Source organism: Spermophilus citellus (genome assembly GCF_964194105.1).
Source record: "Spermophilus citellus genome assembly, chromosome: 10".
In the NCBI taxonomy this organism is placed as follows: domain Eukaryota; kingdom Metazoa; phylum Chordata; class Mammalia; order Rodentia; family Sciuridae; genus Spermophilus; species Spermophilus citellus.
Genome location: NC_138197.1, coordinates 31,449,761 through 31,708,561, shown reverse-complemented (window position 1 = coordinate 31,708,561; position 258,801 = coordinate 31,449,761). Strand labels below are relative to the sequence as shown.

The following is a 258,801-nucleotide window of genomic DNA, read 5'->3' as shown; positions in this document are numbered from 1 at the left end:
CAAGTAACTTAGAGAGATCCTGTCTCTAAAAAACAAATATAAAAAGAGCTGGACGTGGCCCAGTGGTTAAGTGTCCCTAAGTGCAATCCCTGGTATAAAAAATATAACAATAATTGTAGAAGTTCAAATGAGACTGTAATTTATTTCCCACATGAAAGAAGTTTGAAGGCAGTCAGAGATGAGGAAGCACCATGCCATACCTTAGCCCCAGGATCTGGGTTTGTTTGAATCCCTGTAACTTCTATGATCATGACTTCCAAAGTTTGAGAAGGCTACCAAATTTCCTTGGCTGGAATGTGTTTCCTTTATGATAAGATCTCTCTGTACCTAGTGCTTCTCCCTTCTTAGTACTTGTCCACTCAAATGGAATGACTCACTGTTTAGTGTCTATCTCACTAAACAAGATCATAGTAACTGTATCTCCCTTTGCACTCTACCCTCAGCAAACTAGCAAAGCAGCTTGGCCACCTGGTAGATGCTCAGTACTTATTAAATGCTTTTTTTCCTCTCTCTCTCTTTCTCTTTCTCCCTTTCTTTCTTTTTAGGTACTGGAGATTTAACCCAGGGGCACTCTATCACTGAGCTATATAGCCCCAGCTCATTTTTATTTTTATTTTGAGACAGGGTCTCTAAGTTGCCAAGGCTGATCTCAACCTTGTGATCCTCTTGCCTCAGCCTCCTGAGTTATTAGGATTATTGAAGTGCTCTACTGCACTCAGTTCTGAATATTTTTTATATATCAATTTTATTGATAGTAATGAATATCAAATTTACTGTGGTAAAAATACATATATCATAAAATTTACCATTTTAATCATTTTTATTTATTTGTTTTTGGTGCTATAGATTGAACCCAGAGCCAGAGCATGCTAAGTAAGCATGTGCTCTACCACAGAGCTATACCCCCAGCCTACATTTTTTCCCATTTTTAAATATACAGCTGTGTAGGCTTAAGTACTTTCACATTATTAAACCAAAATTCTGACACCAGGAGATCTTTGAATAAAGGGTTTGTTGAACTGTCACAGATGGGACAATTCCCAAAACTTCCAGTGATGAGCTTAAATAGCATTTGGAAGTATATCTGCTATACCTACAAGCCAAAAGTACTTTTATAACAAAAGTTTGAGGAAGAAAAGCATACATTTTTTTTTGAGAGAGAGAGAGAATTTTAATATTTATTTTTTAGTTGTCAGCGAACACAACATCTTTGTTTGTATGTGGTGCTGAGGATCAAACCCAGTGCCTCCCACGTGCTCTATCACTGAGCTACAGCCCCAGCCCAAAACATAAATTATTCACCCTGGCTATAGATAAGACTGGCAGGATAATGTGATACAGGGAGAGTTTTGGGATAAGAAGACAATCCATAAGGAGGAATCCTAAATTGTTGCTTCTGGGTTGGCTGGAGTTATAAGCAGGATTCAATGGCCCAACTGGTGGGTCACCTGGGGTTTGAGTCAAGGTTTTAATACGCATTCAGAATGTGAAATTGACCTTGTTGTTGTTGTTGATTTGGTAGCAGAGCTGTTCACTGATCAACTTCCCTTATCTCTCCTGCCCTCCATTCTCTGACCCTTTAAATTAAATTTGGGACATCCTAGAATTTTTCTCTTATCAACATGTTTGTGCAATCATCACCACCATCTATCTCTGGAACTTTTTCATCTTTCCCAGCTAAAGTTTGGCACTCATTGAACACTCCTCATTCTCCCTCAGTTCCTAGCTATTGAATACTTTAAAAAAAATTTTTTTTAGTTGTAGTTGGACACAATACCTTTATTTTTTTTATTTGTTTTTATTTTTATATGGCGCTGAGGAATGAACCCAGCACCTTGCATGTGCTAGGCGAGTACCCTACCACTGAGCCACAACTTCAGCCCCTCGAATACTTCTTGAAGGAATGAATAAAGACGATAGGACTACCTTAGCAGAGGTCACAGTATAATCAACTTCAGGAGCCAGGTAATATAAATTTAAAAAGCTGGCTCGGGCTGAGGGTTTAAGCTCAGCCCTCACCTGGCATGAGTGAATCCCTAGGTTTGGTTCCCAGTACTGCCAAAGAAAAAAAAGGAGAAAAAAAAAAAAAAAAAAAAGCCAGGCATGATGATGTACGCCTACAATCCCAGTGGCTCCTGAGGCTAGAACAGGAGGATGGCGAGTTCAAAGTCAGCCTCAGCAATTTAGTGAGGTATTGAGCAACTCAGTGAGATCATGTCTTTAAATAAAATGTTTTTAAAAAGGGCTGGGATGTGCCTCAGTGGTTAAGCACCCCTGGGTTCAAAAAAAAAAAAAAGAAAAGAAAAGAAAAGAAAGAAAAAGACAAACAAAGGAGGTTCATTACTATAAACAAGAGGGAGGGTTGGGACTGAGGTAAACTGAAGAATATCCTGCCTCATCTAATAAGTGCAGCTGCCACCTATGTAGCCCCAGTCAAGTAATACCAAAGTTGAAGTAATACCAAAATGTGAACCCAGAGTTGCCAGCTCTATCAAAATTTGTATAGAAAGTGGAAAACCAGACCTTCATATAGTATCTCCTCATTTTAATGTTGGCAATGTATTTAATCTTGTTTTAACACTGAGCACTTCAAACAAAGCTTTCCCAGGGCTGGCTCTAGCTTCAGATCCACCAGTTTGCAACCTATGGTGGACTTGTAAAGCCTTCCAGCTCTTCGTCTGTATCTTCTGCAATTGTCTATGCAGATGGGTTCCTAGGAGTCAACAGACTCCAAGAATCTGGCTTACCCTTCAGGCTTTCCAAAGAGGAAAAAAAAAAAAAAAAAGGAAGAGAGAGAGAGAGCGAGCAAGTTCATAATGAATATTTAGCTGTGTTATTCTTTGTGTGGTTATATATTTTATTTAATCCCACAAAAAGTAATAGGGCATAGATATCATTTTCCAGACCGTACAGATGGGAAAACTGTGACACAAAGAGTTCATAATTCTAAAAACTTGGGAGGCTGAGGAGGAGGATTGCAAATTTAGGGCCAACCTGAGCAACTTAGCAGGAGACACGGTCTCAAAATAAAGTAAAAAAAGTTGGGCATGAAAAAAAAAAGTTGGGCATGGCAGTACATGCCTATGATCCCAACCACTTAGGAGGCTGAGGCAGGAGGATCACAAATTCAAGGACAGCCTCAGCAATTTATTGAGGCCCTAAGCAACTTAGACCCTGACTCAAATAAATAAATAAATAAATAAATAAATAGATAAAGAAAGAAAGAAAGAAAGAAAGAAAGAAAGAAAGTAAAAATGGGCTGAGAATGTAACTCAGTGATAGAGTACCCCTACATTCCTACATCCAATCACCAGTACTACACTCAAAAAACTTAGAACTTGGGTGTAGCTCAATGGTAGATTGCTTGACTAACATTCATAAGGCCCCAGATTGGATCTCCAACATTGAAAAAATAAAAGAAAAAAAAAAGAAAAAAGAAAAAAAATTGCTGAAGGTCACAGAGCTTGTAACCATAACTGGTAGAACTGGGATTTGAACTTGTCCATTTGGATTCCAGTCCCTGGATGTGCCCCTCATCACATTTGCCTCTCCTCTGCATTCAGAAAAGCAAATGGAAGGTGGGAACGGAATGGGGAAATGCAGAAGAGTGATATTGGCCAAATTATATAGTTATATCGTGTGCATGCACGACTATGTAACAACAAATCCCATCAATATATACAACTACAATGCAACAATTTTGAAAATGTGGGGAAAAAACAAAGAAAGGTGAAAATTATGGCTAAGAGAAGTCTTTTCCCATAGCAAGAGAGTGGGTTGAGGCCATTGGCCTCATCTGGGGCTTCTGAGACTTAGCATCACCATATTCTCACCTCTATAGAACATTTTCCCATTTTTAAAAATTTCTTTTTTGATTGTATGTAACACAATACCTTTATTTAATTTATTTATTTATGTGGTGCTGAGGATTGAACCCAGTGTCTCACACATGTAAGGCAAGTGCTCTACTGCTGAGCCACAACCCCAGCCCCCATTTTCCCATTTTTAAAACACTTTCAATATGGAATCTAAACATTTACATTGAGGTTATAGCTCAGAGGTAGAGCACTTGTTCATAATGTGCAAGGCCCAGGATTTAGTCCTAATAAGAAGAAGAAGTTAAGAATAGAATGGTGGTTATCAGAAGCTGGGAGAGTAGGGCTGAGGAAGGGATAAGAAAGGTTGATCAATGAGTACAAGTTACAGTTAGACAGGAAGAGTAATCCTGGTGTGCTATTGCACAGTAGGGTGACTATAGAGAACAATAATGAACTGTACACTTAAAGACGCTAGAAAAAAAAAGGATTTTGAAAGTTTTCCCCACTTATGGGGAATGATGGATATGTTTAACCTGCTTTAAGCATTACATCATGTAAACATGTATCAAAACATCACATGGTAACATCACTATATATACAATTTTTATGTTTTTATGTACCAGTTAAAAAATAATACTGGGGGTGTAGCTCAGCGGTAGAGCACTTGCTTAGCATATATGAGGACCTGAGTTTGATCCCCAGCACTGCAAAAATAAATAAATAAATAAATAAGATTTTTTTAAAATGCACTCTAACACATATTTTTGTTCATTTATTTATTTATTGGTGGTGCATGCAAGTCAGGCACTCTACCAACTGAGCTATATCCCCACCCTTAACATACACTTTTGCACAACAAACTTCTTTTGGTAATATTGCTATTCTCATTTCATGGATGTAACTAAAGTTTAACAATCTGCCACATTACATGATGGTAAGCATGGAGCATGGGGCTTTCCAGTGGTCTGGTGAAGAGCTATTTTTTTGCTGTATGTATTCTGTGTCTTCAAGCTGAAGGAGGGGGAGTAGGCCAAGAAGAGAAAGAAGAAAATGGTAAGCAAAGGGACCCCAGCATGGTGGGAGGCTACAGAGTGCAGAAAACAGTTTATCAGAAAACTCATAAGGTAGCAGCAGAGTAGGGAGGTTGGGGGAACCAGGTGCAGCCTTCGGTGACCTCCTTACCAGGGTCATCTGCAACTGCACTGGCACACTCTGCAAAGGGGCTAGAGTTGGGACTAAGAGGTGGGGAAGGGTTGCAGAAGCTATTCCCTGGGAGGCAGAGTCTAGCAGGGCCAACCCACCTCCCCCTACCCACATTCTCCCAAGTTTCATAATTTTTTCTCCTTTCTTTCTTTTTTTTCTTCAGTTATGGTTCTCTAAATTGCCCCGATTGATCTCCAATTTGACATCTTCCCACTCAACCTTCCAAGCAGCTGGATTTATAACCATGTGCCACTGTGTCTGTCCTCCATGACCACTTTCTGCAACTCTCAAAGTATAGCACCTGGGCTTCCCCCACCCCATGGAAGGTTAGAACTGTCACATCTCAGAGCCCAGCCTGGGCTCAACCAGCTGACACCTGCAGCCTCTGGAGAAACTGTCAGCCCCAGAGTGGAGTAAATAAAACCTGTCCCACCCCAACCCCATTCCCTTCAAAGGAGGAACTCCATTTTGGGGTGGGCCTGAACAGAGAAACCTAAGCCCTTTGCTCTTCCTCTTTGTAGAAGGATAGCAGAACCCTAACACCTCTGACTGATGGAGGATGTAGGGCAGGGCAATTTCTGGGCCTGCCTAGACTCCTGAGACCAGTTCAGGGGCAGGATAGACCAGGCAGGATAGCTGAGACCAGTTCAGGGGCAGGATAGACACTGGCAAATGTCTGATTGCACAAAGTACTGCTTCCTGCCAGACACGCTTGGCTTGCCAAGTTCTTGTACCTCTGTTTACTGCCAGAAATTGTGAATAGTAGACAATGGAGGAGGCTGTCCAGGCCATGAAAAGACTGGGGATAGCTGGGAATGGTGGCACATGCTGCTTAGGAGGCAGGAGAATTCCAAGTTTCAGGCCATTCTGGACAACTTAGGATAAAACAAAATGATGAAGCTCAGGGGTAGAGCATTTGCCTTGCATGGGCCAGGTTCTGGGTTCCATCCTCAGTACCAAAAAAAAAAAAAACAACAACAAAAAAAAATTACACAATGAGCTTGAGTGTTGTGGCACATACCTTTAATTCCAACCAGTTGTGGGGCTGAGACAGGAGGATCTCAAGTTTGAGGCCAGCCTCAGCAACTTAGTGAGGCCCTGTCAGTCTTTACCACTGTAGTACTTTGTGCAATTAGACCTGTGGCCTGAGCAACTTAGTGAGACCTGAACTCAAAATAAAAAATAAAAAGGGCTGAGGATGTTGTTCAGTGGTTAAGCACACCTGAGTTCAATCCCTGGTACCAAAATAAATAAATAAAGGAATAAGTGATGAGAAAAGTGGTAACTTTCATCTTGTCCACTCTATCCCTCAGGAGGAAGGCAGTTGCTATGTCATGAGAGGCTGTGTGGGAAGACTTTGAGGCCTCTGGCCCTCAGCCACCTGAGTGAACCTTTTTGTAGGCAGATATTCTAACCCCATCAAGTCTTCAGATGACCACTGGCTTGTCCACATCTTGGCAGTAATCTCATGAGAGACCCATTACTGAAATTACTCAACTAAGCCACTCCTGATTCCTGACTGTGTGAGATAATGTTTATTATTTTGAATTATTAAGTTTTGGGGTAATTTGACAATAGATAACTAATACACTCCCTTTCTACTTAAGGACCTGAGATGATTCCCCACCCACTCTCCCACTGAAGCCCTTGAGCTCCTTAACTCCTAATGTCTCTTCCTGTCCAGGCCTCCCTTCCAGAACACTGGTTTACAGAAATCCTGGTCTGTGTGGTGTAGTGCAGTGGTAGACCATGTGTCTAGCATACATGAGGCCCTGGGTTCAATCCTCAACACTCCAGTTAAAAAAGAAAGGAAATGCCAAATGAATTAACCCTTCTCTCTGGAGGCCTTAGGAGGCCCCTCAAAGAGCTGGAGATTATTCTCCTGGCTGGAGAGTGGGGTTTTGTAGGGAGAAGGTGGAAGAGTCAGGGATGTCACTCTCTAGGAGAGGCCTCAGGAGAAACGCTGTATGCACAAGCCCTCGGCCCCCTCTTCCTTCCATCCTTTATTTTCTCTTTCTGGGAGGTGGAGCAACAAGGTGGTCCAGCACTCCGCTTCTGTCCCTTCATGAAAGAGCATGGGGGAAGTCCCTGCATAAGCCCCAGTGAGTCTTTGATGATTCCTCTCATAAGCCCAAAGGGCATAGAATGTTATATAGTAGAAAGGAAAAAAGCCACCCACAGAACTTTCCAGGAAACCATTGCCCTGTGAAAGCATGGGGCTTCCACTAAGGCTGTAGAGAATAGGGTCCTGTGGCAGAGCTGTGGAATGTCTTCAGCAGCTCCCCCCGCCCCACAGCAGGTGGTGGGAATGATGCTCTGGAGACTTTCAAAGAAGCCCTTAGGACTTTGTTTTACTGTGATCATCCCTGGCAAGTGCTACAACTTCCTCCTCTCTGTGCAGCTGTTTCTCTACCTGAGGCAAAACAAGAATCACCACCACCATCTTGAGGCTCAAAACATCAGACTACCTCAAATGATTCATTATTCAGGCTTCCGAGGGTGGACCCCTTTCCCTAAGGCTTCACACAGAACGATGGTGTCACTCTCTCCATTCTCCGTCCCCAAGTCTATGGTTATTGTATCTCCTATCTCCACAGAGACAGTCTTCAACCTCATTATTTGTCCCTTCATGTCACTTTGCACATGGCATACAGGTTCAGTGCAACAACCAAAAAGGCAGTTTGTCAACAGCAGTGCATATGCCACCCTGTACCTCCCACTCCTGCAGGCTCCCCACGATTTGCTTTCAATATTTTGTTCTCCTGTAGAGGGCTAAAGCTCCCTGACAGACACAGAGCTGTCTGCAACCAAAATTTAGGGCCTCTACCCATTACAAATGGTGAGACGAGTATGCCATGGGCTGAGGCCCAGTGTGCTATGTTTAAAAAGGCCAACTATATGGTCCAGAGGCTCTCTCCAAGAAAGACAGAGAGGAGCACAAATGGGCATGGGGGTCTTCAATATCATTATTGGCATAACCAGAACAGGCCCACTTTTTCCTTCATTCAATAATAGAAATTCAGACAAGTACATTGCATATGAAGAGCACTTCACAGTTTTCAAAGTTCTTTTATTATTCCATATTCACAACCCATTTTGGTGGGTTGTTATCATTATCTCTTTTATTTTTCTTTTTGCGATAAGTCTCACTATGTTGTCCAAGCTGGCCCCAAACTCCTGGACTTAAGGAATCTGCCTGTCTTAGCCACCTCAGTAGCTGGGGCTACAGACACATGACAGCACCCAGCCATTATCCCATTTAATAGGTGAGAAAACTGAGGCTCTAGGAGATTGGTGACAGTCACATCAGCAGAACCAGAATGAGAAGCCAGGGCTCCTTACTCTCACAGCTCCAGCAACAGCCAGTTGCCTGGATGCTGTTTTTCTTCCCCTTTGTCAAACTTGCAAGATAACTCTGCAAGGGTCAGGGCTGTATCTCCTGAAGCAAGCAGTTCGGTTCCTCTCCTGCAAGGTGTGTAGGACATGCGAGAGCTGTTGGGTGCACAGAGAATGTGCATACTACAAAGCAGTGCCTGCACACCCTGTTGATCTGTGCCCTGCTTTATTCACTGCAGTGTGAAATCTCATTGTCGGCCCAGTGACCTCCTGTGGGGTGTAACAAGCAGTGACCACTGGGTGGCAGTGTGTTCTCATGCCTGGTTCTAGAAAAGTGGCCAGGGCTAAGGAATGTGGGGGTGGGGCAGAGGTAGGAACCTCAGCCAACTGCCTAGAAAGGTTGTGAGAGACCCGTTCTCCTCCTGGAGGGCTTGACACGACAGGGTTCCTGTGTGTGTGCGCGAGCGTGCGTGCGTGCGTGTGTGTGCGAGTGTGTGTGCGCGCGCACGCGCGCGCGCGCGCATACATGCCTGTGGCCGCGCGCTCCTCTGCTGCAGCCAGGGGGCCTAGAGCAAGTGCTGAAATGCAGCTGAGTATGGGGTGGGCCAGAGGCACAAAAATCTAAAGGAAACCAGGGCAGCCAGCACAATGTGGGCGGAAGGACGGAGGAGGGGGCTATAGAGGTAAGAGAGGGCTTTTTGGAGCTTTAGAAAGATGATTACCCAGGAGAGACAACAAGAGAGAGACCAAGGAAGAAACACAGCGATCAGAAACAGAAAAGGGGAAGATGAGGGAGATTGGCTGGAGAATATAGGTTAGGAGGCTGCTGGGGTGGGAGAAGGGAGCCTCTAGAGGCCTCTAGAGGCTGGGGAGAGATTGGAACCTTCACTGGACAAGAAAGAGCCAGACTCAGACTTGCTGCTGACAGGGGATTTATTTGGGCTGTGCTGCTGAGATCTGCTGGTTGCCTCAGCCCCAGGTCAGAGGTGTCTTGACTCCAGCTCCAGTTCAGGCTCTGGCTCCTGCTCTGGCTCCGGCTCCGGCTGTGTCTCTGGCTCCAGCTCCATCTCTGGTTCTTGCTCAGGCTCCTCTGTTTTGCTTTGAGACTGAGGAGGGTGAATCCCATGCTCCAAGGCAGAAAATCTTCTGGGCCTCCACTGAGAGAAGAGATGGAGAATGATAAAGGGAAAAGGAATAGGAAGGACACTGGGTCCTTCTATTTTTTCCCCAGTCTTCTGCCTTCTCCATCTGGTTCAGGGCCTTCTCTCAGCCCCTTCAAGCTTCCCAGGTGGAAACTTATGAAGGAAGATGGAGGGCTGATGACAAATTCAGGATCCATTTTGATCCTCTTCCCTGAGACAGGTGCCAGGTAGCATTCTGAGGAAATTGAGAGAGGAAGCCAGTGGGTGAGTATCCCTGGCTCACCTGTCTTCTCCAATGGTGAAAGCCAAGGGCTCCAGTCACCAAAAGGAGCAATGAGAGGGCACCAAGGATGAGGAGAGAGAGATGGCCTGCCTTGAGGGTAACTGGGGCTCTCCCAGAGCGTTGGGCACCTATAGACAAAACACAGAATTAGGCATAGGGTCAGGGGTAACATGGACATTGTGCCACTCTCTCATACTTTACAGATGCAATAAGGTTCAGAGAGTTTCAGGGACTTGTCCAGGATGGTTCCACTAATTAGTAGGAGCAATGGGTTAGGCCTGGACTTGAGGTCAGGTCCCTGACTGGAACAACAACTCAAGGAGAGATATTGAAAGAAAAGAGCTGGGGATGGGGAGTGGCAGGAGGTGTTCTGGAAGGGTGATCAAGATGATTGCTTTGGAGTTGGGGCCATGGCATTTTGGGGCCTCAGACCTGTTGAAGACAGCTCTGGGATGTACACCACTGCTCCGAGAAGCCTCTCTCCTTGGTAAAGTTGGCATTGCCAGGATTGGGAAAGGAGCCTGGCCTCTTGCATCTCCAACCAGGGTCCTGGGGAACTCCTGGACCTCCTGTCCAGGGAGTTCCATACAAAGCGCTCATGTCCTGATGCTGGAGTCACCTCACATAGCAGTTTCCCCAGGGAGTCAGGTAACCCAAAGAGTTTAGGAGTCACTGAAAAAAAAATTAGAGAGAGGAGATCTCTTGGGGTCCTGACCTGGTTATAATACCACAGATTCTCAGTCACCCTGCTTTCACCAGGGCTCTGGTAGGGCAAGGCTGGAAAGAAGGTTAGGGGTCATAGTCAAATTAATCTTGACAATGCTTGGTCAGATTTCCCCTTGCTCAGTAACATTCCAGATTCCCTATTGCCTTTACAACATTGTTCAAACTCAAACTGGCACTAAAGGCCACATAAGCAATATTATTTCAGATTCTTTTACATTACTTTCTCCTGAAATGCTCACACCATCAATATCAATCAGGTAACTTGGCTCCCAATATGCCTTGCAATAGTCCCTCTTCTGTGATTTGACTCACATCAGTGCCCACTGCCTATGTGGTACCTCTGAATGAACTTATCCCCCTTTCTGAAAGTTTAGAAGACAATGAACTGACCCAGTGGTTGAGAGGCAGAGCATTCTCAAAGCTGTACAGGATATTTGGAGCAGACAAATGGTGAAGGGCCTTGACCTGTCTGAGTATGGCATATGGGGGAGGTAAGATTTGATGACACAGACACCTGAGTTTAGACAATGAGTCTGGCATGTCCCAGCTGTGTGACTTTGAGAACATTCTTCTCCATAAAATGGGGGTGGGCTGGGTTTACAGCTCAGCTGGTAGAGAGCCTGCCTCACAAGCTCAAGGCCCTGGGTTCAATCCCCAGCACCACAAAAACAAAACAAAACATAAAATGGAGGTAACAATATCTCTCCAATTGAGTTGTTACACGTAAAATGGTTGGCCTAAAAGAAGACACTGGACAGAAGGAATAGGTGGGCTTTGGTGACTGACTGGACATGGGGAAGGAGGACTCCAGGGTTAGGATGAGTGGAATTCCAATGGAGTTAATGACAGGCTGAATGAGAAAGTGAATTGGCATAAGACAATAATGGGGTTCAGGATGAGGCTGAGGAATGTAGATATTCTAAAAGCAGGTAGATATTTGGAATTGACTCTGAGGAGGCATATTATTTATTAGTGTATTCATTTATTTTTGCAATCAATATGCATTATTAAGCACCTACTATGTGGTGCTACTGTTACTAAACAGTAACAGGTGACAGGTAACTACTGCAGATGTTGCTAAAATGTCATGGCTGATAGCTACCAATCAATTAACATATTTTTTGAATGCTTTTTTTCTATGTTTGTTTTATACTGTCTTAAAAAACCCTTGCTCAGTAAATATTTGCTGACCAAGGGGCTGATTTATTAACTCCTTCCAAATCCAGGCAACTTCCTGAAACTTTATCCAGAGCCCCAGCCCCAAAGCAAAAAGAATTCTAGAAATATATTCTACCTACTTTGAATCATTCAAGCTTTTGTCACCTCTCGGAACTTCTCAGACCCTCCCACCAGTTCAGAGCAGGGGAGTCCCTTAGAGGACAATGGAACATTTATTTTGTGACTCAATGGGGAGATTTTCAGTTTCGGTTCTTTATGAAGGGGATGAATAAAGAAACCACAACTTGTGATCCTGGCATCATGGAGTGGATTTGCAGTATTTGACCAGCCTTTCTCCCAGTCCCTGCTCCCCTGGGATGAGAACTACTCCTTTCCCACCTGGGGCTAACCTGTGATGACTGCCAAAGTGATGGTAGCACTGAGCTGCTGCCCCTGTAGATGGATGTGGCAGGTGTAGGTCCCAGCCTGGGCCAGGCTCACAGCCTCTAGATGAAGAGTGAAGTTGCCATTGTTTCCAGCCACCAGGAGGTCAGGGCCTTCCCCAGGAGGGGACCACTTGGCAATGAGGGAAGACTGGGTTCCCACACTAGGAGGCAGATGGCAAGGAAGCTCAGCCCTTGAACCTGCTCCAGCATACACTGTCAAAGGCACTGGGGGCTCAAGGCCTGGAGAGAGAAGGAAACCCAAAGTTAAGCCAAGGGGAATGTTCCAGTGTAGTGGGCTGGGAATGCTGCAGTTGTAGGGAAGGGAGGCAGAGGAGTGACATTGGGGCTGGGAATGCAGATCAGTGGTAAAGTACTTGCTAGGCCCTAAGTTCAATTTCCAGTACCACAAACAAAAAAAGGCGAGGGGGGCGGGCAGGGAGATTGGGCTAAGAAGAGGGCTAAGGAAAAAATAAGGTGGATGAATTTAGGATGCTCAGAAATCCAGAAAGTGATTCTAACATGGTGGTACATGCCATTAAGCCCAGTAATTCCGGAAGCTAAGGCAAGAGGATTACAAGTTCAAGGCCAAGTTTGAGGCCAGCATAGGCCGCTTAGCTTGACTCTGTCCCAAAATTTAAAAAAAAAAAAAAAAAGGAGGGTAGGTGGCTGGGGATATAGCTCAAGGGTAAAGTGATGTTGAGTTCTATCCCCAGTAACATATGGGGAGTGAGATCCAGAAAAAGTAAGTTGGGCAAGCAGGAAACCAAAGGTTGGCAAATGAGGCTGATGGCCAAGAGAAAAGCTAGAAGGGGAGATGGCAGTTAAAAGGCTGCCACATGGGGCTGGGGATGCAACTCAGTGGCATGCAGGAGACTAGGGTTCCATCCCCAATGCTGCAATAAATAAATTTTTAAAAGGTTGCCAGAGAAGAAAGGGGTCAGGCATGTAGGCCCAGAGCAATCAGAAGTGATACCAACTGCTAAGAAACTAGTTTTGGGACCAGTGAGTCAGGGGGGTGGGGGTGGGGTGGAATGTGGGTGGGGTAGGAAGGGGTAGTGGTCAAGGGTAAAGGCCGATTAGAGTAGTTACCCAGAATTGTAAGGTTGTACATGATGGAGACATTAAAGCCATCACTGTAGGTAATGATACATCCCCAGGTCCCAGAGTCCAAGGGGCTGACTTGGGGCAGAAAGAGGAAGCTTTCAGCTAAATGGTGATGGGGGGACTTCTGGACAGGGACTTGGCTTTGGCCCCGGAACCAGCGCACAGAAGCTGGGCGGTCAGGACGACTGAAAGAGCAGTTCAAAATGACCCAATCTGAGGTCCTGAGAGATCCTGTGGGGCTAGCAGTCACTGCAAGGAGAAAGAAGATTTGATCAGCCCCACTGAAACCTTTTCCAACCTAAGGGCCTAACCAAGCCAGAAGCTCCCAGAAACAAGGATCTTGTTTTAGATTTGCCTTCTCGCCTCCCCACCAACCTCTACTCCCCTCCAGCTCAGTAGCTAGCACCTGGAGGAGTTTTAATGTGGCTCACTAAGAATCCTTGATTTCTTTCCATGGTCCCCTGCCCCCAGTTTACTAGGCATCGCTTTCCCTTCTCTTTCTCAGTATCTTGCCTGAGGATGCCCATGAAGCCCCTCCATTCCAAACATATCTGAAATGAATCACTGTGGCCCCATGCTCTACCCTCTCTCTGCAGAATAGGTGCCTCCCCACCTCCGCCAGGGCAGTCCTACTGTGGGTGGGCAAAGAGAGGGGGGCTCCAGGGGTGACACAATCTCTCCAAAGGGCCCTCCCCGCATTACACGTGCTTATCCAGGGGCACCTTTCACTCATCAGTCAAGTTCCCGCTGCTTCCTGTACCCTTCTGGAGGCCCTCAGGCAGGGCCTAGGGCACAGCCTCTACCGCAGCCCTTCCTGCCTCGGGAGCAGCAGCGGGGAATGGGGGACCACCTCCCCCACCGCTCTCCCTCGTCCCGCCCCACCTACTAGAGGCCTGGCCCACACGTAGACGGAGCCTGCAGGCCAGGGTGCGGTCCTTGAGGCGCACTGCAGCGTGGTACTCGCCAGCATCGGAGAGCAGAACAGGACGCAGCCACAGTGAGAAGTCCCCGCGCTGGAGGCCGCGTTCCTCCAGCTGGAAGCGGGGCTGCAAGGGCAGCCTCCCGCTGCGCAGGCCTCCTGGAGCCACACTCAGCAACGTGTAGCGTTGGGGCCCCATGCCCCGGGGCGAGGGCACCACGGGGGCGAAGCTTTTAGACAAGGGACGGCTTAGGGTGGGAGCAGGCGGGTCACTGGGCAAGAGAAATAATGAAATTGAGAAATTAGGGGTTAAGAAGCCCCGGAGAAGATACAGTCCAACAACGCTTTGAGGTAGAGGAAGCCCGCCCCCAAGAGATCTCTTGACTTCCAAAGCACTCCCCAACACACTCACACACCAACCCCGTCCCCTTTCCTGTTGGGCCAGCACCATCCACTAATGGAGAAGTTACATACTATGGAATGCAGATGTAGGAGAGCAGCCTGCAGAGGAAGGGTAGAAGGGGTGCATGAGGAAAGGGGAGGCTGTCACTGGCTTCAGAGGGAGTGACATCTCAGAGGAAGGAACCAGACTGGTTTGGATGTTGAGCTATGTCTGGATACCATTAGTGCTAGATTGGGAGGTTCTGTTGCCCAAGTTTGGAGTACATACCTGTCTGGTTGATGCTGCCAGGTGACAACTCCTCTCCGGAGAAGACCAGGATTTTGGAAGGGGATTGTAAGTCTGCAAGGAAGGTGAGCAGGAGTCCCCTCCTGAGCCCACACCACCAGGACCTCTTTTCCAGAGTCTGAAGCCTCCGCTGGAGAAGCAAAAGAGAGGCCAATGGGAGAGGCCATGAGCCAAGAGACTTAAGAGTACAGAAGGACCTCAGTGTTTCCCAAATGAGAAACAGGATAGAGGAAGGGCTTGGGTTTCTTTCTGCCTCTTCTCTGCCAAGGGAGAGACTGAAGAGAAGCTCTGGGAGTGGAAAGACTTGCTCAAGAAAGGCATTAGAAGACTCCACCACAGAGCTAAGGACCTCAGGACCTTTCAAGCCATGGAGAGCTCCCTGCTGGCCCCCTCTTGTTGGTCGGGAGGTCAAACTTCCCCCCCATCCCCACCTTACCTGGAGCCACCCACAGCAGTTGCAGAAGCAGCAAACCCAGGAACTGAGCCTCCCACATCTCCCCTATGGCCTGGGCTGAGCTGAACCCTCCAAAAAAAGGAGGTCAGAAAAGGGAGTGGGGGTCTGAGGAATAGAAGAGAAATTCCTCAAGAAGAAAGGTAGAGGGAGGAAATCTAGAGGAAAGGAGACCACCAAGAGGGAGGCCTGGAAAGAAGGAGGACCAATAGGCTGAATTTCAAGGGGAAAGATGGCCAGATAAGGCAGGGGTGGTACACCCCAGGGACCAGGCTGTGAGTAGCAGAGGGCAGAGCAGAGGCAAGGTGGCTCTCTTGAGCTGGGATGTTGTTCTACTGCTCCTAGGGCCCTGGCCCCTGTCCTTCTGCTTTCCCTCCACCCTCCCCATTGCCCGCCCCCCACACCCCGGGGCTTATGGTTTCGCTTTGCAGTGGAAAGTCTGAGGGGGTTGATTCCCAGCAGCATCACCCTCCACCTCTGAGGTAGCACTCCCCTTGTTTACTTCCTCAGTCCTGGGTCTCTCCACCACCGCCTTTTCACCCTTCCCCACCCTGCAGACTCCTCCCTCTCCTTGGTACTTCACACTCTTCTCTCCAAATATTTGAGAACTACCCACTTGTCCATCTCTAAACTACCTCCTCAGTCCCAGCATTCACACTTTCATCTTCCTTCTCTGCTCATCTCCTCCTTCCTTTAACCTCCCAGAATTTCATTTACCCCTGTAGACCTGTTCCCCAGCTGTCTATACAGTGTCTTCTGGCAACAAGATAGAAATGAAACTTCACTGCACCCTACATGACTGTAGAAGTGGGGAAGGGAATGTCAGTGTGTGAATAGCTACATTCTTTCAAGCCTTCATTCTGTGCCTGTCACTATATTGGACACTTTATATATAGTCACTCATGAAATGTTTCTCCTCCATTACACAGATGTGGAAACTGATTCTCAAAAAGATTTAATAATTTCTCAGTGACTCAGGAGGACAAGTTCAAAGCCTTAAACAACTTTATGTTTAGGGCTGTGGATTTGGCTAAGTGGTTAAGTACCCTTGGGTTCAATCCCCAGTACCCCACCCCCCAAAAAATTAATAATTTGCCAAAAATTAATAATTTGTATGAAGGCAAAAGCTGTGTTTGTGTGTGGTCCTGACCCTGGGTGAGCTGTGGGTATTTCCTTATCTCTGGTGTTGACAATTAATCAATCCCTCTTCCCTGTCCAAAGTTTCCAACCCACAGGTTCTGTACTAAGGGCAAGGGTGATGTAGACTTTGAAAAATGCTAAATCTTATACCAGATCAAATTTAAGGCAGAAAGGTTAGGGAAAAAATGCTGAGACAGACAACTCTTGTTCTGAGCCCAAGGAGCCCAGCTGGAAGAGTTGGAGGGCCAGTGACAAGGAGACAGGCCTGGGAACAAATTCTGGAGCTCTCCCCTGCTTGTTGGAAAGGAGCTTGCTTCCTGTGTCAGGAAGAGGGCATCTTCAATGCCAGGAAGTTTTCCCTCCAGATCCTAGGAAGTAGAGACCCAAGTCTAGTAGCCTCTCCCACTTCAAGGGCGGGACTTCCTGTTTCTGGGGCTGTTTCTATTTGCCTGGTTCAGCACAATAGAGCTGGTAGCTTTCCACTGGGCTCAGCAGTGTCTAGATCTTGTGTGGGTTAGCAGGGAAGTGTGTGCATTGCTGGGGAGGAGCATCCACAAGAAGCCAAACAAGACATAAGTCAGCTCTCAAAAGAAGAGCTAGGCTTCCACTGCATCCCTGGAAGGCTGACTTATCTTTTGGAATTGTTGAGTGTGAGGTCAGCCCGTCACCCTCGTCCTTTTCTACCCTTTCAGTGTACTCTCTGGACCCTGGGAAAGCAGAAGACAGGTTAAAAACAGAAGCGCGACCATTTCTTTATTAAATTATACAAAAAGGGGAGGGGAGGGGGGCAGCTGTGGGGCTCGGCCCCAACCCCGGCCCCACCCCGGCCTGGCGCTGTCTGACAGGAGGGGATCTGAGGGAGACCCAGGGATCAGGCAGGAGAGGGATAGGGCAGGACATGAGGCTGGGGGATGCAAAGAGTAGGTAGGAGAGGCTACCCAAGGACGAGGACAAGTGCCATGGTGGGTGAGGAAAGGGAGGAAGAGAGCAAGGAGGGGAGAAGGGCCACTGGGGACCAGCTGGGGAGCTCAATGGAGCAGGTCAGGAGGTGGAACAATGGCAGAGTGAGGGTGGAGGGACAGTGTCTGGAGAGGTGGAAATGAGAAGGCTGGGGAGAAAGGGTGGCAGTTCTGGTGCAGGATCCAGAGCAGGGAGCCAGGTGAAGGGTGGCTGTACTTGTCTGTTTCCACCCACACCTCCAGGCCCTGAGGGGCCTACTACCCCCAGCCCATTGGCAGGGGGCTCATGCCGATGCCCCATTTTCTGTCTTCTGCCGCTTGGGATCCGCTTCATCCTGTGGAGAGGAAAAGAGTTGGGATAGTTGTAAAATGGGAGAGGGGACCTCCCCCTGTCCCGGCTGGCCATGCTCCAGCCCCCGCCCGAGCCACCGCTAGGATCTGGGTCCAAGTCCAAAGGGCACCCAGCCCCTGCTGCATCCCTGACAGCCCCTCAGGCCCGGCAACCAGCCCAAACCTCCTCTTCGGCAGCTCTCTTCAGCGCGGGCCCTTCGTCATCCTCTTCTTCTTCTTCCTCATCTGAGGAGCCAGAAATGGGTCATTGGGGAAGAGCAGGAAGCTCTGGCAAAGACCCCCTGTGGTTGCCCTCAGCCCTGTTTCAGGTCTTCAAACCCACCCTGACTCTGTTCTTTTTAGCCCTGATTTTTCCAGCCCAACCTCCACTGCCCCTCCCCACCTTCTTCATCCCCTTCATCTTCCTCCTCTCCATCCTCAGCAGTTTCTTCTTCTTCCTCCTCAGCTCCGTTTTCTTCCTCCTGAGGGCATCAAGATAGGGAGTATTGTTGGGCTAGCTGCGCGCCTCTACACACCATGGTAAGGGGGACTGGGTGACAACAGGCCTCAGGGTGGGACAGTGGGACATGGGCCAACACCCCAAGAAGGTAGCTGGAGGAAAAACGTAATAATAGGGAGGGAAGATGGTCGAGCACGTGTGGTCACCTCCCACCTGACCCCTGCACACCTCTACCACTTCTTTCTTTCGCTCTTTCCGGCTTGCCTTCTCCTCCACCTTCTCCTTCTTCTCTTTCAGATCCTGCAAGGGAAAAAGAAGTCACCTTTATTTCACACAAATGATGTGCAGCCCTTCAGTCCCTCCAGACCTGGTTCTCCCTCTCTGCATTAAGTTTAGAGGTGTGTGAGTGAAGAAGGTAGCCACAGCTTAGAACAGAGGTACCAGGGTCCTTATATTAGGGCCACAAGGGATTGACACCTGACACCTCTTCCCAAAGACCCAAGGGGAGTGAGAAAAGTCCCAATGAAAGGGGAACAGGCAGCCAAGGTAACTGATCCCCCATCCTTGACAAGTTCTTCCAAACCTCCCAGGCTGAAGAGTTCAGCTCAGCAAAGCAAATCCCCTCCATCTGCTGGCAGCCTCATGCCCCACCCCCTTCATGTCCTTCCTCCTCCTTTGCCTGCCCCCTCCCACTGCCGGCTTTCCTCTGCCTTTTGTCTACCTCTGGGGCCTTTTCCTGAGTACTTTCTCTCTAGGGCATCTCTCCCAGCTTCCCCTTCAGCTCCTCAGGCCTTTGTTTCTCCCAATCTGTGTCTCCCTAATCCTCAAGATCCTACATGGTGGGCTGATCCTACATGGTCCTACATGATAGCTTAATGGTGGAGTGCTTGCCAGGCACGCATGAGGCACTAGGTTCAATCCTCAGCACCACATAAAATAAATAAATTAATTAAATATTATGTGTACCCACAACTTAAAAAAAAAAAATCCTACTTGGTCAAACTCTACAGAAATAGAGAGAGCACCCCAGCATAATTCCAGAACCTTACTCCCATTTTAACCATGCCTATCCCAAAACTGCTTCAGGAGTTTCCTCCTCCCTACCTCCATAGTCTACACATTGGTGTGATGGAAGAGTAGAAGTGGCCATTTCCAATGGAAATGTAGATAAAAGTAGGATAAAAGAAACATGGAAAGGAAAGACATGGTAGATGAAGAGAGCAAAAAACGGGAATGGGAAGATGGATGGGGCAGGTACCATCCAGTGAATCTTCCCACCACACTGCCCCTCTCCTTCACCCCAAGATGTGGTCAGGCACACACTTGTCCTATTCTGATCTGGCCCATGGGCATCTCCTATCCCATCTCCGGTGGATGCCCATGTGGGCATCCCCTCTGGACACCACACCTGCCTTCGGATTCAGTCCTCTCCCTATCCCATCACTTGGCAGGTTCTGAGGACACTGCAGATATCTTCCTGAGATCTGATCTGGTGTTGGTGTACAACTCTTGTGTACCTGATTCCATGTGGATGGAACAGATCACCCTGGGAGGGTGTGTCCTTCCTGGAACAGAACTGGGGATTAGAGAGGGGCTTGGTGCCAATAAGCTGGCCTAGGGCACACTCAATTCCCTTCTCACCTTTAAGGTAAGCATAGCACACCTGATCCTCTAACTCTAAGTTTCTATTTCATCCTACTCTGCTGTCTTCATTTCTTTGCCACAAGGCGGGTTTGGCAATTCTAACACCTAGTGGGCTTTTCCCTATATCCAGGATCAAGAGACCCAGGGGCTAATTCAGCTTCTCCCTAGGGGGCCTGTACCAGGTTGGTAAGATCCTGGCCTGAGTTTTCTAACTGGGCAGTTGAAGGGAGGGAGGGAGAGGGAGGGAGAATACCAGAGTCCAAAGTCCAAGGGGCCGGACCCTCTCCTCCCCTGTACAGTCCTTCTGGTCACTGTCCTTCCATGATCCCTTTTCCAGGAGAGTATGTGACCTGGGCTCTAGGTCTTGGGCTAAGCAGCTCTCTGGCCTCAACACAGGCACTCACTGACACAGGCTAATACTGATTCACACAGCCACAGAGGAGCGCCCACGCGATCTGGAGACACATGGCTCGGTGTTTGGGCATTCTGGCACACTCTTGAGACAGCACAAGAGCACAGTGGAGCTACTCGGTGCTCACAAAGCAACAACATGGCTCCAGAACGTCTACATCTCCACACGCACACATGTAACTGACACGGGCAGTCCCACACACTCGCTAGATTTTAGACATACAAAGACACCTACTCGTTGAAGTCACATGCCACCGCACAGCCCACCGGAGGGCCACACAGGCACACCTGTCAAAGCTCATACATGTGCCCTCTCCCACTGTCTTCCCCCCTTGTACTTCCCTGGCCTCCAAGAGAACTGTGTGACTCCTCAGCAACGCCCCCCCCCCAACAAAATCCAGCTCCCAGCCCCCAAATCCTGGCCGCATTAATTTCCCAAAGCGACACTCCGCAGGTTCCCTAGGGAAATTAGAGGAAGCCTGGAAGAGAGGCAAGGGCAAAGGGATGAGGCCGGGAAGGGAGCTGATGAGGGCAAGGACAACTCCGTGCAAGGCCATGAAGTGCCAAATCTCAGCTTTTCCAAAGGCTATATTCCCAACCCCCTTCTGATTTTTAGGTTTTTAAGATTTTTTGGAGGGGTCGGGGGAGGCGAAAACGAAGAGAAAACTGAAAGCCGGTGCTGGGAAAGGAATGCATGGCGATGGACAGAAAGGAGGCAATGAGAGAAAAGAGGCAGATGCCGTCCGGGGAGAGAAGCAAGGGACAGGCCGCTAGGGGAGGGGCCCGAGAGGAGTAGCCTCCCGGGAGAGTCCTGTTTACACTTGAGGATCTCAAACCGCTTAGCAGCGGAAAGGTGAGGTCGGACTCAGAGGAGAGAGAGAAACGGGATGCAGGGAAGGGACAATGTAAAGCGAGGCACGGAGAGCTCCGACGGGAAAGCAGTCAAGGTAGAGGCGGGCGCGGTTGGGCCAGAGGGGGTGGGGACGCGGTGGTGGCCGGGCGCGGAACCGAGCAGCGAGGCCAGGACCGAGACGCCGTGCGCGCAGGGAAGCTAGAGGGCGCTGGCGCTAGCCGCGCGTAGCGGGGTAACCAGCGCCAGGCCGGGCAGCTGGGGGAGGGCGGAGTGGGGTCCGCCGGGAGCGGGGCGCCAGGGCCGCACGGGGCCGTCGGGGGCAGCCTAGGGCCGTAGATCGCACCGCCACCAGAGGCCGCGCGGAGGCCCGGCCGCCGCCGCCCCTGCCCGTACCTTGGCGCTCAACTCGGCCGCTGCCTCCACGCTCTTCTCCGACATGGTGCCGGGGCCGGGGCTGGCGGGGAGCCGGGGTCCCGGGGCCGAGACGGAGAAGCCCTGGACGGCGGAGGGTGGCCGCGGCCGAAACCTAGCGCGGTGGCGACGACGGCGGCGACAGCGGCAGCGGCGGCCGCTCGGCAAGCTGTGTCTCTGGAAGAGGCGGCAGAGGCGCGCGGGGTGGGGCGGGGGTGGGTCCGGAGCGGAGACCCGCAGGGCTGCGGCTGTCCGGAGGGCGGGCGGAAGGGCGGTGCGGGCGGTGGCCGGCGCGCTCTGGCCGCGGTCGCTTGGTCCTGAGCTTGCCGCCCCCGCACCAGCAGAGCTGCCGCAGACCAGCCGCTGCCGCCCCCGGGAAGGGAACCCGCTTATAAGGCGGCGCTGCCCGACGGGAGGGGCTTCCCAGGGGTGGGGCAGGAGAGAGCGGGGAGGAGAGGAGAAGGGAGGGGGATAAAAGAGGAGGTTGGAGAGGTGGGGATAGGAGGATGAAAGCGAGGGGAGGGAGAGCGAAAGAGGCGGGAGGGAGAATGAGACCAGGAGGGGGAAATGGAGAGACTGACGGCCGCTGAGAGAGAAGAGTGGGGAGAGGAGGTGGGAAGGGGTGGGGTTCCTGCGGGAAGACACCTCTCCAAATCCCAACCTACTGCCTGCGAATGTGGAGTCTGGCTCAGGGGGCGGACTAGCGAGGTGGCCAGAATCCTACTGACCCCAAAAAGCCCTGAGATGTTGCCAAGAGGCGGGGCGGGGGTGCAGATTGGGAGGCCGAGCAGGTATTTGAGAAACCAAAAGCTTAAAGAGGAGGAGGAAGGTTGGTTGAAAGCTACTTATACATGACGCTAGATTTCCCGTCTTAGTCGTCCATCCACATTCTCTGGGTGGCCTTGAGAAGGAAGGAAGGGATGGGAGAGCGGAAAAGGGCAGCCTGGCCTTCTCTCCTGCTGAAACTGACCTCTGTGGCCCCTGTTTCCTCCCTTCCTGATTCTTTACTGTGATCTGAGGGGGAATCAGAGGCCCTGCAACCTCCTTTCCTCTCTCCAACTTCCACCTTTATTACTCGCCTCTCTAACCTCACTTTTATTTATCTGATTTTTGTTTGTTTGTTTCTCTTCAGCCCTCTTTATTCATCTCCCTAGACTCCTCTCTTAAAACAATCTACATCTTCATTCTTCTGAAAGCAATTCTCCACTTCTTACTGATCCTCTTCTACCCTTGCACCTCAGGACTCTTTCCCTGTCTCTCCTAGACAATGCTGTTTTTGTTTTATCTGACTCAGTCAAGTCAACCTGGCCCCATATCATTAGCTGATTTTCCTTAACTCCTCTTCATGTCCTATTTTTTTTTTTTTTTTTTTTTTTTTTTTTTTTTACATTTTCCTCCTGTTTGCTTTTCTCTTTCTCCTGCTGCCATCTTTGCAAATATAATACACGTCCAGATCTGGAGTTCCAGCCCCATCCTATTCTGGACATTTTACTCTCACCCTCAACCACTATGTGTTTGGGGTCATTTTGAGAAGCTTGGGATTTCAGGTCGCAGACCTGGGTTGTACTAAAAATCAGTAAGGTGAATGGGCTGGAGGTTGTGATTTGGAAGAAAGTGTATCTTTGGTGTGTCATATTCCATATTTGTCATTATCATTACTCTTCACCTTTTTATCATTTTATTTTCTTAATAAAAGGGCATTCCTTGTTGAGCCATCATCATCATTATGATACAGTGCTTAAGTACACCATCTTTTGATCCCTTGATGTACACACCTTGCAATTTCTCTCTTGACTCTTCTATCAGTTTCTCAGTCTTGGTCTCCTCAGAAATCTTGGGGCTCCACCCAGGCTTTTCCTTGCCTGATACTATCCATCTTTTTTTCTGAGATCTTTCCATTTCCCTCTCTCAATCTGTTTCTGTGACTCATTGGCTGATGTCTCTGGCGATCTTTCACCATCTCCATCTCTGTACTTTCTCTCTTGCTTCGTTTAGCTCCCTCTTTCCCCCTCTTTCGCTACCCGTCCCCTCTCTTAGCCCTCCCCCCCCCCCCAGGTCTCCCAGTCTCGCTCCTCCTGGTCGGTCTCTTTCCTCTCCCTCCCGCCCTCTTTTCCTCTTTCCCCCTTCTCCACCTCCCTGCCCCGCCTGCTGTCTCGGACACCCTGCTGGGCTCTTACCCTGTTGCCCTGGTAACCGCCCCCCACTCCGGTCACCTCCACTCCCCTCCCCCCTCCAATCACCGCCACCAACAACCTCCATCCACCTTCCTCCTATTTTTCCTGAGAACCAATAGAAACCCTGTTGCCAGGTGGAATGCTCATTTGAATCAGCCAATGCAGGAGCCTAGCTGCTTGCCCTGCCTTATATGGGGATGTGAGGAGGGCCACTCCCCCCACTCCAGCCCCACAGGGGACCAGCCCCTCCACAGTCCTTTCTCCCCCGCCCTGAAGGGAGATGTGGACCCTCTTCACCCTTTCATAAAGTGTCTGGCCTCCCACTTCTTTAACTGAGACCACCAGGGTTAGCGTGGGGTGTGGGCCGGACTGTGGGCTGGGCCTAGGGCTGGGGGTGGGAATGAGGTGTGATTAGGGAAGGGGAGGCGGAGGGAGCCGGGAATTTTGCCCAGGGAGGGGTGTCTGGGAGCGGAGGCAGCTGCAGTGGAAAATTCCAGGGAGATGGAGAGGCAGAGAATGGGAATCCTGCCCCAAGGCCCAAGGGAGCGCCTTGAGAATCTAAGAGCTTGGACACTAGGGTCCACAGGGACTCGAGGGGGAAAATTTAGGAGGCTGGAGGCTGGATCTAATTCCTTTCCTGCAAGGGGGAAGCAACCCTTATCTTTTCTCTTGCTGGTTGGACCCCAGGCTTCAAGAGAAAGAAGCTAGAAATTAGGATGAATTTGTAGTGAGTGAGATACTGGAAATCTACCCCAACAATCCTTGAAGTTAGTCTCTGGGCCTCTGGGGCTAGTGGTGTTACATGCCAGTTTTTGCTCCTTTTCATATAACTACTTCTGAGCCTTTGTGGAGGCTTGCAGATTCCTGGAATTCTATTACTCTACAGCCCAATTGAGAATTTCTCCCATTGGTTGAATGGAGAAACTGTGCTGCTTACACATTTTCTGAAAGTGGGAAAAAGAAGACCAGGTGACAACAAGAGAGGCCTGATCCCTCTGATCTGACATCCTAGAAACTTACCTTACTACTGAATGTGGAAGAAAATTCAATTCTAATTACTTCCATGTCATTCTTAGTAAATTGTCCCTCTCCAATTTCCTGAATTTTTTCAGTGTGTATATTTAGCCCAGAGGTTAAATGCAAAGGAAAGTCTAGTTGTTATTCAAGGCATTAGAGGACAGAAACCTGAGTGTGGGGCCATCTCCACTCATTTTACTTTTTTTTTTTTTTTTTTTTTAAAGAGAGAGTGAGAGAGGAGAGACAGTGAGAGAGAGAGAGAGAGAGAGAATATTTTTTTTTTTTAATATTTATTTTTTAGTTCTCGGCGGACACAACATCTTTGTTGGTATGTGGTGCTGAGGATCGAACCCGGGCCGCACGCATGCGAGGCGAGCGCGCTACCGCTTGAGCCACATCCCCAGCCCTCATTTTACTTTTTTATCCCCATTCCACTCTCAATAACCTATTCCCCATTTCCCCCCCCAAAAAAAAAAAAAAAAAAAACAAGTCTGGAGAATTGAGAAGAGATGGGCTCAGGGAGGTGGGGGTTGGGGGGGAGAGAGAGAAAGAAAGAAAGAGAGAAACCCACTCAATCTAACTTTGGATCATATTCGAGTATGTTATCCCCAACAGTGTTAAATAAGAAATAACCCTCACAATAATTCATCATGAATGCTATTAGTCTAATTGGTCTTTATCAGTCATCAAAATTCTACTTACATTTAAATTAATTTAAAAACATTCTAAGGACCCAGGCACAGTGGTACACGCATATAATCCCAGTGCTTGGGAGGCTGAGGCAGGAGGATTTTGAGTTCAAAGCTATCTTTAGCAATTTAGCAAGGTCCTAAGCAACTTAGTGAGACCCTGCCTCAAAGTAAAATATAAAAAAGGGCTGAGGATGTGGCAAAATGATTAAGCACCCCAGGTTTAATTCCCCATATCAAAAAAAAAAAAAAAAAGTAAAGTTTCTTTGTGCCCCTCCATAAAAAGCTTAACTTTTGCACTTCAACAAACTATAATTGATCTTCTACTAGGTAGTCAGGACTATGTTATATGATGGAGACACAAAGCTGAATGAAAAAGACATGGTGCCTGCCTCAAGAAATAGATGGAGAGAGCTTGGTAAATCAAAGTACAAGCTGATAAGGGCTCACCCTGATAAGGGACCTGTATCCAGGACTCTTTTTCCATCAGTCAAATCTCTCTGTATAGTATTTCCTCTTAGTATTCCATTCCTGGAGTCTATCCCTGATCTCTCCTGACTTTGCAGAGCTTCATGTCCAGTGTTTCTAACACCAAACAGACTTCTTTGGACTTCCACCCATACTGTTAATATCTTTTTGTGTATAATGCTAGGCACAAGAGCTCAATAAATGATTTATTTCCTGGCCCAGGGATATCATTTTGGATCCAATCTCAGAGATTACTTTTTAAAACCTTTTTTCTTTAGGTGGGGTGGGAAAACATACATCAACATACAACATGCTGCCAAGATACCAGGCTTGGATCTTGTCTGATTTGAGATTGTCATTAACTATTGATGTTCCAGTGGTCACTATGTTTCATGTTTGAACATCAGAACTAAAATTTCTCTGGCTTTTTTACTTCTCCCTGAACTTTCTCTCCAGTAAAAAGAATTGGTTTTATCATTATATCTATCCTTCAGATTCTTGACTGACTTTTCATATTCTTTATGCTCTCCTTCATGACCTCTTTTACACCTAGAATAGTTTGCTATTGCCCAAGCCTCCTCTGTCCTTTAACTTTCTCCCCTTATATGTACTCTTCAAAAAGCTTTCATGGTCGGGGCTGGGGATGTGGCTCAAGCGGTAGCGCGCTCGCCTGGCATGCGTGCAGCCCAGGTACGATCCTCAGCACCACATACCAACAAAGATGTTGTGTCTGCCGAGAACTAAAAATAAATATTAAAAATTCTCTCTCTCTCTCTCTCCCCTCTCTTTAAAAAAATAATTAAAAAAAAAAAAAAGCTTTCATGGTCTTCAGAAAAGCCCAGAAGGAAAACATCATTTATAGGTGCTTTCTAGCTCTATGCAATAAAACTTTCTGTGATGATGGAAATGTTCCTCATCTGTTCTTTCCAATATAGTAGCTACATGTAGTTATTGAACACTTGAAAATGTGGCGAGTGCATTTTCCGAGAAAGTGAATTTTTTTAGTTTAGGATTTTTTGTTTTGTTTTGTTTTTAAATATTGGGGATTGAAAGGGGTGCCTTACCACTGAGCTACATATCTCCTTAGCCGTCTCTATTTTTTTTGTTTTGAGACAGGGTCTGGCTAGCCTCATACTTGCAATCTTCCTGCCTTAGCCTCTTGAGTCTCTTGGATTACAGACTTGTGCCACTGCACCCAGCCAGTAAATTCTTTTTTTTTTTTTTTTTTAATGAGGTAACTTTTTTTTCCCATAGCTTTATTTTATTCATTTATTTTTTATGTGGTGCTGACGATCGAACCCAGGGCTTCACATGTGCTAGGCAAGCGCTCTACCACTAAGCCACAATCCCAGCCCGTGAATTTTTAATTTTAATTAATTACTTCCTTTTTGCAGTGTTGAGGATGGAACCCAGGCCTCATGCATTCTAGGCAAGCATTCTGCCATTGAGCTACACTCCAACCCTAACTTTAAATTAAATTTTAATAGCCATATATACTAGTGGCTACCAAACCTTGACTCTAAATTGCTTCTCTCTCTCTCTCTCTCTCTCTCTCTCTCTCTCTCTTTTTTTGTATGTGTGTGCTGTGGATTCAACCCAAATGGCCCTAGGTTCAATTCACAACATCAAAAAATAAAACCCCTCTTTCCTTTTCTTTCTTTCTTTCTTTTTTTTTTAAAAAGGGAATATATATATATATATATATATATATATATATATATATATATTTTAGTTTTCAGCGGACACAACATCTTTATTTGTATGTGGTGCTGAGGACCGCATGCATGCCAGGCGAGCACTCTAGCTCTACCGCTTGAGCCACATCCCCAGCCCCCCTGTTTCCTTTTCTACCTCCTTGTCTCACCTGCAGCCCCAGTGATTTGTAATTAGAAAGCCAAAGGGCTGAGGATGTAGCTCAGTGGTAGAGTACTTGCCAAGGTATGCATGAGGCCTTTGCTTTATTGCCAGCACACACACACAGAGGACAATTACAGTTGCTGTTTAAGGTCATCTAGACCACTGTTGCCATATACTTTACCATAGGTGTGTGTGTGTGTGTGTGTGTGTGTGTGTGTGTGTTCAGATTTTCACGTTTAATGTTTCAGACTAAACAGACTGTGCAGACAGGCTTAGTGGCACACATCTAGTAATCCCAATGACTTGGGAAACTGAGGAAGGAGGATCTCTCTCTCTCTCTCTCTCTCTCTCTCTCTCTCTCTCCCTCCCTCCCTCCCTCCCTCCCTCCCTCTCTCCCCTCTCCCCCCCCCCATCTCTCTCTCTTTTAATTTTACTTGTTCTTGGGCTGGGGATGTGGCTCAAGCGGTAGCATGCTTGCCTGGCATGCGTGTAGCCCGGGTTGGATCATCAGCACCACATACCAACAAAGATGTTGTGTCCGCCGAGAACTAAAAAATAAATATTAAAAAAAAAATTCTCCCTCTTTCTCACTAAAAAAAAAAAAAAATATTTGTTCTTATAATATACACATGACAGTAGAGTATATTTTGACATATTTTTTGACATGGAGTATTTTTTATTCTAATGAGGATGAGGCAGGAGGATCTCAAGTTTGAGGCCAGCTTCTCAGCATCTTAACTAGACCCCTGTCTCCAAATAAATGAAAAGGGCAGGGGTTGTAGCTCAGTGGTGAAGCACGCTGGGTTCAATCTCCAATAGCTATCAACCAACCAAGTAGCAAAACTAAAACAGGCTGTGTAGCTGATCCAGGGGACCAATAAAGTGAACATGAAAACACTAGGGAAAATGGGACCAGGAGTGACAGTTAGAAACTTATTGAATGCAAAAAAAAAAAAAAAAAGAAAAAAGAAAAAGAAAAAAAACTGAAGGAGGACTTAATCACTATGAAGAGCAAATGTGTGCTGACTGAACCCTTCTAGGTGACTTCAGTCTCAGAGGTCCTGTTCTTACTCTTTGCAGCCCTTTAAGCTATTTCACCGTGCATTTTCATGGTTTGAAGTCCTGTTACCAGCACAGATCTCAAACACTGTTAACTCTCAAATCTCTAGCTTAGCTTCTCTCCTGATCTCTAAGATCAATTCCCTTCAGTTTCTCTCTCCCAGAAGCTCCACAGCTCACTTGTGTTTCCTATTTCAATTGATAGTACTCTCATCCACCCATGCATACATGGGAAGGGGCCATCATCCACCTTCTATTTCCTTTCCTTTTTTAGATTCTTTATAGTCCTTGAGGGCCTCCTCTTGACTCTAAGCCCCCTCCTCCCTCTACTTAAAGGGTCAGCATCACTCACTGACTTGAAGCCTAGGCTCCTTATGTTTTTTTTTTTTTTTAATACAGAGGTTTGAACCCAGGGGTGCTTAACCACTGTGCCATATTCCCAGCCCTTTTTGTATTTTATTTAGGGACAGCGTCTCACTGAGTTGCTTAGGGCCTTGCTGTTGCTGAGGCTGGCTTTGAACTCATGACCCTCCTGCCTCACCCTCCTGAGCGCTGGGATTATAGGCATGCACCACTGAGCCTTACTCCTTATGTTTTCAATCATGACTTAAGGATTTTTGTATCTTTAGCACCTATATCCATGCCTGGGATTTTATAGAAGTTCAAAAATATTTCCTGAAATGCAAAATCCACCTTTCTACTAAAAAACAGAATTTGGGGGCTGGGGATGTGACTCAAGCGGTAGCGCGCTCGCCGGGCATGCGTGCGGCCCGGGTTCGATCCCCATCCTCAGCACCACACACAAACAAAGATGTTGTGTCCGCCGAAAACTAAAAAATAAATATTAAAATTCTTTAAAAAAAAAAAAAAAGTAAAAAAAGTGCTGGGGGTGTAGCTCACTAGTAGAGCACCCTTGAGTTCAATCCCAGGATGGAAAACAAACAAAAAAAAATCAACATTGTTTGGATTAAATGGATGAATAATTAAAAAAAAAAAAAAACCAGAATGTCGTAATTACCCTATGTAACATCATTGCTCCACCTTCACTCTGTTCAAATATCTAGCTGCCCTGGGTTTGCTCCAGATGTGTGACCTCACACTTAAAGAAGGCCTCTTCTCTGGTCTAGCTCTACCCTCTCAAGGATTTCTTGACTTGGATCTACAAGATAGAGTAGTAAAGATAGGAATCATTTTGGTTCTCTTCCTTCCCAATGATATTTATCCTCCTTTGCCTTACCCCTGGCAGGGCCTGATTTCCCTTCTATATTCATATTTATGGAAAACTTGAAAGACTGAAGAATTCCTTGAAATTCATTGGACAGAGAAGGAAGGAAGATGGGCAGGCAGGGAGGGAGGGAAAGAGGAAAAGGGAAGGGAAAAGAAGCAAAAGGAAGGAGAGGGCAAGAGAAGGAAGGAGAAGGAAAGGGAAGGAATACAGGTATAAACTCTAGTTATTTGTAAAATTGTATGTATCCTTTCAATTCCTGCGGTAGATACCCACCTATATGGTAAGATAGAGGCTGCTGAAAATAAGCTAATACATCTCTGTCATCCCTACCTGTTTGACAATTTTTCTTTCCTTGGGATTGAACCCAAGCCCTCATACATGTTAAGCAAGTACTCTACCACTGAGCTATATTTCCAGCTTTCTTTATTTCAAGATAGGGTTTCACTAAATTGCCCAAGACTAGCCTCCAATCTGAACTTGTGATCCTTATATCTTGGCCTCCTGAGTAGCTGGGATTACAGGCATTCACCATCACACCTAGTCCCAAGAATGTTTTTTCTCCTGAATCCAAACCTAGGCTTCAGCTTAGCAAGGTCGTGCACACCTGTAATAACAGTGGCTCAAGAGGCTGAGACAGGAGGATCGCAAATTCAAAGCCAGCCTCAGTAAAAGTAAGGCTGCTAAGCAACTCAGTGAGACCCTGTCTCTAATAAATACAAAATAGGGCTCGGGATATGGCTCAGTGATCAAGTGCCCCTGAGTTCAATCCCTGGTACAACAACAACAAAAAAAAAAAAGAAAGAAAGAATCCTTAGTCTTCAAGCTATGTCTCATGGTTAAGAGCTAAATTGTAATTTATAAATATTCCCAGGAGTGATAACACATTTATTTAAAATCATGCAAAGATAAAAATAATTGATATGAGATTCTTGAGTTTTGGAAGAAAGGAAAGGGCTGCAGTCACCTAAAGACAGTAGATACCACATAATCAAGTAAGAAACAAGGAGGCTAGAAGATTTTATGCCTCACATTGGCAGGGTCTGTCTTATCCTTTTCTTTTTATGTTTAGTACAATATACCTAAGAGAGACATCCTTAAACATTTGTTGATTGCCTGGATAATAAAGAACTTGCCGGGCTGGGGATGTGGCTCAAGCTCGCCTGGCATGCGTGTGGCCCGGGTTCGATCCTCAGCACCACATACAAAAACAAATATGTTGTGTCCGCCGAAAACTAAAAAATAAATTAAAAAAAAAAATTAAAAAAAAAACTTGCTTTGGGGTTAGGGTGTAGCTCAGTTATAGAACACTTACCTAGCATATGTGAGGCCCTAGTTTAAATCCCTATCACCACAAAAATGAGAAAAGAAAAAGAAAATACTTGCTTTGGAAGGAGGAGAAGACAAAAATAAATGTTCTTAGTTAAGTCTGGGTAGAAGAACTTTCAGTGGGGTAACTTTCTTTTGGGGTACTGAGGATTGAACTCAAGGGCACTCTACCACTGAGCTACATCCCCAGCCCATTTCCACTTTTTATTTTGAGGAAGAGTCTCCCTAAGTTTGGTCTCAAACTTGCAATGCTCCTGCCTCAAACTTCTGAGTTTCTGGGATTACAGATGTGTTCCACTAGGCTGGGGTCACTGTCTTATTCCAAACTACTTTCCTTTGGGGCAAGAGAAAAGGGTAGTGCATGGTGAGATGTCCCCATAGAAACTTAAGATCTTACTAAGTCTCTTTCCCAGAAATATCAATGGAAAACAAATTTTTTTTGTACTCTTCCGGTTTTCTTTGACTTTGCAAGTCTGGCTTAACTGTCTGCTCCTCCAGTCTCCACTATTGTTTTTTCCTTTTTAATAATAATCAAGTCCAAGGAAACCTTAGAAGCCCTGCTCCCAGCACCTTTTCCCGAGTACCAGGGACCATCTCCTCTTCCCCCAGGGAATTGTGGGAACAAATCTCTCTCTCTCTCTCTCTCTCTCTCTCTCTCTCTCTCTCTCACCAGGGATTGAATTCAGAGGCACTTGAACACTGAGCCACATCCCCAGCCCTATATTATATTTCATTTAGATACAGGGTCTCACTGAATTGCTTAGTGCTCCGCTGTTGCTGAGGCTGGCTTTGAACTCCTGATCCTCATGTCTCAGCCTCTGGGATTACAGGTGTGCTCCAGTCAGCACCAATGAGACCAAAAGCCAGAGTAAAGAACCAGCCAGAGTTGGAGTTTCGATGTGTCTGGTTCAAAGTCTACACTATATAGTTGAAATCCCTGACCCCAAGGGGGAGGGCACTTCTCTTCAGCAGAGTCACATTTTATGCAAGACATTTACTATGTCAAAGTATCAGTCCCTGGCCTTGGAGTCAGGTCTTCTGGGTCGCTTTTAGATTCACCCGGGGTGATCCTGGTTAACTGAGCTCTCCACCTCTTTTCCCCCAAAACTTTATTTATTTATTTATTTTTAATTTTTTTTTTAGTTGCAGATGGACACAATACCTTTACTTATTTTTATGTGGTGCTGAGGATCGAACCCAGTGCCTCACATGTACAAGGCGCACGCTCTACCACTGAGCTACAGCCCCAGCCCCTCCCCCCAAACTTTAGACCCTTGACCTATCTACCTAAATACAGGGAAGAAAGATTGGTGCGGGACTGGGAGCTTTTAAAGACACAAGAGCTAAAGAAAGGAGAAATTAGCACTACACGAAGATTTCAAGGACTGGGGTGTAGCTCAATGGTAAAGCACATGTTTGGAATGCGCGAGGCCCTGGGTTCAGCCCCAGCACCAAAAAACAAAACCTAACATTTCAGAAGCAGAGCTTTGACATTCCGACCCTTCACAGATGGGTCACTGAGTGGTCCAGGAGCCTTGCCAACACCAATTCCCAAAGGGCTTAAGTTCCAGCCTGGCAGAGGAGCGCCACCTGGCGGCCACTCCCCCAACCTGATTCTCTGCCCCAGTCAGACTTTTCCAAGCCTGAACTAGACCGGAGCTAGAGAGTTGTCACCTCCTCCTCTACGTCACTCCACGGACCCCGCCCTCCCGAAGGGACGGGTCCTAATGCCTCCCGCGCAGAAAGGCTGTCCTCCCTCCTTCCCTCCCCGGCTAAACGCTTCCGTAGGCAGTCTGCTTAAAGGGCCCCCCAGGGATCCGCCCCACCCCGTCGCCCACAGAGAGCTAGCCCCACCCCCCAGGGGTGCCTGCCCCATTCTCTTTCCCCAAAGAAAGTGCTGCACCGCCCAGCCCCCTCTCTTCGCGGTCTTCTCCGAGGAATCGACTCCCTTCCTCCTCCTCCCACCCTCACAGGGAGTTTCTTCCAGTCCCCACAACCAAGATCCAATTTATTAGTGAGGCCTCCCCTTCATCCCCACAGGACTGGTGGGCCTTGGCCCCACTCAGCTATACCGCCCCCTCGCTTGCTCCCCACCCACGCCAGCAGGCGGGGCTCTTGCTGCCCGGCCCCGGGGCGGTCTATCGTGACGTCACTTCCGTCCGGGCCTGGCCGAGGATCGTGCTTCGCGGGCCGAGGGCGGGGGTACAGAGGTGGCAGCTGAGGGAGTAGGCGGCGCGGGAGGCTGTGGAGCTCAAACCCAGACCAATCCCTGCGTCCCGGGCCACGACCCTGATCCTGCAGCGCAGTGAGAAGCGAAACCGGCCGGATGGGCCGCTGAGCCCGAGTCGGGGACCGGTGAGGCTCGAGGAGAGCGGGCCCGTGGGGCTGCAGGGTCTCTGAGTCTGGCATGCCTCAGGCCTCCCTCCTGCTCCCTCCGGCGGGGAGGCCGGAGCTGGGGCAGCCACGGGCAGGCGCGGTGGGTAGAGGGAGGCCCGCCGCCTGGTGGGGGCGGGGGGGTGACAGCAGCCAGGTGGAGGGCGGGGTGTTTGGGGTCATTAATGGGGCGGAGGGCCGGCACTCGGGATTCTCATGAAGGACTGTGGCGTTAGGGGAGGAGCGGGGAGTGTGCTCCAAACTAGGGCTTTGGGAAATGGATGGCTTTGAGTGGGGGAGGCCAAAAATTGAGAGACTTGGGAAATGAGAGAGAGGGGTTTGGAGCGTTCTTCTCTCCTAAAGCGTTGTGGCACACCTGGAGAAGGGTCTCCTTGGAGTTTGGAGGAGTCAGTATTTGAAAGGAGCAGTGCTCAGAGTCTCACTAACCTGAGCGGGTATTTTAGAAGCCTGGCTGCCTCCAAGTAACTGAGTCTCAACATCTTAACAGTGCGGAGCCCCCCTGAAGCTGAGATCAGGATGTTCCGCTTCATGAGGGACGTGGAGCCTGAGGATCCCATGTTCCTGATGTGAGAATTCCCTCCCCCTCATGCTTTAGAGCTCTCATCCCACTCCACTTCAGGTCTCTGAGCAGTTGAAACTGACATCTGGGTTCCCATGGCTGGGACTGGTTGGAACTGGCTGGATACTCAGCTACAGCTCCCACTTAGAGGGAAGTCTGCATCTGTGTCACTGAGTGCCCTGTGACTATTATTCTGGGGGTTGGGCGTTTGACAGCTTGGCCTTTCTGCCACCCATACTGTATTTTCACTCAACAGGGACCCCTTTGCTATTCACCGTCAGCATATGAGCCGCATGTTGTCAGGTGGCTTTGGCTATAGCCCCTTCCTTAGCATCACAGATGGCAACATGCCAGGGACGAGGCCTGCCAGCCGCAGGATGCAGGTAACAGTGCTGAAACATACCTGAGACCCAGAGAAAGGTTGGGGGCAATTAGTAAAGCACATTGATTTTCTTGTACTATAACCAACTTGGCAAGTGCAGTGATCTCCTAGGAGTGGAGTTGGGTCTGGAAAAAGTGTTTTGTGGCCCCTTTTAAGGATGGAAAAATAAAATGGAGGTTATGAGTCTGGTTTGGGGTGGTAAGGAGAAAGGATGTGGTCTCTAATTGCTGTTCCTCATGTGTTGCTGTAGGCTGGGGCTGTCTCCCCCTTTGGGATGCTGGGAATGGTGAGTCCTTATCTTCTTGTGTTCCTCAGTTTCAGACACTATAACCTTAGATGTTATTTCCAAATGTGCCACTGAGGAATAGCCTTGTGGGTGGCCCCAGAATCTTTACTTTTGATACTATTCACAAAACTTAGAGTTGATGAGGTGCTAGGAGACCTGTGAGCTAAAGATACTGCTCACTTCTGTGCTCCTAGAGGTACATACCCATTCAGAAGATGTAATTGTGTAGCAAAATTTGTTCTTTTGAGGGGGCAGGGGCAGTTGAAGAGCCAAGGAGATGGATTTTGGATTTTAACATTTTCTCATGCTCTGCCTTGTGAGCTTAGAATCCGTTGACTGGATCATTTCCAAAGACAGGGAAATATGGCAGTCAGGAGAGGGAAAATTGGATTAGAGCAGCCATAGAGACTGAAGAAGGGGACGGCAGTTTATGGAGGAGAAATGAATGTTCTGACTATGTTAATGGAAAATGATAAATAGCAGTTGCTAGATATGCAGGAAGAAGAGAAAGGGGAAGTATAGCCAGGTTTCTGGAAGGTATCTGAGCAGCAACATTCCATCCGAGCCCTGACATTGCTTCCTTGACTCTGTCTTTCATCTCTTTCCTCTAGTCGGGTGGCTTCATGGACATGTTTGGGATGATGAATGACATGATTGGGAATATGGTGAGACTTTTGCACCACATCCTTCCCATGCCCCATATCCTTTCCTTAGTGATGGCTGGCAATACCTTGTGTTTTCTTTGGTGGGATTGGGGGACTGCTAGTGAGGGGGTTGAACTGGGTGAAATCACTGAATCAGAACACTGGGATTCTGAATCTGCTCTCATGCCCAGATGTAAAGAAGAGCAGTATTCTTTTTAAATATGCAATTTGGGTTTTATCTCTTGAGTTTCTTCTTGTTTAGTGTTGGACTCAAGAATTGGGCGTAGGTGGTTAATGATGTTTTCTCTGTTCTCACATTTGTGAGAAAGGTGCAGGCAATAACAAACAGCTGAAGGGGAAGGAAATCCCTCCTCCAGAGAGAATCTCTCCCCATTCAGTCCTGCCCTCCCTTTTCCTCCTCAGGAGCATATGACAGCTGGGGGCAATTGCCAGACCTTTTCATCCTCTACTGTCATCTCCTACTCCAATACTGGTGATGGTGCCCCCAAGGTCTATCAGGAGACATCAGAGATGCGCTCAGCACCAGGCGGGGTATGTGGGGACAGTGCCACCCACCACCACCTTTTTTCAGAAATAAGTTGTGGGTGGTGTGTTCATCCTGGGATGTTGTAGCCAGGGCTTTGGAAGGGACAACCAAGTATGCCATGTTCTGCCTCATCTTAGATCCGGGAGACACGGAGGACTGTCCGCGATTCAGACAGTGGACTAGAGCAGATGTCCATTGGGCATCACATCCGAGACAGGGCTCACATCCTCCAGCGTTCCCGAAATCACCGCACAGGAGACCAGGAGGAACGGCAGGACTATATCAACCTGGATGAGAGTAAGCCTTCCTTCCCACATCCTGCCCAGCAGCTCCAAGTCTAGTTCCTCTGAGCTATATCATGGCTTTGTCTGCCTGCTCCCACAGATATTTCTTGTGCAAAATTATGGGCAAACCCTATACTTGAGATTTGTTGTCAGTTTAGGCACCCAGTCAGGTGCTGGTGTTGTCCTCCCAGAAGAAGACTTTGTCACTGAAATCAAATATTGTTAGTATTCTACCCTTTCCTATCTAGATCAGTTTTTTCCTTTCTCCTGCTATTATTTCACCTTTTTCAAATCAGTAAATATTTATTAAATACCCAGGGTGTGTATAATTCCTCTTTCTTGAGTAGTCATGCTTTAGGCTTGCCAGTAGTGTCCAGGGACCATGTGGAAACCCAAAGAGCTAAGTAAAGTTGTTCCCTTCCATGCCTCTGTCCCCCCAACCCCACATCCCTTCCATCTTCACCACTAGTTTTTATCTTAGAAGTCTTACTGTGTAGCATCTGCCTCCAGCAGCATGCTATGTGGAGGTACCATATCTGTTTTGTGTTTTCCTCAGGTGAGGCAGCAGCATTTGATGATGAGTGGCGAAGAGAGACATCCAGATTCCGGCAGCAGCGCCCTCTGGAATTTCGAAGGCATGAGGCATCTGTGAGTGGGGGTCGAAGGACCGAGGGGCCTCCCCGCCTGGCCATCCAGGGACCTGAGGACTCCCCCTCCCGACAGTCCCGCCGCTATGACTGGTGAAGGCCCTCTAGGTCCTCAGCCTTTCATGTAAGTATCTGAGGTGGGGGGAATGGTAAGGTGACAAGCCCAGAAGGGGGCTGGGGAGCATACCTATGCACCTTCCTCTGCCATCAGGCAGAAGCAATCCAGATTCCCAGCTAATACTTTTCTTAATAGTTTAACTTCTAGCTGGCCAAGAAAGAAAAATGTTCTCACTGGAATAGAGGATTAAATCCTAATCCTTGGCTTTTTTATATTTTTTTCTTCCTTTTGATATGTGTTCATCTTTCTTCCCTTCCAGGTACAGGCTGAGAGGCTGAGAAATCATCCCCTGAAAAAACTTTTTCCTGTCCAACTCCCACCCCCAATTTAATATTAAATTAACAGACAAGCTGGCCCCCACCTCTCCCTGGGGGTCTCAGGGAGAACCTTACACTGCCCTCGATACCTACATTTTCTGTCTTTAATCCCCCTACCACACAATGACTCCACTTGTTCTATTATCCACTAACTTGATTTTTCATTTTGCTGCTCCATCTTCAAACCTCATTTTCTCCATTGTACCCCTGCCATGCGCAGAAGGGGTGAGCTCTGGGTTTAGAGACCTCCTCCATCCCTTAGCTACCCTGGATCTTTGCCCACCTGTTCCTAGAGCCCTCAGTACAGGAGTCATAGTCCTGTCCAGGGCTGTGGAGAGTTCCCAACTCTTGTCTCCTTCTCCCCACGCTCCCATTCACTCACATCACAAAAACCTTCCCCATACCCTTCTTTGCCTTTATTTTTTGATTTGTGCAACTTGTAACTAGGTGTTTATGGAATAAAGGAGAATGAGAGAAAAAAAAAAAAAAAGGAGGATTCTGGCTGTACTTTGCTTGTTCAACTTTCCTCTCTCCTAGTCATATTCTTACTTTTCTTTGTTTCTTGGTGTGTCTCAGCCCCTTTAATGGTGACAGTGGGGCTGTGGGCTAGCAGGGGAGGGCAGCAGCAGTCAGCTGGGCCAGGCTAGGGGATGAAATTGAAGCTACTATCTTGCCAGATCTCTTTCATTCTTTTTTCTTTCTTTTTTTAATTGTAGGACACAGTACCTTCATGTATGTATGTATGTATGTATGTGGTGCTGAGGATCGAACCCAGTGCCCCATGCATGCAAGGCACGCACTCTACCACTGAACCACAACCCCAGCCCCTTTAACTTTACTCTTTAGGGGCATGTAGGGCATAGCTCACAGGTACCTGAGAAACTGACTGCCCACAGAGTTACTCCCTGAGACTGTGCAAACGAACACTTGTACAGAGCAGGCAGGGTCCAGACAACACAAAGGCCTTAAAGGGAGAAGAGCTCTGGAGTGAGCAGTGTCTTCAAACCCGCTACCCTTGTTGAGAATTTGAGCTCAGGAAAGAAACCAACAAAGAAAACTAACCTGGAACTTGAGCTGTGCTGGGGGAGCTCACATTTCTTAAAAGATATTCACTCTTGATTTGCAGCCAAGTAGGTCACTCTGTCCCTCTAGGGAACTTGTTTCATGATGGCAGATGCTTATGAGACCCTCAGGATTTTTTTTTTTTTTTTTTTTTCTTTTTTTAATGTTGGGGATTAAACTCGGGGCTTCATGCGTGCTAGGCAAGTACTCTACCACTAAACTGCAACCCCAGCCAGTCTATATTCTTCCTGAGCTGGGTGTGGTGTTGCAAGCTTCAACCACAATAATTTAGGAGGGTGAGGCAGGAGGATTGCAAGTTCAAGGCCAGCCTTAGAAAATTAGACCCTGTCTCAAAAAGGTCTAGGGACGTAGCTCAGTGGTAGAGCATACCTAGGTTTGACTTCAAGTACAAAAATAAATATCTTTTCTAATGGGAAGGGCCAAAGGACTCTTAAGACTTTTGGGGTCTCTTAAGGCAGGGAGTATTTTCCCCATGTCTGGGACAAGTAGATTCAAAAGGATAAGGGGAGCCCTGTACAATGGTATATACCTGTAATGCCAGTTACTCAGGAGTTGAGAAGGCAGGCTCACGAGTTTGAGACCAACCTGGGCAAATTAGACCCTGTTTAAAAACAAGAGGGGGCCAGGTGTGGTGACACACTCCTGTAATCTTGGGTTCAAGGCCAGCCTCAGCAATTTAGGCCCTATGTAAATTGGCCTCAAAACACAAACAAAGGTGTCTGGGAATGTGGCTCAGTAGCTGAGTGCCCCAAATTCAATCCCTGGTACAAAAAAAAAAAAAAAAGACAAGGGAGATTTGTCTAGTCACTGGACAAGAGAGAGGTAAAGTTGAGCTCAGTAGCAGGCCCTGACTTCCTAGTCCAGTGTGTTATTAAACTTATTAAAAATAGGGCCAGTGGGGCTAGGATTGTAGCTCAGCGGTAGAGTGCTCGCCTAGCATAGGCGGGACCCAGGTTTGATGCTCAGCACCACATAAAAATAAAGGCATTGTGCTGTGTCCATCTACACCTAAAAAAAAATATATAATAAATAAATAAAAATAGGGCCAGTGTGGATTCATGACTGGGTCAAGGGAACCCAGCAACTGAAAGAATCCAGGCATCCCAGCAGTCAAACAAGTGTAAATTATCCATCACCAGCTAGATTCTGATTGATGGAGGCTGGAACTCAAAGGCATTACCAGCCCTCATTTTTAAGTGTAGCCTATACTCTGACTAGGTAGGGAGAATACTTAGGCTGGGAGACCAAACTACTGGGTTCTTATTGTGGGTTAGCCTCTGGTTCTTTGGATAACTTCAATTTATATACTTGGACACTGGGCAGAAAAAAGGAGAGAAAGGATACTACTAGAATCTGGAGGGATTGTTCATTGGGAGGGGAAATTTCCCAAACTAACAGATGAGTAAGGGTAATCCAAAATATTTGTTTCTACTTGTCAGTTTGTGGGCCGGAGGCAATAGAGGGGGTAAAAGGTGATGAGAGTGGAGAGCTGGGTACCAATTCCAGGCCAGGAGGATGATTTCCATACTGTGTCTAAAGCATTTTAGGAGCTGAGGATGGAGACCAGAGCACTGAAGGAGCAGACAGGGATGGAGTAATTAAGGAAAATTCTAGGAACAGAGAGTGGTCATTCATATCCCATGTATTGTGTCAAATGGTTTTTCTACACTAACTCAATGCTCACAATTCTTAGGTATGAATATATGTCCTCATTGCCACCAGTAACTAGAAAGGACCGTCTTACAAAGCAGAGAACTAATAGTGAGAGAGATGAAGACTCCTTCTCAGTCTAAAATGCTTTAGACACAGTATAGAAATCATCCTCCTGGCCTGGAGTTGGTACCCAGCTCTCCACTCTCATCACCTTTTACCCCCTCTATTGCCTCCGGCCCACAAACTGACAAGTAGAAACAAATATTTTGGGTTACCCTTACTCATCTGTTAGTTTGGGAAATTTTCCCTCCCACTGAACAATCCCTCCAGATCCTAGTAGTATCCTTTCTCTCCTTTTTTCTGCCCAGTGTCCAAGTATATAAACTGAGGTTACCCAAAATACCAGAGGCTGACCCACAATAAGAACCCAGTAGTTTGGTCTCACAGCCTAAATATTCTAAGTCTACTTAACTACATATATCTTCCTGCCCTATGCTCCCAGTCCTGAGAATGTCATTCTAGGGGCTTGAGAGAACAGCAAGGGCCAAGGATTCCTTCACTCAAATAATTTCTGTGGGTTAGGGGTAAAAAGAGTAGTTTTTACTTGCTGTTCCTTTATATCACCGAGGTCTTCAGATGAGAGAGGCAAGGGACAGGTGCGGCCGCACTGGAGGGGGAGATGAAGATGAAGACAGTCATAGGAGGCCATAGGAGATAAGAGAAATAAACAAGGAGGCCGGGGCCTGGGAGGAATCCTTGTGTAGCTGGTTCTCCCAAGGAGCATTATCCCTGGGCAGAGCCTAGGGAAGGGGGCAAGATACAGAACTGGCCCTGAGGGAAGGGCACAACAGAGGCCTGGGTGCAAAAGTGTGGCAGGGCTGCTACAAAAGGGGTTTTTTCCCCTACACAGAGTGCTGGTGGCTCTGAGATGTCTCAGCCTCATGTCTGGTCTTAAATGGTACCTCTGGAGGGGCCAGGAGAAGTAGATAAGATATCCCCCTCTAGGCTCAGGCCCTCTGAACAATCCCTAAAAGGGGTAAGTTGGGTTAGCATTCAGAGTTCCTTACCCTCTCTCTGCCCTTTAACATGCTATTCTTCCTTCCTGAACATTTTATCTTTTGGATGGGAATGCTCCTGGTTTCTTCCAGCATCCATCCCCTCCTTTTGTCTACTGTCACCTGCTATCTGAAGACCTTGCAGGATCTGTATCATTTTCCAAGGTATCAGTATTCTCTGCCAAGAGGGCCAACCAAGTGTCTGAGGCTGACATATCAAGTGGGAGGATAGAAAAGGGCCTGTAGGATTTGAATTGAGTCTTTTAAAAGATGGAGCCAAGGGCTGGGGTTCTGGCTCAGTGATAGAGTGCTTACCTAGCATGTGTGAGGCACTGGGTTCCATCCTTTGCACCATACAAAAATAAAATAAAGGTATTATGTTCACCTACAACTAAAAATATATTAAAAAAAAAAAAAAGATGGAGCCAATGGGTGTGGTGGTTCACACCTGTAATCCTAGCGGCCCAGGAGGCCTAAGCAGGAGGATCACAGGTTTGAAGCCAGGCTCAAGAACTTAGAGAGGCCCTAAGCAACTTAGCAAGACAAGCTGAATCTCAGTATAGATGAGCCTTATTTAAACAACCCAGTGTTTGATATAAATGACAATTTCAAAGTTGATGAGACTTTACAGATCACTTGCTCTGGGAATTCTGAAATGTGACAGTAGGACCGCTTTAGACTTACAAAAGCAAAATCTTGAGGTTGCAAAGGATCCAACGCAGCAATTACAGATATCTAACCCCCACCCCCCAGGCTCTTGTTTACTACTGAAGAAACAGGTGAAAGTCAATATCACACAAAACATTGAGGTAAATGTTATTAATGTACTGTACAGAATGATTTACCACTGGAGTCCTTTAAATAAAAAGTTTCTTGATGGTTTAAACACATTTTTCTATTAAAATTTACCCAAGTAATAAATAGCACAGTGTTTGAAACAATAGCTATTAGTATGCCAGTAACTCAGTATGTCTGGTTTTTTGTTTGAAGTGGTTTCACTGTGTTGCCTAGACTCGTCTGGAACTTCTGGGCTCAAGTAATCCTCCTGCCTCAGCCTCCCAAGTTGCTGGAATTACAGGTGTGCACCACCTGTGCAAGCTTCATTGTGGTTTTAATTTGCATTTCCTTAATAGCTAACCATATTGAGCATCTTTTCATATGCTTATTTACCATCATTATAGCTATTTATTGTTCTGTGGCACTGAGAATTGATCCCAGGGGCACTCTACCACTGAATTACATCCTCACCTCCTCATCCTTTTGAAACAGGGTCTTGCTAAATTGTCCAGGCTGGTCTTGAACTTGTGATCCTCCTGCCTCAGTCTCCAGAGCAGCTGGCATCATAAGTGTGTGCCACCTTGCAAGACATGAATCATGTTTTTTATATCATAAGAACTCTTTGCTTAACTATGAGTTGATTTCTCCTATAAGATCTTCTATAATTTTTATGGCTGTACATTTTGTGTTTACATCTTCTCTTGTGTGAGTTTTGGTAATTCTTGGCTTTCAAGATGCCTTAGACCCTTTTGTGCTACTATAACAGCATACCCCAGATTGGATAAATTATTAAAAAAAAAACCCAGAAATTTATTTCTCACAGTTCTGAAGATTGAGAAGTCCAAAATCAAGGTGCTGGCAGTCTTGGTGTTTGGTGAGTTCCCAGTACCTGTTCTTAAGAAGGAACCTTGAATACTGCATCCTCTACAGGGAAAGAGTGATGTTCCTCACGGAAGAGTGTGAACCCAGTCTTAAAAACCCTTTCTATTACATCATTAATTCATTCATGAGGTCAGAGCCCTCATGACCTATCACCTCCCATTAAGGCCAACCTCCCAACACTGTTGCAGAGGGAATTAAGTTCCAATATGAATTGTGGAGGGGAAAAAGATTCATACCAAAGGACAAGGATTTGGCCAATTTTGCCAAGACTACTGAATTTGTGTGTAGAATTATAGGGTTCTCTTATTAACCCTTGTGATCTCTGGTAATATCCCCTTTTATTCTTGAATTGGTAATTTGTGTCTTCTCTCCTCCCTTCCTTTTTATTAGTATGGCTAGAGGTTTATCAATTCTATTGGTCATTTAAAATGGTCAACTTTTGGGCTGAGCACACAGCACAAGGCCCCAGTTTGATCCCTGGCATGAAAAAAAACAAACTATATTTGGGTTTTTGGGTTCATTTTTTAAAAATATTTTTTTCTGCTGTCAATTTCATTAATCTCACTTTTTGCTTGCTTTGAGTTTATTTTTGCCCTTATTTTATCTTTTTAAATACTTTTAAAGGACTATTAGCTCCTTCTTTTTGTTTTTTGGGGAGGGGTACTGGGCTTTCCCACTGCTATATATCCACCACCCTTTTAAAATTTTTCTTTCTGAGACAAGTCTCACTAAATTGCTGAGGCTGGTCTCAAACTCATCATCTTCTGCCTCAGCATCCTAAGTCACTGAGGTTAATTGCAGGCATGGGCCACCATGCCTGGCTACCCTTATGTTCCTTCTCAAGGTGGAAGCATAGAATACTGACTCCAGACCTTTTTTATGTTGGCCAGGCTAGCCTTAAACTTTGTAATCCTCTTACCTCAACCTCCTGAGCCACTGGGATTACAGGCATGCACCTGTGCCTGACAGTTCATATTTTCTATTTCACTTAGAATATTGCCTGACCACAGTAAAGACCTAGTAAATATTAGCTTTTATTAACAATTATCATAGAAAAATAGATAAGCAAAAAGACAAAAATCACCCAAAATCCCAAAGCCCAAAAAAGTATATAACACAAACTTCATGGCTGATATATTTCAGAGTTTTCAGCCAACATATATTTACCAATTCAATGAAAATAAATAGTAAGTATAGGACCATATATGCTGATGCATCACAAGTTATGCATTTCCTATGAGGGATACAGATTAAAGTCTTTCTGACATTCTTCCCAATTAAGATGCATCCTCCCTTCTCTTCATCAGGCTAACTACTACTTGGCTTCTAATTTCAGTTTAAAGGTCATGTCTTTTTCTGACGCCAGGCAAGATATAGGTCCCTGTTAACCACTTTCAACTTACTCAATACTTCTTAGCACCTACTAAACAGATAATTTGTAACCATGCACTTAAAAACTTTAAAGGGCAGAATAAGTCATGCTTTCTTACCCTGTGTTGGCAAAAATATAAACGGCAGCCGCACCCCAAAGAAAAACCCCAACATGGCGCCTAACGACCTTCTCTTCCTACTTTCCCTTCTTTTCATTGGCATGAAAAGTTCCCACTGGCGCCATTATTCAAATCCTGCGGGTGGGAAACCTTAGCCCCAATAAGAATTAACTTCTTGGGCTCCGGAACTGACATCTGGAAGAACTTGCCAATAAACGGGTGACCCGTCACTTACCTAAGCCCTGCCACTTCCCCTTAGATCTATATAAGCCTTTTGTAATAAAGCGGAACCTCTCCGGTGATTTGTGTTGTGTGGTGTCTTCCATTCGTAGTGCGGTGCGGCATCTTACACCCTGTACTCAATTTTATCTTTGCTCATTCTTTCTTCCCAGATGGTGACCCTAGGCTCTTACCTGTTCATCCAGGACCTGCAGTAGAAACCTTTCATTTGATCCATGTTGACACTACCTGACAGAGTCAATGAGGGTATAAAGGCACATTTCCCGTTCACATCCTAGAGATTCTAATTTGATAGGAACTAGGGTAGGACTGGCTGCAAGGCTTATTTTCAAAAGCTCCCATGATGATTTTGATGCTGGTGGTCCAAAGAAACACTGCCTGTGGCAGACAACTTCTAACATGGCTCTCAATGATCTCTGCCTTCTGACAGTCATACTCTGTCTAATCTATGTTCCTTGAGTACAGGCTGGCCTACTGAGTAAAAAGCGACTGGATGTCACTTCTGTGATTGTCACAAAAGACTGTGACTTCAGCTTGCTAGTGTTGTCTTCTGGGCAACTGCTGGCCAATTCTTAATCTTCTGATAAGGTCTTCAGTCCAATCACCCACGAAGAAGTGATTTTTACTGATGACCACTGAACCTAGAGAGGATTATGGCCTTAGCTAACACCTTGAATATAGCCTTGGGAGACACACTGAGGCAGAAAATAGTGCAACTCAGATTCTCTCCCCATAAAAACTGAGATAATTTGGGATTTTGTTGTTGTTATTGGTACCAGGGACTAAACACAGGAATACTTGAACACTACGCCACATCCCCAGCCATTTTTATTTTTTGAGACAAGTTCTCACTAAGTTGCTTAGGGCCTTGCTTAATTGCTGAGTCTGGCTTTGAACATGCAATCCTTCAGCCTCAGCCTCCCCAGCCACTGGGATTATAGGTGTGTGCCACCACATCTGGCTGAGATGTTTTAAGCCATTTAATTTTACTGTCATTTGTTGCACAGCAATGGATAAATAATATACTACTTAGATGCCCTTGTAAACTCTGCTCAATCTATCCCTGTTGGAAGATTCATCTAAATTGGGAACTTTTTTCTTCTTTTTTTTTTCTTTGTAGTTGTAGATGGACAGCATGACTTTATTTTATTTGCTTATTTTTGTATGTGGTGCTAAGGATCAAACCCAGTGCCTCACATATGCTAAGCAAGTGCTCTGCCACTGAGCTCCAGCCCTTCTTTTTTTTTTTTTTTTGAGACAGAGACTTGTCACATTGTCCAGACTGGCCTTGGACTCACAATCCTCCTGCCTCAGTGTTCTAAGCAGCTGGAGTTATAGGTATGCATTGCCATGCCCATCTAAGTGAGGAATTTTTAATCTCTAACGCTCTCTGATCACGCGGCCAGCTGTCAAGATGGTGCTGCAGAAAGACAAGAAGCCTAAGAGGACTACTTGGAAGTTTAATATGGACCTTATTCATCCTGTAAAAGATGGGATTTTTGATTCTGGATATAACAGTTTCTGAGGGAGAAGGTTAAAGTCAATGGGAAAACTGGAAATCCCGGGAATGTTATTCACATTGAATGCTTCAAGAATAAAATCTCAGTTGTTTCTGAGAAACAGTTCTCTAAGAGGTATTTGAGATATCTTACTAAGAAATACCTTAAGAATCATCATCTTCGTGATTGGCTTCGTGTGGCTGCAATTTGACAAAGAGACTTCTTTGAAATTTCCAAATTAGTCAAGATGAAAATGGATTAGAGTCTGAGGACTAACTGGTCTCCCTTTTTAGGGCTTTACTTTTTAATAAAACAAATGAAGTGTATATGAAAAAGAAACATCTAAAGATGGACTATCATTGAATAAAAAATTGTTCTCAAAGAAAAAAAAAAAACTAACAGTACACATTTTACCATTTTTTTGTGCATAAAGGTGTGTGCCCATCTAATTGTCATTTTTAGCTCCAGAGATTTTAATGTTTTTTTGTTTTGTTTGCTGAATTGGGGATGGAATTCAGGGCCTCACACTTGCCAGACAAGCCCTCTATAACTGAGCTATATCCTCAACTCCTTTAATTTTTTTACATTTTGAGACAGGGTTTTGCTAAGTAGCTGAGGCTAACCTCAAATATAATTCTTCTGCTCACCTTCCAAACTGCCAGGATTACAGAAGTGTGCCACTGTGCCTGATTCTTCCTACTATTAACATGGCGTCCAGTCCTAAAATCATCTAAGATTGCTAAGCAGTAGGGATCAGCATGTATGAGCGTGCAGGTGAGTGATAAAATTCTTAGGAAGAGCCCAGTGCAGTGATGCATGCCTATAATCCTCGCTGACACAAGAGGAGTGCATGTTTGAGGCCAGCCTCAGCAATTCAGCAAGGCCCTAAGCAATTTAGTGAGATCCCATCTCAAAAAAATTCTCTTGGTTACACATCAATTCCCAAAATCTTGAGCCAAATTTCATGGTCAAAACTGAGCCCTCATTACTTCCGAAAGAATGTGCTGCCCTTTCCCCATGCCTTGGTAACCAAGAGCTCTGTCTTTGTAAATAAAAAACAAATTATATTTACCTGTCCCTAGAGATGTGAATGGTTCTCTCTCCCTCTTTTGATGTGAAGCTGGGCAGTCGAAGCCCACTCTACATTGGACTTTAAGAGACATTCACTGAAGTGTGGAACTAGAAATTTCTAGGAGTGGGAAGTTTAAGCAGCTATTAACTGGGAGGAGCCTCTGGGGAAAAGGAGATACTAGGTTCCAAAGGAAAAACTGGGGCTTGGGTGGTAGTTGGGGACAAGTTTAAATAAGCACCAGAAACTATCAACTTCTACACAATGGAGGGCCTAAGAGGAAGGAGTTTATTTCAGGGGTAACAAGCTCAACAAGTTTGTCTATAGCAAAGCTGAGAAGCCACAAATGTAAGCTCCTAAAATAGGGCTCACTGGATAGGTTTTGTTAAGTCTCCATTGCCCCCTCAAGGCTTAAGTTTATCTGGTCCACCTTTAATCAAAAAATCAGAATTCCACTCCCATTTTCTGGTTCCATGACTGACAAAAGCTTTAGAACCCATAAAGAATGCTCTCTCCTAAATCTCCAGAGAATAGCACTAGCTTTGGTAAGCAGCTTAGTCAACATTAAGACCACTTGGACTCGCAGAAGTCAAGCACTGTGGGGAGCCACTCCAAATACATGCACCTTTAAGTCTTGATGCACCAAGGGAATCTAAAAGATCACAGGTACGGCCCTGGGAGTAGCCCTAGGAGTAGGTGGCACCCAGAGGGGTTGAGCTACACTCACCTGTTCCCTTTAATCCTATCCCTTGCCTCATTTAAATGGCCTCTTCCCAATAAAAGGGTTCAGCATGTGCTCTTCTCTTTTACCAAGGACCCCTAAGGTCAGAGCTGTCACAGGACCCAAAGAAAAAGGTATTTTCTCTCTGTGTGATTATTTCGTGCAACCCAGTTCACCTGGAGTGACCTTGAGTGTTAAGTCATGAGATACAACAAAGCACTTTGCATGTGGGGGCTCAACTATCCCTCAGACTAGAGCTTCCTAATTCTAGAGAACACAGCAGGAGGAGTCCAATCCTCTCAGCATACTTCTTGGGAAGTGCTAAGTTGGACAGAGGGCAGTAGTCCAACTACATGGTACTTTTATCTGGTTTTAATGCAAAGATTCAAGTTCACTATCAACTCTTTCCCTTATAATTCTATGAGGTGGGGCTGGGGATATACCTCAGTTGGTAGAGCGCTTGCTTCACACGCTCAAGGCCCTGGGTTCAATCCTCAGCACCAAAAAAAAAAAAAAAAAAAAAAAAAAAAAAAAAAAAAAAAAAAAATTCTGAGGTGGAAAGAAACAAGATGAAGTGAAGCTTCTTGAGAACAAGGACAGCAATGGTCAGTTTGCATCTCTGGTATCTATCACGTGTTGGTACTAAGTATTCATTACTTCTGAATACATGCTGAGACATGGAGTAATTTATCCAAAGTGAAAGCCCAAGAGCTAGGTGTCTTAGCTGTGGGGCCAGGACTATGCAAATAGTATCTGGTTCTCTTTATTTTCTAGTATTCTGCTTTAGAGTAGTCTAGGAATGAGTCTCATTCCCATCCACAAATATCAATAACAGAAGATATTGAGTTCTGGGCATGTTTGTAGATAGACTTCTTATAGATTTATTTCTGTTCTGTTATAGATAGATATATGCATATATACTTTTTTTTTAATACAATCTATATTCCCTTCCCCACCAAACTCCAAAAGGAGATATAAATCTTTCCAGGATTGCCATTGGGCTTCCCAAGATGGTCAGAGCCAAGAAAGAACTATTTCTCAACATCTCAACAGCTGTCCTTCTTAGGCTCTAGAGTCATTGAAGCAGCAGCATTCCCAGGATCCAAGGGGAAGATGGGGGAAAGGAAACTGTAGTGTGCTGGGACTCTAGAATGAAAGTGTCCAGTCACTCCCAGAATGGCAGACTGGCTCCCAGAATTCTCACGGTAAGAATTCTGGTAGGGCCCTCACTCTTCAGATGCTAGCCCATAGGCACGGGTAGGGAGTAGGAATCAGGTATTTGACATGCAGGGAAAGGGTGGTAGAAGGAATACCCGAGGCTTATGCTGGAGACTGAGCAACCTTCAGGACTACCCACCTACTCAATGACAGAAGTAATAAACAGGAACAGATGCTGAATTATTAAAGAAATAGAGAGGAGAGCATGACAGGGAGAAGGAACAATGAAACACATGGGAAAATCATGTAGAGCAAAAAGTACCAATAAAAACATGACCTGTACTGGCCTCTTCCCTAGAAAAGATGTAATCTATGCTTTGGGGTGCAGGAGGTGAAAGGTCATGAACTAAATGGATTATCAGCTGGCCAGGGGCACAGGAAGGCTCTCTGAGGATTCCTAAGGGGCAGGTAGGCAGGCAGCTGGGGCCCCATTTCCCCAGGAAAGAAATAATGAATCCCTTCAGTTCGACTTGGACCAAATCTTGGCACTCCCTCGGAGCCTGGCAAGGGGAGAGAGAGAGAGAAAGAGAGAGGATGCAGGGGATCTCCCTAATCCCTGGAGGTTTCCCCAAATCCCCATCCCACACAAATGACTAAAGTAAGTGCAGCAGCCAGGTCCTTGAGGTAAAAGTGGGCCACTACCACACTGGCTTACCCCTTCCCTTTTGAGGCCTTCTTGCTGGGCTGGCGCTGGTTGGTGCCTGGAGCTGGGTCCCTCAGTTCAGTCAGGTGTTGCTCAGGGTCCTGAGATGTGGCTGCAGCAGCTGCTGCTGTTGTAACTTTAATGGTTTTTTTAAGGTTGGCAACCTATCAAGATGAAAAGAAGGGGACAGCAAAAAGGTTCCAAAACCTGACAGCTCCTACTTATCTTGTCTGCCTGCTACAGCCATGTCCAAAGCACTTGCACAGGCCAGGTGCCCAGACTGGGGAAGCCTGCATCCATCCTGCTCCTGCCTGCTCACCTCACTTTCAATCTGCTGCTTTAGGCCCAGCTGCTGCTCCTTGTGCTGGTTGGCACGGCTCACTTGCTCCTCGATACCTGACAGCACAACCTCACAGCCCACACACCTGCAGGGGTTAGGGGAGATGAGAGGCCTCAGATGAGGGCTACCATCAGACTCACTTCTCAGTTAAGATCCCTCAAGAGTGAGACACTCCCTCCTCTTTGACTTCCCCAACTACTACTCTCAGGATCCCCTCTACACCTTCCTTCAGAAGTCTGTAGAGGAATGAGCTCCTTTCCCTCCCTCCTCTCAGGTTCCACTTCTACAGCCCAGCCCAGGTCCTACCCTCTCCCATCTTGAAGCACTGCTTGCTTTCTTGGAGTGAGAAAAAAAGGGACAGGACCAGGATACTGATCTCACCACTCCTGCAGGGTTCGGGCAATGGCACTAAGGTCTTGGCGCTGGATGTCCCGTCCAATGCTGTAGTCAACCTCTAGACGCTGATTGCGTTGATCCAGTGAGCCGCGAAGCACATCAGCATATACAGCCTCAATCACCAGGTCTTCTAGCTGCCGCACATTACGCAGAGCAAGGGCTTCTAGCAACACTGCATATGGGATGCACTGGAGCCAAGGGTAGGAGCGGGATGGTCAGAACAGAATTTGTAAAGTTCCTCAGCAGAGAAGGGCTTTCAAAAATAATCTTCTCTTATTTTCCCCTGCCCAGGCCCATCTGCTCTTCACTCTTATTCCTAAATCCTTTCCTCTAAAAGGCTGGTTCTGAAGCAAATTAAATAAAAGTCCCCCCACACCTCAAAACAGCATCATGAGAAGGATGGCTTAAATAAATTACCAGACTGATGCTCCCCCAAGACCTTTATCCCCCACACCACACAGGGAGAAAGTGACTTCTGCATGGGTGTCATTCTTTGGTCATAGCTCAGGACATGCCACAGCCCTTGGCCAAGATCAGCCTGTCATGATGCAAGTATGTGATACTGTGCGAGGTCTGTAGTGACTCTGTTTATCATTTATATTCCATCTGCTTTTCAGGCGTCCAAAAGAGCCTGTTTTCAGTAAAACCATGAAACAACTTAATTGTCTAATAATAATTGGGAGAACACAGACTGGAGTTAAGGGGTGATATTTAACAAAAACAGCCCAAGAGGAATACAGATATATTTTTGGGTTACATATTGCTTATTCTAACACTAGAAGCCCAGAATTTCATTAGAAGAGAGCCCCACTTCCAGCTATCAGACTTTGCTGGCATGAAATAATTACGCAGTGGTTAGGAAAGCACTTGTTCACTGACACATGATTGGCATCTTAGTTATACTATTTTAATCAAAAATACAAAAGATGTTTTACTTAGAACTTCAGTTGATTGAAGTTTAGATATAGACCTTGGCAGAGGGGAAGGGAAGGGCAAGAAAAAGCAAGTCTGGTCAAGGGCTATCCCGGTGGGACATAAAAGATGCTCTAGACCTCGCTGGCTTTGGACTGGAGAGACTGTCACTCACCTTGACTTTAGCAGCCAGGGTGACAACTGAGAGGTGTCGAAGTTTATTCTTCTGAGCTTCAGTGAGTGGAGGAAGATTCCTGGCTTCAGCTAGGGAAAAAGGACAAAGTTGTATGGATTCCTACTTTCAGTTTTGTGGGAAACTTTGGCCTTCTCCCCTTCTCCTGCATTTTTCCCCTGTTTTCTATGCCAGCTTAGGCCATGACTCCAAACCTTTATGCCCAGGGGATCTAAGTGCAGCATCCTATGAAGTTCTAAGTCCCTCCAGAAACTGCCCTTCTCCCATTTTCATTGCTCCAGAGCTCCAATCCCTCTTGGTTACCTAAGTAGTCGGCATATGTTCCATAAGCAAACACTGTGAGCAGCCGGAATGTGGAAGCAAAGTCACTTTCAGCCAGCTGCAAGAATATAAAGGAAGAGAAGAGGTGACAGAGGGCTTCCCTCATTACCCTCCCAACCTTATCATTTTTGAACTCCATTTTCTGGCCACATTTTTTTCAATCAATGTTAATTCACCAAGAGGCATTCTCTGTCTCTCAGTGATTAATCTTCCTACAGGAAGGGCTAACTTCCACTTCCAGGTCTTTATTATAGCAATGTTCTCTTCCTCCATCCACCATCCAATTCCTACCTTATATTTAGGGTTGAAAACATTCAGTTTGGAATTTAACAGACCACACACACATCAGGCACTGTAAATTGTGTTGTTTGGCCATCAGAGTATATGTAATATTTCTGAATTTAAGTATCTTTAGGCAGTCTGTGGTACTCCCAATTCACCAGGCTCCTGACTCAGCCTAGACAGACACCTATATTTGTGGCCTCTGCTTCAGATCCATCTCATGGATCCAGCTCACCAGAAGGATCCTCTCCTCCTATCACTGATCACTTATTCTGGCACTTAATTAATTCCTGCAGAAGGTTCTTACTTTAAGAATATCTTTCCTTTCATCAAGATTATAGATCCACCGGGTATGGTGGCGTACACCTGTAATCCCAGCAGCATGGGAGGCTGAGACAGGAAGATTTTGAGTTCAAAGCCAGCCTCAGCAAAAAGTGAGGCACTAAACAACTCAGTGTAGACCCTGTCTCTAAATAAAATACAAAAAAATAGGGCTAGGGATGTAGTTTAGTGGTTGAATGCCCCTGAGTTCAATCCCCAGTACCCCTCCGCAAAAAAAAAAAAAAAAAAAAAAGATTATAGACCCAGTCTCTGGTATCCCACTAGCATTTAGCAGAGCTATTCATGTTACTGACTCCCTCAATAAATATTTGCTAAGTAAGGATTTACAGATTTATATCCATCCATCTTATCTTTTCAACTGGAACATAAGCTTTGAAAGGGTAAGCCTTGGGTCATGCACTTTTTTGGTATTCCCAGATCACTGGCAGATTATTAAACAGGTACTCAATTAAAAAGTGCTTCTTGGGGCTGGGGTGGTGACTCAGTGGTAGCACACTCGCCTGGCATGTGAGGCACTCGGTTCGATTCTTAGCACTGCATGTGAATAAACTTTAAAAAAGGTCTATAATCAACAATTAAATAAATAAATAAAATTTTGAAAAAAGAACAGTGCTCCTTTTTCTTCACCTTGATTGATATGCTTTTGTTCCACTGAATATGAAAGCAGGGTATAAAGATAACCACAGTTTTCCCCATACCACAGTGATCAAAAAAGGCTAAATCCAGGCTGGGGTTGTAGCTCAGTGGTTGAGCGCTTGTCACGCTCGCATGGGTAAAGCACTGGGTTCGATCCTCAGCACCATATTAAAAAAATAAATAAATAAAACAAAGATATTGTGTTCATCTACAATTAAAAAAAAAAAACACTAAATCCATTGATTCAACCATAGGTCCTCAAAAACTTGGCTCACCGCCTACCCATATATCACTATCATAGGACATGGGCTGATGCCACAAGTCTTCATGACCCACCTACTATTGACTTGAAACTCTTTACACTTTGCCACTTCTACGTGAATGGTTCTATCTGCTGTGTTCCTTCTCCTTTGCCTACTTTAAATGAATTAACATACACTACACTGAGGGAGAGAACAGGGCATGTCAATTTGGCCTATTCAATCCTTCCATCTGTACCAAACTTTATACTTTCTCATGATTTTATATGATTCCCACAATAATGGTTAAGTATAGTGTTATTTCCATTTGAGTGGGGGCAGTACTGGGAATTGAAACCAAATTCCCAGTACTGCCCCCACTAAAGCTATAGACCCAGCTATTTTTATTTTGTGATAGTCTCACTAAATTGGCCAGGCTGGCCTCAAACTTAAGACCATCATCTTCTTGCCTCAGCCCCTCAGAAGCTAGGATGATAACATGGTCCTTTGTTAAAAATGAAAAATATTACATTTTTCAGATTCCTCATCTCCAAAATGAAAAAGAGCTTTACCTGCTTGTTTATTTTTGCAAGTTGCCATTAATCACCACAGTATCCTTGTTCAACTAAATGGTGCCAGGGTTGCAAAATGAGCCTGCCCGCCCACTCTTAAGTCAAAAATTTTGTCCCAAGCTTCCCTGTGGGTTACCCAAGCCAGCAACCCACCTCTCTAACATTGGGCATATCCAGCAGTTCCCCAAACACGTAGACACCAGGGGCCTCCAGCACCTGGTGGATGAGTGTGGCCAGCGCTGCCCCCTTGGCCGACTTGGCCAGGAGCAGAAATTGCTCCTGGTTCTGCCCTGTCACCTTCACCTCCGCACTCATGGCTGTACTGAGCTGTGGGAACCTGGGCTCAGGTTGTCTGGAGCTGTAAGGAAAGAGGATGTGAAGCTAGAGGTCCCTAAACACTGGCAGGATAGGAAGCCCAAGGGTAAGGAGCCGGATTATAGAGGGGCTAAACTACTACTGAAGTGAGGACTAAGAGTTGGAAGATCTACTCAGGATCTAAAAATCTTAGTCAATTCACGGCTGCCACGCCCACCCTCCATAACAGCCTCTAAACCTAATCCCAAGCCCCATCACGTGCACCCCACTGACATCAAGGTACAGGCTGCAGCTAGGTAAAGGGTCTCACACAGTGTCCATCCCAACCACGAAGCACTCTCAGCTCTCCACGCGTGCCCTAACCACGTGACCTTACCACCACTATCCTTACACGTGGCTCCACCTCCTCCCTTAAAGAGGCAGCCCTGGGACTGTGGGACCCGCCGACTGCCCCAGCCGTACCCTGGGCCAGACTGCGGACCGCTACCTGGAAGGTTCGTCTTCCAGCGCACCGGGTGGGGCTGCTGCTCCGTCACCTCCGGCAGCTGTTCCGAGCTTTTCCTGCCACCCGCCCCCTCAAGGGTCGCTCTAGCCACTCATTTCTATGGCCGGGTTCCGGTAGTGCTTCCGCTTTTACTACGTAGTTCCGGGAGGAACATAACCCGCTTCCGCCTTCGGACCGCCGAAGCTCTGGGGAGGGATGCGAGCATTCTATTCTCTTGATTGGTTGCTGGGGAAGAATGACGGGTGCCCTCCCCCCACCCACCCTGCGCTATGTTACAATAAAACTTTATTGGGGGAAGAGCGAGCGTCACCGAGGAATCCTCGGTCCCCTGCAGTTGCGAGTGGCTGGCTCACTGTCAGCTCTAATCTACCATTGATGTGGCGATCCCGGCAGTTGGCGGTTCGTGGGAGGAGAGGAAAGCTGTAGTGGAAGGAGTGAGGGAGCAGAGAAAAGGGGGAAGAGACGTGATAGAGGAAGAAACCATAATCAGTAATACAAATTAGCGGCGGCTAAGATCATCTGGGTAGTTCAACCACTCACCTTTTGAGGAGAAGGAGAAAATAAGTTAAAAAGAAAAACAGAAATAGCTATCATGCTTACTCTTGGTTAGACACTGAGAATTTTATCCCGTTCAATCTTCACAACTATATCGCCTCCCCAGTATGACTCCAGGAAACCTCGTGGTTACAACTGTGCTTATTAAGTGATGATTTTAGTAGGGAGCCCCCACCCTGCCTGGGGATTGAACCCAGGGGTGCCTTAGCAGTGAGCTATATCCACGGTGCTTTTTGTTTTATTCTTAATTTTGAGGCAGGGTCTCACTAAGTTATTGAGTGCTTAAGTTGCTGAGGCTGGCTTTGAACTTGAGATCCTTCTGCCTCACTCTCTGGAGTCACTGGGTTTATATGCATGCACCATCACCCTGACAGTACCTTGGTTCTTAGTTTCTGGAGGAGGGGAAAAAAATTAGAAATTGGAGTTTACGAAAATCCAGGGATTCACCTGGAACCGAGGTTTTTCCCATCTACTTCACCATACTTTATTTTTGTCTTTGTTTTGTGGTGCAGGAAAGGAAACCCAGGTCTTCATTCATGCCAGGCAACATTTCTACTACTGAGTTACACCTCCAGCCCAGTAATATTTTTAAAAATCTAACAGCCAGGCGCGGTGATGCAGGCTTGTAATCCCAGAGACTCATGAGGATGGAATATCCCAGGCCAGCTTACGAACTTGGTGAATAACCCTCAAGAATTTAGTAAAATCCTGACTCAAAATTTGAAAGGACTGGGGAAGGGCCAGTGTTGTGGCTCAAAGTAGAATGCTTGCCTAGGATGAGCATGGCCCTGGGTTCAATCCTCAGCACCATATAAAAATAAATAAAATAAAGGTACTGTGTCCAACTACAACTAAAAAATATTTTTAAATTACATTTAAAAAAAGGACTGGGGATATATGTAGCTCAATGATAAAGCTCCCCTGAGCTCAATCCTCAAATACAAAAATAAATTAGGAAACAAAAAACAGGTCTGGGGTGTAGCTCATTAGTATAGCAGTTGTCTGGCATGTGTGAAGCTATGGGCTTATCTCCAGTACCACAAAAACACTTCTGTAATGTTTTCTGTTTCATACCAGGCTTGCAGAAGGACAAATGAAAGTTAATGCTATTCTGTGTGGGTTTTTTTTTTTTGGGGGGGGGGGAGGGATGGAGTGGGAAGAGGCAGTGTGCTAGAGATGAAAGCCAGGGCCTTTTGGGTGCTAAGAACTCTGCCACTGAGTTACACCCACCGCTCCCAAGTTAATGACATCTTGGAAGCCTTTCTGTTAAGCACTGAACTAAAAGCTTTACTTAATTCATTTCATATTTATAACAATCTAACAATTATCTCCATTTTCCAGAGAAACAAACTGAGGCCCAGGGCAGTTAACTAACTTGTAAGTGATGTGAAGTTGAGAAAGTGGAAAAAGAGAAAATCATAATACTAGTAGACTGAAATACTGGTAGGACTGAAAAGACTTTAAGTAGAGGTTTTTGTCCACATCTATTGGCTTGTAATAGAAAATAGACAGAAATAGCTGGGTGCGGTTGTGCAGGCCTGTAATTCCAGCCACTGGGGAGGCTGAGGCAGGAGGATCTCAAGTTCAAAGCCAGCCTTGGCAAAAGAGAGGTGCTAAGCAACTCAGTGAGACCCTGTCTTTAAATAAAATACAAAAAAGGGCTGGGGATATGGCCACAAGCAAATATACGATGTATGGCACCTTTGGTTGTAAATGTAGAGACATTAATGAACAAGGGCAAGTCTTAGCAGCAGTACAACAGGCTTTAGATGCCAGGCCAAAAACATGCTATAATTGTAATCAAACAGGACATTTTAAAAGGAGTTGCCCCATAAGAGGAGGGTTTAACAAAGCTGGGTATCAAAGGAATAGAATACCGGGTATTTGCCCACGATGCCATAGAGGGAAACATTGGGCTAATGAATGCCGTTCTCAAACCACCATAGAGGGTATTCCATTATCAAAAAACGGACAAGGACCAAGTGTTTACCCACGATATCGTGGAGAAAGGTATCAGGCTCCATTGCCAAAAAACGGACTAGAGGGCCCAATGCCCCGGGGCCCAAAACCACAAATATATGGGGCAATGGAGGAACCCAACAGCACCATCAAGGTAGTGCCCAGGATGCATTATCCATTAAATCCCTCATCAGACAAACTAGAAGGAGCGCAGGGCTGGACATCTGCGCCTCTGCCAGAGCAGTACTAACTCCAGAGATGGGAGTTCAAATCATTCCCACAGGAGTAAAAGGACCTCTTCCCCAGGGAACAGTAGGCTTATTACTGGGACGCAGTTCTTCTACACTAAAAGGACTTATGATAAGTCCTGGGGTAATTGATCCCGATTATGAGGGTGAAATAAAAATTATAGCTAGTTCTCCAAGAGGTATATCAGTAATTTCACCAGGAGATAGAATAGCACAGTTATTAATAATACCCAGCCTGCATGATAAATTTTCCAGTTGTAATATAGAAAGAGGTTCCAAGGGATTAGGCTCCACAGGTGTAGATTGGGCTATGCTGTCTTTAAATTTAGATTCTCGCCCAATGCTAAAATTAAATATTCAAGGACATGACTTTAATGGGCTGCTGGACACAGGTGCTGACCTCAGCATCATATCTCGTCAAGAATGGCCAAAACATTGGCCATTACAACAAGCCACTCAAACGCTTCGAGGCCTAGGAGTGGCGACTAATCCCGATAGAAGCGCAATGGTATTAGATTGGAGGGATCCTGAAGGATGTGAAGGAACTATACAGCCCTATGTATTAGATCATCTTCCTGTAAATTTATGGGGACGAGATGTCCTAGATCAATTAGGATTGACATTAACAAATAACATCAATCCTAACGCGCCCACTACTAGGGCTAAACAAGGCTTTAGGAAAGAAAAAAGATTAAGAGAACAAGAACAAGGTATGACGGCACCTATTCAAATAGATCAAGAAATAAATAGACATGAATTGGGTTTTCAGAAAGGGCCACTGAAACAATCAAAATTACTTGGAAATCAGAAAGACCAGTGTGGGTTCCTCAGTGGCCCCTGACTAAAGAAAAGATACAAGTAGCCCATGACTTGGTCAGACAACAATTAGCGGAAGGACATATACAACCTTCCGTATCCCCCCATAATACTCCCATTTTTGTCATTAAAAAGAAATCTGGTAAATGGAGATTATTACAAGATTTAAGAGCCATTAATAATGAGATGGTTATTATGGGACCTGCTCAATCAGGGATTCCTCAATTGTCTGCTTTACCAAAAACCTGGCATGTTTTAGCTATAGATATTAAAGATTGTTTCTTTTCAATTCCAATTCATCCCGAGGATAGTCCACATTTTGCATTTACTATCCCTGCACTAAATCATGAAGGTCCTGATCAGAGATATGAATGGAAAGTACTCCCTCAAGGGATGGCTAACAGCCCAACTATGTGTCAAATTTATGTTAATAAAGCAATCCAGCCACTTAGAAATCAAAATCCTGAACTACAAATATTTCACTATATGGATGATGTGTTATTGGCACATAAAGATAAAAACACATTACTAGAATGTTATGCCACACTTACAAACTTATTGAAAAATTATAATCTAGAGATAGCAATAGATAAAGTACAATTAAATCTTCCAATTAATTATTTAGGAGTTCTATTATCCTCAACCATGGTCCGTCCACCAAAAATTCAAATACGAGTAGATCAACTCAGATCACTTAATGACTTTCAAAAGTTATTGGGAGACATAAATTGGATAAGGCCTTATCTAGGCATACCAACAGGAGAGTTAGGACCTTTATTTGATATTCTAAAAGGTCCATCAGATCCAAATTCACCCCGCATGTTAACGCCTGAAGCAAGAAAGACATTAAAAATCATTGAAACATATATGGAAAATATGCATTTGGATAGAATTGATATAAGTTTGCCTTTATTATTTATTATACTACCAACAAAAAATATTCCTACAGGAGTATTTTGGCAGGAAAGTCCATTATTGTGGATACATTTATCTTATTCTCCTAACACTATTCTTACTAGATATCCTGAGGCTGTAGGACAATTGATACTCAAAGGAATAAAAGCAGCTAAGGGAGTATTTGGGATTTCTCCCAATAAAATTATTACTCCATATACTATGGATCAAATTGATGAGTTAGCTAATGAGTTAAATACTTGGGCAATAATCATGTGTAAAACTAGTGTTTCATTTGATAATCACTTACCATCTAATCCTTTGTTGTCTTTTTGGTCTAAGCATCCTGTAGTTTTTCCAAAAATGACAAGAAAAACCCCTATCATAAATGCTCCAAATATATTCACTGATGGGTCAAACAATGGTACAGCAGCAGTAGTTACTCCTGATCAAACTTTTACATTTTTAGTACCCAAGCAATCAGCTCAAAAGGTAGAGCTTAATGCAGTATTACAAGCTTTTATGATGTTTAAAGATTCTGTATTTAATTTATTTTCTGATAGTCAATATGTAGTTAATGCTATAGTATCCCTGAAGATGCTGGTAGGATTTCACCTTCTTCTACTGTTTTCTCTTTGTTTTCCGCTATACAAAGTCTAATCTGGGACCGAAAAGATCCATTCTTTATAGGTCATATCAGGGCACATACAGGATTGCCTGGAGCGCTTAGTATGGGCAATGAACTAGCAGATAAATCTACACATGACATACATATTTTCTCCACAATAGAAGAAGCTATAAATTTTCATAAAAGGTTCCATGTCAATGCTAATACTTTACAAAAACGTTTTAAAATAACTAAAGAACAAGCCAGACATATAATAAAACAATGTCAAAATTGTGTGACATTTTTACCACAAGTTAATCTTGGAGTCAATCCTAGAGGACTGATACCTAACCATATTTGGCAGATGGACGTCACACACTTGCCAGAATTTGGAAAATTAAAATATTTACATGTTACAGTTGATACCTCTTCCGGATTTTTGATGGGCTCCCTTCATGCCGGAGAAAAAACTAAAGATGTTATAGCTCATTGCTTACAAAATTTTGCCACTGTGGGTGTTCCAAAACAGTTAAAAACGGACAATGGTCCTGGTTATACTTCCACCTCTTTTAAACAATTTTGCTCATCATTTGGCATTACTCACATAACAGGAATTCCATACAATCCACAAGGACAAGGCATAGTTGAAAGAGCTCATCAAACTATTAAAATGTACTTATTAAAACAAAAGGAGGGAATTGGAAAGGGGTATATATCCCCCAAAGATAAACTTAAAATAACCCTTTTTACTCTAAACTTTTTAAATTTGGATTCATCGGGACTTAGTGCTGTGGAAAGACATTTGTACCCCAAAAATGTACATAAGCCTAGGGTACTTTGGAAAGATATTCTAACAGGACAATGGAAAGGCCCGGATCCAGTGATAGTCTGGAATCGGGGCGCTGTCTGTGTTTTCCCACAGGATGAACAGCAACCGATTTGGATTCCAGAGAGATTAACTAAAACAATTTCTACAGAAAAAGAAGATGATTTGACTCAAATCCATAACAGCTGACATCCAGAGCTCCAGCTTGGCTATTCTTACATCTGCGACGGTGATTAACCAAGGTGTTTTTTTTTTTCAATATCTATTTTATTATTGCATTTTTCCCACATCATAAAGTTCTATTTTAATTTTGAGCTCATACAAACCTAGGTTAATGTTTTTCTGATCAGTTTTATTTTTTGACTGTGTTTTATTTTTTTGACTGTGGAGTTTTTAAACATTGCAATGGAGATTTCACCTAGGTATAGTTACAAGGCCTTTATTTACTATTGTCTTATGTGTTGTATGTTGTGTGCACACTTCTGTTTTGTGTTGTATGTCTGTATGTGTGTATGTCCATATTTCTTATATGAGGAGCGCTCATGAAAAAATGGATCCGAATTTTTTCTTTATTCACGTGATTTATATGGTTTAATTTAAATTAGGTAAACAGCTGTTAAGGATTGTTTTTAAAGGAGTTTAACAGATCTGTTTGTTTACTTTCACCTTTCCTTTTCATTATATTTAATAATTCTGTTCAGGATAATGTCTCTTTAGCATCATTGCCAGAATTTCCATCTCCATCCCAATTCCGGTGAAGACTGAGATAAAACCAAACTACAGCTTCTATGATAGCTATCACATTAAACTGTATAAACTGATGCATCAATGAATATAACTCAACAAGTAATGCTCAATCAAGGACTTGATTTACTTTGGGAGGAAATGGACATATTGATAGACTCCTCCAATTTGAACTGCTTGCAGAACTTGCCTGGACTATATATCAGTTGCATACATTGTGAAATATCATCTGGTGCACCGAATTGTGGTACTGCTGGCATATCTTTGCTGATGGTGTCACCAGTGATGCAATTTCCTTGCCAGCGCACCCCATGTTAATTGTGGTAATGCTAGCATATCTTTGCTGATGGTGTCACCAGTGACGCAATTTTTCCAAAGGAGCCATCAATTGGCTTGGTGTCGTGGCATTTCTGTATCCTCCTCCCTTCTACTAGTGATGGTCTAAAATTTGGGGGCCAACAGAGGTGAGGCAAAGAACCTCACCCCCCCCACTGGCACCAAGGCTAAATTTGGGGGCCAACAGAGGTGAGGCAAGAACCTCACCCCCCCACTGTTGCATAGGCCTATCCACAAGCATGGCTGAATGCTGGACCGGTAGTCAGTGACGGGTTGATCTGATTACAGTGGATTCAACCTAAGACAGGAAGCTGACGCCTAAATGTCAGTTCTCCCATGACGGGTAAGAACCATATGTTAAATTGGACAACCTACCAGGCACGGTCCCTAGCCACATTGCTTGTTGCTTAATTAAACAGAAGGGGGCAGATGCTAGGAGCCACAAGCAAATATACGATGTATGGCACCTTTGGTTGTAAAGTGACGCCAGCTAGCCACTGAGATGATTATGTTAAGATTTACATTCATATGGAAATTGGACTCCCGCTGTTCACCTTGGCCTGCTACTGGACTCATGTTACGGGACTCATGGAGAGTTCCCATTGGTTGGGGAAGGATAGTAGGAGGGAATTCCGGTGGAGGCCCGCGTGGGAGGACCGGGTTTGGCTTGCCAGTGCCTACAGAGTATTGGCGGCTTTTTCAAAATAAAGTTTTGTTCCTGCTTGAGTGGCTCGTGATTCTGTGCCCAGCCAAGACTGCGGCAGAGTGCCCCTGAATTCAATCCCTGGTACCAAAAAAAAAAAAAAAAAAAAAAAGAAAGAAAGAAAGAAAAGAAAAGAAGCAGAAACAATGAATGGAAAGAAATAAAGAAAGAAGAGAAGTGAATGGGAGAATGAAACCAAAAACAAGGAGAAGGAATCAAAGGCATAATAGCCAAAATGTGAAGGAACCTGAGAGTCCAAACTTACCATTTTATTATTTTGTGGGGGTACTGGGGATTGAACCCAGGGATGCTTTACCACTGAGGTATATGCCAAGCCCATTTTATATTTTATTTTTTAACAGGGTCTCACTAAGTTGCTGAGGGTGGACTTGAACTTGGGATCCTCCTGTCTTAGCCTCCCAAACACTGGAAGAGGTTTGTAGGTGTGTGCCACTGTGCCCAGCATAAACTTATCATTTTTTAAAAGGAAGGAAAGAGAAAACCATGAAGAAAGAATGAGGAACCTGGCACAGTAGTACATGACTGTAATCCCAGCAACTTGGGAGGCTGAAACAGGAATATCACAAATTCAAGGCCAGCCTCAACAATCTGGCAAGGCTCTAAGCAATTTAGTGAGACCCTGTCTCAAAATTAAAAGGGCTGGGGATATAGCTCAGTGGTAAAGTACACCTGTATTCAATCCCCAGTTTTAAAAAAAAAGAATGAAAAAAAATATTGGTTCTATTATGTGCCAGGTGCTTTATTTACAATACACTTTTTTTAAATTGTTGATGGACCTTCATTTTATTCATTTATTTATATGTGGTGCTAAGAATCAAACCCAGTGTCTCACACATGCTAGGCAAGGGCTCTATATTGAGCCACAACCCCAGCCCTACAATACACTTTTTATTATCTTTTTTTTAACATCACAATTTAATTCTTTTTTCTAATGTGTTCTTTTTAGTTATACATGACAGTAGAATGCATTTTGACATATTATACATACATGGAGTATAATTTCCTATTGTGTATGTACATGATTTGGAGTTAGCTGATTGTGCATTCATATATGAACATAGGAAAGTTATGTCCATTGCATTCTACCCATCTTTCATATTCTCGACCCCCTCATCCCCCCTCCCTTCCCTTTATTCCCCTTTGTCTAATCCAATGAACTTCTATTCTCCCCACCTTCCTTATTGTGTGTTAGCATCACATAGCAGAGAGAATATTCAGCCTTTGTTTTTTTGGGACTGGCTTATTTATTCAGTCTTTACAGCAACATTTTGAGATGCATATTAATATCTCAGTTAACATGTGAAGACACTAATAATCAAAGAGGTTAAAATGCTTTTAAATTTAGTTATTTTCTTGTATGATTTTATATATAATTTTAATTATTTATTTTTGGGGATTGAACCCACCCAGGGTCTTAAGCCTGAGTGCTCTGCCACTGAGCTACATTTCCAGCCCTAAATTATTTGTCAAAAGTCGCCAATATAAGTGGTGGAACTAAGATCCAAGTTTATGTTTATTTGATTCCAACACTGTGTTTAGAAGAAAAAAAAAAAAGAAAGAAAGAAAAGAGAAAAGAGGAGGGAGAAATAGATTATCTAGGACCTACTACTGATTTGCCTTAAACTAGCTGTGACCCTAAAGCAAATTATGCCATCTTGTGGTACTTCCTCTTATGTATTGACCAAATGAGAGATTAAGTGTAAAGTCAAGTCTGGCTTTGATGATTTATGGTTCTATAACAAAGAGGAATTTTTTTTTAGAGAGAGAGAGAGAGACAGAATTTTTTTTTAATATTTTTTTGTTTTTTTTTTTAAGAGAGTGAGAGAGGAGAGAGAGAGAATTTTTAATATTTATTTTTTAGTTCTCGGCAGACACAACATCTTTGTTGGTATGTGGTGCTGAGGATCGAACCCGGGCCACACGCATGCCAGGCGAGCGCGCTACCGCTTGAGCCACATCCCCAGCCCCCGAGACAGAATTTTAATATTTATTTTTTAGTTATCGGCGGACACAACATCTTTGTTTGTATGTGGTGCTGAGGATCGAACCCGGGCCACACGCATGCCAGGCGAGCGCGCTACCGCTTGAGCCACATCCCCAGCCCACAAAGAGGAATTAGAGGGGGACATGAGAAAAAATTTGTAAGTAGAAAAACAGATTTTGAAGAAAGAAAGGGAAGGAAATGAATTGGAAAAAAAAGATTATTAAGAACAAAGAGAAAGAAGGAGCAGATGTGAGAAAGAAGAGAAAGGAATAGAAATGGGAAAAGAAGAGGGGAAAGTGGAAAGAAAAATAAAGGTCTCCATTAGGAGAATTGGGATCCAGCCAAAGCAAGAAGATGTACCCACAGAACAAAATACTTTGTAAAAAGAAGTAAAAGCTGTTACCATGTGTAGAAAATATGATATCATAGGGTTGAGGATGTAGCTTAGTGGTAGAGCACTTGCCTAGCATGTGCACACCCTGGGTTCAATCCTCAGTACTGGGAAAACAAAAGCATAGAGAAAATTTTAAAGAATCTACAAATTATTAGAGTTTAATAAAGTCACTAGATAAAATATGCAAAAATCAACATATAAGGCAACAAAAAGATAAGGAATATAAATATGTGTGTATATCATTTTTAATTTTTATCTTTTCAGTGCTGGAGATGAAACCCAGGGTGTTCTGCATGCTAGGCAACTGCTCTATTTCAAGTCCAGAGGAATAATTCAAAATATAATTCCAAAATATAATTTAAAAATAATTATCACTTGAGAAGTATGAAAAATATCAAATACTGAGGTATAAATATAACAAAACATGTATAAATTCTGTATGAAGTAAATTATAATTTACTGAGTCACTGAAGACCTAACATAAATGCAGAGATAGATCATGTTTATAGACTAGAAGACTCAAAACCATAAAGAAGTCAATTCTCCCTAAAATGATTTATTGATTCAGTACAATTCTAATCAAAACCTCAACAAACTTTTTAGTAAGCATATGGAATTGACACACAGACATTTCAAAATTACATGGAAATTCAAAAGACCAAGAATAGCCTTTTGAAAAGGAATAAGGTGGAAAGACTCACTTTATCAGATATCTATTCATAATTAGAAGACTATAATAATTAAGATCATATAGAGTATTGGGGTTGTAGCTCAGTGGTATTATGCAAGAGGACCAGCATTCAATTACAGCACCAAAAGCAAAGCAAAACAAACAAAACTGTATAGTATTGGCACAGATAAACTGACCACTGCAACATAATCTAGAGTCCCAAAACAGATTCACACATATATGACACTTGATTTATGATAGAATTTTCACTTTTCAGCAAAAGAGAAATGACACATATTTCATTGATACTGTGACAATTGGATATTTATAAGAAAAACATAAAACTAAACACCAGTTACATGCCTGTAATCCCAGCAACTCAGGAATATCACAAGTTCAAGGCCAACTTCAGTAACTTAACAAGGTCCTAAGCAATTTAGACCCTGTCTCAAAAAAAAATTATATATATATATATATATATGTGTGTGTGTGTGTGTGTGTGTGTGTGTGTGTGTGTATGTATGTATATATATATATATATAAAGGGCTGGGGATGTGGTGCCTTTTGGGTGCTAAGAAATATGTTTTTCTACTTACAAATTAAGTGCTGTGGGTTCAATCCCTGGTACCAAAAAACAATGTTCTTTTTTTCGTTTGTCCGTTCTTTTTGATAACAGGGATTGAACCCAGGGGCACTTAACCACTGAACCATATCCCCATCCCTTCTTATTTTGAGACAGGGTCTGGCTAAATTGCTGAGGCAGGCTTTGAACTTGCAATCTTCCTGCCTTAGCCTCCATACCCTATGGGATTACAGGCATGTACTACCATGCCTGATTTGAGATTTAAGCTAACACTTCACAAAAAAGGAAATCCACAAGGTCAACAACAACAACAAAAATTTTGCTCATCCTTATTGGTAATCAGAGAAATGCAAATTAAAGCCATGATGAATATCATGTGTACATCAGAATTGCTAAAATTAATGTATGAAAATATCAACTGTTGACAGGAATACGAAGCAAAGAAACTCTCATGTATAGATAATGAGAATACAACTGGATAAAACACTTTGGAAAAGACGGTAGCATTAACCAACAAGGTGAAAGCAATTCACTCTCATGTATATATCAAATACATACAATACTATTATATTTATATCTTCAAAAGCAAAAAATTATATTATTAATGAATGTATACTGATCTGGGAAAACTAATAAGAAAAGTAAGGAAGTAATTGCCATAAAAATAAGAATACTACTTACCTCTGATAAGGAAGGAATAGTGTATGATTGGGGAAGGACAGACATATCCTTTGGAAGGACAGACAGATCCTTTGGGAAGGACAGACAGATCCATTGAGGCTGTGTAACCACCACACAGCCTCGATGGTGGTAATTCCATTTATTAGTATTTCCTCTGTAAGTATGCATTATACTTTGATTTGTTGCACTTACCTTTGAATATATTATATTTCACAGTAACAGAGATTTTAAAAAGCATTTAACTTGCCAGGCCTGGTTGCACAACTATAATCCCAGCAACTGAGGAGGGGTGAGACAGGAGGATTACAAGTTTGAGGTCAGCCTGGGCAACTTAGTGAGACCATCTCAAAATTAAAAAAAAAAAAAAAAAATTAACAAGGGCTGATGGTGTAGTTCATTGGTAGAGCGCATACCTGAGTTCAATCCCCAGTCTCTCTCTCTCCTCTCCCCACCCCCCCACCTTTCTCTCTTTCTCTCTCTCTCTCACACACATAGACACACACACATACACTCACACACACATACAGCATTTAATTCAACACCCATACATAACAAAACTCTTAGTAAACTAGGACTAGAAGGGGGCTTCCTTAACTTGTAAAATAAAGTTATTCAAACATATAAACAATGGCTGGGGATACAGATCAGTTGATAAAGTGCTTGCCTCACTTGCACAAGGCCCTGGGTTCTATCCCCAGCACCACAAAAACAAACAAACAAACAACAACAACAACAACAAAAATCCCACCACAACAAAAAACAATATAGCAAATACTATTAATTAATTAATTTAGTAGTGCTGAGGATCAAATCTAAGGCTTCATGCTGCAAGCACAATGCTTACTGGAAAAATACGGAAGCACTTCCTTTAAATAGGGGAGAAAAAAAAGAGAGAGAAGAGAAAAAACAGGAACAGAAACAAGCTTATTACTGCTTGTATTCAACATTGTACTAAAGGTCTGGGATAGCACAAGAAAAGGAAATTAGAGGCATAACATTGGAAAAGGAAAGGCAAACTGCTATCTTTTGCAGATGATGTGATTGCTTTTATAGAAAATTCAGTCTACAGAAAAATTATTAGAAGAGAGAGCTTATCAAGGTTGTTGACTCTAAAATCAATATTGCCAATCAACTTCATTTCTACATACCAGCAAAAAGCACTTTGAAAATGTAATCTTGAAAAAAATAACATTAACCATAATAAAAAATCAAAATAGCACCTAGGAATAAATGAAAGAGAAGATGTGTATTATCTGGATGCAGAAAATTATACTTCACTGAAAGATATTTAAGAAGACCTAAATATGGGCTGGGGCTGTATCTCAGTGGTAGAGTGCTTGCCTAGCACAGGTGAAGCCCCGGGTTTGATCCTTAGCACCCACATAAAAATGAAATAAAGATATTGTGTCCACCACCTACAACTAAAAAAAAAATATTTAAAAAAATATATATATAACAATTTATCTTAAATGGACTTTGGGTTTAATGTAATTCCAATCAAAATTCTGTGTAACTTGACAAGTTGATTCTCATATAGAGCAAGGAATAAGAAGTGACATGAGGCCGGGCGTGATGGCGCAGGCCTGTAATCCCAGCAGCTTGGGAGGCTGAGACAGGAGGATTGCTAGTTCAAAGCCAGCCTCAGCAAAAGTGAAGTGCTAAGCAACTCAGTGAGACCTGTCTCTAAATAAAATTCAAAATAGGGCTGGGGATGTGGCTCAGTGGTCGAGTGCCCCTGGATTCAATCCCCAGTACCCACTAAAATAAAAAAAAAAGAAATGACATGAGTATATTGGCACAGTGGTATACTATGGGAAATATCTATATCTATTTTAAAAGTATAGAAATTTTATTTTGGTTTGGTTTGGTTTGGTGCTGTCAATTGAACTTGGGGCCTGTCACATGCTAAATCACATACACTGCACCAAGCTACATTCTAGCTTACTCTATAAAATTAAAGAAAGTGCAAATTTTTAACAGGTAACCAATGGAATAGATTAGATTATCCAGAAATAGACTCTTTGTACATATGGAACTTGGACCCATAACAGAGAGAGCAAAGCAGATCAGGCAGAAGAAAGGGACTGGTTAATAAATCGGGCTTGGATAATTGATTTTCTAATATTAAAAAATGAGAAATATACACACAAAAAACCCAATTCTATATGGATTTAGGACTAAAGTATGGAGAGCAAAAGCTTAAAGTCTTTTAGAATTTCTGATAATCTAAATAGGTATTGTGTAAAAATTGGAAGTTCCCAAATATCTTCACAAAGGAGCTGATTATTTGCAACATATATAACTGTTAAGAGATTAGTATCCAGCAAACCTGGTGACACATGCCTAAAATCCCAACTACACCAGAGGCTGAGGCAGGAGAATCACAAGTTGGAGGCCAGCCTCAGAAATTCATTTTGAGACCCTGTCTTAAATTAAAAAAAAAAAAAAAAAAAAGGACTTGGGATATAGCTCAGCAGTAGAGCACTTGCCTAGCATGTGTAAAGGACCTGGGTTCAATCCCCAGTACACACACACACACACACACACACAAAAATTAGTGTCTGGAATATATTTAAAAACCACAAACCAATAAGGAAAAACAAAAGAAAAAAGAAAAATCCCAAATGACCAGGCATTTCCCAGGAAAAATTTAAAGCTAATAAGCATATAAAAAGAGGCTCAACTGTATTAGTAATTAGAGAAATGATCAACAAAATCAAAATGATAGACTATTATATACTTACTGGACTGATAAAATAAAAATAAGAAGTCTAAAAATACAAGTGTTGGAGAGAATGTAGGTCAATGAGGATTCAATGATTGATGGAAGGAGAGTAAGTGGAAAACAATTTGGCACTCTCTCTCAAGATTATTATTCTTATACTTCACTTAGCAGACCCACTCTAGAAAAACTCTTGCATATGTGCAGGAGAAAAATGCAATGATGTTCATAATAACATAAAATGAAATAATTTATAAATCTACAATAGAAGAAGAAATTATGTCTGGTATAAGAATACAGGTGGCATATTTTATTTCAGCCCATGAACTCTAGATAGATGCAAAAATATGAATAAATCTTGGAAACATATTTAATGAAAAACAAGTAAATATTCCATAAGACTACATATAATGCAATGTCATTTAAAAAAATTTTTTAGCTATTGATGGACCTTTATTTTATTTATTTTTATGCAGTGCTGAGAATCAAACCCAATGCCTCACACGTGTGAAGCAAGCGCTCTACCACTGAGCCACAACCCCAGTCCCAATATCATTTTTATAGAACTTGAAAGTAAGACTGAACAACATATTGTTTAAGCTTGTATCAATTTGTGAGAAAATTATATTATTAAAACAATAAAATAAGACTGGGGGGAGTGCCATCATCTCTCTGGAGAGTAAGCCTTTGTGAGCCGCCTCCAATCCCCTGCCTGGAGCATCTGGAAGCCCCAGGTCTGCCCTAGGGGGTTGCAGTCTGCCCCCTTCCTGCCAGACTATAGGGGATGGGGGGATCCCAGCAGAAGGATGGCATTCCCTTCACCCTAGTTGCCAAACAGTACCCCCACCCTCTGGACTTTCCTCCTCCCTCCATCCCAGAGGGCTCTGTACTTCTCAAACTCTTTTGATCTTCTGATTCCTCTTGGGTTGAAACAGACCAAGTCTTCCCCCAGGCACCCAGTTTGGGGTGGGGAGGTACTGTATTTTTTTTTGACATGCCTACCTCCCACCTGTTCCTCCCCCATCCCATGCTGCCAACTTCTAACCCCAATAGTGACTCTGTGCTTGTCTGTTTAGTTCTGTGTATAAATGGAATATTGTGGAGATGATCCCTCTCTGTGCCAGCTGGTTCCCCTCCCCTCCTTTTTTAAAAAAAATTTTTTTTAGTTGTAGATGGACATAATATCTTTATTTTTTATTTTTATGTGGTGCTGAGGACCTAACTCAGTGCCTCAGAAGCAGTAAGGGACCTTTGATTAAAAACAAAAACAACAAACATACAAACAAAAAACTAAAAAAAAAAAAAAAGACAATAAAAAGTCTTAAAATAACAAAATGGTAAAAAAAAAAGTTTGGGGATAGTAATTATAGAAAGAAAATAGGGGATGGGAGGATGAAGGAATCCCATGGATGAAAGTCACTGGCAAAGTTAGTCCTTGAGTTAGGCAGTGATCAAAATCATAGAGCCAGATAGTAGATTGGTGGTTGCCAGGGGCTGAGGAGAGTAGAGCAGTACTGGAGAGTTATTGTTTAATGAGTATGGAGGGTTTTTTTTTTTTTTTTTTTTGTGGTGCTAGGGATTGAACCCAGGGCCTAGTGCATGTATGCAAGGCAAGCACTCTACCAACTGAGCTATATCCCCTGGAGTTTTAGTTTTATAAAATGAAAAGTTATGGAGATGATGGTGATGTCTTTACATTATGAATGTATTTAATACCATTGAACTGTACACTTAAAATTGGTTAAAATGAGCTGGGTGTGGTGATGCACACCTGCAATCCTAGCAACTTGGGAGGCTGAGGCAGGAGGATTGCAAGTTCGAGGCCAGCCTCAGCAACTTAGTGAGACCCTGTCACAAAATAAAAAACAAAAAGGGCTGGGATCTAACTTAAGGTAAAGCACCCCTTGGTTCAACCTCCAATGCTGCATATAAAAAAGAAAAAAGAGCGGGGGAGAGAAAATTTATATTGCTATTTGCTTTATGTATACATAAAGAAACTCTGGAAGAATACATAGAAATGAGCCACACTGAGATCAGGGATGAGAATTGGAAGGGAACTGGGTGGGGTGAAAACTTTCACTCTATACCTTTCTATATATTTAAAGCTTACTTTAAACATGCCAATGTGTTACCAGTTATTACCAAAATAATGAATTTTGAAAGTTAAACTGTTTATATTTGAGTTGACCAGAGAGAAAGTGAAGGAATGGTAGGGAGGAAATGTAGAGAGGGCAAATGGAAGCCATCTTCTGAGAAAGCTTTGCTGTAATGGGAAGCAGAGCAGCGCAGATGCTGGAGGCAAACACATAGCTGAGGAGAATTTTTTTTTCCAAGTATTTATTTTTTAGCCATAGTTGGACACAATACCTTTATTTTACTTATTTATATGTGGTGCTGAGGATTGAACCCAGGGCCCCGCATGTGTGAGGCAAGTATTCCACCACTGAGCCATGACCCCAGCCCGAGGATTTGTTTTAAGGTGGGAGAAATTACAGCATGCTTGCATGCTGTTGGCAATAATCAAGTCAGGAAGAGAAAAGTGGTGCTGCAGAAGAGGGAGGGACAGTCACTGAAGTAATATATTTGAGTGGGTGACAGGGTCTAGAATTCACATAGAAGGAGCAACAGGGCTGGGAGGTGGTGGTAGAAGTGGAAAAGATTTTCTCTGCTTTTTTCTATTTTTTTTCAGAAAAGAAGCAAACAAGATTAGCTGAAAGGGAGAAGAGTTCAGGACATTGGACATTGAAGACAGAAAACAGAAATTCACCTTGACAGATACTAAGATCATATACCTGAGTCCAGAGGTGATGATAAAGATACCATAGAGGGCTGGGGTTGTGGCTCATCAGTAGAGCACTTGCCTAGCACATGCAAGGCCCTGGGTTTGATCCTCAGCACCACATAAAAATAAATAAATAAAATAAAGGTATTGTGTTCAATTACAACTAAAAAAACTTAAAAAAAAAAAAGATACCATAGAGTCAGAGGACTACTGGGGATTGGACCCAGGGCCACTCTACCACTAAGCCATGCCCCAGGCTATCACTCTATATTTGTCTCCCTAACTAAATAATAAACTCTACAAAGGCAGTGGTGACTTTTTTTTTAAATTTAGGGGTGGGGTGTACCAGGGATTGAACCCAAAGGCTGAACCACATCTCCAGACCTTCTTATTTTTATTTTTTAAATTTTGAGACAGGGTTCTCACTAAATTGCTTAGGGCCTCAATAAATTGCTGAGGCTAGCTTTGAACCTGAAGTCCTCCTGCTCTGGCCTCCCAAGCTGTTGGGATTACAAGTATGTGCCACCATGCCCAGCTGTAAAAGGTATTTATACTAAAGTGACTATTTATCTGATAAATGTGATTGGTCCACATCAGTCACACAATGAGTTCACTGAAAGCATATCCTCAGGATGCACTAGGTTCACTGGACAAAGATGTGGCAGGTTTCACACAAACTACCTCACATGGCTCCATGGTCCCATTCCCATCTAATGTGCCACTGGGAGACACTGAGAGGATGGCTCACTCATTTGGTATTTGACCTCAAAAGAAGGGCTGTCAGGGACAGGCAAGGAGGAGGACAGTCATTGCAGATGCTGGTCAGAATAGCAGGCTTCCTTCCGGGAGGCAGCAGTGCCAGGCTAATGATGGTAATAATGCAGCATAGGAAGGGGGAGAGCCTGGAGGGGTGTGCATGTCAGCAAAGACTCAACCTGAAGCTGTGGGCAGAGATCAGGGAGAGCAGGCAGATAGATAGGAAATTCAAGATAAGAGCAGAGGAGAAAAGGAAAAGAGTTTAGAGTGGGCAAGGGTCCTAGAAGGAGTTCACTAAGCAATAAATATTGAGTATCTGCCATGTGCCATGGTACTGTAGTTGGTAGTATAGGGTGTAGTTGGGATCTAGGGTGAACAAGAAAAATGAAGTCTTTGATCTCAAGCGTATGTGGGAACAGACATTAAAGAGATATAAGATCATTCCAGAAAGCAATGGGTCTGAAAGACAATGAAACAATGATGAAGCAGAATTTGGGGACCACGTTAGATTTGTGTGTGTGTGTGTGTGTGTGTGTGTGTGTGTGTGTGTGTTGTGGTGCTGGGCATTAAACTCAGGGCCTTGTGCATGCTAGACAAATGCTTTATTACTGAGATATGCCCCTAGCCTCCCACTTTAGATTTGGAGTAGAGATCTGAATGGCAAGAAGTCAATCAGGTAAAGATGGAGAAAGGGGTAGCAAAATATTTCAGGAAAAGGGACTCAAAGTGCAGGGTTGTTAAGAAGATAATTTCTGATGTTCTGGAACAGTAAGAAATCTGATTTGAGCCAGGTGTGGTAGCCCAGGCCTGTAAACCTAGGTAATTGGAAGGTTGAGATGGGAGAAATCACAAGTTCGATTCCAGTTTGGGGTATTTAATGAGACTATTTCAAAATAAAAAAATAAAAGAGCTGAGGCTGTAGTACAGTGGTAGAGTGCTTGCCCAGTATATATAAAGCTCTGGGTTGATTCCTTACTACTTGTCCCCAGCCCACACAAAGAAGTCTGATTTGTCTTTGTGTATGAATGGGAGTACAAGTTGGTGGGCTTCTCCTTACAAGGTGTTCAGATTTATTCTAAGTATAATAAAAAGCCACTTGAACTTTTAAACAAATAAAAGCATGATATGATTTAGATTTTTGAAGTATTACTAATATTGTGGAGACTAGTTTGTAAAGGATAAGCCAGAAATGAGGGACCAGTAAGGAAGTTATTGTGATATTCCACATGAGAGTTGATAGTTTGGACCAGGACTATAGCAACAAAGATGAAGAAAAGGGCATGAATTTAGGACATATGTTGGATGCAGAGCCCATAGAACTTGCTGGGGAACTAAACTAAAGGAAGAAATCAGTGAAAAAAAACTATCCTAGGTTTTAACCTTAACTAGGAATTGTCATGTCCCTGCATGGGGAACACTGGGAAAGCAATGGATTTCGGGTGGGAGCATTCAAGACATCTATTCCAGTCACATTAATTTTTCATGATATTAGACATCCAAGTGGAGATGTCAAGTAGGCTGTTGGATATATGTGTCTGGTGCTCTGGATATAAATTTAGGACTCACTGACATTTACATAGTATTTAAGCCCTGGGACTGGATGAGATCACTGGACAGAGAATGTAGAAAGAGAAGGCCAAGCCCTAGAAGGCTCCAATATTTAGAGGCCAGAGCTGAGGAAGACTAAGAAAGAACAGCCAGTGGATGGCAACTAGGAAGAGTGCAGTATCCTAGAAATGCAACAAGGACAAACAGCCGTAACATAAAAGAAGAGTATGGGGCATGATAGGTTGGGAGTAAGGCTAGGGAAGTCTACATTTGGTAGAGAGTTTAGGGAAGGCCTGCCAGAAAACACTGGAGCTAAATGAAACTGGAATAAAAAAGGTGAGTCATTGTGAAATGTCAAGGAAAAGAATTCCAGATAGTGGGAAGAGCAAACGTAAAAGCTATGAGGTAGATTCAGTTTGTCTTCTAGATCAGATCCACTGAGGCTGAGACATAGAGATCTTTAGGGAAGAAAATCAGATACACCCAGGGACCAGATTTTATGCGGCCCTGTAAGTCACAGTAAGGAGTTTGGATATTGTGAGTACTGGAAAAGCCAAGTAGAGTAATTGGGACCTGATCCACTTATTTTAAAGATCATTTGGGTTGCTTCAGGGAGAATGCCTTGTAGCAGAGTCAGCGATAAATAGGGGATACGCTGTTGAGATACTCCAATGATGTTGTAGGGTCTTTTCCTCAATCCCTCTCTGCATTATATCCCCAAGGCTTGAGCTCGGCCCTTCTCTACCAGGGCAACATAGAGTTGAGTACTCAGGAATATTGGGTGACTCAAAATCTCATAACTACCTGGGGCAATCGTGTGTGTCTTTGGAGTTCGGTGAAGGGCGGGAAGCCCACCATCAGAACCCGAAGAACTGGAAGTCGTCCCCCTTCAAATTCTCGCTGCCTTCTCTAGTCCTCCACCCTGAAAACGCTGGTCTCCACTTCTGCAGCGCGGCAGCAGGAGGGTTAACCCGTAAGTGGCCTACAGACAGGAGGGGTAGAGGCGGAGACCGAGCCGTAAAAGCCTCGCCGAGCACAGCCGAGCTGAGTCGAACCCAGCCGAGGCGAGCATCTCCCGCCGCCACCGCCCCGCGCCCCGAGCGCCCGCCTCCCTCCGGCTCCAGCGCCTTGCAGCGGGCCAAACCTCCCGACCATGCCTCGTGCCCCACCTGCTTCTGCGACCCCCGAGTCCGGCGCAACCTCGAATGCCTGCAGTCGTCTTATCTCCGCACTAAGCATGCAGGTGAGTGAAGGGGACCCTCACGTCCCCACCCGGAGGGAGCCCAGCCCTGCCCTTTCCGGCCCGCGCCCTTTTGCACGACCCTCGTCGGGCCCAAGCTCCAACCCCCAAGAGCTGGCTCTCCACCTTGCCCTCCATTCCTCTGCTGTCCGGACTCCATCCTGCTCTCCCTGGTGCAGCAGTCATCGTCTTCGCGGCTGCTTCCATTCAGCCTTTGACTCTGCCCGCAGGCTCTGTGCATCTTTCTGCCTTGGGTCCCCTTTTCGCTTAAGGCACTCCCTCCCTTTGCCGACCACCTTTTCCTGGTTTTCCCCACTCCCACCGCTTTCCAGCCCTGTCCGGGAGCGGGAGCCCGTAGGATGGGCGGGATTAGGCGCAATGCTGGGGATGGGGACCGGCTCCCGCACCCCAAGGCTCCCGCCCCACCCCCAGCTCCTCTCTTGCGCACAACAGGTCGGTGAGGAGCAGGAGAGTTGTGGGGGTGGCGCGCCAGCCGGGGTACTGCGGGCTTCCTGGAGGGGGTGACCAAAGGGGTATGGGGTGCTGGCACTGGAGTTGACTGTGGTAGGGAATGCATCAGGCGGAGGGACAACTGGGTCCTGGAGTCAGGTGGCCACAGATGAGCCCTTCTCCGCTCCACTGGTTTCCTCTACCATTGCTCCCTTCCCTCCTCTAGCCTCATTCTCCCCACCATGGACCCAGCCCTCTCACTTCTATTCCTTATCCCTTTTCACCATGCCCCAGCCCTGTCTCCATATCCCTTTAAATTTCCAACTCCTCCATCTTTGCCGTTCCCTGTTTCTCTGTCCCCCAGTCCCTTCTTCATTATGTCTTCTGTATTCAGTTTTCTCTCCTCTCTCACTTATTTCTCTCTATCCCTGATCTATCCATCTTTCTCTCTCCCTTCCCCTTCTACTCTCACTTCTCTGACTATTCTACCTGGACCCTTCCTCTTCCTCTTCCTGCCCCTTGCCTCTTTTGCTCTGTTTCCCCTCCCTGACCTTTTATCCTATTCTTTTCTCCCTTTAGCTTCCTCAGCATTTCTGGTCTTGTGTACCCACTCTCTCCACTTCTCTCCCCAGTCTATTCCTTTTTAGGGCTGCTTGCTCTCCCTTACCCTGCACTCAACCTAGGCTTAACTTCCTTTTTGTCTCTCTCCTCTCTTTCCACGCTTGACCAGCCTTCCCTCTCCCAGCCTTCACCCACTTCCCATCTCTCCCCACTGTCCATTACCCCATTCCCTTGCCCATACTTGCTTATCTTATTCCCTTGCTGTTCTCCGAGGGTATTCAATGTCCATATTTTAAAACACATATATCATGTCTTTATTCACTGTGGGGAGGCTGCCCCCTGGATCTAACACCCTCAGCTCTGAGAACATGCCCCTCTTTCAAAACCAACCATCCAGATTCTCCGAAGACTCTACCCAGGAGAGCTACATTTGAGTGGGTGGCTTCTTCTCAACTCAACCTCTCTTTAGAGGGTACCTATGCATTTGGATGATTAAACATTAAGAGCAAAATTATATTCTGTAGTTTTTCTCCCACCCATCTCTCTTTCCTTTTATTTCTCCCTCTCTTCCTCTTTCTCTCCTGAAGATGCAGATGACTCCCAGGGTAGATCATAAGACAAATGCCTAGGACTACAAGTGGGGTGGGAGGGTTGGAAGGCTCTCCTGTGCAAACACACGCACATATTTGCTGGGATTGCCTTCCCTTCCCTCCCCCAACCCTGAGACTCCCTCCCTAGCGGTAGGTGCTCAAGGAATCACAAGGTTCTTGGCTCTAAATTAAGATCCAAGAAAAGCCTAAGCTGTGGGCAGAGGAAGTGAGAAGGAAGGAAGCCAGAGAAGAAAGAGTAGACCTTGGGGCAGGGAGGTAACAGGGACCTGGGAAGTTGTAAATGGGGCTAGGGGCTAGTGAGGGAACTACTTTGGAAGGGTTTTTTTTTTTTTTTTTTTTTTAATTTTCCCCTAAAAGAATGTTAAGCATCAGCGGATCCTGGAAGTCAGAAGCATGCCTTGCAGCCATTCACCCTGGGAGGGGAGATGGGAATAGAACTGGTAGATGAATGAGCTGGGGAAGTAGGGCTGTGGTGTGACCACCCTTTTTTCCCCCAGTAAAGGCTGAAAATCTGGGTCACAGCTGAGGAAGACCTCAGACATGGAGTCCAGGATGTGGTAAGTTTGGCCCAGCAGGGGGAGCTTGGAGACCACTTTCCCTGGGGGCTTGGCCCTTTCCTACCTAGGCCCATCCATGGCCTTCCATCCTGGGACCTAGCCCCTAAGACAAAAGGGAAAAGAGGCCAGAGTTTATCCAAAGCCTGCCTGCTCTCAGAGAAACCTGGAGGGAGGCAGCCTGGGATTTCTAGTGTGAGCATGTCCTCCCCCCTACACAGGTCCACACCCCTACACTGGCCTGTGTCTCACCCATTTTCTCTCCCTTCTTGCAGGCCTGCTCTGCTGCTGTCCCATGTCCTTCCTCTCTGGCCACTGCTGTTACTGCCCCTCCCACAGCCTGCTCAGGGCTCCTCCTCCTCCCCTCGAACCCCACCAGCCCCTGCCCGCCCCCCATGTGCCCGGGGTGGCCCCTCAGCTCCACGACATGTGTGCATTTGGGAGCGGGCACCTCCACCAAGTCGGTCCCCTCGGGTACCAAGATCACGTCGGCAAATTCTGCCAGGCACTGCGCCCCCTGCTACCCCATCAGGCTTTGAGGAGGGACCTCCTTCATCTCAGTATCCCTGGGCTATTGTGTGGGGCCCCACAGTGTCTCGAGAGGATGGGGGGGACCCCAACTCAGTCAATCCTGGATTTTTGCCCCTGGACTATGGTTTTGCAGCCCCCCATGGGCTGGCTACTCCACATCCCAACTCAGACTCCATGCGGGATGATGGAGATGGGCTCATCCTTGGAGAAACACCTGCTACCCTGAGGCCATTCCTGTGGGGGCATGGAGAAGGTGAGGGGGCAAGAATAGTGGGGATATGAGGGGTGGGGAGGCTGGTTGAAGACTCTAAGGGAGGCCTTATCTAAGTTTTTTCAGTGAATGTGTCAGGCTGTATCCTGGCATGGATGCAGAGATGAAGATGTTTTCTGAGCCCTCAAGGAATGCAGGTCCACTGAAGACAGATGTGTAAACACTCAGGGATGAGTCAACATAATAAATGCTCTAACAGAGGCAGAAACAGCCTGTTGTTAGGAAAATAGAGAAGTAAGAGAATACTTATGCCAGGGGATTAGGACACCTTCAGAGAATTGACATCTGAGCTGGACCTTGATACAGGGGGAGTATCCAGATAGAAGTACACCACAGTGAAAAAGACCGACAAGGGTGATATCTTGGCTCAGGGAGTGCCAGTAGAGGGATGGGGCCAGTGGTATAGGGTCAGGAGAGGGCAGAGACTAGGACACCTCCACCCTCTAATTTTTATGCAGAGAGGTATGTTCTCTCTGATATTGGTTCCTCATCCTAATCACATATACATGTAACGTTAGGTGAAATACATTTGGGAAAGTGGAAAATAGCTGAGAACTTGGGAAAGTTGGTGATAAGAATAAAGAGGGAGGCTTCAGAGAAGCAGAAAGAGTTGAGCAATGTGGGTTCATACGTCAATACTCCTTAGTCTAACCCCATCCCCACTGCCTCTTGGCTCCTACCTCCTCAGGCCTCCCTACAACTTTCTCCCCACCCCAATCAGGTGTGGACCCCCAGCTCTATGTCACAATCACAATCTCCATCATCATTGTTCTTGTGGCTACTGGCATCATCTTCAAGTTTTGGTAAGCTGGCGGGGAGAAGGTTGATGGTGGATGGGGACTGAATGTTTGCAAATATTTGGAGGCTGGAACAGGAAGGGGACAAGAGCAGCAATTTTGCTGGGGTTGGGGTAGGAAATAGTAGATGAAGGCAAGACCTTGGGAAAGGTAGTGATTTGAGTAGGGGAAAACAGTGAATCAGGGCAGATTCTTTCTTACAGAGAAGTTCAAGGATATTGGGAGGAAAGGGGCATTATTTATGTGTACTGGGGGCTTTGAGGGGACATTTCTCCAAGACAAAAAAAGTGATCCAGGCTACAAGGCTCTTTCTTAGAGCTACCAGGCAGGAGGAAGAAAATCTGGAGCTTTCTTTGCACGTATTTAATATTGGGTCACTCAGTCCTTCACACTTTACTGAAAGAATCATTAGACTCAGGTGTCCAGGTCATTAGCTGACTTTGAACTAGAACTAAATGTGCCACATGCTATGGAGAAGAGAAATTGCTTTTCTTGCCATGCATGGGGGAGTGGGCAAATTTAGGGTGTTCTGTGTTGGTGGGGAAGAGGATACTAATCTTGTGGATCTGGATCAGTTTGGGAGCATGATCTACATTCCTGAGCCCCCTGGGAATGGTTTTATGGGCCTATAGTTCCAGGAGATTTAGTATAGGGAACTGTCAGAGGCCAGTTTCTTTACCGTAGGATGTTGGAAGTCCCTGGAAAGGCTGGGGTGACCAGTGCTATAGGCCCAGAATGGGGGCTACTTGAGTGTGTGAGAGGACCTCTTTCCTTCCCATGCACCAGCTGGGACCGCAGCCAGAAGCGGCGCAGACCTTCCGGGCAGCAAGGTGCCCTAAGGCAGGAGGAGAGCCAGCAGCCACTGACGGATCTGTCCCCAGCTGGAGTCACTGTGCTGGGGGCCTTCGGGGATTCGCCCACCCCCACCCCTGACCATGAGGAGCCCCGAGGGGGACCCCGGCTTGGGATGCCCCAGCCCAAGGGGGCTCCAGCCTTCCAGTTGAACCGGTGAGGGCAGGGGCAATGGGATGGGAGGGTGAGGAGGGAAGGCAACTTAGGCTTCCAGAGCTGGGATGGGGGTGTTCCCTTGGTGGGTAGCCTGGTCTTTCACAGCCCTTGGCTCTCTTTCTTGGTCTGGTCCCAAGCCTTCCTAAGGGGGACCAGGCCAGCTCCTTTCTAGGGCGGGCCCTTCCTTCTCCCACTTTCTCAGGCTCTGTGTCCTATTCTCATGCTGACCTTTAATTCCTACTCTGCCCTCTTAACCCTGAGCCCCTTTTCTGTCTTGAACTTCCCCTTCGATTGTGGCCTACCTCTTGGTTCCTGACTGTGCCCTTTCCCTCTTCCTCTCAGGATTCCCCTGGTGAATCTGTGATGCCCCCCCCCATGTTGGGGTGCTGCCAAGCAGGAGGCCAAGAGGCCTGCATAGCCGCCATCCACTGAGGGTGGGGCAGCTGGGGCCACAGGGGCTCCGGGCTCCTGCCCTTGCACACCACCTGGAACACTCACTGGCCCCATGGGCAAGCATACTTGCCTACCCTCCTGCAGTTGGGGGTTTCACATACTTGTGACTTTGGGTCCCCCATCCCTACTCTCGCACACTCACATGAAAGCCTTGCACATTCACCTCCACCCTCATAGGCCACTGCACATACTCATGCTCCTTATGGCTACTCTTCTATACCCTCTCCCCATCCACATCTCTTTGCTCAGCTGACTGCTCACATTCTCCCTCTTGTTTCACATTTTCTCTCTCCCTCCTTGGCTCAGTCTCTGCTGAGTCCATGTTTCATGCACACCTCACCTCTCCTGAGCATTTCTGGCCCAATGTTGTGGCTTAGTGTTGCGTACTCACTCTCTGCTCATGCCCACTGGTCTAGTTTTTGTGGCCCCTGCATGCTGCCCAAGAGGTGGGTGGGAAGTGAGCTGGGGGCTCCTCATGCCCTCATCTGTCATGGCCCCATCACATTCCATGTCATGAGTTTCACTGTCTTTTCATACCACTCCAAGGGCGCTGGTATTACCTGGAGGGCTCCCCCACAGGAAAGTGGGTAGTGAGGCCCCAATGCTAATTCTGTTGTCTGAGAGATGGATTTTGGGGAGTTGCCTGCTGCACTACATGAGAAAGGGACTCCCAGTTGCCCTTCCCTCCCTCCCAAGTCCCTTTTGTCTTGTCTGTCCTGGCTCTGTGTGTGTGTGTGTGTGTGTGTGTGTGCGCACACACACACATGTGCGTGTGTGCGTGCCTCTCTGGAATTCAGAGCCCCAGAGCCAGTTCTCCACTTCCCAGCCTCTCATAGGGCCTCCCTCACTCCACCTAGGCTGCCAGGGACTGGAGCCAGCTGGTTCAAGGCCATCCGGAGCTCTGCCTCCACATCTACCCTTTCCTCTCCTTTCCTCCCTCCTTCATTCTTCTCCTTTTACCTTCTGCCCTCTCCCTCTCCTCAGGTCCTTCCCTACTTCCACCAGTTTTTCCATCTACCTTCTTCCCCTCTTACCTGGCTCCTATGCTGTGATATATATTTTTGTATTATCTCTTTCTTCTTGTGGTGATAATCTTGAATTCTTGTGGGATGTAAGTTTCAAAATTTTCAAATAAAGCCTTTGCAAGATACTTGAATCCCCTGGTTCTGCCTTATCACCGCTGTAGAGAGGAGGAGAAGGGGGTGGGCAGGAAAGAAGAGTGAAAATAAGGATGAGGTGGAAAATTCTTCCAGGCTGGATGTGATATGGCCTGCCTACCTAGAGCAGGGGACTGATGAGGGTTTTAACTTGGGACAGAATGAAAGTAAGGGAAAAGGAACTGAACAGGAAAGTCCTCAGGAGCACCAGTGGAAGAGAAAAACTAGAATCAGAAGCGTGGCTTGCTTGTTCCTTGTCAGTGAAGGTCAGGAGATACCAAGAGAAAGATGAGAGAAAAGGGCGAAAATTATGTAGGAGGAAAGGCAATGGACTAATCCAGAAAAGGAATAGAGAGAGCTTCTAAGAAAGATGGAGGGAAAGGGTGAAAGGAAAAGAAAAATGGAGCAAAGGAAAAGGAATGTAACTGAGCCATAGGAAATGTAACCGCCCTGCTTCTTTTATTTTCAGTTTTGCTCCCTAACCTGCCCCCACCCATAGCTGCCCCCCAAAAGCTGTGCAGCATTAGAAGCCCTGTGGTTAGCTCATTAGCTTTCCCTACTCTGCCCTCTCTGAGAAAGAGGGACTACTGGGGTGTGGGGGTGGAATCAAGGGGTGTGTTTGGGGGAGGGAACACAGGCTGCCCAGCTGGGATCAGTCACCTCTGAGGCCCCAATTCTAGGTTTGGCTCTTGTAACAATCCTATGAGAGCCCACACATCATCTTCTCAGCTGTTGCTAGGCTCTGTTGCCATGGTAACCACCCAGGTCCCATTCCCCACCCCCATCTGTGCCCCACCTGCTCCCTGGAAATGGGGTAGCCCCAGGGAGGTTAGGAGATAGTGTAGTATACAAGAGGACAGTGTGGGCTGCCTAGGACTGTACCTGCCTCCATGTGTTTATCTTTGACACTAGAATTGGGAATGCACATGTTAGTAGGTATGTGCTTTAGGTGTTAGAGAGCCTCCCTGAGTCCCTGTAGCATATAACAGTAATTGTGAGGAGGAAGAAGTCTGTTTCTCCGGACTGGAGCAGAATGTATGTTAGGGCATCAAACTCCCTCAAAAAAGACTGCTACAGGGAAAAGAAGCAAACAGGGCCCTGCACTGATGAACCAACGTAAAGCAGAGGTGCAAGGCAAACAACCTTCTGAGGAGGGCTGCATCAACCTAACCCCCCCACCCCCACCCCAAAAGATCACAACATGCAGCTAATGGAAGAGAGGGCTGGATGGAACCTGAGGGTACAGTTGAGATGCTGATGGGCTGTGAGGAATCTGAGGAGGCTGGGAAAGTTACACCCATGAACCTTTTCTGCTTTCCCCATAGGAATCCAGTTCTTGGGGAGTGGAGGGAGGAACACTGGCACAGAAAAATACTTGTCTCAAGTGCCTAGAGAGCTTACTGGGCTCTCACCTTCAGCAGCTGTCTCCCTTCAAAGGGACAGTGTGACCCTGAAGCTCATCCATATGCAAAAGGCACACATGAAGGCCCCTAATGATGAGGGAATTAATTATCCCCTGATTAGACTGCTGTTTCGCTAAATTTAAATAAATTAAAATATACCAGCAAGACACTGGAAATTCTTACCTGTTCCCTCTCCCTAAATGCTACCTTCCCCATGGGAAGTCAAATGGCTGGAAAGAGAGAAGAAAGGAGACATCCTAGATTTCTAGATTGTTCTAGAAGAATTAACCCAGACTAAGTCACATTGTCATGCTAACCATGAAAAGGCACGAGGTGCCAGGCACTACCATGCATGCCTGTAATCCCAGCAATTTAGGAGGTTGAGGAAGGAGGACAGTAAGTTCAAGTTCAGCCTGGGAAACCTAATGAGACCCTGTTTAAAGATAAAAAATAAATAGGGCTGGGGATATAATCCAGTGACAAAGTGCCCTGGGTTCAATTCTCAGTACAGCAAAAAAAAAAAAAAAAAAAAAAGCAAGAAAGAAATGACATGAAGTATAAAGTCCTGGGGAACAGACCCTAACAATTCTCTCCTGTAATTGAAACAAACTATGGGGCCTTGGAAGGACCTCAGAAGGCTGCAAGTAATAGAAGACTCACAAAACAAGAGCCATATGGCTTTTTGGGGAATTGAAAGGTTCTTAAGGCCACACAAGAGAGGAACCACTGGAAAAAGCATCTCATCACCATGCTTTCTTTGCCTCCTGGGCCATAGATCAAATGACTTAGCCAGGTTTCTCCTAAGCATGTTTCTGGAATGCTCACCATTGTGGCTCAGACCTAACCAGGGAATGGGGAAGCCCCCAAGAGGAGGAATCTCTCAGAGCTCAGGGTGTGGAAGTGACTCAAGATGGAAAGAGTGTGCCAGCTGGAGAACCCATGGCTAAAATAAACAGCCCTCCTCCCCATGCCCATTTATTGCTCTAAAGCTTTGCTCTAAGGAGTTAAAAGCACTTAAAACTTGCTTCTTAACAACAAGGGCAGGAGCAGGGTTGACAAAGGCATTTAGGTTCTGAAGTAGCTAGCTAATTATGTACACAGAAAAACAGGAGAACCAGAACTTACTGAGATTACTATTATTTTCTTCCACTTTTTAAATGTAATTAACCATTAGAAAGAAATAAATTTTGATACATGCTACAACATGGATGAATCGTGAATACATTCTATGTAAAAAGTCAGACACAAAAGATCACATATTGTTTGATTCTTTTCATATGAAATGGCCCCAAATAGGCAAACCCATAGAGAGAAAGTAGATTACTGATTGCCAGGGGATGGGGAAAGGGAGAATTGAGAGTGACTGCTAATGGGTAAAGGATTCTTTTTGGAGAGAGAAGGAAATGATCAGTATTAGTGCAGATGGTTGCACAAAATTGTGAATACACAGAAACCACCGAATTGTACACTTTAAAATTGCTGAAATGGTGAATTTGATAATTTAAAAAAACAAAGATGCTATGGGAGCATTTAAAAAATTATGATGAGGGCTGGGGATGTGGCTCAAGCAGTAGCGCGCTCGCCTGGCATGCGTGCGGCCCGGGTTCGATCCTCAGCACCACATACCAACAAAGATGTTGTGTCTGCCGAGAACTAAAAAATAGATATTAAAAATTCTCTCTCTCTCTCCTCTTTCACTCTCTCTTTAAAAAAAAAATATTAAAAAAAATTATGATGAAATATTGATGGGCTGGGGGAGGGGCTGGGGTTGTGGCTCAGCAGTAGAATGCTAGTCTCCCACGCAGGGGACCCTGAGTTCGATCCTCAGCATCGTGTAAGATATAATTGAGTGAAATTAAGGTATCGTGTCCAATTACAAAATAAATATTTTAAAAAAATATTAACAGGCATGGTAGCCCATGCCTGTAATCCCAGCAGCTTGGAAGGGTGAGGCAGGAGGATTGCTGAGTTCAAAACCAGCCTCAGCAAGAGTGAGCTGTTATTTCTTCCACTTTTTTATACCAGCCCAAAAGTCAGTTTCTTGAATCAGTCATCAATAACCCATGCAGCAGCCAGGCATGGTGGTACATGCCTGTAATCCAAGCTACTGCAGAGGCTAAGGCAAGAGGACTGCAAGTTTGGGGCTAGGCTAGGCAATAAAGAATGTTTCAAGGCTGGGGATGTGGCTCAAGCGGTAGCGCGCTCACCTGGTATGTGTGTGGCCGGGGTTCGATCCTCAGCACCACATACCAACAAAGATGTTGTGTCCGTCGAGAACTAAAAAATAAATATTAAAAAATTCTCTCTCTCTCTCTCTCTCTCTCTCTCTCTTTAAAAAAAATAAAAAAAAGAATGTTTCAAAATAAAAAGGACTAGGAGGGTAGCTCAGTGGTAGAGTGCCTGCCTAGCATGATCAAGTTCATGGGTTCAGTACCAAATAATAATAAAACCCAGGCAGGACACACCTGACCCTTTAAGTCCTTCATCTTACCAACTGTTGCTAATTAACAGACACTTGGTCCTGAGCCTAAAAAAATGTGATAAAGGGAGTAAACACCTTTAAAAAGATTCAAACTACAATTATAAACTAAAGATATATGTCATCTATTTAAATATTTAAATGTTTAAAAGCATCCTTTGCTGCTGCTTATGATTGGGGTTGGCGGACAGGAATCACTTAAATCTTCAATCTTGTTTTTTGTAAAATGGGCATTATAATTATTTGTTAGGGTTTTTTTTTTTTTTTTAAGTCAGAAAGGGATTATTACTGTTAATAGGGTGGACCTCAATTCTGCTTCGGCTAAAATAAAGCTGAACCCAGAGGGATTCTGAGCAGATCATGGTACAAGCTTGTGGTAACACTCATTTACTAAAGTAATATTTATTCAGCACCTACTATTCTATTCGTTCAGCAAAGTGTAGTTTCTTCCCTGGGGAGTTGACAATCTTGTTTGAGAATCACGTACAATTAAGATAGCATTAAAACTAAATGCTGTGGGCTCGGGATGTGGCTCAAGCGGTAAGGCGCTCACCTGGCATGCGCGGGGCGTGGGTTCGATCTTCAGCACCACATAAAATAAAATAAAGATTTTTTTAAAAAAACTAAATGCTGTGGGAATTCACCTTTTTTGCGGGGGGAGTGCAATCAGGGGAGTTCATAATAGATTTTCATAATGAACTGTAACTCACTTTGCAACAAACGTTTACTAACTGCTTAGTGTCAGAATCTGAGGCTAGAGCAGTCAACAATTTGAAGTCCTTGCCCTCACGGCCCTGGTACCTTAGTGGGCAAACACTCATAGCTAAGAGTGTTATATTTAAAAGAAAAATGGGGTTAAGGGGTCAGGGATGTTGGTGAAGGCAAAGAGAAGACCAAAGCAGAGTAAGGAGTGTGGTCAGAGAAAATAGGTCAGATTTCTATGGGCTTAAGTAGGTACCGTGGACAACTGACACATCCTTATCCTTTCTCAAAGCATTAAGACTATCTTGAGGATATTGGGCTACTAATCCACCCTGAGGGAAAGGAAACGGGACCCTTCTAAGAAGCTATATCTCCTCTCATACCTTGATGCATAATTCATGACCCTGTCATGTTTCCACCCTCCCACTTCCCCAGAAGTCCCTTCCGGAAGCCTGGTACCGCAATTCTGAATGTTCGGCTTCTGCCCTTAACAGGACCCGCCTTCACTTCCGTTATGGCGTCACATTCACCGAGGGTTCTGTTCCTGGGCAGAAGCCACTTCCGCCCCTACTTGTCGTAACTTCCGCCCCGAGTATCCTGGAGCGCGAGCAGCGCAGGATGTATTCGGGACGCTCCCGGAAGTGACTCGGACTTTACACTCCCCCCCTTTCCTCATGGCCGCTCCCCCTACCTAGCTATTTCCCTCCCACCCCCCCTTTTCGTTTCCGGCGCTCCCGCCTTCTCTCCGCTGCTACTCCTCTGTAAGCCTGTGGGGGGGAGGGAGGGGGGCGTGTAGGAATTGGAGTTCCCGGGAGCACGAGCTGCAGCACCACTTCCGGGTAAGTGTTAGGGAGGGAGGGGGGCCACCCACTGCCTCGCGCCCCCGCCCTGCGGGTGTCTCGCGCGCATTCCGTGCGTGTGAGTGTGTGGGTCTGTCTCGCGCTTGAAGTGCGTGCCCGCGCGCTCCGCCTCGCGCTCACCCTCCTCCCTTGCCCCTGCTGATCCTCCCACCCCACTCGACTCCCTCCTTTCCCAGCAAACGCCGCCCCTCCTGCGCTCTGGCTCAGGCTCTGGCGCCGCCGCCGCCGTCGCCGCCGGGTGAGTCTCGCGCCGCTACAGTCGGCGCGCGCCTAGCTCCCTGCTCCTCCCCCTCCCCTTTTCCTTTGGGGGGGTGGGGGGGTCCACGGTGTGACTGTACGTGTGTCCGTCCCGGAACCGGAAGTGGTTATGGAGGAGCGGGCGATGGGGAGAAATGGGGGGGCTTAGGGGGCGGGTGCCTGTCTGGTGGGTGGCAGAGTTCAGCTCCCTGGAGGGGAAGGAGGGACGTCCCAAGGAAGGGTCTTTGAGGAAGGAGTTGGGGGGTGACATTAGGAGAAAGCTCCCAGGGACTGTCTCAGGGGAGCGAGGGTTTGTGGGGCACAACTGAGGTCTCCAGTAGATAGACCACTGTGCAGGCTGAAGGAGGTACCTCTTGGCACAAGGCCTTTGGGTAGGCAGGGGGCGAAGTCCTCGTAGAAGTGGGGGAGGCTAGAGGAAGTGGCTGGGCCTGAACTTGGCCCTGTGCCTGACACAAGGGCTTGTGCATCCCCCAGCCCTCAGCTTTGCCTTCTGAAGCCACTTCTCAGGGACAGGAATCCTCTTTCTTTTCCAACTCTTCTGTTTTCTGACCCCTGATTATTGGTGGTCCTAAACGAAGAAGAATCAGTGTCTGAGTCTAGGAGTGGAACCCAGATGCTGGTGATAGAGTTCATCTAGGTTCCTGGGAATTAGATTTATTACCCTTGTATCCACTTAGTAGGGGGTGGCACTGAACTCCTGTTACTCTGTCCTTCCATCATTTAATTGTTGGTTGTGGGGTCGGCCTGCCTTCCAGACTGACTATTGACAGTCAAAAGAGTTCTTCACAGTTCTGCACTCTTACTGGCTCCTGTAACCTAGACAATTTGTTTACAGAAAGTTCAGGAGCCCTGGAAAGGAGAAAGAATAAGACGACAGGAGGAAGAGAGAGAGAGGGTAAGAAAATTTTGGGTTAATGACTTTTCTGGTTTAGGGGGAGGAGTCATAATTTGGAGGGACAGTGTGACAGATTTCTTTAAATAATAGCAATTTGTAATACTGGTGTTTGCTGTGGAAGAGAAATCAGTTATTTCTTGAGGTTGCCCAAGAAGTTTCAGTGTAAAAAGTTGGCACTGTACCCTGGTTACCTTCCATTGCCACTAGTACTCAGCAGGAATGAACTATGAAATTGTTCAAGTGAAACTACTGAATAGTGTTGCATTCTGTCCAAAGGAGAAATTTATTCTGCTTTAGGGACACAAGAGCCCTAATTGCCAATATAGTCTTATGGTATAGCTTATGGAATTGCTTTCCTGTATTTGGAACACACAGAGCTGAGGTTAGAGTGGAGTTCCTATCCTTAATATTCCAGTGGTGTGTTTGAAGTGAATCTGTTGAGAAATTAAAATTGATGACATAGGGTTATTTGAATTTGGTGTGGCAGAGTAAAGTTTTCAGGAAAAAAGCTGCTGCTTGGGTAGTTTGAAGTAAAATGGGTAAAACTGTATGAAGTAGACTTCAGAAGTAACCTGGGAGAATTCATTGTATGAGACCTGATGGTAATAGAATTTTAGGTATACTGAAAATGGCAATGTATGGACTCTGAGTTTTGAGTTAAGAGTTTATAAAATTAGATGGTTGTGGGTTTTGTTTTGTTTTGCTTTTTTTTTTTTTTTTTGAGGTGCTGGGATTAAACCCAGGGCCTCAAACATGTTAGGCAAGTGCTTTACCACTGAGCTACATCCCAAGCCCTTTTTTAAATTCTGTTTTTGAGACAGACTGTAAGTTGCCCAGGCTGAACTTGGGGTTCTTCTGCCTCAGCCTCTGAGTAGCTGGGATTTGAAGTCTTTGCCACTGTGCCCGGGCAAGCAATCGATGTCTCAAGAACTAATTCCAAGCTATTTTTTAATATTTATTTTTAAAATATTTTTTTAGTTGTCAGTGGTCCTTTATTTTACTTATTTATATGTGGTGCCGAGAATCGAACCCAGTGCCTCACACATGCTAGGCAAGCGCTCTACCACTGAGCCATGACCCCAGCCCCAAGCTTTATGCATTTTTTTTTTTTTTTTTTTAGGAGAGAGAGAGAGAATTTTTTGATATTTATTTTTTAGTTATTGGCGGACACAACATCTTTGTTTGTATGTGGTGCTGAGGATCGAACCCGGGCCGCACACATGCCAGGCGAGCGCGCTACCGCTTGAGCCACATCCCCAGCCCCAGCCCCGCTTTATGCATTTTTAAAACTTTGTTTTATTTATTTATTTTTGGTGCTTGGGATTGGACCCAGGACCTTGGGCATGCTAATCACAAGCTCAACCACTGAACTTCCCACCCCACCCAGTCTTGTATTTTGTTTTCTCACATTTCCCAGATCTGTCATTTAGAGTATAATAGGCACAAGGAGAGGACCACAGTATTGTCCCTCCCACAATGGTTCATTGGTACCCTGGGTAGATGCTGCTGGCTGAGATTGCCAGCCATGTGGTGGTTGTGTTTGTGTATTATGGTTGGTGGTCTTTCCAAGTGAAATTGGGCTAAAGGCATTCCAAGTTATTTTGTAATTGAAAAAGTGCACTGAGTAATAGTAGAAAAGCCCTAAAGTCTACTAGGATGATCTCCCCATTTTTTTTCTTTTTGTATTTCTGGGAATAGAACCTAGGACCTTGGGCATGCTAGTCTAACTAAGCTACACCCCTATCTCTGCAGTGGCCCTTCTTGAATGTCTTTAGAACCTGAGAGAGAGATTCTGTTTCCTTATTGAGAAGAAAATGATCCTGAGCTAATATTGTAAACTTTGTGCAGTTGTATATTTTGATATTGTTTTTTCTCAATAGAGTGTCTAAGTTTTTTCTGGAGTTGAATTAAAGTTGATTCGTTTTTGAGTTGTCTTGATACATCTTGTAGATGATTACTAAGCTGGAGGCTATAGATCTGTTATTTTTGGTAGTTCCTTTGTAATTATATGGTCTTTATGTAATTTTCACTAATTGTTATTAACAGTCTTCATCAAGTGAAAGTATTTCTCTGATTCCCTTCATGAGTTTTTCAAGGTTACATTTGTTAAGAGAATGTTATTTTCTTGGGGGAAAAATCATGCTTTACTTTTAAAACAGTGAAAAACAGAAGTAAGTAGTGAGAAAGAGATGGTGATCTTCACAGTATCTGCCAAAACCACATGCTGGAGGCCTTGACACCTTTATTCCTTGATGATTGGCACTATGGAAGGATATGATCAAATGGACAAAACTCTGATGCAAGATACAAGTCCTACTCTGTGTTTCATGGATATTACTTAATAATGTCTCTCTTTCACCTCCGTAGTTCTTCCAAGATTTCTTTTGAGATTGGAAAACTAGGAAGAGAAGTACTAACTTAATTATAATAGGCCTTCTTATTAATAGAATAGTTGAGGCTTAGATACAGTAGTGAAATTAGAACTCAGATTTTCTGTGCAGCACTCTTCTTTTTTCCATCTATTAGAATAGTTTTCCTTTGTTCTGTGGAATGGTAAGAGAAGCTTTCCTTTTCCTTCCTGGTCTAGGGTAAATTAGATTCTTTTTTTTTTTTTTTTAATGGTAGATTAGGCATGGTGGTACATGCCTGTAATCCCAGTGACACGGAGGCAGAGGCAGAAGGATTACAAGTTTGAGGCCAACTTTTGCAATTTTGACCCTATATCAAAATCAAAATAAGGGCTGAGGATAGCTCAATTGGTAGAGTGTTTGCCTCACATGCATAAAGCCCTGGGTTCGATCCCCAGAATAATAAATAAATAAATAAATCTTAGATATATCAGTGGGAAATACTTCTGAGTTCAATCCCCAGTACGGGGGGTGGGGTGGGGGGGAGTTGGGATTATCATCAAAACTGGCACTCTGAGGCTGAGTATGATGGTGCACCAGGTATTGGGAGGCTGAGGCAGGAGAGTCACAAGTTCAAGGCCATCCTGGGTACTTTAGTGAAACCCTGTCTCAAAAAAAGGGAGGGGGTGGGTGTGGGGTGGGGGATGTAGGTCATTGGTGGAGCACTTGCCTAGCATATGAAAAGCTTTGGGTTCAATCCCCAGTAACGCCATAACAAAAATTACAAACAAACTGACACTTTGTGTGGAGGTGAATTTTTCCTTAAATAAATGGACTTAAGGTTGTAAGAATATTGATGTGTACCTGTTTACATGTTAGGATGGTTTGATGACATTTTCTCCATGAAAGAATAAAACGATAAGAAGCAAAATGTACAGTAAACAGATATTAGGTGATCTAGCCCCAAAGCATCCTTTTATACAATTCCGGGAACACCGTTTACATTGTATTCTAGCAACAGTCTTCATTCTTGGCTCTATTGCTGATTTCATTTTAAGGTTTACGCTATAGTTAAGTCAATTCTATCGATAGAACAGTAATGTAGTGTTTTGCGTTATCATTTTGTAGTAATTATTGCTTGTAGTTGGGAGAGCAATACTGTTCCTGTGTCCCCTTTGGGGCTGTCCTATATATTAGAAGTCCCTTAAACCCATGGTCTTATCTTGTCCCAGGACCAACTCTGATTGTGACCTTCAGCTTCGTTCTCTTTAGAATCCAAACAGAAATAGACTGGGTATTCAAGAAATACAGGAGCCTTTGGGGGCTGGGGTTGTGGCTCAGTGGTAGAGTACTCACCTAGCATGCACAAGGCACTGGGTTCAATTTTCAGCACCATTTATTAATAAATGTAAAATAAAGATATTGTGTCCACCTAAAACTAAGAAATAAATATTTTTAAAAAGAAAGAAATACAGAGGCCTTTTCTTTTTCTAATGAAAGTCTGGATTTTTATTTATTTTTATGTGGTGCTGAGGATTGAATCCAGGGCCCTGCTTGTGCTAAGCGAGCGTGCTCTACCGCTGAGCCACAACCCCAGCCCATCTTTTGGTTGAAGATAGACATAATGCCTGCAATACCTGTATTTATTTATTTATTTTTTTTTTTATATGGTGATGTACTGCTGAGGCTTGAACCCAGTGCCCTGCACAATGCTAGGCAAGCACTCTACCACCAAGCTACAACCGCATCCCTGAGTCTGGACCTTTTTTTTTTTTTTTTTTTTTGCTCTGGGGATTGAACCCAGGAGCACTTGACCACTGAGCCACATCCCCAGCTCTGTTCTGTATTTTTTTAGAGACAGAGTCTCACTGGTTGCTTAGCACCTCGCCATTGTTAAGGTTAGCTTTGAACTTGCTATTCTCTTGTCTTAGCCTCCTGAGCCACTGGGATTACAGGTATGCACCACCGAGCCCAGCCCCAAGTCTGGACTTTTTATTCAGACTACATTATTCCAAAATGAGTTATGTTGGTAGCCAAGTGAGGTTTCACAAGATGTAGACAGAGAACATGATCTTGAACTGCACGTCATTTTACTGTTAACAAAAACTTAAATCTTGAAAACATTTATTTTTTTTTTAAGAGAGAGAGAGAGAGAATTTTTAATATTTTATTTTTTTAGTTCTCGGCGGACACAACATCTTTGTTGGTATGTGGTGCTGAGGATCGAACCCAGGCCGCACGCATGCCAGGCGAGTGCGCTACCGCTTGAGCCACATCCTCAGCCCTTGAAAACATTTATTAAGAACTGCCTGAATAATATTCATTCATTCATTTAGTCATTTTGGGCTTACAGGATTGAACTCGGGCATTTGACCACTGAGCCATATCCCCAACCCTATTTTGTATTTTATTTAGCAACAAGATCTTATTGAGTTTAGTGCCTCACTTTTTGCAAAGGCTGGCTTGACTTGTGATCCTCCTGCCTCACCCTCATGAGCCACTAGGATTACAGGTGTGCTCCACTGTGCCCAGCCTGAAAAATATAATTTATTTCTGGAAAGATTCTAAATTTTAGTTTCTGAATTAAGCCTCAACACTGCAATGTATACTTCAGTTATATGGTTTTGATACCTTGCAGAACCCCTTTCCTTACCTAATCTTGGATGCCTGTGTTCAGATCCCTGCTCTGATATTTACTGTTTGATTCTGTGCCTCTAGTTTCCTCATTTGAAAAATCAGGGTTGTAGTACCTTCCTTATAGAATTAAGGGGATTAAATAATGTAAGAGTTGTAAGGTGCTTCAAACACTACCTTGGATACAATAAGCATTTAATGAATATTATTGATGATGACCATGGTGGTGATATTGTCTCCCACATCACTTTGTATGCCCTGTTTATAAGAGCTTACAGGGTTCCCTTCCAAACTCAGAGGCACCCTCAGAAACTCTGCTTGACCTGAGCTATCTAAAGGACAATACAAATGAATGTAATCTTTGGGGGGAGGGGCTTGTTCATAGGAGTTCTGTATAGGTACATTCTTATTTTCAGGCTTTCAGTTTCTCCCTCCTAAATTTTCACATCTTTAATGCTTTTACTTACTTGATTGATTGATTGATTTTTTTTTAAGGCACCAGGGTCTCACTGTATTGCTTAGACTAGCTTAGAACTTTTGATCCTCCTGCCTCAGCTCTCAAGTACCTGGAATTACAGGTGTGAACCACCACATTTGGCTACTTCCTTGATTTTTTTTTAATCAAGAAATTATAGGGGCTGGGGATATAGCTCAGTTGGCAAAGTGCTTGCCTCGCATGCACAAGGCCCCGGGTTCAATCCCCAACACTACAAAAAAAGAAGAAGAAGAAGAAATTATATATCAGACCTTTCTTTTACTCTGCAGCCCAATTCTCTACTTCATTCCTTCTGTTCATTACCACTGTTGCCTCTTATCCATTTAATATTTCTCAGCTAAAAGTAGCATTAAACAGGGATTTGTAGATTAAGGTTTGTGTCTCTAGTGTTATTGTCAAAACCTATATGTATAGAGTCCACTGATATTCAAGTCATTAAATATTATAATTGCACCTGGTTGATGAATCCTATATCAGGGACAATTGGGAGACACAAATGTAGAATATGTGATCTTTCCAAAAAGTTTTGCAAGATTGGACCCTCAGATTGAGTACCCTTTAAAGCTAGGCCTGGGAGTTGTAGGATATTACCTGTATGGGCAACTATTCAGTTTTATCCTTCAGTTGGCCCTTGGTATTTGGATTCATCTAAAAATGTTATGTTGTTGCTGACATGCACTATACCGTTAGGCCTAAGAAGATGTGTTTGTATTATAAACACACAGCCTTATTTTTCTTGTCATTATTCCCTAAGCAATATAGTGTAACTACTATTTACATAGCATTTATATTGCATTAGGTGTGCATTCTGCCAACCTAGGTTATATGCAAATATTATACTATTTTACAAAAGGGACTTGAATGTCTGTGGATTTGAGTATTCATAGGGCTTTGAAACCAATATCCTGGGATTACTTTAGAAAATTGGTACTTTATAAAGTTGTTCTTTATTTTATAACTAAGGAAACAGGATTTGCCTATAGCTGATCCTCTGTCATTTAATGTTGAGCCTTATTTATGTGAAACTGTTTCATATTTGATGCATTCCTCTCTGTTGCTACATTTTAGAAAAAGTAGGCTGAACCAGGCTTAACTGGCAGTGTGTCAGTCAAGAACAGTTTGAACATAGTGATACATGCCTATTCAGGAGACTGAGGCAGGAGGATCATAAATTCCAAACCAACCTGGTCAACTCTTTGAGGCCCTGTTTTAGAATAAAAAATTAACAGGGCTGGGGATATAGCTCAACTGGTCAACTCTTTGAGGTCCTGTCTCAGAATAAAAAATTAATAGGGCTGGGGTAAAGCACTTGTGGGTTCAATCTCCAGTAAAAAAAAAAAGAAAAGAAAAGAAAAATTATACTGAAATAGAGTTCTTTTCTTTGTATTTATTTTTATATAAATGTTTTGTATGAAAAATGAGGGTGCTAATAAAGAGCAAAAATTGTGATCATCCTTCTGGAGAAGGATAAAGAACCAAGCTATGTTTAGAGCAATATCCTTTTGGCTTTGACTTGTTTGTTGGAGGTCCTTCCAGTTACCTTACTACTTGAAACTCAGTTTCTATGCCTGTCTCCCTTATACCTCTTCATCTTTTTTACATAACTTCACTATAACCTCAGTCATTGCAGTGTATGTCACACATCTTCCTTCCCCTTCTGAACTTTGATTGCTCTTGGCTCAGTGTAGTGGAATGCTGATAATTTTTTTAATTGACATTGTACATATTTATACGGTACAGTGTGATAATCAAATACCTGTACATAATGTGTGATCAAATCAAACCTGGTATTTCCCTCTCCTTAAGATTGATCATTTCTTTGGTTGATAAAGTATACTTTATGTACACACACACACACACACACACACACACACTTGGGATTGAACCTGGGGGCGTTTAACCACTGAGCCACATTTCCAGCCCCTTTTATTTTTTATTTTGCATCAGGGCTTGCTAAGTTGCTGAGGCTGGCTTTGAACTAGCAATCCTCCTGCTTTAACCTCCTGAGCCACAGGTCTGTGCCTTTGTGCCTGGCAATAACATTTTGTTTACTCCTGCTGTTCCTCACTTCTTTATTCCACCAGTCTCATACTCTCTCCTAACTTGCCTCTTGTGAGATTGCACCTTTTTTGGTCCAGGATTTTGGGAAACTGTTCTTGACTGACACACTGCCAGTTAAGCCTTCCTAGAGAAAGTGATCAGAGAGAAAATAGGTGGTGGGATGCCTGGATTCTCTCTCCATCTGTGACTTGACAGTGTAATTGTAAGGGATTATTTTCCTTGCTTTTTCTTAGAGTTTTAAGCTTAATCATCTCCTGCATACAGAGAAGAATTTGAAATACAAAGCAGGAGTCTAAATCTCCTTAGGTGGAAATCTGTGGTATTACTGCTCTCACCAGAACTTTTTAAAACTGGTAGTTCCTTGGTTCCCACTGCTCAGCTCAGATTGTTTTATATCCAGTGAAACACCACAGATGTCGTTTGACTTTGGGGGGATCAATGTGATAGTGTCCCTATATAGCCTGATAACTCAAAAAAGTACCTTGGTTCTGATTTCTGCCATTTCATTCGTGTAGTTTCTTGGGTATATTGTGTTCTTGTCTAAAAACTTTTCAAGCTGAGCAGAACTGTATATTGATTAGAAATCTTAAAAATTTTATTTGAAAGGATTTGGACATAAGGGAAAAGGGGAACAGTGGTAGGTACTTTGGCTATTTTCAAGCCAGTCAGTGGTTTGCTTTTTGTGACCTTTCCCTCTCTGACTTCATTTCTCTTCTTGTCAACAAAGGAAAATAATACCAATTCTGTGTCTTTGGGGCTTGGCAAACATTCTATCGTTCAGTGAGATGTGTTTAAGTTTTGTCACAAGCATTAACCAAGATAGCCTCTTTTGGGTGGGGATATAAAGCTGAGTAGCTCCAACCAAGGGAACTAGTATTTTAGAAACTAATGTCTTGATTGCTAATTCCCAGCCAGGTATCAGGTGTCAAAGAAGAGACTAGGAATCCCTCAACTCTCCTCCATTGGTAAGCTTCTACAGATTTATTCCAGGGAATAATATGGTCTCTCTCTCTCTTTCTTCAGGTAGAATGGAAGAATCTCATTTCAATTCTAACCCATACTTCTGGCCTTCTATCCCTACAGTCTCAGGACAGGTAAGTGATGTTTTTTGCTGCCCCTCATTAAGTACTTTTTTTCAACTAGTGAGTAAAGTTCTGTTACTGAGTAAGTAGGTTCTATTACTGTGGAGACTGAAGCAAGATAAATTACATGCTGTTTCACTGCATCCTCAATCACTGAGAATTATATACTGTTTCTCTTTTGGCTGCTGTCTGGAAGCACAAAGATATTAACTTCTTATTCCTTGATCTCCAAGGAGGAATGACACTGAAAAGTGTTTAGGGAACAGGCAAAATTTAGACTCTCAGTCTGAAGAGGGTGCTCCTCTCCCCTCTCCTTTCCTTTCAGATTGAGAACACAATGTTCATCAACAAGATGAAGGATCAGCTGTTGCCAGAGAAGGGCTGTGGGCTGGCTCCACCCCATTACCCCACCTTGCTGACAGTGCCTGCCTCAGTGTCCCTGCCCTCAGGCATCAGCATGGACACAGAGTCCAAGTCAGACCAGCTGACCCCACACAGCCAGGCATCCGTTACTCAGAATATTACGGTGGTCCCTGTGCCGTCTACAGGACTGATGACTGCTGGTGAGCACCTCTGCTCTTCTCCAATCTGAGGTGTTGATCTTCCATGATCAGTACCCCAGGCTGGAGGGCTCTGAGGACATGGGGAGTGGGATATGTGTTTGATTACTCAATCAAATTTTTATTAAGTGCCTACTGTGTGCCTAGCAATGTGCTAGGCATTGTGGGGGATACAAAGAAGTAGAAGATGCGGTCCCTGCCTTTGAGGAGGTGACATTCTTTCCTTCTCTGAATCAAGGAGTCTCCTGTTCTCAGAGGTGGAGAAGAGAAGGGAGTCAATCAAGGGGTAAATCTCACTGTTACCAGGGGGGTGGGGACAGGGGTTAGGAGATCATTATTCTTCAATAGGGTTTGGGGTTTCCTGTATGTACTATGGGATGGGGTGGTGGTGGTGAGGGGTTAATAAGACAACAACTTGGGGGGGATAATATGAAATAGGATTAGGATTAGTACTGAACAACATGACACCATCTTCTTTTTTCCCCCCAATCTTAGGTCCTGGTTTGGTAATCACATCCCCCTCAGGCTCTCTCGTGACCACAGCCTCATCAGTTCAGACCTTCCCCATTTCGGCTCCTATGATTGTCTCAGCTCTTCCCCCTGGCTCACAAGCCCTGCAGGTGGTCCCTGACCTCTCCAAGAAGGTAGCATCAACCCTAACTGAGGAAGGAGGCGGAGGTGGTGGTGGAGGTGGCAATGTGGCTCCCAAGCCCCCCCGGGGCCGCAAGAAGAAGCGGATGCTGGAATCAGGACTGCCTGAGATGAATGACCCTTATGTCCTCTCCCCTGAGGATGAAGATGACCATCAGAAAGACGGCAAGACCTACAGGTAGGAATCAGAGCCAGGAGCAAGATGGGGTGAGGGTCATTGTCTCAGCTTCCCCATGTCTTGCCCTGATCAGGCTCTATACTCTTGACAGCTTTACTCCTCAGAGTCACTTGCATGTCAGATGTTCTGTCGTGGGGTAGGAAGGCAGAGCTGCTGGCACTGCTCTAGTGGCTCTTCCCCCAGGATGCAGACCTCTTTTCCCCCTTCCTTTTTAACCCTGGTTATGGTAGTCATCAGCCTTGACTGATTTTTTAGTAACAGGAGAGTTTATCTCTTGTACTAATGCTTTAGACTGGGTTTGAGACTCTGCAGGGGATTTTGGGTTTGTTTTTTTTTTTTTTTTTTTTGGGCTTTCTGTATTCCCCATTTCTATTTTTCCAAACAAACAAATCTTTTTTGGTAAGCACCTAACCTAACCTGTGTACCATCCACGAGCTCCTGTACCATGTTTGAGCACTTGAGTCCACCTGTTCCTGCATGGTTAGGATGATGGGAGGGGTCTACATAAAAAGGTGGGAGGAATAGGAAGCCTCCCCCTTTTGAAATATATGTTTATAAAATGACTGTTTGCTTGTTTTTTAATTTGTGGACGTAATTTAATCCTCTACTTTATCTTAAGTTGTCCATTACCAAAAAGCTTTATATTCATATTTGCATGTGGTACTGTGCAAAAATAATTACATAAGTAAACTCCCTGCCCTTTGAAAGTTGAAAATCTGTTAATACTCTGAGAGCTATCAGGGTCCCTAGTGGGTTTGGGGAATTTGGTTCCAATATGCAGAGTGGGATAACCACTGTCAGAGCTTTGATGCAGACAGGGGCATATGTGCATGGCTGGGAGATTGGGTCTGTCCTTAGTGTACCGAGATGGGCAATGTTGTTCCCATTTTAGGAGCGAAGGGAACTGCGGCACAGGAAATGGACAGAGCCTTGGGCTCATGGATTCAGTTCCCGGCTCCACCACGAACTTGCTGTGTGACCCTGGGCAAGTCCTTTTCCCCTCTCTGGGCCTCAGTTTCCTCATCTGTAAAATGGGGAGAATTCTGTTTATAACTCCCACGTGTTTGGGAGTATATATCAGATAAGCTATGAAATGTTGGGAGCTTCAATAGAAAGATAAGAAATAGTCGTTATTTAGCATTTATTTTTATTGTATTGTATAATTTTACTATGGAGAGTAGCCACAACTACAGTGTTTAATTTCCTTTTTATGCATGGAAATGAGAGGAGTGTTGCTATGCAGAAAGTGTTGAGCACTGCAGAATTCTAGCTCATAATCTGAAAGTTCATTGCAGCTTTATTATTACAGGTGTATCCCACTTTATACAATAAAAGTGTTCCTGGAAAATGTTTACATCATATCATATTATAAAGGTACCTGACAAGTTTGATTCATTTAAAGGCATTTTATATCACTTCATAAAATGAAAAATCCCTTTTATCATGTAGAAATTCAGATTTTTGTGTGTTTATTTAAAATGAGGGCATTATGACATGGAGATGAATCTATATAAAATGTAGGAGTAATGGGAAGCACTTCTGACAGATTGGAATCCTCTGATTCTGATACAGTTTCTATGTTTGTTAGTTTTTTGGACCCACATTAAAGCTACCTCTGAACTTCCCAAACTTTATATATTAAAAGAAATGTGAATATATAGTTGGAAGGAAGCCTGTTAGGACTTTGTGTACCCTCAGAGATTTTCTTGAAAGACCTACACCCAAGTGACTAAAGAGAACTCTGAAGAAGGATTATATCCTTGGTAAACAAAATTAATTCAGAATCTTAGAATTCTGAAGTTGCAAAGAACTCTTCTTAATCACAAAGAATCCCAATTTTGATGCAGCTGTGGGTCAACTACCTCCATTCCAGTGATCAGTAGCATTTGACTGGGTACTGATGGAATTAGGTTCTGTTACTCTGGGCTAGACAACTTATCTTTGTTGTCATCTGTTAAATGGGAAAATTAGTCACACCCTTATTTATCATACGCAAATGTTTTGAGGGAAAAATAGAGTATTTGAAATTATTTTGAGCATCTTAGGATGAGAATTCAGAGTAGTTACTGTAACCAAGGCATTGTTTGCTCCAAGGACATCATTCTTACTATGATGGGTGTGAATAGTGCCCCTTGGAGCACTGCACCCTGTGATGTGGAGTGCTGGCTTTTCCATCCTCTGCCATCTGCCTACTACCACACCTCTACTGAATCAGATTTCTTTTCAGTCACCCAACACTCTGCCTCAGAGGACCTTTACTCTTTTATTTGGCTTCATAAAATTTTAGAGTTGGAAATAAGAGGTTGAATATCCCTTATCCAAAATTCTTAGGACCAGAAGTGTTTAGATTTTTATTTTTTCAGATTTTAGAATATTTACATATATATGATGAGATATCTTGGGGATGGACCAAGTCTTAACATGAAATTTATTTGTTTTTCTTATGTACCTTATTTGCAGAGCCTGAAAGTAATTTTATACAGTATTTTCAGCCCACATTTTGACTGTGACTTGTTACCTGAGGGTGGATTTGGAAATTTCCACTTGTGATGTCACATGAGTGCTCAGAAAGTTTTTGATTTTGGAGCATTTCAGATTTTGGATTAGGGATGCTCAGTATATACTTTAGTAGTCACGTGGGCCAGTCCCTTCACCAGGCAGATGATTGTCTAGCCTCTGCTTGAGTTTTTAGTGTCAGGAATCTTAGGTCAGCATCATGGCTTTGTAGTGAGTAACTGCCCTTTTACCAATTACATGCTTTCTGAACCTATGTGTTCCTTTCTGTAAAACAGGGGTACTATTTGCCAGGTGTTTGTGAAGAATAGAAACAATGTGTCTGAATTATAGTATCAGGGATAACACCAACTATTATAATCATCATCATTATATATAGTACCTTTGAGATTGTTCACTCTGTGCCCAGTCCATTATTTATTTTTTCAGATTCTTCTCTAATTGGGAACTTCAATGAAGGGCGATATTTTCTTCTTTATAATTAACTTTTAGGGCTGGGGTTTTGGCCATGAGGCACTGGGTTTGATCCTCAGCACCACATAAATGTAAAATAAAGATATTGTGTCCACCTAAAACTAAAATATAAATATAAAAAATTAACTTTTACACTAAGAGTACAGTTGTGTGTTGAATGCCTTCACACAAATTAATGAGATACTTTACTTGAATTAAAATGAACATATTGGCTGGGAATGTAGCTCACGCAGTGCCATGGGTCCATCTGGGGTGGGGGGTAGGGACATGCTGTTCTACCTGACTTGAGAAATTTCAAGGGAAATTATCTTGCAACTTTAGTACTGTTACTCCAAGTGACACTGTGCCCATTTGCTAACCTCAGTTTTAGTGAAATACTTCGTAGTATAAGCTCATTCATCAGCACTGGGGCTGTTAGCATTAATGCCATTTTATTACAACTTTGACTATACTGGGTGTTTGCTGGTCCTTCTAGCAGCAAAAACTAAATCCCTGCATTTTGCAGACCAGAAAATTGAGGTCTAGCTGGAGATGGTGATGCACACCTGTAATCCCAACAACTTGGGAGCCTGAGGCAGGAAGATTGCAAGTTCAAGGCCAGCCTCAGCAACTTAGTGAAGGCCTAAACAATTTGGCAAGACCCTGTTTCAAAATAAAAAGGTCTGGGAATGTAGCTCAGTGGTAAAGTGCTCCTGGGTTAAATACCCAGTAATAAAAACTATTGTCTATGCCCTGTAGACTATGATGATTATAAACAGAACTTTCCCCCTTCTCATGAAGTGATTGAGCTTTTCAGATTAATAAACTAAAAAGTCAGATTTCTTTCAGAGTTGTCAAGTAAGTAGAAGAAAGGACATTGGGCATTAATGATTGGAATTTTAGTAAAATCCTTACTATAAGGACTAAACTAACAGTGATAAAAATTTTTGTCTGTGAAACTTGATGTTCTTATCTCAGTTATCCTCTAAGAAATTCTGAAATGGGAAAAAAATGCAGCAGTCATCACCCCACCTCATCCCAAACCTCTCTGGGGCTGTAGCTCAATGGTAGAGTGCTTGCCTGCAGGCGTGAGGCACTGGATTTCATCCTCAGCAACACATTAAAAATAAATAAATAAAATAAAGGTATTGTGAAGATACTGGAATGAATAAGGAAATAAATAAATGTAAGGTGGGGAGTACCCTGAAAAGAGAGCTTGCCCTAGTCACCTGGCTTCCCAAGCCACCCTTCTTCCTGCTAGCTCAACTTTGGGCACTAGTGAGTTTTACAGAAATGACAGGGTTCCATATATAAATAGGTTTTATCCAGTAAAGTCTAAAGAGTTGTAACTTAACTCATGCAAATATCTCCTTATTTGATACTTTTGGACAGTGTCAGAGGAAGAGAAGGATCACCAACTCCAGTTGATGATGAGTGAAAGCACACTGGGTGCTGTTGATGTTACTCAAAGTACAGACATTAGCTTCATGTGCTAGGAAAGAAGAAAGGTTTAGCATGGGAACATCTGTTTTGCAAACTTCTTCTCCTAAAGACTTGAGGAGTACAACCTATTTCCAACAGTTAACTTGTCTTATTGCAAAAGTGGTTCTTGCTTGATTGCCAGGAGGCTGGATGCAGGGGATAGATGATTGATGGAATGTCACCTACAGGGTAAAGGCCGGACATTATATGGTTTGGAAAAGCCCTCCAAATAATTACTATACATCCCCACCCTTATCCCTCTAGGAATCACTGCCAAAAAGGAAGTAGGAAAAATCTGAGGGAAGATAATTATCTGTGAAGACAGGCTAGAATCTAGTCAGTTGTTCTCTTCATTTCCATCTAGATGGGTTGAGGAATAATGAAGGACAGACATTAAATTAAACATGGAGAAGTCGGGGAAAGGAGTTCATTTAAAGCTTGAAATCAAATGACCTGATATTTCTGGTCCAGTGAAATTCACATTCACCCAAATCCTATAATAGTTTTTTTGTCTTACTAGGGTTGAATTCTATTTTTTGTACAGTTAGGAGTCCAGTCATTAGGAAACATTTACTGAATATTTATAATCTGATGGATACTGTTAGAAGCTTAGGCTATAAAGATGAATAATAACAAGCTCCTATTTTCAAGGGTCTCACAGATACAGTTGGAATGTAAGATTAGATAGGTGGGATTCTCTTGGAAGTTAAGGGGAGGGTTCAGCAATGGCCTCTTGGTGGGGAGGATTCTTTCTAACCATTGCCCTCATTTGGCCCAGGTGCCGGATGTGCTCACTGACATTCTACTCAAAGTCGGAGATGCAGATCCACTCCAAGTCACACACCGAGACCAAGCCCCACAAGTGCCCACATTGTTCCAAGACCTTCGCCAACAGCTCCTACCTGGCCCAGCACATCCGTATACACTCAGGCGCTAAGCCCTATAGTTGTAACTTCTGTGAGAAATCTTTCCGCCAGCTCTCCCACCTTCAGCAGCACACCCGGTAAGGCTGCTCTTGCTTTTACTCCACCACCTGGCTGTGAACTTGTCCCCAAGGCCATATTGCTTGAACTGATTACTCTTTCCATGTGTATTTTTCTTTTTTAACCTTTCCCTTTGAAATATTTAAGTCTCTTCTGTTATTGTCTATGAAAAATGAGCTACATGTCCTAGCAGTGTGGGGGTTCTCAAAATTTGTGGTCTCCAATTCCAAAGTCTGGAACAATTTTTGTGGTTTCTCTCTATGTCTGTGTTTGGAAATCTTCTGCAGAGAAGGCCCTGCTTTTACTATATGCTTCAGTTCAGAACCAAGGTGTGCATTCAACTTCAGGTCCATGGGGAACAGGCGATATTGGTCTTTGTTCAGATTACTATTTGGAAGCAGGGTATCTGTGGTGAGTGTGTAAACTTAGGAGAAAGCCAAGGGTTTTGAGACTGACTTGTTTTAAGGTTACCAGGAGCCATGGGTTGCTCTTCATCATCTCACTGCCATTTTAGCCACCGACTTAGGATCAGCAGCAACCTAGATTTGGGTTTCCTCTTCATTAGCTTCTCCAGGCCGGAGCGTGTTTGGGAGGAGGGAGGAGGGGGTGCTTTCATCCGTCAAGCAACATCATTTCACCCAGCAGAGAGCTGAGCCCGAGGTGTCGAACTGCTTCCTCCTCCCCCTTCCCTCCTCTCCGGCAGGATCCACTCCAAGATGCACACGGAGACCATCAAGCCCCACAAGTGCCCGCACTGCTCCAAGACCTTCGCCAACACCTCCTACCTGGCCCAGCACCTCCGTATCCACTCGGGGGCCAAGCCCTACAACTGTTCCTACTGCCAGAAGGCCTTCCGCCAGCTCTCCCACCTCCAGCAGCACACACGGTAAGGGAGAGTGGCGGGCTACTGACCCCGCCCCGCTGGCATGCCCTCCCCACCCCCGCCCCGGACACACACAACAACCCGCATGCGGGGGGCGGGGGAGAGACCTTGCTGGAGGAGAACATGACTGGAGGATATGGCAGACATCTGAAAGAAAGAAGACCAAGCAGCAACATTGGAGACTCAAGTGGATGTTAAGCAAACCTTTCTGGGGCAAGGGCTATGCTGGGGAGATAACATTGACTATTATGATATTCCCTGATTGATGGGATGAAGAGACACACCTGGAGCAGAAACAACTTTTCTTTCCTTTATTTCCCTCTGAGAAAATACCCCTGCGTGGATCTTGCAAGATTTCCTCCTTGATGCCAAAGCAGAGGCATTTGATTGGAGAAGAGCATACCTCTAGCCCTCAGGGCATCAATTATGAATGGGAGATATAATCAGACATTATCTGGCACCAGCCTGTGACACCCAAGCAACAAGCAAGGCTCCAAGGAATACCAGGAGTAAAGAACAAAACATGTACTAAATATTACACAGAAATGGCACACAGAAAATGGAAAGGCTCCTACTTCATAAGGATACACACTGTTTATCTCGTGAATTTGGATTTAGAAGGGGATCTGCCAACTGGAAGAGCTGATGGTCTCCTTCGGTGATATCTCAAGTTGAACTGCAGTCCAGACTTAACTGGCCATAGTCCATCTCACTGGCTTCTTTAGATGTGATATTCCCATCTCATAATGATATCTTCCTTTGAGGAGTCAGGCTTTCTTCATTAGAGACATATTCTGTGATATTTTTGAGGGTTTTGTACCAGAGGTCCAGAAAAGCACCTGGTCATAGGGATGGTTGTGAAGTCCCTGATAAGGAGCAGGTGTCAGTATCCTCAAGTCCTGGGCTCATCTTAGCAAAGGATCCTATGGCATTTGGGGAAGAGGTCAAATTGCTACTAGCCTAGGCATTTCCTGACATTAGTGGGCTAGCCAGGGGAAAGTCCCTAGGAGTTTCTGTAAGTTTTCATTAATACCACTGTTGCTTTCTACAATCAGCTTAACTGCTTTTCTTTGATACCAGAACTTCTTTGGAAGTGATACTGAAGTCTGAAGAGTTTCTGACTATAGAGTTGGGGCCAAAGAAGTATTATAATGTTTTTCTTTGCTATTGATTTTGCCTTGTTTCTAAATATTTATTAGGACAGTTACTGTAGGAGCTGAAATGTATGCGAAATTATGAACTACCTGTTTTTGGGGAGCCAAGGCCTTAGTCCCTGCTGCCCCAGCAGAAAGGGGGCTACCTTGAGCTGAATGATGTAGGCAGTGCCTGGGAATCAGGCATTACAATCTGTTCCTGTTAGAGAGGAACTAAGGCTGCTGCCTCCTGCAGGCTCATCTGATGCGCTTCCTCAGGAGGGAACCTAATTTATGCTTGGAGGAGGTCTTTCTCTAAATGGCCTTGCTGATATCCATTTCTCTTTTCTCATTCTGTACAGAATCCACACCGGTGATAGACCATACAAATGTGCACACCCAGGCTGTGAGAAAGCCTTCACACAACTCTCCAATCTGCAGGTAAATGTTCTTACCTCCATGTAAGACCTTGAGTGTGAGATTAGGGTCAGGGCACCATTTAACCAATACAATGGTTCTCCAACTTTTCAGAACTGTTTTACTCTAAAGAACTATTTAGAGGGCTGGAGTTGTGGCTCAACCTAGCATGCATGAAGCACTGGGTTTGATCCTCAGTACCACATAAATGTAAAATAAAGATTTTTTTTTTTTTTTAAAAGAACTACTTAAAGCTGGGGCTGCAGTTGTAGCTCAGTGATAGAGCACTTGACTAGCATGTGTGAGGCACCTCAGCACAACATAAAAATAAATAAAAGGTATAAAAAAATAACATTAAAAGAAAGAAGCTTTCATGTTTCTTTCTTTTAAAAAACAAAACAGAACTACTTGGGGGCTTGGTGTGGCCCAGTGGTGGAGCATTTGTCTAGGATGCTCAAGGCCACAGCACTGCGGGGGAGGGATTTAAAATTACCGATAAACCCAAAGAACTTTGGTTTATGAGGGCAATAGCTATATATGTAAATATGAAACCTAGAAACTTGAAAAATATTTATTAATCCTTTTTTTAAAAAGTATATAAACTCGGGCTGGGGATGTGGCTCAGGTGGCAGTGCGCTCGCCTGGCATGCGTGCGGCCCAGGTTCGATCCTCAGCACCACATACAAACAAAGATGTTGTGTCCGCCGAAAACTAAAAAATAAATATTAAAATTCTAAAAAAATAAAAAATAAACTCATTGCATGTCAACATAAACAACTATTCCAAAATCCTTCAGAAGGAACTTTGTGGGAATAATGGCTTTGTTTTACATTTTTGCAAGTTCCTTTAATGCCTGGTTTAACTGAAGCTGGGAATGTATGTTCACATCTGCTGCATGCAGTCTGTTGCAATGTTATACATCATGTAATCTCTGTACAGTCATGAGAGAACAAGAGTGAAAAGACACTGTCTATTTTGATACTAAGGGCTCCTGAAAAGGTCCTTGTGTTCCATAGAGATCCCCATATCTCACTTTAAGAACTGCTGTAAGAGGAAGAACAGGTATAAGCCATCATTCTAACTTGCTGCTGATAGCCATAGCCAAGTAGGAATGACACTTGGCAATTTCCTTGTCAGCCTACCCAATGTTGCTTAGAGGGAGGACTCTCCATTGTGGAAATGGGCTTGCCTTGGACCCAGGTCATTTGCAGTGACATTGCATGAAAGGTGACCTTGCTCAGGGATTAGGGCGGATCCGGGTTTAAGGTGGATCCTGCTGGGAATAGGGCGGATCCTGCTGCCTCAGGTGCCCGCCCCGCTCCTTGAGTTCCCATTGAGTTCTCACAGGATTCAGAGGGTATTTTGGGATGCAGAGCCCTGTGGAGAGTGGGGATTTTCCCAGAACATGCGTGTAGAGTGCCGGTGGAGTTCAGGAATAAAGAATTGCTATTTGAATCTACAAGGCTGTGAGTGGCTCGTGATTTTGTGCCCAGCCAGACTGCGGCACTTGCAAATTCTGATATGTGCTGTATGAAGGTATGCTTCTGCCCTGAGCTTGAGCAAGTTCTATTTGAAGCAATTTCCATTGCCTTCACGTGGAAAGTGAAGTTGGAAGCCTGGTACCCACCTCACAGTTTTCCATTCAAGTTAAGGAGGCAGGAGGGATGAGCACAATACACTCATTACCCATCTGGTTTCTTCTAATTTTTCTCAGTCCCACAGACGGCAGCACAACAAAGATAAACCCTTCAAGTGCCACAACTGTCATCGGGCGTACACAGATGCAGCCTCACTAGAGGTGCACCTATCTACGCATACGGTGAAGCACGCCAAGGTGTACACCTGCACTATCTGTAGTCGGGCATATACATCGGTGAGTGCTGTTTCTTCTCTTGCCTTACCCATAGCCCTGTAAGACATCAGTTCACTCTACCTCTTCTTTCTGGCCAAAAATCTGTTCTAACAAATGTAATTCAGAAATAATTAGACCCATACGTGAGGATATAGGGGACGCCTGATCCCCTAAACCTATAAAGAGTAATAAACCATGATTCTTCATTTACTTACACATTAGGCAAAATAAAGCCAATTGAAATGTTAAGAGAAAGATTTAGGTAGGTATTTTCCATTAGACTCCAGAAAAAGGTGAAGTTGCTTGATTGAAACGTATTTGAGAAAAATGGCAACTTTTCCCTCTTCCAGTTGAATGTCCACAGTGACTTTTAAAGGTGCCCTTCCTTTTTACATAGCAGTGTGCACTGAAAGTGCTACTTGAGTTCTGCCTGTTCCCAGCTCCAGAATATCTCTGTATAAAGGTACTCTGCTGAACAGAGTAGAGCCCAGGATGCTTGTTAACAAGTAATCTCTCTTCCCTTTTCATCACTCAATTTTTTACCATTTCCCTCAGGAAACATACCTTATGAAACATATGCGCAAACACAACCCTCCTGATCTCCAGCAACAAGTACAGGCAGCGGCAGCAGCGGCAGCAGTGGCCCAAGCTCAAGCTCAAGCTCAGGCCCAGGCCCAGGCCCAGGCCCAGGCCCAAGCCCAAGCCCAAGCCCAAGCCCAAGCCTCCCAGGCATCACAGCAGCAACAACAGCAGCCACAGCAGCCACAGCCACCACACTTCCAGTCCCCTGGGGCAGCCCCCCAGGGTGGGGGTGGTGGGGACAGCAACCCCAACCCTCCACCCCAGTGTTCCTTTGACCTGACCCCCTATAAGACGGCGGAGCATCATAAGGACATCTGTCTCACTGTCACCACCAGCACCATCCAGGTGGAGCACCTGGCCAGCTCTTAGAGATCCGTGCTGCCACCCATTGGGAATAGGAGAAAGAAGTTCTGGTCTCTTTCTCCAACTCCTCTTGGGAAAAGTCCTTTTCTTCCGTGACAAGCCTTGGCACCATCTCCTTGGGCCTCAGGCACAGCTTTCCTTTACAAGATACCATCATTATTTTCAACTCTTCTTCAAAAGGAACATCAGCCCTCCTGATTTGCAAAGGATACTGAGCTGATTGTGTCATCCAGCAGTCCCCTCCCAAGCAAAGCTTTTAAAATTGGGGGTTGGTGCTCAAGGGAAGGATTTGCTGTGACCTCACAGAAACTTGTCTGGTGTGGGCACTTACCCTCTCCCTCATCCTCCAAGTTCAGGCTAAAAGAAGACTAGAGGCTGGTTCTCCAGATAACAGAGAGAAGGGAGCTCCAGATGCAACCAGCCTCCTGTCCTATGCTTGCCTGCAAAAGAATAGAGGTGTTTTTTTTGTTTGTTTGTTTGTTTTGTGTGCCCCAACCCCTGAGAGCCATTTTCTTCTACATGGTCTCACTTCACTTCCTACCTACTGCTGGTAGAAGATGATTTGGGTGGGGATTAGACTTCCTTTTATTTGTAAGGGGGCAAGGGCTTAGATGTGATCCCCAAGGGCCAGAGATTTCCCAGGTGGTCAAGGATGGCTTAGAAGTATGGGTTATGGTTTTCCTCAGAACCTCTCTCCCCATTCTCTGTCAACCAAGGCCCTGTACTCTGTCTCCCTATCTGATCCCCCAAGGAGCTATGAGAACTTTGTGTTCTCTGTGAAACCCCCAGAACAAATGTGTTGCAGAGAAGGGAGTGTTCAGGGTAGACAAAAGGACTGGACTTAGCTCCCTAGGTGCCACGGTCAGACGCCGGACATGGATTTATATATAAATATATATATATAAATATATATATATACCCGCTCATCACGGCCATCTTTGTTGTAACCATTTCTGTGTTTATAAATGCATTATCTCTGAGAATTTTCATATTTGATGTTTTGTTTATTTTTGTCTTTTTTTCCCCCTCCACCCTGTCCTCTGGCCACAGCATTTTTATTTTCATTTAACTTTTGTTTTTGTTTTTGTTTTTTTTTTTTAAATCATGACAGATTTCAGAAAGAAGAACACTTAAAAAATCAGGAAACCAGTTGTTATAAAGCAATTTAAAAATGAAAAAAAAAAAAAAAACCTTGTGTACAAACCAAGGGATGTTTTTAGAACATTGTATAGAAATAAATTCATGTAAAAGGATCAGAGGCAGTGAGTGGAGCTACTGGTGTGAGCGAGCGAGTATGAAAAAAGTATTTGGGGAATTGTTCAAGGGCAGTACTAAGGATTTACTCCATAGTGTGTGAAAAATGAATACTTGTGTGCTGAGGCTCCATGTGTGAGATTCCACTGCTTCAGAAAGGTTTGGTTTTATTCAAGTGGAATCTTTGCTTATGAAAATCTGTCATGAGGATTGCATCCTCTAAATAGATAAGAACAATATTTCAGTTATGTGTTAACATCTCTGTTCCCTGTCTAAAAAAAATGGAAGCAAGACCTTGAATGGACCTATAACTCCCCAGTTGCTCTGTGACACCAAAAACCAGAGGTTTGCAGTAGTGGGAACCATAACAAGTTAATGGGTATATATGATGAACAGTATAAAACACAATTGAGTGTCCATAATATAGTGGTTATCAATACACCTCACAATGAAGGAGGGTTAATAGCATTGGGGAGTAGGAAATCATCTGGACTTCCCACACAGACTCTACTATTGACCAGTATTGAGTTAGATAACTTCCAAGAATACTTTCTGAAAACGTTTTAGTTTCCTTTCTTAAAGTACTGAAAAAATGACCAAGCTCCCATGTCTGAGAACCGGTGGTGTCTGTGTCTGCTGGCCCACAGTACTCCTTAAGTACTGGGATATAAATAAATAATCCCCACTTAACTTTGGGATTGGGGATTCAAGATAGTGTCTCAATATGCAGATTGACAGTAATGAATGTTTTACATATAACCAAACATGCCACTGTTTATTAGCTTCCTGAGTTATTTTTTTCTTTCCCACCAACTTTAGAGAAGCTCCTGACAGCCCTATTTTCACCAGTATTGGAACTAGAATCTACTCTAAAAACTCCTATCCCTCACCCACTCTTTGCAATGACCGAATGAAGTAGGTACTATGGCATTGTATAGAGAAGTAAATAGTCACAGAGATTAAATTATTGAAGAGCATGACAGAATGTCGTATTTAGATTGCTGTTATCTTAGTGCCTGCTCACCAGTAAATCACCCTTCTTCACATATTTGGTCTAAGTTGTGTGGCTGAAAATCGTCATATTAAAAGCCTGCCGTGCTGGGTGCAATGGCACGCACCTGTAATCCCAGCAGCTTGAGGTTGAGGCAGGATTGCGAGTTCAAAGCCAGCCTCAGCAAAAGTGCGCTCTAAGCAACTCAGTGAGATCCTGTCTCTAAATACAAGAGGGCTGGGGATATGGCTCAGAGGTCGAGTGCCCCTGACTTCAACCCCCCTACGCCCCGCTGCAAAAGAAAAAAAAAACCTGCCATGTAATGTCATTATGAAGGAAGTGTAATTTCGGGGTGACACCTATGTCTAAGATACTACCTTACACACAATTTGGCATATGGGCTTTGAATTTTGACTCAGTGTGATAGCAGTCTGTCATGCCCTCTAGATTGCTTTTGTTTGCGATGAAAATAATTGTGTCCTTTATAGTTAGCTGACTAGGATGGCTGCCATCTGAGTTGTAATAAAACTCTGTTTCCCAATCCCTTAATAATTACTATGTAGAAATTAAAATGAAAGGGAAATTAGGGGCTGGGGTTGTGGTTCAGTGGTAGAATATTTGCTTACCATGTGCAAAGCACTGAGTTTGAATCCTACCATCACCCAAAACGGCGGCGGAGGGGCGGGGGGAACGACAAAAATAGGGATCTCCCCAATTGAAAAAGTGGCAAGAGAGCCCTGACAAAAAGTGTACAGAATTATAGCTTTATTTGTAATTATGAATCTTTCTCAACTAAAAAATGCAGATATAGCTCCGTGGTAAAGCACCTGCTTAGCATGGGCGAAGCCCTGGGTTCCGTGCCCGGCGCCACAATAACAATAACCTAAAAGATGATATTCATGTAAATGAACAGGAATGCAGAGGGTTTAAATCACACAAGGCCTGATGACTCCTCCATAGCTTCTTAAGAAACGCACTGCCTTGGAGAAAATCTTGGAAACTGCTTTGGTCACCAGATTCGTAATCTGCAAAAGTAAAATAAGTTGAACTTCCCCAGTTGCTGAAAAGATATATACAGAATACGATCCTAAAGAGAACCGTCTTTTCCCCCCATTACCACACATTCTCGTTTTGGAGGGAAAATAAAAAGTTTGCTAGAAAATGCAAAATGGCGATCTCCCCATGACGTCATACTGTCTCGGTCGCTCACCCGAGTCTCAGGGCGGAAGTGAACTACAGCAGCCTCGCTGTGGGCGGTCGTGACTCCTCACGCAAAAGGAAAAGTTTCAACGTCAGGCGGATATGTCCTCTCGGGTAAGGGCGGAAGTTGTTTTAAGGACGGAAAGTTTCTTAAACCAAGATTAGCGGCAGCGCCTGTCGCGTTTCAGTCACTTCCGGGGCGTATCGGAAGTTGCTTTGTTTTGCTTCAAGATGGCTGCGGGGATGTATTTGGAACATTATCTGGACAGTAAGAGCAGTCTGAAGGAGGGGGTCAGGGGTCATAGAGTGGTGGGGGGATCAGGGCTGAGAGAATCTATGACCCCGAAGTCCTGATGGCGAGGTCGTCACAATTATGAAGGGGATCTGTGGGAGGAAATATTGGAGGGTGTGAAGAAAGAGGGGGCGGGGCAGTAGGCTCGAGGCCTCGCTGTTGGGTGTAAACCTGGGAGGGGCTGCGCGATGGGTCCAAGGTCGTGGGTCTTGAAGGGCTTGTAGGCATAGCAGGGAAATTTTTTGGTACCCCTATTTTTCAGGGTCTCAAATCTCAGGGTAGGTTTTTTCCGCCGAAGTCGTTCAGAATCGGTATCACCATTGCCATTTGGGGTAGTGGCAAAGACTTTGCTTAAGTCTTATGCAATCTGTTCTTTCTCAGAAGTAGCATCTCATAGGGGGGTGGGCGTGAGCGACCACTATCTGATGGTAAACTGGACCGCTTCTTCTCACTGAATACAAATCCCATTCCTATCAAATGAAAATCTGGTGGTGTTTACCCCAAATCCTGTCACCCTGTGTAATTAACGTTTTAGTGTTGAGAGTCATTCATTCAACAAATTTATTGAGAAACATAATGCTTTGACAATGGGGATATAAGAAAATAGGTAAGACACATTCCCCTGCCCTAAAGAAGCTCACAAACTAGTAAGAAACAGATTATGCAAATAAATAATTTTAAAAGTTTGACAAGCAAAATATTGGGGGTAGATTTAAAGGACAGTTGGCAACACTGATTACCTGAGAGAGGGGCTGATTACCTGGGGATATAGGTAAAGCTTTACTGACATATATTTATAGGGTCTTAAGGATAAGTGCTTACTTGCTTGTGTGGAAAGAGAAAGGGAGTTCCAGGTTGGGGAAAGCATCAGCACAGGTATTGTGATAGGTTTGTGGCTAGGTTAGGTAAACTGAGTTCATAATATTTGATATATATGACTTTAAGGTGAGAGTTAAGGTAGGGAAACTGGAGAGACACTGGTGCTAGATTGGACAAAGTCTTTTTATTTTGTACTGGAGATTGAATCCAGGGTCACTTAACCACTGACCACATCCCCAGCCTTTTTTTTTTTTTTTTTTTTTTTTTGTATTTTATTTTGAGACAGGGTCTTGCTAAGTAAGTTGCTTAGGGCCTCTCTAAGTTGCTGAGGCTGGCTTTGAACTTGTGATGCCCCACCTCAGCCTCCTGAGCCACTGGGATTACAGGTGTGTGCCACTGTCCCAGCTGGACAAAGTCTTTTAAGGCAAGCTAACAAGTTTGCATTTTAAAGTAGTGTATGGCCAAGCATGGTGATACATGCCTGTAATCTCAATGACTTGAGGGGCTGGGGCAAGAGGATCTCAAGTTTAGTCCAGCCTCAGCAATTTAGAGAGGCCTTAAGCAACTTAGCAAGACTCTGTCTCAAAAAGGGAAACAAATTTTTTAAAGGGCTGGGGATATAACTCAGTGGTAGAGAACTTGCCTAGCACGAATAAGCTCTGGGTTTGATCCCCAGCATGGGGGAAAAAAAAAAAGTTTAGATGGAGTCATGGGAAGAGATTTTTCTTGTATGGGAAAGGCTTAAATATTTTCATTCATTTATTCAAGTATTCACTGAGTACCTTTTGTATTCAAGTTATACTTGTAAACGCTAGGGAAATGGAAGAAAATAAGATACATGTTTTCATCCTCTTGAAGGGCTAAGGAGACAGACACCAAATAACTAATTACACAATTATTTAATTACAGTTGGATGAGCACTAAAAAAGGTAAAGATGGGCTACCTTCATAGCCTATATATCGGGCACTTGTCAAAAGTCTAGGAAAGTTAGGTTTGAGCTGAGTTTAGAAAAACTTACAAATTTAGTAGGCAAAGAGATGAAGTAGAATGAGGAAGACTAGGCATTCCAGGGAAAGAAGATAGCTTTTGGAATGCTGCTGGCAAGTTTGAGGCTCTCAGAAAAGGCCAATATGATTGGAGCAGAAGAGAAAACTGACATGACTGGTGTGAGTTAAGCAGGGGCTAGAAAGTATAGAACATCCAACCAGTAATGGGAAGTTCCTGCAAGGTTGCCAGGTGTGGTACACATGCCTATATCCCATTGTCTCAGGAGGTTAAGTCAGAACAATCCACAGGTTCAAGGCTAGCCTCAGCAACTTGGAGAGACCCTATCTCAAAATAAAAAGAGCTTGGGATGTAGCTCAGTGGTAAAAGTATCCCTGGGTTCAGTCCCCAGTACCAAAAAATAAAGGAAGTTACTGGAAGGTTATAAGCAGGAGAGTGACTTGATTGGGTTTGCTTTTCTTTAAAGATGGAATCTCATTATTTTGCCCAGGTGGCCTCAAATTCTTGGTCCTCCTACCTCCACTTCTTATGTAGCTGGGATTACAGACATGCACTGGTTTGCTTTTTTAATTTTTATTTTATTTTTGCAGTGCTGGGAATGAAAACCAGGACCTCATGCATGCTACCTAAGCACTCTATCACTGGTTTCTGTTCTTTAAAAGAACATTTGGTCTACCCTATAGAAAATTGATTGGATTATATGTGATGAGTAGTAGAGAATATCATGATGTTATTTGTAAGTTGAGGGTAAGATGCTTGGAGACAGAGATTAAAAAATAGAGGAAAGGGAAAGGCTGATTTCTAAAGTCACTGAAGAGAAGCGTGGGATAGTTGTGCAGAGGTGGAGAAATAGTTGGGAGGAGAGAAAAGTGAATATGACTCTTGAAAGAAAGGAACTATGAGTGCTGTCACAAATCCAGAGGCTCAAATTAGGAAAGATGGAATTGCACTTTAAAAAGATGTATATAAAGGGCTGAGGTTGTGGCATAGTGGTAAGAATTACATGCTTAGTATGTCCAAAACACAGGATTCCATCCCCATCCCCATACATGTAAACATAAACACACACAAATTGTAAATATGGGGGCTAGGGGTGTGGCTCAGTGGTAGAGCTCTTGCCAAGATCTGTGCATAGTCCAGTAATTATGTTTCTCTCTATTCTCTAGGTATTGAAAACCTCCCATTTGAATTACAGAGAAACTTTCAACTTATGAGGGACCTTGACCAAAGAACAGAGGGTAAGTAAAGAGTAAGCAGTTCTTATGTATGATGAGTGTGTGTAATCATTTATTTTCCTACTTGCTATTACCACGTCATCTGGTGTGATTTGGAGAACTATGAGTTTTTTTAAAACTTTCTTGGAATTCTTAAAAGAGGTTATTGATCCTCATTTCTATATCACTTTTCCATAACAAATGAAGTATTGAAACAAGGCCTCAAGAACTCAAGAGATGCTATTTTCTTTATATCTACACCTCAAGAAGAATTCAAGAAACCAAAATTGATTCTAGCATCACTTCTGCTGTATGTGTCCAATATACTTATAGGATAACTATAGTGTTTCTGCTTCCCTGTTAATGTTATTCTCAAAAAATTTACATTGGTTTTAGATTACATTTCATGTCTGTAGACAGGAGCTCTGTTGTATGAGAAGTTCTTAAAAAGAGAGTGAAAGACAAAAGAGAAGAAGCAATTAACATCAGAATGCTACACTGTATTCTTCAATCTTACAGAAGCAATAGATAACATCTTCGGTCTTGACATTGAGGATATTTGGCTATATTGAGGCAGTTACTGGAGCCTGAGGGAAGCTACACTACAGTTATCAAATTGGTCTCTTCAAGATCCAAGATGTCTATTGGAGCTATCGCCATACCCATTGAAGGATATATAGCTTTTACCTTCCATCCTTTGTATTCATGCTCAAGGATGTAATAAGCTGGTGTTAGGTTACGTGAAGCTGTGTTTTAAATTGCTTTGCTAAGTTTACTCATGAAAATGTGAGCATCATCTAAAATCTTGGACATCAACCTGTGAGAACTGCTTGCCAAATGAAGAGAATCTAATTTATACAGTTCTGACTCTTCAGTTCATGCAAAAACCAGCTGGAGATTATGGAACTATATGCTTTTTTTAAAGCTGCTTTCAAAGGCCTGGAACGAAGTAGAACGTAAACATAGCGGGTTTGCAGATCTTCCCCGTTACCTGTGTTAACACAGCTGTATGGTGTTACAAAGTCAGACTTTTTTCTGAGCCCTATCATACATTAGGGAGTAGACATCTTCAATTAGTGTCCTGGGATATCACTACCTTTTCAAACTGTTTGGAGAAATATCTAAGATGGACAAACAGGAACAAAGTGATGGAAAATATAAGCAAGTTGCAAATGAGCAGCAAAATATGTGGACAATAAGCAAGCAGAAGAGAGAGGGCCTAATTTTAATTTGTGAGACCTAAAAGCCAGAGCAACAGATGACCTAGCCTAGTTTGCTACTGTCAGAGCTTCTGAGGGATGCTTGTGAGACAATAAACAAGGCAGTCTTTGGAATGACATTCATGGATCAAGAAGCAGCAAGCTCTGCAAAGAAGCATGTACAAACATCAACAAAAATATACTTCATATTAATGTGGTATTCAAAGAATCCCCCAATATATCGCAATAATTTAAGTTCCAACTATGCTAGCAATGTTGTCAACACCTTGAAGGCATCTTTAAAACAAATAGTGTTGATATGAGTACATGGCACAGTTCCTGTGAACATTCAGTAGGTTTTATTTCAAAGGTCATGATGGTCAATGGAAAAAGTCCAAGGAACAAGAGCAAGAAGTGTGTTTCATCTAGCCGCCCAGGAGCCATTGTGACCAGGCCTCTGTCTCTGTTGTAGACCTGAAGGCTGAAATTGACAAGTTGGCCACTGAATATATGAGTAGCGCCCGCAACCTGAGCTCCGAGGAAAAATTGGCTCTTCTCAGACAGATCCAGGAAGCCTATGGCAAGTGCAAGGAATTTGGTGACGACAAGGTGCAGCTTGCCATGCAGACCTATGAGATGGTATGGCCCTGTTCATGGCTCCCCACTACCTCCCATCTAATCTTTGGGGTCTTAGACCCCTCCTTCAGCTGTCAGAATCTGTTTTGGACCTGGGAGATCCATAGATTTTACCTTAGCCTGTTTTTCTTTAATTAGAACCAGGCTTATATCTCTCCCTTCTCCTTCCTTCTCTCCCAGGTTGACAAACACATTCGGCGACTGGACACAGACCTGGCCCGTTTTGAGGCTGATTTGAAGGAGAAACAGATCGAGTCAAGTGACTATGACAGCTCTTCTAGCAAAGGCAAAAAGAGTGAGGAGGGGGGCGGGCTGTGAGAGTGGGTGAGGACTCTGAGGGAGAAGAGATCTGCTCTTCACCTATGAGGGAGGAATACCAAGTTGCAAAGAAGAGGAAGAAAGAGGACTTAACCCATCTTTCTATCTCCCTGCCTTCTGGCTTTCCCCCTCTTCCCTAGAAGGCCGGACTCAAAAGGAGAAGAAAGCTGCCCGTGCACGTTCCAAAGGGAAAAACTCAGATGAAGAAGCACCCAAGGCTGCCCAGAAGAAGTTAAAACTTGTGCGCACGTGAGTGTTTCAGATGACATACTCTTCGCCAAGTAACATCCTCTTCTCTCCTGACATCCCACTCATCCTACACTGCACTGCCCTTTGCCACTTTTCCTATTTTCTGTTAATAACTCTTCTCATCACTTTGGTGTCTGCTGGATGGAGAGGAGAAGCCCCACCAGGATTTCCTTCTACCGCCTCAGAGCCTTAGGTCCTAGCTTCCCTTCCTGCAAATGACAATTTCTCTTCCTCTTGGCATACAGAAGTCCTGAGTATGGGATGCCCTCAGTGACCTTTGGCAGTGTCCATCCCTCTGATGTGTTGGATATGCCTGTGGATCCCAACGAACCCACCTATTGCCTTTGTCACCAGGTCTCCTATGGAGAGATGATTGGCTGTGACAACCCTGATGTGAGAACCTTTTACCTCAGGATGTGGGGTTCTGAGGGACATGAAAAGAGTGGGTTTAAAATGGGGGAGCCATGATTGAAGAATGGGACTTCAGAATGAAGGACAATGGCTGAAAGTAGGACATGGCGGCATGCATCTGTAATCCTAGCTACTTAGGAGGCTGAAGCACAAGGATCACTTGAGCCCAGGAGTTCAGGGATTGTCTGGGCAACACAGTAAGACCCAGTCTCAAAAACAAAAAACGAGGGGCTGGGATTGTGGCTCAGCGGTAGAGTGCTCACCTAGCACATGTGAGGCCCTGGGTTCAAACTTCAGCACCACATAAAAATAAATAAATAAAATAAAGATATTGTGTCCAACTACAACTAAAAAATAAATATTTAAAAACAAAAAACAATGGATATGAGTGGCCATGTGCCTTCCAGAAAGTCTCCAAAGGGATGGGATATATGTACACTCCTAAAGAATCTTTATGAGGGCTTTCTTTCCACCACCCAGGCTCCTAACTACTGCATCTTCCTTTTCCAGTGTTCCATTGAGTGGTTCCACTTCGCCTGTGTGGGACTGACAACCAAGCCTCGGGGAAAATGGTAAGTTGCAGCCTAACTGGACTATTGCAAAGCTAGATGGCATAGGGTACTTTCCCCTTCACTCACTTCCCCCCACCCATCTCTTTGTTTTTGCTTTCTAGGTTTTGCCCACGCTGCTCCCAAGAACGGAAGAAGAAATAGATAAGGGCCTTGGATTCCAACACAATTTCTTCCACATCCCCTGATCTGGGCTAGTGGGCAGAGGAATGCCTGTATTGGGGCCAGGGGGTTCAGGGAGAAGTGGATGGTGCGGTATCGTCATCCCTTCTCCTCCCCTTCCCCATTCCCGGTGCTGAGGCTGCATTCAAACCCTGGTAGGGAGGGGTGTCGCAACCACTAACGGTATGTGTTCTCATTCTGCCCTCCCCCTGGTTGGGAAGTAAGCTTGCCCACTGTCCTTTTGCCTCCATGCTGAGGTTGGTGCTGTATTTCAGAGGAAGGGTCCTCTTGATTTCCCTTGCTTTGTATTTGAGGATTGGGGAAGTAGCATAGGGCACTCCTCTGGCTCCCTTAATCCTCCTCCTGCTACCCTGTGGGGAGCTAGGTATGAACTCTCTTCTCCATTCTCTTTCTGTTTTTTCATGGTGGGGATGCCCTGGATCATTTGGGCTGTGGCCCTCATTGAAGGGGCACCCATCCTCTATGCCAAGGGGATTCATCCTGACCTTGAATGGGAGAGGGGGCAAGGTGGAATGCAGATAACTCACATGTAAAAGGAGCCTGGATAGGTAAATAAAAGCTATACGTGTTGGCCTGCTGTGTTTATTGTAGAGACACTATTTCAGTACATGTGCTAAGCATTATTTTTTGCACCCTCTGGGTTGGATGAGAGGTGGGAGGATGACATCCCAGAATTAGGACAAGAAACCTGAATTAATATTGTGCACCAGCATCTACAGCTTCTCAACCTGGGGAAGGCAACACTGGCTGGAGGGTGTGACTCAGAACTTTGTAAATTGTGCATCTTTTCTCCATAAGACATCTTTTTACTTAATTTCCAATAAATGATGTATTTGTGTTATACATGTGTACTACTATAGTAAATATTAGCTTGATTTCTTATTTTAAACATTGAGCAGACAGATATTTTCCTCCCATACCTTAATGGATTGTGTTGCTCATCTCCCTCTTGGCATCCATTTCCTAGAGCTTCAGAGACATCTTTATACCCGAGCACTCCCTCCTGTGAACCCTTCTCTTGTTTTCCCTTTTGACCTATATCTTACCTGGAGGCATCCTCTATCTCCTACCCTTTGTTTTGGACATTCCATCACTGCCAGCCACAGAACCCTGCCTATGCTCACATCTAGGTCTCTCCACCATCTGGACAAATTGCTTCTCTAAACTCTGATTTCCCTGCATGTAAAGTAAGGATCATAATAGATCCACTTTCTGGGATTACTGTGGAGATTAAATGAGGTAATCAAGAACAACAGGCCTCATCAAAGATAGAACATGAATGGTGGCCTTTGCTGTTCTGCTGGATTTGCCCTGACCTGAGCAATGCCCTCCAGCCACTTGGCCATTTGGGTTCTTGGCTCCGCCCCTGGGCCCCCCCCCAGGCGGCCCCGCCTTTGTGACGTAGGGCCTCACTTGCACTCTTGCGCGCCAGCCCGCGCCACCACCACTGTCTGTGGCTTGGCCGGTTAGAGGCCAGGAAACACGGTCGGATCTTCCGGGGCCATGACAAAACTGTCTGATGGCCTCCTCCTCTCTCTCCTGAAGGGTGAGAGGTTCCCACCTGTTCTAATAGCGTGGTCCTCCCTGAGCTCAGCCCTCGCCCTCTACTGCCTGAGAGTCATTTTTTTATGGTTTCTGAGACGCTTTATCATGGTGATTTGAGTCCGCTCCCTTGCTTCTGACATCCTTCCCGATCTCTGTCTCTAGAATTTCCTTATCCTTCTCAGTGGGAACCCGCAGGATCATCCCGGTTCCTAATTTGCCTGGGTCTGGAGCGGGTTTGGGGTTGCTGTGTGTCCAACCATGTTACCCTACTCCTCAGTGCTGCTCCTGCCTCTGGCACCTGCCCCAGCCCAGGAGTCAACTTCAGCCTCTACTCCAGGCAGTCCTCTCTCCCCCAGCGAATATGAACGCTTCTTTGCTCTGCTGACCCCAACCTGGAAGGCAGAGACTACCTGCCGTCTTCGTGCGACCCATGGCTGCCGAAACCCCACTCTGGTCCAGCTGGATCAATACGAAAACCACGGCTTGGTGCCGGATGGTGAGGGGAAACCAAGGCACCCAGAATTCACCCAAGCCCAGGGCAGAAGTCCTGTACTCACGTGAGATAGGGGAAACCAAGACACCCAAAATTCACCCAAGCCCAGGGCAGAAGTCCTGTGCTCATGTGAGATAGCGGGAGGGTATGGCCAGCCTCTAACCCAGAGTCTCCTACTGTACTCTCCCCAGGCCTTCCCCAGAGGGCCTTCCCACTGTGTGTTCACCTTCTCCACTCCTGCCCCTTCTCAGGCGCTGTCTGCTCCGACCTTCCTTATGCCTCCTGGTTTGAGTCGTTCTGCCAGTTTACTCAGTATCGCTGCTCCAACCATGTCTACTATGCCAAGGTGAGGCCCAGGAGAAAGGTTGGATATGATAACTCCAGGGCCAAGGGAGTGGAAATGGGGAGTTGAGGAAGGGCTCCAACACATCCTCCTTAGATCCTTCCTCTCTGCCATTTTGCCAGTCATTTGCTCAGATTATATATGAATAGTCTCACCTGGACATTCATACTGTCTAAAAACCCTGTTACTTCAAGAAAAGTAGGGAAGAGGGATGGGAAGAGGCAGAGACAAGCCCTTCCATTTCTTCTAATAGGTCAGTGATTTTATTCTAGTCAACAGCAGAAGAGTGAGGCAGGAGTACGACCCACACAAAAAGACTATCTTCCAGAGAGACCCTTTCTCAGGATTAGAGGGTTCCAGCAAAGATCATGTTCCTACATCCTTTCCCAGGATCTATGAGGGATGAGCCATCCTGGGAAAGGGACTGATCAATTCACTAGAGCAGAAGTCTGCCCTTGGGAAAGGCTTTCCCATTTTCCTTCTCTCCCTGCAGAGAGTTCGGTGTTCCCAGCCAGTATCCATTCTCTCACCTAATACTTACAAGGAGGTAGAGGTTGCAGCAGAAGTCGCACCCACCACCATGACCTCCCCATTTTTATCTCATATCACAGGTGAGACCCTACCACAACTTCCAGAGCCAGGATGTAGGTCACTGGTAATAGGGAAGGGGAAGAATGTTGAACAGGGAGAATAGGAATTTATGAATACAGATATGGCTCTTCTGCCCCAGAATATCTTCTGCCATTATTTACAGTCCTACCCTGAATCCATTTTTCCTAGTTTCCAGCATTGGAACTTCTCTGGACCTTTTATAATCTAACATCTTCATTTTAGAAAGGTTTAGGACTGGGGGTGTAACTCAGTGGTAGAGCATGTGCTTAGCATGCATGAGGCTCTGTGTTCAATTCCCAGCACCAGTAGAAAGCATTAGTTTCTAGCTACTTGGAATATTTTTTGTTCCCTAGGGAGAGAGAAAAAAAAAGTTGCATTTGAGGTGGGAGGTAGGGAAGAAGAGCACTATAAGAGAGGTATGACACATACCACCAACACAACATTTGCCATAGAAATATATTTCGTTTTGATATTCATATTCATTTTTTGTTTTTTTATACTTAACTATGTAGGTAAATGTAATTTTAGTCTACATTTACTGTCCTTGTGTTTATGTGTAAACATACACTTAGGTGCCAAAAGCCTGTCTCTTTCTCTTCTCTTTTTTGGTTCCTCCCAAACCCTGTGGTAGCCACAGAACGGCAGGCCTTCCAGCCCTGGCCTGAGCGGCTGAACAACAACGTGGAGGAGCTGCTCCAATCCTCCTTGTCCCTGGGAGGCCAAGAGCAACTGCCTGATCACAAGCAGGAACACAGACTGGAGCAACACAAAAAAGAGCAAATGCAAGAACAAAAGCAGGAGGAAGAGCAGGAGCAAGAAGAGCAAGAGGAGGAACAAGAGGAGGAGGGAAAGCAGGAAAAGGAGCAGGGGACAGAAGAGGGACTTGAGACAGTGTCTAGTTTGCAGGCTAATGCAGAGGCTAAGTTTCTGTCTGAATCTTTGTCTTCCAATCCTCCCTCCTTTACTCCCCGAGTCCGAGAAGCAGAACCTGCTCCTGTCATGGAGAACACCCAAGAGGTCACTCAATCAGCACAAGAAATAGATGAAATGAATGAAATATATGATGAGGATATCTACTGGAGCAGAAGTCAAAACCCTGGCAGGTACAGGAAGTTGTGACTCCCTCATGGGCCCTGACATCCCTGCTGCCTTCTTTGAAAACAAGAAGCTCACTTTCCCAGCTCCGACTTGCAAACTCACTCAGACCTACCTGTGCTTCAGGCACAACTAGCAACTGCTATGCCTATCCTTGGCTTAATCCCTGGCCTAGGTGCTCATTCTCTACATGATGTGGGACAATGAGCCCTGAACCTGGAGCTACCAGGCTTGGGTTTGGGTCTTGTCTCTGACCCTGATTAGCATTCTAACAGTGAGAAAGTTATTCCTCCATTCTGGACCTCAGTTTCTCATTTGTAAAAGGAGGCAATTGACCCAAGGCCTCTCAGGCCCCATACTAAAGGCCCCATGATAAGCATGCTGAAGGTATATGACAAAGGATAACTGTGCCAGGCATGGTGGTTCATGCCTGTAATCCCAGCAACTCGAGAGGTTGAGACATGAGGATGGCCAGTGAAACCCTGTCTCAAAAAAATAAAAAGGGCTAGGGATGTAGCTCAGTGATAGAAAGCCTGTGGGTTCAATCCCTAGTAAAAAAAAAAAAAAAAAAAAAAAACGATGCTCAGGGGAGGGCAAGAGAGTAGATATGTCTTTCTGCTCCAGCCTTCCAGCTCATCCCCACCAGTCAGTACTGTCTTCTTGCAGCCTCCTGCAACTACCCCACACAGAGTCCTTGCTGATATTGTGCTATTCAATTGTGGAGAATACCTGCATCATGACCCCCACAGCCAAGGCCTGGAAGTACCTAGAGGAGGAGATCCTTGGTTTCGGGAAGACGGTATGCCTGCCATGCTGTTTAATGGATACGTGCCACTAGGCATCCTTGAGTCTGGCACTACATGAGGCCATGGGAGAGGGGAATGAGCAAGGAAAACATGAGGCATAGTAGTGGAGATTCTATCCAAGTGGGACTTCTTTGGAAGCATGTCAGTCCATCTTCAAGGAGGAAGGCTTTGGTCCTAGTCTGGAATTCATCCTCCAGCCCACTAACTTGTTAGGCTCTGAGTCATCTCTTGATCCTGTTCACCATTTTCAGTACCTAGTTGCACCTAGCTGATGCAGCTCTCCTTTCCAAAAGGTTCATAGAATCTATTCCAGGGAATCTGTAAACGGATTATAGTCTCACAATATTTTCCAAATACAGCAAGTCTAGGCCTGGGGATATAGCTCAGTTGATAAGAGTGCTTGCCTTGCATACACAAAGCCCTGGGTTTAATTCCCAGCAAAAACAAACAAACAAAAAACCCAAATGCAGCAAGTTTGTTCCCAGGAAATATACTTTAGGTTTTCCTTTCTTTCAAGATGAAATTGTTCAGGCTAGTATGAAACTCCTGAGCTCAAGTGATCCTCCCATTTCAGCCTCCTGAGTATCTGACTATATGTGCATGCCATTGCACTCAGCTCCTAGATTGAGCCATCTTTTTTTCTTTAATACTGGAGACTGAACTTGAAGTAGGGGCTTTGACACTGAGCTACTCCCCTGCCATTTATTTGTTTGTTTGTTTGTTTGTTTGTTTGTTTATTTTAATTTTGAGCCTAATTGCCAAGGCTGGCCTTGAACTTGTCATCCTCCTACCTCAGCCTTTGGAGTAGCTGGTATTACAGGCATGTACCACCACACCTGGCACTACTATTTTCAAATAATACAACTTAGCAGATATTTGAGAGCCACTATATTATGCATTCATCCATTTGTTTAACAAATACTGACTGAGCACCAACTCTCTATTAGGTAATTGAGATGCAGTAGATCCAATGCTTTGTCTTCTTGGAATCTAGTAGGAAAGAGAAATGAGGAAACAGGCAGGCTAGACATCAGTAATAGGAATTAGAACAAAGTGCAGAGAACAGATGGGATGGAGGGACAGATTCTCCATGTTTGGAAGGATTAGAGAGTGCTTTTCAGAGGAACAGATGTTAATCTGATTAACATCTGTTCCTCTGAGACAAGAGAAGTTAACCAGGCAAAGAAGGAGCTCCAGGGAAGGTTCCTGGTAAATGGTATAGTATGGGTAAAGGCTCTGAGGCAACTAGAAATCTCCAGACTCAGAATGAGCATACGGTTTCTTCTTTTAAGAGGCTGAGAGCCCAGGAAGGAGATTCATCCTATAGAAGGAGGGTGCAAGGAGTTAGAGGTTTTTAAAAATTTGTCAGGAATTCAGGGGGGAGCCAAGCACAGTGGTGCACACCTGTAATCCCAGCTACTTCAGAGGCTAAGGAGGAGCATTGCAAGTTCAAGGCCAGCCTTGGCAACTTGGTGAGACCCTGTCTCAAAAAATAAAAATGACTAGGGATATAGCTTGGTGATAGAATGCCCCTGGCTTTATTACCCAGTAGCAACCTGGCAGGATTGCGAGGGGGTGGAAAGTTCAGAGTCATGAAAGAAACTCTCTGAAGGAGTTAGATAAGAGTGAAGCAGAGTGCATTTTACTTGCAGCAGAGCAAAGGAAGACACATGTTAAAAGTCTTAAATGGCAGTCTTAGCCTACTTTAATTTTGTAGGCAGGGGGAATTTAATGCAGATTTTGGGTCAGGGACTTGATGCTGCCCTTATGTGCCTCTGTAAAGAGTAAGCAGGTGATATAAGAAATTCCATACACCTTTACAAGCTGTACCCACTGGTGAGAAAGGAGGATGATGGAATTGACTGAAGATACTGCTTAGCAAGATCCCTCTGTAGTGATGAGGAAGCTCAATCAGGATAGAGTCCAGCGAGGAGATGGGTAACTCCACTTTGAGAAGATCTTCCAAAAACCTGAAGGTTTCAAACCTAGGTGTTTTGTAGAGCATAGGTTATAGAGTTAGAAGGACCTAGATCCATGTCCCAACTTCATCTTTTGTTAGACATGTGGCTTTGAACAATGTACTGAATCTAACAATTACTTATAAAGAAAGCCTCAGTTTCTTTATCAGTGAATGAGAAATAGTATTGGTACTTCTGTTGTTGTTACAGGTTCTTCAGAAGACAAATGAGACTATATAGATAGTACCAAAACACTGTCACCTCTCTGCAAATATTAGCATTATCATTAGCAGAGAATGGAAGATGGTTATGGGTTCTTTTCAGATAAGATAAATTGGGGGCAATTGGCGGTTCTCCAATGCACTTGACAATGAAAATTTTGAGTTCAGGGAAGAGATCAGAGCTAATGATAAAGATTTGGGTATCAGCCAGGCACAGTGGAACACACCTGTAATCCCAGTGACTCAGGAGGCTGAGGCAGGAAGATCACAAGTTCGAGGCCATCCTCAGCAAATTAGTGAGAGCCTCTCAAAAAGGGCTGGGAACGTAGCTCAGTGGTAGAGCACCCCTGGGTTCAATCCCTATAAGCACAAAAAAATTTGTGGAGTATCACCTGCACATAGATGAAAATTACCCAAGAATAGAAACCATCCACATCCACGTCCAGGAAAATGGTGAAGAAATAGCTGAGGCAAGGTCCTTTGAGAGGAAAATGGGGAGAAAATCCAGAGAAGCTATCAGAAGAGCCTTAAAGCAAAAATATTCTGTGGGCCGCTCTGGAGGGCTGAGGTTGGGGAAAAGGCAAGCCACCAAGTCCCAGCTTCAGCTTTTCACTCATACTCCTCCCTCAGGTCTGTGACAGTCTTGGGCGGCGACATACATCTGTCTGTCCCCTCTGTGCCTTCTGCTCCCTGAAGCTGGAGCAGTGCTACTCAGAGAACAACCTGCGGCGGCAAGAATGTGACACTTCCCACAAGACACCCTTCCTCAGCCCCTTGCTCACAGCCCAGGGCGTGTCTGTTGGCACCCAGGTACCTGGCCAGGCAAGTTGTAGTGGGGAGGCCTGTAGGAGGGCAAGGGATGTGCACCTCTTGCCTGTCTCCTGTGCCACAGGTAGGGTCCCCAGAAGCAGGCCGCTTTTATGGGCTGGAATTGTATGGTGGGCTCCGCATGGACTTCTGGTGTGCCCGGCTTGCCACAAAGGGCTGTGAAGATGTCCGAGTCTCCAGCTGGCTCCAGACTGAGTTCCTTAGCTTCCATGATGGGGATTTCCCCACCAAGGTCAGACCCTTACCCCAAAGCTTAGCCCACCCCTCCCTTTGCCCTAGTTCCTTGTAAGTATGTGCTCTAGGATATGGAAGGGGGCTTGAGTTCCTCACAGAACATCCTACCTGATTCCAACAGACCATAGCACACCTCCCCAAAAGATTGATTGTTTTTGGCAAAATAGTAGGAACCCAGCCAGATGAGAAAGCACAGGACTGGGAGGCAAGAGACAGAAATAGGGGATCCAGTCAAAGTTATACTCATCTCTATGATAAAAGACTAGGTGACATGGAGGATACTGCCTGGCCATGTGATCCCTGTCTTAGCCTGCCAGACTCCTTCCCTGACACTTCCAGTGCATTCCCTGCTTAGTGACAGCAATTTGGCTCCCCTCTCCCCAAAGTTACTTCTTAGCAGGATTGTCAGTAGTTGCTGAGACTCCCGCCTGTGGTTTGACAGGAAAAACCCAGACAAGGAAAAGTAGGACCATCTTAAGAAAGGGCTGGTAGAGGTTAGGAGTATAACTCAGTGGTGGAATGCTTGCCTGACATGCACAAGGCTCTGGATTTCATCCACAGCAACTGGGGGTGGTGGGTGGTGGGGAGAAAAGGCTGGTGCTGCGCTTCAGGGCAGTGCCTAGCTTTTGCCCCTGAACCTCTAGACCTGGAAGGAGTCTCAGAAATCATCTCAGTTGCTCCCTGGATTTATAGATGGGAGGCAAGTTCCAAAGAGGAAAGTTATTGACCCACTGTCACACAACAGTTTCTTCTACCATCCTCCTCACTCCTCACCATCATCAGAAGGATCCCTGATATTTTGACCACTATTTGGGTCCCCTTTCCCATGTTCTGAACAACTTCTTGCTGTTGTTGCTGGGGGTGGAACACAGGGCCTCATAAACACTAAGTAAGTAGTCTACCACTGACTTACATCCCTAGCCCATATTCTTGACCCTGAACCACCCACCTGTCCATTCCCATTCCTTAGTCAGTTTCCCAGCAAGCTGACCAGTAGGGCAGCCAATTCTTTTCTCCAAGCTCCTGAATGCTGTTTAACAATCTGTGACTGAGGGTGAGAGGGAAAGGGCAGAGGAACAGAGGCTTATTCCTCAGAAAGCACAATGAGATGCATCCCAGGTATGCAAGGTCTGGTTGTCAAAAGCCACACCCCTGTCCCTGGATCTGCCATTGCCAGTATCCCCTGGAGTTTGATGTTCTGTTAGGCTTCTTATATTCCCCTCTCTTGCTCCTGGCTTAGGTTTGTGACACAGACTATGTCCAGTATCCAAACTACTGTTCCTTCAAAAGCCAGCAATGTCTGATGAGAAACCAGAATCGGAAGGTGAGCACCCCAACCTGCCCCCACCTCCTCCTGCCAGCCCTTCAGTCACCCACACCATGTATGTGTATTCTGAGTTCCCCTCTTCCAGAAGTTGGGCTATGGGGAGCCATTTCTATACTTGCATCTGTAGGTGAGGGGCCTCTTCAGGGTGCTTCCTCCAGGCCTCTGGTCCTGGATTAAGCAAGTCCCTCCTCCCAGGCACAAGGGTTCAAGATGAAGGAAGATGGTGCAGACGAGGGGAGGACACTGAGGACATCACACCTAGGCTAGAAATTGGATGTTGAGTTTTAATCTGGCTTCCTTACTTACTAGGTAGCCTAGGATAAGTCAAGTGCCCCTCTGTGCTTCAGATTCCTGATTTCCAAAAGAAGGGGTTTGAGCCACTTGGTATTTCCTCCATCATACAGAATTTTTTTTTTTTTTTTTAGTTTCCTCTTCTCTTTTACTGCCCACCTCTGGTTCTTGTGATGCTTCTGACACCTCCTCACTTACACATTCCTGGCACCTGGCTCTGTGTCACAGATTATATGCACAATCCCCATGTAGGTATCCCGCACGAGATGTCTGCAGAATGAAACTTACACTGTTTTATCCCTGACCAAAAGTGAGGACCTTGTGCTTCGATGGAGCCAGGAGTTCAGCACCTTGACTCTAGGCCAAGTTGGATGAGCTGGGATCCATTCTGGCCCCACTCCAGCCTGACAGGTCCACTTTCTTTATCTGTCAGTTTGCTTACAGGCTGCCTCTCATGGGTCTCTTACCTAGTCCCTAGTAACACTCTCCTTGGGTTGGGGTAGCAGTCCCAGAGAGGTCCACAATGGGAGTTCCATCTGCCTTAGGAGAATGTCTTTATATAAAGTGTTTATTTTCAGCCTGTGTGCCCTTTTTTGGTTTGATCTTCATCCTCAGCACTGCCACCTTGCCCTTGGGAATCAACCTCTAACCTCCCAATTTTATGGATCCAGCTGCAGATGAGAGAACCTCATGGGAATGGTACTCAGGGAAGCAGCCATCTGTCAGAGAAGCAGAAAACCTAAGCAGTCAGGGAATTGGATTGAAGAAGGCTATGGCCAGGGTCTTAGGGATTATGTGTACTATGAGGGCATGTGTGTCTTCATTTCTGAAACTCTGGGTTCTGTGATCTTAGAAGTGAGTGTAGGATTGTACCTCTAAAGGATAAGGGTCAGAGCCTGAGATCATGTCCACGGGGATCAGCTCTGGACAAGTAGGGCATAGCTTACACTTTTTCAAGAGAGGAGAATCACATGTTGAATTTCTTCCTCTACTATAGGCTCACAGTAGTCAACAGTATTTTTTTTTCTTGCAGTGCTGGGGATCGAACCCAGGGCCTTGCACATGCTCCGCAAGTGTTCTACCACTGAGCTCATCCCCAGCCCATTAACAACATTTCTAAAAAAACTTATGGAAAATTTCAAAAATGCACAAAAATAGTATAATGTGCTGGGTATGATGGCACACACCTGTAATTCCTACTGGGGAGGCTGAGGCAGGAGGCCAGCCTGGGCAACTTAACAAGAAGCTGTCAGAAAGAAAGGAAGGGAGGGAGGGAAGGAGGGAGGGAGAGAAAAGAGCTGGGGATGTGGATCAGTGGAGAGCACTGCTGGGTTCAGTTCCCAGTTCCAAGAAAAACAAAACAAAAAACAGTATTATGAACCTTCGTGTACCCTTCACCCCACCCTATATGACCTATCATTCAACAGAATGTTAGAGGTCCTACAAAGCTTCATAATAAAGAAATTTTAACCTAATGTTTTCCAAACTCATTTGACCACAAATGAGTACTACTTGCCATTTGAAAACTTAGGCTTATGTTTTCTGAGGGGCTGTGCTCAGCTGCAGGATACAGAGGCCAGGGTGTGTCATCTGAGCTTTCTGCCCTTCTGAAACTCCAAGCCTGGGGAAATAGACCTGAGTAAAGAGGAAGCATCCAGCCTGGCATTGCTGGAGGAGCTGGGTGTGTACTGTACTGGAAGGGAGAGAGGAAGAGACAGAGGGCCTTGCAGAACACTGGTATGCAGAGAGAACCCTGGGCAGGGGAAGGTACAAGCAGAATTGCATGGGGTAAACCACCTGGCTGACCTAAGAGAGGAAGAGACACACAGGAGAGGGTATGAGTGAGAACAGTGAGCAGCAGTGGGTTAGTCATCGGGCATCAGTGGTGGGTGTGCCAGTAAGAGTTCCCGGAAGCTGCTTGAGTGTGTGAGGGATGGGTGGGGGAGGTAGGTGGTAAATTAGGGCTGGATTAAGTGTCATTAGCTGCTGGAGTGGGGGGTTTCTTCTCTAGTCCATGAAGGCCTCTGAGGTCAATGCTTCCTCTTCTCTTTCTCCTTGGCCCTGTGGGGTTGGGTGAGTGCAAAGAGCTGGGAGGGATGTGCTGAGAACTGCTGGGGTGGGTGTGTCACCACCCGCCCAGGAGCAGGTCCTACCAGCCCCACCCAGCACAGAACAGGCAGCAGAAGCCAGCTTGGGGCAGCCACAGAGCGACAAAGGGAGCACAGGTATGGGGGTGTGACAGGTGGGGTTGAACTGCCCAGGGGGGACAAGGGGCAGGACCCCTCTTGTGGAAATGGGAGACATAGGTGGGGATGTAGATGAGGGTGGGACTTGGTCCCTGGAAAACCTTTTTGAATACAGTAAAAAGCCCAAAGGGGCTGCCTTAGCCAACAGATCTTCTCAGAGCTGCCGGATGAAGTAGCCAACATGTTTGACACACCCAGGAGTGCCCCTCTGAAGGTGATCCCAAGGGATCCCAAGCTTCCACTCCAGGGCATCCCAAGGGTCCTCCCCTTCACCCTGGAGGTCCCCCTTTCATGCTTAACTTGAGCTTCCAAAGGGAGGGGGCCTCTGGGGAATGCTTCCAATATTTTCCAGGCCTTCTTTTTTTTTTTTTTTTTTTAAGGGGGTGGGGGAGAGAGAGAGAGAGAGAGAGAGAGAGAGAGAGAATTTTTTAATATTTATTTTTTAGTTATTGGCGGACACAACATCTTTGTTTGTATGTGGTGCTGAGGATTGAACCCGGGCCGCATGCATGCCAGGCGAGCGAGCTACCGCTTGAGCCACATCCCCAGCCCCCAGGCCTAATCTGATTAAACTCTGCTAATGGGTTCACTGGCACAGATGTGTTTTTATTGTTATCCTTCTCAGGTAACCAAGGTGTATTTTACATATATTTTTTATTTTTATTTTTGCGGTGCTGGGTATGGAACCTAAGGCTCCAAGGATGCTAGGCAAGCTTTCTACCACTAAGCTCTAGCCTCATCCCCCAAAGGCATATTTCAATGCACTCTCAAGGAAGAATGGCCTCCACCCAAAGGGCTCATCCTTTTTTTTTTTTTTTTAAGAAAACCTTCTTTTATTTATTTTTTTGAGAGATAATTTTTTTAATATTTATTTTTTAGTTTTCGGCGGACACAACATCTTTCTTTGTATGTGGTACTGAGGATCGAACCCGGGCCGCAGGCATGCCAGGCGAGGCCACATCCCCAGCCCCTGGGCTCATCTATATAAAGGGATTGGGCTAGATGGTCTCTAATGTCCCCAAGGTGCTGACAGAGTGTGGCTTGAAAGGAAGGAAATTTCAGATATTAAGCCCAGGTGGGGAGAGACTGTGTGTTTCTGGGACCAATGAGAGCTGTTGCCTATCTGTAACCTATGTTTATGGAAGTCACTATAACAAGGGGATCATATCAGATTGTTATTTTGTTATTTCCAAAACTTTTTTTTTGTACCAGGTATTGAATCCAGAAGTGCTTTACCACAGAGCCACATCCTCAGCCTTTTTTTTTTTTAACATTGTTTTTAGTTGTAAATGGACACAATACTTTTATTTTATTTTTTATGTGGTGCTGAGGATCAAACCAGTGCCTCACATGTGCTGAGCAAGTGCTCTACCACTGAGCCACAACCTCAGCCCTCCCCAGCCATTTTTAAAATTTTTGAAACAGGGTGTCTCTAAGTTGCTGGCTTTGAACTCATGATCCTCTTGACTCAGCCTCCTAAGCCGCTGGAATCACAGGTGTGTGCCTCTGCACCTGGCTGCAAAACTTTTTCCCGGGAGATGGAGGGTAGTGATTGAGGGGAAGTGGAAACTTAATTCTGTATTTATGTGTGTGTGTGTGTGTGTGTGTGTGTGTGTGTGTGTGTGAGAGCATGCTTGCTCATCTCCCCAGCCACCCAGAGACTGAAGATCCCAGCTCCATCTGTGCTGCCTGATGTCATCAGCTCTCCCCACTCTGCTAACCTCAATCTTTATCCCAGAGACATTTAATGCCCAGGAGAATTAAAAAAGAGAAAAAAGTTGGTATAGTTAAGAACTGAACTTAGGGCTAGGGTTGTGGCTCAGTGGCAGAGCACTTGCCTAGCACATGTGAGGCATTGGGTTCAATCCTCAGCACCACATTAAAAAAAATGAACAAATAAAAGTATTATGTAAAAAAAATTTAACTTGTCAATTTTAACATTGCTGTTACTTCTGAAATAAATGTGATATTCTGGTTTTAAAAAAAATGAAGGGGAAAAAGTAAAAAAAAAAAAAAAAAAAGATAGCTAAAAGGGTGAGAGTTGAAGGGGCTGTGGGTGTGGTGAGCACTTACTTAGCGTGTGTGAGGCCCTGGGCTGGGTCCCCAGCACTGGTGGCAGGGAAAGGAGGGCTGAAGCCAATGGTACACACCAACAGCAAGAGCAAGGTGAGGGAGGCTGAAAACTTCCAGGAGATTGTCTAGAAGAGGACCTGCCAGGCTTAAAGTAAGAATAAGATGCACATGGGGCACAGGTCATCAAGGGCTGAACCTGTTGCAGTGACTTTTTGGCTGGGATTTATTATCTTCCACTCTTGAAAGCAGGGTGGAGGGAGATGTGCAGGTGGTGTGATGTCATCCACATATCGGGGAAACTAATTGAACTTTGGGCTGCCTTTGCTTTCTGCCTTTTCCCAGAAGAATGTTGGGAGAGATGAGTGTCTCTAAGTTGCTTAAGTTCTAAGTTGCTAAGGCTGGCACCCAGGAAGGGAGAAGACATGGCTAAGGATGATGTTGGAAAGGCTGGAGGAAAAAGGCTATTGTGGCGTAGGGTGTGGTAGAAGAGACTGGAGTAGGAAGTTTGGCTGAGGAAATGGGAAGGAGGGAAGACAGTGATAAGACAACACCACTCCAGCCTGAGCCCAAGAGACCCCACTTTTAGGCAAGATTGTGATCTCTGAGGCAGAAAGGAGCCTCTTCACTCATCCTGGAGCTCAGACTATCTCCATATCCCAGGCCTTCCCATCTCATTCCTGCACCTGAGACCCAAGATAAACTGATAAACAGGATTTGTTTGTACTCCCAAAGAAGTCACGGGACCAAGGTTTTCACAAAGATGTAAGACTGGGTGAAGCTTCTGAAGGCTCAGACCAGCTGGATCTGTTTGCAGAGACTGAATATACCAATGTGAAGGGATGTTTATAATTAACCCTGTCTGAAAGTGTGCACCCGCCCCCAACATTGCCTGAACACAGAAGCAAGGAAGTGGGTCTAGCTAATTTAACTAGCAGGTTAGAACTTTTACCAAAGGGGTATTTCCTGTGTCTATATGAAACACCGGTTGGGTGTTTAAAGAGGTTGGGGCTATCCCAGAGCTGATCTTAAGGGACAAGGAGAGTCCTTTTCAAACTTTTGACCTCGGGGAGAAGGCAGAAGGATGTGAATAAAAACAAAAGGCAAAGAGAGAACAAGGCATTTGGTGCATGCGCGGGAGGGCCAGGGGGAACAGCACAGAGATGGTGCCACACAGAAGTTGGACATTGAAGAGGTATTTCTGTTCCCCTTCCTGTCCCTATCATCCTAAATCACCTAGTCCTTTGTCTTTAGCTCCCCTCTGCATTATTGGCCAGTTGCCAAATAACATGGCTACTGAGGGCAGGGGTGTGGAGAACAGTGAGGGAATGATCATGATCTAGCCTCCTGCTCACTCTTACTCCCTCATTCTTACTTCCTGCCTGTGGCAGAAAATAGCCCTGCCCTTCTGGCTTATCTCAGCCAAGAGCAGCACCCAGCCCAGCTCAGAGGGCAATGGGACAGGTCCCAGAGGCCCTGAGGAGGTAATAAACCTGGACCCTGAAGGTGCAGAAAGGAAGCTGAAGGACAGATGCCGTGAGCAGCAGGTGGCGGCACATGCTCTGGTGTGTGAGTGGTAATAGTGGGGTGGGATGGTGGTGAGAACAGTTCCCATAGCCTCGGTGTATATGGTGGATTCTTTATACCTTGCTGCCTTGTAGTTGAGATTTGTTTGTTGGTGTCTGCATGGAAACATGCTTGTGAAAGTGCCTGATTGTATAGTCTTGTCTGTGTAATAGGATATAATCCCTAAGGCAGGGGCTATGTCTCCTCTTCCGGCTGTGGCCCATCATCTGTGCACATGCTTGTATATTACCCGGTGTGTGTGAACATTGATTTGTATGTTACTGGGGATCTGTATGCACATCTCTTTTTTCTTTAATTTATATATAAAAAAAAATTTTAGACGTTGATGGACCTTTATTTTATTTATTTATTTATATGTGGTCCTGAGAATCAAACCCAGTACCTCACACATGCTAGGCAAGTGCTCTACCACTGAGCTACAATCCCAGCATCAAGCACATCTCTTACTGTTTGAATGTAAAGCATCTCCATGTCTGTGAACAGACATGTGTGTAATGGTGTGCCTATATTTCCACATCAGTTTGTGTCCATGTTACTGGACTTATGTAGGCCTCCACGTCCCTCCTCCTTCCTGGTGAAATGAAACCCCAGAGTTCCTTCTCTCTGAGGCAGCTGCTGTTTTTTTGATTCCTACATTTCCCCAACAACCTGACTTCTTCCTCAAGGCAGGACTAGGGGAGAGGGTCTGTGCTGCCCCTCCCCCATGCCTACATCCCATCTTCTATTTCCTGTTTGCCTCCTCTTTGGCAGTTTTTTCCATCTTTGCCATCTGGCCTGGCACTGTGCCCATACAGCTACACAGATAGGAGCCTTAGGGCTCAGGGAAGCAGGGGAATAAGGTTGTGCCAAAGCAGGGGCCTGGCAGCTTTCAATGCTCAGTTTGACCTTTCTGAATGATAGAAAGAGGTAGCTTCCCCAGCTCCACTGCTCCCCAGTACTGGGGATGGAACCTAGGGCCTCCTGCATGCTCGGCAAGCACCCTGCCACTGAGCTACTTTCCCAGACCTGAGACAGTATCTCACTCAGTTATATAGACTGGAACTTGTGATCCTCCTGCCTCATCCTCCTTGAGTTGCTGGGATTATAGGAATGCACCATTATGCCCAGCAAGTGGTGGCTTTTTGACAAAGAAACTAGGGACTTCTCTTCTTTGGAATAGGGTAATAGAATCATCATGATTTCCTTTACTATAGGATTCCTAACCTTTCCTTTGAGTAGTAGCTCAAGGAATCCACTTTGGTCTATGTAACTTTGCAACTTTTTAAACAGAACAACTGGTGATTCTTGGAAAATAATTCATTTGTTCAGTTTCTAATGTGTGTTCCCTAATTATAAGGAGCCACTATATGGTTCTCAAGTAATGGTTAAGAATGATAAAGGGGGCTAGGGATGTGGCTCAAGCGGTAGCGCGCTCGCCTGGCATGCATGCGGCCCGGGTTCGATCCTCAGCACCAGATACAAACAAAGGTGTTGTGTCTGCCAAGAACTAAAAAATAAATATTAAAAAAAATTCTCTCTCTCTCTCTCTCTAAAAAAAAAAAAAAAAAAAGAATGATAAAGCATGGGGGCTGGAGTTGTGGCTCAGTGGTAGAGTACTCGCCTGGCATGTGTAAGGCACTGGGTTCGATCCTCAGCACCACATAAAACTAAATAAACAAAATAAAGGTATTGTGTCCATCTACAAAAAAAAAAAATTATAAAGCATGGGCTGTGGATGTAGTTCAGTGGTAGAGCCCTTGCCTATCACTCAGAGGCCCTGGTTCAATCCCCAGCATCAATCAATCAATCAATAAACACTTTATTGATTTATTGGATTATAGAATAAACTATTATTGAAATCTTAATATGAGATGTTTCCAAACAGTCCTTTTAAAAGACATGGTTTCATACTAAGTTGGTTATACATGTGGAACCAGATAGGAATGTGAAAAGAAGTGGTTAGGTGCCTGGCTTTTTTTTTTTCCTCCAGTGCAATGGATTGAAACAGGGGTGCTCTTAATTGAACTACACCCCCAGTCCTTTTTATTTTTTATTGAGACAGGGTATCACTAAGTTGCTAAGGTTGACCTTGAACTTGTGATCTTCCTGCCTCAGCCACCCAAGAAGCTGATATTACAGGTGTGTGCCACCATGCCCAGATGGTGATTGGATTTTGACACAAGAGATGTTATAACAGGATTATGAGTGGGCTAACATGTTGAGTGGGGAGTAGATTTCCTGCCAGGCAGCCAATAAGTGTCACTCAAGTCTGTGAAGTGCAAGGATTGAAGTGAACATCTGCAGAGTGTGGTCCCCACCCCAGGGCCTTACCATCAACGTGAACCAATGTGCATAAAACAACTGAGGGGGTCAAAGCAGCAAATTAAGTGTTTGAGTTCTCTCTCTCTCTCTCTCTCTCTCTCTCTCTCTCTCTCGTTTTTGTTTTTCTTTTTTTGCTAACAGGGACTAAATTCAGGGCGCTTTACCACTGAGCCACATCCACATCCCTTTTTCATATTTTATTTAGAGACAGGGTTTTGCTAAGTTGCTTAGGGCCTCACTAAGTTGCTGAGGCTGGCTTTGGACTTGGGATTCTTCTGCCTCATCCTCCCACTGCTGAGGTTACAGGCATGAGCCACTGTGCCCAGCTTAACTGTTTAAGTACTTTTTAATTTTTTTATTTTTCTGAGAAGGGGAGCTACAATGTTGCCCAGGCTAGCTTGGAACTCCTGAGCTTAAGCAATCCTCCTCAGCCACCTGAGTAGTTGGAACTACAGGCATGTACCACTGTGCCCAGCTCAAGTATTTAAGTACTTATGGGAAATTATAAGGAGGCATATATGTGTGTTTGTATAAAGAAAGATGAGTTTGTTACCAATGTTTGAAGTTGGGAATAAGAAGTAAGTGGTGTTTTGTTTTTTCAGTACAGGGGATTGAACCCAGGTCCTTGCACAGGCTAAAGCACTCCACACTGAACCACAACACCAGTAGGAATTGGGTTATTAAAATGTATATCAGTTGGACAAATGAGGAAGTAAAATAAGTTACCCCTGAGCACAGATTTCATATAGTTAACTATAGAAGACTAGGTGCTCTATCCAGCATCTATCCACTTATTGAATCATCCATTCTGGTTGGAAGCAACACAGTATATTTTTGACTTTGGAACTGGGCAGTCCTGGGTTTTATCCTCAACTCATTCCTTGGTGATTAGCTCTTGGGTTTCTGTTTCCTTTCCTATAAAAATGAGGACAAACACCTACCTCAAAGGATGGTTGGAAGGGTTAGAAATTAAGTATGAAACATACCCTGGAATATGGTTACTATTATTTTTCAGTCTACATTTATTGAGGTAGGTGCTGGGGATACAAAGATGAATAAGCCATAGTCCACAGTCCCTCCCTCAAGGAGCTCACAGTCTAATGGGAGAGGCTGATTAGAATAATTAATTACAGGGCTAGGGATGTGGCTCAAGTGGTAGCGTGCTCGCCTGGCATGCGTGTGGCCGGGGTTCGATCCTCAGCACCACATACAAACAAAGATGTGTCCGCCGAAAACTAAAAAATAAATATTAAAATTCTCTCTCTCTCTCTCTCTCTCAAAAAAAAAAAAAGAATAATTAATTACTATACACATGGGAATAGCTGATAGACCTGTGCATCCCTCCACCCTGGAAAGCACAAGGCTGAAGGGACAACATCTGTCCTGTGGGGGAGGCAGATCACAGGGTCCTGAGAAATTTGCCAGTTGGAGAATGAGAGGAAACAATACAAAGGCAGAGGTCTGAAAGTGAAAGTGAAATAAGATGAAATGGGTGAAAGTGGGGATGTCTACCCAGAAACAAGTCTGATTTTATTTGCTTTTCAGAATTTTAAGTCCCATTTGGTATTATAGTCATCCCTTAGCATCCCTGAGAGATTGGTTTCAGGAATCCCCCTTGGATACCCAAACCTATGGATGCACAAGTCCCTTAAGTAAAATGGTATAATATTTTCAAATAATCTAGACATATTATCTTATATACTTTAAATCATCTCTAGATTACTTATAATGCCTAATACAATATAAACGCTATGTAAACAAGTTATACTATATTGTTTAGGGGATAACATCAAGAAAAAGGTTGTATATATTTAGTATAATTTTTTAAATTTTTTTTTTGTGGTGCTTGGGATTTGAACTCAGGGATACTTTACCACTGAACCCCCCACTCCTTTTAATTTTTTTTTTTTTTAATTTAAGACAGGGTCTTGTTAAGGTGCTGAGTCTGGCTTCAAATTTGTGATCTTCCTACCTCAGTCTCCTGAGTAGCTGGGATTACTTGCAATTGGTTGAATCCATGGATGTGAAACCTGTGGTTATGGAGGGCTAACTGTATCTCATTGTCAAATTGGCACTTTACAGGAGAAATGTTTATTTCCTTAAACTGTTCCACAACATCTCTTGCTAGTCTCACACTACCAGTGGTGATGATTGGTGGGAGAAAAAATAAATAATCTGGTATTTTCAGGTTTACAATTTAATTTTCTGCAAGAGTTTATCTATTTTGTAGTGCTAGGGACTGTAGCGGGAACTTCAGCATGCTAAGCCACATACACACTGAGCCACGTCCTCAGTGCAATAGGCAAAATTAAATTGCTTCTTTTGGATGGAACCAGCTTCGTTCATGTCTTGGGATACTTGCTCAAGGTCTGAGACAACTTCTCTCCCTAAGATGTGGCTGACATTATTACTTAATGGCTATAGAGTTGTTGTTTGAGATGACGAAAAAAATTCTGGTAATCATTATTGGTGAGGATTATGTATCATTTTAAATGTACTTCATGACATGGAATAGTACACTTAACAATGATGTTAGAAGCTGGGTGTGGTGGTGCATGCTATAATCCCAGCTACTTGGGAAACGGAGGCAGGATTGTAAATTTAAGGCCAATCTGGATAATTTACCAAGATCCTGTCTCAAAACAAAAAGTTTAAAAAATGTCTGAGGAGCTAGGTGCCATGATGTATGCCTATAATCCTAGCTACTCTCGAACCTGAGCCAAGATCACAAGTTCAAGACCAGCCCCGACAACTTAGTGAGACCCTATCTCTCAGCTCAGAGGTGAAGATAGAGGGCTTGCTTGTTAGGCATGAAGCCCTGGGTTCCACTGCCCAGTACTTAGAGCTGGGCCTACTGGCATATTCCCTCCCACACTCTGTAGTTCCAGTTATTCAGGAGGTTGAGGCAAGAGGATCACTCGAGTCCAGCAACTTGAGGCCAGTCTGGACAGCATAGTGAGATTCTGTCTCAAAAAAACAAAAAACAAACAAACAAAAACAACAAAAACTAATTGGCCTTAGGGAGTTGAGGAAGTTGGGACACTCCAGACCACATCCTATTCTTTGGCTTGTCTACCTCGTGGCTGCGTCCTTGATCAGCCAACTTTGCCTGAGGACTGAAGTTGCTGCAGCCTGCTCTTTAATGGCAACTGAAACAGTACTACTCCTTACCTCCACCCTCTCTGGGTCCCTTATGTGTCTTCACTATCAAACCGCTGTGTTCCCTATCACAGAGCTAACTTCCTCTTGGAAGCTCTTTAGGTAGACCCTCAAGGGGGAACACCCAGAAAAAGCCCAAAGTACTCTTAACATGCCTCTGCCCAAAGCAGCTGGGCAATTGGCCTATAAAGTACCAATACATTCTTATTTCCATTTTACAGATGAAGAAACAGCATTAGGGAAGTCAATCAGGATGAACCCATATTGCTCTGACATCAAATATCAGAAGGGTGGATGTGATGAGTGAGGCTGGGATTTTGTACAGGACTTGGGAGTCTGAACTTTATTCTTTAGGTAATGGGGAGCCAGTCTAGCACCTGGCCTGGAGAGGTGCTTCATACTATTTTTCCCACATGATGAACCTATTTAAGTGGACTTCTTTGTTATCTGCCTCCCTCCAGTGGAATGTAAAGTAGGTGGGGGTGGGGGGAGGCCTATGTTTTGCTCACTACCCTGAACATGCCTGGAATCTTTTAAAGACTTAGTAAGCATTTGAGGTAGGGAGAGTTCTTTTAAGACAACAGCAACCTAAGCATTTTATATACATGATTTTATTTAATCTCTAAACAACTTCATGAATTAAAGCCTTCATGAGCTTTTTTTTTTTTTTTTTTTTTTTTAATACTGGGAATTGAAACCAGGTTTGATTTGCCACTGGGCTAAATCCCCAGGCCTTTTTATTTTTATTTTGAGACAGGGTCTCGCTAAGTTGTTTAGGGCCTTGATAAATTTCTAAGGCTGGTCTTGAACTTTTGATGGTCCTGCCTTGGCCTCTGGAGTCTCTGGGATTACAGGCCTGTGCCACCACACCTGTCTAGTAAAGATCACTTTTAACATGCTGTGCCACCCCCATTCAAGGTTAAATAAGATGAAGTTTAGAGAGGTTAACTTTTCTGAGGTCACAAGGTGGCAAAGCCAGGATTTAAACCTAAACAGTCTAGGGCTAGGGATGTAGCTCAAAGTAGAGCACTTGCCTACCTGGGTTGAATCCCCAGCACCACACAAAGAACAACAAAACAAACCAGACAGGGGGCTGGGGATGTGGCTCAAGTGGTAGCGCGCTCGCCTGGCATGCATGCGGCCCGGGTTCGATCCTCAGCACCACATATCAACAAAGATGTTGTGTCCCCCGAGAACTAAAAAATAAATATTAAAAATTCTCTCTCTCTCTCCTCTCTCACTCTCTCTAAAAATAATAATAATAATAATAATAATAATAATAACTATTAATTAAAAATTAAAAAAAAAAAAACAGACAGTCTGGAGTCCCTGACTCCAGAAGGAAGGCATTTAATACTGTACAGTACAGTCCTGGTATAGATGCTATTTTGGACTGGATGCAAAGAGGTGCAAGATGAGGCTGAGAAAAGTCATGAGGCCAGCCAGTTTAAATAGCTAAACATTTGTGTCTGCTGCCCTGTCCCTGCATAACTTTGACTTTTGATTTGCCTCTCCATTCCAGGTCTCCATTGCTGATGAGGCTGTGACTAAAAGCTTCCAATCCTTTACAGCCATCGGACCCTGCAGCCATAGCACATATTTCCATGACCTGCTTCTCCTTGCTTTTGGACGGTCTCTGCACAGCCTCCAGGTCCCTGTACAACCTCCAGGCTGCCACCCTGGAGGTAAAAGGGATGCCTGGATCTTGATGTGTCTCATGATGTATCCAGCCTAGCTCCCCCTCTCACTTTTTCACGATGTTGACCAACTCCTCCCTGTTGGCCAACTGCTCTGCCAACGCCTCTTCTACCAACAGCTCTATTCCTCCGTGCCCTGACTATAGGGCTACCCATCGCCTGCACATGGTGGTCTACAGCTTGGTGCTGGCGGCCGGGCTCCCCCTTAATGCGCTGGCCCTCTGGATCTTCTTGCGCGTTCTGCGCGTACACTCGGTGGTGAGTGTGTACATGTGCAATCTGGCAGCCAGCGACTTGCTTTTCACCCTCTCACTGCCCGTGCGCATCTCCTACTACGCACTCCACTACTGGCCCTTCCCCGACCTCCTGTGCCAGACGTCGGGCGCTATCTTCCAGATGAACATGTATGGCAGCTGCATCTTCTTGATGCTCATCAACTTGGACCGCTATGCCGCCATCGTGCACCCCCTGCGTCTACGTCATATGCGGCGGTCCCGCGTGGCAAGGCGGCTCTGTCTGGGTGTGTGGGCACTCATCTTGGTGTTTGCTGTGCCCGCCGCCCGCGTGCACAGGCCCTCGCCTTGCAGCTACCGGGGCATCGAGGTGCGCCTGTGCTTCGAAAGCTTCAGCGACGAGCTATGGAAGGGCCGACTGCTGCCCCTTGTGCTGCTGGCCGAGGCCCTGGGCTTTCTGTTGCCCCTGGCAGCCGTCATCTATTCATCTGGGCGGGTCTTTTGGACTCTAGCGCGGCCGGACGCCACGCAGAGCCAAAGGAGGCGGAAAACCGTGCGCCTTCTGCTGGCCAACCTCGTCATCTTCCTGCTGTGCTTCGTGCCCTACAACTCCACTCTGGCTGTCTATGGGCTGCTGCGGGGCAACCTGCTGGTGGCCAGCCAGGAGGCCCGCGATCAAGTGCGCGGGGTGTTGATGGTAATGGTGCTGCTGGCCGGCGCCAACTGCGTGCTGGACCCGTTGGTGTACTACTTCAGCGCCGAGGGTTTCCGTAACACCCTGCGTGGCCTAGGTACTCCGCTCCAGGTCCGGACCTTGGCCACCAATGGGAATAGGGGAGCGAGTGCAGAAAGGTCCTCAGAGGCCATCCACACCACTGGAGTGGATGCCACCAGTCAGGAGCTACTCCAGCCACCTAAACCCAGAATGCCCTTCACCGAGTGTCCTCAGGATTCCACCCTCTGAACGCATATCGCGCAATAGTGCAGTCTGGTACCTCTCTCATAGGCTTCTGGATCCATGTCCATGAGGGAGGTGCACTGAGCGCTTGGATTTCAGAGTGGAACTCCAGTTCTTGAATGCAGATGAGAACAAAGTGTGGAAACAAGATCACAGGAAAGAAAGATTGTTACTAGCCATGGCTTCTTTAAGTTGGTGGTAGTAGGCAAAGGACCTTTTCTCCAATCAGTGGGAAGTGATGCAATGAACCTGACCACAGCTAAGAGCTGATAGATGGAAAGGAAAGTGGATACCCTGGATTTTGCCACAGGACCATAGGGCCAAGAGCTGAAGAGCCCCAAACCTTGGTAGATCAAGCTACTGAGAAGTTGGTGCCATCTGTTGAGTTCTGTGCTGATCTCAGGGCCATGGACACCACCATTTTCACTTCCACCTGCCCCCCCCCCTACTTAGCAGGAAGCATACAAGTGTTTATTTGATATGGAGAGAACTGGGTTCCTTATTATTGATTTCTAATGGTTTAGGCTAGGACACCCAACGTGGGGTGGTAGGGGCAGGGCAAAACTGTGAATTAAATTGTGATACACACTGCCCCCCTCCCCAAATCCTAGTTTTTGTCCCTTGTCTAGGTCATCGCTTCTCCTGCCATCGTTTTTAGGGCCTCCTCCTTTCTAAGTCCTTAATATCATCTCTGTCTTCCTGCTTTGTCCAAAGAAAGGAGAACAGTCTTTGTATTAAAGCATTGGTTCTCAAACTCCTTGGTCTCAGATCCCTTTACACTCATAGAAATTGAGGACCCCAAGAGCTTTTGCTTATTCTTTGTTGTTTTAATATTTACTGTAATAGGAATGAAAGCTAATAAGGGGCTGGGGATGTGGCTCAAGCGGTAGCGCGCTCGCCTGGCATGCGTGCGGCCTGGGTTCGATCCTCAGTACCACATACCAACAAAGATGTTGTGTCCGCCGAGAACTAAAAAATAAATATTAAAAATTCTCTCTCTCTCTCTCTCTCTCTCCCTTTCCTCTCTCTTTAAAAAAAAAAAAAAGAAAAGAAAGCTAATAAGTTTTTAAAACAGAAATACACAAGCACACAATCCATTAGCCGTGAGAGTGGTAATGTCATCACATTTCTTGAAGCCTCTGGAAAACTACATTGTATACTGGTGAGGAGAGTGAAAAACAATATCTTAGTAGTATTATGAAGATAATTTTGACTTCATGGACTTCCTCAAAGAACTGGTCCCTGGATCACACTTTGAGAACCATACTTGTACTAAGGTATTAGAGGTCACATTACCATCTTCCCAGGGCATTATATAATAGTTTTTTGTTTGTTTGTTTTGTTTTGTTTTTATGACTGTAAGGAGTGTGGTGCTCAACAAATTAATTGCTAATAATAGTGCTTAAGGCTTGGGGCTTCCTGGAGGCAGGCAGGAGTTTGTACACCAAATGGAATGCCACCTTGGGCTTATCAGGGCAGCAGCCTTGGGGGGTCAGGGGTGGAACCAGACACACACACACTCTGGAGGAGAGGGTGGGATGTCTCTAGTGGTTAGAAAGGAACTGTGCCATAGCCAGGAGAGAAGAGTATACAGGGAAGTAAGAGTGAGATGAGAGGACAGGAATAGCCCGTCTGTTCTTAGCAAGCTAAATGGTTTCCTTCCGTCTTGATCCAAGTAGGGGGCTGGGAGGGCTGCAGAGTTAGCACCCTGACATCTTTAGACCTTGGCAGTAAGAGTTGTTGCTATGTGTGTCCAGTATGCATTTCCATCCCTATGTCTCTGTACTGTATTTTTCTCTCCCTCTCTCTCTGTATGTGTGTGTGTGCGGGTGTGTGTGTGTGTGTGTGTGTGTGTGTGTGTGTGTGACAGTGTTAGGGTTTTCCTGTATCTGTTTCGAGTTCAGAGTCAGTCTTTTGTGTGTCTTTATGTGAGCTCTCCAGTTGGTGATTTACAGGGGTAAAATGACCTCTGGTGGCCAAACCAGGTAACTGACCCAGATTTCTCAAGATAGCCTTGAAGTCCCAGCCTTCATCTGGGTAGAGGTTAGAGCCCAGGACCAGCTCCTTACCCAGTTGCTCTTAAGGCTTGTTTGTTAGCTTCCGCCCCATTTTGCTTCACCTTCAGAATTCCAGACTTGTTTGTGCCTGTCCTGATCTGAAGGCACAAGCCTCACCAAATCTCTTAGTCCAACTCTGAGAACTTTAACACAAACTGAACTGAACACAATTTAAAAAAATAACATGAAGTGGGGAGGTGCAGTGGTGCACACCTGTAATTCCAGCCGCTAGGAGGCTGAGGCAGGAGGATCACAAGTTCAAAGCCAACCTCAGCAACTTAGTGAGGCCCTAAGCAACTTAGTGAGACCCTGTCTCTAAATAAAATATTTTTTAAAAGGGTGGGTTGTGGCTCTGTGGTTAAGTGCCCCTGGGCTCTATCCCTGATACCCTCCCCCAAAAAACAATAATAATTTGAAAGGGAAGAGGGCATACTTAACATTCACAAGGCCCTGAGTTTGGTTCCTTGTAATACACAACTAAATGAATGAACAAATAAAAATTTTAAAAATACTTGAGTACTTTTATATGCAGGTACATGAGTGAATTCTAAAGTAATTAAAACTCACATTATAATCTGCTTATTTATTTTTCCTAATTTTTATGTTTATTGGATGTCTCCTTCCTAGATAGAATGTAAGCTCCATGGGGGCAGTTTTTGGTTTTCTTATATATTCACTAACATCTAAAATAGGGCCTGGCACAGGAGAAGTGCTCAATAAATATTTGTTGAATGGATGAACAGTCAGATCTTGTTGTGAAGTATTTTACTACTTTGTGGGGAATACAGAACAATAACTATAATGCAAGATAGAAGATGCAGGAATACAGGGCAAAGTGTTGGCAATTTATTTAGAACCCTGAAGTTTCTCAGGTTTGGCTCACATGGACATATTGTGTAAGATAGCGTATAGGGAAATGAAGTTAAGGAGAATCCAAGGAAAAGAGCGATTTGGGACCTACTACAATAGTTGGGAAGAAGTGTGGTTATGGTTTGTGGAAGGATTCTCACCAGGCTATCACTTCCAGATGGAAATGGGTTGTTTGCAGTGTGACATGTCTGGTGTTAAAATCCTGGCAGACTGTTAAAGGCCCATCCAAAGGGTTTCTACCATGAGAACACAGAAGAATAGATTAAGGAGCTATTGCAGACAGAGGGGAATGAACGGAACCTAACACATTAACAGGCTATGGAAGTTTAAGAAAACTTGTAGCTAGACATGGTGGCACTTGCCTGTAATACCAGCAACTCAGGAGGTTGAGAAGTAGAAGAATCCCCAATTCACGGCCAGCCTCAGCAACTTAGCAAGATCCTTCTCAAAATAAAAAATAAAAAAGGCTAGGGATGTGGCTCAGTGTTTAAGCACCCCTGGTTCAATCCCTGATACCAAAGGGAAACAAAACAAAACCAAAAAACTTGTAGCCACTGGCACTTTCACAGGATTCCCAATTATTTTGTTAAATAATAAGATGGAGGCAAGATGTGGGAAATCTAGAGCACACACCCATACTTTGGGGCTGTCCCATTTAAGATCTAGAAAAATCCAAAGAGGAGGAAGAGAAAAAGCAAGAGTGTTACAGGTTTTTAAAATATTCTCATGGCCAGCCAGGTGCTGTGGCACATGCCTGTAATCCCAGTGGCTTCAGAGGCTGAGGCAGGAGGAGGATCACTTGAACCCAGGAGTTTGGAGCCAGCCTGAGCAACATAATGACATCGTGAGACCTTGTCTCCAAAAATTTATATTATGCTAAGCAAAGTAAGCCAATCAGAAATTTTTTTAAAAGAGAGAGTGAGAGAGGAGAGAGAGAGAGAGAGAGAGAGAGAGAGAGAGAGAGAGAGAGAGATAATTTTTTAATATTTATTTTTTAGTTTTCGGCGGACACAACATCTTTGTTTGTATGTGGTGCTGAGGATCGAACCCAGGCCGCACGCACGCGCTACCGCTTGAGCCACATTCCCCAGCCCGCCAATCAGAAAATTAAAGGCTGAATGTTTTATCTGATTGGTGGATGCTGATCTATACTACGGGGATAGGAGGAATGAAGGAACTTTGGATTGGGCAAAGGGAAGGGTGGGGAGAGGTTATGAGGATACGAAAGATGGTGGAATGAGATGGACATTATTATCCTAGGTACATGTATGATTGCATGAATGGTGCGTCTCTATACTGTGTACAACCAGAGAATTGAAATGTTGCACTCTATTTGTGTACGATGAATTGAAATGCATTCCATTGTCAGGATGATGATTATCCCTACTGTACAGATGAAACAACAAAACACTGGGGAGAATTTGAAGTCTTAAGGTTACACAATCTGGAAATGGCTGACTTTCTATTTGGCTCCTAAACTCCTACTCCTTGCAGCACATCCTGTTCCTCTTTCCTCTCCAACCCTGGCTCTATTACATGCATCCTTGGTATCCTTGCCTCTCTTCACCTGATAAAAGTCATCTCTCTCAACTGTTTTTCTCACCTCGAATCTGTGGTGTCATCTTTGCCCTGATCTTCCTCCATGTTCCCTGTGCACACTGCCCTTCCCTTTACACAATCCTCAGTACCCCAGGACACAGTGCAACTGGGTAAGGTCTAAGAACCAGGCTCACCCACGGTATCAATTGTGTTAGGTCCTAAACACACCATATCGAGGACCTGGGAAGGAATAGCCTGTCCATGACACACACAGTCAGGACAGTTTAGACTTAATGCAGTGGGTATGACTCCCTCCCCAGGCCTGGGATTAAAAAAAGCAGCACTTTTTAATTTGTTTTTTTTGGGGGGGACTGGGGATTGAACCCAGAGGCACTTAACTACTGAGCAACATCTCCAGTCCCTTTTTATTCTTATTTTGAGACAGTATCTCTCTAAATTGCTTAGTCTCACTAAATTGCTGAGACTGGCTTTGAACTTGCGATGCTCCTGTCTCAGTCTCTGGAGCTTCTGATATTATAGGTATAAGTCACCTGGTCTGGCATACATCAGCACTGTTAATTGTTCATCAACTCAACGGAGAAGGATACCATCTCTTGGTTCTCAAAACCTCCTCTACAGGATGATCCCTTCGCATGGTGATTGTAGTTGGGGGAGAGTATCAATCAATGGTCTGGCAATACAACAAAGTCAGGAGAACCAGGACAGAGGTAAGGATCCTACAGGAAAGCAGAGATGCTAAATTCTTGGTCTTGACCATCTTAAGGAGAATCCTTATGATCTTGCTTGCCATCTGGGATCCCAAGTAAGAAATGGGGAAGGGAAGGGAAGGTAAATCTCACACCAGACATTCCTTCTCTATTCTTTCAGGAGGCCCTGGAGACAAAGAGAGGCTGGAGGTAATTCTCATCAGAGGACCTGAAAGAACTGGAAAGTGAAGTTTCTCACACTAGGTTTGGGGAAAACCAAAGACTCTCAGAACCTTGGAATCAAACAAACCTGGATACTGATTTCAGCTTTGTCATTTCTTGGCAATGTATCTTTGGCCAATTAACCTCTCTGAGCCTCTGTTCAATGGAGCTCATAATATCTGCTTTTTGGGTGATGGTGAGGGTCAATGAGATGAAGGACCTTTGAAAGGCATTTTAGAAGCTCCATAAATGGGAGCTGTCTTTCAAATAAGAGTATGGAGCTCAGATGCTGCTTGTGATGCCCTTGCTTCTGGAAGCAGCAAGGGTTCCAGGTGAATCGTCACCAGACAGAGCCCTGCCAGCAATCAGAGCTAGGGCCAAGGGAACTGGAGAGGAGGCAGGCTGGGCACGTTTCCATGGTGCTGGGTCAAGCAGGCAGTCTTCAGGGGCAGTGACTGGTCCATTGCCCTCTGGGGGCACTCTCTCCCCATGAGGCTGATGTCCATCCCACAAACTAAGGAGTAGGTGGAGAAGCGCATGAAAGGAAGAGGAGGGGGGATAGGACGAAGACCCAGGATTTGGAGAAAGGGCGAGTGAGGAGGCTGGAGGGCCTGGCAGGCACAGGGTGGGGCCAGGAGAGGGGCCCAGGGCAGGAGGGCGGGAGACAGCCTGGGAGGGAAAGCGCCGACCGAGGGAGGGAGGAGGGACAGGGAGGGAGACCGGCGGCGCTGACACAGCCTCGATATGTGGAACGGGCTGGGGTTTGGCCCACAGGTCAGGCGTCTGGCAGTATTATGGGATGCAGAGGCCTTAGGAGACAGGGAGAGTATTATGGGCTGGAACAGCCTTAGGAGACTGGGGAATATTATGGGCTGGTGAGGCCCGGCTCCAACTGGAGGCGGGAGGAAGGGGTGCGGGGCGGGAAGGGGGGGTGGTGGTGGAAAGGAGTATTATGGGCTGGAGGCCTCCTGCGACCAGAGGCAAGAGTATTATGGGCTGGCAAGGCCTTCGGTGGCCAGAGGGGGGAGCAGCGGGGGATGGCACCGGCTGCATGTGACTGAGGGGGGGCCAAGTTGGGGGGGTGGTGAGTGGGGGTGGGGGAGCTTATTATGGGATAGCTCTTTGTACCTACTGCGGGGACTGCTTCTCCAGAAGATATTATGGGATGTCGTGTGTGGGAGGGGGAGTGGGGCTGGGGGGATTATTATGGGATGGTGGTGCAGAATGGGGAGGGCTTGAGGAGCTCTTCTCCAGCCCCCCTTACCCCTTAGTCTCTCATCATCTTAAGGTCAGCCTCCTACCTCCAACAGCCCAAGAGGAACACCTGAAATCCATCTCCCTACACACACACTTTGGGCACCTCAACCCATCCTAGGCATCTTCTCTAACTAGCAGCCACCTCCCTCCAGAGTGCGGAGGAAAAAAGGTAGCCCCTGAGGAATGGAATAGAGACCCATAGCAGGGTCGTGATGGTCAGTGGCTTCCAACTCCCACCTGCACAACGTCATCTTTTGCTTCCTAACCGCTTATGCCACTCTTTCCCCTCTCCCTCTCTCCCACAAAGTGGGGGCCCTTCATCCTCTTCCCCTCCCCCCTCCCCTCCATTTCCTCTCCAGCTCCCTCCACAGCCGTAACCAGTAAAACAGGCGGCCAACTATTATGGGATGGCTGCTCCTAGCAGCTCTGCAGGGAGGGGGCGGTCACCGCGGAATGTCTCTTGTGGGTGGCTATTATGGGATGGCCGCCTCTCTTTTTTGGGGGGGTAGAGGCTAGTGAGGAGGATTATTATGGGATGTGCCCTGCACAGCTGGGTGGGGCTGTCCTAGGTAGGTAAAGCTCTTGGGAGGGGGGATGGTAAAGGAAAGGAAGGAAGAGGGAGGGAAGGAGCAGGGAGGGTGGGGTGAGCCCTGGAGCCAGACCTGAGGCCTGCCAGGAGTAACTGGCTGGAAAGGTTTCTTTGGTGACAGCTGATTGAAGGGGCCCCTGGGGCAAGCTGCACCTAGCCAAATCTGAACCCTGAACACCTGAGTTCTTCCCCCAGTTTGTGAGCTACAGGAATACCAAGTCCAGGGTCAGAAGTGAGAACTCCCAGGTCCTGGCTGGGTGGCACACCAAAGAGTAGTGTTTCTGGTGACCACAGTACTCAGCTACTCTATTCCATCTTCCTCTTCCTGGGTTTGAACCTTGGGACCATAGCTCGCAGAAGAGGGGTCCAGCACTGGAATGCAGTCACACCCAAAGAACAGATGCTGGCTTGGCTCCTGAGAGACAAAAGTCATTCTTTATGCCCTGAATGATCTGCATCATGTCTAGCCATCACAGTGCATTGTCACTATGGCCTTTCTTCCCTCTGTTGTTTTCGCAAATTGTCTTTCCTGACAGAGCAGAACACTGTGGCCCCTTGGACCCCATGAGCAGTTTTTCAGGTTTACAGAGAACAGAGGTGTAAGAAGAGGCATTATAGAGTGCATGTTGAAAACTCCAGGACAACCCCCTCCCATCCGAGTGTTAGTCTAAGTTCATCAGTACCATGAGATGGAAACAGAACTCTAAGGTAACTGGATAGAGAGGTTGTCCCCCTGGGTGCCTTAATTAGAAGATTATGCCACCCTTAGTCTCCATGGGCCAATCATGCTAGTGGCTCTAATGGTTTATTTATAATTTATCTGGAAGGGTAGCATGGGGCCAGAGTAGGGAGCAGGAGGCACAGAAGCATAAAGACCACAAAAGCAACATACAAACATACTTCTTGACCCTCTCTAGAGCTCAAGGAGAGAGGCAGGGACTTAACTTTTTCCTTGTGGTGTTATCAGGGAGAGGCAAGAAGTAGGAGAAGCAAATGAATGTGTGAGAAGAACTGCAGGAATAGAGTCAGAGGGAGTGTGGTGGACAGAGGGTATAAGTATTTTGAGCCACAGGCAAAAGGCTGTGACTAAGTACTTTTAAACTCTCTGACTGGTTCATATTCATCATTTACCGTGATAATGTGGTGTGTATATATGTATATTCATATATATATATATATATATACACACACACATACATATATTTTATACATATATACACATATGGAAGGATCTGGGGCAAATGGGGATACTTCAGAAGGGAATTTGAGGCCTAGAGACAGGCTGAATTCCCTAGAGAAATGGGGATAGAAGAAGGAGGCCTTACAAGTATCTGGCAACTGTAGAAAGGAGAAACTTCCTGAAAAAGAGGTATACCCACATTATGTTATCTTAAAAACAGCTGCCACCTCCCTGACATGGACCACAACTTTCATCAGAATGAGCAAGGGGAAGGTTTGGATAAGTGAATGGGACCCCATCTTTTTATTTTATTTTTGGCAGAACTCTTGGTTGAACCCAGGGGTGCTCTACTCTACCACTGAGCTACATCCATAACTCTTCTTTATTTTTGAGTCAGGATCTCCCTAAGTTGCCTAAACTGAGCCTCCTGCCTCTACCTTCCCTCCCAAGTAGCTATGATTACAGGTGTGCATCACTGCACCTGGTGAGTGGGGCCCAATTTTAATATCAAGAGAATTGAATGAGGGGCTGGGGATGTGGCTCAAGCAGTAGCGCGCTCGCCTGGCGTGCGTGCGGCCCGGGTTCGATCCTCAGCACCACATAAATATTTAAAAAAAAAAAAAAAAAGAGAATTGAATGAGGGAGACTATGGAAGCCTGCAGAATGGAGGAAATGGCTAGCATACCACAATGAACACAGCAAAAGGATGGTCCAGGGAGATGAAGTGAATATTGGAAAAAGAAAACATGAACTTCAAAGGTGATAATGGGAGCTTTTGGCCAGGCTTGAGGTTTTTGATGCTGAGAACTCTAGTTCCAATGCTGGTGGTTACACAGAGTCAGGCAGAAGCTAGTGAGAAGACTTGTTAGTATCACTGGGACCCTGCTTGGGCGCAGGGGACTGTTGTTTCCCAGCTTTCTTCACTCTCTTGAACTCAGTTTTCCTTGCCAGTTTTCTAGTCCCTTGGATCCCAGAAAGGGGAGAGTCATCTGGCCAGTCCCTTTCTCTAGGGAAGTGAGACAAACAGTGCAATGCAGAGATTGTGTGGTCCTTCCTATTTACTTCTGATCAGGAAGGGGCCTTCCTACTAGGACATTTCAGTTTCTTTTCAACCTGTCCCATTTCCATAGGTCTTGAGACTGTATGAAAAATGTAGATGAGAACAGAGGGAGACAGTCTCTGACTTGGGGGTCAGGGCAGCAAGGTGGTGGTGTGGGAACATTGGGCCTAATTCTCTGGGGCTTAGGAAGAGGGAAAGGTGACAGGCTAATGGTGCCAGATCCTCTTCGGGCCAAAGGGTTCTAAGATTGAGTTTCTTTAACTTTCTAGGGCCAATTTCCTGGGTGGCTGGAAGAAAGGTGCATTTAGGGTTGGAGATGGTATATGTTGGAAGGCCTCCTCTTGGTATAACTGAGTGAAGAAGTCTTCCTGGAATGTTGACTAGTACATGTGGAGGAGAAAATGGTGAGCATTACACCACTAAGGTTTTAGTTTTTGTTGTTTTAAGATGGACAAAAGGGCCTAAAACAGGATGAGGATGATTATGAGAATTCAGGTTATGAAATGGGAATCTGAAAAATATGGGATATTGAGGGGGAGCAGAATTTGGTGTTCAAGAATGAGGGTAGTAGCTGGGTACGGTGGCACATGACTGTAATCCCAGCACTCAGGAGGCTGAGGCAGAAAGATCAAGAGTTCAAAGCCAACCTCAGCAAAAGTGAGGTGCTAAGCAACTCAGTGAGACCCTGTCTCTAAATTAAATACAAAATAAGGCTGGGGATGTGGCTTAGTGGTTGAGTGCTCTTGAGCTAAATCCTCAGCACCCCCCAAAAAAAAAATAAAAAAAGAAAGAAAAAGAAAGAGAGCGGGTAAAGAATGAAGGAGTAGCAACAACAAAGAATTAAAAAAAAAAAAAGGAAAAGAATGAGGATAACAATTGTGGCATATTTCTGAGTCAAGAAGGAAGGTTATGATGATATTTCAGTATTAGGAATACTGGATTGATGAACACGGCTTGCCAATAAAAATCCCTTAGAATGTAGGAAACCAGAGATTATTTTGACCTGACATTTATTCCTGTAAATCCTTTTGGAATACTTACCAGCATCTAGAAGGACTACTAAGAACCCTACTGGGATGTGCTCTCTCCTGAGACAAGTTAGGATTTCTTTTATTCTCTGTGACAGGACATTGGGAAATGGCACTCAGTAGTTCTCCCTTGTCATCAGACATTCTATCATGCATCACAGTTTTCTAGGTTGTTTATGCTTCCTGAAGGGAGGCACCAGTGTCTTCTTTGCAGTCTCCACAGTGCCCAGCTCTGTGCTTTCTAGGTACTCTGTCAACATGTGTTGAAATGAAGGAGAGCAGTGGCAAGCAGAGGAAGAGCAGAGTTGAGCTCCTGATGTGCATATAACAGGATCCTCAGTTACAGTCATGATGGGATAGCCATCCTAAGAGTAGCCTGGAGGTGTTGATGAATGGTTCCTGACTTGAGGGAGGGTGAGGAACTACTGGGGAGAGGACTATTGGAATGTTGAGAAATAGTTTTTGGATGGAAGTTTGTAATTATTATGGGATGCTCTGGGATAATTTAAACTTTATGCAAATATTTCATCTGGTTAACATGGTATTTGGTTGGTCTTATTCAAAATTTAAGAGCATCTGGAATATACCTGGATTTTGGTGGGATTGAGTGGTACTCCAGGTCTCAGCTCCTGAGTATCTGGAAATGATGAAATGATGGAACCTAGCATCCTGGACTTCAAGAAACTTTAGGCCAGGATACTGCTTTGGCCCAGAAAGGAATATTAGGTGTGTCCAAGTGGGGGCAGGGACAGGGCAGTGTGGGTCGCCTGCCCCACCCTGTCTGTTCTGGGTGTTGGAACAGACAGCTTCTGGAGATGGGGGAGGTATGAATATGAATATTATGGGATGCCTGACTGGAAGGCTGCTAGAGTGGAGATAAAATATTATGGGATGTGACACTGGGTTGTGCTGGATGTAGTACAGTATATGTCTGGTTGACTATGGACTCCTTGAAATTATGGGATTTCAGGGTGTGGATGATAGAGTAAAATTATTATGGGATATTTTTCCAGTGTTTAGGGGTAAGAAGATTTAGGTGTCCATCTGTGGGATGACTATAGGACTACTGTGGGGTTATCTCTTTGATAGGGAAGGAGTGGTTATTATGGGCCATGGAGCTAGAAGGAAAAGCTGGGGGTAGTGTTGTGAACATCTAGACCCTAGCCTGCAGGGATTGAGGGCAGTTCTAGGGGGTTGGTTATTATGGGATGTAAGTACAGAAAGTGGGAGACTGATTATTACTGGATGTGTGTGGGAGGAGGCCGAGTGTCCGTTGTAGTGTGTGTGTGTGCGTGTGTGTGTGGGGGGGTGAGTTTCTGACTATTATGGGATATCAAACTGGGGGTGGATGAAGGGTGGTTATTATGGGATGTCTGTGGGGGATGGGATGAGTATTATGGGATATGAGGCTCAAGTGCTGGGAGGGGTGCTTATTATGGGATGGCCAGGGGAGGGAGGGGTGAGGAATTATTATGGGATGTTAGCATTAGGGCCAAGAGTGAAGAAGTTGGCAAAGGATGGTTATTATGGGATGTCAGGGGTGGAGAGGTTAGGTGCCAAAGGTCTGCAATATTATGGTAGCAGCCCCCCTAGCATACATGTGTATGGAATGGGGGGCGCCGGGAGTGTGTATGTGGGGTGTCCGTGTGTATTATGGGATGGCCAGGAGGTGGGCGGTTGCCCGGGTGACACGCGCGCGCGCTCGAAGGGGGCGTGGCCAATGGTTGCCTGAGCGACGAGGGGGCGGGGGTTGCCCGGGAGACCTAGGGAGGAGGGTGGCGGTAGTGGAGGGGGGGTTGGAGTTGGTTGAGGTTATTATGGGCTGTCCGTGGGGGGGCGGGGCCTGTGCGGTGGGATTTCCCGGCCGGTGTTTCGGGCCCTTTAAGAGGCGACGCCGGAGCCGGAGCCATTTTCCCCCCTTCGGCCGCTGCGAGGAGGAGCCGGAGCGGGAGTGACACCGGGCCGGACCCAGGCGACCTGCTGCGGCTCTGGGGTGAGGCGAGCGTGGGGTTCCCAGAGAGACGCCCCTCACAGCCCTGCAAGCCCCGAGGGTCATTCCTTCACCTGTCCAGTCTTCAGGCGTCCTCTGACCCGTGGACCGCCCCCTGCCCGGAGGAGCGGACCCTTCCTTTTCCTTCCCTGCAGGGTGCCCGGCCTCCTTCCTAGCCCCCGCCTTACCCCTGCCCGAGTCTTGCTCCCCTCGACCCCCACCTCGGCCTTGGTCTCCCACAATACCCGGCGCCCGCCCCCTCGCCCTTTGCTCAATTGCCCCCCGGGACACGTGGCCCAGCCCCCTTCCCCAGTGGGAGCTCTCTTGCCCCCGCGTCCCTGTCTCGGGACCCCCAGAGCGCCCGAGCCTCCACGCCCCCCGGTCTCCGCGGTTCCGGACGAGAACCTGAGTTGTCCCGGAGGACAGCCTTTGGAGAGCTGCCCTGTCTGGGGACTGGCCCCTCCCCGGGCGCAGGGAGGCGCCCCCCCACCCCCAAGTGACCTTGTGTCCCCGAGCGCCTTGCTGCCTGCCTCCTCCCCTGGCCCTCCCGGGCCGCGGCCACTCGGACCCCCTCCCCCCCGTCACACCCTGTTCGGTCCAGCCCGGTTTCTCCTCCCCACGCCTGCACCAGCCTGCCCTCGGGACCCTAGCTCCCTCTCTTCGTGGGGGCTCCTTTTGGGGAGCTGGCTTCCGGGCTGCCCCCGAGGAGTGTGGAACTAAGTTCAGCCTGAGTGGTTCGGGTGCCCTGCTAGGGTGACTGGGGTGGGGGGCGGAAAGAGCGGGTGGGTGTGGGGGAGGGGGACAGTGCGCGTCACTGACTGTTCTCTTTCTCTCCCCCCTCCCCCGCACAGTGACTCGGGCCAGTGTGAGGGCCCCAGGCCGCAGGCAGGAGCAGCTGGGCCAATTCCCTGGCCCGGAGCGGAAGGGGATGGCGTCGGGCTTGGGCTCCCCGTCCCCCTGCTCAGCGGGCAGTGAGGAGGAGGATATGGATGCACTTTTGAACAACAGCCTGCCCCCAACCCACCCAGGTAACATCTTTCCCAAGGGCCCAGGGCAGGAAGGAGGTATTGGGCTCTCCCTAGTGACTTGATATGAGGAAGGTTTGTGTTGCTTTCCCAGCTCTGTGCAGAGCCGGAGGTGGAGGGCATCCGAAGGGAGTGGTTCCCTTCTGCGGAGCTCTTGTGGGAGGGGGGGTGGAAGCCATGTGCCTCCTGGGCACCGCGGACCCAGATGCAAGCTGGCTGCACTCGTCTGTCTTCAGGAATGCTCTACAGTTCCTATTTGAGGGAGCTCTCTAGGCTGGCAAGCATTACCTAGAGCGGGTCCTAGGAGGATCCCAGGTAGCTCGAAACCCTGGAGGCTATTTGGGGGTAGTAGGGGAGTTGAGGATTTCTGTTGGAGGAGCCCAGCCTGGCATCCATGCTAGTTGGATCCTGTGGTTGCTGCAGTGTGGAAAGGAAAGAGTACTGGTTACTCTCTATCTGATTATTTTTAGCTTCTGATCAGTTACCGATTTTCTGTGCAGTTTTCAACTGTGTGAAGTTTGAATCGCCCTCTTTAGCGGATCTAGAGCGCTTTTAGGCAGGCACATTGCTGGAACCTTTTGAGTGGGGAAGTGATGGGGGCTAAGGGAGATTGTAATATAATAGCCTAGTAAGGCTGGGTAGAAGAAGGGAGAGCACCCCCTCTTTCCCTGGTGAGTGGACATAATTCTGGCTTCTTTTCCTGGAGGCTTCTTTCTGCCTCTGTGTGCCTTTGGTTTGGGTTGGTGGTGTGATGGGTTTGTGTAGGTGTGTTAAGGATTGTGATAGGTTTTGGGGTGGCTCTGAGGACTGGCCAAACCCGTATGGTTGTAACCATCCTGTCTGATTGGAGTAGCCCTGTATGTCCTCAAATGATTGTTGATGTCATGCTTGCAAGTGAATGTCTCTCTCTGGCTTCTTTCCTTACTCAGAGCCCCTTAGCTAACTCACCAAGTCTCCTATTTGTTTCCTTGACCTTTTTCTTCCTAGTTGCTAGCTTTTAAAAAACAATTTTTTTTTTGTATATGCCATATTTTAATCCTCTCTGTTGCTACTTTTCTTATCATTCTGGAGCCTGCTGGTCCTGTTTTTGTTTCTCATCAAATATCTTTCACTTCTGCCTTCTCTCTTAGCTCCTGTTGGAAGTTGAGGTGGTCTGGGAGAAATGCTTTCACATTTGACTTTTTCTAACTTGGAATTTTTCATTTCAGCCTGAGACCATTTAAGAGAGCCATCAGTCTTGATGCTGAGTCTTCAGCTGTTGGGATAAGGAACTTAGTCTTGTCTCATCACTCACTGTCAGGGGTAGGGTGGCAGATTTCTGTGCCCTAACCTGAGGTGGAGTCAGGGTGGTCGTGGTGGTGGTAAGGGGAAGGCTTACTTTCCTATTATTCTTTCTGTGAGGGGCATTAGAATTAGTTGTGCTATCCAGCCAATGTTGGTTCCCCATCTTGGCCTCCCATTAACCTCTTGATTTGGGGTTGTCCCCCTACCCTCTTGTTGACTGGGAGCTATGCTAGCTCCCAGGATGAACTTTGCTCCAAGCTATAGCATGACCCAGTTTTTTCCATTTCCTACACCCATTCCTGCCCCTTTCCCAAATCTTCCTCTATGTCTCAGCTAAGTTGCTGCTTACCATATCAGGATATTATTTTTCTGAAAGGTTTCAGGGTTGTATGTGAGTGAAAGGTGTCCCTCTTTACCTCCATGGGTTTGTCCTTGTCTCTGCTTCTAGCTTTTATGGAGATGAAGAGGAAGATCTGATTGGAGGATGACATGGGGATTACTAGGAAGAAGCCCTTATGATTCTTTCTGGTGAGATCCAGGCTGGTGTTCCATTCCCAAGGGAATGGGAGGGGCTTTCTTGTGCCTGGCCTGACCCTGGGCTAAGTGAGAAGGGGGAGGCTGATGGTGCTTTGTCCAGCATAATGTCTCATGTTCCCTAAATCTGTGTAGCCCAGGAAGGGTGGAACTAGAGGCATTTTAGGGATAGTTCTTGGGGTCAGGAGCTAAGAGTATGTCTGGAACTGAAGGAAACATCGTTTTCCATCATTATTTAGGTACTGTTACTTTTTGGTGTGGATGTGATTTCCATATGTTGGAAAGGACTTTTATGAATGGAGGTGATGAAACCAAGCCTAGAGATTTCTTGTGGGCCCTCAGTCCTCAAGATAATTCTTTTGGGTATCTTCAATTTGGGGAGAAGGCTGTATGCTCTGAACATAGCTCCACTGAACTTTTGTTAAATCTTAGTACTGATGATTTGAAAAAGTAATCGTTATTGAGGGAGTAACATAGTCCCTGACGTAGTATTACCCTTCACATTTGTCTTGGTTTCCTTGCGGAGGAATTAGGTGACCTCTTGTGAACTGTGTCATCCCAGAGTAAGTGTTAGAGAGACATTGGTGGCATTTGGACCTGGGGCCAGGTAATAATTTGGCATCTTCTATAAGGGCTGTCTTTCCCCGGCTACCTCTGTCAACCCCGCCCCCCTCCCTGCCACTTCCTGTCTGTCCTATGTTGGCAGCTGGGTGCCCTGGGCTGGCTTCTGCGGTCAGGAGCCATTTTCCCTCTCCTCAGTGGGTGAGGCACTCCCTTCTCTCCACTCCCTTCTCCACACCCCCTCCCCTTGGGCGGGGGTGGCTTGGGAAGAGGGAGAGAGAAGAGGGAGGAGGGAGCTGGTGTGCTGGTGTGAATGTCTGTTACAAAGGAAGCTGCCTTGTGGCCTTCTCCTCCCCCTCTGTGCCCCTTCCCACCTATCCCTGCCCAGGAGCTCTCAGTGTTACCCTGGGCTTTGTGTGTGCTTCCAGCCAGGGGAGGAGGTGGAGCCAGATGGGAGGAGGATTGGGAGGGAGGGAGATGGTGACAGCTGGGCTGATTTGGGCCCCTAGGGAGAAGAGACTCCTGACCCAGGAGAAGCTGGGAAGGAACCATAGGCTGGATGGGGAAAGGAAATTGTGTTTGGGAGTGGGTATGAGGTTGAGCTGGCAAGTGAACCTGGAGCTTGGAGATTCTGATTGTTTTGAGCAGTGATGACCCCAAAGGGGTTAGAAAAGGGTGTTGTTTCTGGGATCCCCGAACCTGGCATTGTTCTGGTAATTCGGTGAGGATATAGTCTATGATTGTTGCCTTCTGGGCAGGACCTTCCATTCTTATCCTCTGGATTATAGGCTTGTTGGTGGACAGTTGCAGGAGGCCTGGATCTAGTTCTCTTGCTTGGTGAATGTTAGGCTGCTTGATTCAGCTATGCTGGCTGCTGAACATCTAGAGGGCTGCTGGAGGAGTGGGGAGAGGAGGTAGGGGCCTGGACAGCTGCCCGAGGTGGGCCTGGTCTGGCCTGGCAGGCCTATTTCGGGTATATACAGCTCTCTTTGTCTGTTTTTGTCCTGGGTATCAGCTTCCTTCTGTAGAGAGTATAGCAGTTCTCTTCAGAGGAATCTGGGACAAGAGGTGGGGAATAAAATCTAAGTCCTCAGGATTAGGCCCTAACCTTTTGCTATTGATCTTTTCCCTGCTGGCCACTCTTTGGCAAAATGTAGAAAATGAAGAGGACCCAGAGGAGGATTTGTCAGAAGCAGAGACTCCAAAGCTCAAGAAGAAGAAAAAGCCTAAGAAACCTCGGGACCCTAAAATCCCTAAGAGCAAGCGCCAAAAAAAGGAGGTGAGTGGGTGACTGTTATGGGGAATGAGAGGAAGAAGGGAGGAGCTCTGAGAAGGGCTGAAGGGCGGAGGGCGTTTGTTTCTTTCTCTGGAGTGGTGGACCAGGTCCTGGGGATGAGCCTTATTAGGGCTGTCCTGAGGTCAGCATGTGTGTAGCATGTGTGTGTCTGTCTCCCTTTCCCCCCCTTCCCTGCTCCAGCGTTTGCTCTTATGCCGGCAGCTGGGGGACAGCTCTGGGGAGGGGCCAGAGTTTGTGGAGGAGGAGGAAGAGGTGGCTCTGCGTTCAGACAGTGAGGGCAGCGACTATACCCCTGGCAAGAAGAAGAAGAAGAAGCTTGGACCTAAGAAAGAGAAAAAGAGCAAATCCAAGCGGAAGGAAGAGGAGGAGGAGGATGATGACGATGATGATTCAAAGGTGCCTGGACTTCCATTCTGTTTTCTGTACTGTTATCCTCAGTCATTGGTTTCAGAGACACTCTGTTGCCTCTTAGAGTATTTTCTTTCCACCTCTTTCTAATCATTTTCTCTTGGCTCTCTTACTTTGGTCTTGCAAGCTATAGTTTCAGCTCTAATTCCCTTAGCAAATGTGGGCATTAGGTGGCAGACCCTTTACTATTCTCTCTCTACAGGAGCCTAAGTCTTCTGCTCAGCTCCTGGAAGATTGGGGCATGGAAGACATTGACCATGTGTTTTCAGAGGAGGATTATCGCACCCTCACCAACTACAAGGCTTTCAGCCAGTTTGTCCGGTAAGCCAGGAGGGTCTTGGGGGTGGGGGAGGAAAGTCATTTTATAATCTCTTTTTGCCTATCTTTCTTATTCTTAAATATTTTCTTCTCTGTCGTCCATTTCTCCACCAGACCCCTCATTGCTGCCAAAAACCCCAAGATTGCTGTTTCCAAGATGATGATGGTTTTGGGTGCAAAGTGGCGGGAGTTCAGTACCAACAATCCCTTCAAAGGCAGTTCTGGGGCCTCAGTGGCAGCAGCAGCAGCAGCAGCTGTGGCTGTGGTGGAGAGCATGGTGACAGCCACTGAGGTTGCACCACCACCTCCCCCTGTGGAGGTGCCTATTCGCAAGGCCAAGACCAAGGAGGGCAAAGGTGAAATGTAGTGCTGTGGGAGGGAGGAGCTAGTGTGGGTTTAGGAAGTCAAAGACAGAAAGCTTGGGAATGCTGTTATGTTAGCCCTAAGGTAGGAGACAGTAGGGAGGAATTAGTCTTGGATTTAGGAGGGAAATTTGGGAGGCTGGACATGTTGAAGTAAGCTTAAATGAAGATTTTATTTTCCCCATAATATAATTTGCCCTATGATATATATTTAGGTCTATCCTGATTTTAGGTCCCAATGCTCGGAGGAAGCCCAAGGGCAGCCCTCGTGTACCTGATGCAAAGAAGCCTAAACCCAAGAAAGTAGCTCCCCTGAAGATCAAGCTCGGGGGTTTTGGTTCCAAGCGTAAGAGATCCTCGGTGAGAACCTGGACCATCCCTTTGGGCGGGAAGAGCTGTGTGTAATAGAAAAGATATTACTCTCTGTTTGTCTGTTCCATAAAGTAGGAACATAAGAATGTGGGGAGTTGGCCTCAGGCAGACTCTACACATAGTCCTTGCTGGGATTCTGGTATTCCCAGTAATGGCAGTGAGGCGCTCTCCACCACTCTTTCCCCTTGGCTTGAACTTTTAACCTTATTCCTTTTGGTTCTCCCAGAGTGAGGATGACGACTTAGATGTGGAATCTGACTTCGATGATGCCAGTATCAATAGCTATTCTGTTTCTGATGGTTCCACCAGCCGCAGCAGCCGTAGCCGCAAGAAACTCCGAACCACTAAAAAGAAAAAGAAAGGTGTGTTTCTTTTCTGTTTTATGTGGGTGATAGGATGAGGTGGAATGGTTGGGAAAAAGAATCTCCCTTAGGAGATAGGGGTTGGGGGGGGGAGGTAGTTTTTTTCTAATAACTGGGCTTTCCCTCTTCCTTGCCCAGGCGAGGAGGAGGTGACTGCTGTGGATGGTTATGAGACAGACCACCAGGACTATTGCGAGGTGTGCCAGCAAGGCGGTGAGATCATCCTGTGTGATACCTGTCCCCGAGCCTACCACATGGTGTGCCTGGATCCGGATATGGAGAAGGCCCCCGAGGGCAAGTGGAGCTGCCCACACTGCGTGAGTACCTGACCACTGTGGCTCCTGGGCTCCCACAAGGGGAATGGTAGGAAGATAAAGCTCCTTTGGGCCTGGGTGGAAATAGAAATGTTGGTGGTTTGGTTGTGAGCTTTGGGAAGAATCCAGAGGAACCATGGGCCTTGAATTCTGACTTCAGGGGTGGCGGGGTGGGGAGGTAATAATATGAATCTGTATCCTTTACTGCAGGAGAAAGAAGGCATCCAGTGGGAGGCTAAAGAAGACAATTCAGAGGGTGAGGAGATACTAGAAGAGGTTGGGGGAGATCCTGAAGAGGAGGATGATCACCATATGGAATTCTGTCGTGTCTGCAAGGATGGGGGGGAGCTGCTGTGCTGTGACACCTGCCCTTCTTCCTATCACATCCACTGCCTGAACCCTCCACTGCCAGAGATCCCCAATGGTGAATGGCTGTGTCCCCGATGTACGGTGAGTAAACCTGTGTATGTAGCAGAAGTGTAACACTGTCATGTGCAGGTATTGGGAGGCTGAGGTACAGTAGAGGTCATTGAAGAATTATGAACTTTTTAGCTCCAAGACCTTCTTCATATAGTTTAGGGACACCTTTTCCTAGGAAAAAACAGGAATAACTTTGAACAGAGGAGTTGATGTCTTGCCATCTCTCTTAGGAGGGATGTAATAGTATTAGAACATCTGTCCTTGTCTTGATGCCCTGCCTTATGGACTTGGTAGTTTAGAATGTTTAATAGGACTACTTACTGCTTTTAGATTACTTAAGAGAGAAATGCTAGGCTATTGGTCTGTGGATTTTCCATGCCTTAATTGTTCTGGATTATTGTTAAAGTCTAGCTACTGACTCTGTTAAGCATATAGGAATGATGGTGTCACACAAATCTTGGAGGAAGTTCAGAAAAAGCAGAGAAAATTCTATTATTCCTACCTACAAGGGTCTTGGGATTTCGTCTTACTTGAACAATGGGATTTTAATAATCCTTTGACAAGATTGAGGCTGTGAGCTGTACCATCTCCTTCCCATGATTATGAATTGGGATTGTCATCACTTTTTCTCTCAGTGTCCAGCTCTGAAGGGCAAAGTGCAGAAGATTCTAATCTGGAAGTGGGGTCAGCCACCATCTCCCACACCAGTGCCTAGGCCTCCAGATGCCGATCCCAATACTCCCTCCCCCAAACCCTTGGAAGGGCGGCCAGAGCGACAATTCTTTGTTAAATGGCAAGGCATGTCTTACTGGCACTGCTCCTGGGTGTCTGAACTGCAGGTAAGTCTGGGACAGCCTAGAGATGTGGGGGCTACAATTAAAAAGGTAGTGGGAAAACTGTTGTGAATAGAGAGAGTGGATGCAGCTCTTCCATGGTTCGTTTTCTCTTTCTGCTCTCAGTTGGAGCTGCATTGTCAGGTAATGTTTCGAAACTATCAGCGGAAGAATGATATGGATGAGCCACCTTCTGGGGACTTTGGTGGTGATGAAGAGAAGAGCCGAAAGCGAAAGAACAAGGACCCTAAATTTGCAGAGATGGAAGAACGCTTTTATCGCTACGGGATAAAACCTGAATGGATGATGATCCACCGAATCCTCAACCACAGGTACCAGCTGGGCCCAATGGAGGTAGGCAGTATATCCACGGGAGATTCCTGCTAAAGGGAAAAAGAAGATGGAGATTGCCAGTAACTTACATTGGGAGGACATTCTATATTTTAAATAAATGACTGAATTCTGGAATTTGAGCTATAGATTAGAGAGAAGGTTTGGTCCAAAGATAGGTATAATAGAGGCTCTGGACACGTGGGGTCTGTGGCACTTTTAAAGTGGTTTGGAACATAAATTATTGTCACTTTCTGAGTGCAAGGCAAACCAGGAGACCAGGCAAGAAGCTCAAGAAGGTAAAGCTAAGGACTTGGGAAGAGAAGAAGGCTGTTTTCTAACTCTGAGGGTTTTCTCTCTTGACCTTACAGTGTGGACAAGAAGGGCCATGTCCACTACCTGATTAAGTGGCGGGACTTACCCTATGATCAGGCGTCTTGGGAGAGTGAGGATGTGGAAATACAGGACTATGATTTGTTCAAGCAGAGCTATTGGAATCACAGGTAGGTAATTTGGGGAGAGGAGAAGAGTTGCTTCCTATTGAAAAGGATCTTAGGCAGCTGTGGAATGTTTTCCTTTTTTTAGGGAGTTAATGAGGGGTGAGGAAGGGCGACCAGGCAAGAAGCTCAAGAAGGTAAAGCTAAGGAAGTTGGAGAGGCCTCCTGAGACTCCAACAGTAGATGTGAGTTTGGGGCAGAAGAGGGAAGGGTGGGCATAGTTTGTCTCCTCCACTGTATGAATTGTGCTCTAAGTAACAACCTGCAAATAATAATGTTGCTGTCAGTGTTTCATGTCATCCACTTCCCCACATCTCTCTAATCAGAAAATACTAGGATTACTTTTCCTTTTTTTTTTTTTTAAATTAATTAATTAAATTTTTTTTCGGCGGACACAACATCTTTATTTGTATGTGGTGCTGAGGATCGAACCCAGGCCGCACGCATGCCAGGCGAGCGTGCTACCACTTGAGCCACATCCCCAGCCCTACTTTTTCTTTTTGTCATCATAAAAAACCTAGGTATATTTTGTATGATTGAGGAAGTGTTATTTAGGGAGTGGTCATGTGGCCAAGCTTTTGTGAAAAATATTGGAACCTGACTTTTTTTTAAATATTTATTTTTAGTTGTAGTTGGAGATGATACCTGTATTTCACTTATTTATTTTTATGTGGTGCTGAGGATCGAACCCAGGGTCTCGCATGTGCAAGGCGAGCACTCTACTGCTAAGCCACAACCCCATCACCAAGGAAACTGACTCTTAATTGTATGGTTCAATTCCTGTAGATCTTGTTTATGTACTCTGAGGGCAGTTAAGTTTAAGAGAATTTGGGACTAGGGGATGTAGCTCAGTGGTAAGGTGTGTGTGAGGCCCTGGGATTGAGGCGGGGGGGGGGGGAAGACAAGAAATTTATTCTAGAAGGTATGTGATTATTTATGTGTTGGTTCTGGAGATTAAATCCAAGACCTTGTGCTTTATGACTGAGCTCTACTCCCAGCATGCCACCACCCCCTCCCCAACAAATTTTTCATGATTTTCAGGCAGGATCTAGTGAGGATAAGTAAGTAAGGAAGCAGCTGCTCTCTAATGGGGAAAAGGGAATTGCTTGCCAACTCTTGACTTTTCTATTTTATCGTTCAGCCAACTGTGAAATATGAGCGACAGCCAGAGTACCTGGATGCTACAGGTGGAACCCTGCACCCTTACCAAATGGAGGGCTTGAACTGGTTGCGCTTTTCCTGGGCTCAGGGCACTGATACTATCTTGGCTGATGAGATGGGTCTTGGAAAAACTGTACAGACAGCGGTCTTCCTCTATTCTCTCTATAAGGAGGTGAGGAAAGCAGGGACTTTTAGTTTTTGGTGTGGGTATTTTGTGTTCAGTCTTCTCTTATACTCCAAGGAAAAAAAAGGGGAAGAAAGAATTTGGTCTCTGACTTTGAGTAACAATGCTGAGTGATAGTGAGATAGATATATATCCACAGGGAAAGACTTGGGGGAGTGGAGCTATGGGTATTAGCTGTGGGTACCTGAACCTTAATCCTAGGAAAATAGATGTATGTCAGCTCAGCAGAATTGTGGGTGGAATTAGTAGGAAAAGACTTAATAGAACAGATAGGAGTTTTAGCACTCTATTAAGGTGGGTCATGGCTTATTGCAAAGAGAAGGTAGGGCTTTTTTGTAGATGAGGAGGTGAGGGTAGAGGCAGCAGTATAGATGGCTAGTCAGCACCAGCTTTGTTCTAAGGATAGAGGGAAAGGCGGATGCTGGAGTGTGGTGTGATGGGGTCCTCAGTCCTGACTCTGCCTCTTTTCTTTCTCCAAGGGTCATTCCAAAGGCCCCTTCCTAGTGAGTGCCCCACTTTCTACCATCATCAACTGGGAACGGGAGTTTGAAATGTGGGCTCCAGATATGTATGTGGTAACCTATGTGGGTGATAAGGACAGCCGTGCCATCATTCGTGAAAATGAGTTCTCCTTTGAAGACAATGCCATCCGGGGTGGCAAGAAGGCATCCCGCATGAAGGTATCTCATGGTAGCGGGGGCACCCTAGAGAGGAAGTTGCTGCTTTGGGTTTAGTTTGCCTCCTGTGGCCTGGTCCCTGGGTGAGGCAAAAGAATACCTGGGAGGGGAGAAATACCTTAGCTGTGCTTAGGAGGAGTGGACTAGTAGTGATGAGGTTGTCTTCATGTGCAGAAAGAGGCATCTGTGAAATTCCACGTGCTGCTGACATCCTATGAGTTGATCACCATTGATATGGCTATCTTGGGTTCTATTGATTGGGCCTGCCTCATCGTGGATGAAGCCCATCGACTGAAGAACAATCAGTCTAAGGTGAGGATACAGGGAGGGAGCTTATGGCTCTGTTTTAGTCTTTTGGTACCATCTACTCATTAAGAGAAAACCCAGGAAAAGAAAAGGAAAAATTTTCTTTCTCCCTCCTCATATATGATAGCTCCTGGTAGCCAGGCCTTTAGAAAGGGTTATAGCTAGAGTGTTTGCTTAGTATGTGCAAGGCTCCTGCTTCAATCCCCAGCGCCAAAAAACAGACATAAAGGCTGAGGTTGTAGCTCAGTGGTAGAGTGTGCTTAGCATGCAGAAGGCCCTGGGTTCTATCTGTAGCACTAAAAAGAAATACAAATAAAAAGTATGATGATGGGGTGGGAGGCAATGAAATACATAGAATTCTGCAGAGATATACTACAGTCCTTGTTTTATTGAATATGACATCTCCATCTGCTTCACCAGTTCTTCCGGGTCTTGAATGGTTACTCACTCCAGCACAAGCTGTTGCTGACTGGGACTCCATTGCAAAACAATCTTGAAGAATTGTTTCATCTGCTCAACTTTCTCACCCCGGAGAGGTTTCAGTAAGTGTGTTTATCCATAATTGCCTCATAATTTTGCTTCTAATTGGTCTTCTTGTTGCCCATTTCCTCTATCACTTTCCCTTATCCTTTCTCCTTCTCCAACAAATTTCTTCCTTTTCTTTCTGAAGCAATTTGGAAGGCTTCTTGGAGGAGTTCGCTGACATTGCCAAAGAAGACCAGATTAAAAAACTGCATGACATGCTGGGTCCTCACATGTTACGGCGGCTTAAAGCTGATGTGTTCAAGAATATGCCCTCTAAGACAGAACTGATTGTGCGTGTGGAGCTGAGCCCTATGCAAAAGTGAGTTGAGGCAGAAGCATTGGCTCCATTTTGCAAGTACAGTTAGACATTTTCTAGTCTGTAAAGTGTTTCTCATCCCTCCTTCCAATCAGCTTCAAGGCATCTGGTGACAGGAGCTAACAGGACCTAAAGAAACTTGATGCCACAGAACTGGAGCGTTCAGTTCTTAGTTATACCTTCCCTTTTTTAACATGATGATTGTGGTACTGGTGCTGTTAAGTTTCCGTAGCTGCAAAGTGAGATATGTTGAAAACAAGTTATCAGGCTGTGGGACTACATTATATCATTAAAGGCTCTTGAATCTGACCTATCTTTCTGCCTTGCCCATGAAGGAAGTACTACAAGTATATTCTCACTCGAAATTTTGAAGCACTCAATGCTCGAGGTGGTGGCAACCAGGTCTCTCTGCTAAATGTGGTGATGGATCTCAAGAAGTGCTGCAACCACCCCTACCTCTTCCCTGTGGCAGCAATGGTAAGTCATGCTACCTCTTGGTCCTCCCTGGGTTGCAACTCCTCCCTGTGGTCTTTCAATATTGTTTTTTCTTTTTTTCCTCAGGAAGCCCCTAAGATGCCCAATGGCATGTATGATGGCAGTGCCCTAATCAGAGCATCTGGGAAACTACTGCTGCTGCAGAAGATGCTTAAGAACCTTAAGGAGGGTGGGCATCGAGTACTCATCTTTTCTCAGGTATTAATGTGGACTGGGCTTTGAGCTTTAGGGGACAGAAGTAGATAGCCCTCAGTGACTTGAGGAACCATCTTATCCCTGGACTCCTTCATAACTGCTCCTTTTGCAGATGACCAAGATGCTGGACCTGTTAGAGGATTTCTTAGAACATGAAGGTTATAAATATGAACGTATTGATGGTGGAATCACTGGGAACATGCGTCAAGAGGCCATTGACCGATTCAATGGTAAGAGAGGAGGGGTTTCATTCCCAGCATCCTGATTCACTTTTATCATTGGACGGATCACTTGTTTTAATGTATTTCTTTTTCTGTATAGTTTTTTTGGGTCTTCATCAATTGATAATGGAGGAGGAGAGCTTTTAACTGTCTCGATTGGAAGAATGTATAGGACTAATCCTATCAGATTTTTTTTTTTTTCTTTTGGAGTCTTTGTTCTTTCTGCTAGAAAAAAGAAATTTTTTTTTTTTTTTTTTTTTTTGGTCTAATTCCCCTTTCTTCAGCCTTGAGGCCGAAAGGGATAGGATTTGTTCAAGTTTAACTGCTAAGTTGGGGCAGACTTCTTTATCTAAGTAGACCCTACTACATCTTTTTTTTCAATTTACTTATTTATTTTTTTTAAAGAGAGAGTGAGAGAGGAGAGAGAGAGAGAATTTTTAATATTTATTTATTTTTTTTAGTTCTTGGCAGACACAACATCTTTGTTGGTATGTGGTGCTGAGGATCGAACCCAGGCCGCACGCATGCCAGGCGAGCGCGCTACCGCTTGAGCCACATCCCCAGCCCCTCAATTTACTTATTTTGAAGTAATTTTGATATCAAGGAAAAGCTACAAAATAGTACAGAGTTCATGTATACCTATTTTATCCTGCTTGTCTTTTTTTTTTTAAGTTGTTGATGGATCTTTATTTTTTATTATTTTTTTTAATATTTATTTTTTAGTTTTAGGTGGACACAATATCTTTATTTTATTTATATGTGGTGTTGAGGATCGAACCTAGCGCCCCGCGCATGCCAGGCGAGCGTGCTACCGCTTGAGCCACATTCCCCAGCCCCTTTATTTTTATTTATTTTTATGTGGTGCTGAGAATCAAACCCAGACCCTCACACATGCTAGGCAAGTACTCTACCACTGAGTCACAACCCCAGCCCTCCTGTTTGTCTTCATAACTGTAGTACAATGATCAAAACCAGGAAATTAACTCTGGTATCTATCTGAACTATAGACTTTAATTGAATGTCATCAGTTTTTCCTATAATGTCGTTTTTCCATTTTAGGATTCTATCCCAGGTCCCTCATTGCATTGTGCCTCTTCCTATCTATGACATTTCTTAATTTTTTCCCATTTTCTTTCATTATGTTGATACTTCTTTTTTTAAAAAAATATTCTTTGAGGTTGTTTACAATACCTTTATTTTGTTTAGCTTTTTTTTAAACGTGGTGCTGGGGACCGAACCCAGTGCCTCACGTTTGCTAGGCAAGCACTCTACAACTGAGTCACATCCCAAGCCCTATGTTGATATTTCTGATGAGTACTCCTTAGTTGTTTTATATAATGTCTCTTGAGTTTGGGTATGTCTGATGATTACTCTTGATTTTTTTTTTTAATATTTGTTTATTTATACATGGGCACATTATCTTTATTTTGTTTATTTATTTTTATGTGGTGCTGAGGATCGAACCCAGGGTCTCACACGTGCGAGGCGAGCACTCTACTGCTGAACTACAACCCTAGCCCCTTGCTCTTGATTTGATTAGACATTTTTGGCAAGAATACCACAGAGGTGATGCTGTGTCCTTTTCAGTGCATCATAATGGGGTGGATATGATGTTCATGTGTCCCATTTCTGGTAATAACTGATGATTTAGTAAAGTGGTGTCTGCTGAGATTCTCCACTGTGAAATTACTTTTTTCCCATTGTGATTTTCCCATTGTATTTATTATATGCTAAAATCCTTTGTGTCCCTAAGTTTTCAGAGTGATTTCAGTATCGATTGGGGGACCTTGTTTACAGTTGTTACTATGGCGTTTGCCTATGAGGTTTATGTTTCTGACATTTGTTAATTGGAATTTAGAATACACCTTTTTTTAAAATATTTTTTTAGTTATAGTTGGACACAATACCTTTATTTATTTTTATGTTGTGCTGAGGATTGAACCCAGCGTCTCACATATGCTAGGTGAGTGCTTTACTGATGAGCCACAACCCCAGCCCCTAGAATACACCTCTAACAGTGTTTTTTGTTCCTTTCTTAGCACCTGGAGCTCAACAGTTCTGCTTCTTGCTTTCCACTCGAGCTGGGGGCCTTGGGATCAATCTGGCTACTGCTGACACAGTTATTATATATGACTCTGACTGGAATCCCCATAATGATATCCAGGTAAGCAGAAGTAGTAGCCTTTAGAGAGCAACTTACTGAAGATGCACAGTGTTCTCTATGCGGGTGGCTCTACCTTCTGGAATTAGTTGTCTGGGAAATAATAGGTTCTTTCCCCACCCCCCAGTACCAGGATTGAACTCCAGGGCACTCGACCACTGAGCCATATTCCCCAGCCCTATTTTGCATTTAGTTATTTAGAGAGAGGGTTTCACTGAGTTGCTTAACACCTTGCTTTTGCTGAGGCTGGCTTTGAACTTGAGATCCTCCTGCCTCAGCTTCCCCAGCCATTGGGATTACAGGTGTGCACCACTGCACCCAGCAAGAGTCTTTTTATATCATCTAACTTATTATAAACGAGAGTTTGAGTTAGTGATGGTGGTGTCTGGGGGACAGGAGTGTGAAAGGAGTTTCATATGAAGACAAGTTGTGGCCCTTGTCTCATACTAGATTTAACTTATATGAAAGTCAAGGTGGGTGTGGCAGCTGGAAAACATGGGTTCTGACTTTATCTTCTGCTAAATTTCAGGCTTTTAGCAGAGCTCACCGCATTGGGCAAAATAAGAAAGTGATGATTTACCGGTTTGTGACCCGTGCATCAGTGGAGGAGCGCATCACACAGGTGGCAAAGAAAAAAATGATGCTTACACATCTAGTGGTGCGGCCTGGACTGGGCTCCAAGACTGGATCTATGTCTAAACAGGAGCTTGATGATATCCTCAAATTTGGCACTGAGGAGCTATTCAAGGATGAGGCCACAGATGGAGGTGAGCTAGGCGGGAACTTAAGTTTTGGGGGGTAGGACTTCTTTCAAAGGGTAGGAAATACCTTTGATACCCAGGGTCCTGTGGGATCTGCTTTTTCCATTGCAGCTGCTGAAGTTGACTTTGGGTTATGGGCCCCTGATTCTTTATAGGAGGAGACAACAAAGAGGGAGAGGATAGCAGTGTTATCCATTATGATGATAAGGCCATTGAACGACTACTGGACCGTAACCAGGATGAGACAGAAGACACAGAATTGCAGGGCATGAATGAATATTTGAGCTCATTCAAAGTGGCCCAGTATGTGGTGCGGGAAGAAGAAATGGGGGTGAGTATGAATCAGGGCAGTGCTATGCTTGCTGATTGGCCTGAAAATTAGACTTGAAACTAAGATGGTATTTGAGCAAAGTGGAAAACATCTGTACATTGATAATTGATAACACCTCTTCCTTTGAAAACAAAGAACATGACTAATCACATTCTCATCTTTGCCTTGGTGTTAGAAACTATATAGTTGATTTTACTCCTAATAGATATTGCCTCTTAACCTGGATCTCTCTTTTTTAAGTGGATTTTGTTAATTCTACACAAATGCTACCTCAGGTCTCTTTGGAAGAAAGGATATTAAATACATATCTGGGTAAACTATTTTCCTTTTTTGGGGAGGGAGGTAGGGGATTGAACCAGGGGTGGTTAATCACTGAGCCACATCCCCTAACTCTTTATATTTACTTATTTTTTGAGATAGGATTTTGCTCAAATGCTGAGGCTGGCCTTGAACTTTTGATCTTCCTACCTCAGCCTCCTGAGTTGCTGGGATTATAGGTGTGTGCCACTATGCCTGGCCTCCTGATGTATTTTAAAAGATTAGAATTACTTGCCTTAAAATTTTCTGGTTTTTTTTTTTTTTTTTTTTTTTTGTATGTGGAGGGTATCTGCTGTAGTAAAAAACTAAACTGGATAGGCATGGTCTGTTTTAATATTATTCCCTCACAAATGACAGGAAAATATATGAAAAATATGAGAGAGTATATGTGTTTATGTGTATGAAAAATAAAATGTACTTTCTCTGTAGGTCCCCTTTAAGTCAGGTGGCTCAAGGTTCTTTGAATTGATAACAGATTGTTGGTGGTCTTTTCTTTCTTATTTTTTTAAAATACTTTATTATTAATTGACATAGCAATTATACATATTTATGGGGTACAATGGACATTTCAATACAAATATGTAATGTGTAATGATCAGTTTAGGGTAGTTGTTATGTCTGCCACTCAGACATTTACCATTTCTTTGTACCGCATTTAATTCTTACAACAAATCTGGAAATTTGAAATCTATTTTTTTTTTCAGTGCTGGGGATTGAACCCAGGGGTGCTCTACCACTGAGCTACATTCCCAGCCCCCCCCCCCCCTTTTAAATATATAGTGGTTGATGGACCTCTTTATTCATTTATTTATATGTGGTGTTAAGAATCGAACCCAATGCCTCACACATGCTAGGCAAATGCTCTACCACTGAGCCACAACCCCAGCCCCTGCCATCTTTTCTTATCCTTCCAACTCAGGACGATCTTCTTGATGTACTTGTCATAACATTGCTTTTATTTATTTATTTAAATTCTTGAAGGTGATGTTTCTAATCACAGTTTATGTGTAACTGGCTGAGAATTCTGGTGTAGGCTTCTAGATCACAAATATTCAAAAACTGCTCTCCTGTTAGAAGATCCCATTGTTTTCAGTAGCAGTGTTACTTAGAAATGATTGGCTGGGACAGCTTGTGCTAAGTGAATAATCTGTGCTAGTGACTACACAAATGTACAAGTTGTCCTCTGATTAGTGACTGCAGCTGCAGTTTACTTTTTTTCAGACGTGTGTGTGTGCGCGTGCGCATGTTCATGTGCTGGGGGTTGAACCCAGGGCCTTATATGTGTTAGAAGCACTCTATCACTGAGCTACATCCTTGACCCAAGTTTTTTGTTGTTGTTTGGGTACTGGAGATTGAATCCAGAGGTGCATTTACCACTGAACCACATTCCCAGCTCTTATTTTTTATTTTAAGACACAGCCTTGAACTTGTGATCCTCTACCTCAGCCTCCTGAGTTGCTGGGATTACAGGCCAATGCCACCACACCTGGCCCATGTTTTATTTCTTTGAACACATGGAATTTATTTTTCAGTTTTACTTTTCTTTCTTTTTCTTTTTTAGTAGTAGGAATTGAACCCAGGGACATTTAATGACAGAGCTACAACCCCAGCCTTTTTTACATTTACTTTGAGAACAGTGTCTCACTAAGTTGCTTAGGGCCTTGCTAAATTGCTGAGGCTGGCTTTGAACTTGGCAATCCTCCTGCTTCAGCCTGTCTAGCTGCTGGGATTACAGGTGTAAAGCTTGGCTTAGCTTTTCAATACTATAACAAAGTACATTAGACAACTTAAAACAGGAAAGTCTGACCAAGCTTGATGGTGCATTCCTGTAATCCCAGTCATTTGGGAGGCTGAGGCAGGAGGAATTCAAATTCAGGAAAAACCTGTCTCAAAAAATAAAGGACTGGGCATGTAGCAAAGTGGTATAACAGTTGCTTACCATCTGAGGGTTTGATCATTGGTACTGAATGGAGGAAAAAAAGGCAAAAAATGAGGAAAGGCTTATTTTGGCTTATGGTTTTAGAAGTTCCATTCCATAGTTAATGGGTTCTGTTGCTTTTGGACTTGTGACAAGGCAGCTTATTATGGTGAGGAGTATGTGGTAGAGGAAGCTGCTCACCTCAGGGCAGCAAGGAAGGAAAAAGAAAGGGGTGGGGTCCCAAAATCTTTTTCAAGGGTGTTTCCCCAGTGACCTAACTTCCTCTCACTAGGTCCTCGCTCTTACCTCCCAGTAGTACCATAGGTTGGTGACCAAGATTGTAGCATATGGGCCTTTAGGGAATGTTTATCCAGACCATATCAACATGGTTCAGAATTCCAAAGATAGGAAGATCTCTCTTCTAAAACCTTTAACCTAGTGGGCATGGTGGTGCATGCCTATAATCCTAGGGACCTGGGAGGCTGAGGCAGGAGGATTTCAACTTTGAGGCCAGCAATGGCAATTTAGCAAGACCCTAAGCAATTTGATGAGATTTAGTCTCAAATAAAAATGAGAAGGACTGGGAATGGGAATGCATTTTAGTGGTAGTGCCTCTGGGTTCAATCCCCAGTACCCCAAAACCCCCAAAAAACAAACCAAAAAAAACCCTTCTCTAATTGCTTAATTTCCTTCCTGGGGCAACTAATGTTTTTAGTTTATTGTATATCTTTCCAAATATATTTTATATGCATATTAATTACACATGTGTGCATATATGTATACATTACATACATAATCCATATGCACACCTTTTAAAACACAAAAGTTTGGGGCTGGGAATGTGGCTCAAGCGGTGGCGCGCTCGCCTGACATGCGTGTGGCCCGGGGTTCGATCCTCAGCACCACATACAAACAAAGATGTTGTGTCCGCTGAAAACTAAAAAATAAATATTAAAATTCTTTAAAAAATAAAAAAAATAAAAAAAAATAAAACACAAAAGTTTATTATACAGAAAGTTATCTACCTTTTCTTTTTTTATTTTAGTGGGTACTGGGGATTGAACTCAGGAACACTTGATCACTGAGCCACAATGCCAGTCCATTTTGTATTTTATTTAGAGACAGGATCTCTCTGAGTTGCTTAGTGCCTCCCTTTTTTTCAGAGGCTTGCTTTGAATTCTTGATCCTCCTGCCTGAGCCTCCCAAACTGCTGGGATTACAGGTGTACAACACCACGCCTAGCATCTATATTGCTTTTATATCTACTTGATGTATCTTGGAGATAAAATCCAAATCAAAACATAAAGTCTCCCTCCATAATATGTCCTTGTTGGGCTGGGTGCAATCCCCAGGACCCCCCAAAATTCTATAACATGTTCTTGGGAAGTAGAGGTTGAGTATTGCTTATCTGAAATGCTTGGGACCAGAAGGGTTAGATTTGACAGTTTTATGAATTTTGGGATATTTGCATAAATTTGACTGGTTTGAACATCACTAATTCAAAAATTTGAAGCCCAAAACTTTTTGAGGGCTGACATTATGCTCAAAATCATTTTTTCTTGGGGGCCAGGGGTCTAGGGGTTGAACCCAGGGGTGCTTTATCACTGGTTTACATCCCCAGTGCACCTCCCCTATGCCTTTTGAGACAGGACCTCACTAAGTTGCTGAAGTTGACCTTGAATTTCCAATCCTGTTGTCTCAGGCCTTCCAAGTCTCTGGGATTATAGAAGGTACACCACCATGCCTGGCTCTCAAAGTCATGTCTTGATTTTTAGAGCATTTTGGATTCAGATTCTTTAGACTAGGGATGCTTAACCTGTATTGTAATTTATTTAATTAGTGGAATAATAATGGGTATTTAATCATTAAATGTTTCTGCTATTAATGCTATTAGCAGTGGTTTAGTTCTACTATGAAGGATTTGAATTCAGTCAGTGGTTTTGAAATATTTAGAAAAACACATAAGACTTTCAGAGGAGCATAATTATTATTGGGACATAGGAGATATATATGTGAGTTTATATATGTTTTTACGTATGTATATACACCTATGTATATGTAATTTATTTTTTTCTTTCCTTTGCAGACAGTTGGTAAACTTTTATGAGGTTTGCGAAGACCAGAAGGACTATTCTGGCTTATTTTATCTTTATGGAGATTATTTGCAGTGTTTCAGAAATCCCTCTTTCTGTTTGCTAAAGCTCTAATCTTTTTCTTCTTTTAATATTCTCCCAATTGGATATGCACTGGTAGAGTTAGAAGAAAGGAAGAAAGTGTGTTTTCTCTTCATCTTCTCCTGTGATAATAACTCCAGTCCAGATTTTTCTTTAGTAATCTACACATACTTGAGGATCCATGTCCTGTTAAATATATTCTAAGTTTGTAGGTACAAGCAGGCATACCAAGTATTCAAGAGTCCAGTCATGCAAAGGAGCTAGCAGAATGGGAACTGCGAGGACCAGGGGTAACTGGTGGTATTGACTTCAGCACCCCTGAGTTCTGGCCCTCCCTATGTCCCAGGAGGAAGAGGAGGTAGAACGGGAAATCATAAAACAGGAAGAAAGTGTGGATCCTGACTACTGGGAGAAATTGCTGCGGCACCATTATGAGCAGCAGCAAGAAGATCTAGCCCGAAATTTGGGCAAAGGAAAAAGAATCCGTAAACAGGTCAACTACAATGATGGCTCCCAGGAGGACCGAGGTGTGTGTGGCCGGCCCCGCCCCCCACCCATGGGCCGTTCCACTAGAGCAGTGGGCCCCGCTCATCTGCCCTCTCTCCCTCCAGATTGGCAGGACGACCAGTCCGACAACCAGTCCGATTACTCAGTGGCTTCAGAGGAAGGTGATGAAGACTTTGATGAACGTTCAGAAGGTAAGAACTGTGCCTTTTTGCTGGTCTGTGAGATATTGCTTTGTATTCTACCTTATCAGTGTCACTCATTCATCCTTTCCTTCTTGCAGCTCCCCGCAGGCCCAGTCGTAAGGGCCTGCGGAATGATAAAGATAAGCCATTGCCTCCTCTGTTGGCCCGTGTTGGTGGGAATATTGAAGTAAGTGTTACATGTTTATAGTGTGGGGTGGGTGAATGCTAGATACTAAGTCTTTGGTGAAGTGAGACCTGCTCCCTCTCACCTAGGTTTCTTTTTCCCCTAGGTTCTTGGTTTTAATGCTCGCCAGCGAAAAGCCTTTCTTAATGCAATTATGCGATATGGGATGCCACCTCAGGATGCTTTTACCACCCAGTGGCTTGTGAGAGATCTGCGAGGCAAGTCAGAGAAAGAGTTCAAGTAAGTTTATAGGGCTGGGGTGACTGATCTAGAACATGGGCTTTACTGTGTGGCCATTCCAGTGTTAGTCCAGGCTATGCAGGGAAATGGCTGTTTCTTCTGCCGAAGATGGTAGGTGAAGCTGGTAGTAATATGGATTGTGTTCCTAACTGCTCTCAAACAGAACCTGGATTGTGGTGTGGGATCTGGAGATTGACCCTCTAGTGCAGTGGGCTTTACCTCCAGGCAGAGCCATAGTCATTCCCCGCGGTAATGACTAAGGGGTGGGAAAGAATCTGATGTAGGAGTCAGCGTAGTGTCTCTTTTAACTCATTGCTCTCCCTTCTTTGCCACAGGGCTTATGTCTCTCTGTTCATGCGGCATTTATGTGAGCCAGGGGCAGATGGAGCTGAGACTTTTGCTGATGGTGTCCCCCGAGAAGGCCTATCTCGCCAGCATGTCCTTACTAGGATTGGTGTCATGTCCTTGATTCGCAAAAAGGTGAATCCTGAGCCTCTGTACATTTTTAAAGGCTTCCAGGGAAGTGAGGGTCCAGTAGGAAAGGAGCTCATAGCTGGAACTAGATCTTCAACTTCTTGTCCTTTGCTATAGGTTCAGGAGTTTGAACATGTTAATGGGCGCTGGAGCATGCCTGAACTGGCTGAGGTGGAGGAAAACAAGAAAATGTCCCAGCCAGGGTCACCCTCTCCAAAGACTCCTACACCTTCTACTCCAGGAGACACACAACCAAATACTCCTGCACCTGCTCCACCTGCTGGTAAATCTGCCTGTCCTGTCAAATTTCTGTCTCTTTTTGTCCTGGCCTGTGCTTTTTTTGCTCCCTGTGCTCAGCTTTAACAGGGTAGTCTGGCAGGACACACAGCAGTTTCCCTCTCAGTTTAGGAGAGCCATCCTAAGAATAGGGCTGGCTCTTAAAGGCACGAGAGGACAATTTAAGATGAAAAATTAGGAAAGCATAACCATTTCTCTGATCTGGTACTTTTTTCCTAATTGATTATCTCCTATTGGCCTACAGAGGATGGGATAAAAATAGAGGAAAATAACCTCAAAGAAGAAGAGAGCCCAGAAGGAGAAAAGGAGGTTAAATCTACAGCTCCTGAGGCTACTGTTGAGGTAAGAGATGGGTGAGGTAAGATGCCATACTAAAAGCAAACACATAAGGCCAGTCTTCCTTTTAAGTGTTAGTTTGTCTGCTTTATCATCTTTTTTTCCTTTGAAGTGTACACAGCCTCCTGCCCCTGCTTCGGAGGATGAAAAAGTCCTTGTTGAACCCACAGAGGGAGAGGAGAAAGTGGAAAAGGCAGAAGTAAAGGAGAGAACAGAGGAATCCATGGAGACAGAGCCCAAAGGTATCCACATTTTCAAACACTAAAGATCCCTGGGTGAATCATAGGCACTCGTGGACTTAAAACCAGGTGTAGAGGTGTCAGGAGGAAGTGATTTTGAAGAATCCTGTACCCTTCTAAATTGTAGTCCTCTGAGACATCCTTTGTGACTTTAATTATAGAAATTTAGATGAGGGACTATTCTAATTGGATAGTTGTGTGGAAGAGAGGAGGAAACTCTTGCTTTAGGTATATATATTCTCAATGCTTTTTTTTTCTCTCAGGTGTTACTGATGTGGAGAAGGTGGAAGAGAAGTCAGCAATAGATCTGACCCCTATTGTGGTGGAGGACAAAGGTTGGTGTTTGAAGAAGCCGATTATGGTTTGGAAGAACTCTAAAACCAGAAGCATTATCTGCTCCTGCCTTACTATCCCATATCCATATATTTTATCCCAAAATAAAAGACTCCACCTGTCCTCGATTTAGTTGGGCTGGGTTGGTGGCACCTTTTTCCTCCGCTCAGGAGACACCTGGGTGGAAATAGATAGGGAAGTGGATGGATATTTTACAGCATGTATACTCTGGGGAAGGGCCATAGTACTGGACTTTGTCCAGTGTTGATATTTTTCTTCCATGTATCCCGTAGAAGAGAAGAAAGAGGAAGATGAGAAAAAGGAGGTGATGCTTCAGAATGGAGAGACCCCCAAAGACCTGAGTGATGAGAAGCAGAAGAAAAATATCAAACAGCGTTTCATGTTTAATATTGCAGATGGTGGTTTTACTGGTACGAAGATGAGGGACTCACTGGGGGGTTAAAAGGATCTGAAGTGAAATTGGGGTTCTCATTAGAAACCAGGGTACAAAGACTTTACCTTTGCTGGATGAGGGAATGCAAGCTGATTGTGTCCTCCTCTGCATTCTGTTAGTCAGAGGCAAACCATAATAAGATGGAGTGGGGGACAAGAATAAATGGCTTTTCTGAATTCTCACAGATGTTTGCTGTTTTTCCTGTTTCTCCAACCTTCCCTAAATTCCTCCTCAGAGTTGCATTCCCTTTGGCAGAATGAGGAGCGGGCAGCCACAGTCACCAAGAAGACTTATGAGATCTGGCATCGACGGCATGACTACTGGCTGTTAGCTGGCATCATAAAGTATCCTTTGCCTGAGTCTGGACTAGGGTTCTTGGTGCAGGGTTCTGAAGGGCCTTTAGTTTGAGATTCTTGTTTTCCTTGTTTTATTTTTCCTGAGCATTTTCCCAATAGCCATGGTTATGCCCGGTGGCAGGACATCCAGAATGACCCACGCTATGCCATCCTCAATGAACCTTTTAAGGGTGAAATGAACCGAGGCAATTTCTTAGAGATCAAGAATAAGTTTCTAGCTCGAAGGTTCAAGGTAAGCAGGATGGGTAAGGAAAATATGGCATTTAAGTGGTGACAGACTGGAAGTCCAGAAGGTTCTTGCAAAGGAAGGAGTCCATTTCATTCAGCCATACTGTTTTTGACTTTTTGCATTCCATGATTCCCTAGTGACTTTAGTATTAGAGATCAGGACATATAGACTTGAAAACTAATCAGCTATACAAGAGCTGATGGTGACCATGTGCCTAAGGAGTGACACAAACTAGTGCAGTGAGTTTGATGGGGGAAACAGTGTAGGATGGAGTGTTCAGGAAAGATGGGTGGGATTGAATTGAGTCCTTGAGGAGGGGGGGTGCTGTGAATGGGCTGGTGGTCATTTTTTCTGAGTTAGAGAGAACTTGTGAGATAAAGGTAGAGTGGCTGCAAAGAGGAGACACAAATACAAGTAGAGCTTCTTTTTTAAAATCACTGAGCCCACTGAGAGGGTCTCCTCCAATTTAGCAGATGAGCTGGGTACAGTGGCATATGCCTGTAATCCCAGCAACTCTGGGGGCTGAGTGAGGTAGGAGAATTGCAAGTTGTAGGCCAGCCTGGACAATTTTTTTTTTTTTTTTTTTAAGAGAGTGAGAGAGGAGAGAGAGAGAGAGAATTTTTAAAATATTTATTAGTTCTCGGCGGACACAACATCTTTGTTGGTATGTGGTGCTGAGGATCGAACCCGGGCCGCACGCATGCCAGGCGAGCACGCTACCGCTTGAGCCACATCCCCAGCCCCCAGCCTGGACAACTTAATGAAAGCCTATCTCAAAATAAAAAATAAAAAGGGCTGGGGCTATAGCTCAGTGGTTCAACCAGGCAAAACAAACAAACAAACAACAACAACAAAAAAAACGGGATTCAGTACATATTTATTGAGGGCTTATTGTGCGCAGAGCAGAGTATTAAATAGGATACCATGAAATGGCTCTTTCAAGTTAGTAATAACACATGGTGTTATGTACCAAGCAGTGACTGACACAGGTATACAAAGGTGAAACAAGGTGCCTGTTATCAAGGAGCTTTGAGTTTCAAGCAAAGCATATGTGTGAATTCTATTCTGTACAGCAGGAGGAAGACTTGTAAGTGCCCTAAGAAAGTTGTCCAGAGAACCAGAGGAGCAGAGAGCTAGCATGGAAATTAAGTTTTGATGAATGCACTAGATAGTTGGGTAGTTATAGGGACATTAAATTGGGCAAAGACAAACAGCAAAGCTTAGAGTGTTTGGAATTAGCAAATAGCCCAGGTGAGCTATAGAAAACGTGTTGGGTAATGGTGGGAGGTAGTTTGGAAAGACATAAGGGCTAAAGGTCAGTAGGCAAAGATAAGAGAATTTGGATTTTACTCTGTAGTTAACAGGTAGCCACTGAAGGGTTGTGAACAGAGTTTTGATAGGACCAAGGGAAATGGAAATATCATTTATGAAATGTCACACATTAGGGAGATATCAAGGGCCTGGGCTCTGGTTGCTGCTTGTGGATAAAGGAAATGTTTATAGGACTTAATGATTTACTGTAGAGCTCAGCAAATCTTTTCTGTTACAGAGCCAGGTAATATTTCATGCTCAAACTGTCATTATTGTGTGAAAGCAGTCATAGGTGATATATAAACAAATGGGTATGGATGTATTCCAAAAAGATTTTATTTATGTACACTAAAACTTGAGTTTGTATAATTTTCATGAAGTGGCATGCAGTAATTTTATTCTGGCTCTTTTCCCCAGCCATTTGAAGTTATAAAATACATTCCTACCTCTTGGGCCACACAAAAACTGACTATAGTTTAGATCAGATTTGGGCCCAGGGCATAGTTTGCTAACTCCTGATTTTAAGTGTATTTGATGTGTAAAGAAGTGAGACTCGGGCTGGGGATGTGGCTCAAGCGGTAGCGCGCTCGCCTGGCATGCGTGCGGCCCGGGTTCGATCCTCAGCACCACATACCAACAAAGATGTTGTGTCCGCCGAGAACTAAAAAATAAATATTAAAAATTCTCTCTCTCTCTCCTCTCTCACTCTCTCTTTAAAAAAAAAAAAAAAAAAAAAAAAGAAGTGAGACTCCCAGGATGACTACTATTTCAGGCCTGAGTCACTGAAAAAATTAAGTGATCATATTAGAGGAGACAATAGTTTATAGAAAAGAATGACAGATTAAGTTTTAGACAAGTTTCTTGGTGTTTCTCACAAGTCAACACCTCTTTCAATGCCTGCTCCATAACCATACACAGTGGGATCAGAACCATCAGTGTTTGACATGTGTGTTGGGGAAGATCAAATCACCTACTTAGTGATGTGGGCTGACACGAAGATAGGATAAATCTCATGGGAAAATGCCATATTTTAAAAAATTTTTATAAGTTTTTTAAAATTTGTTCTTTTTAGTTATACATGACAAGAATGTATTTTGCATATTATACATACATGGAGTAGAATTACTTCCCATTCTTTTGGTTGTACATGGTGTGGAGTTACAGTGGTCATATAAGGATAATGTTTTAAAAAGAGAGAAATGAGCCAAGGCTACACCCGCAGAATGCTTATATTTGGGGCAAGAAAGGGTATTGGTGAAGAATATATAGATTCGGGCTGGGGATGTGGCTCAAGTGGTAGTGCGCTCGCCTGGCATGCGTGCAGCCCGGGTTCGATCCTCAGCACCACATACAAAACAAAGATGTTGTGTCCACCAAGAACTAAAATAAATAAATATTAAAAAAAAAAAAAAACTCACTCTCATCTCTCTTAAAAAAAAAAAAAGAATATATAGATTGAAAAGAAGATGGTTGGTCTGTTTGGGGATAAATTAGGCCAAGTCTTATGAGAGAAACAACAGCCCATTTTAATTTTTTTTTTTGTGTGTGTATGTGTTTGTGTGTTACGTGGATCAAACTTAGGGTGCTCTATCACTGAGCTATATCTCCAGCCCTTTATTTTTAAAAAATTTTGAGACAGGGTCTTGCTAAGGTGTTGAGGCTGGCCTCAATTGGAATCCTCCTGCCTCATCCTACCAGATAGATGGGATTATAGGCATGTATCACCCTGCCTGACTCATACTGTCTTAATGAATCTACTGTCTTTAACCAGTGGATACTTACTGTAACTCAGGAACCAACATTCTGCCTCTTGAAATGTATTTCAAACAAACTTTTACACAGCTCCATCAGGCAGCAAGCGTAAGAGTGTTCCAACACAGTTTGAGTTTTGGGTGGAAGAGGCCTAGAGACAACCTTAATGTTCCACATTGGGAAAATGGATAGGTAAAAGTGCATACTCATGCAACAGAAGCAAAAAAAAATGCATGTACCAACATAAATGAAACTTTTTAACAAGTAAGAAAAAGCATTTTATATATACAGAAACCAATATGAAAATGAGCAATAACACTTGGATTTTAACAGCACAGAAAAAAGGCAAAGTACATATATTAGAGAGTTGCCCTTTGGAGGAGGAAGGAATGGGAATGAGATGGAGATAAAAGGAAATAAATAACAACAAAAATGTGTATTCTCTGGGGATCAAACTTAGTGCTGTGTGTACTAATAAACACTCTACCACTGAGCTATACTTCTCTAGTCCGACAAAACTTTATTTATTGAGACAGGATCTCACCAAATTGCTGAAGTTGGCATCAAACTTGGAATTCTATTGCTTCAGCCTCCTGAGTTGCTGGGATTATAGGCATGCAACCACCGTGCTCCTAACAAAAATATTTTTAGGAGCAGAAGAACCTAAATGATATGGCAGATAAATCTATAGGATGGATTACCATACAACCATTAAAAAATTCTTTTTACTAGGCACCACTAATGGATTGTGCCTGTAGTCCAGGTTATTCCCAGATAGGGAGGCTGAGGTAGGAGGATCCAGATTCTAGGCCAGCTGGGACAACTTAAATCCTATCTCAGTAAATAAACTGGGCTGGATAAACATAGCTCAATGATAAATTGTCCTCTAGGTTTAATCCTCAGTACTGCCCCCCCACCCCCCGCGAAGTGATTAATGATAAAGGAAGATGCTCACATGGATGTATATATAATATAACCTTAATTATGTAAAAAAGGAATACATAGAAAATCCCGAAAGAAAAACACCAGAATGTTAGTTTCTTATACATTCTGTATTTTTTTAAATATTTATTTTTTAGTTGTAGTTGGACACAATATTTTTATTTACTATATGGTGCTGAGGATCGAACCCAGGGCCTTGCATGTGCTAGGTGAGCACTCTACCACTAAACCACAATCCCAGCCCCATTCTGTATTTTCTTATATTGAATTTAAAAAATTTTTTTAAAAATCATTTTTGTATAAGACAATCTAAAGAGTTGGTAAAAACATGGCTCTTCAATGGGGAAGAAAAAGACAATGTAATGTTGAACTGCTTGAGAGTGAGGAGTGGTGTTGAGGAGCCATCCCTGAAGGTCTTTGTAGGTTCTCATTACCTATAGGAAGAGGTGAGCTGAGAGGCCCATTAGAAATGAACAAAATGTAAGTTAACTCCCATCTCCTGTTTGTCCCTGTTCAGCTCTTAGAACAAGCCCTGGTGATTGAGGAGCAGCTGCGTCGGGCGGCTTACCTGAACATGTCAGAGGACCCTTCTCACCCTTCCATGGCCCTAAATACCCGCTTTGCTGAGGTGGAGTGTTTGGCAGAAAGTCACCAGCACCTGTCCAAGGAGTCGATGGCAGGAAACAAGCCAGCCAATGCAGTCCTGCACAAAGGTAGTCAGTGGCTCTCCTGCCTCCTATTGATTGAGTCTCCCCTCTCCACTAAATCCTCCCCAAATCCATATGCTTCTTGTTCCCAAACCTTTTTCAGAGCCTGCTTGTCAGGGAGCTTAGGATATGTTGAGGCTCTTTGCCTTAGAGATAGTCAAGGACAGTAATTCTTTACCTCATTTAATATATTCATTATTCTTGAGATAGCAAAGCAGAATATAATAGAGTATCATCTGGGATACTTTAGAAGTAATTTCAGGTGATTTGAAATGCCATCAAATTCTAAACCCCTTTCAACATTTTTTTTAAATATAGTTTTTTAGTTGTCATGAACACAATACCTTTATTTAATTTATTTATTTATATGTGGTGCTGAGGATCATACCCAGGGCCTTGCACGTTATAGGCAAGTGCTCTACCGCTGAGCCACAATCCCAGCCCCTCAACATTTATTTCTAATTAACGTAGAACATTATGAGGAGGTAGAGGGTGAAGTAAGGAAAAGAAGGTCATTTATAAAGGAAGTAGGAGAAGGTAGAGAGGTGAGATAAGTGTGAAGATGAAACAGTAAGAATAAGCTTTTCTCAAGAAGTGGAGAAAATACAGACAATAGAAAGCAAGGGATAATGAATGTTAGGTGACTTAAAAGAAGCAGAGGATCAGCCAGACATAGTGGTACACTTGTAATCCCAGAGATTTAGGAGGTGGGAGGCTGAGGCAAATTTGAGTCCAGCCTGGACAATGTAGCAAGATCCTATCTCAAGACTAAAGGGTTGGGGGTGTAGCTCAGTGATAGAGCAAATCCCCAGTACAAAAACCAGAATCATGGACAAAATGGAACCTAGTGTGTGAGGAGTAGGAAATTTGAGCATGGTTGGTGGTCAGGTCAGGTGATTCAACAAAAGACAGCAATACATTACAGTCACTTGGTCATTGTAGTGTGTGGTCTGGTCCACTAGGGTAGAAGGATCTTCATGTTGATCACCACAGCTCACCACTTCTTTATTCCCTCTGCAGTTCTGAAACAATTGGAAGAACTGCTAAGTGACATGAAAGCTGATGTGACTCGACTCCCAGCTACCATTGCCCGAATTCCCCCAGTTGCTGTGAGGTTACAGATGTCAGAGCGTAACATTCTCAGCCGCCTGGCAAATCGGGCACCAGAACCTCCCCCACAGCAGGTAGGAAAATTTCTACCCTACCAGCTCTTCTCACAGAACCATTCTGGAAATTTTAACTTTAGTCTTTGTTCCTACCTTTACTTCTGGGCTGTCAGTGAGCTCCCTTGCTATCTGGTGGATTCAAATTCTGACTCTTGGCTCTCTTTCATTATAGGTAGCCCAGCAACAGTGAAGATCTGGATTGAGGATACCACTTCCACCGCTGAGCAGTGACCTTCCTCACTTTCTCTTGTCCCAGCTTCTCCCTTGGGGGCCTGAGAGACTCTTGACCTTCTGCCCATCTTCATGTTGTAAAGGAACAGCCCCCATGTACTGGGGGAGGGGAGGGAGTGAGGGGCAGTGGTGCCCTTCCTGCTGGAGAGACAAGCAGCAGTAGCGCCGGCGCCATCTGCAGGGAGCTGGCTGGCTGGCCTTCTTTTGGACCCTGGCTTCTTCCCACTGTAACGTCTGTTACACACAAACTGTTGTGGGTTCCTGCCAGGCTTGAAGAAAATGATCTGAATTTCTTCCTCCTTTTGGTTTTATTTTGTTGGTTTATTTTTAAGTTTTCTTTTCTCCCTTTTTGGGGTATTCAGAGTGGGCCGGGCCCCTGGGCGAGACACAGCTACCTCTGTTGGCATCTTTTTAATACCAGGAACCCAGCGGCTCCAGCCACTGAGCGGCTAAAATAAAGTGGAAAAAAAAAAAAAAAAGGAAAAAGAACCAAAAGCATAAAAAAACCACAACAAATTTCTTCATGAAAATCGAAAATAAAAGTTTCCTTGTATTTTAGTGCTCTGGTTCAGTGTGGGTATAGGTGCAGGTAGAAGATAGAAGAGTGTGTCCATATGGTAGGAGGCCCAGGAACTATGTAGTTGAAAAGGGTTGCTTCATCCCTGAAGAGCCTTGGGGGTGTGTGGGTGTGTGTCCGTGTCCATCCATCCATCAGTGTGCCCCCTATGCTCAGAACCAAGAATAACCACCTGTAGAAATCGAGGCTGTAAATCTGCCTGCACCACTTCATGGCTCTTTGACCTTGAGCAGGTGGTTTTAACTTCCCTGGGCCAAGATTTTGTATCTGTAAGTATACCTACCTTACAGGGTGTGAAGATAAAATAATAAGGTGCTTGGAATGGCACTAAAAAAAAAAAAATGCAGGGGATTGAACCCAGGGCCTCCTGCATGCTATGCAAGTGGCTCTACTCCTGAGTTATATTACTCCAGCATTAAAAATTTCTAAAACCTAGTGTACTAGGTTTTGAAGGAAGGCTGAGTAGATTTTTTTTTCATGTTGAGTGACAACGTGGCTGAAGTCTCCCTGACCTGATGTGAACCCAGGCTGAGGGTCAAGTCTTACCTGGGGCGGGGAATTCTGGCGTCCAAAAGGAAAAGGGCTTCCTAGTCAAAGGGTTGAGAGTTGGGAGAAAGTGGCATGGAATTCCATAATCTTGAGGCTGGATGTAGGGCAAAAGATGTCAGGGCGGGCTCACCGTTGTTCCCTGGTTTGAGGGGGAGGGGCCACTTTCAGGGAATCAGCTTTTCCGAATGCAATCCGGCGTGTAGCAAAAAACCAAACAGGCGAGGGAGAGGGTGTCACGTCGGGAACTGTCAAGTAACCCTATGCGTGGGTGAAACAGACACCAGTCAGCCAGTCCGCACGTTCCCAAGCGGGCACCGGTTCCGGTGCTTTGGCCGGAAGAGGCGGAGTCGCGCAAATGCCCCGCGCGCCTGCGTAGGACGCTTCCGCAGCTGGTGGATAAGAACACCTACCAGGGTGCACGTGGAGCGGCGCAGCGCTGCGAGGTTGCGTTTTGGGCTTGAACCTACCTCTCAGTAAACCAAAGCTTCAGGTGCTTTTCCTGTAGGTGAATTTCCTGTAGGAATTCAGAGAACGAAGGGTGGATTTTCCGACATGAACGTGGGCTGGGTCTTGGGGAGAGAGCGCAGGGTCGGGGGCTGGTAAGGGGTGATTTGTTGCGGCCTGGAGGAGGCCGTCGGAATGCCCTTACCCATTCTCGCATCGCCAGGCCTATGTCCCCGATACTTTTTCATTGTGCGTAATTCCGCCTTCTTCCTTTTTTGTTCAGTACCATGGGGCGCAAGTTGGATCCTACGAAGGAGAAGCGTGGTCCAGGCCGAAAGGCTAGAAAACAAAAAGGTGCTGAGACAGAACTGGTCAGGTTCTTGCCTGCAGGTAAGTGTCATAGACCCCTGGTTCCCCGGCTTTTGAATTATTCTGTATTTTAATCCTGTTCCCTTTTAAATTTGCATTCATTTTCTGTTCAGGTCTGACATTCTTGTATGAGTTATTAGGAAATAAGTATGAACAGAACACTGTCATCAGTGTTTAGAAGATGCAACAGGGATACAGTACTCACGCAAGGAGAGGTGTTGTTTAACATTGTGAAAGTTCAGAGGAAGCAGGTTTTTGTTAAGTGGATTTTGAAAAATAGGTAACATAGCTGGGTGGCACAGGCCTGTAATCCCAGTGACTGGAGAAGCTGAGACAGGAGGATTGTAAATGTGAGGTCAGTCTCAGCAACTTAGACCTGTCTCAAAATAAAAATAAATTAAAAGGACTGGGGATGTGGCTCCTGGGTAAAGAGCCTCAGGGTTCAATTCCCAGTACCCCCCAAAAAAAAAAATTTTTAGCAAGTGCGAGTTGGGGAGGGGAATGGCCCAGTCATTGAATTGCCTGATGGAAGGGACAGAAATGGGAAAGCATGGGTGATTCTGACTTGTTGAGTAGTCTCTATTATGGAGGACTGGTGGAAGACACCGCTGCACAGGTAATTTCTGTCATCTCTTAGGTAAAAGATGGAGTATATTGAGGTATTAACAAATTCTAGGCACTACTCTGAACTCTTTGGATACACGGTATCAATTCATTATCTTAAAGTCCTGTGAGTGCATGCTGAGAAGTTAAGTGATTTCCACACTGAAATTTGTGCCTTTTAAATCTTGGGAGAATATGTAAAAAGAAAAAAGCATTAATGAAGTTAAAAGGCACTGTAGTTGGTAACTGAATAAGCTGAGAGTAAAGAATAGGGCAGGAGAAAAGATAAATTTTGAACCATCAGGATGGTGATGTGATGCTGTTATTGAAACCTGGAGGAAGGCCCAGTTTAGATTTGGTTACTGAATGATCACATGATGCTTCATCTCCCATCACTTTTTGTGTTTGTGTGGTGGTGGGGATGGAATCAATGGTGTGTGCTAAGCACATGCTTTACCGCTGAATTGTACTTTTAGCCCCTCATTTACATCTTTTATCCAGTGCCTAGGAAAGTTCTATGAAGTGAGTTAAGCTATTTTATTTACTTATTCATCTTGCCATGCTGAGGATCTAACCTAGCACTTCTAACATGCTAAGTATATGTGCTATTCATGGAGCCACACCTAGCCATCTCCTTAGTGTACTAATCTTTTATGCTTTTAGTTTTGCTCCCATTTCTTTCTTTTTTTCTATAACCCTCTATTTGCCTTTTTTTAACAGCTGGTGATGAAAATTCCAAGAGGCTGTCTAGTCGTGCTCGAAAGAGGTAAGTATAGATGTCCAAACTTACAGAGATTAAATTTGGGCTGCTCGTCTTTAGCCACTTGGAATAGGTTGAGGGAGAGGGCTAATTGTGAACAGTTAAACTTCCCTGTAATGGGAGGTGGTAGAGTCTGGAGATGTTTCCATTTACTTACTTGTTATATCTTTTCAGAGCAGCCAAGAGGAGGTTTGGGTCTGTTGAAGTCCTTAAAACTTATAAGTCTTCTGGGGCCAAACCATTGTCTGGAAAGCTACCAAAAGGTCAGTGAAAATAGAAGCTTGTTGCCATATGAAGAGCCTCCAGGGTCTTTGGTTGAGAGGTACTTGCTGAGCATTTTTGGAATGAGAGGAATAGCCAAAAGACATTCTGTGGGTAAAAAGTACTGAGTTCAGGGTGTGGGCAGGGGAGTGTGGTTGCCATTAGACCAGGATTCTTTAAACCCTTGGGCATCTTTGCAGGAGTGGTCCAGACACCTGATAAGAAGGGTGCTCAGTCCTTATTTAATGTTGGTCGAGGCAAGAAACGCCTAGCACCAGACCATAGTAGTGATGAGGAAGAGGATGAGGAAGTCTCTGAAGAAGATGGTGTTGTGAACCAGGGGAACCTCTGGGACTCTGAGGACAGTGATACTGATATGGTAGATGACTATGGAGCTGACTCCAACTCAGAGGATGAAGGTGAAAAGGTGAGATTCACTTTTCTGTGTATTCAGAAAAAAAGCTTTACCTTTCAGTTTCTTTCCAGATTCTTGAGACTGTTCTTCCAATGACAAGGACAACCTGACTAAAGGGATGTAGTGCTCCTTAGATTCTAGTTTCCCTCCTGCTTTATGTTCTCTCGCAATGGATGCACAAGTTTGAAAGAGTTGTAAAACAGAGTTTTGTTTTTTGTTTTGTTTTTAAGGTACCAGGGATTGAACTCAGGGGTGCTTGACCACTTAGAGACAGGGTCTCACTGAATTGCTTAGTGCCTTGCTTTTGCTGAGGCTGGCTTTGAACTTGTTGATCATGTTGCCTCAGCCTCTCAAGCCACTGGGATTACAGATGCGTGCCACTGCACCCAGCCTTCAGAGCATTTTTTAAAAATGAGAATGTTCATTGCTGGTGAGCATACACCATTTATGGGACTAGACATGCACATACTTTTTAAATTTATTTTTATTTCTTTAGTTGTATTTGAACATGATACCTTTATTTTATTTACTTATTTTTATGTGGTGCTGAGGGTGGAACCTAGCGCCTCACACACGCTAGGAGAACATTCTACTGCTGAGCCACAACCCCAGCCCTATACATAAACTTTTTTTTTTTTTCCAAATGGAATATTTTATTAACATGGTAGTTGTCTTTGTAACATGGTGCACACACACTCTCACACTTAGAATGATCTTCCTGGGGAAAAGAGGCTAAGGGGAAAATGAAAAATAAAAAAATTCCTGTTTTCATTATTGTAGGCAATTATGTCCACATCACTTAAAAAGCTATTGCCACATCTGTCCAAGGAAGCAGAGTTTGAAAGGGGAAGGGGGAGATCTTGGGATAAATTCCACAGTGGCATAGCAGAGCTCTCAATATGAGAAAACTGACATAATGTGGACTTTTGCTGTGAATTTTCTCTTTGCAAAATATGGGAAGAAGTTTATCAATGGGCAGAAAATAAGAGAAGGTGGTGTGAAGTAGGCTTTTGCAGTCAATTTTCCTCACAGTATTGTGCAGGGTCATCAAGAAAATGTAATCTTTCTCGGGAACCAGTTTCAGAACTTTTCCAATTGTAATGGTCTTACCCTCATCTCTTAAAGTAAAACCACCCATTTGAGGGAAGTCTTTAAAGGTCTCAAGGCAGATGGTTTCTGCTGTCCTTAAGCGGGCAATGCATACTTGATCATGTTTCACAAAACAGGGTCAAGTCTTACTTTTTTTTTCCCTGATTTTTTGGTCGTCTACCAAGCAGATTAAGACTGTTATTTGGACTTCCTCAATACAGGTATGAATATGCAGTACCGCATTATACCCTGGGCAGATGATGGATTTGTGCTTTATAATCACTACCTGGGTGTCAAATGCCGCGCATACATTTTTAATAAAACAATTTTTACCTGAGAACTTTAAAAAGTTTCTTTGAGGCTGGGTACGGTGGTGTATGCCCATAGTTTCAGAGGCAGGAGGATCACTTAGATCCAATAGTTAGAAACCAGCCTGGTTAACATAATGAGACTCTGTCTCAGTATTTCAAAAAAAAGTTTCTTTCTTCTGACCTAGTACTTCCCTGTTTTAAAAAGTACTCAAAAAAAAAAAGTACTCCAAATGTAGGCAAAGGTTTTTTTTTTTTTTAATATTTTTTAGCTATACATGGACACAGTATCTTTACTTTGTTCATTTTTATGTGGTGCTGAGGATCGAACCCAGTGCCTCACATGTGCAAGGAAAGCGCTCTACCACTGAACCACAACTCCAGCCCTTGCACAGTTTTATTTATGAGGTGCAAGAAGTTAAGGGTTGGGGATGTAGCTCAAGCGGTAGCGCGCTCGCCTGGCATGCATGTGTCCCGGGTTCGATCCTCAGCACCACATACAAACAAAGATGTTGTGTCTGCCAAAAACTAAAAAATAAATATTAAAAAAAATTTTCTCTCTCTCTCTTTAAAAAAAAAAAGTTACACAATTAGTATATATTATAAAAACTTGATAGAGAATTGTTAAAATAAAAAACAGAGGCCTTTGCATTCTATCCCACAGCCCTCTTTTGTCTGCAGTTATCAGGTTTGCAAGTACCACGTGGATCACAATGCCTCAAACTCTGGAAACTTCTAAAATGTTCAGTGGATTATGGTTTATGCATATAGTTAATTAAATTAGTGGTTATGTCTATGAATATACTTATGATCTAACTAAATTTAAAAAATAAATTTGAAAATGCATTGTGATTTGAGCTATGTGAAAGATGTAGAGTAAATCTGGAAGAAAATATGGAAAATGGTACCCAAGGGCAGTTTTTGTTCCTGTTTGTACACATGGCTATTTATTTACTAGGGATGGAACCCAGGGGTGCTTATCCACCGAGCCACATCCCCTGCCTGTTTTGTTTTTTTTTTTTTTTTGAGATAGGGTTGCTTAGGGCCTCGTTAAGTTATTGAGGCTGGTTTTGAACTTGCTATCTGTCCTGCCTCAGCCTCCCAAGTTGCTGGGATTACATGTGTGTGCCAGCTTCAAATTTTTTCTTAATCAAAAAGAGAAACACATGGGGCTGGGCTGTACCTCACTGGCTCAACATATGTGAGGCACTGGGTTCAATCCTCAGCGTCATATAAAAATAAATAAATGAAAAAGGGTATGTGTCCATCTACAACTAAAAAAAATTTTTTTTTTAAAAGGGAAATAAACAAAAGTAGAAAGAAAAGTGTAATGAGCCCTTTTAATTCGTTGTTTAAAATGACCCGTGTCATGTCAAATCTGTCCATCCATTCTTTTTTTTTTTAAGAGAGAAGAGAGAGAATTTTTTAATATTTATTTTTCAGTTTCCGATGGACACAACATCTTTGTTTGTATGTGGTGCTGAGGATCGAACCCAGCGCCGCATGCATGCCAGGTGAGCGCACTGCCGCTTGAGCCACATCCCCAGTCTTGTCCATCCATTCTTTTTTTTTATTTTATTTTATTTTTTTTTTTTTTTAGAGAGAAAGAGAATTTTAATATTTATTTTTTAGTTTTCGGCGGACACAACATCTTTGTATGTGGTGCTGAGGATCGAACCCGGGCCACACGCATGCCAGACGAGCGTGCTACCGCTTGAGCCACATCCCCAGCCCCTGTCCATCCATTCTTTACGTTCCTTCCTCCTTCCCTCTTTTCGTTCTTTCTTTCCAAGCACTCTTATCACTGATCTATACCCAGCCCCTATGTTAAATCTTATTCTTCAGCCTGTATATTTGTTTCTGAAAGCAAGTGTTAGGTTTAAATTTTTTTTTAGTATATATTTTTTTAGTTGTAGGTGAACATAATACCTTTATTTTATTTTTATATGGTGCTGAGAATCAAACCTAGTGTCTCACGCGTGCCAGGTGAGCGCTCTACCACAGAGTCCCAGCCCCAACTCTGGGTTTATATTTAGTGAAAAGTAAAATAACATGGGATGTTGGAAGAGGTGGTATGGGCTTGTGTTACCAGCTCCTCATCTCTCTTTTTAGTTGCTGCCCATTGAAAGAGCTGCTCAGAAGCAGAAGGCTCAGGAAGCTGCTGTTGGGTGAGTTTTGGAAACTGTTAGGATGGAGGATAGGCAGCAGCTGGGAAGGAGGAGGTGTCTGTTTTGGTCTCTGAATCACTGTTTCTGGACTTCTTTCTAGGGGCCAGTGGAGTGAGGAGACTGATGAAGAGGAAGAGGGGGAAGTGTCCCCTCTGTCAGGCCCCACAAAGGATGAGGAGGCAGATGGGGGCCTGCAGATCAATGTGGATGGGGAAGAGCCATTTGTGCTGCCCCCTGCTGGGGAGATGGAGCAGGATATCCTTCCAGTGCTGGGTGAGGGTAGGAGAAAGGTGCTTGGGAGAGGGGGGTTTTCCCAGCCCTAGGACTTCATGAAGCAGTTCCTTAACAGGCCCACATGCCCATGCTCCAGACTTGCAACGAGTTCACAAGCGGATTCAGGATATAGTGGGAGTGTTGCGGGATTTTGGGGCTCAGCGGGAAGAAGGTCGGTCTCGTTCTGAATATCTGAATCGGCTTCAGAAGGATCTGGCCACGTATTACTCCTATGGAGACTTCCTGCTTGGCAAGCTCATGGAACTCTTCCCTCTGTCTGAGGTGCTGAGACAATCTAATGCCTCTTGTCTCTTTTTTTTTTTTTTAACCTTCTTGTGTGAACAGGACATTTGGGAAGATGTCCTGTTTCCTCTCTTGGTCTGTTTCTTGGCTAGCCTTAGTCCTTAATATCTTGTCTTCCAACCTAGCTGATAGAGTTTTTAGAAGCTAATGAGGTGCCTCGGCCCATCACCCTCCGGACCAATACCTTGAAAACCCGGCGTAGAGACCTTGCTCAGGTGAGGGTTTGTAGATCTCAGGGAGGGACCAACCTTTGCTAATTGTGGGGCTTCCCTATTGCATCCTGACTGGGTGGATTCTTTGGACCTAAGTGTATCTTTTTTTTGTGTGGTGCTGGGGATTGAACCCAGGGCAAGGCAAGCACTGTACCAACTGAGCTATCTCCCCAGCCCAGGACCTAAGTGTATCTTAATGTAAACACAATCCCAGGAAGCAAACCTAGTGACAGGCTGAGGGCCTGGACCTCTGAAATGGAGAATTCATCCTTCTAAACTCTCTCCCTGTGACTCAGATGAGACATCTACACCAGGGTAAATGATTGCCTTCTAAAGAAATTGGAAGAAGATTATTGAGAAGCTGAAGAAACATACTTGTCCTCAGAAAAAGGCATACATACACATTAATATTAATTGTTCATGTATTTGTTACAGTATTGGGAATTGAAACCAGGGACACTTGATCACTGAGCCACATTTCCAGTCTTTTTTATTTATTTTGGGACAGAGTCTTGCTAAGTTGCCGAGGCAGGTCTCAAATTTGTGACCTCCTGCCTTGGCCTTCTGAGTGCAGGTATTATAGACATGTGCCACCGTTCTTGGTCCTTTCTTTATTTTGAGACAAGGTACCACTAAGTTGACCAAGCTGGCCTTGAACTTGCTATCCTTCTGCCCTAGCCTCTTAGGTAGCTGGGATTACAAATATTCACCACTGCATGTGGTATAAAATGTTTTAAACTATTTCCAAGGATTTGGAGATCCCAGATTAAAGCCTCCTGTATTAAAGCTTGGTCTCATGAATTGTATGTCTCCTGGTGGAAAGATAACCCAGTAACTATCTTTAATATTCTGTAAACAGTAACATTAAATTTTAGTGTGAGAAGGGTCTACACCTCTTGGAAAATCAGAGTCCACTTCTCAGAAGTGAAGGAACAGGAGACAATAGTCTGCTGCATTGGGATGGAGTTCAGACCTTGAGTTAGGAGCCTGAGGTTAAGAAAAAAGTGCAGGGGGACCGGGATTTGGCTCGGTGGAGCGCTTGCCTAGCACGTGCGAAGCCCTGGGTTTGATCCTCAGCACCACATAAAAATAAATAAAATAAAGGTATATATGTATAAAAAATGCAGGGGGCAGAATTAGCCTAGTGGTAGAGCACTTGCCTAGCATGTACAAGTTTCTGGGTCATTCTTTATCACTCTAAGAACAAAAAGAAAGTAAAAGAAAAATGGGCATCATGGGATAGGATGAGGAGAAGAAGCTACCCCGTGAGTCTTTGTTGGCTCTCACGAGTGAGCATTATAGGAGTTGTGCCATGAACCTATTGGTAGGACCAGGTTTTCATATTTCTGTTTTCTGAGTAGCCTGTGAAGTCTTCAAATATTCATCCTTTTTATCTTTAGGCTCTGATCAATCGTGGGGTTAACTTGGATCCCTTGGGCAAGTGGTCAAAGACTGGACTCGTTATATATGATTCTTCAGTGCCCATTGGTAGGTGTCCCCTGCCCAATAGCCCTTCTGCTCTTGTCCTTGTCCCAGCATATCACAAGATGGTCCTCCTCCACAGGTGCTACGCCTGAATACCTGGCTGGACACTACATGTTGCAGGGAGCCTCCAGCATGTTGCCTGTCATGGCCTTGGCGCCGCAGGAACATGAGCGGATCTTGGACATGTGTTGTGCCCCTGGAGGAAAGACCAGCTACATAGGTATGAGAATGGTAGTTTTAGGATGAGCTTTATCTAATTCTTTTGAAAGTAGGAGGGGCTGGGGATGTGGCTCAAGTGGTAGCGCGCTCCCCTGGCATGCGTGCGGCCCAGGTTCAGTCCTCAGCACTACATACAAAAAACAAAGATGTTGTGTCCGCCGAAAACTAAAAAAATAAATATATTTAAAAAAAAAAAGAAAGTAGGATTGGTGATTTATCTAGTGCTTATGGAACTCAGTGTACAGGCAGCTAGCAGAGGTGAGAAGCAGTTTCTGGAGTTGGCTTGGGCCCCAGTGTCAGTTGTGCCACTTAAAACCCATCTGACTTAGGGCAAGCTTTTGATTCTCTAGCTATTCATAAAATGATTTTTAATTGTGCTTGGGTTGGCCATTATATTATCCTTGTGTTGCAAAGGTTGACATGATGCATTTTGAAGTCCTCAGCACAGTATTTAGTGTGTAGAAAGCAGTCACAACCATTAGATTGAGCTATATCACGTAACAGAAGTAATTTAGTCTGTAGGGACAGAAAGATGTTCAGTAAAAGAGGAAAACTGTATTGGTAGGCTTCCTCGGCACCAGAAGCCAGTACAGGTTGGGTAGAGCTATCTGGTAGGCAGTTGGGAACTGTTCTTGTTGGGAGGGGAGTTTGCCTTGAAGTAGTGAGATTTCACCTGTGGGTTTCTAGTCTGGAGGGTGGGTACCAAGTGTGGAAGCAAAGGAGCTGGCTCCTGAGCACTGGGGTCCTCTCTTCTATAGCCCAACTGATGAAAAACACTGGTGTGATCCTTGCCAATGATGCCAATGCTGTGCGGCTGAAGAGTGTTGTGGGTAACCTGCACCGGCTGGGAGTCACTAACACCATCATTAGCCACTATGATGGACGCCAGTTCCCCAAGGTGGGATTTTCCTTCTGTCTTTCCTGAGGCTTCTAATTTACCTTTCTCTTCTTGACAATGTTTAGACCCATCCTTGGGAAATAAATGGTACACTGCAAGTTACAAAATACATCTAATTTACTCCCTCTTTTGTCTAGGTGGTTGGGGGCTTTGACAGAGTATTGCTGGATGCTCCCTGTAGTGGCACTGGGGTCATCTCTAAGGATCCAGCTGTGAAGACTAACAAGGTGAGAAGTTGGGTAATTTTAGAGAGGAGTACAATGTCAAGGAGCACCCTAGGCAGGTAGTATCTCACTTTTCTTGATAGCCTTATGAAATTCCCTCAACCCTGGGTCTTTTTGGGACAGGATGAGAAGGACATCCTGCGCTGTGCTCACCTTCAGAAAGAGTTACTCCTGAGTGCTATTGACTCTGTCAATGCCACTTCTAAGACAGGAGGCTACCTCGTCTACTGCACCTGTTCTATTATGGTGAGGCCTCTGCTGCGGCAGAGCAAGGGAGGGCAAGGGCTGGGAGTTTGTATGGCCCTAAGAGCTCCCTTCAGCTCCAGCTCTGTTTATTCCTTCTTGCTGACTTTCTGTCTTCCCCACACGTCCAGGTGGAAGAGAATGAGTGGGTAGTAGACTATGCCCTGAAAAAGAGAAATGTGAGGCTTGTGCCCACCGGCCTGGACTTTGGCCAGGAAGGTTTTACCCGTTTTCGAGAAAAGCGTTTCCATCCCACTCTGCGTTCCACCCGACGATTTTACCCTCATACCCACAATATGGATGGTTTCTTTATTGCCAAGTTCAAGAAATTCTCCAATTCTATCCCTCAGTCCCAAACAGGTAAATGATCTGTTCTTTGTCCAGTTCTTTCCTGCTTTTGCTCTTTCTACCTTTCTGGAAGCCTTCTGGTGTGACTGCAGGGAAGGGAAAGATTGAGGCTTGCTTATGTCAGTCTTTGCATGCTTGGATTTGGAACCCCATTTTGATGGGCTTTGGTATTCACATAGACAGGGAACTTTTCCTTTATTCTACCAAGTGGCTACAGTGGTTCAGCACTAATGCATTCCAGTTTCAGGTTGTGGTTTTTCTTGGCCCAAGGTTGACTTGTGTTAATGTATCTCTGCTGCTCTAGCATTCTCAGCACTGGTTTGGCACAGGACTATCAACATTTCTCTGAGCCTATCCCACTAATTGCAGATTGTTTCCTCAGCCATCTGGAGGAGGCTGTCTGCATCTCAAGGGGAAGGGTGGGGTTTTATTTTTGAAACAGGCTTGAGAGCTCTGCATGCTGGGATATAAACCTGAGTTTATTTGGAAGACAGAAGAACTTCTTCAAATAAAAACTGATTTGAATTGATATCCGCAACACCCCCAGACCTCTTTTTTTTAATCCTTTTAAATAATGCCTCTTGCCAGGCAAGGTGGCACATATCTGTAATCCCAGCAATTTGGAGGCTGAGGTAGGAGGATCACAAGTTCGAAGCCAGACTTAGAAATTTAGCGAGGCCCTAATCAATTTAGTGAGACACTGTCTCAAAATAAAAAGGACTAGGGATCTGGCTCAGTGGTTAAGCACTCCTGGGTTCAATTCCCAGTGCCCAAACCAAAAATAAATAAAGTCTCTTGCAAAACTCTAATCAGAATGTCAACATAGCCTGGCATGGTGGTACAATCTTATACTCCCAGTGAGTTCGAAGGCTGAGACAGGAAGATCCTGAGTTTGAGGCTAGCCTTGGCAACTTAGTGAGACCCTGCCTCAAAGTAAAAAGCAAGGTTGCCAGGTGCAGTGGTGCACACCTTTAATCCCAAGGGCTTGGTAGGAGGATTGTAAATTCAAAGCCACCTTCAACAGTTTAGTGAGACCCTGTCTCAAAAATAAAAAGGACTGGGATATATAGCTCAGTTGGTAGAATGCTTGCCTTGTATATATATATGTACAAGGTCCTGGGTTCAATCCCCAGTACTGAAAAATAGGGGTGGTTGTAATGCTGGGATGTGGCTCAGTGGTTGAGTCCTTGGGTTCAAGCCCTAATACTGCAAAAAACCAAAACGTTAATAGCAACTTTTGTTGTAACTTAAGTGTATTTTTAATATGTCTTTGTTGTTGTCTTACTAGCTTGTTTCTTGTTGTGTGGGTGTAGCTTATTTTCTGCCATTTCATCAAAATCCACATTGATAAATTTTTTTTTTTTTCTGGGATTAAAAAAGCCTAGGGCTGGGCTGGGGATGTGGCTCAAGCGGTAGCGTGCTCGCTTGGCGTGCGTGCGACCCGGGTTCGATCCTCAGCGCCACATACCAACAAAGATGTTGTGTCCGCCGAGAACTAAAAAATAAATATTAAAGGGTTCTCTCTCTCTCTCTCTCCACTCTCTCTCCACACTCTCTTTAAAAAAAAAAAAAAAAAAAGACTGCTGTAATTCCAGGCATCCAAACCTCTTTGAACAGCTAAGGACTACCCTGGGCTGTTCCTTTAAAAAAAAAAAAAAAAAAAAAAGCCTAGGGCTTCTGGTTTATCTGAATCTGGAGATCCTGGGACTCATCACCATATCAGGAGGTCTTGTTACCTGCTGTCCTCAAGTGGGCACAGCTTCTTATAAAAAATCTTTAGCCTAAGGATAGGCTTCTCTTTTTTTTCTTTTTAAAAATATTTATTTTTTAGTTGTAAGTGGATACAGTACCTTTATTTTATTTATTTATTTTTATGTAGTGCTGAGAATCGAACCCAGTGCCTCACACATTCCCAGCAAGTGCGCTACCGCTGAGCCATAGCCCCAGCCCTTTTTAAAAATCATTTGTTTTTTAGTTGTAGGTGATTACAATACTTTTATTTATTTATTTATTTTTATGTGGTGCTGAGGATTGAACCCAGGGCCTCGTATGTGCTAGGTGAACGCTCTACCATTGAGTCACAACCCCACCCCTAGGATAGGTTTCTCTTAATACAAGGTTCGTGTAGGACTTGAGTAAGAATGATGTGAATCTAGGTAGTCAGTTCTTAGGCACCATCCCTAACTGTGGCTCCACATTTACCAAGAGTTGGCAATCTCTATGTTTTAATAACTTGTTCTTATTTTTATTTTATTTTTGGCATTAGGGGTTGAAACCAGGGGTTCAACCACTGAATCTCAGACCTTTTTTTTTTTCCCCTAAATTTTGAGGTGAGCTCTGGCTAAATTGCTTAGGGGTAAGTTGCTGGGCTGGCATTAAACTCACAATCCTGCCTTATCCTCTGGAGCTGCTGAGATAACAGGCATGTGCCACCATGCCCATCTCTGCTCTTTACTTCTTCTTTCTTTCTTTTTTTTTTTTTTTAAATATTTTTTTAGGTGTAGATGGACACAACACAATGCCTTTATTTTTATGTGGTTCTGAGGATCGAACCCACGTCCCGCCCGTGCGAGGCGAGTGCTCTACCTCTGAGCCACAATCCCAGCCCTACTCTTTACTTCTTAAATGACCAATATCATTTAAGATGAGGCCCATTTTCTCAACCTGTCTGCTTAATTTTAACCCCAGGAAATTCTGCAACAGCCACTCCTACAGACCTAGACTTGCCTGACCCAAAGAGTCAGGTCACTCCCAAGTCTGAGAACAACAGCCAACCAGCCAAGAAAGCCAAAAGGGCTGCAAAGGCAAAGCAGTTCCAGAAACGGCACCATCCCAAGAACGCCTCTGTACAGAAGCTGAATGGCATCACCAAAGGCACAGTCTCAGAAGTGTCCACTGTACCTTCTGTCACAAAGGCCCAAGCTTCCTCCAGGCTCCCAGATAGCACTCAGCCTGCTGGAAAAGTTGAAGTGATCAGGAAACCAAAGGTGATTGGGAGGCTGAGGCAACAGGCACCTAAATTGCACTCCTCTAAGAAAGCTGCCTTCCTGAAGCAGAATGCCCCTCCCAAAAGCATGGACACAGAATCACCTGTTACACTGTCCCTTTCTCAGACTCGGGCTACCCCCAGACTTAAGGACACTGATCAGCCCCTTGGAAAAGTAAAAGGGGCTGAGAAGGTAAAGCAGCCTTTCAAGAAGGCTATCTTTCAGAAGGAGAATGGCACCCCCAAGGGATCTCAGATCCCTACTGTGACTCCCCTCAATTCTGTCCAGCCCCCACCAGCAAAGAAGAGGAAAACTGTGCCTAAGGGCAATAGCCAGCCACTGCTGGCTTAGGTGGATGTTGAAGACTGGACTGGGCTTGGCTCACTGGCATTGCCAGTGGTTGGAACTGTTTGTCTACAAGGTTGCTTGCACATTGTGCAATTTTATTGTGCATACACATGAGATTTAATATACATTTTAACACCTCTGACTCCGGTTGCTTTTTTTGTGTGTGTTTTTTTGAGGGGACTGGTTATGGCAGCTGGAGGGAGGGTGGGTCTGGGATCCAAAGGGAAAAAAAAAACAGTTGGGAGATATTAAGATACCAGGTCAATTTCGGGATCCTGCTCTTTTCATCTTAACAGGGAAGGAGAGCTTTGGAGTCAAGAACTAGGGTATTTGAGGAGAGGAGAGCAACAGGGTTGTAAGAAAGAAGTTCTTCCTGCCACCAGAACTCAGGAAATATTGACTATCCTGAGCTCTAAGCACCTCCTGCCTGAATTTCAGTGAGGGAAGAGTTGGTCCACAAGCTTCAGACCCGGAAAGGTCCTTGGGCTCATCTTCCGGTGTGAGGCATTCATTGGCTTCTTTTGTGCCCGCCCCCTCGACCTCTGCTCCCTTGCCGTGCCGTATGATTGGTCGCCTGTGTTCCGCCGGCGCTTCATTGGCTCTTCTCGCTCGCTCTCCATCCCAGCCCCTGCACGGGTTTCCATCTCCCAGCAGAAGGCGCAGCCATGAATCCGTTATTCGGCCCCAACCTCTTCCTCCTACAGCAGGAGCAGCAGGGCCTGGCTGGGCCCCTGGGGGATCCCCTTGGAAGTGACCACTTCACCGGGGGAGGGGACTTGCCCACAGCGCCGCTTGCCCCCGCTGGCCCCTCAGCCTACTCGCCGCCGGGCCCTGGCCCGGGCCCGTCACCCCCTGCCGCCATGGCACTCCGCAACGACCTGGGCTCCAACATCAATGTGCTCAAGACCCTGAACCTCCGGTTCCGATGTTTCCTGGCCAAGGTGCACGAGCTGGAGCGCCGGAACCGGCTGCTGGAGAAGCAGCTGCAGCAGGCGTTGGAGGAGGGTAAGCAGGGCCGTCGGGGCCTGGCTCGCCGCGACCAGGCCGTGCAAACTGGCTTCATCAGTCCCATCCGGCCCCTGGGTCTGCCCCTGGGCGCCCGGCCGGCCGCGGTCTGCCCCCCGTCGGCGCGAGTGCTGGGCTCGCCCGCGCGCTCACCAGCCGGTCCCCTCGCGCCCTCCTCGGCCTGCCACTCGTCGCCCTCCACCTCCACCTCCACTGCCTTCTCCTCGTCGGCCCGTTTCATGCCCGGCACAATCTGGTCCTTCTCGCACGCCCGCCGGCTGGGGCCAGGACTGGAGCCCACGCTGGTGCAAGGGCCTGGCCTGTCGTGGGTGCACCCTGATGGGGTGGGCGTCCAGATCGACACCATCACCCCGGAGATCCGCGCACTCTACAACGTGTTGGCCAAAGTGAAGCGGGAGCGGGATGAGTACAAGAGGAGGTAGGGACCGGGAAGGTGGGGATAGGGCTCAGTGTCATGACACTTACAAGGGGTCTGTGAATTGTGGGTTCCCAGACCAGGGCAGTGGAGGCCCAAGAATCACTATGAATAGTATAACAGTAGTTTATTGCCTTGTATGAGGAGCTTTGGAAGGAATTAGATTCAGTGAGCCTAGAATCCACAGAGAATGCAGAAGTCAGACTCGTGACAAGAAGCATACTAGGAACAGAACACTGGAAAATTCATATTTTTCTCCTGGCATATCTCCCTGTCTCATGCAGGCTACAGTTGGTTCAGATGACTGTGTTAATTATAAAGGTTTTTGAGATACTACACGGACACCATTTGAGAGGGTATTGCATGTGGGGTCTGATTGCCTTACAATCTTCAGTTCTTGAGTTGGAAGATAAATTCCACCCACTGATCAAAAGTAGGAGGCAAAGAATATAGCTTTAAATTGGTAGTTTAATTAAGTGAAATTGGAAGGGGCAGAGGCTCACTGAGGGAAGGTCTGCACCCTTCATTGTGATCCTGTTACTATCCAGGGTTTCCCCAAGGAATGTTCATGGAAACCAGGTTCCATACAAAAGGTTCCAAAGACCCCAAGGCATTGCTTGGAGCAGGTTAAAAAAAATGGGAAAAGGAAGAGTAAAGGGAATTCCATAAGGTAAGGGCAAGGGATTGGTAGTTGCCATAGGGCTGGTGGTGAACTCTGGTGAAGGAAGTATGAGCAGAGTAAGCAAAGGGACTGAGTAAGGAAAAGTTAGAATATGGACACACCCTACAGCTGTAAGACAACTCAGGGCACGCCTAGTGTGTTCTGAGGATGAAGATTTGGCTTTCTGAGAGGAACCCTGCCCCAGTAGGGTAGTACAGGGATGAGGGGAAGGGAGGTGATGCCACAGTGTTGGCTGTATACTAGTTGGATTCCTTAGATGGTTGGTAACCAGGCTGATGCAACAGGAGCATAGGCTGAGCCAGTACTTTGGTTGGGGACTCCACTCCCTTCTGAGCTATTGGGGCTCCTTGTGGGCAGGTTGGGGGACTACCTTTGTTGCCCAGTGTAGCAGGAATTGTCATATGGTTTAGGTCTGGGTAAGGAGTGGCTGAATGTTCTGGGAAATTACCATTGGGTCTGGGGCTGACTTTCAGGGACTGGGAACCTGCTGGAGTCTACCATATCACAGATCAGCAGACTTTCTGAGGTTGTCCTGCTTCAGTTGGCTTCATTAGTTGTTGTCCATGTTATTATTGTCCTTGGGGGTTTCAGTTGTCCTAAAACCATCATGCAGGTGCCACCCAGAACCAGCCTGCTCCTGCCCTTGCAGGAGTTAATTAACACAGTCACCCATCAGTGGAACATGGACAGTTCTGGACTACATCCATTACCACAGAACAACTGCTCTTCTCAGGGGCGTATTTTTTTTTTTTTTTTTATAACTGAAAAAGTATTTGTCTTTGGTCCAGCTGTCCAGGGCAGCAAAGAGTTATTCCTTGGGGATTGATTAGCTCATCATTTTGCAGCGTGTTGCTGTGCAGAGGGCCTCATAGCTAGAATTGTATGGTACGTGACACGGGCAGTACTCATTCTTCCACCCCAGATCCCCTGCCCTCATTCTGGTCTCTTTATAGCAACACTGTACCTCCTGTCTTTAGTGCAGAAGGCATGGGGATAGCTTTAGTATTAAACTGGGATGAAGCCAAGGCCTCCTGGGCTCTATTTTCAGTTCCCCTGCCTTATTTGACCTTTCTCCTGGGCCTCAGTTTTTCCAATACAGGAATGCCCCCTGCTTCAGATCAAGGCTACAATCTATTTGTAGGAGAAATATGTGATAAATGCAGAATATACAAAAATTGCTCCGATCCTACCCACAGTAAGAGAAGCTTGTAAAAGATATTTGAATGGAGGTCAAAAAGTCTGGCTCAAAAGCAAATAGAATCCTAGCAAGCTTCCAGATGATTCATTTTTCAGACTTCTTACCTTTTGAGACTTCATTAATCTTCATCTTTTTTTGTTTGTTAATTTATTTATTTTTATGTGGTGCTAAGGATCGAACTTAGTGCCTCGCACATGCTAGGCAAATGCCCCACCACTGAGCTGCAGCCCCAGCCCCTAATCTTCATCTTTAATTAACTTCTTTACTTGTTTCCACCTGAGTTTTTTGAATTCACTGTCAAACAGTACATCTTGTCCTCCTTGATACATTCTGTCCAGGGTTGCCGGTCCCTGTAAATCTTGCTAGCTTTCTCTAGGGATTCATGGATGCCGGGCACATAAGGATGTTAACTCCCACGCCTTCATGTTGCAAATGAAGAATCCAGAAAAGATAAGGGTCTTATATAAGAAAATAAATAGCCTGATGTTATCAGGGCTCTTCAATGCCAGAGCAAAAGGAGAAGGACATGTGAGGGGCTAGCGAGGAAAGCCAGGAGCTGGGCTGCATGGTGAACCAGCAGGGTGGTGGCCAGGCTGACTGCCTATTCTGCCAACCCAACTGGGAGGGGCAGCCGAGGTGATGCAGGAGTTATTATTAGGCATACTGCAGTGCGGTTATGATGTGGAACACAGGCAAGCAAGGAGACACTGGACCAGAGAGGGCAAGAAAGCAGAAACGATGGAGGGAAGGGATAGGAAGGGCTCACTCCTGACTACAGAAATAGTTCTCTGGGATTTTAGTGTCCTTGCTGTCCTCTTGGCTGTTCCTCACCTTCTTCTTTTCTTCTTCTTCTTCTTCTTCTTTTTTTTAAATATATTTTTAGTTGATGATGGACCTTTATTTTACTTATTTATATGTGGTCCTGAGAATTGAACCCAGTGCCTCACACGTGCCAGGCAGGCTCTCTACCACTGAACTACAACCCCAGCTCATCACCTTCTTTCTTATGTTGAGGTTTTTCTCAGTGCAGTTTGCCACCTTTCTCAGACTAAAAGAAGGCTTTTCAGATTGTGTCAAGAAGTAATGAGTTTATATGAACAGGATTTGAGATATGTTGCTATTCCAACCAATTCTGTGGGGTTTTGAACTGACAGGGCCAAATCCTAGTGCTGGCCTCCATTCCACTTCTGTCTCTGTGATGGAATAAGACATGTAGTCCTAGGAAGTGCCTTCATGCCCTGCCCTGTGGCCAGGAGTGTCTTCCACCCTCCTTATGGTCTTCCTCTGACTTCTGGGTAATGGGAGGTGCTACTTCTGGCTTTCATTCCCCCACTGCCGAGGTACAGGTTTGGGTGTATGGTAATCATTGACTTCTCACGTCCACTGCTTGTGTGCTACTGGGAGACTTTGAGCTTCAGGGCCAGCCCTGTCATCTCTCTGTGGCTTCCTTCCAGGGGTTTTGGGTGGGGGAAGAACTTGAGTATCTCCCACCAGGCTCCTGAGCAGCTCTGTTGATATAGCCTGTGTCCCGCAGATGCTTTCACAGGGTTAAAAGGTCCCACAGGAGGCAGGGCAGCGGGCTAGACGAGCTCTGTTCTGGTGCGGGCAGGAGGCAGGAGACCGGATCTGTGCCACTGAAGGTGGGAGACAGGGCTGGGTGGGCCTGGTGGTCTGGTGTGGGCAGGAGGTGGGTGATGAGGCTGGCTAGACAGCTGGGGAGCTGGGGCCCCCTGGGGATCGCCCTGCAAGGAGTCAGAGCAGGGGCAGATACTCTTAACCATAGTTTCTGGTGTGCGGCCTGGAGGTTCTGGGAAGGCAGCTGGTGAGCTTGGTCCTTGCCAGGAAATGTGGAGCTGCCTGACAGCTGCAGCTGGCCACCAACTGACTAGCTACACATTCCTGTAAATCCCCATGTAGGGGTCCAGACCTGGGGTCTGAGCCAGAGAGGCTGGGAGAGGGAACTGTAGGGGCAGGAGGGACTCTGAACCTATGTTTTCTGTCTCTTCCCAATATCTGTCAGGTGGGAAGAGGAATACACAGTGCGGATACAGCTGCAGGAGCGAGTTTCTGAGCTCCAGGAGGTGAGGGTGGCTACCCAACTGCTACTGCTTCCCTCAACCTGGTGCCATTTCCTTGTCCCTTCTTGTTGTCTTTACCCTTTTCTCTTATTGGCAGTACACTAATGTTCAGTGTTTCCTCTCTACCATAGGAAGCCCAAGAGGCTGATGCCTGCCAAGAGGAGCTAGCCATGAAGGTGGAACAGTTGAAAGCTGAGTTGGTCGTTTTCAAGGGGCTCATGAGTAATGTGAGTTCGGCCTGTCACATTTGAACCCTGCTGGGATACTCAGGCAGCTGGAACCAGGAAGGGTGACCTTACTGGCCTGTTGCTGCCCCGTCTGCCATTCCTCCCCTCACTTTGCTGTCCCTCTGGCTTTCCCGGGCCTTGATACCCTCTAATTAGATACAAAGATACAAAGAAGGAACAAAAGCCTTACATCCTGTCAGAGAGGCAGGATGGCCTGGTCATTTCTGGAGTTTGTTGGTAGTAAGTGTGAGCACAGCCTCTGGAGCCAGCTTGCCTGGGTTCTGATGTTGGCTCTACACCTTGTCAGTGGTGTGGCTGTGAGTCAGTTCCTTTACCTCCAAGTCCTCCTCAGCCTCCATAGCTTCATCCGTGGAATGGAGAAAATAAAAGTGTATGCTTTGCAGGATTATCATGAAGGTTTCAATGTATTTGGGACAGTATCTGGCATATGCTTAAATGCTAAATGAGCATAGCTGTTATTACAGTACTTTCTCCACTCCACCCTTTCTTTCTTTCTTTCTTTTTTCAGTATTAATGATTGAACCCAGGATCTTGTACATGTTATTCAAGTGTTCTACCACTGAGTTACACCTTAGCCCTTTTTGTTTTTATTTTGAGATGGGGTCTTGCTAAGTTGCCCAGGCTGGCCTCAAACTTATTTGAACCCATGGCCCTGTATATGCTTGGCAAGTGCTCTGAGCTATACCACTGAGCTATATCCTCAGCCGGTCAAACTTGTGGTTCTCTTGCTTTAGCCTCCTGGGATTGCAGGTGTGTGCCACCATGCTTGGCACCTTCTTCACTTATAATTCCCAATGGTCTCCTTTCCCTCTGGTAATGTAAGTTCCAGGAGGGTTAGGACTATGATTGATTCCAGGGAATCCCTGTCTGTACCAGATTCTGGGCCATGCCCTTCAGAGAGCTCATTTGACCAGAAAGCCAGTCACATGATGGTCCCAGTGTATGCCATGAGGAGGGGCCCCCTGGAAAAGGGTGTTCTGCCCAGGGGTTAAGAAAGAACTTCATGGACAATGGTGTGATGACAAGGGTGAGGCTTTTGCCAAGCCACTAGGGGTACTTGCTACCTCCTCACTGTTCCTTATGTTCTCTGGACAGAACCTGTCAGAGCTGGACACCAAAATCCAGGAAAAGGCCATGAAGGTAGATATGGACATCTGCCGCCGCATTGACATCACCGCCAAACTGTGTGATGTGGCTCAGCAGCGCAACTGTGAGGACATGATTCAGATGTTCCAGGTGAGGGGCCAGGCTATCATCAGCCAGTAGGATGGGGTGGGCAGATGAAAGAGCTTCCATTGTGGCTGGCCTGTAGCTCAGGCTCTGCCCCCTTCCTGGGGAGCCTTGTCCTAGTACCAGGGCCCTCAGTGGGACTAAGCTGGGGGGCAAGGGACAGCCTCAGGAGAGGTTTTGGAAGCTGTCTCTAACGCCATCTCCCCCCTCCCTCTCTCTCTCTCTCCTCTGTCTGCTTCTCTCCTCTCTCTTCCTTTCATCTTCTTTCTTGCTTTCTCCATAGAAGAAGCTGGTTAGTTTGCTTTCATGCAAGTTTATTAATGTCCCAGTCCCAGTCTCTGAACCACACAGGTCCTTTGGCCATTGATTTTGACCCAATAGGCTCTTCAGCACAGATTTCTTCTTCCCTTTCTGTTTTCCTTGCTCTTCTCGTTTTCGATCTCTTTTTCTCTTTACTTCATTTCTTTCTCTCTTTTTTCCCACTGGCCTTCTAGCTCTGGATGCGAGTCAAGTTCTCCTTTGTAAATACTAAATCCTCATCCTCTTTGCAGCTTAAATCTTTATTTTTATTTGTTTATTTTGTAGTACTGGGGATTACACCCATATACCCCGCCCCCAGACCAAAACTTTTTTTTTTTTTATTTGAGTCATTTCATCAGGAAGTTTTTAGTTTTTAGAAAAAAAAAATAGTTCTTCTTTAGCCATTAGACACATCTCAACGTGTTCACAACAAGCCATTTCTGTCCTTATCTTACTGCTCTATTTTCTCTATTTCTTCTTTTTCCTTCTCAGTCTTCAGGCTTGCCCCATCTGTGTGTGTCTGCCTGTCTCTTGGCGACTCTCTGTTTCTGTTCCTGTCATTGTAACTGTGTCTTTTCTCTGTCTGCCCCACCCTTCCTTTCCTGCTGGTTCGTGCTGCTCCTCCTGTCCCGCCCCCTGCCCGCTGCCTGGCCTCCCCCTCCTGCCCTTTCTCCTCATGCACCCGGCCTCGTCTCTGTAGTCTCTGCACTTGTCTCCCATTAAGGTCCCATCCATGGGGGGGCGGAAGCGGGAGCGCAAGGCTGCTGTCGAGGAGGACACCTCCCTGTTGGAGAGTGATGGGCCCCGCCAGCCCGATGGGGATGAGGAGGAAAGCACAGCCCTCAGCATCAACGAGGAGATGCAGCGCATGCTCAACCAGCTGTGAGTCCTTCAGGCCTGTCCTTATCCTTGCCCCCACACCAGAACCATCCCGAGGCCGGAGCTCCCCACAGGCTCCTTTTCTGGACAAGGCCCCACTGCCCTTGACACACGGGTTCCCTGTCTCTAGGAGGGAGTATGATTTTGAGGACGACTGTGACAGCCTGACTTGGGAGGAGACTGAGGAGACCCTGCTGCTGTGGGAGGATTTCTCAGGCTATGCCATGGCAGCCGCAGAGGCCCAGGGAGAGGTAACCACCCCTCCCGGCCTCAGGGCCCCTCAGCTGTGCCTTTCCTGATGCCCTGCCTCTTCCTTTCCTCATTCCTCGCTCTACTCCCTTTGTGGCCTTCATCCTTTCCCTGTGTCTCCCCTCTTCCTTTATCCTTTTCTTTCCTCTTTCCAGTCTCCTCTAACCTGACTTTCTCTCTCTCCCTGCCTTGACCCTGTGGAATGCTCTCCATCCCATCCTTACCTGGTTGGCCTCCCCTTGCTTCCCCTTTTCCTCCAGCAGCAGGAAGACAGCCTGGAGAAGGTGATTAAAGATACTGAGTCCTTGTTTAAAACCCGGGAAAAAGAATATCAGGAAACCATTGACCAGATAGAGGTAAGGACATGCAGGGCCTGTGCTCCAGGGATTTGCAGGGCTGCAGGTGTGTGTGGGGGGTCCCTCAATGTGGGCCTTAGAGTCCAGAGACTTCACTTTCTGTTATCTCTTGGCTGTGGTACCTCTGGTGGGTCCTTGAGATCTCATGCTCTGGAGGCGGACATGTGGGTTCAAACCTTGGCTCTATCACTTTTTACCACTCAACTTTGAACAAGATACTTGTTCTCTTTGAGCCTGTTTTCTTTGTCAAATGGGGATCCAAATAATCCTACCCCCACAGGGTGGTTTGGAAGAATAAATGAAGCAGTTAATCCACACATGGAACTCAGGGCAGTATCTGCTGTCGTGAGGACACCACAATGGCCTTTGATTTGGTTATCATCAGCACTGTCAATGCCGTAGCACTCAGAGATGGCCCTTCTGCCTCCTCCTCCATCATTCCATAGCCCTGGGGACCCCTTTAGAGATGGTTGTTGAAGCTGGTGCTTTAAGTAAGATTCCAACTTTCAAGATGGATTGTGGTGCCACAGGATGGAGGTTGCCATTCTGTAGAGGAGAATGATTGGATGGGACTCCCACGAGCGTCCTGTCCAAGTGTGTAATGGCCCTTGCCTGGATACTGCGGTGGGGCAAGACAGTAGACTTCCAGCTCAACCTCTCTTCAAGTCCTTGTGGCATGTCATTCCTGTTGTGCTCACTCTGCCTGCATTTTGAGAAGGAAGTTGAGAAATTGTTTTCCTACATCCTCATTCTTTCACTACACATCAAACAGTCCTGATTCTTGAAGTAAAAATAAAAATTTTTTTTTCAGCTTTTATTTTTGGCCCAGGCAGAAAAATGCTGCTTGAAAGTCACAGCCAGAGTTTTGCTACTAACTAAGGCCATGGTGGGGAGAACTGATCTCCACTCTTCTGAGTATGCCTTGCTATTTCTTCCTTCTCTCCCTACCTCTTTTGGATGATAGGCTTCAACATATCCAACCAGGCAGGGGTCTTATTGCAGTGATCTGCAGCTGCCATCTGTTTGGCTGGACCCTTAACCAGAAGTGTCTAGTTGAAAATATGACCTAGTGAGAAAGAGAAGAGTATCCTAAGAGAAGCATGCCTTTTAAGCTGTTCCTGAGTCATCTTACAGCAGAAGGACAGGAGGGGCGAGTCTGGGGAGGCTGACTTGGTGGCTTTGGTTGCAGTGTTGCCCCTGGTGATCCACCTATAGCTTCTGGAGTGCCTTTATCTTTGCAGCCTTTGATCTCAGGGCCAGTTTCATTATTTGATGGTAAAGCCAGGGCCCAGGATGGTGGGTGGGAGGGAGTTTTTTCTTCTGTACCCTCTGGCTTTCTCCACCTGTCTCATCCTTACCACCCCTACCCCCCTGCCTCTGGTCACACACACCTATTGTGGAGATTGATTGTTATTTATTTATTTATTTATTTTTAGTTGTCAATGGACCTTAGAGGGACATACAAAAATGTAGAGACTACTTCTAGCAGTGCTAGCCTTGTATTTTGGTAGAATATTTTTGTTTCACCTCCTTCTTCCTTGTTCCCTTCCCTTCCTTCTTCCCTCCCTTTCTTGTGATGGATTTTAGCCTCTGCCTCGGCTTCCTGAGGAGGAAGAGTTGGGTAGAGGTGGCAGCTGATCTGAAGGAGAGTTTTGGCATCATGTTTTCTTCCTTGGTGGAACAGTTAGTACATCTTGCTCCTCTTGCTACTCTGCCTTTCATGCCATCCTCACTAGGGCTTCCAACCCACTAGCCACCATCTCACCCCAAATGGCACTCTCTGCTGTCCCTTTTGTCTGGCCCTGTGACCCATTTCCTCCTTTCTTCCAGTTCTCATCCTCTTTTCATCCAACTCAGATTAGTATGGGTGGCTTCTGCTCTGTGCAAATCACATTCTTCACGGGCCCTTTCCTTCTCTTTCTCTTTGCTCTCCAACAGTCAAGCCAATCACCTCCAAGAAGTTTGATTCCTGTCCCCTTCTGCCCCCCCCCCCGGCCTTTGTACCCCAAACAAAGGCAGCCAGATTGTCTCTGGCCCAGATTCTTCTCTGCTTGGCCCCACCTCTCACTCTGTCTTACAGTCAGATTCTGTCTGCACATTTGAGTTCTGGGAAGAAGACCATCTTCCCTTGATTCCAAGCCTCTCATTTTCCCACTTAGAATGATTCTGAAGTCAGGTTATATCTTATAATTGGTAGGACATTCAGTGTGGCAGTCTTTTTCTTTTCAGTGTCTGGAAATAAGAGAGAAATAAAGTAAGGAGGAGAAAATGGTAAGAGAATTGAGCCTCTGAATAAATAGCACACTCAGGTTTTCCTCCTATTTGTTGTGAATCTTACAGATACTTCACTGAGTTGATTAATTCTCATTGAGGGAGTGCTGGACACACAGACATGAGTAAAACCCTTGAAAGCCCTCAAAGGAGCTACAAGTTAGTAAGGGAGGTTGGCTAGAGCCAGCATCACACAGGAAATGTGGGGTGAGCTGAGCTCTGTGGGAACCCCAGGGAGGGAACAAGGGCATCCACAGGTGGCTGCCCCAGTTTAGAATGTTGATCTCTATTCCTGCCCATGTTGACATCCTTTTCTCTTTGCTCATATCTATCTTTTAAAAGCATGGAGGCCTGGCTGAGGTTGTGGCTCATTGGTAGAGTGCTTGCTTCACATGTGTGAGGCACTGGGTTTGATTCTCAGCACTGCCTATAAATAAATGAATAAAATAAAGTTCAACAACTACTAAAAAATAAAAATAAAAAAAAAGAAGAAGAAGAATGTAGGCCTACAACAGATACCCTTGTGTTTTTCTGTAAGCAGAGATTTCTGAGAAAAGGATTGTTTGGGGGTGGGTGGAATACTGTTTGGTGATAGAGCACTTGCCTAGCATTTGTGTGTGAGGCCCTGGGTTCCATCTCCTGCACCATGGGAAAAAAAAAAAGAAAAAAGTTCTGAGGAAACTATTGTATAGTTTGGTGCTTTCTCTCTCCATCTGATTTTTTTTTTTTTTTAGAGCGAGTGAGAGAGGAGAGAGAGAGAGAGAGAGAATTTTTTTAATATTTATTTTTTAGTTCTCGGCGGACACAACATCTTTGTTGGTATGTGGTGCTGAGGATCGAACCCGGGCCGCACGCATGCCAGGCAAGCGCGCTACCACTTGAGCCACATCCCCAGCCCTTCATCTGATTTTTAATTTTTTAAAAGTGGTTGAGGGCTGGGGATGTGGCTCAAGCGGTAGCGCGCTCACCTGGCATGCGTGCGGCCCGGGTTCGATCCTCAGCACCACATACAAAGATGTTGTGTCCACTGAAAACTAAAAAATAAATATTAAAAATAAATAAATAAATAAAAGTGGTTGAATCATTCTCTGTCTTTAAAAAAAATTTATTTTTGTAGTTGTAGATGGAAGAATGCCTTTATTTTATTTGTTTTTGTGTGGTGCTGAGGATTGAACCCAGTGCCTCATGTATGCCAGGCAAGCTCTCTGCCACAGCGCTACAGCTACAGCCCTATCTGATTTCTTTTTAAATCTGAGCCTTCAACCATGGCTTCCTGGATCCCTGGTCCAGCTGGTGCTCTTAGCATGTTAGCCTCCTGATCAAGGGAGCAGAGGTACTATTTATTGCCCTGGGCCTGCTAACTCTGGTGGCCCTGTCTTGCCCCATCACAGCTGGAATTGGCGACAGCGAAGAACGACATGAACCGGCACCTGCATGAGTACATGGAGATGTGCAGCATGAAGCGGGGCCTGGATGTGCAGATGGAGACCTGCCGCCGGCTCATCACCCAGTCTGGAGACCGGTAAGGGCCTGCTTGGAGTGTAGGGCCTGCCTGCTCTTCTGAGTACCTGCCTTCCAGGGTGATGCAGGAAAGGAGTGGGGGAGCAGAGCCTTCTGACCAGCAGGCCCTTGGGTAGTACCTACTTTTTTTTTTTAAATACCTTTATTTATTTATTTTTATGTGGTGTTGATTATCAAACCCACTGTCTCACATATGCTAGGCAAGTGCTCTACCACTGATCTACAACTGCAGCCCAGTATCTGGTTACTTTTGATGTGGGGCTGTCTTTTGCGAGTCTCCTGGTATATCTGGCCCAGACGGACAGCTTTTTCTTCCTCCCTTCAGTACCATCACCTCTAGGGGTTTCACTGGTTAGACACAGCTTAAAAACTAGCAAGGAACACAGAGGGATGTGAGGTGGCAGAATTTTACCTAAGGTCAAAGCCACGATTTGTGCATTTGATTGACCCTGTCTGTATAAGTTATGCCTTACAAAAGAGTAAATTTTAACAAACCATAAAAATTCTACAAATAAGCTGGGTGCACTGGTGTTTATCTGTAGTCCCAGTGACTCCAGAGACTGAGGTAGAAGATTGCTTGAACCTAGGAGTTTGAGGACAGTTTGGGCAACATAGTAAGACACTGTCTCAGAAAAACAAAACAAAAATGTCAAACAAATTACAGGGCTAGGGATGTGGCTTAGTAGAACACTTGCCTAGCATGCATGAGACTTTGGGTTGAATTCTCAGCACAATGAAAACAAAACAAATTACACATATACATAAAGCGGGGTACTTAAGGTTAGTATACTCAGTTGGCGTCTCTTATTTTTTTTAAGGTTTGAATTATATGCATACATATATATCTCAGGTGACATCTCTTATGCTGTGACTTCAGACATTTCTGACTGCTGAAACTCTCAGAGCCCGTAAGATAAAAAGCAGGGACCATTTCCCCCATCAGGGCAGTGTGGGAGAGGATTCTTTCTCTCCTCCCCACATCCCTTGCCCTGAATCCATCCTTAACCCAATGGTCCCCTGCCCTCACCAAAGGATAAGTCCCTGGGAAAAGGCATACCAGCCCCATCAGGCCTTCTGTTTGCCCCAAGATAACAACTGGCGTTTTCTTCTAGAAAGTCTCCTGCTTTCACTGCGGTCCCGCTTAGCGACCCGCCGCCACCGCCAAGCGAGACTGAGGACTCCGATCGCGATGTCTCATCTGATAGCTCCATGAGATAGGGACCACCTCCATCTTGGCTCCCCTGTGCCCCATCCTGCCAGAAGCTCAACGAGGCCCAAAGCTGGGAATTCATGGAGGGGAAAACCATTTGTACTACCACACCAAACCTGGCCCTGGGGCCTGTGTTGCTCCTCTCTCGGGCTTCCTCCCTTGGTTCTTGGCCTCCCTAGAGTTCTGGGATGTTGGGGGCTAGGCTTGGCCCTGCCCTTCCTGGGCAGCTCCCACTGCAGATGGGGCTCTCCTGCCTTCATGCGTGGTGTCTGCTACTTCCCCATCTTTAAAAGGCCAAGAGTGCTCATGGCCTTTCACCTTTTCTATTGTGTAAGGAATGTGAATGTGGGACCTTCAACTCTGGGATCTAGAGCCCGCTGTCTTTGATTTTGTACTGGTGCTAACTGGCCCAGGCACTGGTATGAAGTGGATTCAGCTAGAAGTTCCCTAAAGGATTGTGCAACACATGCAGTTAGACAGGACTTCCCTTCCTGGTATGGATAGAGGGAGGTGATACTGGATAGGTACTCTGTCCTGCTGTCCATGTTCTCATGGCTGTCCACCTGCCAACTGTAGTGTATGTGACTGTAACCTTCCCTCACAGAGGGAGGCACGGTGCATTAAAGGGGCCTTTATGCCCTGGACTGGGTGAATTACCCTGAAGAAAGATAGCTCTTATCTCCTGGTCTCTGCTGAGTGACAGGAAAAAAAAAAAAAAAAAAAAAAGTGAAGCAGCTCTATGTGCCTGGGTTCAGGGTCTATTTCAAGTGTTGGCTGAAGATGTGCCTCTTCCTTGTCTCATTCACCAAAACCAACAGGCTGATATTGTCTGACTTGGAAAAGCTTGAGAAGTGGAGAGATTCAATTCTGAATACCTCAGAGGCTGTGCTGGCATTTGAATGGAGTCTTTAATAATAATCAAAGTGGAGAATATTTATTGAACACTTTCATGTCACCAATTCAAGCCCTTTAACTATAGAATCTGAGTTCTGTATTGTTTTTTCATCTCAATTTCACAAAATGATGTACAGGAAGTTACAAGTAACTTGCCCAAATAGAGCCTCCAAGTGGCAGAGCTAGTTCACCAGCTCCCAGCCTGTGTTACTACCCACTAAAAGCTAGAGGAGGTAAAACCTTGTTTTACTGACATTTTAATCATGTTTAGTTTTACCTAAAAAGACCTAAGCTGAGGGATGCAATCATAGCCTCATCTTGCAGCTATTCACACATGAAGGTATGAGTAGAAGAACTAGAATTGCATGCGGGAGTCTCCATGCAGCCTACTACATACTTCACAAGCCTGTCAACCAGTCAGGCTCATATACACAACTCCAAAGTCCTGACATCAATATTACCTTTCCTAAGGGTACCTGAAAGAATAACTGAAGGCTGGGGGTGCCTAGCATGGGTAAGGCCAAGTTCAATCCCCAGCACCACCAAAAAAAGAAAAGTAAAAATAACTTTCTAACAGAGGTAGCCAGGTGAAGGGCCTTTCAATATTCAGTTTGCTTCATGTAGCACCCAGAGGGAAAATGTAAATGAGGAAGGCATATATATGTAATAATAAGGATAGTTGGATGCTGCTGTGGCACCTGTAATTGCAATGACCCTGAGGGATAAGATAGGAGGATTGGGAGTTCAAAGCCAGCCTCAGGGAAAGTGAGGCTGCTAAGCAACTCAATTTCTAAATAAAATACAAAACGGGGCTGGGAATATGGCTCAGTGGTTGAATGCGTGCTTTTGAGTTCAATCTCAGGCACTTCCCCACCCCAAAGGATAAAGGTCAGGTCCCACTCCACACACATTCCCATGACCACAGAACAGACAGGTGGCTGGGTGCAGTGAACTTTATTGATGGTATGTGACAATAAGGCTCCCCAAGCCCCTCCCCTTCTTCAGGAGATCTAGGATGGAAATTGGGAAGGGGGGAGATTCTCAGTGAGTTGAGGGACTGAGTTAGGGGCAGGGACTCCCCAGCAGCTGAGGGCCTCTCTCTTCTTGTGTTCTTGCTGGGGCAGGTGGTCCAGGGACTCTTACTCCTTGGAGGCCATGTGGACCATAAGGTCCACCACCCTGTTGCTGTAGCCAAATTCATTATCATACCTAGAAAGTGAATAAGTTGTTAAGAGCCATTTTTCTGAGCCAGCCACCAGGTCAATTTCAAAGTCTGTTCCCTCCACCCAGGTTACATACCAGGAAATGAGCTTAACAAAGTGGTCGTTGAGGGCAATGCCGGCCCCAGCATCAAAAGTGGAAGAGTGGGTATCACTATTAAAGTCGCAGGAGACAACCTGGGGAAAGAAGAGAGCTAAGTATGATCCACCTGTTTAATAGGGCAATTCCCTGTCCTATCAGACCAGTACCTGGTCCTCCGTGTAGCCCAAGATGCCCTTGAGGGGGCCCTCTGATGCCTGCTTCACCACCTTCTTGATGTCATCGTATTTGGCCTAATGAGGTAAAAATAAGATGGATGTTCATTTTCCAAAATCACCACTGTTTTACCAGACAAAATCTCAGTCTACCACGTTTCCAACCCAAACGTACAGCTTTCTCCAGGCGGCAGGTCAGATCCACAACTGACACATTGGGAGTGGGCACACGGAAGGCCATGCCAGTGAGCTTCCTGTAGACAGGGGGAAGCACTGTCAGCTCCAGGTGCTCCTGACCCCCTCCCCTCTATTCCCCCAGGTACAGCAAAGCCTTACCCATTCAGTTCAGGGATGACCTTGCCCACAGCCTTGGCAGCACCAGTGGATGCAGGGATGATATTCTGGGCAGCCCCACGGCCATCACGCCACAGTTTCCCAGAGGGGCCATCCACAGTCTTCTGAGTAGCAGTGATGGCATGGACTGTGGTCTGGAAAAATGGAAGCGCTAATGAGGCCCCTCTGAGTACCCATCACACCAGCCCTCACTCAGCCTCCTTCCTCCACCTTGGGAGGGATTGAGGGATAGATTTGAACCAGTCCCTTAAAACCCCTAGTCTTGGAGCAAGAACTAAGTATGGAGAAGGATCCAGCGATCCAGCCCTGAGTGAGAATTAATCAGCTCAGGTCTCATTTCCCATCATCCACATACCATGAGTCCTTCCACAATGCCAAAGTTGTCATGGATGACCTTGGCCAGGGGGGCTAAGCAGTTGGTGGTACAGGAGGCATTGCTGGGAAGAGAGGAAAAGTCAGGGAGGGCATGCACACAGCTTACCCTCAGCCCTGCCTGCCATTTCCCCAATGCCCTCTGCTGTCCTCACCTTACAATCTTGAGGGAGTTGTCATACTTCTCATGGTTCACGCCCATCACAAACATGGGGGCATCAGCAGAAGGTGCAGAGATGATGACCCTTTTGGCACCACCCTTCAAATGAGCCTATAATCAAAGGGGTTGGTTACAAATGTAGGTTCTGCTTTTTTTTTTTCCTGGTTAAGACAGATTCCCTCATGCTTCTAGCTACAAATTCAGGGTCAACTCTCCTCCTATTTAGCCTTCTATCCACTTACCCCGGCTTTCTCCATGGTAGTGAAGACACCAGTGGACTCCACAACATATTCAGCACCAGCATCACCCCATTTGATGTTGGCGGGATCTCGCCTAGGAGAGAGGTAATAGGACGAAGTTCAGGCATGTGATGTACCATGTACCTGAGGTAGGTACTCTATCCTAGTTACCTCCCCAAAGCAAAAATCCCCTGATCCTGCTCTGTGCAAAATAGGCAAGGAAACAAAATACAATCTCTTGTTTTGTCTTCCACACTTACTCCTGGAAGATGGAGATGGACTTTCCGTTGATAACAAGCTTCCCGTTCTCAGCCTTGACTGTGCCATGGAATTTACCATGGGTAGAATCGTACTGGAACATGTAAACCTGGGGAACAAGTTGAGGGCATTAATACAGTTGCCTTAAGCATGCTGCTCCTCCCACCACCTGCAAGGGCAGCACCCACCATGTAGTTGAGGTCAATGAAGGGGTCATTGATAGCGACAATATCCACTTTGCCAGAGTTGAAAGCAGCCCTGGTGACCAGGCGCCCAATACGGCCAAATCTGAGGTGAGAAGCAAGAAAGTATGAGTAGGGAATTATTGTGGATAGGGAATAGATATGCTGATTCATCCTCTTCCAGAAAAAATAGTTATCCGTAGGTATGTATGGGGAATTGATTCTGGAAAAGGATCCTCCCCCATATCAAGATCTGTGGATGCTCAAATCCTTTACATAGAATGATGCAGTATTTGCATATAATCTTCAATCCTCCTACATACTTTAAATCACCCCTAGGTTAACTTTTAATACCTAAACAATACCTACACATAATTTCATTTATGTGGATTCAGTTAGTACTCAGTGGACAGGAATTTCAAGTTTTGTTCTTTGGAACTTTTATCTAATTATTTCCCCTGTGTTCTTTTCCATCAAGTTGGTTGATGTGGAACCCTCAGACATGAGCAGCCAACTGAACATAATTCTACCCCCCATCCCCCAAAATACTAAGAGGTTTAATTTTATCTTCCTTGAGCAAGTCTGCCAGGCTGATCTGGCTTTCCAGCATGGTCATAAAGTGAAGGCTCCTTTCCTGCCCAGGAGATAACTAAGCTTGAAGACTTGCCCACCCCCCAGTCATCTCAAATCCTTCAAGAAGTGCTAATGTAGGACAATGCCACCCACAGCATGGGTACAAGGCTTGGCACATGGCATTTATCATTCCTGCTTCCCATTCCCTGGGAAGGCTTATTTCTGCCTGGCCTGGATTCAGGCTACACCCTCTGTGCAGAAAAGACTTGTATACTCAGCATCACCAAGCTCAAAGGGCAGGAGTAAAGGTCAGACAGAATCTAACTGGACAGGGTATAAGTCCACCCCTTCTCCAAGTCCCTCCTACAAAAGGGCGAGGTTAAGGTAAAGATATGGAAAAAACCAGTTGGTCTTCAAGCACTCTAATCCCAAGTCTCTAATTTGCTAAACTACCTGCCCTTCCTAGCTAAAATCAGCATTGGGAGCAATGGAAGGGGGTGGAGGAGAGCAGAAGCCCAGGCTCCCACCTACAGAAAGGTCAGGCAGCTATATTTAACTCAGATCAGGGTGGAGTGGGGAGATCTAGTTTCTGGAAGATGGAATGGGAAGAAGGGCAGGATTCTCAAGACTCGGACACCTAATACCCCCCAGTGACCTTTATAGTGGCCTTTAGGGTTAGGTCAGCAGCTAGGCTGCCAGAGCAAAAAAGGCAGCGAGCGCTGAGCCAGTGCAAGGGAAGGGGCTGCTGTTATGGGAGCCATTTTGTGGTGTAAATTTTCTTTTCTAACCACGGTGACTCAGCTCCCCCAGTCTGGCACTAAGCCATAGCTACCACACCTCTGGGGTAAGGAGGACAACAGGGTCTCCCTGAACCCACTTCTTTGATTCATCAGAGAATTGTCTAGAAGCAGCATCAGGCCTGAGAAAAATTTGGCTTGATGCTTGAGGCTGTGTTGTGAGGTTCCGGTTCTTTTTGAGCGCCAAGAAAGGGGGAAAGCCTTGCATCACCTGGTTTACCGGATAAAGGAGACTCCACCCTACTAAGGGAGGAGTGAGAGGTTAGTCACAGGCAAGGGCGGACACAGTAGCCAAGGAAGGTTTCCTAACGGTGGTTCATTCATTTCCTTCCCCGTTGCAACATGGCGGGCCAGTGGCCACAAGTAAAACTGATGATGCGCAAGCCTTGCAGCTAGCATCCCAGGGTGGCCGCCGGGAGGGAGAAGGATGTGGGGGGAGGGGCTCTTCCCCGACACGTGACCCACAGGGCGCGAAAGGAAAGAAAAGAAGCCCCAGCCAGGGGATTAGGGGATGGGTCCCGAGTGAGAATAGGAAAGCCTCCCATTTGCCCGAGGTGGTGGAGTGAAAGGCAAAGGTTCCCCAGCTACGAGCTGGGGATAGGAGCCCCAGCCCGAGCCCACACTTGGTCTGCGCGCTGACCTTGAGCTCTCCTTGGGGTGAGGGCGCTACCCACCCACCTCGCCAGGCGATTTCAAAGCCCCTGGCCTCGGCTACTTGCAGATGCAATTTCTGTGGGGGCGGCTGCAGCCCGGGGCCCCACCCTAGCCCAGCCTCTAACTTACCCGTTCACTCCGACCTTCACCATCGTGTCTCAGAGATGCGACTGCGAGGGGAAGAAAGGAAAGCATCAGCGCAGTCCACGCGGCGCCGGGTTCCGGGCCGCTGACCCTCCCTCCCCTCCCCCCAGGGCCTCCATGTCCACTTCGCGCCTCCTCACGTCCTCCTGCCACTGCAATGCGGAGGCCCCACCCGACCCAGCTCGGTTCAGCCCCGCATCAAAGCCGCTAAAACCCTGGACCGCACACACTCCCTCTCCCGGGTTCTGATCATCCCGAGCCGCTCGCTAGTAGCTGCTTTTCGTTTTCACCTGGCACTGCACGAGACGGGAAGAAGTGGCTGCCTGTCGAACGGGGAGGAGCAGAGAGCGGCGGCGGAGGTTGCAATCCCCCTTTATAGGAACAGGAGTGGGGGGGGTGGGAGCTGGTGACGCGAGCCCCGCCCCCCGTCCGGCTGGCCCAGTCGCTGCCCAAGGGCGCTGAGGCCTGAGCTACGTGCGTCCGTAAAACCAAGAGTAGCCGGGCCACTCCCCCCCCCTTTTTTTTTATCGGCCCGCCCCGTTCTTGAAACGTGCACGCACCAAACGTGTGGGCTCCGGACGGAGAGGGGGAAGGGACTGAGATTGACCCGTTCGGGAGGTGACCTGTGATTGATTCTCAGGATGGGACTGAGGGTATGTAGAAGACAGTGGACTTGAGGACGCGGCTCTAGTGCTCGCGGAGGACATCTAGGAGTCAGGGATGTTAAAGTTGCGGCACAGTCGAAACGGGAGGACTTTGGGAACTGGAAGGGTGGGGAATTAAAGCCGGAGCTCGGGAGTGCTCGCGGCTTTCCCTTTCTCATTCTTTCAAAGGCTGTGAGGCGGGAAAGTTGAGGATCTTCTTCTCTAGGCTCTTCGGTAATGATACAGGAACAGCTGAAAACAAGGCCCTGGAGGAGCGCGGGCGCCTCCTGGGGGGGCGGGGGCTTCCTAGGCTCCACTTCCCCCTCCCCATCTCTTGCTCATGGCCTCTCTGGATTGGGGGCCTGGGCTGGGGACAAGGCAGTAGGGGCCTGGAGAGGGAGGAGTATGAGGGGGAGGTTCCTGCACAGAAGGTCACTACGTCCTGAGGCCCTGGCAGCCTGGAAACCTGATAATTGGGGCAGACAAACCAGTCTCTGTCTGCACCAGCTTCTCTCACCAGGCCTGGGTTGGGGCCCCATGGGGAGGACGGCATCACTGGGGCAGGGCTGGAGGAGACTCAGAGACCTCCCACAGAACTGCTCCTGGGAACCTGAGGGCTGCGCCACCCACACTAGGAGACAGTGCTCCTTTCATCCACAGTAGCCCAGGGCAGAAGAGCAGAACGTGAGGGTGGAAGTCCCTCCCCTATCCTAGTACGTGCTGGCCGGCCAGGGAGCCAGGAACTCCCTCCACTGGCTGCCCCTGCGGATGTTGGGGGCAGGGTGAGTCCAGAGAGGTAGGGGTGTGTGAGAAGGGGTCTCAGGCACGTGGTAGGACAGGTGCCTAGCCCCTTCCCACAAACGGGAGGGAATGATAGGAATCCATTTCTCTCTTAGAAGGGTAGAGATCCTGGACAGGGCCAGGTTTGTGAACTGTGTGAGGCTGGAAGGAATGAGGACTGGAAGGGGGTGGGGTGGGATGGGCGCGGCTCATCAGCTGGTGCAGGGCAGGGGGATCCAGGGTGGCTTTGCTAGGCCAGCGAAATCTGAGACCAGCCCCCTGCCCTTCTAGCTAAAAGCCTGTGGCTAAGTTTAGCTAGCCCAATGATAACCTTTGCTTAAAAGGCAGGGAGCATGCAGTGCTGCACCCCGACTCCAGCCCCAGTTCCTTGCCTTTCTGGGAGGGCCCTCCCTTCTTGAGGCCCCAGAACCAAGGCTGTGTCCATGCCTGGCAGCCACCTGCATGGCCAGTGCCCAGGCTTTTCATGAGCAGCAAGAGCAGGCCAAGTGGGCACAGGATGAGGAGGGGTGGGCGGAGGCTGCAGTGCCTGAGTGGTGGGGGAAGCAGCCCACAGCACCCCTGAGGAGACTGCTTCCTTCCAGCAGAGGCCCACAAAGGAACGTTAACCCTTTCCCCCCCAAAGGCCTCAGAGTCCTTCCATGCTTCTGTCCAAAGTGTGATTGTGAAGTATCATCTTCCCTTTTGCCTCATGTTTGTCATTTCTCATTACTGTTCCCTGAACCCCACCCCAAAAAAGGTGGAGAGCTCAGTGCCCATGGAGTGCTACTGGTGCACTGTGCTGTTGTCATGACAGCAAAGACAGGAATGTGGTCATGACAACAGGCTTACTGCCTCTGGTTCCAGATGACTCAGCAGAAATAAGACTGGGGCGCTAGAGAAGAATGGGCAGGCTTCAAGGACACCATGAATAGTGTGGCCTCCACCTAAAGGGCTAGACCTACTGCACACCTGGTAACATAGTAAGGAACCCCTGGTAGGCACACCTTGTCTCTATAGAGCTGGAGGGGATCAACCAGGCCAGGCCAGTAGCTAGTCTTCAGGGATGGGAATGGGACAGGGCAGGGAATATGGAGGAAATCAACCTTTAGTCTAGAGCAGGGTTTCTCAGCCTGAGCACTATTGACATTTTAGGTCAAATAAATCTGTCTTTTGGGCTGTACGATGTTTACCAACATCCCTGGTCTTTACTCATTGGAGGCTGTGACAGTCTCTAGGCATTGTCAAAAGTCTGTTGTTCCCCACCCCCCATGCTGAGAAGCACTAATTTAGAGCCTAGAAACTGCGTAATTCTCCACAGCGGGGCCATCTTGTCACTTGTGCAGGTGAAGGGGAGCACGAAGCTCATCAGAGATTTGGAGACCAGCACCAGATTACCTGAATCTGGGTTAATGTAAAGATGAAACAAAGACAAGGGCTGGGGTTGTGACTCAGTGGTATAGAGTGCTCGCCTAGCCCATGTGAGGCCCTGGGATCAATACTGGGCAACACATAAAAATAAATAAAATAAAAGTATTGTGTCCAACTTAAAAAAAAAAAGACCCAAAGATAAGTTTAGGACAGAAATGTCTAAAAAGTATGTAAAAGCATTTATTCATTAGAATACAAGGAGACTGGCAAACATCTATTGCAAAGTGAAAGCAGGTCAACCCAATTCAGGCAGGCTAGCTTAGAGAAATGCCTTGAATTTTAAAGATCATTTTTGTATTAAAAAAAAACAAGGTGACAGGCAAACAATACTATACAGAGATAAGAGAACTGGGATTCAAGATCATCCCAGAGGATACCCTGCACAGCAGGGATGAGAACAGGTAATCTGACTTCTTAGGATCTGTGCCTGAGAGTGGATGCTCTGCGGAGGGGGGTTGTTTTCTTGGGTGTCTCATCTTCTGTCATCTCTGCTGAAAGCTCTATTCAAAGGATTGGAGGAATAAAAAGAGCTGAATCACAAAGATGGTGAAAAATAGATCTCAGAGAACAAATATGACAGCTCCACACCACACTGTAGAGATAAATCCAAACTGCAGAGAGGAAGACATCATGGGGCAGTGGGGCAAAGAGAATCTATACCCAGTTGTGCCCTACAACAGGGATCCCATCAAAAGTAGCCATCCAAGATGGGGCATCATACCTTCCTCACTGGACTCATCGCTTGAAAAGACAACCTTGGGTTTCTTTTTCGAAGTGCGCTGCTGAGTTTTTGGAAGTTGGCGAGTAGTTCGCCGAGGCTTGGGTGTTACAAAGTCACTGTCCGAGGAGGCAGAGGCCAAGCGCTGCTTCCTAGGGACTAAAAGACAAGGAGATGTGATTAAAAGAAAGGTAACTGCTGCTTGTGGGCTTCCCACTGTGAGGCTGTGTCCCATACCAGAAGATTGTTTCCTGGCTGATGGGGCTCTCTGGCTACCTCCTTGGCCAATCTCAAGCTCCTCTATTCCATCTGATCCTCTGGTGTGATAGGCCCGAAGCTTCTGCTCAAATTCATCTATTATAGCCTGGCAAGGAAAAAAGGAGATAAACAGCAAGTCTGGAGACATTGTTATTCTATGATTGAAAAGACAGAGTGATGAAAGATGTGGAAGAATGGCAAATTTTTACTGCGAAGCTAAAGAAGTCAATTTGAAAAGGCTAGATGCTATTTGACTCCAACTTTTTGACATTCTAGAAAAGGCAAAACCATGGAGGACATAAAAAGATCAGTGCTTGCTAGGAATTGGGAGGGAGGAGGGGGGAATAGATAGAACCCAGGAAATGTTCAGGGCAAACTATTCTAATGTAATAATGGGCACGTGTCATTATATTTAGTAATGCTAATCTAAACTATGAACTTTGGGTGATGATTTGTTAATGTGGTTACTAATTCAATCATGTCACTCATGTATGTCAATATAGATTGTAACAAATGTACCACTCTGGTGCAGGAAATTGAGAATGGGGAAAGGTTGTGTGTGTGGAGATGGGTATATGGGAACTCTGACTCACCGTTCAGTTTTGCTTTGAATTTAAAACTACTCTAAAAAAGAAAGTCTATTATAAAAAAGAAGAAAAGAAAGAAAAAGAAGAATTGAAGACAGAAAGATTGGATCTTAACCTATTGTGGTAATACATCCTTAACCCCAATGACTTGGGAGGCTGAGACAGGAGGATCACAAGTTTGAGGCCAATCTAGGCAAATTAATAAGCCCGTGTGTCAAAATAAAATAAAAATAATTGGGAATATAGCTCAGTACTAGATTGCCCTTGGATTCAATCCCTAGTTTCAAAAAAATAAAACAAAATTAAAAAAAAAATCTATTCTCAAATCATCTTGGTAACATAGTTATAGTGAAGCTGGGGATAAGTCATACAATAGTGTGAGCACAAGAGCCTCAGAACACTGCCTAGGGAGAGCAACCCCTATTAAACTGTGCTGCTTACCTTGCCCTCTGGCTTGGCCCCTCGCCGCAATTTGCCTACAATGGACAAAAGAGCTCCGAAGATGGACTCATCTGACAGTTTATCTCCAAAGCAGTCAAAATTGTCCATCATCTTGCGTAGGCCTCGCTCTGTGATGGGAAGCTGTGACATGCAGTAGGCCAGGTCCCGGTACTGTCGCTCAGTTCTGCAGATGGGAAAGGCTTTGTGAGCAATAGCTCACAAAGGGTTATCCTTCATAGGTCTCCCTTGGTCCCAGGTATATCACTGGTAGTTCTTTCCCCCATGTGGCTATTGTCAACACAAAGATCTTTCAGGAAAGGCAATGTACCGAGCTGTGCGGAACCGCTGACATAGCTTCTCTACCAAGCTCTCGGTCTGCTTGTCCTTGGTGATGTAGGAGAGAAGCTGCCTGCAGAAGGGGAAGTGAGGATGTGGGATCAGCCAAGAGCACCTCCAACCTCATCCTCTAAGACCTATGCTGGACCCTCACCTAGCACCAGACTTCTCTGTCTTTGCTCAATAGAAGAATGTTCTTGGTCATGGCCCTCTAATTGCCTCACTGCTCCTTGTGTTCTCTCCCAGACATTAGAGAACCCACTCCCCAGGAATTTTTATTGTGAATAGAAATTAACAAGAAAAGTTGTCATTTGTGAGTACTAATGTGTGCCTTCCACAATGTTAAGAATAGTAGATTATTCAGTATTCTCAAGAACTATGAGAAATTTTTGGAGGAGAAAATAGAAGTCAAATTATTGCTGAAGGTCATACAGCTAAAAAGCAGCAGCTCTAGGGTAGAGGTGTAGCTCAGTAGCTGAGGGCTGGCCAGGGATGTGAGACCATGGGTTCATCCTCAAGTGCTGCCAAATGAATGAATGATTAAAACTGAAATGGAATTCAAATTTAAGTATGTCTGATTCCTAAGCCTATGTGCTAGTGAAAAATGTGCTCCAAGGCCCATGGAACAGTACTTCATGATGGTGTGGAAAGGCTCTTCCTCCACTCCACCCTCAGGGTCTGACAGGCGGCTGATGATATCTGGAAGGAGATTATAGATGGCGTTGCCCTATAGAGGAGAAAGAATTGTGCTAAAGGGATGAGGTAACCTACATACTCCCTCTGCAGCCCCACGTTGCCTCTCCACTTCTCACCTTGTGAGAAAGCTCATTGAAGAAGTTCTTGGCCAAGGCAGCAATCTGAGGCTCACGGTCAATGAGTAGCACAGCCATCTCGCTCACCTGCCCCTTCACTTTCACCATGTCCTTTAAGATCAAGTGTGTCATCACCAGGCCTGCTGTCTTCCGCACTTGTGGAGCTGGGTCCCTGAGGCTAGGAATGAAATCTCAAGTCATTGGGACCCAGACCTCTGAGCTATACCCTAAAATCAGTAGGAAAGCTTCTCAGCAGGGATCCATTACCCTCAGAATGCCATGCTAGAAGCAGTTAGAATGCTGTCTACAATTGAAAACTGTAGTTAGGGCAAAAGACAAAACTTGTAGCTAAGGCATTGCATTGAAGCTTCAATTCCCTTAGAGTCACACTTAGCCAGGGGCCTGTACAGTTAAGTATCAAGTAGAAGGTAATGTCAAAGACTAGGGAAATATAGTCTTAGTGACTCTCAAACTAGCATATCGGACTCCAGGAACAAGCAGGGACTACTCAAAGGTGAGAGATTTCTTACCGAGCATATAGATGAGGTGTCCAAGGATCCACCAAGTTGGGAAAGCGGATGGCCAGATCCCCAGTAGCAATCATGAGGTTAGACCGGACAATGGGGAGTGAAGACTTTTCTAGCATGGTGAATAGAAGACGAAGCTGGGAGTCACAGAAAGTAGCGCTAGTGGCAAGGAGAAGAACATCAGAGAAGCCATCTCATCTCCATCCTCTTTGAGGCAGTATCAACTGAGGGCCTACCTGATCATGCAGAACTTTCCAAGGGCAAGTGAAGCAGCTGCAGAAAGGTCTGGGTTGCCATAGAGACCAGGGTTGTTGCAGACTTTAAGCAAAAGTGGAACAAAGGCAGCCAGGATCTGTTTGCCTGTTGGAAGAATACTCTATGTTTGGGATGGGTTATTTTTTATTTTTTTTTTTGATACTGGGGATTGAACTCAGGGGCACTCAACCATTGAGCCACATCCCCAGCCTTATTTTGTATTTTATTTAAAGACAGGGTCTCACTGAATTGCTTAGCGCCTTGCTGTTGCTGAGGCTGGCTTTCAACTTGTGATCCTCCTTTCTCAGCCTCCCGAGCTGCTGGGATTACAGGCATGTGCCATGGTGCCTGGCAAGGGATGGGTTATCTTAACTGGGGAGATCACCTAGCAATTTTTCTTACCGTCCAACAGTTCCATCTCACAGATGCTACGGATTAACTCTGCCTCTGTATCATCAGCGGTGGCACCCACCAATCCCAGCTCCTCCTCCATGGTGGTCTCAGAGCTTGAATTCTAATGGGAAAGATCATGGTGATATGATCATGGGTGACCAAAGACATCATATTATAGTTAATATTTCATTTTGCATGAACAGATCTGAGGAAAGGTGATGTCTACAAAACCATTCATAGAATTGCCAAATGTTTGTGTGTGTAAAGATAAAGCTTTTCTTTTTTTGTACTGGGGATTGAACACAGGGACACTTAACCACTGAACCACATCCCCAGCCCGATTTTTTGTATTTTATTTAGAGACTGGGTCTCGCTGAGTTGTTTACTGCCTAAGCTGCTAAGGCTGGCTTTGAATTCACGATCCTCCTGCCTTAGCCTCCTAAGTGACTGGGATTACAGGTATGCGCCACCATGCCTGGCTGAGAAAAAATTCTATTTCTTTGTTTGTTTATTTTTTAGTTTTAGGTGGATACAATATCTTTATTTTATTTTTATGTGGTGCTGAGGATCAAACCTAGTGCCTCACAGGTGCTAAGTGAGCACCTAACCACTTGAGCCACAACCCCAGCTCCAAGAATTCTTAAATAAGGAAAAAACTAGGTCCTTTAATCAGATTTCTATACTTTTTCTTAATTCTCACAGAAGATGTAGTTATTGTATATGGAAAACAAATGGATCATGCCAAACAATGGTTCAAGGTCAAAGAGAAGGTCAGACTATTCCAAGGCAGTCTTATTTGTTTGCAAAAAAAGCTGCCTTTAGTGGAAAAGACATGAGGTCCTCCTATGTGCTAGGCCAGTAGTGAAAGCTGATGGGCAGGGGGTTGGGTTCATGATGTTCTAACAAACATTGCCTCAGGTAGAGCCTAAATCTTATGCTGAGTTGCCTAGCTCTGTAGTCTGTATTTATCTAATACTCTTCCTTCCTGGTGTGCATGGACAGACTGTTCAACCTTTGTTTACACTAATTCTTTCCCAGGTTATTAGCAACAAAGAGGCAGAGAATCTTCACTTAATAGAGAAGCAGAGATCCCCAGAAGGAAACGTTCTGACCCAAGGTCATGAAATAACTCTGGAAATGCTGGGGACAGGAACCCATCACCTAGGTGCTCTGCTTACCTTCTCCTTGGGGTCTTTGGATTTGTGTTCCTGTTCTTCCCGAAGAACTCGGCGCCTACAGAGCTCTCCACTCACGGCCTGTTCCAAATGTACCAACTGCTGCAGGGCCACATCCCCAGCCAGTGACAGCAGGTTCATCAATAGAAAAGTGGGGAGCATTGGAACAGTTTCCTCTAAAGGAAGGAAAAGGAAAAGGCAGGGAGAAAGATATGGTCAAATTCCATCAAACTTATTGTTTCAACTTCAATTTGGACAAAAACGAGACATTGTGGACTGAGAGGTTGTAGAAAGGGGTGGTAGCAGTAGCTTTTGGCCCTGTAGGGAAAATAGCAGAAGCTGGTTGCCCACCCCAAGGCCCAGCAAATCTCTGCCCACTTACTGGGATCCTCCTGACTGATGCTCTTTTCCTCCAGCTTCTCTAGGGCCTGCTTTGCACAGCCCTGCAACATCTGGGCACAGATCACCTCAGGGCCCTCTGCCAGTTGGTAAGTGAGGGTTACTGCTACCTCTTTGAATGGGATCCAGAGTGGGTCTGGGTGGGCAAAGCCTAAATCAGAGAAGGGACAAGCTGTTCACTGTAGACAAATGTTCCCAGTTTTGCCAAAGCCCTTCTGGATAGCTCACCTTTAGTAACCATTTCCTGAAGTCGCTCAAACAACCTATGTTCATGAGAAAGTCGAAAGGGAGGGTGACGTTTGCCCAGAGAAGGCTGTGGAAACAAGGAAAACAGAGTGCAAGTGTGTGTAGAGGATGTAAAAGAGGATCTCTACTTTCCTTAGTTCGACATAACCATTCCACATACCTTTCTCCTATCAGAAATGTTCGCGATGGTAAGGCACACCTGCTGGGCCAGCCTATAGTCCTGTGGGAACTTCTCATCCAGCCCTATGCTCACCAGCGTGTCTAAGTTGCTTCCCACAATTTCTGGTTTTCCTCTAGGGGAAGCAAGCCATAAAAGTTAAAGGTAGTCTTGGACAAGACTCTGGGGGACAATGCCAATAGGTAGGCACCAGCGCCCAGCATGGGGTTTCCAGAGCCTTGGAACTAGTGAGGCTGACACAGGGCTGACCCCTTGGATCCCTCTGGTTCTAGTGAATCTATTTTTACTAGACAGAAGGATTTAGGTAGCCAACTCCCAGCAGAGCTCAGCTGGGTCTTATTGCTAATACCAAAGGAGAAGGAACCTTCTCAGAACCTTTCTTTTCTCTCCCACCCTACTGCTTACTAGAGCTGGGCCTCACCGTGCCATCATGCCAAGAAGCATGACAGAGGAACAGCGCTCCAGAGCAGAGCAGGGGACCTTCTCAGTGGCCCGCTCCCATAGCAGTTGGATCACTGCAGGTTTCAACTCATCCTTCTGCACAAACTCACAGAGCTGAGGAGAGAAGAAAGAAGGCTCAGGCCAAAAAACAAATCCCTTTGGCCCACTTCTCTGAAGACAAGACTGAGAACCTTAAGCGGGTAAAACCAATATTTTGGAATGGAAAAGGAAGAAGGATACTCAATATGTAAAATAGGTGTTTCTGTATCAATTTTCTGTACTCATGCTTTCAAAACTACACTTGTTAAAGTGATACATCAGCACTGATTTTTTCCAAGTTCCATGTGGATCCATAGTTCTGACTACATTCTATAGAATTCTAGAAGGTTTTCTTGCTATTGCCACAAACAGCCTGTATAAAATGTAAGCTATCATTCTTTCCTGCCTCTTCATTTTGCCAATAGTACCAATTCTCTCTTAATTACACATACTTAAAATTTCAGTCACTGAATTTTATGAATTAGTCCTACCTATCTTTCCTTTAATATTTGTCTTCTGGTATGTCCAATTTGGTAGCTATTCCTCCAGATCAGAGTCTTACCCCTTGTACACCTATAGTAGCCTCCAGTAACCTTCCTGTACTGTGGGGAGCCATTCTGACACGTGATTGGGTGACTCCCGTTAAGGGCCTGAGGCGCTCTGGCTGTGTCGGAGCTATCCCGACCCTTTCCTGATGAGAGCCCATCCGTGTGGGGGTGTGCGTAACCACTGACCCTGGAGACCCAATCACTGACCCTGACCTTGGAGTACAGCCCCCCCTCAACCTTCATTGGATGGAATTCTCCCCTGAATCTCTTGTCCCCCCAAATAAAAGGCTACTCCCCGGCGTGTTCGCTCTCTCTCTCTCCTGCTAGCCCAGAGTAATCCTCGCTGCCCTGCTGGGCGGCTTGAGGCGGGGACCAGGGAGGCGAGCCGTCTCGGACCTAGCAATATAAAATAAGGTACTGTCTGTGTGTTTTATTTTGATCTCTTCTAACTAACTTAATGCCAGAACCTCATTAATGAAACCACTGCGCAGGCCGCGTGGTAGACTGTACTGTACCTAACCCCTCTCCAACCACCTTGTATGTGGTTGCTGGGTCAGTCTCACCAAACATCTGTCTCCTCCTGTCACAGTTCTATTATTTATTACTTGAATCAGCACTCTGCCTACCACACAGGCTCCTGACTACTTACCAGCCTGGGAGATCTCAGGCCACTTGCCTGCCACCACCAGGGTAGGTCCCAGGGAAGAGAAAAATATAGCAGGCAGCAGTGCTGCTCTCAGTGGAAGCTAGAGGTCAGTACTACCTTCACTGTTTGTTTCCACAATGCAAATATTTCATAGGAGGTTTGCCTCATTAAAATGCTGGGGTCCTTGCCTAACATGAAATCCTAGACTTTGAAAGGTATTCAGGACCTTCACAATTTAGTTTCAAACTACATTCCCAATTTTACCTTCTGTTCTAGATAATTTTGAGCCAGAATACAATATTCCTTATTCTACAACACAGCTTGTCTCCTTGGGTTTCTATCTGACATGCTTTCCCTCTAGTCTCTAACTCTTTATATTCTACTTCTCTTTCAAGTCCTACTACCTTTTCACAGCTTCCCTTGACCATTCTACCACAAACAGCTCTCATTCCCACTCCATATTCCTCATGCCTTCAAAACTACATTTATTAAAGTGATACATCAGCACTGATTTTTTCCAAGTTCCATGTGGATCCATGAACAGCACAGAAGTTAAGTATGTTTTCTGGAGTTCTCATAGCCTGTCACTAACTAGCTGTAACTAGCCAAGTTCCTTAACCTCCTACTAAGACTCACAGATTTCTCATTTTAAAAAACAAAGAAAACTTCCTTACAGAGTTGTGGAGCATGAAACATCATTTAAGTGTTGTTATTTTATTATTATTGCTATTTTAATCATTGCCACTTATCATAACAATTATCAACTTGCTGCATTATTCTAAAAATGTTTTGTGTTTTGACTATCAACCAGATTATTGTTTCTTTTACAGTTGGAAATGTCAAAGTTAATAATCTTACACTTCTTTATGGGCCGAGTAAACTGCTGAACACATATTTGCTAATATTTGTTGAATGAATAAAAAGAGAGAAAGTGAGATGACTTACAATTTCCTCAAGACACTGAATGGTCCCAATGGAGGCATCCACTAGCAACAAAGAGAGATTCTGAATCAAAGTCTGGGCCTTGGCTCTGTGGGAACAGCAGAGATTGGTGTCATTGAAAGACTGGTGAGTTGAACTTGGCAGACAGGTTATTAGGGTTTTCCCATCATATTGTCAAATAATTGTTTAGGATAGGCTTCACTGGAAATTCAGCTCTACCTGAAGTCTATTATAAGGATTTGAAACTCCTGTGGGGGAAGGATGGCCCTCTAACTTTAGCAGACTAGAAAAATCCTGTGAGAAGGTAACCTCAAAAAGACAAAAGAAGTCCATGTACCTGGTAGAATCCCCTTTGGGTTTGAGGTAGATTTGGCGGTAGGCATTAAGTACAGCTTCCCGGACACCAGGCTCCTTAGACCAGATGAGTGGCAGCATGCGGCGTACCCCAAACAGGGCCTGGGGTACCCCAAATTGGAATACCATCACAAAGAATTCTATTATCTCCTGTACCACTGAAAGGACAGATACAAATGTCACCCATCTACTTGACAAAACTCCTCCAATATACAGAAAAAACTCTTCTTAACATAGTAACATCCAAGTGGAGATCTTCCTCATTTTCCTGGAGAATGTCAACTTCTCTCATAATGCTTTATCACAAAATTCTATATATATTAAGATATATAAGCTGTACAAAGCAAATGGAAGGAAAGAACAGTTGTCATTTAAAGGAGCAGGGAGAATTCAATAAAATATAGATGGGACAAGTTTTCCAATTCAAAGAGGCAGTCCTTTCTGTGTGAGACCCTGGCCTACCTGTAGTCGTGTTTTCATACATCATCTTGCTGATGATGCCAATGGCCTCTGTAATCTTCCTGGAAAAGCTGTAAGCATCCTGCAGATATTGCACCAGCATCTCCTGCTTCAACAACTCATCATTCTGCTCAGATCTCATAGGTTCTGATACACTGGGAGTATCTTTACAGTTAGTCTGTCCTAGAACCACATTCTTATCAGACCCCTGAGAATTGTTCTTTGTGGAAGCTACTGGGCCTAGAAATTAGAGAAGTACAGGACAGTTTTTAAGGGAATATGGGGAATCCAACAGCTATCACCATCCCTGGATTTTTTTCCCCACAATGTGAAGGTATGAAATTAAAAACTATTCTAAACTGGGCGCGGTGGTATATGCCTGTAATCCCAGTGGTTTGGGAGGTTGAGACAGGAGGATTATGAGTTCAAAGCCAGCCTCAGCAATGGTGAGGTGCTAAGCAACTCAGTGAGACCCTCTCTCTAATAGGACTGGGGATATGGCTCAGTGGCTGAGTGCCCCTGAGTTCAAACCCTGGTAAACCCCCCCCCAAAAAAGAATAAAATAAATAAGTTGTCTCAACTATTTAAAATAAATAAATAAAACCTATTCTATGGGGCTGGGGCTATAGCTTAGTGGTGGACCACTTGCCTAGCATGTGTGAGATACCAAGTTCAATCTTCAGCACCATATATAAATAAATAAGTTAAATAAAGGTATTTTTGTCTATCTACAGCTAAAATAATTTTTTTTAAAAACAAAACAACAATTAAAAAAAACCCTAAGATATTTTGGTGGTTCATTTCTCAAAAAAAGATTCCTGAATAGTCACCCTGCAACAAGGCTATTCCCATTCCAGAGCAGAAGCCTTGCCAACTCCCCTCTAGCCTCTTTTAGGCACCAGATTCTGTTAGCCAGGACAGTATCTGTCATAAAGTAAATGCTCAATACATACTAGTTGGATTGTTTTGTTTGTTGAATGAAGAAGAAAAAGGATAACCTTTGAAGATAACTCCTAAGAGATTTAGAAACCTGGTCTCCTCTGACTCCTCTGGGTCTGCATAACTGAAGAGTTCAGACTCCTGGAAGTGGCCTATGGCTTCTTGAGCAAGAATGATGGCCTGCCTGAAAGAACACAAACCCGTTACCAATTCATCATCCAAAAGAGTGTTGCTATGGTCTTTTGTAAGGAAACCTACCTCATGTTTCCATCAAGCCCCTGGGGCCTAGTACCCCAAAGAAAAGGAATACATCTCAGATTAAGCACATATTCCACCATTGAGCAACATTATTAGCCCTTGCCTAATTTTTTAAAAATTAGATTTCTGCTAGGGAAAAAAAAAAAAAAAAGGTTTTTAAAAAAGTAATTTAATTTATGCCTACCCAGGGATTTAAAAAAAAAAGCCATTTAAAAAATTTTTGTTCTAGCCAGCAGTGGTGACCAACACCTGTAATCCCAGCTGCTCAGGAAGCTGAGGCAGAAGGATCACAGGTTCAAAGCCAGCCTCAGCAACTTAGCAAGACTGTAAGAACCTAGTGATACCCTGTCTCAAAAAAGATAAATAAATAAAAAATTTAAATGGCTGGGGATGTGGCTCAGTGGTTAATCACCCTTGAGTTCAATCCACCAGGAAAAAAAAAAAAGTTTTGTTCTAATATATGTTTAAATTTGTAACTGGAAGAAAAACAACTCTGGATTCGTACTCTGAAGAGTTAGATTCACTTTGCTATTTACTAGCTGTGTGTGATGATCAAAAGTCACCTAACCGACCTCTATTTCTGTTTTTTTTTTTTTAATATTTATTTTTTAGTTATAGTTTGACACATTATCTTTATTTATTTATTTTTATATGTGGTGCTGGGGATCAAACCCAGAGCCTTGCACGTGCTAGGCAAGCACTTTACTGAGCTACAACCCCAGCACGATTTCTATATTTGTAAAATGGGTAGACAATCTGACGATATCAGCTACTTAAAATATCAATGGGCAAGCCAGGCTTGGTGGAGCATGCCTATAATTCCAGTGGCTTGAGAGGCTGAGGCATGAGGATCGCGAGTTCAAAGCCAGCCTCAGCAAGAGCGAGGCACTAAGCAATTCAGTGAGATCCTGTCTGTAAATAAAATACAAAAAATAAGGCTGGGGATGTGGCTCAGTGGTTGAGAGCCCCTGAGTTCAATCCCTGGAACCTTAAAAAAAAAAAAAAAGGACAGGGCTGGGGTTATAGTTGGTACAGCGCTTGTGTGAGGCACTGGGTTCAATCCTCAGTACCACATAAAAATAAATAAAATAAAGGTATTGTTGTCTATCCACAACTAAAAAATATATTTTAAAAAAATTTAAAGCAGACTATATAAAAAGCAGAGAGGAAAAATTGCTGGTTGTTAGGCTAAAATGTCAATTAGGAATTTGACCCAGCATCTCCTGCTAAGGATTTCTGAAGGGTGTGGGGGGTAACATTAGCAACATGAGAAGAAACCTTCTGATAGGAGAAAATACTAGAGTACTTAGAGGATGACAGAAGCAGTTATAAAACTACAGCTTTTACTTATGCTTCTGTAAAATAGAGATAGAGATGTTAGAGGGCAAACTAGTCACCCTCTTTTTTTGAACAGCCTAATTAAGAAAGAATTAAATAATCAATATGCAGTGGAAATTTAAGAATACATATTGGCAGTTATAAGGGCTTTTATTTCTAAGCTGCTCTGAAGTTCTAGAATCACCAAAACACTGGGAGAAATCTTTTCTCTAAGAGATTCAGACTAGGTTGATTACTAAAATAATTTTAAGAAAATTTGATATTTAGAATTAGAAAGTCATTAGAGGGCTGAGGTTGTAGCTCAGCAGTCGAGTGCTTGCCTAGCACACATGAGGCACTGGGTTCGATCCTCAGCACCACATAAAAAATAAAATTAAGGTATTGTGTTCATCTACAACTAAAAAAATACTTTTAAAACACAATGATATTAATAAAAAAATAAAGTCATTAGATATCATATTATCTACTCAATTTCTTATTTTAGAGATAACAAAACCGAGTTAAGCAATTTATATAAGATTATATAATTAAAATTGTACTTATAGACATTCTTCAAATTGATGAGGATTTGTTTAATTTTTTTTGAGATTAACTTTAAACCCAAACAGATCATTGGAAATCTCATTCTTTAACATACTTGTAACTAGCTTTGGCAAGTAGTTGATAGATGCGTCCTTTCACCCCTTCTGTGGTCTCTGTATGAGCAATTTGCTTAGGAATCTCTTCCTTTTCCTGGGGAAGCTTTAGAAGCTGCTGAAGGGTAGACGTCAATTCTGGCAGCATGGCTTCCCACTCCTCCTCTGGGTCTACTGCTGCAGCTGAATGAGAATTTCACTTAGTCTCTTTCAAGGGAGTTTCTGACCACAGAAGAAGGCTGGATGGGGTGAGAACTCTTCTTCACACAGCAATTACTCACAAGCAGTGGCAGTTTGCCTCTGGGCTCTCATCTCTTGTAATTTCTGTATCTCCTTCTGTAGTGGTCCAGCAAGGTCAGTATCACTAAGCTATCAAGGTAAAGGGAGTATCAAGTCACTAAGTGACATAATTTTGTCCTTGTTTCCATTTCATTCCTTCTCTTTTGAATGGACCAAGTCTACTTACCTTGCAGGAAAAGGGATTATTGGCTAAAAAGCTGGCCAGCAGCTGGATGGCATTTTTACATACTAGCACTGACTTGTCTGCCAGACGTCCCACTGCTAAGACCACCACTGCCTGGAAACGTGTCAGAGGAAGGGCCTAGGTGGGTGAGAAGAGAAGGATCAGCTCACATCCCACATCATCAATTCTGATCTTTTTTGGGGGTACTGGGGATTGAACTCAGGGGCACTCAACCACTGAGCCACATCCCCAGCCCTATTTTGTATTTTATTTAGAGACAGGGTCTCACTGAGTTCCTTAGTGCCTCACCGTTGCTGAGGCTGGCTTTGAACTTGCAATCCTCCTGCCTTAGCCTCCCAAGCTGTTGGGATTACAGGTATGTGCCACTGTGCCCGGACAAGATGATCTTAAAGTATACTCTAACTTAAGCTATCCACTAATTCTCAAGAAAACTTCCCATGGGATATAAAATATGTAAGCAGTCTTCTCTGTGGTGAGTAAGACACATTATGGTCTTAACTAGAGTCAGACATCCTTGTCTTTAGTAGAAGATTGCTTACTTTCTGCTGAACAATTCGAGTGAAGAGCTGTAAAACACGGCTCCGGACAAAAGAGTTGACATCATGGCCATGGGCTTGCAAGGTATCCAAAAACTGATCTCTGGTTTCTCGGCCTGCTTTTTCCAGTTGATCACCATTCAGAACCTGCAGTATCATCTCTGCCATGGCTGCTAGCACAGCATTGCGCATCATGTAATTCTAGGAGGGAGAAATAAAGTTGGTATGGCCCTCTGTATTTCCATAGTAATTCCACCCTCTCTAAACTTGTGGGCCCATCCAGGCACAAAGGGGAAGCAAGGACTTTAGTCAAAGTTAAGATTATTTGTGCTGAGCTGTGATTTTTCTGGACAACTCCCTAGGTGTTCACTCCTAAAGTTATGGGGAAAAGCTAAATCCCAAAGGGGACTTGTTTGCTCAGAGGAGAATGTAGAAACAATAAACAAGAGACAAAACCAATTTTGTCCCATAAGGCTCACCCAGGGAAGCATGGTGATATAAGCTTAAATATCTCTTATCTGAAATGGTTGGGCAGAAGTGTTTCAGATTTTTTTTTTGAACTATCTGATATTCATAATGAGGTAACTTGGGATGGAACCCAAGTCTAAACATGAAATTCATCTGTGTTTCAGATATACCTATACACACACACTGAAGGTAATCTTATACAATATTTCAAATAATTGTGTACATGAAAATATGTGGAATTTCCCACTTGTTGTATCATGTTGGTGCTCAAAAAGTTTCAAATTTTAGAGTAATTCAGATTTTGGATTAGGGATGCTCAACCTAGTTGAGCATTTAACCTAGTTAAATGTGAAATCATATCCACCCACCTACACACATTTGAAAAGCATTTGTTATTGTCTTTCATCTGAGGTCTCAAAGCCTTTGAGAAATAACCACCCTCTTCCCTCCATCTCACATTTTATTGACAGAAAGACCCAGGAAAGCAGAAATCAGCTCTGGTGTCAAGCAAGTCTATTATAGAATCTGGTAAAAATAGGGTTTGGGAATTTTGCCAGGCCATGAGCAACAGAATAGATTCCTCTCCTCTCTTATACCCAGTACTGGGGATTAAACCCAGGGGCACTCTACCACTGAACTACATCTCTAGCCCTTTTTTATTTTGAGACAAGGTCTTGCTAAATTGTCCATGTTGGCCTCAAATTTGTAATCCTGCTGCATCATCCTCCCAAGTAGCTAGGATTACAATTACAAGTGTGCATCACCACACATGGCCAAGATAGAATCTTTTACAAGAAATTAAAGTAAATTTGATGATAACTGGATTATATTTGTCCTTGACATTCACCTAGTCATGTCCAACATCAGTTTGGGAAGCAGCCAGATTAGCATCCAAGGATGAGAGAGAGATGTAAGAAATATGGGTTTGTTTGAAAAAGCTCATTTTTTTAAAGAAAGCAAATCAAGCCAAAAGGTAAGAAGTGCCTTCATCCTGAGGAATGGATGGGTCTCAGAATTAAATCTGAGTCATTCTCACTAGACTTAAGCCGTGAACCATACCAGTCAAGAAACAATATTTTGGGTTGGGGGTATAGCTCAGTCACAGAGTATATGCTTAGCATGTGAAAAGCCTTGGGTTTAAACCCTCAAAACCACATTTAAAGAAAAGAAAAAGAAGAAGGGAAGGGGGGAAGAGAAGTACCTTTTAACAATAGACTTAAAATCCCTAGAAAAAAAATCTTAAGAGATCTCCAGTGGACCACATACCTCTCCATCCAGATGGTCTAGCAAAATGCACATGCTGGACATCAGAATAGTTGGGACCCGTTCTGCAAGTTCTGTCAGGAAGGCTGCAAAGCCCTTTGCCCCTAAAGGGTCCCGACTTAGCTCCTGGGGACACTTCTGTCCAATCTCTCTATACAAGGAAAAAACAGCCAAGGCTAGATTGCTCAATTACTCAGTTCCCAGTGAGGGAAGATAAGACTAGTATCTGATACCTGAAAGAATCTTTTGTTGCCCAGAGAATATATTTCCCCTTTCTTTATCCCCTCCCAAAAGAAAAAAAGAATTAGAAACTTTTGAGAAGAAAGAATCACCTTACAATCTCTCCCACTATGCTCTTCATTCCATAATCAGTTGCCCACAGACTCACAGCTGCCACCAGTACAGGTGCCAGGTGTTCAAAATGCTGCAGCATCTGTATAATCTTCACAGTGGCACCTGTGGAAGTACTAATCATGAGACATTATGGGCAAAATGACAAAGTTAGGGCAAAATGGAGGAGAACTTACTGAGCATATGGTTATAACGTGTCAAGGCTACTCCAAGCAGTTGTGTTATGGCTTCCCGGGTGGGACGGTTCTTTTGATGACTAATGGTGGGATTCTCTAAAAGGCGGTAGCAACAGCCAGTAACCAAACTAAGAAAGGAAGAGATGGAAATGATGAGATCAGCTTCTGGAGTCAAACATATTGAGGGCCCTGCTTCATTCTTTTTATCCCTATTGCCCCCAAAGTTAAGGACTTCTAGGGTTTGTTTGTTTTTTCTTTCTTTCTGTCACCTTCCATACCAATTTGGTTTGCTCTTTTAATTCCAAATAGGTATTCTTTCTTCCAAGATTAGTGACTTTCAACCAGTTACCATGGAAAAAAGATATACACATAAGAGATAGGACAAAGTCACCGATGACTTCTCATTGTCAAATATAATGGCCAATTCAATCCTTATCAAAACAAACCTTCCTTTACCTTACACTTGATACAGTGATCACTTACTTTTTCCATGGAACATATATTTCATTTGGCTTCTGGGACAGTTTCCTTTCTCTATTTCTTTGGTTTCTCTTCATTTCACCCTCTTAATGGTAAGCATAACTGGATTATGTCCTTAAGCATTGGAAGCGCTCTAAGGAGTCCTTGGATTTCTTTTTTTTTTCCTTTTTTTTTTTTTTATTGGTTGTTCACAACATTACAAAGCTCTTGACATATCATATTTCATACATTAGATTGATGTGGGTTATGAACTCCCAATTTTTACCCCAAATGCAGATTGCAGAAGCACATCGGTTACACATCCACAATTTTACATAATGCCCTAATAGTAATTGTTGTATTCTGAGTCCTTGGATTTCTGCTCTTTTTTGTTACACTTATTGATTTAGTGACCTCACTTAGTTTCAAGGATTTAAATACCACTATTTTCCCAAATGTGTACCTTTAGCTCAGACCTCTGTATTGAACTCCAGATTTGTATAATAGCTGAATGTGACAACTTTACTAACATGTCTAATAAGCACCTCAAACTTTATATATTACAAACAGAACTTCTGATTTCCTCTCCAAAACAAGCCTTTTTTACACCAGTTAACCAGCAACCCTATTTTTCCATATGCTCAGGCAAAGACTCTGGGAGAGTTATCTTTGGCTGTACCCTTCCCATTATATCTCATGCCCAATCTGTAAGTTAATCCTATAAGCTCTACCTTAAGAAAAAAGTACAGAATCCAACCAGTTCTTTTCATCTTCAATGAAACTCCATGATCCTGCTTGAGTGACTCAATAACCTCATAAATGATTTCTTACTTCCTCCCCTTTCCTCTATGGTCTGTTTCAATCCAACAACCAGGATGACTGTGAAAAAATGTGAGTCAGATCACCTCACTGCCCTACTTGAGACTGGTAGCATCTCACTCTGAGAAAGTTCAAAGTCATCATGATAGCCTATAAGGATCTATAGTTTGGCTTCTCACTGTGTCACAGCCTACCTCTTCCACCTTCTCAGCTGCTGTCTTTCAGGCCTTCTTGGTATTACTCACACATGCTGGATGCATTCCCTCCTCAGGGTCTCAGTTCTTACTGTTCCTTTTTCTTGCCCTTGCTATTCCTCCAGATATTCTCATAGCTCTCATTCATGTCTTCTGGCTCTTTGCTCAAATGTTATTAACTCAAAGAGCCATTTTTTTTTTTAACCCAGAGAGTGAACCCAGGAGCTCTTAACCACTAAGTCACATCCCCAGCCCTTGCTTTATTTATTTATTTATTTATTTTTGAGACAGGGTCTTGCTAAGTTGCTTAGGGCTTTGCTAAGTTGCTGAGGCTGGCTTTGAACTCATGTTCCTCCTGCCTTAGCCTCCTGAGCTACTGGGATTATAGGCATGCACTACCGTGCCCAGCAAAAAGGTCTTGTTTGAACAACTGATTTAAAAAATCACAACTCCTTTCTGTCAACTTCCTATCCCCTACCTCTATTTTGCTCCATAATAATAAACCATAGAAATACTATATGTGTTAATTGTCTTCTAGTCTATAATATAAATTCCAAAAGGGCAAAAACTTTGTTTCCAGTGTCTATTATAATAATGCTGGCAATGGGCATTAGAGAAATTCACATCACTTCTAAAATTTATTATCTCCTTCTTCTTATTATTCTTTTTTTTTTTTTTTTTTTTGTGGTGCTGGGGATTGAACCCATGGCCTTGTGCATGCCAGGCAAGCACTCTACAAACTGAGCTATATCCCCAGCCCTATTATCTCCTTCTTAACAACTCCATATTATGATTATATTTTTATGTATTACAGATAGAATGGAAGTATGAAATGAAGTATTTCAAAGGAACATCTAACAGTAGAATCCTATTCCTCACAGCTTGGTATTATTGATAGCCTAAAACTACCCACCTGACAAATTCCTCTTCAATTATTGAGTGGTTCCATAGGTGACGAATGTCCAATTGGAGTATCTGTGTTAAAAGCTGAAGAATTGGTTGTCTTTCTTCTTCCCAGTCAAAGCCATGAGCTGCTTTGGTTCGGGCTTTCTTACCCTAAAAGAAACAAATATGGTCAAGATCTGCCAGTTTGTGTACCTAAACCATCCAGTATAAAGACAAGGTAGAAGGTAATATAGAAGCAAAGTGTAGAAGAACTACTTATCAGGAAAGACATTATGGCACTTTTGAGTACTTCTTCTTAAACATACAGAAGGACAGAAGGCATTTGCAGAATCATAGGATTCCCTTCTTTCCCATCAAGTTCCCCATCTCCCATTTTAAGTAAGACAGAGACTCCAAATTACCTTCCCACATTGATCCAGATCCATAAGACTTGTCTGGCTGGCCATGATCTCAAAGGATTCCAAAAGGCGTATCAAAGCATAGCAGTTCATTTTGAGCACATTTAAATGGGCGCTTCTATCTGATACACTCAAAGTTGCATCATCCAGGATGGCTGGAAGCTCCTGGGAGTGGTGGTTTACCACTGTGAGAGGCAGAATATGGGAGTTGGTTTCATTCACTTTCTTCATCTATCCCAACTTCAAAATACCCATCACTGCAGCCATCAGATTACCAAAGATCTGTGTTTCATCTCTCAGTGGTCAAAACATAGCTAAGTCCTTTGAAACCCCTGACCCTGATATCTCAAACATGCCCTGTTTCTACCCTCACTCCAGTTACCACAATTTCTCTCTGGCAACTGGAAGAATCACCCCTATTAAAAAGAGGTGGTTCAAAAGTAGGAGAAAGTTCTTGTTGGTCTGCCCTTACAGTGAATGCACATAACTCTGTATCACCCACCAAGATTACAGACCATAATAGGTCAAAGGTTCCCGGGCTTAGCCAAACCAACTGAATCACAACAGCCTTGATATCATCATGTGGCTGATAAAATATAGGAAACAATAAACACACAAACAAATAACAACAAACCTTCCATCCCCTACCCCCTGACCCATAAACACCTTTTATCAGGAATTCCAGAGTATCTTCTTTGAGGCCAGGATCTATACTTCGAAAGTGACTATGAGGGAAAGAAAGTGTGGAGGTGAGAAACTGCAGAGCCATTCTAACAGATCAGAGATAACCTAAGGAATCTAATGCTTGAAAAAAAAAATGAAATTGCTCAACTATAATAAATATGATGGTGAGCTGGGCAGAGATGCTTATTAGTAGAGATATCAGCATCCAGAACCATTTATCAGTGAACCTACAATTTGGAATTTCAGAATGAACATGCAAAATTAGGGCAAATAGCTACCAGTTCTTTTTAAAGTACTAGCAGGGAATTTTACTTACTGTAAAATGCTGTAGATAGTATCGAAGTGCTCCAGCATAGCAAGGGGCCCTTGAGCTCGAAAAGCAGACTGAAATACTATAAAGATGAAAGAAATTGATCAATGTGGAGGGGAGAGGCCTCTTTGGTAAATTCTATCCACAATGCCTTTAGTTGACATGTCTCCTTAGTCTTTCCCAATTTTCCTCTTTCATGATCTTGACGTTTTTTAAAAAGGTGTTGTCCAGTTATTTTGCTTGATGTTTCCTCATGATTATACTGAAGTTATACATTTTTGGCAAGTCAACCACAAAAGGAAGGTCTGGGTCCTTCTCGTCTGTTTTATCAAAAGATACCTGATGGCAGACTAGGGAAAAGGCTTAGCGGTCAAGTGCTTGTCTACAATGCATAAGCCCCTGAGGTCAATCCCCAAGCACCACAAAAAGGAAAAGGAACATGATGGCAATGTCTTATTACTGGTGATATTTGATCACTTGGTATCATTTGCCACATTTCTTCCCTATAAAGTTATATTCCCCTTTACAATTTAATAAGCATTTGACATGTACCAAATAATGATATTTCAGTCAACCATGGACTGCATATATGACAGTGGTCCCATAAGATTATATCACCTAGTGATATAGCAGCCATCTTTGTATGTGTAAGTATATTCAATGATGTTCAATGACAAAATTGCTTCTCTTCACCATCTACACTTACCCCAATCTCATGATTAAATGCAATGTGATTGTATATGTACATAAATTTATTTTTTTTGCTGGGGTACCAGGGATTGAACTTGGGGGCACTCAAACACTGAGCCAGGTCCCTAGCCCTATTTTATATTTTATTTAGAGACAGGGTCTCACTGAATTGCTCAGCGCCTTGCTTCTGCTGAGCCTGGCTTTGAACTCCCAATCCTCCTGCTTCAGCTTCCTGAGACAGTGGGATTACAGGAATGCACCACTATGCCTGGCCTGTACATACAAATCTATCTCTCTCTATATCTATATATGTATATATACAATCTTACTCTATATACATATATATTTAAATATTTATTTTTAGTAGTATTTGGACACAATAATCTTTATTTTATTTATTTTTATGTGGTACTAAGGATAGAACTCAGGGCCTCATACATGCTAGGCAAGCACTCTACCACTGAGCCACAACCCCAAATCTATATCTTTTTTTTTTTTTTTTAAGAGAGAGAGAGAGAGAGAATTTTAAAATTTATTTTTAGTTATCGGCGGATACAACATCTTTGTTTGTATTGGTGCTGAGGATTGAACCCGGGCCGCACACATGCCAGGCGAGCGCGCTACCGCTTGAGCCACATCCCCAGCCCAAATCTATATCTTTATTAGCATCTCTCCCTTGATCTAATGTCCAGAAGTAGAATAAAATGTTTTTTCTGTCTTATACTTTTTATTCTTTTAAAAACTTCATCAGAAGCTTCCCAAAAGACTTAGTCAAAATTGTATCATGTGCTTGTTTTTCTAATTACAAGTGATGGAAACAGAATTACTCAAGATTGGTAAAACCGATCAAGATTACTATCTAGGAGCCTCTCTAAATCTGGAAAATCATAATTTAACCAACAAGGAACAAAGTGGAGTGTGGAGAATGACTGATGGGTAGTTAATATCAACAGTGTCCATAGATAGACCATTCTATCTATATTATGTGGGTATATACAGCTGTACACTATAGCAAATTATTCTTGAGTTATTATAGTGCATATATATGTATATGTATATATTTTTAAATGAATTGTCATTCTTTTTAAGGGTTATTTTAGCATGACTTTTGTAGGGCTCACAATTGAACCCAGGGCCTTACATATACTACACAAATACTCTATCACTAGCTAAGAATTTCTTTTCTTTTTTTTTAATGTGTTGCTGGGGATTGAACCTAGGGCTTTATGCATACAAGACAAGCACTCTACAAACTGAGCTATATCTTCAGTGCCCGCCCCCCTGCCTTTTTAAGAAGAGGTATCATTATGTTTCCTAAGCTGGTCTCAAACTCATGAAACATATGGGTATACCTCCCACTTCAATCTCCCAGGTACCTGGCACTATAGGTATGTACCACCACACCCAGCTGAGAGTCCATTTTAGAAAAATTGTATGGCTATTATGATTTTGGTGTTTAGAATCTAAACATGACTTCTATTATAAACACCAAAGATCAAATCATTTAATTAATTGAGCAAGTATTAACTGATATGTTATTTGTCAGGCATTCTTAAGCACTTAGGGTTATAACAATAAACAACTAGACAAAATAACAAGAGTTCTTTCTCTCAAGGAATCTCAATAAGTAATAAATAAGAAAATTTGGAATATGTCAAATAGTTATAAGGACCAAGGAGAAAACATAAAATGAGATAGGGTATGCCAGAGTACAGGCAGATAATTTATATTAAATGATTACAGAAGGCTTGGTGATAGATGACTTTTTTTTTTTTTTTTTTTTGGTACTGGGGATTGAACTCAGGGGCACTCAACCACTGAGCCACATTTCCAGCTAGCTCTATTTTATATTTTATTTAGAGACAGGGTCTCACTGAGTTACTGGCTTTGAACTTATAACCCTTTTGCCTCAGACTCCAGAGCCGCTGGGATTATAGGTGTGCACCACTACGCCCGGCTGATAAAAGACATTTGAGCAGAGACCTTAAGGAATTAAGGAGATGATTTATGCAGACCCTTAGGAAGGGCATTCCAAGCAGAGAAAAACTAATTCAAAAGCACAGAAATTGGAAAATGCCAATATAGGTGGAATGGAATAAGCTGGAAAAAAAAGGTCAGATGAGAAATGGTATAGGTTATGCTAGGGTCTTGCTCCTCAAAATGTGGTGTTGGGCTGGGATTGTGGCTCAGTGGTAGAGCGCTTGCCTAACATATGTGAGGCACTGGGTTCGATTCTCAGCACCACATACAAATAAATAAATAAAATAAAAAATTTATTTTTTTTTAAATATCCATCTATTTATTTATTTATTTAGTTAGTTTTCGGTGGACACAATATCTTTGTTTGTATGTGGTGCTGAGGATCGAACCCGGGCCGCACACATGCCAGGCGAGCGCGCTACCGCTTGAGCCATATCCCCAGCCCCTAAAATAAAAAATTTCATCATCAACTAATAAAAATATTTTTTTAAATGTGGTCTTTAATTCAGCAGCATTAGCATCATGATCTGGGAGCTTACTAGAAATGCAGGATAAAAAGGCCTACTGAGAGCTATTCAATCTGAAAATATGTGTTTCAAGATCTTCAGGTAATTCAGAATGATTCTAGCCTATCTCCACTTTGCATTTGAATCATGGTTGTCATATTATCAAGCTGCTGCATTAACCTATCCTTTCTGTTTAGCAGACAATAAAGGAAGCAGATTATTATCCTTATCTTTATAGATGAGGAAGCAGAGGCATAGAGAAAATTAAGTAACGTGCCCAAGGTCAGCTTCAAATCTGGGCAGTCTGGCTCCAAAGTCTTTATTCAATGTACCTCTCCAAAGCAACCTGACATAAAGCAATTTCAAGAGGTACGGTGACGTTATGGAGTCTTCTTGGCAAAACACAAGTTATTTTTGGTCATTTATAGGTTTCTGTAGGCAACTACACCATACATACAATCAGCATGCAACATTTCAGTCAATGACAGACAACATATATATGTCATGGTGGTCCTATAAGTCCCTTAGTGGTGCTGTAGTCACTGTAATATTGTTACCCAAGGCATTATTCAAATGTTTGTGGCTATGTTGGTATGAACAAACTTATTGTACTACACATGTACAGTACATGTAAAATACATCAAATACAATTATATATAATACTTGATAATAAATGACTATGCTACTGGTTTATGTGTTTACTATACTTTTGTTATTATAGAATGTATTCCTACTTATATTAAAAAAATAGTTTACTGTAGCTGGGCACAATGGCATATGTGTTTACTGTAGCTGGGCACTATGTCACACTCCTGTAATCTCAGTGACTTGGGAGGCTGAGGCAGGAGGATTCCAAATTTGAAGCCAGCCTCAGCAACTTAGTAGGCTCTAATCAAGTGAGTGAGACCCTAGCTCCAAATAAAAAATAAAAGGGGCTGGGGATAGAGCTCAGTACAGCGTAATTACTCATGAAATAGTTTTTGTTTTGAAATATGGAATGCTTCACAAATTTGCATGTCATCCTTATGCAAGGGCCAGTTAGTCTTCTTTGTATCAGTCCAGTTTTAGTATATGTGCTGCCTAAGCAGGCATGGGATGATTGTTATGAAGTGCTGGATACAATGACAGCTGTGAAGTCTTACCTCTAAGCTGGGATGGCAAATTTCTGATGGGCAGTACCTCTTGCACAACATAGTGATTCACACCTCCACTTTTCAACAACTCCTCAGGAGATAAAGGCAGATGGAACTCATACAGTTGGGGAGACATATTCTTCCACTGGCTAACAAGGCTAGAAACCAAACAGCAAAAACATCAGGGGCTAAGACCTGTCTTTTCATTTGTTTCAGTTATTTCCCCATCTCCAACATAAAATATTCTTTAGTTTTACAACCAGCTTATAACATTAGGATGTAAGATCAACCCTGAACTAGAATCTAATTTTTATCATGACTCTAACACTTGGTCACCTCACTTAATCCCGTCTGTCTCATCTGTAAACCGGAGGTTACTAATTTCTGATTACATCTCAAGGTTGCTCTGAGGAGGAAATAAACCAAAGGCTATAGAAGTGTTTAAGGAATTGCAAAGTGGCATACTAATGCATAAAGTGAGCACTATACTTCCATTTTGATGTGCAAAGTTCCTTAAGACAATGTCCATCAGAGACTGGAACAGTGGCGGACCATGGGTTAGAGGCTTCAGAATGTAAGAATCTGCAGTAACATTTTTATTTATATCAGGTTTTGTTAGACTATCCGAATAAATCATACACGATTTTACTCTCCTAACGGCAATCCCACAGAGGGCATGATAATACAATTTACTGTACAGATTGGGAAATTAAGGTTATGCGATTTGCACAAACTACACACAGACCGGATCTGTCACAGTTTCCACCACATCGCACCCCAAGGATATGTCTACTATATCTCCCTGCCTATTGCATATTGTTAAAGACTGCGTTATACCGCGCCCTGTAGCTGATTTTCTCAACCCCACATAATTCCACATCTCACCTGTGAACCTTACACGCGACTCCTCGGATTCGGGTAGTTGAGTTGAAATGGCAGGAAGAAAACACGAGTACAGAAAACGCACCAATCAGAAAGTCAGTTTTCAAGTTGGCGGAGAACCCGACCAATCCACAGCAGGCTGAGACAAAGACCCGCCTTTGAGCCCCGCGTCGCGCGGGCAAAGCCGCCAAGATCGAGTTCAAATACCAACGGCTGCAAGGGGGCCAATCACGACGCTCGCTGGAGCGGCGGCCAATCACAAAGCAGTTCCCTGAGCGCGTGCCTGCACCATCCACAGAGGGGATGGGCTTAGACCCAGGTTCCACGCCCTGCGCGCGGTGAGGCTTCTTCCTGCTGTATACGGTCCCCTTCCGCTCCGTTGTTGGGAGGAGGCTCTAGGAGCGCCTGCCAGAGATGTCGCATTCCTGATGGACAGTGATACAGCCTTTGGAATAGTGACCCACTCAGTCACCCCCAGGATGAGAGGCAAATCCAAGTTGCGAGTTAGAAGCCTTGGGCTCTAACTCAAGTTTCTGCCATTCCTCCGCTATGTAACGTCCAGCAAGTCACTGAGCCTCAAATTTCTCCTTCTGTAAAATGAGGGTAGTATACAGCTACAGCCCAAGACTGTTATGATGCACAGAGAAAAGGGCTCGGTCTTTTAATATTCCCAAAGCTCTGGGTTCCAGGTTCTGATCCTTCATCTCCTTCACAGTTGAAGGACGCTGAAAGAAACGGGAATGGGTGAATTTTCTTGCAATTTCAATTTTCGGAAGCTCTACAGAGCGAAACGTAACCTCCCTTGGCTGTAGCGCTCCAAAATTTCCGGTGGATAGGCCGGAAGTACTAGGCTGGGTGGGTTGTCCAGGCCTCTGTCGGCCCGAACTAGGAGGGTGGGGCTTGTGTGATTGGGAGAGGCGGGGACTGCGCCCAAAGCTGCCTGGGTAAGGGCCAAGATGGCCGCCTCCTGCTTGGTGTCTGTGTGAGGCCAGTGGAGACGGTGCCATCTCTTTTGAGGTCACGTCTGGCTCTCATACTGGGACTTTTTTGGTATGCCGTTGAGAGACAGTCTAGAGTAATGGCAGGGGTTCTCTCTTGGGCAGGTAGAAGCTTGTGGGGCTGGATGCCTTACGCATGCAGAAGCTTCTCTATGGGTAAGTAGCTAATGTAGAAAGGTGCTTGGAGAACTGCTTTTAAATAGGCAGCTCAGATTCATTCCTTTTCTTCCCCATCTTAAGGTGTTCCGCGATTGACCATCCGTATAAGGCTCACCCTCCCGCCTCCCAAAGTGGTTGATCGGTGGAACGAGAAGAGGGCCTTGTTCGGAGTATATGACAACATCGGGATCCTGGGTAAGACTCGACGCTTTACGTGTTACGAATTTCAGAAGGGCTACTACACAGTAACTACTGTCTTTTTCGCCTGTGTAGAGAATCATCGTATGACTGTTTTCATACTTTTCTGAGTGCCCTACATGAATTAATACCCTTAATCTTCATAATCTTTCCATTTTACAGGTGAGAAAACTGAGGAACTGCAAGGTTAAGTAATTTTTTTTAAAGCTAGTAAAAAAATTTGAACCCCAAGCATTCTGACTCCAAAGTCTGTGCTCTTGACGCTGTACCATAATGTGTCTTGTTTAAAGGTGCTGCTCAAGAAGATGCAACTTTGGGTTGAAGGCTTAGCTGGTCTAGGCCTGGTTCTATTGTCTTAGTACTAATATGTTCTTTCACATTACACAGGGAACTTTGAAAAGCACCCCAAACAACTAATCAAGGGCCCCATATGGCTTCGAGGCTGGAAGGGGAACGAATTGCAGCGTTGTATCCGGAAGAAAAAAATGGTTGGAAATAGAATGTTCTTTGATGACTTGCACAACCTTAACAAACGTATCAGCTATCTCTATAAGCACTTTAACCGACATGGGAAGTATCGGTAGACCGGAAAGCTGGGAACTGTGGAAGAGGCACATCCATCTCTAGCACTCTGAAGAAGGGGAACAGAACTTTTCCTTATGAGGAAAGGATTTTGTTTTCTCTCTGTAATAATAAAATGTGGCTTCTTTGGAATCTGATTTCCACATAGTTTATTTTCTTCCTCATGTAAACTATAAAGTATGTCCCTAAATTTTTTTTTTTTTTTGGTGGTACTGGGAACAAACTGGGGGCACTGCTCTATAAGTGAGCTATATCCCCAACCCCACCCTTTTTTATTTAGCTGTAGTTGGACACAATACCTTTATTTTATTTATTTTTATGTGGTGCTGAGGATTGAACCCAGTGCCCTGCACATGCTAGGCGAGTGTTCTACTGTTGAGCCACAACCCCAGCCCTCCCCAGCCCTTTTTATTGTTCAATGGGTCTTGCCAGGTTGCCAAGGCTGAACTTGAATTTAGGATTCTCCTGTTTTTGTCTCCCAGTTGGTTGCAATTATGGGTGTGTGCCATCATGGCTGGCTTGTCCTTGTGGTGTAGGGTCTTAGGTTTGCACTTCACTACTTACCCTTACAATCTATAACTGTGGCCTTCAAAAAAGAAGATTTGAGCATAGCATAGTAGCACAATCCTGTAATCCCAGTGACTTGGGAGACTGAAGCAGGAGAAGCACAGGTTCAAAGCCAGCCTTAGCAAGTTAGTGAAGCTCTAAGCAATTTAGTGAGACCCCGTCTCAAAACATAAATGAATAGGAGCTGGGGATGTGGCTCAGTGGTTAAGCATCCCTGGGTTCAATCTCTGGTACTCTCCACACCAAAAAAAGAAAAAAAAAAAAAAAAAAAGAAAAGTTGGTGAGACAAGTTTATTGTTAGTGCAGAGCCAATATTGAAAGTGTGTGTGTGTGTGTGTTGCTGGGGATTAAACTCAGGAACTTGTAGATGCTAAGCTATATTCCTAGCCCCTTGAAAGTGATAATTTTTAATTGTTCAACAATGCCATGAATTTGAAAAGTGTTTCTAAAATGAAATATAATAGAAAAGTGGAATATAGTTCTGCATTACTCTCATCAAAAATTATTTACTGGGTAACCTCTCTAGGAATTATAAGAAAACAACAAAAAAAAATGTGAAGGTGTGAAGTATCCTCCCTATTTTCATCTGAGTCATTAAATACCATGTAAGTTGTGTAGATAGGTGATACAAATCTTGACTGATCATCAGAATCATCTGGGTAGTTTAACATTTCAAAAGCCTGGTCCCAGGTTTGAAGTATTAAAGTACTTACCTAGCATGCATGAGACCCTGGGTTTGATCCTTAGCACCACAAAAACATACAAACAAAAAAGAAAGCCTGGTTCCAACCCCTAGAGAGTTTGATCAGTAGAGATGAGATTGAAAGTCCTGGGCATCCATGTGGGTTTTTAAAAAAATTAATTTTGTTTTTTACAGGATTGAACCCAGGGTCTCATGCATGCCAGGCAAGTGCTCCACTGCTAAGTTATATCCCCAACCCTGTTTTTAATTAAAAAAAAAAAAAAGATCTAGCCAGGCTTGGTGGTGCATGCCTATATTCTCAGGAGCTCAGGAGGCTGAGGCTGGAGGATCACAAGTTCAAAGCCAGCCTCAGCAATTTATCGAGGCCCTAAGCAACTTTGTGAGACCCTTTCTCTAAATAAAATACAAAAAAGGGCTAGGGATGTTGCTCAGTGGTTGAGTGCCCCTGAGTTCAATCCCCAGTACCCCCAACCCTGTCCCCCAAAAAGATCTATACATAGAATGTAAAATTTAAAAATTACAAATGGTAATCAAATGGAAAGTTTTCTTGCAAACTATCTCCCCACCCCCCTTCAAGGACAACCTTTCAAGTGCCTCTTTAATGCTCTGACATTTACTGTGCATACATAAGCTTATATTACCTAGCTTTTAAAAAGTGGGATTTCAACAGGTACAGTTGCGCCTACCTGTAATCCCAGCTGCTTAAGAGACTAAGGTGGGAGGATAAATTCAATTTCAGCCTGGGCAACTTAGCAAGACCTTGTCTCAATATCAAGTTTAAAAAAATGGCTGGAGTTGTAGCTCACTCATAGAGTGCTTGTCTAGCATGTGCAATGGCCTGGGTTCAGTCCCTAGAACTGCCTCCTCCTGCCACACACAAGGTAGAATTTCACAGATATGTACCTTGGTTTTTCACTTAATATAAATTTGAGATTGTTTTATATATTCACATTATTTACCATATTGACTTAACCAGTCCTAATTTGATATTTATTTAGATTGTTTTTAGTCTTACTTTTTCAAAGTGTAACTTCTAATTTTAGGTCTTTTTAATTTTAAAATCCCTCAAGTGATATTATTTTTTAGTTTTTTTTTTTCCTCAGCTGATTTTAATTAGCCATGTTTGGAAATCACTGATGTGGATTATAAGTGACCTGGATAAGAGAATATGTCTGACTGGCATAATCAAAAGAGGCTTCTTAGATGAGGTTGGATTTTGGAAAGCAGAGAGGGAGGACATAGAACATTTCAAGTGGATAAGAGAAGAATGATCAATAGTATATGATTGAGAGAATATAAATTTGATAGGAGATGGTGAGGTGGATCAAACTATTGAAAGCATACTCTGACACTATCTCTTCTTTATCCTTTGATATTATTTGTCTGTGAAACAAGTTAAATAACTTTTGACAACTACTTCATTGAAGGGGAAAATGTTGTTACACTTTCTAGAGCAATATATAACATGGTTAAATTTTTTAGTATGTCTCCAGTTAGTGAGTCTCTCAACAAATATATGTCAAATGAAATAAAGCATTTGATGTATTGCTTTTTTTTTTTTTTTTTTTTTTTTTTTTACTTCTCCAACAGATTTATTTTTCAAAGGAATGGATTTAGAGAAAAAACATGGGGCACAGAAGTATGGGATAGAAAATAAATAGAAATGTAAGCTATTTTGCTCATTGTTTTATAATCACAACAAACTAGTACAGGGAATGCCCTATAAAAAAAACAATAAATTGTTTTAAAAAATAAAATCAATTACATAATTTTAAAAAAACACAATAAATGTTCCAAGATCAAGCTATTCCCTTAGTAAGGCTGAAGATTTCAGTCTGTGGTATTTGGGATTTAGGCTTCAGTTCTTATTTTTGGATGGATCACTGGGTGTATGGCACAATCCATGCTTTTAACCAGATTTGAGAGAAGAATGGCCACTTGGCTTAGGTAGAATTAGATGAAGTGTTTGGTTTCATGTGTCACATAACTACTGAAGTTCCCACAATGCAGTGTCAGGTGGGGTTGTACTTCTTGTTAAACTCCTTCTTAATGTGGGCTGCAATATCCTTTTCTGTTATATTTCTCTAATGTCTGAGTAGCACACTTCACAGGATCCTGTTGCATCTCTTCCCACATGTCCGCATTTTTGTCAGTGCCTTTCAGTTGTACATGGTTACCATTGGGCAGTGGCTGGGTGGCTGCAAGTGTCTCCTGAGGAAGGTGCTGGTGTAGCTTGAACCCAGAGGAAGTTGCTATTGCTGTTGAGGCCTTGGAGCATCTAAACTGATGTATTGCTTTTAAAGAAGACTTTTATGTGGGCCAAAGAGCTATTGGTGTTCTTCAGCAAGGTTTTTATAAGGTTGATATGAGCAAATCTGTAATATAAACTTAATTAAGAAAATAGGCTTTGGGGGCTGGAGTAGGTTGGTGGTGGAGTGCTTGCCTAGGGTGTGCAAGGCCCTGGGTTCTATCCCCAGCATTGCAAACAACAATAGCAACAACAACAAAATAGGATTTGAAGTTAGACAGGTCTGGGTTTGAATTCAAGCTCTACCTCTCTTTGACCCTAAATAAAGTAGTTAACTTCTGAGCCTTAGTTTTATTTTTCAGCTCGTTGAATAGGAATAATATAGACCTTTCCCTCCTAGAATTATGCTAGGAATAAATAAAATTATGCAGGTAAAAATTTTAATAACAGAGTTTGGCAAATGTACATAGTAATGACATTACTCTGGAATGAGTGTAGTGGTCAACAATTTTGCAAATCTGAAGAACTGAATGAATATTTTTTTTTAAAGAGGAGAGGGAGAGGGAAAGAGGGAGAGAGGGAGAGAAAGAGAATTTTTAATATTTATTTTTTAGTTTTCGGCGGACACAACATCTTTGTTTGTATGTGGTGCTGAGGATCGAACCAGGCGAGTGCGCTACCACTTGAGCCACATCCCCAGCCCCATGAATATGTTTTTAAATTATTTAAAAAATAAAAGGAGTACTGAAAACTAAAGAACATGAATTACTTGTAGATACAATTTGGGATTTAAAGGTAGATTAAGTTCTTTATTTGATCCAAATACTTTAAAGTTAAAAGTATTTATGTCAATCCACCCTGAAAACAACAATTCCTTAATTCATATTCTCTGGGTTATCTAGGCTCAGCTGGTTAATTCTTTCCATTTGTTGTGGGTTGGAGTGGATTACACAATTGTAGTTAGCTTTGAACTTGTTTTAGTCTAGCAGGTCCAAAATGTCTTCACTTGTGTTTGCTTCCTCTGTGGAGTAGCTGAAATTCTTTTTACACATGGTCTTATTGTTCAGGTATTTAGCCCAGACCTTTAGCCTTTATAGGCTTGATCCTAGGGCAAAAATAGAAGTTGCAAGGCTTCTTAGACAAAGGTCAAGAAGTCCTAGTGTCACTTGTGCCACTTTCTGTTAGTCAAAGTGTCATAGGCCAGCCCATATTCAACCTGGTGAGGAAATGAATTCTGTGTTTTGATCAGAGAAGCAGCATATGGTGACAGGGATGTGAGAAAGTATTGGCAAATACACACACACACACACACACACACACACACACGATCAAAACAACATTTCGTGTCTTTTTGGAACTTTTTCTTCTCAATAAAAGAACTCAATAAATATGAAGTTAGATTAATACGTATTTGTTAAATAGATTTGGGGGAAATGAATTGATGTGTTTATATGAAAGTATATTGTGGGGGGCATGGTGGTCTGTAATTCCAGTGATTTTGGAGCCTGAGGCAGGAGGATTGCAAGTTTGAAGTCAATCTCAGCAACCTAATAAGACCCTTTCTCAGTAAAAGATAAAAGGACTGTGGATGTAGCCCAGGGGAAAAGTACCTTTGGGTCCAATCCCCGGTTTTAAAAAAGAATATACAAGAGTGAGGTTTTTAGTGGGGTGACTGGAAAGGATTTTGTGGAACTAGAATGGAGAAAATCAAATATCTGAGGCTGTTAAGTGTAATGAATGCTAAATACATGTTTTGATAGAGTATGTGATTGTTAGTGAAGAGAAAATTAATAGTTAATTTAATAGGTATTTATAAAATACTTCCTGCTGCAAAGATAGAAAAGATCTTGTTTTCAAAGACAGAACAATTTTATTTTTGATAGGAAGCAGTATTTAACATTTTCCTTCAATAAACACTGAACTATAATGTACAAGGATATTTGGAGAAACATAAATCACTAAGCGGGTTGAGTTCCTGCTTCCAAGTAGACTTCATTTTACTCAGAAGGTATATAATATATAAACAAAATATGGATTTGAATATGTTAACTATATGAAAAGTTCTCTGAGAGGTTTTTTTTGGGGGAAAAGTCAGAAAATCGTTGAAGATGTAGCTCTTGAAGTAAATCTTGGACAATTTCAGCTGTGAGACGTAGGAAATCAAGTATGTAGGTGTACAGAGGAAGGACACCTGTCTCATTGCATTCCCTGGGAGCAGGAATGCAGACAGGGAGGGCTTTCTGGAGGAGGTAATAACCACTGAGTTGTCTTGAGATAGTGGAAGCTAGCAGGCTTTCCAGGCAGATGAAGCAAAAACAAAGGCCAAGTAAAGTGGTGCAGCCACTTTGGAAAATCCACAGTTCTCTATAAAAGTTAAATGTAGCATTATCAATGGCCCAGTAATTTCCCTCCTATGTTTATACCCCAAAGAACTGAAAAATAATGTCTATATAACACTTGTGCACAAATATTTGTAGCAGCATTATTCATATAGCCAAAAGAGGAAATGAACCCAAAGAGGAATCAACCCAATGCCCATCAGCTGATGAATGGGTAACCAAAATGTGTTATATCCATTCAATAGAATATCAGCAGTCATTGAAATGAATGAAGTATAGCTATATGCTACAACATGGATAAACCTTGAAGACATTATGCTGAATGAAAGAAGCTAATCACAAAAGCCTACATATCATATGATTCCATTTATATGAAATGTTCAGAATAGACAAATCCACAAAAACTAGATTAGTTTATTCTAGAGATGGAATAAGGCGTGAAGAATGGGGAATCACTTCTCATATGTACAGAGTCTCTTTTGTGGTAATATAAATATTCTAGAAGGTGACAGGGTGGGAAGATGTTGGTCAGAGATACAAAGTTTCACTTGGGAATCAAGAGATCTATTGTACAATATGATATAGTTAACAACAACGCATTGTATGCTTGAAAATTGAATTGCTAAGGTAGATTTTACTTTTTTTATTATTATTACTGGGGATTGAACCTAGGGGTGATCTACCACTGAGTTACATTCCCAGTCATTTTGTATTTTTTTATTTTGAGGCAGGGTCTTGCTAAATTGCCCAGACTGACTTTAGATTTATGAACCTCCTACTTTCAGCCTCTTGAGTTGCTCGGATTACAGGCATACTCCACCACAACTGACAGATTTTGCATTCTTACCACAAAAAATGAAAAGTATTTGAGGTAGTGCATATGTCAATTGGCTCAATTTAGTCATTGTACAATGTATATATACCTTGAAACATCATGTTGTACACCATAAGCATATACAATTTTTGTTAATATAAAAAATTTCACCTGGACATGGTGGTGCATGCCTGTAATCTGAGAGACTGGAGGCTGAGGCAGAAGGATCACAAGTTCAAAGTCAGCCTCAGCAATTTAGCAAGGCTCTAAGAAACCTAGTGAGAACCTATTTC

At 44.6% G+C, this 258,801-nt stretch overlaps 15 protein-coding genes, 4 long non-coding RNA genes and 1 pseudogene across 58 annotated transcripts; 13 read left to right on the top strand and 7 right to left on the bottom strand.

The window, feature by feature from the left end:
- Window positions 1-9,225: 9,225 nt before the first annotated feature.
- Window positions 9,226-16,279, bottom strand: LAG3 (lymphocyte activating 3). Its single transcript, XM_081310367.1, has 8 exons — window positions 15,260-16,279; window positions 14,806-14,953; window positions 14,103-14,407; window positions 13,202-13,465; window positions 12,077-12,352; window positions 10,215-10,454; window positions 9,783-9,910; window positions 9,226-9,514 (listed from the first exon to the last, which is right to left on the bottom strand). Exons 1-8 carry the CDS (start codon window positions 15,315-15,317, stop codon window positions 9,338-9,340), a joined length of 1,596 nt encoding a protein of 531 aa, XP_081166493.1. The 5' UTR covers window positions 15,318-16,279; the 3' UTR covers window positions 9,226-9,337.
- An 869-nt stretch (window positions 16,280-17,148) lies between these two features.
- PTMS (parathymosin) lies at window positions 17,149-21,942 on the bottom strand. The gene is made up of 5 exons (XM_081310366.1): window positions 21,465-21,942; window positions 18,392-18,463; window positions 18,107-18,185; window positions 17,888-17,949; window positions 17,149-17,708 (listed from the first exon to the last, which is right to left on the bottom strand). The coding sequence occupies exons 1-5, from the start codon at window positions 21,507-21,509 to the stop codon at window positions 17,658-17,660; spliced, it is 309 nt and encodes a 102-aa protein (XP_081166492.1). The 5' UTR covers window positions 21,510-21,942; the 3' UTR covers window positions 17,149-17,657.
- Window positions 21,943-33,445: 11,503 nt separating this feature from the next.
- MLF2 (myeloid leukemia factor 2) lies at window positions 33,446-39,441 on the top strand. The gene is made up of 9 exons (XM_081311947.1): window positions 33,446-33,655; window positions 34,182-34,260; window positions 34,510-34,636; window positions 34,886-34,921; window positions 35,533-35,586; window positions 35,989-36,117; window positions 36,250-36,409; window positions 36,953-37,171; window positions 37,427-39,441. Exons 2-8 carry the CDS (start codon window positions 34,211-34,213, stop codon window positions 37,138-37,140), a joined length of 744 nt encoding a protein of 247 aa, XP_081168073.1. The 5' UTR covers window positions 33,446-33,655; window positions 34,182-34,210; the 3' UTR covers window positions 37,141-37,171; window positions 37,427-39,441.
- A 1,238-nt stretch (window positions 39,442-40,679) lies between these two features.
- Window positions 40,680-48,454, top strand: LOC308658989 (ribosomal protein eL22-like; annotated as a pseudogene). The gene has a single exon. The product of its transcript is annotated as a ribosomal protein eL22-like (transcript).
- A 346-nt stretch (window positions 48,455-48,800) lies between these two features.
- On the bottom strand, window positions 48,801-54,996 carry COPS7A (COP9 signalosome subunit 7A). Of its 5 annotated transcripts, none has more exons than XM_081311689.1 (8): window positions 54,844-54,996; window positions 54,195-54,399; window positions 51,953-52,028; window positions 51,632-51,720; window positions 50,530-50,732; window positions 50,128-50,233; window positions 49,821-49,972; window positions 48,801-49,665 (listed from the first exon to the last, which is right to left on the bottom strand). In XM_081311689.1, the coding sequence occupies exons 2-8, from the start codon at window positions 54,354-54,356 to the stop codon at window positions 49,626-49,628; spliced, it is 828 nt and encodes a 275-aa protein (XP_081167815.1). In that variant the 5' UTR covers window positions 54,357-54,399; window positions 54,844-54,996; the 3' UTR covers window positions 48,801-49,625. The 5 variants fall into 5 exon arrangements, with proteins under 5 accessions (XP_081167815.1, XP_081167814.1, XP_081167816.1 ...); XM_081311688.1 differs by having other exon boundaries at window positions 54,819-54,970; XM_081311690.1 differs by having other exon boundaries at window positions 54,733-54,886.
- Window positions 54,997-75,679: 20,683 nt separating this feature from the next.
- On the top strand, window positions 75,680-82,298 carry PIANP (PILR alpha associated neural protein). The gene is made up of 6 exons (XM_081311687.1): window positions 75,680-75,934; window positions 78,051-78,110; window positions 78,383-78,891; window positions 79,631-79,712; window positions 80,493-80,714; window positions 81,057-82,298. Exons 2-6 carry the CDS (start codon window positions 78,094-78,096, stop codon window positions 81,076-81,078), a joined length of 852 nt encoding a protein of 283 aa, XP_081167813.1. The 5' UTR covers window positions 75,680-75,934; window positions 78,051-78,093; the 3' UTR covers window positions 81,079-82,298.
- Window positions 82,299-87,552: 5,254 nt separating this feature from the next.
- Window positions 87,553-111,158, top strand: ZNF384 (zinc finger protein 384). Of its 13 annotated transcripts, XM_081310569.1 has the most exons (13): window positions 87,553-87,747; window positions 87,945-88,006; window positions 88,862-88,921; window positions 97,484-97,554; window positions 97,868-98,105; window positions 98,341-98,388; window positions 98,598-98,931; window positions 99,824-99,916; window positions 104,159-104,383; window positions 105,067-105,249; window positions 106,742-106,820; window positions 108,511-108,669; window positions 109,204-111,155. In XM_081310569.1, the coding sequence occupies exons 4-13, from the start codon at window positions 97,489-97,491 to the stop codon at window positions 109,597-109,599; spliced, it is 1,821 nt and encodes a 606-aa protein (XP_081166695.1). In that variant the 5' UTR covers window positions 87,553-87,747; window positions 87,945-88,006; window positions 88,862-88,921; window positions 97,484-97,488; the 3' UTR covers window positions 109,600-111,155. The 13 variants fall into 13 exon arrangements, with proteins under 13 accessions (XP_081166695.1, XP_081166696.1, XP_081166699.1 ...); XM_081310570.1 differs by lacking the exon at window positions 87,945-88,006 and having other exon boundaries at window positions 109,204-111,156; XM_081310564.1 differs by lacking the exon at window positions 87,553-87,747 and having other exon boundaries at window positions 87,755-88,006.
- A 2,064-nt stretch (window positions 111,159-113,222) lies between these two features.
- Window positions 113,223-120,505, top strand: ING4 (inhibitor of growth family member 4). Of its 4 annotated transcripts, none has more exons than XM_081309822.1 (8): window positions 113,223-113,306; window positions 116,322-116,393; window positions 118,041-118,207; window positions 118,385-118,490; window positions 118,666-118,771; window positions 119,017-119,164; window positions 119,693-119,754; window positions 119,856-120,505. In XM_081309822.1, the coding sequence occupies exons 1-8, from the start codon at window positions 113,270-113,272 to the stop codon at window positions 119,893-119,895; spliced, it is 738 nt and encodes a 245-aa protein (XP_081165948.1). In that variant the 5' UTR covers window positions 113,223-113,269; the 3' UTR covers window positions 119,896-120,505. The 4 variants fall into 4 exon arrangements, with proteins under 4 accessions (XP_081165948.1, XP_081165947.1, XP_081165946.1 ...); XM_081309821.1 differs by having other exon boundaries at window positions 118,663-118,771; XM_081309820.1 differs by having other exon boundaries at window positions 118,385-118,499.
- Window positions 120,346-142,785, top strand: ACRBP (acrosin binding protein; the record flags this gene model as incomplete). The annotated part of the gene is made up of 10 exons (XM_081309817.1): window positions 120,346-120,482; window positions 121,757-121,975; window positions 122,224-122,318; window positions 122,809-122,926; window positions 123,559-124,030; window positions 124,689-124,821; window positions 127,638-127,817; window positions 127,900-128,067; window positions 129,310-129,393; window positions 142,573-142,785. The coding sequence occupies exons 1-10, from the start codon at window positions 120,425-120,427 to the stop codon at window positions 142,783-142,785; spliced, it is 1,740 nt and encodes a 579-aa protein (XP_081165943.1). The 5' UTR covers window positions 120,346-120,424.
- A 22-nt stretch (window positions 142,786-142,807) lies between these two features.
- On the top strand, window positions 142,808-144,771 carry LPAR5 (lysophosphatidic acid receptor 5; the record flags this gene model as incomplete). Its single annotated transcript, XM_081309818.1, has 1 exon — window positions 142,808-144,771. One exon carries the CDS (start codon window positions 142,808-142,810, stop codon window positions 143,942-143,944), a length of 1,137 nt encoding a protein of 378 aa, XP_081165944.1. The 3' UTR covers window positions 143,945-144,771.
- Window positions 144,772-155,869: 11,098 nt separating this feature from the next.
- On the top strand, window positions 155,870-187,591 carry CHD4 (chromodomain helicase DNA binding protein 4). Of its 14 annotated transcripts, none has more exons than XM_081311672.1 (40): window positions 155,871-156,440; window positions 157,289-157,465; window positions 160,999-161,120; window positions 161,340-161,534; window positions 161,749-161,867; window positions 161,979-162,220; window positions 162,459-162,586; window positions 162,825-162,960; window positions 163,138-163,277; window positions 163,485-163,724; window positions 164,330-164,533; window positions 164,654-164,859; window positions 165,229-165,360; window positions 165,443-165,539; window positions 166,496-166,687; window positions 167,179-167,379; window positions 167,551-167,688; window positions 168,103-168,224; window positions 168,353-168,526; window positions 168,859-169,000; window positions 169,085-169,216; window positions 169,326-169,443; window positions 171,474-171,598; window positions 172,125-172,362; window positions 172,512-172,687; window positions 177,444-177,624; window positions 177,709-177,795; window positions 177,885-177,973; window positions 178,077-178,210; window positions 178,546-178,690; window positions 178,802-178,967; window positions 179,226-179,323; window positions 179,430-179,559; window positions 179,820-179,891; window positions 180,183-180,320; window positions 180,579-180,687; window positions 180,799-180,931; window positions 185,451-185,649; window positions 186,661-186,824; window positions 186,979-187,591. In XM_081311672.1, exons 2-40 carry the CDS (start codon window positions 157,366-157,368, stop codon window positions 186,994-186,996), a joined length of 5,682 nt encoding a protein of 1,893 aa, XP_081167798.1. In that variant the 5' UTR covers window positions 155,871-156,440; window positions 157,289-157,365; the 3' UTR covers window positions 186,997-187,591. The 14 variants fall into 14 exon arrangements, with proteins under 14 accessions (XP_081167802.1, XP_081167798.1, XP_081167808.1 ...); XM_081311682.1 differs by having other exon boundaries at window positions 161,319-161,534; XM_081311679.1 differs by having other exon boundaries at window positions 161,319-161,534; window positions 163,099-163,277; window positions 177,447-177,624.
- A 956-nt stretch (window positions 187,592-188,547) lies between these two features.
- On the top strand, window positions 188,548-202,256 carry NOP2 (NOP2 nucleolar protein). Its single transcript, XM_081311686.1, has 16 exons — window positions 188,548-188,668; window positions 188,891-188,997; window positions 190,300-190,345; window positions 190,514-190,602; window positions 190,801-191,027; window positions 194,525-194,580; window positions 194,681-194,837; window positions 194,938-195,135; window positions 195,282-195,371; window positions 196,769-196,856; window positions 196,933-197,073; window positions 197,831-197,970; window positions 198,108-198,197; window positions 198,318-198,440; window positions 198,569-198,797; window positions 201,474-202,256. Exons 2-16 carry the CDS (start codon window positions 188,895-188,897, stop codon window positions 202,121-202,123), a joined length of 2,427 nt encoding a protein of 808 aa, XP_081167812.1. The 5' UTR covers window positions 188,548-188,668; window positions 188,891-188,894; the 3' UTR covers window positions 202,124-202,256.
- Window positions 199,040-201,467, bottom strand: LOC308658793. The gene is made up of 2 exons (XR_014024242.1): window positions 200,454-201,467; window positions 199,040-200,166 (listed from the first exon to the last, which is right to left on the bottom strand). It is a non-coding gene; the product is annotated as an uncharacterized lncRNA (long non-coding RNA).
- A 497-nt stretch (window positions 202,257-202,753) lies between the features above and the next one.
- Window positions 202,754-217,886, top strand: IFFO1 (intermediate filament family orphan 1). Of its 7 annotated transcripts, none has more exons than XM_081310984.1 (10): window positions 202,754-203,564; window positions 207,462-207,522; window positions 207,651-207,746; window positions 208,863-209,003; window positions 209,998-210,179; window positions 210,307-210,427; window positions 210,686-210,781; window positions 214,444-214,574; window positions 215,392-215,481; window positions 215,690-217,886. In XM_081310984.1, the coding sequence occupies exons 1-9, from the start codon at window positions 202,786-202,788 to the stop codon at window positions 215,465-215,467; spliced, it is 1,683 nt and encodes a 560-aa protein (XP_081167110.1). In that variant the 5' UTR covers window positions 202,754-202,785; the 3' UTR covers window positions 215,468-215,481; window positions 215,690-217,886. The 7 variants fall into 7 exon arrangements, with proteins under 7 accessions (XP_081167110.1, XP_081167109.1, XP_081167106.1 ...); XM_081310983.1 differs by having other exon boundaries at window positions 215,686-217,886; XM_081310980.1 differs by lacking the exon at window positions 215,392-215,481.
- On the bottom strand, window positions 212,192-214,437 carry LOC308658392. The gene is made up of 2 exons (XR_014024161.1): window positions 214,021-214,437; window positions 212,192-213,013 (listed from the first exon to the last, which is right to left on the bottom strand). It is a non-coding gene; the product is annotated as an uncharacterized lncRNA (long non-coding RNA).
- On the bottom strand, window positions 217,616-222,292 carry GAPDH (glyceraldehyde-3-phosphate dehydrogenase). The gene is made up of 12 exons (XM_081310985.1): window positions 222,176-222,292; window positions 221,871-221,911; window positions 219,724-219,823; window positions 219,538-219,644; window positions 219,281-219,371; window positions 219,034-219,149; window positions 218,862-218,943; window positions 218,489-218,640; window positions 218,328-218,406; window positions 218,147-218,230; window positions 217,977-218,074; window positions 217,616-217,886 (listed from the first exon to the last, which is right to left on the bottom strand). The coding sequence occupies exons 2-12, from the start codon at window positions 221,891-221,893 to the stop codon at window positions 217,817-217,819; spliced, it is 1,002 nt and encodes a 333-aa protein (XP_081167111.1). The 5' UTR covers window positions 221,894-221,911; window positions 222,176-222,292; the 3' UTR covers window positions 217,616-217,816.
- A 133-nt stretch (window positions 222,293-222,425) lies between these two features.
- LOC308658391 lies at window positions 222,426-231,609 on the top strand. Its single transcript, XR_014024160.1, has 3 exons — window positions 222,426-222,538; window positions 230,656-230,727; window positions 231,471-231,609. It is a non-coding gene; the product is annotated as an uncharacterized lncRNA (long non-coding RNA).
- On the bottom strand, window positions 223,376-250,720 carry NCAPD2 (non-SMC condensin I complex subunit D2). Its single transcript, XM_081310977.1, has 32 exons — window positions 249,904-250,720; window positions 249,028-249,176; window positions 244,716-244,791; window positions 244,382-244,440; window positions 243,719-243,900; window positions 243,325-243,467; window positions 240,940-241,067; window positions 240,745-240,868; window positions 240,416-240,563; window positions 238,685-238,882; window positions 238,128-238,262; window positions 237,943-238,030; window positions 237,664-237,844; window positions 235,490-235,614; window positions 234,495-234,731; window positions 234,016-234,190; window positions 233,682-233,766; window positions 231,484-231,617; window positions 231,045-231,177; window positions 230,867-230,951; window positions 230,622-230,789; window positions 230,243-230,415; window positions 229,074-229,185; window positions 228,653-228,776; window positions 228,420-228,575; window positions 227,890-228,067; window positions 227,710-227,804; window positions 227,070-227,150; window positions 226,742-226,925; window positions 225,693-225,819; window positions 225,459-225,614; window positions 223,376-225,237 (listed from the first exon to the last, which is right to left on the bottom strand). The coding sequence occupies exons 2-32, from the start codon at window positions 249,152-249,154 to the stop codon at window positions 225,152-225,154; spliced, it is 4,203 nt and encodes a 1,400-aa protein (XP_081167103.1). The 5' UTR covers window positions 249,155-249,176; window positions 249,904-250,720; the 3' UTR covers window positions 223,376-225,151.
- Window positions 232,711-248,481, top strand: LOC308658393. The gene is made up of 3 exons (XR_014024162.1): window positions 232,711-232,842; window positions 233,567-233,804; window positions 246,209-248,481. It is a non-coding gene; the product is annotated as an uncharacterized lncRNA (long non-coding RNA).
- Window positions 250,721-250,824: 104 nt separating the features above from the next.
- Window positions 250,825-251,974, top strand: MRPL51 (mitochondrial ribosomal protein L51). Its single transcript, XM_081311902.1, has 3 exons — window positions 250,825-251,054; window positions 251,139-251,252; window positions 251,643-251,974. The coding sequence occupies exons 1-3, from the start codon at window positions 250,979-250,981 to the stop codon at window positions 251,837-251,839; spliced, it is 387 nt and encodes a 128-aa protein (XP_081168028.1). The 5' UTR covers window positions 250,825-250,978; the 3' UTR covers window positions 251,840-251,974.
- Window positions 251,975-258,801: the final 6,827 nt, after the last annotated feature.

What these genes read in the sequence shown, in the direction of transcription:
- ZNF384 (XM_081310573.1), top strand. Translation starts at nt 97,489, where the DNA reads ATGGAAGAATCTCATTTCAATTCTAACCCATACTTCTGGCCTTCTATC. An exon ending in AACTTGCTGTGTGACCCTGG is followed by an intron (nt 99,917 to 104,158) that starts GCAAGTCCTTTT and finishes CATTTGGCCCAG; the next exon opens with GTGCCGGATGTGCTCACTGA. An exon ending in CACCTTCAGCAGCACACCCG is followed by an intron (nt 104,384 to 105,066) that starts GTAAGGCTGCTC and finishes CCTCTCCGGCAG; the next exon opens with GATCCACTCCAAGATGCACA.
- PIANP (XM_081311687.1), top strand. An exon ending in CCTGTGGGGGCATGGAGAAG is followed by an intron (nt 78,892 to 79,630) that starts GTGAGGGGGCAA and finishes CACCCCAATCAG; the next exon opens with GTGTGGACCCCCAGCTCTAT. An exon ending in CCAGCCTTCCAGTTGAACCG is followed by an intron (nt 80,715 to 81,056) that starts GTGAGGGCAGGG and finishes TCTTCCTCTCAG; the next exon opens with GATTCCCCTGGTGAATCTGT.
- PTMS (XM_081310366.1), bottom strand. Translation starts at nt 21,509, where the DNA reads ATGTCGGAGAAGAGCGTGGAGGCAGCGGCCGAGTTGAGCGCCAAG. An exon ending in CGGCCGAGTTGAGCGCCAAG is followed by an intron (nt 18,464 to 21,464) that starts GTACGGGCAGGG and finishes TTTCCCTTGCAG; the next exon opens with GATCTGAAAGAGAAGAAGGA. An exon ending in GAAAGAAAGAAGTGGTAGAG is followed by an intron (nt 18,186 to 18,391) that starts GTGTGCAGGGGT and finishes TGATGCCCTCAG; the next exon opens with GAGGAAGAAAACGGAGCTGA.
- NOP2 (XM_081311686.1), top strand. Translation starts at nt 188,895, where the DNA reads ATGGGGCGCAAGTTGGATCCTACGAAGGAGAAGCGTGGTCCAGGCCGA. An exon ending in CAGAGGATGAAGGTGAAAAG is followed by an intron (nt 191,028 to 194,524) that starts GTGAGATTCACT and finishes CTCTCTTTTTAG; the next exon opens with TTGCTGCCCATTGAAAGAGC. An exon ending in GCTCAGGAAGCTGCTGTTGG is followed by an intron (nt 194,581 to 194,680) that starts GTGAGTTTTGGA and finishes ACTTCTTTCTAG; the next exon opens with GGGCCAGTGGAGTGAGGAGA.
- NCAPD2 (XM_081310977.1), bottom strand. Translation starts at nt 249,154, where the DNA reads ATGTCTCCCCAACTGTATGAGTTCCATCTGCCTTTATCTCCTGAGGAG. An exon ending in ACTATCTACAGCATTTTACA is followed by an intron (nt 244,441 to 244,715) that starts GTAAGTAAAATT and finishes TTTCCCTCATAG; the next exon opens with TCACTTTCGAAGTATAGATC. An exon ending in TTCAGTGTCTTGAGGAAATT is followed by an intron (nt 231,618 to 233,681) that starts GTAAGTCATCTC and finishes TTCTCTCCTCAG; the next exon opens with CTCTGTGAGTTTGTGCAGAA.
- MRPL51 (XM_081311902.1), top strand. Translation starts at nt 250,979, where the DNA reads ATGGCAGGGGTTCTCTCTTGGGCAGGTAGAAGCTTGTGGGGCTGGATG. An exon ending in ATGCAGAAGCTTCTCTATGG is followed by an intron (nt 251,055 to 251,138) that starts GTAAGTAGCTAA and finishes CCCCATCTTAAG; the next exon opens with GTGTTCCGCGATTGACCATC. An exon ending in TGACAACATCGGGATCCTGG is followed by an intron (nt 251,253 to 251,642) that starts GTAAGACTCGAC and finishes CACATTACACAG; the next exon opens with GGAACTTTGAAAAGCACCCC.
- GAPDH (XM_081310985.1), bottom strand. Translation starts at nt 221,893, where the DNA reads ATGGTGAAGGTCGGAGTGAACGG. An exon ending in TCCATCTCCATCTTCCAGGA is followed by an intron (nt 219,372 to 219,537) that starts GTAAGTGTGGAA and finishes CCTCTCTCCTAG; the next exon opens with GCGAGATCCCGCCAACATCA. An exon ending in TTTGTTAAGCTCATTTCCTG is followed by an intron (nt 217,887 to 217,976) that starts GTATGTAACCTG and finishes TTCACTTTCTAG; the next exon opens with GTATGATAATGAATTTGGCT.
- CHD4 (XM_081311669.1), top strand. Translation starts at nt 157,366, where the DNA reads ATGGCGTCGGGCTTGGGCTCCCCGTCCCCCTGCTCAGCGGGCAGTGAG. An exon ending in AGAAGGCATCCCGCATGAAG is followed by an intron (nt 167,380 to 167,550) that starts GTATCTCATGGT and finishes CTTCATGTGCAG; the next exon opens with AAAGAGGCATCTGTGAAATT. An exon ending in TCTTCCCTGTGGCAGCAATG is followed by an intron (nt 169,001 to 169,084) that starts GTAAGTCATGCT and finishes TTTTTTCCTCAG; the next exon opens with GAAGCCCCTAAGATGCCCAA.
- ING4 (XM_081309819.1), top strand. Translation starts at nt 113,270, where the DNA reads ATGGCTGCGGGGATGTATTTGGAACATTATCTGGACA. An exon ending in TTGGCTGTGACAACCCTGAT is followed by an intron (nt 119,165 to 119,692) that starts GTGAGAACCTTT and finishes TTCCTTTTCCAG; the next exon opens with TGTTCCATTGAGTGGTTCCA. An exon ending in ACCAAGCCTCGGGGAAAATG is followed by an intron (nt 119,755 to 119,855) that starts GTAAGTTGCAGC and finishes TTTGCTTTCTAG; the next exon opens with GTTTTGCCCACGCTGCTCCC.
- COPS7A (XM_081311689.1), bottom strand. Translation starts at nt 54,356, where the DNA reads ATGAGTGCGGAGGTGAAGGTGACAGGGCAGAACCAGGAGCAATTTCTG. An exon ending in GCCCGAACCCTGCAGGAGTG is followed by an intron (nt 50,234 to 50,529) that starts GTGAGATCAGTA and finishes TAACCCCTGCAG; the next exon opens with GTGTGTGGGCTGTGAGGTTG. An exon ending in AAGGCCTCAAAAGGGAAGGG is followed by an intron (nt 49,666 to 49,820) that starts GTAAGCCAGTGT and finishes TCCCCTTGCCAG; the next exon opens with GCTCCGAGGGAGTGCCAAGA.
- LAG3 (XM_081310367.1), bottom strand. Translation starts at nt 15,317, where the DNA reads ATGTGGGAGGCTCAGTTCCTGGGTTTGCTGCTTCTGCAACTGCTGTGG. An exon ending in ACTGCTGTGGGTGGCTCCAG is followed by an intron (nt 14,954 to 15,259) that starts GTAAGGTGGGGA and finishes TTGCTTCTCCAG; the next exon opens with CGGAGGCTTCAGACTCTGGA. An exon ending in TGGCAGCATCAACCAGACAG is followed by an intron (nt 14,408 to 14,805) that starts GTATGTACTCCA and finishes TCTCTTGCCCAG; the next exon opens with TGACCCGCCTGCTCCCACCC.
- IFFO1 (XM_081310978.1), top strand. Translation starts at nt 202,786, where the DNA reads ATGAATCCGTTATTCGGCCCCAACCTCTTCCTCCTACAGCAGGAGCAG. An exon ending in GAGTTTCTGAGCTCCAGGAG is followed by an intron (nt 207,523 to 207,650) that starts GTGAGGGTGGCT and finishes TCTCTACCATAG; the next exon opens with GAAGCCCAAGAGGCTGATGC. An exon ending in AAACCATTGACCAGATAGAG is followed by an intron (nt 210,782 to 214,443) that starts GTAAGGACATGC and finishes GCCCCATCACAG; the next exon opens with CTGGAATTGGCGACAGCGAA.
- MLF2 (XM_081311947.1), top strand. Translation starts at nt 34,211, where the DNA reads ATGTTCCGCTTCATGAGGGACGTGGAGCCTGAGGATCCCATGTTCCTG. An exon ending in CTGCCAGCCGCAGGATGCAG is followed by an intron (nt 34,637 to 34,885) that starts GTAACAGTGCTG and finishes GTGTTGCTGTAG; the next exon opens with GCTGGGGCTGTCTCCCCCTT. An exon ending in ATGACATGATTGGGAATATG is followed by an intron (nt 35,587 to 35,988) that starts GTGAGACTTTTG and finishes TTTCCTCCTCAG; the next exon opens with GAGCATATGACAGCTGGGGG.